The sequence below is a fragment of the Biomphalaria glabrata genome, chromosome 17, assembly GCF_947242115.1.
Source record: "Biomphalaria glabrata chromosome 17, xgBioGlab47.1, whole genome shotgun sequence".
Taxonomy (NCBI): domain Eukaryota; kingdom Metazoa; phylum Mollusca; class Gastropoda; family Planorbidae; genus Biomphalaria; species Biomphalaria glabrata.
Genome location: NC_074727.1, coordinates 27,463,347 through 27,751,704, shown reverse-complemented (window position 1 = coordinate 27,751,704; position 288,358 = coordinate 27,463,347). Strand labels below are relative to the sequence as shown.

At 37.4% G+C, this 288,358-nt stretch overlaps 5 protein-coding genes across 19 annotated transcripts; 3 read left to right on the top strand and 2 right to left on the bottom strand.

Moving 5' to 3' along the window:
* Nucleotides 1-10,752: 10,752 nt before the first annotated feature.
* Nucleotides 10,753-19,304, top strand: LOC129923577 (lysophospholipid acyltransferase 1-like). The gene is made up of 4 exons (XM_056015101.1): nt 10,753-11,309; nt 16,709-16,802; nt 17,729-17,827; nt 18,085-19,304. Exons 2-4 carry the CDS (start codon nt 16,757-16,759, stop codon nt 18,225-18,227), a joined length of 288 nt encoding a protein of 95 aa, XP_055871076.1. The 5' UTR covers nt 10,753-11,309; nt 16,709-16,756; the 3' UTR covers nt 18,228-19,304.
* A 1,237-nt stretch (nt 19,305-20,541) lies between these two features.
* Nucleotides 20,542-82,597, bottom strand: LOC106074044 (lysophospholipid acyltransferase 2-like). 6 transcript variants are annotated; one of them, XM_056015096.1, is made up of 14 exons: nt 82,138-82,597; nt 81,893-81,986; nt 76,069-76,157; nt 74,833-74,978; nt 62,389-62,559; nt 61,802-61,912; nt 54,531-54,657; nt 53,699-53,737; nt 42,580-42,673; nt 41,552-41,650; nt 41,191-41,294; nt 37,067-37,264; nt 25,507-25,658; nt 20,542-24,937 (listed from the first exon to the last, which is right to left on the bottom strand). In XM_056015096.1, the coding sequence occupies exons 3-14, from the start codon at nt 76,144-76,146 to the stop codon at nt 24,736-24,738; spliced, it is 1,521 nt and encodes a 506-aa protein (XP_055871071.1). In that variant the 5' UTR covers nt 76,147-76,157; nt 81,893-81,986; nt 82,138-82,597; the 3' UTR covers nt 20,542-24,735. The 6 variants fall into 6 exon arrangements, with proteins under 6 accessions (XP_055871071.1, XP_055871070.1, XP_055871072.1 ...); XM_056015095.1 differs by having other exon boundaries at nt 81,893-82,107; nt 82,195-82,597; XM_056015097.1 differs by having other exon boundaries at nt 82,195-82,597.
* A 30,891-nt stretch (nt 82,598-113,488) lies between these two features.
* Nucleotides 113,489-134,432, top strand: LOC106071622 (androgen-induced gene 1 protein-like). Of its 2 annotated transcripts, none has more exons than XR_008775519.1 (6): nt 113,489-113,677; nt 120,279-120,422; nt 121,664-121,765; nt 130,052-130,167; nt 131,543-132,153; nt 132,969-133,107. XR_008775519.1 is itself a non-coding variant. In XM_013231770.2 (6 exons), the coding sequence occupies exons 1-6, from the start codon at nt 113,537-113,539 to the stop codon at nt 133,697-133,699; spliced, it is 690 nt and encodes a 229-aa protein (XP_013087224.2). In that variant the 5' UTR covers nt 113,492-113,536; the 3' UTR covers nt 133,700-134,432. The 2 variants fall into 2 exon arrangements, 1 of the variants encoding a protein (XP_013087224.2); XM_013231770.2 differs by lacking the exon at nt 131,543-132,153 and adding an exon at nt 133,665-134,432 and having other exon boundaries at nt 113,492-113,677; nt 132,969-133,120.
* On the bottom strand, nt 134,316-211,625 carry LOC106071621 (transmembrane protein 241-like). Of its 3 annotated transcripts, none has more exons than XM_056014989.1 (14): nt 211,545-211,625; nt 202,927-203,063; nt 196,370-196,416; nt 194,866-194,949; nt 188,678-188,759; nt 185,305-185,382; nt 184,872-184,998; nt 182,791-182,839; nt 167,270-167,305; nt 159,061-159,168; nt 157,169-157,271; nt 148,477-148,541; nt 145,623-145,719; nt 134,316-140,215 (listed from the first exon to the last, which is right to left on the bottom strand). In XM_056014989.1, the coding sequence occupies exons 2-14, from the start codon at nt 202,993-202,995 to the stop codon at nt 140,111-140,113; spliced, it is 1,050 nt and encodes a 349-aa protein (XP_055870964.1). In that variant the 5' UTR covers nt 202,996-203,063; nt 211,545-211,625; the 3' UTR covers nt 134,316-140,110. The 3 variants fall into 3 exon arrangements, with proteins under 3 accessions (XP_055870964.1, XP_055870963.1, XP_055870965.1); XM_056014988.1 differs by lacking the exon at nt 211,545-211,625 and adding an exon at nt 204,906-204,977; XM_056014990.1 differs by lacking the exons at nt 196,370-196,416; nt 202,927-203,063 and having other exon boundaries at nt 211,545-211,601.
* A 3,125-nt stretch (nt 211,626-214,750) lies between these two features.
* LOC106050374 (doublecortin domain-containing protein 2-like) lies at nt 214,751-283,575 on the top strand. 7 transcript variants are annotated; one of them, XM_056014982.1, is made up of 16 exons: nt 214,751-214,903; nt 225,569-225,876; nt 229,428-229,594; nt 257,429-257,483; nt 260,073-260,152; nt 263,949-264,086; nt 266,115-266,273; nt 266,605-266,706; nt 266,790-266,890; nt 269,318-269,442; nt 269,713-269,754; nt 269,877-269,966; nt 273,104-273,371; nt 273,402-273,781; nt 277,341-278,334; nt 281,394-283,575. In XM_056014982.1, the coding sequence occupies exons 2-15, from the start codon at nt 225,661-225,663 to the stop codon at nt 278,322-278,324; spliced, it is 2,907 nt and encodes a 968-aa protein (XP_055870957.1). In that variant the 5' UTR covers nt 214,751-214,903; nt 225,569-225,660; the 3' UTR covers nt 278,325-278,334; nt 281,394-283,575. The 7 variants fall into 7 exon arrangements, with proteins under 7 accessions (XP_055870957.1, XP_055870961.1, XP_055870956.1 ...); XM_056014986.1 differs by lacking the exon at nt 277,341-278,334 and adding an exon at nt 279,159-279,187 and having other exon boundaries at nt 273,104-273,781; XM_056014981.1 differs by having other exon boundaries at nt 273,104-273,781.
* Nucleotides 283,576-288,358: the final 4,783 nt, after the last annotated feature.

Sequence of the window (288,358 nt, the reverse complement as noted above, 5' to 3'; positions counted from 1 at the left end):
GACCTCATTGCCAGTAATGGCGGGGAATCTACAATTTTTACACTAACTCATGGAAGAACCTATTCTAGGGCACAATAAACGTCTTCCGAAAGAATGAAGGGTCAGAATGTAATAAAGATTATGTACACACACACATACATACATACATAAAAATATTTTTTTTTCGCGCGGGGGGGGGGGAGGGAGAAAAAAATCCCCCCACCCTAAACCCCTCCCCGAAAAACAATCCTGGCTACGCCCATGAGTAACCTACTATGATTATTATGCAACAAACGATATCTATATCTGGTCCAAACCCAGTTAATATATATGACTGTATAAGATTCTATTTTGTGTGTTATATCCACACTAAACTCAGAAATACGGTCTAGTTGATTTTTGTTTTCTCACATATTTCTATCAATCAAATAAGAACATAAAACTAAAATGTTATTTAACTTTGGTTAGGCCAATAATAGAATACGCATCCTCTGTTTGGGACCCCTCAACTCAAGAAAACATTAAGAAACTGGAACAGACACAAAATAGAGCAGTGAGATTCATAACTAACGGATATTCACATTTGACTAGAGTACCTTCAGTAAAATCACTAAATTTAGAAAGCCTTCAGGATAGAAGACTCAAAAGTAAAGTATCAATTATACATAAAACACTAAATCATGATCTTCAAATACAAAATCTAATAAAATAGGCTTACTCAGAAAGACACAAAGATAAAGGTAGCCTACATTCCTCGCTCCATATGCTAGGACAAATTTGCACAAATGCTCCTTCTTCCCTAGTGGTCTTAGAGCATGGAATGTGTTAATGTCTGAGCTAGCCAGGAAAACCTGTGCCTTGGCAGAATTGATATTGGTTAACATGCACGAGTAGATGCATGACGGGTAAGACGTAATCATCTTTTTTTTTTTAAGCAACGTCTGTATTTTATAAGATAAGACTAGACATATGTTACCCGCGAGTCTTTATTTGCGCATTACTGTCGATATTGTCACTGAGAGCGTTTTGTAAACAATTAAACGAAATAATAATGTAATAAGTAAAGCGAATGTGTCAATGTAAAAATAGTGTGAATGAAGCTATCAAATCAAAATAGCTAATAGGCTTAAATCCATTAAAAAAAAAAATTAAAACATTTGCTTGTAGGCCTACATATATTTGATTAAAATTTGAGATGAATAGACTAAATTTTGTATGTTCATGTGTATAAAGTATAAAGTAGATCTTGAGGTAGACATAGATCTAAATCTACACTAATCTAGAGCTTTAATAGACTATTGCAGTGTTTCTCAAACTTTTTTGTCTGCCGGCACAGTAAAAAAACTACAAAAATTTCGCGGCACACCACGAAGAGCAAAAGTTATTTTATAATAAAAAGAAGAAAAGATTTGACCTGTTTTTAAGTATTACATTTAATGTGAAGGGTGTGCCTGTTTTTTTTTTATAGCAAATGCGATCTAATCTAAGCTCCAAAGTCGAAAAACAAACTCACATTTCATCGTCTATTGTAAGAAGTCTCTCTCTTTTCTTAGACTTGATTTCAGTCAGTGCTGAAAATCCAAACTCACAAAACCTTGAAGATGCAAATGGAAGAATTATTTTGATTGCTTTTAAACTGATTGCAGGATATAACTTGTTGATTGAAATCCAAAACATGTCCTGGCTCTTTTAAAATAAAAATTGACTTAGGAACTGTATCATTTTTTTCAATCAATGAGCTGCTCTTCTTCTTTAGTTGAAAGATTTGTAGCTTCATTGTTTCCTAATGGATAGCTGACCCATCCATATTCAAGACTTCCAACTGTTGGGAAGTAATGCTGCAATGCTGACTGCAAGTGTGTCAAAGTGTCCAGAATTTCGGAGGTGATTTCTTTATTTGAAGCACATTCATTGTAAGTAGGAAAGCAGTTGAAGACTCCTTTCGAAATCTTACTTTGCCACAAAGACAATTTTTCACCAAATGACTTCAGTTTTGAGGATGCAGTGATGATGGTTTCGATGGTCCTTGAAGACTTAAATTCAATGAATATAATTAGTCAAATAAATCAGAGAATAATGTCACCTTAACCCACCAGATCTTGTCATGAATAGAAAATCCAAAGTCTTTTTTTTTCAACCTCCAAGAATGAAATCAGCTCAGCCTTGAGTTGGACGACACGTTTTAACACTTTTACCCTGGAGAGCCTACGAACGTTGGTGTGATACAGGAGACATTTGTAGTCTGAATCCATTGCTTCACAAAGCTCTGAGAAAAGTCGGGATACAAGCGGTCGAGATTTGATGACGTTTATAATTTCAATAACTTGATCCAGAACAGACATCAAATCTTTCGGCAAAGATTTGAAGGCAAGAGCTTCTCTGTGGATCATGCAGAGAACAACTAATACATTTGGATTTTCTTGACGCACACGAGTGACGAATCCCTTTCTATTTCCCTGCATGGAAGGACAGCCATCGGTGCATACGCTGACACAGTTTTTCAATTGTAGTTTGAATAGCAAAATATTTTCGTTCACCACTTTGAAAATATCTTCGCCTTTGGTCGTATTTGGTAAGCCTTTGCAAAATAAGAATTCGCTGACACATTTTTCATCCTTTATGCACCGAATAAAAGCTAGCAGCTGGGCTTTGCGCTAACATCAGTGGATTCATCAACTTGAAGAGACCACAGCAGAGACACTTCATCATCAGTCACGTCGAAGTGTTCGCAGATTTGACCTTGTAAATCTGACGATAAGTCTGCGCAAGATAGTATAATTTGACAAAGGAACTTTTTAAACTTTTTCGGCGGCATCGGGTCCATGTATAGTTTCAGCCTCTGTGTGTGTTTTCATGCGTTTTGATAATAACTGAGCAACCTTATAACTTGCAATCAATCCCTTTTCTGGCAGCTTTAGGTAGTTCGTAAGTTTCTTACCTTGTTTATTTTGTTGAGCCCTGATGTTTTAAAGTATTCTCTCGGTTGCGCTTTTAAAACTGGATGTTTTGTTTCCAAGTGTCTCTTCAATTTGCTTGGAACAAGCGCCTCTTTCGACAGAGTTGCATTGCAGATCAGACAGAATGGCAATGGAGAATCTTCAGGTCCGAAGATATGAAACTATATCCGATTCAATCTTCTTTGTACCTTCGTTTGGTTCCTTGCTTTTCTTTGAACGCTTTCGCAGATTCATTCTTGCTAACGTATGTCTCCATGGATAACAATGAATAATGCTAAGTGATAACTTGTTATTATTAGCATACACCTAAAAAAATTACACGAAACACAACGCTTATTATTATCGTTACCAATTCAAGAACTGCTGTGCGTCTGATAAGGCTACTATTACTGGTCGTTGCAAGTGGGGATGTCATCGCAACGTAAAATAAACATTTAATAGTAGGCAGACCTGGGTAACGCTATTCGTGTGGCGTACTGAAAACTCCCGCGGCACACCTGCAAATCTTCGGCGGCACACTAGTGTGCCGCGGCACACAGTTTGAGAAACACTGGACTATTGAGTTCATTCTTTGCTGCGCATGCGTGACCTTTTTTCATTTCATGAATATAGGCCTATCTCAACACGGCTACGCAGCTTTAGCGAACAGCGAACGAATATATTAAAAATGTATTTTCATGTGTCAAAGTAAAAAACTATCTGCGCAAAGTGTATTTCTTAAAATTAGATCTAGGTCTAAATCCTTTCTATCTTTTCTCATGTCAACATTGTAGACATGGCCTAGATCCATAAAATACTATAGCTGTAATAGAGTCGGACAACTTTATTTTTTTTGAGGGTCTTAAGTTTGTTTTAGGGCTACAATACATACACTACGGTCTAAGTTGGTACCCAAGGAACATTCCTGCCTAGTTTTATCAAGATTGGTCAAGCGGTTTTGATGTCTATAAGTAACATACATCCATACATACACCACACATTCTACTTTATAATATAGATAAACGTTCTTGCAAGATTAAAAAAAAAGGATTGGTTTAAACTATACACACACACATAGTGATGGGCAAAAGTTAACTAAAAAATTAGAAACTTGTAGTTTAACTAAAAAAAAAATTAAGGCCAAAGTTTAACTAGAAAAAAAAATTAGTTAAAATCGTAGATTAATTATTTTTTTTTTTTTAGTTACTAACTAAAAAGTTTAACATTTGTACAACTTTTCAACATTTGGTCAGTGTTGAAACGCACATCCCTGTTTTCTGGTCATGTGATATCAACAACTTTATCCCCAAAAAATGATGCAGTTAACAACTATTTTGTCAGTCTGCATCTGAAGATGGTTAAGTAAGATGCTGGTAGAAGTTATGAGAGTCAATATCTGCTCTTGAAAGTAGCAGTATTATAATATGTTGTTGAACATTTTTTTTGCCAAAAGCTTATATGCAATATTATGAATGGGGTTGTTCCAATTTTTTTTTGAGTCACGTGGTGGTGTTTAATTTCTTTATAGTGGGAAGCTGATTATCGAGTTAGGTCAATATTTAGTGGTTTTGATCAATTCATTTGCGGCAAACAATAATTTATTAACTGCAGGAACATCAAGTATAACACCCTTTTTTTTTTTAGACTGAAACATTAGAGTAAGCCGAAACGTAGGTCCTATAATAGATTCTTAAATGGAATCCAAAATTCAATGTTTGCCTATAGTGTATTGTGTTCCTGCTTTTGCTATAAGTAGATATAGTTAAGACGCTCGCAAATAGTCACATAGTATAGGCCCAATGTTGAAGCGAATATTCTCTCCACTGTGAGTCTATTCTGAACTTTATATTTAGGCTAAGTGTTCAAAAGTGTTTCCAATCTTTAGGCCCATTTTATTAAGGTGTTATCGTCTCAAATAATTTTCTAGCAGCTGGTCTCACGGGTTAAAACAACACTGTACTATCTACATCTACATTTCTTTTTGGATTAGGTTTCATCTTTTAATTGAGATCCACTATCGTATCTGACCACCAATTTACTTTTTAGAGTCACCTCCACAGAGATTACGTTGGACAGGTCACGTCACAGATGAGAAAAGATTTTTCAACGGCAAAACCCAAAAGACAGGCGCCCCAAAGGCAGACCACAAGCACGGTGGTTGATGATGTAGAGGCAGATCTACAATAGCAAAAGAGTCCTGGTTTAAAGACGTAGAGGCATATCTACAACAGCCAAAGTCCTGGCTTAATGATGTAGAGGCAGATCTACAACAGCTGAAGAGTCCTGGCTAGATGATGTAGAGGCAGATCTAAAACAGCCAAAGTCCTGGCTTGAAGACGTAGAGGCATATCTACAACAGCCAAAGTCCTGGCTTGAAGACGTAGAGGCATATCTACAACAGCCAAAGTCCTGGCTTAATGATGTAGAGGCCGATCTACAACAGCCAAGTCCTGGCTTGATGATGTAGAGGCAGATCTACAACAGCCGAAGAGTCCTGGCTTGAAGACGTAGAGGCAGATCTACAACAGCCAAAGAGTCCTGGCTTGATGATGTAGAGGCAGATCTAAAACAGCCTAAGAGTCCTGGCTTGATGATGTAGAGGCAGATCTACAACTGCCAAAGTCCTGGCTTAATGATGTAGAGGCAGATCTAAAACAGCCAAAGAGTCCTGGCTTGATGATGTAGAGGCAAATCTACAATAGCCAAAGAGTCCTGGCTTGAATATGTAGAGGCAGATCTTCAACAGCCTAAGAGTCCTGGCTTGATGATGTAGAGGCAGATCTAAAACAGCCTAAGAGTCCTGGCTTGATGATGTAGAGGCAGATCTAAAACAGCCTAAGAGTCCTGGCTTGATGATGTAGAGGCAGATCTACAACAGCCTAAGAGTCCTGGCTTGATGATGTAGAGGCAGATCTAAAACAGCCTAAGAGTCCTGGCTTGATGATGTAGAGGCAGATCTAAAACAGCCTAAGAGTCCTGGCTTGATGATGTAGAGGCAGATCTACAACAGCCTAAGAGTCCTGGCTTGAAGACGTAAAGCACAGATCAGAATGGAGAGCTTGGGGCCCTCCATGGGCTGTAGTGCAACTGGGACAGATGGGGAAAAAATTACAATCACTTCATCAATGCAGTAGAGAAAGTAATTTTCCTTCTTGATGATAAATATAGGCATACAAAGAAGTGATAATAAGGATCTGGGCAGTCCTAATATGTACTGTCACTTTCATTGTACACCAGTACTCTTATCTTATCTTATATAATACAGACGTTACTTCAAAAAAGAAGATGATTACGTCCATTCTCTATAAAAAAAACACAAATAAAGGCCTTTAATATAAGATCATTAACATTGATGTCCAAAACTGGCTGTTTGAAATATATTTTGGAAAGAAAATCGTAACTTAATACAAACACCCTATTAATTTTTTTTTGTAAGAATCAAACAACTTGGATTATGAATCAAATAAATCAGCTCCAAAAACAGAGTAAATATTGCCGGGCTCATTAGCATAGACTTAGCCAACCAAAAAATATAGTCTTAACCCTACGAAGAGGTAAAGTCATCCTGGTAACATAGGAAAAAACAACAACATGACTTAGACATTCGAAATTATTTTTTCTTACATAAAAAGATTATAACTAAACTAAATGGAAGGAAATTGGTTCAGAATCATTGGAAAATGGACAAGCACATTATTGAGCACTCTAGTTTCATATTAAATATCAAAATAAAGATTTAATGACCACAAAAACAGAGTGTCCCAATTCATGTAATGTCCGTATCAAATTTAATAAACTACTCTAGCTATCTTCTTATTTTATATTTAATACAGATATTACTTCAAAAAAGAAGATGATTATGTCCTAAGTGTCATGCATTCAGTATTAACCATGGAACTATACTAGTATAGTTCCATGTATTAACCGATGATTTAAATTCTGCCAAGTCACTGGTTTTCCTGGCTAGCTCAGGCAACCCATTCCATGCTCTATAGCACTAGGGAAGAAGGAGTATTTGTACAAATTTGTCCTAGCATATGGAACGAGGAATTTTCCTTTGTGTCTTTCTGAGTATTTTATTAAATTTTGTTTTTGTATTTGAAGATTATGGTTCAGTGTTTTATGTATAATTGCTACTTTACTTTTGAGTCTTCTGTCGTGAAGGCTTTCTAAATTTAGAGATTTTACTAAAGGTGTTACTCTAGTTAAGTGTGAATATTTGTTTGTTATGAATCTCACTGCTCTATTTTGTGTCTGTTCCAGTTTCTTAATGTTTTCTTGAGTTGAGGGGTCCCAAACGGAGGATGCATATTCTATTATTGGCCTAACCAAGGTTAAATAACATTTTAGTTTTATGTTCTTGTTTGATTTATAGAAATTTCTTTTAATAAACCCTAATGCTTTATTTGATTTTTTTTATAGTTTCATCAATATGTGGATTCCATGACAGTTTTTCATTTATTATAACACCTAGGTATTTTGCATTTTTAGTCTGTGTTACTGGTTTGTCATGAATAAGATAAGTCGAATTAATTTGTTTTAGTTTTTTTGTTACTCTTAACAACTGACATTTTTCTGGGAGGAAAGACATGCTCGAATTTGATTCCCATTTCTGTAATTCATCTAATTCACTTTGTAAAATATATGTGTCTTGTGTTGTTTTTATTGTTCTATATAATATGCAATCGTCTGCAAATAATCTGACTTTTGTTCCTGAGGTAATGCAATTTGATAAATCATTTGTTAATTAAAAATAGTAGTGGACCTAAGACAGTTCCTTGCGGTACACCTGAGTTTACTGTTATCGGTGTTGATTTAGAGCCATTTATTATTACAGTTTGTTCTCTCCCTATCAGAAAATCTTTAATCCACTGATGCAATGGACCATTAATGCCGAAATATTTTAATTTTTTTAAGCAAACTATGGTGGTGAACTTTGTCAAAAGCCTTGGAAAAATCTAGTAAGATAGCATCTATTTGTTCATTATTATCTAAACCTTTTGAAAAGTCATCAATTAGTCCTATTAGTTGTGTTTCACATGATCTATATTTCCTAAAGCCATGTTTGTATGGGGTGAGGACATTATGTTTGTCTAAGTGGTTTATGATGTTCCTACATATTATGTGTTGTAGGATTTTACATGTGATGCTGGTAAGTGATACTGGTCAGATTTTTCTCCTTTTTTAAATAGGGGGGGGGGTGAAATTAGCTTCTTTCCAGTCCTTTGGTACTCTGCCCTGGTTAAGTGAAGCCTGAAAGAGTTTTTTGAACACTGGGGCTAGCTCATTGCTTAGTTCTTTGAGTAATCTAGCTGGAATACCATCAGGTCCAGAAGCTTTATTTGGTTTGGTGTTGGCTAATAGTTTTTGAATTCCATTTTCTTGTACTACTATATCTTCTATGTTGTCTACTTGGTTCAAATTCAGTAATATGTCTTTGTCTCCTGGGGCTGAGAATGCTGATGCAAAGTATTTGTTTAGGATGTTTGCTTTAGTTTCATTATCATTATGTATTATGTTATGTTCATCTTTTAATGGCGCTATGCCTGTTGTTTCCATTTTCTTAGACTTAATGTATGACCTTATTTTTTTGTTGTTATCTTTAGATATTACATTGTTTATGTATTCACTCTGCAGCTGTCTGCTTACTTTTTGAGTTAGGTGTTTAATTTTTATATACTTTTGTAAACTCTTTCTGCATTAGTTTCTTTAAATTTTCTATATAGGTTTTCCTTCTGTTTACAAAGCTTCTTTAGTCTATTATTAAACCAGCATTTATTTATTTTGTTTGATGTGTATTTAGTTGGTATATGATTTTCTATAATGCTTTTAAGATGGTTTTTAATGAAATTCCAGAGGTCATGGACTGGTTGGTTAATGTCTTTTTCTAATGAGAATGTTTGTTGAAAGTTTAATGCAGCTTGGTGTAGTTGTGTTAGATTACATTTATTCCAGAGTAAGATTTTTCTATTGGGTTTTGTATTGGCTACTGCTTTTATCTGACTGTGTATTTTTATGATCTCATGGTCTTATAGACCATGGATAATATCATAATCAACTACTAATCCAGGTCTGTTGGTTAAGAAGAGATATAATGTGTTGTTTAATCTAGTTGGCTTTTTAATGATTTGATCTAAACTTAGGTTGTGTAAAGTTTCTAGGAAAAGCTCAATTATGTCCTTAAGGTTTTGGTGTTTATCTATGGTTAGTGTTTTCCAATTTATATCAGGTAGGTTGAAATCACCCATAATCCAAAAAACTGCATTTTTATTTGTCTCTTTAAGTGTAGTAATCTGATAACATAGTTCCTGCATGTATTCTAAACTAGTATTTGGTGGTCTGTAAATGCTGCCTATTATTAGGGATGTTGAGGTGGTATTAATTTTACAAAATGTTGATTCTATATTTTTTGAGTTAGGTAAGGTAATTTCTTCTGCTATAAGAGTGCTTTTTATTGCTAAAAGAACTCCTCCATGATTATCAGCCCTATCTTTTCTAAAAATTTTATAATTACTATTGAAAATTTCTGCATTATAAATTTCAGGGTGTAGCCAAGTTTCTGTTCCTGCAATTATGTCTGGTTTCTCACATTCTAATAAAATTTCTAAGTCTGCTGTTTTGTTCTTAATGCTTTGAAAATTTATTACTAAGGTTTTAAGGTATTTTGGTATTACTTCTTTAGTAGGTTTGTTTAGTGAGGCTGTTGTATTAATTTTAGTAGATTTAGGTTTAACAGGAGTGGATCTGGCTAGTGGTTGGTGAGTTTGGTTTGGGATGGTGTTTAGGATGTTGTATGGGTTAGAAGTGTCTGCATCAAACAGTCCTGATGTAAACTAAGGTAACTTAAATGGTACACAGTGCCATGATGCGTCTTTGTTGCCTAAGGCATAATACACATGTGTATTCATATGGAGACATGATGCATGGTACCATTCATCGCAGGTGTCACATTGAATGGCTTTCTGTTTCATGGTGCATACGTTTTTGCAGATGTTGCATCTATCTTTAGATCTAGGCCCTGGATTTGACTCTACATCTCCTGCTATTAATATTAACAGTGATAGGTATTTATTTCTGCTGTGTCTGATTGAAAACTTCCATTTGTGATGGGTAATCTTCTTTAATGCTATGGATGTGTATGTTAGGTTATTTTTGAAGTTGCATTGATCTAAAGTGTGATGATTGATTATGACTGCTGTTTCCTTTTTAAGTTTAGTGTTGACTAGAGAGTTATCTGACCATATCAATTAAATATATTTGATTCTCATATACTTAATGCCTGGACCCAATAATGTTCATATCTAAATGTAATGTAATGAACCAAACGTTTAATGTTAATCGAATACAAATATGTATCTACTTCCCGGAATACTCTTCTTCCTGCTGGTATAACTCAGTGTATATCCGTTGGTCCTAAATGGGCACTTTTCTCCACCGTAGTCAAAATTCACTAGTGTTGCCCACAGCAGTGCTAATAATTTTACAAATTTCCATCAATATTGAATGTTAAAGGTTATTGTTGAGAACTATGACCAGCCAGAATAATAATGGACATGTACTTCAGCAGCCACTGACATGATTTTTTTAAATTATTTTTTTTCAAATAAATTCATACCCACATACAGTGGGTAATCCCTGACGTTTTCACATTGGTGAATGTAGAGAATGGACCGTCATAATAATTATAATGACATAAACCTAAATTTAAATGTTAATCCAATTGATTAATTCAGCAATAATGTTTTTAGTTAAGTTTCAACCAAAGGTTTATGTTTACCAGTGAGTCTAGTACATAGCTTTAGAGATTTAGATGACGCTAACTCTCTCAATCTTAATAGATCTAGAGATTTTGTTACACTTTGTAATACTAGTAATACCTCAGTAGACAGGAATTAGATACCGATATAACGCAGGTCTTGCATTTTCCGTTGGGCGCCACTTGTTAGGACACAAGACTCTTCGAAATAATAATTCATTCTCAGGTTATTACTCTATAAATACTTTAATATTACAACAAGTTATGTAAATACGAACATTTCATTTTTCTTCCTGTCAATTTCTCCCGGCTTCCCCTTTTACTCATCCCTTCCATTCATTACACAAATTCGCACCATTATTCATGCACACCGTGCTGCGCTACGACCGTAACAACTATAAACAATAGATAACTATATAGACTATAAACAATAGATAACTAAGTAATCTTATATTTTCATAGTTCAAATTATGGTCTTTCCCCTTTTTTTTATATAAATGCTTTTAAAAAGGGAATATGGTAAAAATTCACTTAGCTATGCCTTTCTTTCTCCCCCATGCTCTCAACTGGTCCAGTGATAGGATCACAGCATATTGAGAAAGCTAAAAGCACGAAATGGTGCTAAACAAAAACAATAGGTAAAAATATTTCTAATCGCACAGATTTATTGTTGTTGGTCTAGATCTATTACAGATGTAATGACATGACTGATCCAATCTAATTGATACAAGTACAACTTTGTAGAAGCTTTGTATTTTTTTTAAAAGTATTTTTTGATGTTTTCTTCTTGTTTTTTTTATTGATTTTTGTGTATGTTTGGTCAAAGAAATAATTTCAAATTGATCAGAGATGGGTGACGAATGGCTCTTCCTCTTGTTGTACTCGATGGCAGGTGGGGAGCACATGTGCCCCAGTGCCTACTTGCCCCAGATTTAAGTCTGGGCAAGAGACGCCACATAAACGATAAAAAGGAGGAGGCCACAAGAAGCTGTACTACCTGGCCATCATTTCTGGTGGTCAGGTGCACAGAAGAGGAGAAAAGCCTGACAAAGATGAGCCCTTTTCTCATCTACAAGGGACTTAAGTCAGTAATGGGAGAGCCTAAGAGTGTATTGAAGCTGCACAAGCCATCAGAACTTTTCGTAGAAGTCGATTGTAAGATACACTCTGATGGGCTTCTACAATGCAGAAGAATCTGTGATCTCCATGTGGAAGTCATGCCACACAAGAGTCTGAACACCAGCAGAGGTGTAATCAGCTCTAGAGACCTGATGGAATGTTTTAAGAAGGAAATAGTGGAGGGAATTGGCGCAGGGATGGTGAGGAGATCAAAACCACCACTATTATCCTCACATTCGGAACTAGGACACCGCCAGAGTATGTGAAGGCAGGATACCTACGAGTTCCAGTGAGGCCCTACATACCTAACCCCATGAGATGCTTCAAGTGCCAGGGTTATGGACACGGCGTGGCAGTCTGCAAGAGGAACACTGTGTGTGCCAGATGTGCTGGAGAGGGTCATGTGGACAAGAGCTGCACAGCCCAGTTCAAATGCCCAAACTGTCACGCTGACCACTCAGCCTACTCCAAGGACTGCTCTGTGTGGAAACAGGAGGTTGCCGTGCAGGAGTACAAGGCAAGAAATGGATGTACCTTCAGCCAGGCGAAATCGGCTGTATTAGCCCTACCTAAGGGCCAATTTGGCTTGAAAAAGACCTATACCCAGGCTGTGGTTAAGATAGGAAGATCCATAGCCACACAGACGGACACGTTGACCCCTCCTCCAACTCAGAAACTCAAAACACCTCCAAAGAGACAAGAAAGCCCTGTTATCATGCTAATGAACAGGTTCTCTGTACTCGCTGATGATAGCATGGAGACTGAACAGCATGTCAAAACCAACACTCTGGGAGAACCTGGAGACATTATGTCTGACACAGGTTCTCCTCAGAGAACCCAGCCAGACACCCCAACCTCTACTGAGTTAGAGGTTGACCAACTCCCTAAGGGGAGAAATCAACGCGGAGAGGATTCCCAAGGTGAGGGAGGAGGAAATAGCCGCCGCTCTAACCGGAGAGATCTCCCCTCTCTACAGAGAAGGAGGGTTGTCTTCCTCTCCTCCCAAACCCAAGACTAAAAATACTAAGGTCACTGGAATAAAGGGAAACCCCTCCGGGGGCCTCCAAAGGCCAAATAGCTCCAAGTAGGTCATTTAGAATAAGCCATGGATTCCAGAATTGTACAGTGGAATTGTAGAGGCCTCAAGGCCAGTTATGAGGAAATGCATCTACTGATGGACTCTGAGACTCCTGTAGCTGTTTGCTTACAGGAAACATTTCTGAAAGATAGCATCAGTTTCTGAAGCTACAGTTTTTACAGCAAGAATGTTGAGGATGCAGAGAGAGCATAATGTGGAGTCTGTATCCTTGTGAAGGGCAGCATCCCCCATGAGAGGGTAGAACTACAGACACTACACTTCCTCTTCATTCAAACCCAAGACTAAAAAGAACCAAGGTCACTGGAATAAAGGGAAACCCCTCCCAGGGCCTCCCAATGCCTAATAGCTCCAAGTAGGTTACTTAGAATAAGTCATGGATTCCAAGATTGTGCAGTGGAACTGTAGAGGCCTCAAGGCCAATTATGAGGAAATGCAGCTACTGAAGGACTCTGGTGAGACTCCTGTAGCTGTCTGCTTACAGGAAACATTTCTGAAAGATAGCATCAGTTTCCAAAGCTACAGCACTTACAGCAGGGCTGTTGAGGATGCAGAGAGAGCATCAGGTGGAATGTATATCTTTGTGAAGGACACCATCCCCCATGAGAGGGTAGAGCTACAGACCACACTACAGGCCATAGCAGCTAGGATAACACTTCACAAGGTTATCACTTTGCTGCAGCCTGTATATACCTCCAGGCGCTCCATTAAACCCAACAGACATAGAGAACCTCATAAAACAACTCCCTCTGCCCTATATAATTTTTGGGGATTTCAATGCCCATAACACTATGTGGGGATCCAACAATACTGACACAAGAGGCCGTATACTGGAGGATATCTTCCTCCAACATGATTTATGCATACTTAAAGATGCATCACCGACCTATTTGCACCCAGGAACTGGATCTCTCACTTGCATTGACTTGCATTGACTCACCGTATGTGTCCCCAGACTTCTTAACAATTTTAAATAGTCAGTAAGCAATGACCTACGAGGAAATAATCACTTTCCAATCAACATTGCTAACAATCTCCCCTCATTGGGACGACCTCAGCGGTGGAAGCTGAATAAAGCCGGTTGGGAACAATTCTAAAAAAAATACTCAGAGGATATCACAGAAAATATCCTCGATGTACAGAACCCAGCTGATACCTTTGCTAGCAAGCTACTTGATATTGACCGGAAAGTTATCCCCCTAACCTCCGCACACCCAAAACAGCCTAGCAAACCATGGTTTGATACAGCTTACAAAATCCATTATCAGTTCCTCAAGCATCTTCCCAAACCCTCATTGGCGACCCTGCTAAAAATCTATAACTGTGTGTGGCGAACAGGCGCTTTCCCAAACAGCTGGAGGAAAGCCACAGTTATACCGCTACCCAAACTGGGAAGAGATGGATCTGACTCAGCTAACTATCGCCCAATAGCACTAACAAGCTGCATCTGCAAAACCATGGAAAGGATGATAAACAATAGGCTGGTCTGGTACCTTGAGAGAAATAAAATCATCTCCAACTACCAGTGCGGATTCCGGCAGGGGCGGACAACAACTGACCACCTGGTAAGGCTGGAAGCATTCATAAGAAATGCATTCCTTAGACGAGAACATCTAGTAGCTGTATTTTTCGACATAGAAAAGGCCTACGATACAATCTGGAAACATGGCATTCTACGTGACCTGAAGCTTATTGGGCTTAAGGGACACCTTCCCTGCTTTGTAAGGGAACTCCTAAAGGACCGGAAATTTCAAGTTCGAGTGAGCAACTCCGCTTCTGACACCTATGACTAGGAAATGGGTGTACCCCAGGGCAGCATTCTCTCGGTAACTCAATTTAACATTAAAATAAACAGCATTTTAAAAGCTCTGTCCACCGGCATAGAGAAAAACCCTGTATGTTGAATACTTTAGAAAGAAAATTACAATTATGTTTAAATAAAATTCAAAATTGGGCTAACAATAATGGTTTTAAATTTTCAGACTCCAAAACAGTTAGCATGCATTTTTGTAATATAAGGGGAATCCACCCAGACCCTGGACTATTTTTACACATGTTGTGAAAACTACAAAATTTTTAGGCCTCACCCTAGATTCCAAATTTAATTTTCTCCCCCACAATAAGGAACTTAAGAAGAAATGCCAAAAGTCATTAAACATACTCAGAGTACTCAGCAGTATGGACTGGGGGGCTGACAAAGATACCTTTCTGCTGCTATATCTGAGTCTAATCCTATCCATAATATATGGAGCAGCTAGGAAATCTTATCTAAAAATACTGGAGCCTATACAAAATGCTGCCCTGCGTCTCTGTCTCGGCGCGTTTCGTACATCACCAATCCCAAGTCTCCGTGTGGAGGCTGGAGAACTCCCCATGGACATAAGAATGAAAAAGCCTGCAATGTAGTATATAGTCAAGCTAAAATCCAACTCCACGAACCCTGCTTTCGACTCCATATTTAACCCTACAGATGTAGAACTATACAATTGAAGGCCTAACGTCATACAGCCATTGGGCCTTCGAATAAGAGAATCCATCCAAACTTTAATCCCACCCGTTGACCAAATTTCTAAAATAGAAATCCCATAGAACCCTCCTTGGTTGATGAGAAAACCCAAATAAAATTTATCCCTCCTTATTTTTAAAAAAAGTAAATACAGACCCAAGCATACTACAAGTCCACTTTAGGGAACTGCAGCAGAGCTACTGAGAGTGTGGCACCATTTACACTGAGGGATTCAAAATGGATGTAAAGGTCGCGTGTGCGGGCTGCTCCTTTCAGAACAAAACAATCACCATCGCCGAAGTACATCGCTTGCACCCGTCAAAACATCCGACAGGAGGAAATGTATCATATGCTCTGACTCCAAATCTGCATTGCAAGCTTTGGGGCGAATGAAGACTGACATTCCATTGTTACATAAGAGCCTAAAGCTGTTGGACCAAATAACAGCTGACCATAGGGATATCACCTTCATCTGGATCTACTCCCATGTGGGCATAGAGGGAAACAAAACGGCAGACAGAGAAGCAATGAGAGCCCTAATTCAAGCGGTGTCAGGAACCCAAATTCCCTGCGACAGAGTGTTGCCTCTGCCACCTATCGAGAGTGGCAGGATCAGTGGGAGGCAGAGACCCATAACAAACTCAGACAGATTGTGGCGGATGTCAGGTGGCAGCCCACATCTAAGTGTCTGACAAGGCGTGGAAGCACGACCATGTCCAGACTCAAGATTGGCCACACCTACATCACTCACTCCTCTGTGCTGAAGAAGAGGAGTTCCCACTTTGTGAGTACTGTGACTCTCATCTCACCGTGGAACATATCCTCATTGATTGCCCCAGATACCAGGATATTAAGGGAGAAATTTTTTAGAGTGCACAACTTAAAAACACTATTTGACAATGTTGACCATGGGTTTGTACGGAAGGTGGGTTTGTCTATGAAGAGTTGATTTGTGAAATTGTGTACATATTATATTTACAGAATATTTTTACTAAATTATTAAATTTTCACTACCTTTACTATTTTAACTGAATAGACCTTGTTTCTAATAACTTAACTAAATAAAATTTAGCCCTTGTGGGAGAGTCACCTTTTAGGGATTATGGGCACAACATGGCCTAAAGTTTACCGATGTGCCAACAAAACCTCAAAACTCAAACCCGAGATGGGTGTGGGAGAAACAATGTGTTCAAACATTTGATCAGACAGACAGAGTGAGTTGATGGATATAAACTTTGTAGAAAGAAGAATATTTACAAAATTCACAACTTGACTTACACTGCATTTTCCTATTGATTTCAAACTTGCCCATGAAGAAATTAGTGGTGAAAAAGTTGCTTGTGGCCACTGCTTGCTGTCTTGGCATGATGCTACTGCCTGGGCTTTTTTTCAACCCAGAAAAACTTAACTGTGAGTATATAAACTGAGACTCCATTATCATGGTCTTTCTTAGTGCTTTTATTTAGACTATTTTCTTCCCATGAATATTGTCTGTCCTATGTCTCCCTGTAATATACTTTTAGTTTAAATCTACAACATTCTTTAGGTATGTCTAGATGTCAGACATTGACTAGTTTCTGAACCATATATTATGTCACATGACACTAGTTCATGACTAATTGACTAGTTTCTGATACTATGTCACATTAGACTAGACTGATTGATTCTGATGCTATGTCATATTACACCAGTTCATGACTGATTGATTCTGATGCTATGTCACATTACACTAGTTCATGACTGATTGATTCTGATGCTATGTCACATGACACTAGTTCATGACTTATTGATTCTGATGCTATGTCACATTACACTAGTTTATGACTGATTGATTCTGATGCTATGTCACATTACACTAGTTCATGACTGATTGATTCTGATGCTATGTCACATTACACTAGTTCATGACTGATTGATTCTGATGCTATGTCACATTACACTAGTTCATGACTGATTGATTCTGATGCTAAGTCACATTACACTAGTTCATGACTGATTGATTCTGATGCTATGTCACATTACACTAGTTCATGACTGATTGATTCTGATGCTAAGTCACATTACACTAGTTCATGACTGATTGATTCTGATGCTATGTCACATTACACTAGTTCATGACTGATTGATTCTGATGCTAAGTCACATTACACTAGTTCATGACTGATTGATTCTGATACTGTCACATTACACCAGTTCATGACTGATATATTTGGATGCTGTCACATTACACTAGTTCATGACTGATTGTTCTGATGCTATGTCATATTACTATGCTATGTCACATTACAGTAGCTCATGACTGATTGATTCTGACGCTATAATTTTTTGTCCCTCAGCTCCAGACTTTTACTCTTGGAGTTTTGCCTATAAAGTTCTCTTCATCTTAGGAGCAATGACTATAGCTAAACAGAAGTATTACTTTGCTTGGAAACTAGGTTATGTATTCAGTGCATTGGTAATAAAACATTTCTGATTCCATAGCATTTTAGTATTCATTCAATTTTTTCCAGAAAAAAAAAGACATTAAGCTAATTATAGAACTATTATTTAAGTTATTTTAGACTATTGATATTAGCAGAGTAATATACATATTGGTATTATAGATGTGTTTATGGGTGTTATATAATAGTTAGAATTGAACACTTATTAGTTGGCATATTAAACTACTCTACACAATTGTATTGACTTTCAGCTGATGCTGTGAACAATGCTGCAGGGTTTGGGTTCAGTGGCTATGACCAGCATGGTTCACCCCAGTGGGACCTGACAGATAATGTGGATATCTGGGGAGTAGAGGTAAAACAAGCATGCCGCTCTATTGAGTTCAGACAGTAACACTGGGGAGTAGAGGTAAAACAAGCATGCCGCTCTATTGAGTTCAGACAGTAACACTGGGGAGTAGAGGTAAAACAAGCATGCCGCTCTATTGAGTTCAGACAGTAACACTGGGATGGAAAGTTTCCCAAAATTTCACCTGATCCAATTTTTCGGACTTTTAAAAAAATCTGGTTTTATTATTTTTTCCATTTTTAGAAAAATTCAAATTAAGACTAGCTTTGTTTTGTACATCCGATATCGTTCTATTTACGCATAGATCTAGTTCTAATTTTAAACCATCTCCTTTTCCCTAAAGAATCTAAGTCTTAAAGTCTTTGATCTAGATCTTCAGTGTTTTGAATCATTCTAGATAGATCTAGATAAGATGTCTGGATCTAAATACTTTCTTTTGAATACTCTTGATTTAGAATCTAGATCTTAGACCTTGATTGGTTGCCTGGATGTGGGGTGTGCCCGGCTCTGGAAGCCTATGGCTTATCAGTATCATGCCTTAGTATGGCACTTTCCCTTTGCACATCTTGAACTAGCTAAGATCTAGACTATAAAAGTAAAGTTCCCCTTTCAGACCTTGTGGTCTGTAGGGCAGATGATGAGGGGTCATCTGTTTCTGTGGCCTATGTTTAACAAGATCTAGACTATAGATCTAGATTATTGTCTAAATCTAGATTAGAAGAATTAGTGAAACTAAAAGCTAAGTCTAAATCAAGATGGCTATCTTATGCTGAGAAATATTGAGTAGATAGAGATTGATAGATTAGATCTCTCTAACAACTCTAGATGTAGATAAAATTTCATTCACAATGGAGGATTATGAAAACATTTAATGATCACAAATCTCCTAAACAAATGTACAGATTAGCACCTTGACTTAGATTAGATTAGTAGATAATGGACTTAAAATCTAGATTTTCTAGATGTATATCTAATCTAAACTAATAGAGAGCAATATATTGAAAGAAAAAACATTGCTAGTTAGTCCACTCTTTTTTTTGTTGTCAGTCATTGATCTAGAAATGCCCTTTATATAGAGATAACCTCCACAAAGCATGTTCTATAGAGATCTCTTCATCTCTCCACAAACCATGTTCTATAGAGATCTCATCTCTCAACAAACCATGTTCTATAAAGATCTCATCTCTCCACAAACCACGTTCTATAGAGATCTCTTCATCTCTACACAAACCATGTTCTATAGAGATCTCTTCATCTCTACACAAACCATGTTCTATAGAGATCTCTTCATCTCTCCACAAACCATGTTCTATAGAGATCTCTTCATCTCTACACAAACCATGTTCTATAGAGATTTCTTCATCTCTACACAAACCATGTTCTATAGAGATCTCTTCACAAACTATGTTCTATAGAGATCTAATCATCTCTCCACAAACCATGTTCTATAGAGATATTTTCATCTCTCCACAAACCATGTTCTATAGAGATCTCTTCACAAACCATGTTCTATAGAGATCTCTTCACAAACCATGTTCTATAGAGATCTCTTCACAAACCATGTTCTATAGAGTTCTCTCCACAAACCATGTTCTATAGAGATCTTTTCATCTCTCCACAAACCATGTTCTATAGAGATCTCTTCACATACCATGTTCTATAGAGATCTCTTCACAAACCATGTTCTATAGAGATCTCCTCATCTCTACACAAACCATGTTCTATAGAGATCTCCTCATCTCTCCACAAACCATGCTCTATAAAGATCTCTTCATCTCTACACAAACCATGTTCTATAGAGATCTCATCATCTCTCCACAATTCATACTCTATAAAGATCTCTTCATCTCTACACAAACCATGTTCTATAAAGATCTCTTCATCTCTTCACAAACCATGTTCTATAGAGATCTCCTCATCTCTCCACAAACCATGTTCTATAGAGATCTCCTCATCTCTCCACAAACCATGTTCTATAGAGATCTCCTCATCTCTCCAAAAACCATGTTCTATAGAGATCTCTTCATCTCTTCACAAACCATGTTCTATAGAGATAAGTTTTACCCATCTTTTAATGGTGCTATGCCTGTTGTTTCCATTTTCTTAGACTTAATGTATGACCATAGGTTTTTGTTGTTATCCTTAGATATTACATTGTTTATGTATTCAGTCTGCAGCTGTCTGCTTACTTTTTGGGTTAGGTGTATTCAGAGAAACTGCACTGCGTTCTTGTAATTGTCTAGTATGCAGTCACATCACGTTGGAATAGACTTCACTAAAGGTAGAATATACATAGATAGAAAAAAATTATCTAATTAGAAGTGTAACAAAGAAAAACAGAAAGAAAAAGACACAAATGTTTGTTTCAACAAGTTTTCCTTTTATTTCTATAGTACATTCAGATGGTCTCGTTATAATATGGCTGCCTTACCAATACTTTCCAACATCAAGAGTGAAATGATTACCCATGGGACAATGTACCTAGGGAGATACAATCTTAATGCCGCTAAACATACTTTGCATCTGAAGATGTTTCATTAGTGTGATAGTTATGACTCAAAACCTTTTCTTAAATTTAGAGCTACAATGATAATTTGTTCACCTGGCTAGAAGATGTTATCTCATACAAATGTGCTACATCAATTTGAAGAGTATGTTATCTCAAACACATTTATGTTACAAGTATCTTACAAATGTAGTTTAAAATTATATCCCATAATTTTAGTGCCTTAAATATGATATCTAATTATTCTAATTGCTAAAAAATCTACCCAGAATTCCAGAACTTAGAAGAATTTCTTCTCAGTATATTCCGGATGAAAAAGTGAAAAGAAATGGATCAGATGATTTGATTTCTATAAACAAATCTATTCCAGGATGAAAAAGTGAAAAGAAATGGATCAGATGATTTGATTTCATTTCTATAAACAAAATCTATTCCAGGATTATGAAGTCTAAAAAAATATCTCAGAATTGTTGTATTTACAAGAGGCTATTCCAAATTTTAATTTCTAAAAGGATCTTTTCCTAGGCCTATAGTATACTGTAGTGTATCGAAGGCTATTCCTATATTGTAGTGTACACTTGACAATTTCTGGAGAATGACTTCCATCTATACTAAAAGTATTACTTTAACAGAAATCTCTATCACAATTGTTAAAATCTTAAAAGACTATCACAAAATTGTTTGGTGTGAAAATCTATCCCTGCACTATTCAGAATAAAACTATCCCAGGATTTAGTGTAAAGATATCTAGATCAGAATTGTAAATATTACAAGAAATATTAAGTCATATATGATTATGACTTCTGAAATAGGCCCCTACTCTAATCTAATCCCAAGAAGGTTAGGTTTGAACTAGCTCTCAATTCTAATGGCCTACTCTAAGTGAAGTTAGGATGTTAACTAAATACAACTAGTCAACAAACAAAAGTGTGGGGCTAGAGAGATTGTCCTGAGGTAGACAAGAACAGACAGAAATGTAGTCACAAATATTCTAAACCACAAAATCATTGTAGTCAATGAGAATACATATCATCTAGTCAAAATGTACTCTCTGATATCTGTAAATACATTCTCTCTAGCTACACATACCATGTTCATTGGAAGTGTATTTCATTCAACAGACACCTACTTCACAGTACATTTACAGTAAGTAGGAGAGGCTCAAAGTTGGTAGCTTTTATGGACTTTCAGCAGGAAGGAAAGGCTCAAAGTTGTTAACTTTATCCAACTAGCAAGAAAGAAAGGCTCTAAGTTGTTAACTTTATCCAACTAGCAAGAAAAGCAAGAAAGAAAGGCTCAAAGTTGTTAACTTTATCCAACTAGCAAGAAAGAAAGGCTCAAAGTTGTTAACTTTATCCAACTAGCAAGAAAGAAAGGCTCAAAGTTGTTAACTTTATCCAACTAGCAAGAAAGAAAGGCTCAAAGTTGTTAACTTTATCCAACTAGCAAGAAAGAAAGGCTCAAAGTTGTTAACTTTATCCAACTAGCAAGAAAGAAAGGCTCAAAGTTGTTAACTTTATCCAACTAGCAAGAAAGAAAGGCTCAAAGTTGTTAACTTTATCCAACTAGCAAGAAAGAAAGGCTCAAAGTTGTTAACTTTATCCAACTAGCAAGAAAGAAAGGCTCAAAGTTGTTAACTTTATCCAACTAGCAAGAAAGAAAGGCTCAAAGTTGTTAACTTTATCCAACTAGCAAGAAAGAAAGGCTCAAAGTTGTTAACTTTATCCAACTAGCAAGAAAGAAAGGCTCAAAGTTGGTAGATGTTGTATGACATCATGACACTTGACATTTACAGTCTCAAGAATATTTCCATAGTTAGTGGTTTATCTGACTAACTAAAAGCAAGGATTGACTCTGATTTCTGGTTAGAAAAGTCAGTAACATAAAGAGGGGTGACAGTTATTAAAAAATAATCTTGAAAAATAATATTTTGAAAAAATACTAAAAATTTAAGGTCTAATACTAGTAAATGTAGTCAGGATAAAACAATATGTCTAGTAAAAAACAATATATACTTTTAATACCTTTAGAACAGGGGTTCTTAACCTGATGGTCATTTGCAAGGGGTCTCCTAAGGCCATCGAAAATATGATTTTTTTGTCTATTCTAACATGTAAAACTTGACATTGTACAAAGTTTTTCCATTGAAAGTTTCAATTTTATTTTGATCATTTGAAGATAGATAATGCAGACGAATGGATTAGAATGATTTCAAACATTTCTATTGTTGCAGCATAACTATTTGAACAATTTAAATTAATGTAAATTAATGCATAACGTGACACAATTTTGGAATCATATAACATCCAGATATAATTGAAAAGCAATTTCATTTATAATTAATAATACGTTATCATTTAATAGTCCATATTATTGGATCTTGATCAAAATAACATTGAGAAAATAAAATATAAAGACAATATTTTACTGTATTATTTTACTTCAATAGTTTACGCAGGAATTCAAAACCCCAATGTGTCATTTGTAAAATAGTTCTAAGCAGAATCTATGAAACCAAAAAAACTTTAAAGCTGACAAATATACCTTGAGTTTTAGAAGTAAAGTTTAGTTATATCAAAGATGGCTATTTGAAAAAAAAAAACAGTTTCTCTTTCTCTTGAAATGATCAGCAGGTAAAATGTATCAGAGAAAGTTTAAAATTTCTTAGAAATATTAGTGGTGTCTGCTCAGCTATTGCTCCAAGTTTGCTAGTCTGTTGGTCTGGATTTCAACCTTTGGTCAAGAATGAGTCACCAAAAGTCATGGGAACTCACCGACAAATATTAGTGATGAAGGCACTGCCACGATTACAAGAGGCAATAAAAAGTGTCACCGCAAGGATCAAATGCAACATGCCTCGATTTGTTTGAAAAAATCCAATCCTTCCAAATAAAACTTTAGATTGGCAAATAAAATTGGACGAAACACCTGCTCTCTATGAGGAAAATGACATTCAGCCTGACAGACAGATAAAATTATAATTTCTGTTAAAGAAATACTTGTGGACAAATATCACCATACATTCCAAATCTACTTGACTTCACATTTGCCTGAAGTTTATTTAAAGTCAAAGTTGATGTTACAGAGACTTAAAAAAAACCTCAGCATTTTATTCTCAATTGCGATGCAGCGAGAAAAGATTTCAATGTCAGTCACACAAACTTGAGTTAAGTATTTGCAGTCATATCCCAATTGTCTGAATTGTGCCTTTTCAAAATCCATGTCCAATAAAATATTTTTGTGAAATGAGTTTTCCTGACCTAGTGAATCAGAAACAAGATCAGACTGTCGAAATTATACTGTGGTAATGTTCCGCCATGATTTTTAAATTGTCACTTAAGTTAGCAACATGAATATGGCGAATGAGAAATAGATAAGAAAATGCAATTCAAAGATACATCAAACGTTTGCAATACATCTCAGATATTTACATTAGGATTATGATTTCTTATGCTTATGACTGAAAATTAATTCTAAGGTTGGGGTCGCTGCATAGTGAAGAATTGTAAAAAGAGGTTGCCGAGCCAAAAAGATTGAGAACCACTGCTTTTGAATTTAAAAAAAAAGCTTTAAAAATACTCATTGTAAAAACATTCTATAAAAAATAATTAAAAAGCAAAACACATACAAAAAAAAAAGTCACCACGCTCTCGTTTACAATAAGACATGATGAGTTCTTCTTATAGGAAAGTTTAAAAAAAAACTGTTGCTAGCATCCCAACACATTCTACCACTTTTAGGACTCAGTAAAAAAAGACGCACACTTCTGCGGTAGGCTAATGGGTTAAGTAGTTAGAAAGGGTTCAGAGTTGGTATGTCTATGTAATACTAACACAATCAGAAATGACCAGTTTGAAGGAATGGTTTGAAGTGGTGAAGATGAAGGAAAGGTTGATAGTTCCTATAGTTCTTGACAACAGACAAATGTGTTAACAAAATGTGGTTTAAAATAATCTAACACACAGACATATACATAGTATTGGTCAATCACAGGTAAATTAATATGAACCAAATACCCTACACACATATTCAAACACATTTAAAGTATCAATCTTGTTTAATTGGATCCTGAGGCAAATTGGAGTCACTGTTTTCTTTAGCAGTACCAGTCTGGAGCTGACTTTGGTCAGCAGTCTGGAGCTGACCTCTGTTGAAGACAGTTGGATTGGGTCTTGACCTTGAACTAGTCATGACGTAAAAGCACAAGTAGCTAGCAAGGGTTAGAACATGGTAGAAAAAATAGATGGACCTGCGGACAAAGAGAAGATATGAGAGGAACATCTACCAGACATGCACTCAATGAGTCAAACTAGTTCAATCCTAAATAAAGACAAACAAAGACTTAATCAGACATTCAAGGGGCTTAGAGTGTCTCAGAAATACAACTTAATGTATACAATTCCAATAAAGACACTGAATACCCAGAAAAATTTCTAAAAAAAAACCACACAGAAAAATTCATAACTTTTTACATCTAACTGTATTTTTACATTTAAACTCTTTGTAGCTTACCTCTGTATGTTTTTAATGTAGTCTATATTTAAACTGTTTGTAGCATATCACTGTATGTTTGTAGTCTATATTTAAACTGTTTGTAGCATATCACTGTGTTTGTAGTCTATATTTAAACTATTTGTAGCTTAGCACTGTATGTTTGAAGTCTATATTTAAACTGTTTGTAGCTTAACACTGTATGTTAGTTATGTTGTCTACATATTCACAGTTTGGCTTGAGCATACATATTATGTGCATTAATTGAAATGAATGTTTCACTGACTTACTTGTACATAGTGAGACACAAATATTTCACTGACTTACTTGTACATATTGATACATGAATAAAACTCTAGTATTAAGAATGGGAAACAGATATAACTGTTGGCCAAACGTGTAGCAATGAAAGTGATGCAGTCATAAATCAAACGGGAGTAGACTGAACGTTGGAACCAAGGTCGAATGTTTCGTCGGACCTGGAGAGAACAGAAATGGAAATATCAGTTTTTTAAATAAAATCAATGAATGACAAAAAAAGGGACCAAAATAAAATGTGAGGTATGAAAAGGTTGTGTGTGTGTGTGTGTGTGTGTTTGGTAGGTGTGTGAGATAGTGCATAAGGTAGATGTGTTAAGTGTCAGTTATTTTTGGTGTAAAGATTATTTGAGTTTGGGTTTTTGGCACATTGGCACAATTTAGGCCATGTCGTGCCAGTAACCCTTCAAGGATTACTCTCCTTTACAAGAGCTAAATTCCATACAGTTAAATCATTAAAAACAAGGCCTATTCACAGTTAAAATAGTAAAGGTAGTAAAAATTTAATAATTAGTAAAAATCTTAAGTAAATATTATAAGGTCACAATTTCACAAATCAGATCTTCATAGTCAACCCCACCTCCCGGACAAAGCCCAGTATCTTCCCTGGGTCGACATTGTCAAATAGTGTTTTTAAGTTGTGCGTTCTAAAATATTTTTCCCCAACATCCTGGTATCTGGGGCAATCAATGAGGATATGATCCACCGTGAGGCGAGAGTTTGAGTTTTGGTACATCGGCACAATTTAGGCCATGTCGTGCCCGTAATCCTTTAAGGATCACTCTCCCTTTACATAACAAGGGCTAAATTCTATACAGTTAAATCATTAAAAACAAGGTTTGTTCACAGTGAAAATAGTAAAGGTAGTAAAAATTTAATAATTTTGTAAAAATCGCAGACAACCCCACTTCCCGGACAAAGCCCAGTACCTTCCCAGGATCGACACTGTCGAAGTGTTTTTAAGTTAGTGGCTCTAAAATATTTCTCCCTGACATCCTGGTATCTGGGTCAATCAATGAGGATATGTTCCACGGTGAGATGAGAGTCACAGTACTCACAAAGTGGGAACTCCTCTATCTTCAGCACAAAAGAGTGCGTGATGTAGGTGTGGCCAATCCTAAGTCTGGACATGGTCATGCTACCACGCCTTGTCAGACCCTTAGATGTGGGCCGCCACCTGACATCAGCCACAATCTGCCTGAGTTTATTGTGAGTCTCAGCCTCCCATCGGTCCTGCCACTCTTGATAGGTGGCAGAGGCAATACTTTGTCTCAGGTCCGAGCAGGGAATTTGGGTTCCTGACACCGCATGATTTATGGCTCTCTTTGCTTCTCTGTCTGCGGCTTCATTTCCCTCAATGCCCACATGGGAGGGGACCCAGATGAAGGTGACATCCCTATGGTCGGCTGTTATTTGGTCCAACAGCTTCAGGCTCTTATGTACCAATGGAATGTCAGTCTTCATCCGCCCCAAAGCTTGCAATGCAGATTTGGAGTCGGAGCAGATTATAAATTTCCTCCTTTCTGATGCTTTGACATAAGTGCAAGCGATATTGCATGCAATTCAGCCGTAAAGATGGAGCATCCATCGGAGAGTCTACGGGAGATTGTTTTGTTCCGAAAGGAGCAGGCACACGCAACCTTTCCATTCATTTTGGATCCATCTGTGTAGATGGTGCCGGTATCTGGAAATTTAGGCACCGGATAATTAGGCACCGGAAATTTAGGCACACGGAAATTTAGGCACCCGGATAATTAGGCACCCGGAAATTTAGGCACCGGATAATTAGGCGCTTTTTGACAAGGCGGAAAATTAGGCACCGGATAATTAGGCACTCTTTAATTAGGGACCTTAATTTTGAAAGTAGTTTTAAAATGTTAACGTATATGTTATCCTTAGGCTATGGGCTATTGGTGACGTTATCAAAAAAATAGCAACCATAACGATTCTAACTGAATTTTTATGATATAAAAGAAAAACTGACAAAACGAGGAAAACAAATGACAATCGTGAGAATGTGTGGAAAAAATGACTCCGTATTAATAGTCATTATAAAATATAGACCTCACAGGATTCAGGGAAGGGGAGGTAGAGTTGATTCTCTTCTCATTGCTTCCTGACCTTAGCCCTTCCCCCTCTACGCACTCCCACTAAAGGAGAGGATTTGTGGCGGGTAGATGTTGAACTAGGTCGTGAAAATGACGCAATGAGTCTCAAGGCTACACACTGGAGTACAGGGCAGGGTACAGCATTGAACATAACTGCTAAAATGGAAGTCTGGAGAAAATTGTCTTCTTATAGTGGGAATGGAAATGAGCAGGGTGGATTTGCGCGCGTTACTTATAGGAATTAAATATGTTGATAAACTAAAGTAGTATACATATTTTATAATAGCATTAATATCTATTATCAACACTCCTTCTTTTATATTGTTAATGGGTAACCCCTTTAGGAAGATCTATTGTGGGAGAGTATAGGTGTGTTATGTCCTTCAAATGTGGTCATTAACTTTTATTGAATTAATATGTAGATTTATGTAATATAATATTTATATAAATAGCAATGGAAATCGCAAAACGGCTAGAAAATACGATAAAATATACTGTTTTGAAAATTAAAAAAAAAGTTTATGGAGAAGACAGATGAGTTAAAAATGTAAATATCATTTTTTTTTAATATTGGTCTCTTTTTAATACTTATTCTGCTTATAGAAGATTGTTGATGTTCCAATTTAACCCCGCCTTCTCTATCATAAACCAAATATATTTACTACAATTTTCGATAAGGTTTGATTCCTCCATTCCTTTTGTGTTCAGTAGGCCTACCTTATACAATTATTTTTTTCTTCAGAATGAAAAAAAAAAAAACGACAAAAAAGGTTTCATACACTCATTATTAAACACACACACACACATATTAAAAAAACAACAAAAAAAAAACAACACTCGTTTCCCTAACTTTCAAAACTGCCAATCAAATTTAACTATCTTCATTTCCCTTACATATATTATTATTTTTATTACTGTTCTTATTATTATGATGGTTTTAACAGAAATGTGTCAACCAAAGTTTTTGAAAGGCCTCTAAAATATAATCCCCAGACTTCCATTTGAACACCTTTGTGTTTCCATACCCTTTAGTCCAGTGTGTAGCCTTCAGATTCACTACGTTACTTTTACAACTAAGTTTACATCTACCTGCGAGAAATCCTCTCATTTAAGTGAGAGTGTGTGCGCCCCCCCCCCCCCGCCCCGCCCATCCCATTTTAAGATTACGACCCCTCCTTTTTCCACAAGCAGAGGGTGATTGCGATTATATTTATCACCAACACTCCCCGACATAATAAAAATATTTTATAATACTTTTTAATCCTAAGTATTTACATTAGTAACTAAATATTTACACAAATCATCAATTTAAAAAAAACTCACCAGTCAACCTTAGGGGTTGGTGATGGATGGAAGCAATGAGCGGAGAATCATCTCTATCTCACCTCCCCTGAATCCTGTAATGTCTATATTATATAATGACTCAGCAGTCATTTGTTTCCACACATTCTCATGATTGTCATTTTTTCCCCATTTTGTCAGCTTTTCTTTAGTTACAATCGTTATGGTTGCTATTTTTTTTATAAAGTCACCGATAGCCCATAGCCTAAGGATAACATATACGTTAACATTTTAAAACTACTTTCAAAATTAAGGTCGCTAATTAAAGAGTGCCTAATTATCCGGTGCCTAATTTTCCACCTTGTCAAAAAGTGCCTAATTATCCGGTGCCTAAATTTCCGGGTGCCTAAATATCCGGGTGCCTAAATTTCCTGGTGCCTAAATATCCGGTGCCTAAATATCCGTAAATACGCGGTGCCTAAATATCCGGTGCCTAAATTTCCTAAATTCGATGGTGCCACAATCTCCATAGCTCTCCTGCAGTTTCCTATGCTTGGCTCTGTATTTTCTTTTTTGAAATTAAGGAGGGATAAATTTAATTTGGGTTTATTCATTAGCCAAGGAGGATTCTGAGGGGTTTCTATTTTAGAGATTTGGTCAATGGGTGGGGTAAAATTTTGGATGGGTTCTCTCATTCGAAGGCCCAACGGCTGTATGATGTTAGGCCTTCGATTGTATAATTCTACCTCTGTGGGGTTAAATATGGAGTCGAAAGCAGGGTTCGTGGGGTTGGATTTTAGCTTGACTATATACTGCATTGCAAGCTTTTTCATTCTTATATCCATGGGGAGTTCTCCAGCCTCCACATGGAGACTTGGGATAGGTGATGTACGAAACGCACCGAGACAGAGACGCAGGGCAGCATTTCGTATTGTTTCCAGTATTTTTAGATAAGACTTCCTTGCTAACGACCTATGCTGGTAGCTCAGCATGACCAGCTGGTTGACCCAGAGCGGGCCATCTGGGCCTAAGGTCTAGGGGAACTTGGAGCCAAAGTATTGTGTTGTTGTGGTTTATCCTCAGATAGCCACCATTCAAACACCAGGATCTCTTTATCCCCCCTTACCCGTCGCAGTCCACGGCAAACGGACTGGTCTAGGACGTAGTGAGAATTTAAAGTTAAGGATGATCAATGAAGGCAGACTTAGGAAAAGAGGAGGCAGACACAATGAAAAGAAGTAGGGCACTTTTGAGATCCAAAAGTGCTAAGGAAAGAGGAGCGCAGTTTAACGTCATGTCTCGGGACACGCATTTTGTAATGGTTCCAGTATTTTTAGGTACAACTTCCTTGCTGCTCCATATATTATGGATCCGTAGTCTAGCTTGGATCGAATTAGACTCTGATAAAGCAGCAGCAAGGTATCTCTGTCAGCTCCCCAGTCCGTATGGCTGAGTACTCTGAGTATGTTTAATGACTTTTGGCATTTCTTCTTAAGTTCCTTAATGTGGGGGAGAAAATTAAATTTGGAATCTAAGGTGAGGCCTAAAAATGTTGTAGTTTTCACGACAGGGATCTTCTTTTTGTGTATAAATAGTTCAGGGTCTGGGTGGAGTCCCCTTAGATTACAAAAATGCATACTAACTGTTTTGGAGTCTGAGAATTTGAAACCATTATAGTTTGCCCAACCCTGAATTTTGTTTAAACTTAACTGTAATTTTCTTTCTAAGGTGTTCATGTTTTTCCCATAAGTGAGAATGACAAAGTCATCAACATACAAAGAGCACTCTATGCCAGGGGACAGCGCATTTATAATGCTATTTATTTTAATGTTGAACAGGGTGACTGACAGAATGCTGCCCTGGGGTACACCCATTTCCTGGTCATGAGTGTCAGAAGCGGAGTTGCCCACTCGAACCTGAAATTTTCGATCTTTCAGGAATTCCTCCACAAAACGGGGGAGGTGTCCCTTAAGCCCCATAAGCGCCAGGTCACGTAGGATGCCATGTTTCCAGGTTGTGTCATAGGCCTTTTCTATATCGAAGAATACAGCTACTAGATGTTCTCTTCTGAGTAATGCATTTCTAATATAAGCTTCCAGCCTTACCAGGTGGTCAGTTGTTGTCCGCCCCTGCCGGAATCCGCACTGGTAGTTTGAGATCACTTTATTCCTTTCCAGGTACCAGACCAGCCTACTGTTAATCATTCTTTCCATGGTTTTGCAGATGCAGCTTGTTAGTGCTATTGGTCGATAGTTAGCTGGGTCAGAGCCGTCTCTTCCCGGTTTAGGTATCGGTATAACTGTGGCTTTCCTCCAGCTGTTTGGGAAAGCGCCTGTTTGCCACACACAGTTATAGACCCCTAGCAGGACTGCCAATGAGGATTCGGGAAGGTGATTGAGGAACTGGTAATGGATTTCGTCTTCTCCAGGCGCTGTGTCATGTGACTTGTCCAGCGATTCCCTCAGTTCCTCAAGCGAGAACGGTTTGTTGTAGTCTTCATTGTTCTCTGACCTGAAATCAATGGGGTGTCTTTCCTCCCTGGTTTTGACTTTTTGGAACTCTGGCGTGTAGTGTGCAGTGGATGATTTTTCTGCTATTGAGGATGCAAGGCAGTCAGCTATTTCTCTGGGGGACGTGACAGTTTGTCCTTGGTTTTTCAAATGCCCTATTGCATTTGATTCTTTCCCTTTGATTCGCCTTACTGCCTTCCAAACCGCTCTAGCAGAAGTTTTGGCATCCAGACTGCCTTCCAAACTTCTCCAGGAATTCCTTTTGGCTGACCGTATGGTTTGTCTAGCCTTTGCTCTAGCTATCCTGAATAGCTTTAGGTTTTCCTGGGAAGGATTCTTTATAAATGCAGCCAGTTGTTTTTTCCTATCGCCAATAGCACTTTTGCAAGCTGTATCAAACCATGGTTTGCTAGGCCGGGACAACTTTCCTGGCTATACTAAGTAGCTTGCTAACAAAGGTATCAGCTGGGTTCTGTTCATCGAGGATATTTTCTGTGATATCCTCAGAGAATCTTTTTTGGAATTGTTCATAATTGGCCTTATTCAGTTTCCACCGCTGAGGTCATCCCAATGAGGAGAGATTGTTAGTAATGATGATTGGGAAATGATCACTTCCTCTTAGATCATTGCTAACTGACCATTTAAAGTCGTCCAGAAGTCCAGGGACGCATACGGTGAGGTCAATGCATGTGAGAGATCCAGTTCCTGGGTGCAAGTAGGTCGGTGATGCATCATTAAGTATGCATAAATCATGTTGGAGGAAGATATCCTCCAGCATACGACCTCTTGTGTCAGTATTATTGGATCCCCACATGGTGTTTGAAATCCCCAAGGATTATATAAGGCTGGGGGAGTTGTTTCAAAAGGTCCTCCATGTCTGTTTGGTTTAATGAAGCGCTTGGTGGTAGATACAGGCTGCAGCAAGTGATAACCTTGTGAAGGGTTATCCTAGCTGCTACGGCCTGTAGTGTGGTCTGTAGTTCTACCCTCTCATGGGGGATGCTGTCCTTCACAAGGATACAGACTCCACATTATGCTCTCTCTGCATCCTCAACATTCTTGCTGTAAAAACTGTAGCTTCAGAAACTGATGCTATCTTTCAGAAATGTTTCCTGTAAGCAAACAGGCCTCTACAATTCCACTGTACAATTCTGGAATCCATGGCTTATTCTAAATGACCTACTTGGAGCTATTTGGCCTTTGGAGGCCCCCGGAGGGGTTTCCCTTTATTCCAGTGACCTTAGCATTTTTAGTCTTGCGTTTGGGAGGAGAGGAAGACAACCCCCTTTTGGGGGAAGTCTTTCTCTCAGGAGAAAGGAGATCCCTCTGGTTAGAGCGGCGGTTATTTCCTCCTCCCTCACCTCAGGCATCCTCTCGCTTTGATTTCTCCCCTTAGGGAGTTGGTCAGCCTCTAACTCAGTAGAGGTTGGGGTGTCTGGCTGGGTTCTCTGAGGAGAACCTGTGTCAGACATAATGTCTCCGGGTTCTCACAGAGTGTTGGTTTTGACATGCTGTTCAGTCTCCATGCTATCATCAGCGAGAAAAGAGAACCTGTTCTTTAGCATGACAACAGGGCTTTCTTGTCTCTTCGAAGGTGTGTTCTTTGGCGGTGTGTTCTTTGGCGGCGTTTTCTTCTGATTTGGAGGAGGAGGGGGTGGTGGGGTCAATGTGTCCGTCTGTGTGGCTATGGATCTTCCTATCTTAGCCACAGCCTGGGCGTAGGTACATCCATTTCTTGCCTTGTACTCCTGCACGGCAACATCCTGTTTTCACACAGGGCAGTCCTTGGAGTAGGCTGAGTGGCCAGCATGACAGTTTGGGCATTTGAACTGGGCTGTGCAGCTCTTGTCCTCATGACCCTCTCCAGCACATCTGGCACACAGTGTTCCTCTTGCAGACTGCCGCGCCGTGTCCATAACCCTGGCACTTGAAGCACCTCATGGGGTTAGGTATGTACAGCCTCACTGGAACTCGTAGGTATCTTGCCTTCACATAGTCTGGCGGTGTCCTAGTTCCGAATGTGAGGATAATAGTGGCGGTTATGAACTCCTCACCATCCCTGCGCCTGGTAATGTGTCGGGCATGGGTGACTCCTTCCATTCCCTCCACTATTTCCTTCTCGAAACATTCCATCAGGTCTCTAGAGCTGATTACACCTCTGCTGTTGTTCAAACTCTTGTGTGGCATGACTTCTACTTGGAGATCACAGATTCTTCTGCATCGTAAAAGCCCATCAGAGTGTATCTTACTATCAACTTCTACAAGAAGTTCCATTGACTTGTGTAACGTAGATACACTCTTGGGCTCTCCCACTACTGACTTTAGTCCTTTGTAGATGAGAAAAGGGCTGTGTACCTGACCACCAAAAATGATGGCCAGTTAGTACTGCTTCTTGTGGCCTCCACCTTTTTTGCTTCTATTCGACGTCTCTTGCCCAGACATAAATCTGGGGCAAGTAGTTTTTTGGTTGTTTATTTTATCCATATATATATTCTTATTAGTTTGGCACCTGTGCTCCCCACCCGCCATCAAGTCCAAGAAGGGGACGAGCCATTCGGATATCCAGAATGAGCCCGCCAGGGCTACACAGGTGCTATACTCAGTCAGCTGCTACATCTGGCAAGTGTCCAATACAGAAGCTCCCCGACTGACCCTCCAGCCACCAGCATGACCAGCCGGTTGACCAAGAGCGAGCCATCTGGGCCTCAGGTCTAGGGGAACTTGGAGCCAAAGTATTGTGTTGTGGTGGTTTATCCTCAGATAGCCACCTCTCAAACACCAGGATCTCTTTATCCCCCCTTACCCTTCCCAGTCCACGGCAAACGGACTGGTCTAGGACGTAGTGAGATTTTAAAGATAAGGAGACAGAGTGATGGGTAATGAAGGCAGACTGAGAAAAAGAGGAGGCAGACACAATGATAGAAAAGAAGTAGGGCACTAAGGAAAGAGGAGCGCAGTTCAATGTCATGTCTCGGGACGATGAACTGTACAGGAGTGACTTAACTTTTGTGTTAGCAATTTGTTTTTGTGACTCTCCATATCCCTGAACTGTACAGAAGGAGGGACTTAACTTTTGTGTTAGCATTTGTTTTTGTGACTCTCCATATCTCTGAACTGTACAGAAGGAGGGACTTAACTTTTGTGTTAGCAATTTGTTTTTGTGACTCTCCATATCTCTGAACTGTACAGAAGGAGGGACTTAACTTTTGTGTTAACAATTTGTTTTTGTGACTCTCCATATCTCTGAACTGTACAGAAGGAGGGACTTAACTTTTGTGTTAACAATTTGTTTTTGTGACTCTCCATATCTCTGAACTGTACAGTAGGAGGGACTTAACATTTGTGTTAGCATTTGTTTTTGTGACTCTCCATATCTCTGAACTGTACAGAAGGAGGGACTTAACTTTTGTGTTAGCAATTTGTTTTTGTGACTCTCCATATCTCTGAACTGTACAGAAGGAGAGACTTAACTTTTGTGTTAGCAATTTGTTTTTGTGACTCTCCATATCTCTGAACTGTACAGTAGGAGGAACTTAACTTTTGTGTTAGCAATTTGTTTTTGTGACTCTCCATATCTCTGAACTGTACAGTAGGAGGGACTTAACTTTTGTGTTAGCAATTTGTTTTTGTGACTCTCCATATCTCTGAACTGTACAGAAGGAGGGACTTAACTTTTCTGTTAGCAATTTGTTTTTGTGACTCTCCATATCTCTGAACTGTACAGTAGGAGGGACTTAACTTTTGTGTTAGCAATTTGTTTTTGTGACTCTCCATATCTCTGAACTGTACAGAAGGAGGGACTTAACTTTTGTGTTAGCAATTTGTTTTTGTGACTCTCCATATCTCTGAACTGTACAGTAGGAGGGACTTAACTTTTGTGTTAGCAATTTGTTTTTGTGACTCTCCATATCTCTGAACTGTACAGTAGGAGGGACTTAACTTTTGTGTTAGCAATTTGTTTTTGTGACTCTCCGTATCTCTGAACTGTACAGAAGGAGGGACTTAACTTTTGTGTTAGCATTTGTTGCGAAAGGAAGAGGAGGCAAATGTCATTGGCAAAATCCAGCTCCTCCAGATGTTGTTTTACAATCTAGTGTATGCCGTTTTTGTTGCCAGAAGATTAATGGGGATGTACAGAATTTCCCAACTGCGACCTACATATTTTGCTACATTCAGCGCAGATATAACTGTTGTCCAGCAGTGGTCGATTTAGGTTGTAAAAGTAGAAAAAAAGTATAATTACATTTATCTGTGATATTGTGCACAACACTTTGCTTCCAGTGTTCTACCACACAGGTCTGACCTATCAACACTTTTTACCCAACTGGACGTTTTACTTGATCATGACCATCAAGTGTATGACCTGTTACTGTTTGAGTTGGTGGTGTAGGGCCTATTCTCGCAGCCTCCCTTGCTGCCTAGGTGGGTTTGAGGCGTATCACTTTTTGAGGTATAAAGTTTGATATCATGTTCTCCAATGCAGACACAATGCAGACATTTTAACTTGATGCCTGTCAGAGGTGTTGCTGTGCTAGACCACTTCAGACTTCTCCTTTAAGCTGTATACATGTCAAGTCTCTGACACCACCCATGGCTTAGTTATAGGAACTGGTGCCCAAAGTACGGCATGCGGGCCTGATCTGGCCCACCAAAATGTCAGTACAATATGTAAAAAATGTATCTTTACCTATATTAGGGCCTTCACTTTTTTTAGGGCCTTCTGACTCAGTTCTATGATTAGCTCATGCCTATAAGTCTTGCGTTTGCCATTGTCGTCTACCTTGACTGCCAGCAAATACTTCAAACTGGCAAAACTAGCCATTAACACTGTCTGACAGACACCAAAACTTAATGCCAAATCTTACGTCTTTGATCAATGCTGATGTTCTGAGTAGCGTAAGAGTAAATATCTAAATTGTGGGTTGAAATGTTTATTAGCTCCTGAAAGCAAGATCATTTCTATCTGGTATTCAGATATTTCCAAATGACCTAGTTCATATGTCTAGGGAACAATGGTGTTACTTGGCTAAGATGGCCTAAATCCCAATATGTGTTATAGTTGGGCCTCTTTTTTAATTCATGTTTAGAGTAACTCCTAAAAATGCCCAGAACTCTTCATTTCATATGGGTGTCCATTAGCATGTTTTCTAGATTTGTATGGTGTATTTATTGGTTTATGTTGAGAATCAAATTTACAAAAAAAGATTGACATAAGCTTTGCATCTTAACTGGTGTGGACCTGGATGGGCTGTAAATAAAACTGGCCTAGAATCCTATGCCTAAGAATTAATGTTGACATTATGATTATGCTACGACTGATGGGTAATGAAGGCAGACTGAGAAAAAGAGGAGGCAGACACAATGATAGAAAAGAAGTAGGGTTTTTAGGGTTAAAAACATAATAACATGAGCATGTATATTGTGGCTAAAACATTTTGCACCGAAACATCCCAAGCCAAAACAACCATCACATCGAAATGTCCTGCTTTTTACTATTGTAAAGTGTTCCAATAGACTATTGTCAAGTGTGCCAATAGACTATTGTGAAGTGCTCCAACAAAATAATGTTAAATGTGAAAAATAGACTATCGATGAACATAATAGAGTTAGTATACAGCATAATGGAGCCTATTGTAAAGTGAACCAATTAAAATTATATACTTAACTAACTTGTCTAGCCACCACTGTCATAAGAGCTCCAGTACCAAAAGTCACATAATAGCCAGGGTAAAAGCCATGCCAGAAAGCACTGCAAGTGAACACAGACAAAGTCTTTTGCATTGGTGCCCTGTCATAAACCAGGCGGCGAAGCCAAAGCAAAGTTTTTTTATTCCAACTGTCAATATTCACCTTCAGACTTGTGGACATCTGGTCAGTAGATAGAAATCATTAGAAGTTGGGGATAGTCAGTAGATAGAAATCAATTATAATTTTGGGATAGTCTTACTCAGTAGATAGACATCTGGTCAGTAGATAGAAATCAATTAGAAGTTGGGAATAGTCAGTAGATTGAAATCAAAAATTGACGATAGTCAGTAGATTGAAATCAAAAGTTGACGATAGTAGATAGAAATCAATTAGAAGTTGGGAATAGTCAGTAGACAGAAATCAAGTAGAAGTTGAGGATAGTCAGTAGATAGAAATCAATTAGAAGTTGGGAATAGTCAGTAGACAGAAATCAAGTAGAAGTTGAGGATAGTCAGTAGATAGAAATCAAGTAGAAGTTGAGGATAGTCACTAGATAGAAATCAAGTAGAAGTTGGGAATAGTCAGTAGATAGAAATCAATTAGAAGTTGGGAATAGTCAGTAGATAGAAATCAATTAAAAGTTGGGGATTAGAATAGAAAAAAAATATCTACAATGATTAATATAAGCTAAATATAAACAGAATCTTATTTAAATTCAGATTTCTTATTAATGTCTTTCTGAATAATTCTATACATTACAATAATAATAGTATTAATAATAATAATAATAAGGCATGTCTTTGAGTCCAAAGATTAATGAAGAGTGCAGTATTTCATGTGGCCTCGCAGCCCCAGCTATGACCTCCATATTTAGCCACACCTATAACAAAATAACATTTGTCCACCAGTGGTACATTTGATTCTCTTTTTGCCGTCTACGGCTGTCCTCATCAGTGGATTGTCTTTTGGTCTCCAATGTGTATCTTGCAGCCTTTGTAAGTGACGGCAAGCTGTTTCTGGAACAGTCACAAAGGTTTGTTTTGTACACAGAGCTCTTAGGTGCTCTTACTCAGGAAAAAGTTTGGATACATTTGCAAGTCTAAAAACTGACATTTGCAAAGGAACGCAAGCTTTCTATTCAAATTTTGTCATTAATTTTCAGTATTTCTTATCACCTACAAATAAAAACATTGACCCTGATCATTACTAATTACAAAAATGTAACCTGTTATTACTTTCATAGTGCATAGAACAACTAAGCTATTTTCACAAAACTTTCCAAAAAAGATTTTCATGTGCAATTTTTAACCAAAATAAGTTTTTTAAAGCCAACGTTGAAATTAAATGTCCAAAGAACAAAATGATATTTTCTTCCACTTTAAACAATTTTTTTTGGTGTGTAACTTTCTTTCACGCCATTTTTTTAAAATTGGTTTATTTCTACACAGATCTAGATTTTAAATGTAATTCTAATCTAGATCTAGATAATTGTCAGTGACTGTGAGGGATTATCCATAAATCAGTGTGGTTATCAAATGTGGTTTTACAAAGATCACTGAGCATCTGTTTGAAAGTGTGTGTGCGTTGTGAGTGTGGAGATCTTGAAAGAACATGGTTAGTGGAGAGATGAGGAGATCTCTATAGAATATGGTTTGTGAAGAGATGAAGAGATCTCTATAGATCATGGTTTTTGGAGAGATGAGGAGATCTCTATAGAACATGGTTTGTGAAGAGATGAAGAGATCTCTATAGAACATGGTTTTTGGAGAGATGAGATCTCTATAGAACATGGTTTGTGGAGAGATGAGGAGATCTCTATTAAACATGATTTGTGGAGAGATGAAGAGATCTCTATAGAACATGGTTTATGTAGAGATGAGGAGATCTCTATAGAACATGGTTTGTGGAGAGATGAGGAGATCTCTATAGAACATGGTTTGTGGAGAGATGAGATCTTCATAGAGCATGGTTTTTGGAGAGATGAGATCTCTATAGAACATGGTTTGTGGAGAGATGAGGAGATCTCTATTAAACATGATTTGTGGAGAGATGAAGAGATCTCTATAGAACATGGTTTATGTAGAGATGAGGAGATCTCTATAGAACATGGTTTGTCAAGAGATGAAGAGATCTTTATAGAACATGGTTTGTGTAGAGATGAAGAGATCTTTATAGAGCATGGTTTGTGGAGAGATGATGAGAGCTCTATAGAACATGGTTTGTGTAGAGATGAAGAGATCTTTATAGAGCATGGTTTGTGGAGAGATGAGGAGATCTCTATAGAACATGGTTTGTGTAGAGATGAGGAGATCTCTATAGAACATGGTTTGTGTAGAGATGAAGAGATCTTTATAGAGCATGGTTTGTGGAGAGATGAGGAGATCTCTATAGAACATGGTTTGTGTAGAGATGAGGAGATCTCTATAGAACATGGTTTGTGAAGAGATCTCTATAGAACATGGTATGTGAAGAGATCTCTATAGAACATGGTTTGTGGAGAGATGAAAAGATCTCTATAGAACATGGTTTGTGGAGAGAACTCTATAGAACATGGTTTGTGAAGAGATCTCTATAGAACATGGTTTGTGAAGAGATCTCTATAGAACATGGTTTGTGAAGAGATCTCTATAGAACATGGTTTGTGGAGAGATGAAAATATCTCTATAGAACATGGTTTGTGGAGAGATGATTAGATCTCTATAGAACATAGTTTGTGAAGAGATCTCTATAGAACATGGTTTGTGTAGAGATGAAGAAATCTCTATAGAACATGGTTTGTGTAGAGATGAAGAGATCTCTATAGAACATGGTTTGTGGAGAGATGAAGAGATCTCTATAGAACATGGTTTGTGTAGAGATGAAGAGATCTCTATAGAACATGGTTTGTGTAGAGATGAAGAGATCTCTATAGAACGTGGTTTGTGGAGAGATGAGATCTTTATAGAACATGGTTTGTTGAGAGATGAGATCTCTATAGAACATGGTTTGTGGAGAGATGAAGAGATCTCTATAGAACATGCTTTGTGGAGGTTATCTCTATATAAAGGGCATTTCTAGATCAATGACTGACAACAAAAAAAAGAGTGGACTAACTAGCAATGTTTTTTCTTTCAATATATTGCTCTCTATTAGTTTAGATTAGATATACATCTAGAAAATCTAGATTTTAAGTCCATTATCTACTAATCTAATCTAAGTCAAGGTGCTAATCTGTACATTTGTTTAGGAGATTTGTGATCATTAAATGTTTTCATAATCCTCCATTGTGAATGAAATTTTATCTACATCTAGAGTTGATAGAGAGATCTAATCTATCAATCTCTATCTACTCAATATTTCTCAGCATAAGATAGCCATCTTGATTTAGACTTAGCTTTTAGTTTCACTAATTCTTCTAATCTAGATTTAGACAATAATCTAGATCTATAGTCTAGATCTTGTTAAACATAGGCCACAGAAACAGATGACCCCTCATCATCTGCCCTACAGACCACAAGGTCTGAAAGGGGAACTTTACTTTTATAGTCTAGATCTTAGCTAGTTCAAGATGTGCAAAGGGAAAGTGCCATACTAAGGCATGATACTGATAAGCCATAGGCTTCCAGAGCCGGGCACACCCCACATCCAGGCAACCAATCAAGGTCTAAGATCTAGATTCTAAATCAAGAGTATTTAAAAGAAAGTATTTAGATCCAGACATCTTATCTAGATCTATCTAGAATGATTCAAAACACTGAAGATCTAGATCAAAGACTTTAAGACTTAGATTCTTTAGGGAAAAGGAGATGGTTTAAAATTAGAACTAGATCTATGCGTAAATAGAACGATATCGGATGTACAAAACAAAGCTAGTCTTAATTTGAATTTTTCTAAAAATGGAAAAAATAATAAAACCAGATTTTTTTAAAAGTCTGAAAAATTGGATCAGGTGAAATTTTGGGAAACTTTCCATCCCAGTGTTACTGTCTGAACTCAATAGAGCGGCATGCTTGTTTTACCTCTACTCCCCAGTGTTACTGTCTGAACTCAATAGAGCGGCATGCTTGTTTTACCTCTACTCCCCAGTGTTACTGTCTGAACTCAATAGAGCGGCATGCTTGTTTTACCTCTACTCCCCAGATATCCACATTATCTGTCAGGTCCCACTGGGGTGAACCATGCTGGTCATAGCCACTGAACCCAAACCCTGCAGCATTGTTCACAGCATCAGCTGAAAGTCAATACAATTGTGTAGAGTAGTTTAATATGCCAACTAATAAGTGTTCAATTCTAACTATTATATAACACCCATAAACACATCTATAATACCAATATGTATATTACTCTGCTAATATCAATAGTCTAAAATAACTTAAATAATAGTTCTATAATTAGCTTAATGTCTTTTTTTTTCTGGAAAAAATTGAATGAATACTAAAATGCTATGGAATCAGAAATGTTTTATTACCAATGCACTGAATACATTACCTAGTTTCCAAGCAAAGTAATACTTCTGTTTAGCTATAGTCATTGCTCCTAAGATGAAGAGAACTTTATAGGCAAAACTCCAAGAGTAAAAGTCTGGAGCTGAGGGACAAAAAATTATAGCGTCAGAATCAATCAGTCATGAGCTACTGTAATGTGACATAGCATAGTAATATGACATAGCATCAGAACAATCAGTCATGAACTAGTGTAATGTGACAGCATCCAAATATATCAGTCATGAACTGGTGTAATGTGACAGTATCAGAATCAATCAGTCATGAACTAGTGTAATGTGACTTAGCATCAGAATCAATCAGTCATGAACTAGTGTAATGTGACATAGCATCAGAATCAATCAGTCATGAACTAGTGTAATGTGACTTAGCATCAGAATCAATCAGTCATGAACTAGTGTAATGTGACATAGCATCAGAATCAATCAGTCATGAACTAGTGTAATGTGACTTAGCATCAGAATCAATCAGTCATGAACTAGTGTAATGTGACATAGCATCAGAATCAATCAGTCATGAACTAGTGTAATGTGACATAGCATCAGAATCAATCAGTCATGAACTAGTGTAATGTGACATAGCATCAGAATCAATCAGTCATAAACTAGTGTAATGTGACATAGCATCAGAATCAATAAGTCATGAACTAGTGTCATGTGACATAGCATCAGAATCAATCAGTCATGAACTAGTGTAATGTGACATAGCATCAGAATCAATCAGTCATGAACTGGTGTAATATGACATAGCATCAGAATCAATCAGTCTAGTCTAATGTGACATAGTATCAGAAACTAGTCAATTAGTCATGAACTAGTGTCATGTGACATAATATATGGTTCAGAAACTAGTCAATGTCTGACATCTAGACATACCTAAAGAATGTTGTAGATTTAAACTAAAAGTATATTACAGGGAGACATAGGACAGACAATATTCATGGGAAGAAAATAGTCTAAATAAAAGTACTAAGAAAGACCATGATGAGAAGGGAGTCTCAGTTTATATACTCACAGTTAAGTTTTTCTGGGTTGAAAAAAAGCCCAGGCAGTAGCATCATGCCAAGACAGCAAGCAGTGGCCACAAGCAACTTCTTCACCACTAATTTCTTCATGGGCAAGTTTGAAATCAATAGGAAAATGCAGTGTAAGTCAAGTTGTGAATTTTGTAAATATTCTTCTTTCTACAAAGTTTATATCCATCAACTCACTCTGTCTGTCTGATCAAATGTTTGAACACATTGTTTCTCCCACACCCATCTCGGGTTTGAGTTTTGAGGTTTTGTTGGCACATCGGTAAACTTTAGGCCATGTTGTGCCCATAATCCCTAAAAGGTGACTCTCCCACAAGGGCTAAATTTTATTTAGTTAAGTTATTAGAAACAAGGTCTATTCAGTTAAAATAGTAAAGGTAGTGAAAATTTAATAATTTAGTAAAAATATTCTGTAAATATAATATGTACACAATTTCACAAATCAACTCTTCATAGACAAACCCACCTTCCGTACAAACCCATGGTCAACATTGTCAAATAGTGTTTTTAAGTTGTGCACTCTAAAAAATTTCTCCCTTAATATCCTGGTATCTGGGGCAATCAATGAGGATATGTTCCACGGTGAGATGAGAGTCACAGTACTCACAAAGTGGGAACTCCTCTTCTTCAGCACAGAGGAGTGAGTGATGTAGGTGTGGCCAATCTTGAGTCTGGACATGGTCGTGCTTCCACGCCTTGTCAGACACTTAGATGTGGGCTGCCACCTGACATCCGCCACAATCTGTCTGAGTTTGTTATGGGTCTCTGCCTCCCACTGATCCTGCCACTCTCGATAGGTGGCAGAGGCAACACTCTGTCGCAGGGAATTTGGGTTCCTGACACTGCTTGAATTAGGGCTCTCATTGCTTCTCTGTCTGCCGTTTTGTTTCCCTCTATGCCCACATGGGAGTAGATCCAGATGAAGGTGATATCCCTATGGTCAGCTGTTATTTGGTCCAACAGCTTTAGGCTCTTATGTAACAATGGAATGTCAGTCTTCATCCGCCCCAAAGCTTGCAATGCAGATTTGGAGTCAGAGCATATGATACATTTCCTCCTGTCGGATGTTTTGACGGGTGCAAGCGATGTACTTCGGCGATGGTGATTGTTTTGTTCTGAAAGGAGCAGCCCGCACACGTGACCTTTACATCCATTTTGAATCCCTCAGTGTAAATGGTGCCACACTCTCAGTAGCTCTCCTGCAGTTCCCTAAAGTGGACTTGTAGTATGCTTGGGTCTGTATTTACTTTTTTTAAAAATAAGGAGGGATAAATTTTATTTGGGTTTTCTCATCAACCAAGGAGGGTTCTATGGGATTTCTATTTTAGAAATTTGGTCAACGGGTGGGATTAAAGTTTGGATGGATTCTCTTATTCGAAGGCCCAATGGCTGTATGATGTTAGGCCTTCAATTGTATAGTTCTACATCTGTAGGGTTAAATATGGAGTCGAAAGCAGGGTTCGTGGAGTTGGATTTTAGCTTGACTATATACTACATTGCAGGCTTTTTCATTCTTATGTCCATGGGGAGTTCTCCAGCCTCCACACGGAGACTTGGGATTGGTGATGTACGAAACGCGCCGAGACAGAGACGCAGGGCAGCATTTTGTATAGGCTCCAGTATTTTTAGATAAGATTTCCTAGCTGCTCCATATATTATGGATAGGATTAGACTCAGATATAGCAGCAGAAAGGTATCTTTGTCAGCCCCCCAGTCCATACTGCTGAGTACTCTGAGTATGTTTAATGACTTTTGGCATTTCTTCTTAAGTTCCTTATTGTGGGGGAGAAAATTAAATTTGGAATCTAGGGTGAGGCCTAAAAATTTTGTAGTTTTCACAACATGTGTAAAAATAGTCCAGGGTCTGGGTGGATTCCCCTTATATTACAAAAATGCATGCTAACTGTTTTGGAGTCTGAAAATTTAAAACCATTATTGTTAGCCCAATTTTGAATTTTATTTAAACATAATTGTAATTTTCTTTCTAAAGTATTCAACATACAGGGTTTTTCTCTATGCCGGTGGACAGAGCTTTTAAAATGCTGTTTATTTTAATGTTAAATTGAGTTACCGAGAGAATGCTGCCCTGGGGTACACCCATTTCCTAGTCATAGGTGTCAGAAGCGGAGTTGCTCACTCGAACTTGAAATTTCCGGTCCTTTAGGAGTTCCCTTACAAAGCAGGGAAGGTGTCCCTTAAGCCCAATAAGCTTCAGGTCACGTAGAATGCCATGTTTCCAGATTGTATCGTAGGCCTTTTCTATGTCGAAAAATACAGCTACTAGATGTTCTCGTCTAAGGAATGCATTTCTTATGAATGCTTCCAGCCTTACCAGGTGGTCAGTTGTTGTCCGCCCCTGCCGGAATCCGCACTGGTAGTTGGAGATGATTTTATTTCTCTCAAGGTACCAGACCAGCCTATTGTTTATCATCCTTTCCATGGTTTTGCAGATGCAGCTTGTTAGTGCTATTGGGCGATAGTTAGCTGAGTCAGATCCATCTCTTCCCAGTTTGGGTAGCGGTATAACTGTGGCTTTCCTCCAGCTGTTTGGGAAAGCGCCTGTTCGCCACACACAGTTATAGATTTTTAGCAGGGTCGCCAATGAGGGTTTGGGAAGATGCTTGAGGAACTGATAATAGATTTTGTAAGCTGTATCAAACCATGGTTTGCTAGGCTGTTTTGGGTGTGCGGAGGTTAGGGGGATAACTTTCCGGTCAATATCAAGTAGCTTGCTAGCAAAGGTATCAGCTGGGTTCTGTTCATCGAGGATATTTTCTGTGATATCCTCTGAGTATTTTTTTTAGAATTGTTCCCAACCGGCTTTATTCAGCTTCCACCGCTGAGGTCGTCCCAATGAGGGGAGATTGTTAGCAATGTTGATTGGAAAGTGATTATTTCCTCGTAGGTCATTGCTTACTGACTATTTAAAATTGTTAAGAAGTCTGGGGACACATACGGTGAGTCAATGCAAGTCAATGCAAGTGAGAGATCCAGTTCCTGGGTGCAAATAGGTCGGTGATGCATCTTTAAGTATGCATAAATCATGTTGGAGGAAGATATCCTCCAGTATACGGCCTCTTGTGTCAGTATTGTTGGATCCCCACATAGTGTTATGGGCATTGAAATCCCCAAAAATTATATAGGGCAGAGGGAGTTGTTTTATGAGGTTCTCTATGTCTGTTGGGTTTAATGGAGCGCCTGGAGGTATATACAGGCTGCAGCAAAGTGATAACCTTGTGAAGTGTTATCCTAGCTGCTATGGCCTGTAGTGTGGTCTGTAGCTCTACCCTCTCATGGGGGATGGTGTCCTTCACAAAGATATACATTCCACCTGATGCTCTCTCTGCATCCTCAACAGCCCTGCTGTAAGTGCTGTAGCTTTGGAAACTGATGCTATCTTTCAGAAATGTTTCCTGTAAGCAGACAGCTACAGGAGTCTCACCAGAGTCCTTCAGTAGCTGCATTTCCTCATAATTGGCCTTGAGGCCTCTACAGTTCCACTGCACAATCTTGGAATCCATGACTTATTCTAAGTAACCTACTTGGAGCTATTAGGCATTGGGAGGCCCTGGGAGGGGTTTCCCTTTATTCCAGTGACCTTGGTTCTTTTTAGTCTTGGGTTTGAATGAAGAGGAAGTGTAGTGTCTGTAGTTCTACCCTCTCATGGGGGATGCTGCCCTTCACAAGGATACAGACTCCACATTATGCTCTCTCTGCATCCTCAACATTCTTGCTGTAAAAACTGTAGCTTCAGAAACTGATGCTATCTTTCAGAAATGTTTCCTGTAAGCAAACAGCTACAGGAGTCTCAGAGTCCATCAGTAGATGCATTTCCTCATAACTGGCCTTGAGGCCTCTACAATTCCACTGTACAATTCTGGAATCCATGGCTTATTCTAAATGACCTACTTGGAGCTATTTGGCCTTTGGAGGCCCCCGGAGGGGTTTCCCTTTATTCCAGTGACCTTAGTATTTTTAGTCTTGGGTTTGGGAGGAGAGGAAGACAACCCTCCTTCTCTGTAGAGAGGGGAGATCTCTCCGGTTAGAGCGGCGGCTATTTCCTCCTCCCTCACCTTGGGAATCCTCTCCGCGTTGATTTCTCCCCTTAGGGAGTTGGTCAACCTCTAACTCAGTAGAGGTTGGGGTGTCTGGCTGGGTTCTCTGAGGAGAACCTGTGTCAGACATAATGTCTCCAGGTTCTCCCAGAGTGTTGGTTTTGACATGCTGTTCAGTCTCCATGCTATCATCAGCGAGTACAGAGAACCTGTTCATTAGCATGATAACAGGGCTTTCTTGTCTCTTTGGAGGTGTTTTGAGTTTCTGAGTTGGAGGAGGGGTCAACGTGTCCGTCTGTGTGGCTATGGATCTTCCTATCTTAACCACAGCCTGGGTATAGGTCTTTTTCAAGCCAAATTGGCCCTTAGGTAGGGCTAATACAGCCGATTTCGCCTGGCTGAAGGTACATCCATTTCTTGCCTTGTACTCCTGCACGGCAACCTCCTGTTTCCACACAGAGCAGTCCTTGGAGTAGGCTGAGTGGTCAGCGTGACAGTTTGGGCATTTGAACTGGGCTGTGCAGCTCTTGTCCACATGACCCTCTCCAGCACATCTGGCACACACAGTGTTCCTCTTGCAGACTGCCACGCCGTGTCCATAACCCTGGCACTTGAAGCATCTCATGGGGTTAGGTATGTAGGGCCTCACTGGAACTCGTAGGTATCCTGCCTTCACATACTCTGGCGGTGTCCTAGTTCCGAATGTGAGGATAATAGTGGTGGTTTTGATCTCCTCACCATCCCTGCGCCAATTCCCTCCACTATTTCCTTCTTAAAACATTCCATCAGGTCTCTAGAGCTGATTACACCTCTGCTGGTGTTCAGACTCTTGTGTGGCATGACTTCCACATGGAGATCACAGATTCTTCTGCATTGTAGAAGCCCATCAGAGTGTATCTTACAATCGACTTCTACGAAAAGTTCTGATGGCTTGTGCAGCTTCAATACACTCTTAGGCTCTCCCATTACTGACTTAAGTCCCTTGTAGATGAGAAAAGGGCTCATCTTTGTCAGGCTTTTCTCCTCTTCTGTGCACCTGACCACCAGAAATGATGGCCAGGTAGTACAGCTTCTTGTGGCCTCCTCCTTTTTATCGTTTATGTGGCGTCTCTTGCCCAGACTTAAATCTGGGGCAAGTAGGCACTGGGGCACATGTGCTCCCCACCTGCCATCGAGTACAACAAGAGGAAGAGCCATTCGTCACCCATCTCTGATCAATTTGAAATTATTTCTTTGACCAAACATACACAAAAATCAATAAAAAAAACAAGAAGAAAACATCAAAAAATACTTTTAAAAAAAATACAAAGCTTCTACAAAGTTGTACTTGTATCAATTAGATTGGATCAGTCATGTCATTACATCTGTAATAGATCTAGACCAACAACAATAAATCTGTGCGATTAGAAATATTTTTACCTATTGTTTTTGTTTAGCACCATTTCGTGCTTTTAGCTTTCTCAATATGCTGTGATCCTATCACTGGACCAGTTGAGAGCATGGGGGAGAAAGAAAGGCATAGCTAAGTGAATTTTTACCATATTCCCTTTTTAAAAGCATTTATATAAAAAAAAGGGGAAAGACCATAATTTGAACTATGAAAATATAAGATTACTTAGTTATCTATTGTTTATAGTCTATATAGTTATCTATTGTTTATAGTTGTTACGGTCGTAGCGCAGCACGGTGTGCATGAATAATGGTGCGAATTTGTGTAATGAATGGAAGGGATGAGTAAAAGGGGAAGCCGGGAGAAATTGACAGGAAGAAAAATGAAATGTTCGTATTTACATAACTTGTTGTAATATTAAAGTATTTATAGAGTAATAACCTGAGAATGAATTATTATTTCGAAGAGTCTTGTGTCCTAACAAGTGGCGCCCAACGGAAAATGCAAGACCTGCGTTATATCGGTATCTAATTCCTGTCTACTGAGGTATTACTAGTATTACAAAGTGTAACAAAATCTCTAGATCTATTAAGATTGAGAGAGTTAGCGTCATCTAAATCTCTAAAGCTATGTACTAGACTCACTGGTAAACATAAACCTTTAGTTGAAACTTAACTAAAAACATTATTGCTGAATTAATCAATTGGATTAACATTTAAATTTAGATTTATGTCATTATAATTATTATGACGGTCCATTCTCTACATTCACCAATGTGAAAACGTCAGGGATTACCCACTGTATTTGGATGTGCTATGAATTTATAGGAAAAAAAATAATTTAAAAAAATCATGTCAGTGGCTGCTGAAGTACATGTCCATTATTATTCTGGCTGGTCATAGTTCTCAACAATAACCTTTAACATTCAATATTGATGGAAATTTGTAAAATTATTAGCACTGCTGTGGGCAACACTAGTGAATTTTGACTACGGTGGAGAAAAGTGCCCATTTAGGACCAACGGATATACACTGAGTTATACCAGCAGGAAGAAGAGTATTCCGGGAAGTAGATACATATTTGTATTCGATTAACATTAAACGTTTGGTTCATTACATTACATTTAGATATGAACATTATTGGGTCCAGGCATTAAGTATATGAGAATCAAATATATTTAATTGATATGGTCAGATAACTCTCTAGTCAACACTAAACTTAAAAAGGAAACAGCAGTCATAATCAATCATCACACTTTAGATCAATGCAACTTCAAAAATAACCTAACATACACATCCATAGCATTAAAGAAGATTACCCATCACAAATGGAAGTTTTCAATCAGACACAGCAGAAATAAATACCTATCACTGTTAATATTAATAGCAGGAGATGTAGAGTCAAATCCAGGGCCTAGATCTAAAGATAGATGCAACATCTGCAAAAACGTATGCACCATGAAACAGAAAGCCATTCAATGTGACACCTGCGATGAATGGTACCATGCATCATGTCTCCATATGAATACACATGTGTATTATGCCTTAGGCAACAAAGACGCATCATGGCACTGTGTACCATTTAAGTTACCTTAGTTTACATCAGGACTGTTTGATGCAGACACTTCTAACCCATACAACATCCTAAACACCATCCCAAACCAAACTCACCAACCACTAGCCAGATCCACTCCTGTTAAACCTAAATCTACTAAAATTAATACAACAGCCTCACTAAACAAACCTACTAAAGAAGTAATACCAAAATACCTTAAAACCTTAGTAATAAATTTTCAAAGCATTAAGAACAAAACAGCAGACTTAGAAATTTTATTAGAATGTGAGAAACCAGACATAATTGCAGGAACAGAAACTTGGCTACACCCTGAAATTTATAATGCAGAAATTTTCAATAGTAATTATAAAATTTTTAGAAAAGATAGGGCTGATAATCATGGAGGAGTTCTTTTAGCAATAAAAAGCACTCTTATAGCAGAAGAAATTACCTTACCTAACTCAAAAAATATAGAATCAACATTTTGTAAAATTAATACCACCTCAACATCCCTAATAATAGGCAGCATTTACAGACCACCAAATTCTAGTTTAGAATACATGCAGGAACTATGTTATCAGATTACTACACTTAAAGAGACAAATAAAAATGCAGTTTTTTGGATTATGGGTGATTTCAACCTACCTGATATAAATTGGAAAACACTAACCATAGATAAACACCAAAACCTTAAGGACATAATTGAGCTTTTCCTAGAAACTTTACACAACCTAAGTTTAGATCAAATCATTAAAAAGCCAACTAGATTAAACAACACATTATATCTCTTCTTAACCAACAGACCTGGATTAGTAGTTGATTATGATATTATCCATGGTCTATAAGACCATGAGATCATAAAAATACACAGTCAGATAAAAGCAGTAGCCAATACAAAACCCAAAAGAAAAATCTTACTCTGGAATAAATGTAATCTAACACAACTACACCAAGCTGCATTAAACTTTCAACAAACATTCTCATTAGAAAAAGACATTAACCAACCAGTCGATGACCTCTGGAATTTCATTAAAAACCATCTTAAAAGCATTATAGAAAATCATATACCAACTAAATACACATCAAACAAAATAAATAAATGCTGGTTTAATAATAGACTAAAGAAGCTTTGTAAACAGAAGGAAAACCTATATAGAAAATTTAAAGAAACTAATACAGAAAGAGTTTACAAAAGTATATAAAAATTAAACACCTAACTCAAAAAGTAAGCAGACAGCTGCAGAGTGAATACATAAACAATGTAATATCTAAAGATAACAACAAAAAAATAAGGTCATACATTAAGTCTAAGAAAATGGAAACAACAGGCATAGCGCCATTAAAAGATGAACATAACATAATACATAATGATAATGAAACTAAAGCAAACATCCTAAACAAATACTTTGCATCAGCATTCTCAGCCCCAGGAGACAAAGACATATTACTGAATTTGAACCAAGTAGACAACATAGAAGATATAGTAGTACAAGAAAATGGAATTCAAAAACTATTAGCCAACACCAAACCAAATAAAGCGTCTGGACCTGATGGTATTCCAGCTAGATTACTCAAAGAACTTTCAGGCTTCACTTAACCAGGGCAGAGTACCAAAGGACTGGAAAGAAGCTAATTGTCGTGCGCATCTTGTAGGGTATTTTCGTTTGAGCACCATAAGGTCTTATTAGTTCTGTTTCTAAGGATGCGCTATATTGGTGTCCTTGTTCTCTTGTTGTGCCTTGAGATGAGTCTCTTTGTGTTCTCTTGGTGTGCCTTGAGATTGAGTTATCTGTGTGGTGTTCTTCCCCAGTATTGGGTAAGTTAGTTTATTTTACTATCTTCTACATGTCCGTAGATCTAAATTCGTTTCTTTTATAATCGTGAGAATGGCGGTATCAAAGGAGTGTGTATTTTTCTTATCTAGGGACGCAGGCTTGGGACTCTGCTGGAGTCAAGTCTGAGTTGTAGGCTTGGTAGTTGACTATTGCCCGTTGACGTTGGGTTGGCGTTGTGAGGCCTGATTGACTATGGCACTGAGATTAAGGTGTGCTATAGTCCTGTGAATGTAATTTGTAATTGCTATTGATATTTATTCATAATGTATGCCTCAGAATATCATATATATCATTAACTCATTAAACCTTTGTTGTTATATGCAATATTGTTATTCAATAGTATACGTTAATATTTGGTTTATTCATTCCTAGATATTATTTGCATAAATTGATTACTAGACTGTTAGGGGTGCCCAGGCAGACGAGCCAAGACTAAATTATAACCCCGGCATAAAGTTAATAAACACTGTTCAGGTGGGGAGCCCGGCGGAGTACATCATACCCTAGATGAGCGCGAGGACAAAACCCACCTGACACTAATGTCACCCCCTATTTAAAAAAGGAGAAAAATCTGACCCAGGAAACTACAGACCAGTATCACTTACCAGCATCACATGTCAAATCCTAGAACACATAATATGTAGCAACATCATAAACCACTTAGACAAACATAATGTCCTCACACCATACCAACATGGCTTTAGGAAATATAGATCATGTGAAACACAACTAATAGGACTAATTGATGACTTTTCAAAAGGTTTCGATACTAATGAACAAATAGATGCTATCTTACTAGATTTTTCTAAGGCTTTTGACAAAGTTCACCACGATAGTTTGCTTAAAAAATTAAAATATTTCGGCATTAATGGTCCACTGCATCAGTCAGTTGTTAAGAGTAACAAAAAAACTAAAACAAATTAATTCCACTTATCTTATTCATGGCAAACCAGTAACACAGACTAAAAACGCAAAATACCTAGGTGTTATAATAAATGAAAAACTGTCATGGAATCCACATATTGATGAAACTATAAAAAAATCTATATTTTTATAAATCAAATAAGAACATAAAACTAAAATGTTATTTAACCTTGGTTAGGCCAATAATAGAATATGCATCCTCTGTTAAGGACCCCTCAACTCAAGATAACATTAAGAAACTGGAACAGACACAAAATAGAGCAGTGAGATTCATAACAAACAAATATTCACACTTAACTAGAGTAACACCTTTAGTAAAATCTCTAAATTTAGAAAGCCTTCAGGACAGAAGACTCAAAAGTAAAGTAGCAATTATACATAAAACACTGAACCATAATCTTCAATACAAAAACAAAATTTAATAAAATACTCTGAAAGACACAAAGATAAAGGCACATTCTTCATCCCATATGCTAGGAAAATTTGTACAAATACTCCTTCTTCCCAAGTGCTATTAGAGCATGGAATGGGTTGCCTGAGCTAGCCAGGAAAACCAGTGACTTGGCAGAATTTAAGTCATTATTATTATTATTATTATAGCTTTTATATAGCGCTACTTTCATGCTTATAGCATGCTCAGAGCGCTTTTGGTCCAATCTCATTTGCAGACCAGTGGGGGGGAGGGGGTATCTAGGAGTTGGTTTTCCGTGCTGCCTTTAGGCGCTCAGTAAACACAACTCTGCCTGAGTCGGGTGTCAAACCTCGAGCCCCCTTCTAGGTAGCCAAGCCAAGCCAAGTTCAAGCGCACTTAGCCTCTCGACCACGCATGACTAAATGCATGACACGTAGGACGTAATCATCATCTTTTTTTGAAGTAACGTCTGTATTATATAAGATAAGATAAGATCAAAGCCCCAACTGGTTCAGACAAATGATAAAATCAAAGCCCCAATTGGTTCAGATAAGTGATAGGATCAAAGCCCCAACTGGTTCAGACAAGTGATAGGATCAAAGCCCCAACTGGTTCAGACAAGTGATAGGATCAAAGCCCCAACTGGTTCAGACAAATGATAAAATCAAAGCCCCAATTGGTTCAGACAAGTGATAAGATCAAAGCCCCAACTGGTTCAGACAAATGATAAAATCAAAGCCCCAATTGGTTCAGATAAGTGATAGGATCAAAGCCCCAACTGGTTCAGACAAGTGATAGGATCAAAGCACACTGAGAAAGCTAAAAGCATAAAATAGAAGTTGGAATCAATGAATAGAACACAAGAGCACAAGACTAATGCTTTCAAATTGTCATGTGAATTTTTAAAATCCTAACATTAGAAAAACTTACATTTAAATCAGCAGTGGGATGTTTCATAGAGCTTTGTTCCTGAAACAATCAAGATGTATGTTTTAGAAAAACATAACTCTCTAAATATTGCTAATAATAATAATAAGGATTGTCTTTGAGTCCAAAGATTAATGAGAAATGCAGTATTTCCTGTGGTTATACAGCCCCAGCTGTGATCTACATATTTTGCCACATTCAGCAGAGGCATAAATTGCTAATACACTCACTACAAGTTAGCTTACTTGATTGAGAGCTTCCATTTCAATAAAAAAAATGAACATCTAAAGCTCAGATAAAGCAAAAAGGGAATTTGTATTGAGATATAAAGACTTAGCAACTCAGTCTGTCTGTGACTGCAGAACCAATAAAGAATAAAAAACATAAAAGCAGAAACTACCAATTTCCTAGTACCAGTAATCTCAGAGTAGAAAGGAGGGATTATTTTCAATCTCTATTGATACTGTAATGTGTTTCAGTCATAAGAAAGATTCAATAATTAAAAAAAAAATTAATTTGATTACCATGAAACATTAAAGCAACTTTTAAATGTTTACACAAAAATAGTATTAAGCAATAGAACTACTAGAGTTGGTTCTCTACTTTTTTTCAGATAATGAGAGCTGATTAATGTTTGCCTTATGGTCAGAAAGGCTTGTTGCAAACAAATGTATAACTAGTCATTTGAAAGTCAAAAGAATATTGGCTGCTATCAAGGCTGTTGACCTTGAAATGGAGTGTCCAATTTTTCTTTAGAATGTCACTCTGTGTAGTCACTACTAGCCATCTCTTAGAATCTAAATAGTGTCGGTTCATTGTTTCAACGTGTACTTACTGACTTATTGGTGACATCTTTCTCCTCAATAAAGGCTATATAGTCATTGAAGAATGTTAAAGGTCCCACCATGATCCCATGGAAATAAAACATGTAGCTCAAATACTCAAGTAAGTCTGGCAGCTTCCTGAAATTACACCAAAAAACAAGATTACAAAAAGAATTTGTGTCCGAGGCTCTGCCTGACCCATGGGTCTGAAATGTAGGAAGTCAAAAGAGAGGTTTTGACCCAATGACATTTTCAGCATCACTTCAGATGTGTTATGAACTAGGAAGTTACAAACTATCTTATCAACCTCCTTAAGTTCATTGAAGGCATTAGTGCCAATATGTACAAAGTTGCTTGTCTCCTGACTCATTGAAGAGATGCACAAAGTTGTTGGTCTCCTGACTTATTGAAGAGATGCACAAAGTTGTTTGTCTCCTGACTCATTGTAGAGATGTACAAAGTTGTTTGTCTCCTGACTTATTGTAGAGATGCACAAAGTTGTTTGTCTCCTGACTCATTGAAGAGATGCACAAAGTTGTTTGTCTCCTGACTCATTGAAGAGATGCACAAAGTTGTTGGTCTCCTGACTCATTGTAGAGATGCACATAGTTGTTGGTCTCCTGACTCATTGTAGAGATGTACAAAGTTGTTTGTCTCCTGACTCATTGAAGAGATGTACAAAGTTGTTTGTCTCCTGTAGACATGAGAAATGGATGGCAACACCTGTTTCTACTCTACTTTAAATCACTGCCAATCAAATCTTGTTTCATGTTAAATCAAATTAATGGCAATATCTGTTGTATGTAGTACTTTCTCAATCTGTTGTATCTAGTACTGTCTATATCTGTTGTATGTAGTACTTTCTCTTATCCGTTGTATGTTTTACTTTCTCTGTCTGTTGTATGTAGTGCTTTCCCTATCTGTTGTATGTAGTACTTTCTTAATCTGTTGTATGTAATACTTTCTTAATCTGTTGTATGTAATACTTTCTCTATCTGTTGTATGTAGTACTTTCTTAATCTGTTGTATGTAATACTTTCTCTATCTGTTGAATGTAGTACTTTCTCTATCTGTTGAATGTAATACTTTCTTAATCTGTTGTATGTAATACTTTCTCTATCTGTTGAATGTAATACTTTCTTAATCTGTTGTATGTAATACTTTCTTAATCTGTTGTATGTAATACTTTCTCTATCTGTTGAATGTAATACTTTCTTAATCTGTTGTATGTAATACTTTCTCTATCTGTTGTATGTAATACTTTCTTAATCTGTTGTATGTAATACTTTCTTTATCTGTTGAATGTAATACTTTCTTAATCTGTTGAATGTAATACTTTCTTAATCTGTTGAATGTAATACTTTCTTAATCTGTTGTATGTAATACTTTCTCTATCTGTTGTATGTAATACTTTCTTAATCTGTTGTATGTAATACTTTCTCTATCTGTTGAATGTAATACTTTCTTAATCTGTTGTATGTAATACTTTCTCTATCTGTTGTATGTAATACTTTCTTAATCTGTTGTATGTAATACTTTCTCTATCTGTTGAATGTAATACTTTCTTAATCTGTTGTATGTAATACTTTCTTAATCTGTTGTATGTAATACTTTCTCTATCTGTTGAATGTAATACTTTCTTAATCTGTTGTATGTAATACTTTCTCTATCTGTTGAATGTAATACTTTCTCTATCTGTTGTATGTAATACTTTCTCTATCTGTTGAATGTAGTACTTTCTTAATCTGTTGTATGTAATACTTTCTTAATCTGTTGTATGTAATACTTTCTCTATCTGTTGAATGTAGTACTTTCTTAATCTGTTGTATGTAATACTTTCTAATCTGTTGAATGTAGTACTTTCTTAATCTGTTGAATGTAGTACTTTCTCTATCTGTTGTATGTAATACTTTCTTAATCTGTTGAATGTAATACTTTCTTAATCTGTTGAATGTAGTACTTTCTCTATCTGTTGTATGTAGTACTTTCTCACCCTCATTTATAAAAGGATATAGGTAAACAGGGAATGTATTCATTAGTTGCTTCCTATTGACTGAGAGGATTGCAGGTGGTAAGAAGGAACTATGTGTGTCTTAGTGTTACAAGAAATAGATATCTCCCTTGTCTAAATAGAAGCTCCCTTGTCTAAATAGATAGCTCCCTTGTCTAAATAGATATCTCCCTTGTCTAAATAGATAGCTCCCTTGTCTAAATAGATATCTCCCTTGTCTAAATAGATATCTCCCTTGTCTAAATAGATATCTCCCTTGTCTAAATAGAAGCTCCCTTGTCTAGTAATAGCAAGACTCTAGACTCTAGACCAGTGGTCTTCAACGGGGGCGATATCGCCCCCTAGGGGGCGATTTCGAGATTTTGGGGGGCGCTGAGAGCCAAAGGGGCGGTAGGGGGGCGCTGGGCACAAAATGGGGCGGTAAGGGGGCGCTGGGCATAAAGGCGGAAAGAAGAAACTAAAGGTGCTCTGAAACAAAACAAATTTAAAAATTCTTCAACATTAAAGCTGGGAAACTAAGTATAGACAAATTATAGTTAACTTGCTTCTAATTTAAGAACCGAAACAACGTTAGAAATTGAGTTCGGTAATCCCATTTTCTATTTTTAAATTCTTACTCTTTTGCTATAATTGAAGAGTATTTATTGTCCTTGGATCTCGCGCGTATAAACGTTTAAGATTTGACAAACAAAGTAGGTAATACGCCTTTTAGATTATAGTTTATTTTATCTACATATGTTAATATATTGATATGTAAATGTTAATTGCAAAAAACATTAAAGGTAACATTTAATAGAATAATGTAACTTTTTAAAAACAACAAACATTTATAAAATGTTGTTACGAAAACTCGCTGGTATGTCATGTAATATTTCCTTGAGATTTAGTGAATTGCCACTAGAAAAAAAGTAAGTTCTACTTTGATGGCATTTTAAGATAAGGTTATGAAACCAAGTCGGCTTCACGAACTTATAGCGATATCCAAAAATAATTTAAGAATATTCATGAACAATTATAAAAATCTACAATTAAAACAATATTAAAAACAAAAAACGGCAAAGCAGGATATGTTTTAATGGCTTCTCAGAAAAAATTATAGCTTTTTACAAATTCTTATGATATTTTTGAAAAATTGATTAAAACTAAATTTATTTTAAAACATATGTAACACAAAAAGACTTTTTTTCTGTTAGAGATGAAATATTATTTCAAAATTGTCTAGTTAGGTAGTGTATGAGGACATATAGGAAACCATCAGTGGTTGGACGCTACAATGACTTCATAATTAATATAGAATAAAGAACAAATCTATTCACTATTCACATTGTGAGTTCTGATACACAAGAAAAGTTTAGCCCGCAATTTCATTTCTATTTGAATCTAATTATAAAATTGTAAATAAAATACAAACCCATGCCGAAAATAAGCACATCTTTCAACAGTTTTGTGAAACAAATGATGAAAAAGGTGTTAGACTCTTGTAGTAAATTAAAGTTAGATGGATTTCAAAAGGGTTTTGTTAATTGGCTAGTTTTTTAAGTTCTTAAACAATAATTTTTTTTGAGAAACGGGAAGATTCAACGGTTGGCGATGACTTAAAGGAGGCTAAAAAAAATGTTTTACATGGTAGGCATCTATTTTAAAGAGTTTTACAATCTCACATAATTTGTTTGTTGACAAATGAATTATTGCCCAAGAATACCGATATGTATGCAATTCACATAACAATGCTCTATGAAGAAATTATGATTCGCTTCTAAAATTTAAAAAATATATATATATATAAATGACAATTATTAAATATCTGTTACTGACGTTCCAATTGAGTTGCATGAAAAAATAGATTTACAAAACTGTCTTCAGTAAAAAAAGAATGTAAACATAGGAGGCACACAGTGCATAGCTAGGGTGGGGGAAGGGGGAAATATGAAAGTCCCCCTAGCCCCCATTTAAGGGGGGGACCCAAATTAGTGTTTTTTTAATTAATTAAATTAACTATTACGCAAAATGCAGCGGCCCCCAAAGATGTCAAGCCCCCTGGCCCCCAAACGATGGAAATTCCTAGCTACGCCCCTGGAGGCACAACAGAGATGTGGCTGCATTTAAATGTTTCAGTAAAATTCCAAAACTGTGGTTGAAATTGGAATTATGTTTTAGCTTTTCAGTAAACTTACATGGTTAACCTGGATTTAGTGCGTAACAAACTTAATGAATAAGCCAAGAAATAGACTGGGTGTAGACAGTAGTGGAGACCTTCGCCTTGTCTTGGCAAATTTAAAGCTTGAAATTTCTAATATTGTCAGACTGCAGGAGGCACAAGGTTACCATTAGCTTAATTTCATTTTGTAGTGAGTGAATTCAGCAATAATAATATTTATATTAAAACATAAAACTAAATTTACAATTAAACCTAAAAACAGTAGGCCTTAATATTCAAAAATTCAAACGGAGACTATTCTTAGGATTTGAAAGAAAGTCTTTACAATTAATTTTTGTGTGTAATCACTGCAAAATTATTTGACATAATTTTTGCATAATGATAATATTGGTTGTTTTTGCCTTTAATTCCGAAGATTACGGCTGAGTCCAGTGTTTCACATAACTACGCAAACCCAACTGCGACCTACATATTTTACCGAATTTTATGCAGACAAAGCCGTTGTATGGTGGCTTTTCTTTGAGTATCAAATGTTTGTCCCGCAGTTTTTGTAAGAGCTCTCGAACTGTTTCTCTCAGAGGCTATCTGCTGCCAGGTACTTTCCTCTATGCCAATGAGAGCGAAATGGCGCCTGAATAAATCTTTATAGCGCTCACGGGGGAGGGGGGCACCTCTGTGACTCAGTCCTCCTCAAAGCTAGTCAGTCATAGGCCAAGGAGTTCACAACAGTCGCCTTTGGCAAGCGGTCGTCTCCCATGCGGGATAAGTGTTATTGACAGCATAAAAATTAATAGTATAGATGATATTTTGTTCAAATTTGCCTTCTCATGCTTCTATATAACTGTTTTTCTTAGAGGGGGGCGCAAGCGGATTTTTTAAATGAAAAAATTCGAAAAGGGGGCGGTAGGCCAAAAAAGGTTGAAGACCACTGCTCTAGACCTTAGGTTTTGTTTGGGATGAAAGAATAGTAACAAATGCTTTTATTAAAAGGCACTACAAGAAGTATAAGAAAAAAAAAAAGCACCGAGTGTGACCCTCCCTCCCCCATGTTTTCTACTTTATAGTGCATTTTTTTTTGCTACTTTTCCACTGATGTATTTATGATAGATGAAACTATTGAACTTAATAGTATTTTTGTAGAAGTAAAATGGGTCATTACGACAATGTTCATTTCGCAATGCATGACAAAGTTTTATTTATAATTGATTCATAGAGATACAGTTTTTGAGATAATATTTTCATGGTGTATTGTCAGTTAGCTTTCAGCAATCCAAGTCATATAAACTAAGTTATCAATCACATGCTAACTGACTTGTAAACAACCAAGTTATCACACACAGGCTGACTTGTTAAAAACCAAGTTATCACACACAGGCTGACTTGTTAAAAACTAAGTTATCACACACAGGCTGACTTGTTAAAAACTAAGTTATCAATCACATGCTAACTGACTTCTAAACAACCAAGTTATCACACACAGGCTGACTTGTTAAAAACCAAGTTATCACACACAGGCTGACTTGTTAAAAACTAAGTTATCACACACAGGCTGACTTGTTAAAAACTAAGTTATCACACACAGGCTGACTTGTTAAAAACTAAGTTATCACACACAGGCTGACTTGTTAAAAACCAAGTTATCACACACAGGCTGACTTGTTAAAAACCAAGTTATCACACACAGGCTGACTTGTTAAAAACTAAGTTATCACACACAGGCTGACTTGTTAAAAACTAAGTTATCACACACAGGCTGACTTGTTAAAAACTAAGTTATCAATCACATGCTAACTGACTTCTAAACAACCAAGTTATCACACACAGGCTGACTTGTTAAAAACTAAGTTATCAATCACATGCTAATTGACTTCTAAACAACCAAGTTATCACACACAGGCTGACTTGTTAAAAACCAAGTTATCACACACAGGCTGACTTGTTAAAAACCAAGTTATCACACACAGGCTGACTTGTTAAAAACTAAGTTATCACACACAGGCTGACTTGTTAAAAACTAAGTTATCACACACAGGCTGACTTGTTAAAAACTAAGTTATCACACACAGGGTAACTGACTTCTAAACAACCAAGTTATCACACTCAGGCTGACTGACTTCTTAAAACATAAGTTATCAACTAATTTTGACAAAGCTTATTTCAAATCACTCTGACTGGTAAAAGGTTTCTATAGGCTATTTCTCCCACACCCATTCTTGGATCAAGTTGAAACTTTGCTCAATTATTCACAAGCCTAAACAAGTCATAAATCCTTTAAAAAAAAGTAACCCATTAGTTAATTAATTACTGATAATTATTTATTGTATCAGATACCAAGAAGGGAAATTAATCCATCAGTATTCACAGATATGGCTAAATAGATAGGGTTTCCTCCCCTTAGATAATTGAACACATTATTTCTATCACACCCATTCTCGGATGAAGTTGAAACTTTAAACAACTATTTATTATACCTACCAAAATGAATCCATTAAAAAAAACAACAACAACAATTAGTCTATTAATTATTAGCAATGAATTTTTTGTGTTTGATATCAAGTAAAAAAAAATAACTTCTACATTATTGAGAGACATAGCCGTAAAGGTGGAGTTCTTTCTCTTAGATAAGTTTTGATTTTTTAAAACTATTTTGCTAGTTCTTATTACTCACTTGACTAACCACTGACTTGACTATCATTTCCACACTGACATTCAATGCATATGAACACTAGTCCTAAATAGTACATTCAATCAATTCTAATTACCTACACACTGGTCAGGTAACAACATTACATATTATTATTATTATTACTTGAATACATCTCTGTAATCCTTGCAAATAAAATTATCTTATATAATCAGTCAGGCAATGCTGGTCAATGCATGTATGTAATTTTGCTAAGTAAAATTTTCTGATATAATCAGTCCAGCATGCTGATCAATATACATCAAATTGTCTTTATATATATATATGTATATAGCCACAAGCATGCTGGTTTACATCTTGGAAGAAAACAGGGTTGGTTTGATCATTGACAGCCATCCCTTTCAAAATGAAGATATCCTAACATAGCCAGCTTCCATTGGGTTCAGGTCTAAGATGCACTGATACTCACTTGACAGCTTGTGACTTTTGGTCATGTGACAGCTCTTTCTCATCTTTGTATCTTCCATCATGGAGAGCGAATGCCAGACTTGTGAGTTTCTGAGTTTGTATCATCAGAGGACTGGAGAGAGAAGACTTTCTCTGTTTTACTGTTTGACAACAATGCAAGGGTGAACAAAATAATGTTATACTCTAAAGCACACACAGAGAGAATAGATTTAAATACAACAAAATCAAGGAGCAAAGAACAGAAGCAAGAAGCAAGTTCAACAAGTCAGCTAGTAACAAGAAGCTTCATGTCGACAGGCCAAAATGGAAATGTGTATTTTTTTAAACATAAAGAAATATACTAATGAAAGAAGAGACTAAAATCATTCAAGCAAGTAACATACATGAAATGCAGCAATGCTCAAAATGAATACAGCATAAAGTTAAATAAGACATTCTGAACATTTGTCCAAATATTTACACATTTAGTTTCTGTCAGAGACTTTTCTAGAACATTCTAACTCCTCTTAATTGGTTTTAATCTGATGGTCTAGCCATTTCAAACTAATCTTGATGATTGCTAAATAACTGAACTACTGTTTTACTTACCCAGTGATATCCAATGTATATCCTCCATAGTCATAGATTTGCCTATAGATATGACAGACAGACAGATAGCCCATAGAGAAGACAAAGACCAGTGCATGACTGAAAGATTTCCCACCAAACACCATGCACAAATAACTCACAATAGACTGGGCCAAAAGATGCCAAAGTTGACTGAAAAATAAAAGAGATCAGCTATAAAAGTGTGTATGTGGCATCTTTCACATTTATACACTACTAGACATATGTTACCCGCGACCTGCGGGTCTTTATTTGCGCATTACTTTTGATATAGTCACTGAGAGTGTTTTGTAAACAATTAAACGAAATAATAATGTAATAAGTAAAGCGAATGTGTCAATGTAAAAATAGTGTGAATGAAGCTATCAAATCAAAATAGCTAATAGGCTTAAATCCATTTTGTTTTTCAAATTAAAACATTTGCTTGTAGGCCTACATATATTTGATTAAAATTTGAGGTGAATAGACTTAATTTTGTATGTTCATGTTTATAAAGTATAAAGTAGATCTTGAGGTAGACATAGATCTAAATCTACACTAATCTAGAGGCTTGTATAGAGTTCATTCTGTGTTGCGCATGCGTGACCTTTTTTCATGAATGAATATAGGCCTATCTCAACACGGCTACGCAGCTTTATTTAGCGAACAGCGAACGAATGTATTAAAAATGCTTTAGAAAAACAAATTTGAATGCTAATTTGATTAAAATATGAAATGAATGGACAATAATTAGTATGTTTATGTGTTAAAGCATAAAACTATCTTTGCGAAAAGAAGTTGTATCATCTTAGAGTTCAATAAGAGTTTTAGACCTAGGCCTAGGAATAGACTCAGTAGAGAGATGTGTTAATCACTGTTAATGTGTAACCATTTGGTAATGTCTAATGAAAGGATGTTCGCCAGACATTACCCGCGGCCTGCGGGTCTAAGTTTGTGTTTACTAATCTAGTGGATTGGATTTAGATGTATGTTAAACTTAACTAATGATCCTTTCAAGTTTTTTCTCTTTCGCTACGAAAATAAAATTAGGTTTGCGAAAATGGGATTACCCGAAGCCGATACATTCATATCTATTAAAAACGAAAAGAGCGATAGCTTTGTAAAATGAATGGGATTATAAAGTGAACAATTAAACGAAATAATTTTTAGTACGCGATTCATGAATGAATATAGATCTAGGCCTATCACAACTCGGCTTCGCAGCTTTCGTAAACGAATGTAGATTTAGAAAACCAAATTTGAATGTTTATTTGATCAAAATATGAAATGAATGGACTTTAATTAATATATTTATGTGTTAAAGTATAAAACTATCAGTGCGAAGAGAAGTTTTATCATCTTAGAGTTGGATTAGAGTTTTAGATCTAAGGATGGGATTATAAAGTAAACAATTAAACGAAATAATTTTTAGTACGCGATTCATGATTGAATATAGATCTAGGCCTATCTCAACTCAGCTTCGCAGCTTTCGTAAACGAATGTAGCTTTAGAAAACCAAATTTGAATGTTTATTTGATCAAAATATGAAATGAATGGACTTTAATTAATATGTTTATGTGTTAAAGTATAAAACTATCTGTGCGAAGAGAAGTTTTATCATCTTAGAGTTGAATTAGAATTTTAGATCTATGGATGGGATTATAAAGTAAACAATAAAACGAATTAATATTTAGTACGCGATTCATTACGGTATTGTCTAATGAAAGAATGTTCGTCAGGAAATCTGTAGTCACAGATTTCAGGAACTAATTTATGTAAAAAATGCTTTTGAAACACAAAATTGAAGGTTAATTTTATTACATAATGAAATCAATGAATCTTCTTTTGTATTTTCACGTGTCAAAGTAAAAAACTATCTGCGCAAAGTGTATTTCTTAAAATTAGATCTAGGTCTAAATCCTTTCTATCTTTTCTCATGTCAACATTGTAGACATGGCCTAGATCCATAAAATACTATAGCTGTAATAGAGACGGACAACTTTATTTTTTTTGAGGGTCTTAAGTTTGTTTTAGGGCTACAATACATACACTACGGTCTAAGTTGGTACCCAAGGAACATTCCTGCCTAGTTTTATCAAGATTGGTCAAGCGGTTTTGATGTCTATAAGTAACATACATACATACACCACACATTCTACTTTATAATATAGATTAGCATTGCCCACCAGCTATGCCTTTTGATATGTTCCAAGGCTATTTATAGTTTATTTTGTCATAGACCCACTTCCTTCAAGCAATGATCCGCCTGTTTTGGAGTATATGTGTATGTTTATGATATAAATATTACAAACCGCCTATATTTAGGGGTTGCTTTGGGTAGCTATGAAGGTTCTTGTCATTGCTGGCAAGCCACTCCAAGCCCTAGAAACAGGAGGAACCCATGAACATGCCACTCCAAGCCCTAGCGACAGGAGGAACCCATGAACATTTATCAATAGGGCACTATCGCACTCTCCAAGGAGACTTAACTCATTCATATAGTTATTAAACAATGTGTTTAACTATTGAACATATTTACAAGATAATTCATGTCGATCATGAGATCAAAACAAAAAAGTTAATTACACCGCCCAACTTAAACTACTTAAATCTCCACTAGGGAAATCTTTCAACTCTCCACTCTAAATTGCTGAAAGCACCATCTCCACTCTAACTTGCTGAAAGCACTATCTCCACTCTAACTGTCTTGATTTTCCGCCAACAACTTACGTAAAAAATCACACAAACATTCAAGCAGACCTGTTGAACAGGAGGTGACTGAGATAGAGAGTGTAACTCTAAATGTAGCCGTATACCATGAAGACAAGCAGAAACAGTAGCCATGAGGAGCGGTGGTTTCAATTAGGTAGGTTGGAGAGTTTCTGGCGTAATTCAAGTCAATGACAAGAAAATATAAATAGATATTTAAAAAAAAAACTAAGCTTAGTTGTATCAATTAGTTTGGAGCAGTCAGGTAATACATTTGTAATTGATCTAGTGTACCAATACAAACACATTCATAAAAATGTTTTAAAAAGGGGGAATGACCTGAATTTGAAATCATGGCTCAGGCCTTCTCAAGCCAACATGGCAACTACTCTACTAGTAAAGAGCCTATGAACATGGAAGATTGTAGAGTTATCTATTGTTTCTATAGTCTTGTCCTATTTCATGTGTGTTCACTAAGACTCGGACAACGACCTATAAAGACACAGCTTATATCACTACTTCAGTCAAGTACAATTACTTTAACTTGTTAGAGATACCAAACAAAATAATTAATTGCCAATAGTTAATTAACTAATTGGTTATTTTTTTAAAACTACTTTTGCGTTTTAAGGTAAAAGAAATAATTGAGCAAACTTTCATCTTGATCAGAGATTGGGTCTGGGAGAAACAAACTTTTGACCAGACAGTTGCTAAAGGCTTTGTAAAAAGGACTGGTGGGAAAGTTCAGACTTGAGACAGAGAAAGGACACATGTATTTATAGTGAGTTAGATTACATCTAGTTCAGACTTGAGACAGAGAAAGGATATGTGTATTTGTAGTGAGTTAGATTACATCTAGTTCAGACTTGAGACAGAGAAAGGACACATGTATTTGTAGTGAGTTAGATTACATCTAGTTCAGACTTGAGACAGAGAAAGGATACATGTATTTGTAATGAGTTAGATTACATCTAGTTCAGACTTGAGACAGAGAAAGGACACATGTATTTGTAGTGAGTTAGATTACATCTAGTTCAGACTTGAGACAGAGAAAGGACACATGTATTTGTAGTGAGTTAGATTACATCTAGTTCAGACTTGAGACAGAGAAAGGACACATGTATTTGTAGTGAGTTAGATTACATCTAGTTCAGACTTGAGACAGAGAAAGGACACATGTATTTGTAGTGAGTTAGATTACATCTAGTTCAGACTTGAGACAGAGAAAGGACACATATATTTGTAGTGAGTTAGATTACATCTAGTTCAGACTTGAGACAGAGAAAGGACACATGTATTTGTAGTGAGTTAGATTACATCTAGTTCAGACTTGAGACAGAGAAAGGACACATGTATTTGTAGTGAGTTAGATTACATCTAGTTCAGACTTGAGACAGAGAAAGGACACATGTATTTGTAGTGAGTTAGATTACATCTAGTTCAGACTTGAGACAGAGAAAGGACACATGTATTTGTAGTGAGTTAGATTACATCTAGTTCAGACTTGAGACAGAGAAAGGACACATATATTTGTAGTGAGTTAGATTACATCTAGTTCAGACTTGAGACAGAGAAAGGACACATGTATTTGTAGTGAGTTAGATTACATCTAGTTCAGACTTGAGACAGAGAAAGGACACATATATTTGTAGTGAGTTAGATTACATCTAGTTCAGACTTGAGACAGAGAAAGGACACATGTATTTGTAGTGAGTTAGATTACATCTAGTTCAGACTTGAGACAGAGAAAGGACACATGTATTTGTAGTGAGTTAGATTACATCAACTCACTCTGTCTGTCAGGTCAAAAGTTTGTACACGTTGCTGAGCGGTGGCTGAGTGTTTAAGCGCTTGGCTTCTGAACTGGGGTTCTGGGTTTGAATCCTGGTGAAGATAGGGATTTTTCAATTTGGATCTTAGTGTGCTTCCAAGTCCATTCAGCTCTAATGGGTACCTGACATTAGTTGGGGAAAGTAAAGGCGGTTGGTCATTGTGCTGGCCACATGACACCCTTGTTAACCATTAACAGAAACAGATGACCTTTATATCATCTGCCCTATAGATCGGATGGTCTGAAAAGGGAACTTCACTATATCCACGGGTTTCTAATAAAAGTTAATTCTTTTCTATTATGTGTCCTGTGGCACTTATCTGAAAATAAAATGGCATCACTGTTTTATTTAATAAATTGAACACTATTACATTACATAGTTTTTGCTATTATCTTTTTTAATAACCCAAACTTTAGATCTCTTTAACCCTAACCTATACTCATCATCAAACCAAACTGAACTCATACTTAAATCTGACCAAACCAAACCTGAACTTGGGTTTATATTTTTTTTTATTTATTTTATTTTTTTCATTTTGATTTTAGGCACATTGGCACAATTTAGGCCATGTCGTGCCTGCACTCCCTCAAGAACAACTCTTTCTCCACATATCAAGGGCCAAATTCCACACAGTTGAATCATTAAAATCAAGGTCTATTCACAGTTAAAATAGTAAAGGTAGAAAAAATTTAATAATTTGGTAAAAATCTAATGTAAATAGTGCATGTTCACAAATTCATAAATCAGATCTTCGTAGATAGCCCCACTTCCCGGATAAAGCCCAGTACCTTCCCAGGGTCGACATTATCAAATAGTGTATTTAAATTAGTGACTCTAAAATATTTCGCCCTGACATCCTGGTATCTGGGGCAATCAACGAGGATATGTTCCACAGTACTCACAAAGTGGGGGCTCCTCTCTCTTCAGTACAAAAGAGTGCGTGATGTAGGTGTGGCCAATCCTAAGTCTGGACATGGTCGTGCTACCACGCCTTGTCAGACCCTTAGATGTGGGCCGCCACCTGACATCCGCCACAATCTGCCTGAGTTTACTGTGAGTCTCAGCCTCCCATCGGTTCTGCCACTCTCGATAGGTGGCAGAGGCAATACTTTGTCTCAGGTCCGAGTAGGGAATTTGGGTTCCTGACACCGCATGATTTAGGGCTCTCTTTGCTTCTCTGTCTGCGGCTTCGTTTCCCTCAATGCCAACATGGGAGGGGACCCAGATGAAGGTGACATCCCTACGGTCGGCTGTTATTTGGTCCAACAGCTTCAGGCTCTTATGTACCAATGGGATGTCAGTCTTCATCCGCCCCAAAGCTTGCAATGCAGATTTGGAGTCGGAGCAGATTATAAATTTCCTCCTTTCTGATGCTTTTACGGCCATAAGTGCAAGCAATATTGCGTGCCATTCGGCCGTAAAGATGGAGCAGCCATCGGGGAGTCTACGGGAGATTGTTTTGTTCCGAAAGGAGCAGGCACACGCGACCTTTCCCTCCATTTTGGATCCGTCTGTGTAGATGGTGCCACAATTTCCGTAGCTCTCCTGCAGTTCCCTAAAGTGGACTTGTAGTATGCTTGGGTCTGTATTTTCTTTTTTGAAATTGAGGAGGGATAAATTTAATTTGGGTTTATTCATTAGCCAAGGAGGGTTCTGAGGGGTTTCTATTTTAGAGATTTGGTCAATGGGTGGGGTTAAATTTTGGATGGGTTCTCTCATTCGAAGGCCCAACGGCTGTATGACGTTAGGCCTTCGATTGTATAATTCTACCTCTGTGGGGTTAAATATGGAGTCAAAAGCAGGGTTCGTGGGGTTGGATTTTAGCTTGACTATATACTGCATTGCAAGCTTTTTCATTCTTATATCCATGGGGAGTTCTTCAGCCTCCACATGGAGACTTGGGATAGGTGATGTACGAAAAGCGCCGAGACAGAGACGCAGGGCAGCATTTTGTATTGGTTCCAGTATTTTTAGGTACGACTTCCTTGCTGCTCCATATATTATGGATCCGTAGTCTAGCGTGGATCGAATTAGACTCCGATAGAGCAGCAGCAAGGTATCTCTGTCAGCTCCCCAGTCCGTATGGCTGAGTACTCTTAGTATGTTTAATGACTTTTGGCATTTCTTCTTAAGTTCCTTAATGTGGGGGAGAAAATTAAATTTGGAATCTAAGGTGAGGGCTAAAAATTTTGTAGTTTTCATGATAGGGATCTTCTTTTTGTGTATAAATAGTTCAGGGTCTGGGTGGAGTCCCCTTAGATTACAAAAATGCATACTAACTGTTTTGGAGTCTGAGAATTTGAAACCATTATAGTTTGCCCAACCCTGAATTTTGTTTAAACTTAACTGTAATTTTCTTTCTAAGGTGTTCATGTTTTTCCCATAAGTGAGAATGACAAAGTCATCAACATACAAAGAGCACTCTATGCCAGGGGACAGCGCATTTATAATGCTATTTATTTTAATGTTGAACAGGGTGACTGACAGAATGCTGCCCTGGGGTACACCCATTTCCTGGTCATGAGTGTCAGAAGCGGAGTTGCCCACTCGAACCTGAAATTTTCGATCTTTCAGGAATTCCTCCACAAAACAGGGGAGGTGTCCCTTAAGCCCCATAAGCGCCAGGTCACGTAGGATGCCATGTTTCCAGGTTGTGTCATAGGCCTTTTCTATATCGAAGAATACAGCTACTAGATGTTCTCTTCTGAGTAATGCATTTCTAATATAAGCTTCCAGCCTTACCAGGTGGTCAGTTGTTGTCCGCCCCAGCCGGAATCCGCACTGGTAGTTTGAGATCACTTTATTCCTTTCCAGGTACCAGACCAGCCTACTGTTAATCATTCTTTCATGGTTTTGCAGATGCAGCTTGTTAGTGCTATTGGTCGATAGTTAGCTGGGTCAGAGCCGTCTCTTCCTGGTTTAGGTATCGGTATAACTGTGGCTTTCCTCCAGCTGTTTGGGAAAGCGCCTGTTTGCCACACACAGTTATAGACCCCTAGCAGGACTGCCAATGAGGGTTCGGGAAGGTGCTTGAGGAACTTGGTAATGGATTTCGTCTTCTCCAGGCGATGTGTCATGTGACTTGTCCAGCGATTCCCTCAGTTCCTCAAGCGAAAACGGTTTGTTGTAGTCTTCATTGTTCTCTGACCTGAAATCAATGGGGTGTCTTTCCTCCCTGGTTTTGACTTTTTGGAACTCTGGCGTGTAGTGTGCAGTGGATGATTTTTCTGCTATTGAGGATGCAAGGCAGTCAGCTATTTCTCTGGGGGACGTGACAGTTCGTCCTTGGTTTTTCAAATGCCCTATTGCATTTGATTCTTTCCCTTTGATTCGCCTTACTGCCTTCCAAACCGCTCTAGCAGAAGTTTTGGCATCCAGACTGCCGACAAAACTTCTCCAGGAATTCCTTTTGGCTGACCGTATGGTTTGTCTAGCCTTTGCTCTAGCTATCCTGAATAGCTTTAGGTTTTCCTGGGAAGGATTCTTTATAAATGCAGCCAGTCGTTTTTTCCTATCGCCAATAGCACTTTTGCAAGCTGTATCAAACCATGGTTTGCTAGGCCGTTTTGGGTTTGCAGAGGTTAGGGGTACAACTTTCCTGGCTATACTTAGTAGCTTGCTAGCAAAGGTATCAGCTGGGTTCTGTTCATCGGGGATATTTTCTGTGATATCCTCGGAGCATCTTTTTTGGAATTGTTCCCAATCGGCCTTATTCAGTTTCCACCGCTGAGGTCATCCTAATGAAGGGAGATTGTTAGTAAGTAATGATGATTGGGAAGTGATCACTTCCCCGTAGATCATTGCTAACTGACCATTTAAAGTCGTCCAGAAGTCTGGGGACGCATACGGTGAGGTCAATGCATGTGAGTGATCCAGTTCCTGGGTGCAAGTAGGTCGGTGATGCATCATTAAGTATGCATAAATCATGTTGGAGGAAGATATCCTCCAGCATACGACCTCTTGTGTCGGTATTGTTGGATCCCCACATGGTGTTATGGGCATTGAAATCCCCAAGGATTAAATAAGGCCGGGGGAGTTGTTTCAATAGGTCCTCCATGTCTGTTCGGTTTGATGGAGCGCCTGGAGGTAGATACAGGCTGCAGCAAGTGATAACCTTGTGAAGGGTTATCCTAGCTGCTACGGCCTGTAGTGGTCTGTAGTTCTACCCTCTCATGGGGGATGCTATCCTTCACAAGGATACAGACTCCACCTGATGCTCTCTCTGCATTCTCAACATTCTTGCTGTAAGCACGGTAGCTTCGGAAGCTGATGCAATCTTTCAGAAATGTTTCCTGTAAGCAGACAGCTACAGGAGTCTCAGAGTCCATCAGTAGCTGCATTTCCTCGTAATTGGCCTTGAGGCCTCTACAATTCCACTGTACAATTCTGGAATCCATGGCTTATTCTAGATGACCTACTTGGAGCTATTTGGCCTTGGGAGGCCCCTGGAGGGGTTTCCCTTTATTCCAGTGACCTTGGTATTTTTATTCTTGGGTTTGGATGGAGAAGAGGACAACCCCCTTTTGGGGGAAGTCTTTCTCTCTGGAGAGGGGAGATCCCTCTGGTTAGAGCGGAGGTTATTTCCTCCTCTCTCACCTCGGGCATCCTCTCCGCTCTGATTTCTCCCCTTAGGGAGTTGGTCAACCTCTAACTCGGTAGAGGTTGGGGTGTCTGGCTGGGTTCTCTGAGGAGAACCTGTGTCAGACATGATGTCTCCGGGTTCTCCCGGAGTATTGGTTTTGACATGCTGCTCAGTCTCCATGCTCTCATCAGCGAGCACAGAGAACCTGTTCTTTAGCATGACAACAGGGCTTTCTTGTTTCTTCAGAGGTGTGTTCTTTGGCAGTGTTTTCTTCTGAGTTGGAGGAGGAGGAGGGGGTGGTGGGGTCAATGTGTCCGTATGTGTGGCTATGGATCTTCCTATCTTAGCAACAGCCTGGGCATAGGTCTTTGTCAAGCCGAATTGGCCCTTGGGTAGGGCCAGTACAGCCGATTTTGCCTGGCTAAAGGTACATCCGTTTCTTGCCTTGTACTCCTGCACGGCAACATCCTGTTTCCACACAGGGCAGTCCTTGGAGTAGGCTGAGTGGCCAGCTTGACAGTTTGGGCATTTGAACTGGGCTGTGCAGCCCTTGTCCTCATGACCCTCTCCAGCACATCTGGCACACACAGTGTTCCTCTTGCAGACTGCCGCGCCGTGTCCATAACCCTGGCACTTGAAGCACCTCATGGGGTTAGGTAAGTAGGGCCTTACTGGAAGGTATCCTGCCTTCACATACACTGGCGGTGTCCTACTTCCAAATGTGAGGATAATAGTGGCGGTTTTGACTTCCTCACCATCCCTGTGCCTAGTAATGCACCGGGCATGGGTGACTCCTTCAATGCCCTCCATTATTTCCTTCTCGGAACATTCCAGTAGGTCCCTAGAGCTGATTACACCTCTGCTGGTGTTCAGACTCTTGTGTGGCATGACTTCCACTTGGAGATCACAGAGTCTTCTGCATCTTAAAAGCCCATCAGAGTGTGTCTTGCTATCTACTTCTACAAGAAGTTCCATTGACTTGTGTAGCTTAGACACACTCTTGGGCTCTCCCACTACTGACTTGAGTCCCTTATAGATAAGGAAAGGGCTCAGCTTTGTCAGGCTTTTCCCCTCCTCTGTGCACCTGACAACCAAAAATGATGGCCAGGTAGTACAGCTTTTTGTGGCCTCCTCCTTTTTTGCCTCAATACGGCGTCTCTTGCCCAGACATAGATCTGGGGCAAGTAGTTTATTGGGTTTTTTTTTTGTCCATATATATATTCTTGTTAGTTCGGCACCTGTGCTCCCCACCCGCCATCGAGTCCAACAAGGGGATGGGCCATTCGGAAGTCCAGAATGAGCCCGCCAGGGCTACACAGGTGCTATACTCAGTCAGCTGCTGCATCGGACAAGGAAAAGAGGAGGCAGACACAATGATAGAAAAGAAGTAGGGTACTTTTGAGCTCCAAAAGTGCTAAGGAAAGAGGAGCGCAGTTTAACATCATGTCTCGGGATGCGGGTTTGATAGCCTAGTATAAACCAAACTGAACTCCTACTAACTAAGACCAATGAAGACAATGCCACCTATCTTGCATATTTCACAACCAATCAATAACATCTTCCCACAGTCACCATAGAAACACACAAACACACTCCATAACACCCCCCAACTCTCCACTTTAATTAATAGTCTTATTTACACTATCTGAATATACTTCTGATTTTCAGTTATTTTGAACTATTTGATAGAATATGATAGTTTTGGGGGCTGTTTTTTTTTTTTACTTTTCACATCATGCTACGCCTCCCCCCCCCCCCCCCGGCCAGTTTTTATTTTATAATCAGTTACATCTAATTGGCACAGCCTGCCTTATAACGCTACAGCCTCCCAACCATATAGGCCTACTTTTCACCCATCAATTTGTTGACCGGGTATATCACTTATTCCCCCTACCTACCCTACGCCTTAGGAAATCTCTGAGTATTCATCAACTTTTCAGCTCTTTATCAAAATATTTCATAAGTTTTCTGATGCTTTTCGGCATGAGCCTTTTTCAATACTGCATGAAAACTCACATTTTTTGGGGGCATTTTAACTGTCCTGAATTCAATTACAATGGCCTGCTTGACCTCCCACACCCAACTTCTAAACTGAGAATTACAAGTTCACTTTTCTAGCTTTCCCCATTACAACCCCTAAAAAAAAATGCAGTTTTGATTCTGAATGGTGTTATAGGCACACAGAAAGTAGTCACTGATGAAATTTTTTTATTTCTTCCCACACAGCAAGTGGGAGATATCAACGAAATGTCAGTCAGTACATCAGTCAATGAATTGAATCAGGGCCCTTAGGAATATAATATAGATTTAGAACTGCTCACATTGATATGTCAGTCAGTACATCAGTCAATGAATTGAATCAGGGCCCTTAGGAATATAATATAGATTTAGAACTGCTCACATTGATATGTCAGTCAGTACATCAGTCCAGTCAATGAATGAATCAGGGCCCTTAGGAATATAATATAGATTTAGAACTGCTCACATTGATGTCAGTCAGTACATCAGTTAATTAATGAATCAGGGCCCTTAGGAATATAATATAGATTTAGAACTGCTCACAGTGATATGTCAGTCAGTACATCAGTCAATGAATGAATCAGGGCCCTTAGGAATATAATATAGATTTAGAACTGCTCACAGTGATATGTCAGTCAGTACATCAGTCAATGAATGAATCAGGGCCCTTAGGAATATAATATAGATTTAGAACTGCTCACAGTGATATGTCAATCAGTACATCAGTCCAGTCAATGAATGAATCAGGGCCCTTAGGAATATAATATAGATTTAGAACTGCTCACAGTGATATGTCAGTCAGTACACCAGTCAATGAATTGAATCAGGGCCCTTAGGAACAAAATATAGATTTAGAACTGCTCACAGTTTGTTTTTGAAAGATGACTAGCCCTCAGCTTGTCAACTGATCCTAAAGCCCTCAGCTTGTCAACTGATCCTAAAGCCCTCAGCTTGTCAACTGATCCTAAAGCCCTCAGCTTGTAAACTGATCTTAAAGCCCTAAGTTTGTCAACTGATCCTAAAGCCCTCAGCTTGTCAACCGATCCTAAAGCCCTCAGATTGTCAACTGATCCTAAAGCCCAAAGCTTGTAAACTCATCCTTAGCAATGATTTTACTTGGAATATCAAATTCAAGGAAAGTAGCCTCATAAAAATGAGCTAGAGGGCTTCAAAATAAAAGGAATGAGATAAAAGCCATTCCTCCTCTGAGATTTGTTGGTAGAGCAAAATAAAGCTGTTTTATTCAATCAATTGTGTTGCTACTTAACTCTAGGACATGCAAATATTTATGCCCCTAGTCCTAACCTTCCAAAACAGAATATAGTCAGCAACAAGCCAATTGTTGTCTCAATAATGTGACGAGTCCTCACACCCACTTTATCAACACACAATTGACTTCTGAATGGAAAAGCCAAGGATAGTGCAATCAGTTGACAAAATAAGAAATTAATCTGAAACAAAAATTGTAGTAGAAAAGTTTTGAACAGATGAACAGAAAATGTTTCAAGTACATGAACTGAATAAAAAGAGTCAATGTAAGGATAACAAAGTCATAGCACAGCATTGTAAGGATAACAGAGTCAGGACACAGCAATGTAAGGATAACAGTCAGGACACAGCAATGTAAGGATAACAGAGTCAGGACACAGCAATGTAAGGATAACAGAGTCAGGACACAGCGATGTAAGGATAACAGTCAGGACACAGCGATGTAAGGATAACAGAGTCAGGACACAGCAATGTAAGGATAACAGAGTCAGGACACAGCAATGTAAGGATAACAGAGTCAGGACACAGTAATGTAAGGATAACAGAGTCAGGACACAGCAATGTAAGGATAACAGTCAGGACACAGCAATGTAAGGATAACAGTCAGGACACAGCAATGTAAGGATAACAGAGTCAGGACACAGCATTGTAAGGGTAATAGAGTCAGGACACAGCAATGTAAGGATAACAGAGTCAGGACACAGCAATGTAAGGATAACAGAGTCAGGACACAGCATTGTAAGGGTAATAGAGGATAAAGTACTGTAAGAATAACATAGGATACAGTAATATAAGGATAACATAGCAATAGGTAATGTAAGGATAACATAGGAATAGGTAATGTAAGGATAACATAGGAATAGGTAATGTAAGGATAACATAGGAATAGGTAATGTAAGGATAACATAGGAATAGGTAATGTAAGGATAACATAATCAAGAACTTGTAAGGACAGCACAGCAATGGAAGAACACAATGAAAATCTCATGAGGGACATTCTATGCAAAGAGCTTCAGAAATAAATGTAAGCCTAATAGAGCTGTAGACCAACTTTTATATGATTATTTAATTTCTGTATGTTAAGACTTTCATTCATTCTAATGTCTAGCACTAACAGTAGTTAAACAATGACAAGATTTCTGAATATGTTTAAATTTGAGATTGGATATACTCTTATTTTGTTAGAAATATGTCTACATCTATGTCTGTGTCTTATCTATGTATATCAATAAAACATACAGTCACTTAACTCATAGCAACACTCCAACTAACCTGATCTATTGGCAATCCAATGGTTTCTGCTAAAGGGGCCAACATAAGTGAACCCCCATAAAATTCACTTCTGAACATCCTGTCTGAACCTGTAATATGCGGGTGAGAGAAAAGATGGCTAACAATGATTCAATTGTCACAATGTCAAAATTACAATACAATATGCAATTGCAAGGAAATAAGATGCATGTGTTTCTAGTCCATTTTAGAAGCCTAATATATGGGCTTCAATTGGCTTTCATCATGGATCTAAAAAAAATACCCAAGTATTAGTAAAGGAGAAATGATACCTGGAATCATGTTTCTAGATAATTTTAAGGATTCTTATTCATAAATGCTAATATATATATAATATGTATAAAACTTTTTAATATATATATACCTGGTATTATATTTTTAAAAATTTAATTTTACATTTTTTTTAAAGCTCTACACTGGACTATCTCCCTTGTTTGAATTGAAATTACTTGCCAACTTTTTTCTCCATGTGTTTTCTCTTTGTTTCTAACAGCTGTTAGATCTAATAGGGAAATTCATTAAAAACAAGCTTTTATATTTGTGATTAAATTAATAACATGTCATTGTGATACATATTTCAGAATTCTTATGGCCAATAAACACAATCTTGACATTTCAGAATTCTTGGGGTCAATAAACACAATCTTGACATTTCAGAATTCTTGTGATCAGTAAACACAATCTTGACATTTCAGAATTCTTGGGGTCAATAAACACAATCTTGACATGTTGTAGTCATAAAGTAATTTAATCTTTTTTTTTATAACAATAAATAAAATATGTTTATCCTTAAATGACTTCTTAATGCACAAGTTAATTAGATATAGGCCTGACGCACAAACCATAATAGAACAAAAAGAAAAAGTAAAAATTTTGAATGTAAAACAAAACACAGAATAAAAAGAAGCAAGATGCACAACAAAGTTTTTGAGTTTTTGGCACATTGGCACAATCTAGGCCATGTCGTGCCCATAATCCTTCGAGGATTACTCTCCCTTCATATCACCAGAGCTAAATTCCATACAGTTCCATTAAAAGCAAGGTCTATTCATGGTTAAAATAGTAAGTTAGTACAAATTTCATAATTTAGTAAAAATCTTTTGTAAATATATGTTCACAATTTCACAAATCAAATCTTCATAGACAACCCCACCTCCAGGTTCTCCCAGAGAGTTGGTTTTGACATGCTGCTCAGTCTCCATGCTCTCATCAGCGAACACAGAGAACCTGTTCTTTAGCATGACAACAGGGCTTTCTTTTCTCTTTAGAGGTGTATTTTGTGGTGTTGTTTTCTTCTACATTGGAGGAGGAGGAGGGGTTGGTGGGGTCAATGCGTCAGTCTGTGTGGCTATGGATTTCCCTATCTTTACCACAGCCTGGGCGTAGGTCTTGGTCAAGCCGAATTGGCCCTTGGGTAGGGCCAATACAGCCGATTTCGCCTGGCTGAAGGTACATCCATTTCTTACCTTGTACTCCTGCACGGCAACCTCCTGTTTCCACACAGGGCAGTCCTTAGAATAGGCTGAGTGGCAGCATGACAGTTTGGGCATTTGAACTGGTCTGTGCAGCCCTTGTCCTCATGACCCTCTCCAGCACATCTGGCACACACAGTGTTCCTCTTGCAGACTGCCGCGCCGTGTCCATAACCCTGGCACTTGAAGCACCTCATGGGGTTAGGTATGTAGGGCCTCACTGGAACGTATAGGTATCCCGCCTTCACATACTCTGGCGGTGTCCTACTTCCGAATGTGAGGATAATAGTGGCGGTTTTGATCTCCTCACCATCCTTGCACCTGGTAATGCGCCAGCCATGGGTGACTCCTTCCATTCCCTCCACTATTTCCTTCTTGGAACATTCCAACAGGTCTCTAGAACTGATTACACCTCTGCTGGTGTTCAAACTCTTGGGTGGCATGACTTCCATTTGGAGATCACAGATTCTTCTGCATCGTAAAAGCCCATCAGAGTGTATCTTACTATCAACTTCTACAAGAAGTTCTAATGACTTGTGTAGCTTAGATACACTCTTGGGGTCTCCCACTACTGATTTAAGTCCCTTGTATGAGAAAAGGGCTCATCTCTGTCAGGCTTTTCCCCTCCTCTGTGCACCTGACCACCAAAAATGATGGCCAGGTAGTACAGCTTCTTGTGGCATCCTCCTTTTTTGCCTCTATTCTACATCTCTTGCCCAGACACAAAGTAGTTTTTTGGGTGTTTTTTTGTCCATTGACATTCTTATTAGTTTGGCACCTGTGCTCCCCACCCGCCATCGAGTCCAACAAGGGGACGAGCCATTCTGATGTCCAGAATGAGCCAGCCAGGGCTACACAGGTGCTATACTCAGTCAGCTGCTGCATTGGACATGTGACCGATACAGCAGCCCCCTAATGACCCTCCAGCCACTGCCCCCCAGCATAGGTCTTCGACTCATCTCAGTGTGACCAGCCGGTTGACCAAGAGCGGGCCATATGGGCCTCAGGTCTATGGAATTTAGAGCCAAAGTACTGTGTTGTGGTGGTTTATTTTCGGATAGACACCTACTCAAATAACAGGCTCTCTTTATCCCCCCTTACCTGTCCCAGTCCACGGCAAACAGACTGGTCTAAGACCAAGGGAGATTTTAAAGATAAGGAGACAGAATGTCTCAGAGAGGCACAACAAAGAAGAGAAATTAATGATTGGACCGCGTTGTGGAAGGTAACTCTTTTTATAACAGATTAGGGAAATGTCACAATGGCACCAGTGTTAGTAACCTTGTGATGGCTACAAATAGGAATGTGAAAATCAAAACTTTATCAAATCTCTTCAACAAGATGAAAGAGCAGCAACATCAAAATAGTATGTGCTAATTCTGTGTGCCAAATAGGGCAGGGGGAGGAAACTCAAGCAGATTGTATTTCAGGGTTCTTCTTCCACCTTTCTGAGAAAATATTTGATGTCATGAGCGATGAACTATACACAAACATTGAGTCATAAATATAAGATCCAACATCGAAAAGAAACATTTTAAACTAGAGTGGAATTATTATACAATGACGTCATGTGAATAAAATTATTAATTTTTTTTTCTTTTCAAATGAGCAAATTCACTCTAACTAATTGGTGGAAGAAAAATGGTACACATAAAGTGATCTACTGAAAATCCAACATGTTTTCATAAAATCTCACAGATTTTAATATTATTATTCTTGTTCATTGAAAGTTAAATATATATTCCTTTTCTTTGACAACTATTGGAATTGATTAAAATTTATAACAAGAATGATATTTAATACTTTAAAATAAAAACAAAGCTTATATTAATTGTAGTTGTATTAATTAGGTTGGATCCGTCATATAATTAAATTTGATCCAGAAAAACAATAATAAATCTGTGTGATTAGAAATATTTTTACCCATTGTTTTTGTTCAATTTCATGCTTTTAGCTATCTCAACACGCTATGATCCTATCACTTAATGTCTGGACAATTTGGGAAAGGAGCGGGGAAAGAAAGAAGTGGGTATCCGGGTGAATGCTACATTGATCATTTTTAAATGCATCTATAAAAAAAAAGTTGAACCGCCTGTGGAACTCGTTCAAGCCAATGCTAACCAGTGTGCCAGGGAAGTGCTTATGAAAAAAGGTTTTATTGTTCTATTGTTAGTTTCAAACTTTAAATCCACCACCCATTTCTTTCTACATAGTTTAAAGGGAACTAATTCAACTTAAACCACCACATTAGTCAAGTACAATTTCTTTCCTTTGTTTGGTACCAAACAAAATAATTAATTACCTATAGTTAATTAACTAATTGTTAATTAATTTTTTTCAAAGTGATTCTTGTGTTGTCAAGTAAAAGAAATAATTTTTATGCCAAATTTGAGCTTGCTCTAAGACTAGGTATGGGGGAGTGTACACACACATTTGACAAGACACAGATAGACACAGATAGAATGAGTGGATATTATAAGCTTTGTCAAGTTATCCAAAGTTCAATTTAGACAATGGAGATCAATATGTTTATGTTTGTCAACAATATGTCGGCTGATGTTGTGTCTCCTTTACTAATACCAATCTTCTAAAATCAGAACATACTTAAGTTTTTCTGGGAGTGCACATTAGTTGCACAGAAATAGCAGGTGTGAAGAAATAATTCTTCTAGTAAGTTTTAGTTAGTTTTCTTACTTTTCTTGTTTTAGTTACAAGTTTTGTTTTTTTTATAGATTTTTATAGATCTACATTCTATATCTACCCTAGATATACTATAGAAAAATACTAATATATTATTCTTATTATTATTACCTAGACACTATGTACTTAAATTTATAAATCTTAAAGATTCTAGACCTAAATTAGATTAATTTAGATATCTACTGAATCTAGACCAGTGCTTTTTTGGGGCGACGGTATGCACCAGTATGGCACCTTTTTCAATGTGGGGAAAAAATGATTAATGTTTATCATTAATTTATTAGTAGTTAAAGTTAGGCAATCCATCACTGAGTACCGGCACCTATTATTTTTTTTTTACAAAAAAGCACTGATCTAGACTATAATCTATATAATAGATCTAGATCTGTTTTCTAGAATCTAATTCTACATCTAATTAGTGACAAGTGTTGAAATGAGTCTCAGTGGCATTCAGACTAGATCCACTTATTTAAATTTAGATGTAGAGTAGTTTATGCTATTCTGACACCTATAGGCCAAAATTTCAAAGTTTGACTTTGACAGCGCATTATTTAACAATGGTTCGACATAGAAAAGAAAATGAAGTATCAAAATCTTCTTTAGTTTAAGGAGAATAAGTATGACTACTTATATTTGTACCCCTAATCTAAATATTTTGTTAATTTAAGGTCAAAGAGGCCATGTGTTTTCATTTAATTCAGACAAATTTGACCCACATTATTTGATTCCGGACACCATACAGACACCATCAGACAGTCTCTATATTTAGGCATCAATAAACTCAAATTTTAATTCTATATTTACATTAAATAAATTTTAAGATTTCCAGGCATAGCCCCTCACATGAAATCATTAAGATGTTTTCAAATTATGCATAAATACGAACACAAAAAATAAAAATATGAACACACTTATTCTACCAAAATTAGGTCACTGGAATAGTGACTTCTAAATAGACTTTTAGACTTATTTTATGTTTGCATGATGAGATGTGTGTTGAATGTTTGTGTTTTTTGTTTATAACATTAATTTAATAAATTTCTAATACAGATAATCTTTTGTAGTATAGTACAGGTTAGGATAGCCATTCTTGCCTAAATAGCTGAATCCTCTATATTCTCTCTATATAAATACAGATCTATCTAGTAAGTCTACATCTCTAGAGGCATTTAACTTTGAAATTCAATGTACCAAGCTCACTCCAAAACATTTGCCCATTTATTCTCTATAAAAAAACAACAACAAAAAAACAAATATAATAATAAGATCATTAACATTGATGTCCAAAACTGGCTGTTTGAAATAAATTTTGGTAAGAAAATCGTAATTTAATTCAAACACCCTTCTAATTTTTTTTGTATGGAATCAAACAACTTGGCTTATGAATCAAATAAATCAGCTACAAAAACAGAATAAATATTGCCGGGCTCATTAACATAGACTAAGCCAATAAAAAAATATTGGGTTAGAATCATTGGAAAATGGACAAGCACATTATACAGCATGCTAGTTTCATATTAAATATCAAAATAAAGATTTAATGTCCAAAAAAACAGTGAGTGTCGGAATTCATGTAATGTCCGGTTTAAATAAACTACTCTAGAATTTTTAAATCTAGAATAAGAATGACTTACTATTATTTTATTATTACTAGTCTTTCACTTTAACTTGTAAGAGTCTTACTCTTAGCTTGATCACTTGAACTTGATCTTTTCAATTTCTAGATCTCTATTCATAGAATGATGAATCTAGTTAAATCTAGTTCTATACTGACTATACTGTTCAGTGTTCTATACTTACTTGTTTTTACACAAGTTACAAAAATTACAGGTCTTACACTAGTTGTGATCTATTTGGATTAGATTAAAATTTTTCTTACTATTAATTAGATCTAGTAGAATCTAGTCTAGTCTAGTAGATCTATATTAATCCTGACCCTGATCAGGCTGAGTAATTAGTGATATGATCATTATCATGATGATGTGATGACCAATCATGTCCTATGCCAACGTGACATCAATTTGAATGTCCAATGGCAATGTGAATGTTGAAAGTGATGACAGATGATCAAATGAAATCTCAGAGTGAGAGTCGAGTGAATCACTGATCCTGATCACTGAATTGGTCTGAATGACAGTTCACAGAATGATGCTAATACTAGAGCTAGATCTATAACTTATACAAGAATGTACCAAGATCTAGAGCTCTGGGTGTAGATCTATTAGACAAGTTAACTTAATATCTAGACAACTATTCTACTGAAAATTAAATAGAAAATCTAGACTTTAGTCTAGTCTAGATCTAATCTAGATTGCAGATGAGATATGGGGACGATGTGGTGGAAGAATGGTATATTTGTAGTTTCTATTCTTGGAGAGCTCCGTGGAAAAGGTCACTGAACCATAAAAATTAAATTTAAAGTAGCTTGCAAATTAATATTAACTAGTCGACCGGCGGCGTACCATACGCCGCTATTTTGCAGGGTCGGCCTTAGGCCACTGCAACCTATGCGACCGCATTGGGCCCCGCACTTTCATAGGACCCTCACTTTCATTGGACCCGCGCTAATTCTAGGTGTATAAATTATTAAATTAGACCATATTATAACTTAAAACAGATTTCCCGCGCCCACCTGTCGATTTACCAGGAGCTCCTGGAAATCTCCAAAAATTACAAAATATACGAAAAAGTCCTTAAAATATATGGAAATATAGAGAAAAAAAATGGTAATTTTGTGGTGTCATTCAATATGGAAAACGCCAATCCTACACGCGATAAATAAAAAACGGCATTATATGCATTAGCCGTAATTGTACCGTGTAATCTGGTGAAAGAAACTTTTCGCGCCTCAAACTAATGAAGAATTACTTGAGGTCAACAATTCTCAAAAAATAGATTGAAACATTTGGTAGCCTAATTCTGTTTATTGAGCGTGATCTATGTAGAAAACATAATTAATATGATATACTATATGACTTTGCTACATGCAAGGCTTGTAAAGTAATTCTGTACGTAGTCAAGGATGAACGGCGCCTGCAATCCCTACTGGACTTCATTGAAGCTACGTAGCAAGGAATGAATAAAATGCACAGACGAATTTATTTTCTAATACAAACTCTTAAATTTCATTTATTATCCGCTTCCCTACCCAAACTTGGCCCCGCGAAATCCGTTTCGCATAGTGACCTGTAAATATACATAGTAGATTACTTGTTCTCTTTCCATGACTTCTTGGTCACAATGGTTAAGTCCGGCCCTGCTATTTAGTGACGGGTGAGTACTACTTGTTCTCCCCCCCCCTCTTTATTTTTCGCCTCTAAAATTACGTGGGGTAACTCTAGTCCGTCCGACTTGCAAAATAAAAGAGCGATTTTTTTATTACTTGGTGTCCTAACTCTTGAGCTATGAAGAGAATTACATATATAGATATCTAATTGATTTAATTGGTATGTAAACGGTCAATATCTTATTCCTAAAAAAAAAAAACACTTTAACAACTATTCACTATTAATAGTAACAAACACTGGAGGCTCTTTAGTAGGGGAGATGACCATTTGCCATATTTTTAACACATTTATGCAAATGGTTTTAGATTTTTTGAATTTTTTTTATATTTGTATTGCTACGTTATCTAAGTTCTGTTATACTAACAACTACATTTACTCAAAAATAATATTTACGTTTTTTAAAGAGAAAAAATCTATTTAGTATGTACATAAGTATGTACATAATTTAAAACAATAATCGATAAGTAGTTTTTCATATTACCGCGCGAATGACATAGTGGCTACTATATTTAAACTAGGTACTTAACTAAAGGAATTTATTTATTTTTTTAATGGAATTTTTTTTTCCATTTTTGAGGATTTGAAAAAGAGATTGACCCTTTACAAAACAATTAGATCAATTAGATATTCATTATAAGACATCAGTTAGGCCAGGTTCGCATTTAACTTCACTTTCACCTATCCTCTGGTTTGCTGGACCGCTGGGGCACCACACAAGATCTGTCAACCTTCTTTCTCTATTCTTCTCTGTCAGTTCTCTTTGATAGAATTTTATTCTGATGTTCTTTCTGAAAATATTGATACCTGCCTTTTTACCTGCCTGGGTGGACCACTTTGGGGGCCATTTTGAGTTTGTGTTTCCACACAAACTGTCTTTGTAACCTTATTTTTCTTTGGTTAGGTGCTCTATGTTATTCTCAACTAGAAAAGATAGTGAAAATCCGACATCACAGTATTTTAGACCATTCAAAGTTCTGATGCAACGGCTACTTTTTTCTTTTCTGAAAGCGAAAAATCTAATTTTTTAAATCACTTATTCAAGCAGGTTTTTTTTTCATAAAAATACACCACTTTTGAAACTATTAACTATTAAACACTCAAACACTTGATGCTCTTTAATAGGGGAGACGACCGTTTTCCATATTTTTAACATATTTATGCAAACAGTTGTAGATTTTGTGTCAAAAATGTTTGTTTTTATATTTGTATTGTTAATTTATGTAAGTTCTGTTAAATCAAGTATTATATTTACACAAAAACAAATGTTTACTATTTTTTAAAGAGAAAAAACTATTTAGTATGCGCCACGGGCGTAGCCAGGATTTTTTTCGGGGGGGTGGGAGTTTGGGGGATATATCCCCCCCCCGACCCCCCGCGAAAAAAAAATGTATATGTATTTATGTGTGTGTGTGTACATAATCTTTATTACATTCTGACCCTTCATTCTTTCGGAAGACGTTTATTGTGCCCTAGAATAGGTTCTTCCATGAGTTAGTGTAAAAATTGTAGATTCCCCGCCATTACTAGCAATGGGGTCTGGGGGAGCGCTAGGAGCTCCCCCAGCGCGTGGTGAAGCCCCGCCGCCAAGCACTATTTCTGGTATTGAAAGCCAACAAAATGCATATTCTGAGGTATCTACACTGCATTTTCTTGCTATTAAAAATTTTTATTTCAAAAACCTAATTTGCTATTCTTACTTACTTCGACCCTCCCGCGCCGTTCGGCGCATTTGCCGTCAAGCTGTTTCCACAAAGATCTGTCACTGGTAATGTCTGAAGCCTCTTCCCACCTGCCATGAGGACCTCCGTGAATGAGTGGCGTCAAGTTGTACTAGGATATCATTGCAACTCTTTTTATGCGTAATTCATTTTGTCGGAGAACATGTCCCGCAAATCTCATGCGTCGCTCTCTCACAATCTTACTAAGGGGTCGACTCCCAGTTCGGCATAGGATTTCCTTGATTTAGACCCGATCTCTATAACTGACTCCTAAAATCTGTCTTAGCCATCTTTGTTGAGCCACATTTAGTGTTTTCAATTTCGGCAGATGACTATTCACTGCAGTTTATTAATGGAGCCCTGCCACTGTTAAAAATGTGTAACCTCTATTGAATACGCTCTTGGAATTAAGTGACTGTAGTTGGCTTTAGATTTTATTTTGAAAACAGAAGTTTTATCTTCAAAATCATCTGTTGCGGGTTTTCCACCTCAAAATGCTCTGTAGGCCTATTATTTCCAAGATTTTAAAACCATTTTGCGTTTCCATTCCGTCTTTGTTTTTTATGGTTTTTATTGCCTTGTCCTTTTGTATGCTCTGTTCTATCGCTAAGAACACCTTACTAGGCTCTTCCGATATTTTAGTTTTTTTTTAACACCGTATCTCGGCCCCTTTAGATTTGTACATATTTATTGTTTCCAATGGGCTTTGTTGCTGAGCATAAAAATTATATATGTGTCAGACGCGAATAGCCCAATTTTTCAATAAAAGAAATTACAAAAGGCATTTCTCTATAGAAGTTACGAAGGCTATATAATATACAACCACAGACCTATATGGGAAAGGACCAATGGCGAACGCTTTTGAGCCAGTTTTTAGTTTAGAATTTATAGCTCCGCAATGGTTAAACATATTAAAAAAATGAAAACATCTGTGGACTCCTCAGCTATTGGGCAATAAAACTAAATTTGACTCTCTTTTCCATATCAGCTATTGGGCAATAAAACTAAATTTGACTCTTTTTTCCATATCAGCTATTGGGCAATAAAACTAAATTTGACTCTTTTTTCCATATCAGCTATTGGGCAATAAAACTAAATTTGACTCTTTTTTCCATATCAGCTATTGGGCAATAAAACTAAATTTGACTCTTTTTTCTATATCAGCTATTGGGCAATAAAACTAAATTTGACTCTTTTTTCCATATCAGCTATTGGGCAATAAAACTAAATTTGACTCTTTTTTCCATATCAGCTATTGGGCAATAAAACTAAATTTGACTCTTTTTCCCATATCAGCTATTGGGCGATAAAACTAAATTTGACTCTTTTTTCCATATCAGCTATTGGGCAATAAAACTAAATTTGACTCTTTTTCCATATCAGCTATTGGGCGATAAAACTAAATTTGACTCTTTTTTCCATATCAGCTATTGGGCAATAAAACTATATTTTAATCTTTTTTCCATATCAGCTATTGGGCGATAAAACTAAATTTGACTCTTTTTCCATAGCAGCTATTGGGAAATAAAACTAAATTTGACTCTTTTTCCCATAGCAGCTATTGGGAAATAAAACTAAATTTGACTCTTTTTTCCATATCAGCTATTGGGCAATAAAACTATATTTTAATCTTTTTTCCATATCAGCTATTGGGCGATAAAACTAAATTTGACTCTTTTTTTCCATATCAGCTATTGGGCGATAAAACTAAATTTGACTCTTTTTTCCATATCAGCTATTGGGCAATAAAACTAAATTTGACTCTTGTTTCCATATCAGCTATTGGGCAATAAAACTAAATTTGACTCTTTTTTCCATATCAGCTATTGGGCAATAAAACTAAATTTGACTCTTTTTTCCATATCAGCTATTGGGCAATAAAACTAAATTTGACTCTTTTTTCCATATCAGCTATTGGGCAATAAAACTAAATTTGACTCTTTTTTCCATAGCAGCTATTGGGAAATAAAACTAAATTTGACTCTTTTTTCCATATCAGCTATTGGGCAATAAAACTATATTTTAATCTTTTTTCCATATCAGCTATTGGGCGATAAAACTAAATTTGACTCTTTTTTTCCATATCAGCTATTGGGCGATAAAACTAAATTTGACTCTTTTTTCCATATCAGCTATTGGGCAATAAAACTAAATTTGACTCTTTTTTCCATATCAGCTATTGGGCAATAAAACTAAATTTGACTCTTTTTTCCATATCAGCTATTGGGTGATAAAACTAAATTTGATTCTTTTTTCCATATCAGCTATTGGGCGATAAAACTAAATTTGACTCTTTTTTCCATATCAGCTATTGGGCGATAAAACTAAATTTGACTCTTTTTTCCATATCAGCTATTGGGCAATAAAACTAAATTTGACTCTTGTTTCCATATCAGCTATTGGGCAATAAAACTAAATTTGACTCTTTTTTCCATATCAGCTATTGGGCAATAAAACTAAATTTGACTCTTTTTTCCATATCAGCTATTGGGCGATAAAACTAAATTTGACTCTTTTTTCCATATCAGCTATTGGGCAATAAAACTAAATTTGACTCTTGTTTCCATATCAGCTATTGGGCAATAAAACTAAATTTGACTCTTTTTTCCATATCAGCTATTGGGCAATAAAACTAAATTTGACTCTTTTTTCCATATCAGCTATTGGGCGATAAAACTAAATTTGACTCTTTTTTCCATATCAGCTATTGGGCAATAAAACTAAATTTGACTCTTTTTTTCCATATCAGCTATTGGGCAATAAAACTAAATTTGACTCTTTTTTCCATATCAGCTATTGGGCGATAAAACTAAATTTGACTCTTTTTTCCATATCAGCTATTGGGCAATAAAACTAAATTTGACTCTTTTTTCCATATCAGCTATTGGGCGATAAAACTAAATTTGACTCTTTTTTCCATATCAGCTATTGGGCAATAAAACTAAATTTGACTCTTTTTTTCCATATCAGCTATTGGGCAATAAAACTAAATTTGACTCTTTTTTCCATATCAGCTATTGGGCGATAAAACTAAATTTGACTCTTTTTTCCATATCAGCTATTGGGCAATAAAACTAAATTTGACTCTTTTTTCCATTTCAGCTATTGGGCGATAAAACTAAATTTGACTCTTTTTCCCATAGCAGCTATTGGGAAATAAAACTAAATTTGACTCTTGTTTCCATATCAGCTATTGGGCGATAAAACTAAATTTGACTCTTTTTCCATATCAGCTATTGGGCGATAAAACTAAATTTGACTCTTTTTCCATATCAGCTATTGGGCGATAAAACTAAATTTGACTCTTTTTTCCATATCAGCTATTACATTTATAAGTCAAGTCAACGTGCGGTATAGGGGTCGGACCTAATCTGCGAACTCAATTTTCGCGGGAGTCATAATGAGCGAAAGGCCGTAAAAAATAGTGAAATAGCGTGTTAAAATATAGGAAATTATGCTTGAATTAGTTCTATCATCTAACTTCTTCCATGAAGCATTATAGCTATTGTCCTCCTTGTGACATTAGGCCTAAATTTGTTTTAACTTTTCTCGTGCTCCACATCTCCTTTCTCTGCTTGGAACTGATGTCTATATATAGCCTACGAAACTTGCGATCAATTATTTTTTTCTTAAAAGAAAGAAAAAAACTACAAAATTCTATCTCGCCACCTTCCTATAGGCTAGTCCACGTCGTACTACTCTCCATTTCATAAACTCTCGTTACTGCAACTATTTTTTTTTTAAAGAACTTACGTTCAGTGCACTTAATCACCATCAACTCGATCTCCCCCCCCCACACACACACACGCTGATTGACCCAAAGGCAGATCCCGAATGCGATGGATTGATGATGTATGGAGACAGATCTACAACAGCTTGAGTTTCGGGTATGGAGACGAAAGGCTCAGGAGAGATCTTGTAATTTTATTCATGTATATTATATGATAACTCTTATATTTATTACTAAATATATGGTTCGCGTTTTTTCCGATCCTGAAATCAAATATTTTCTACTTGTGAGCAGGTTAGGAGTGGCGCTACTGAGTGAGGCCTTTTTGTTATCTGCTGCTCAACATTTATTCAATATTTTTACAGTAGGCAGGTGGTAGCTCTACTGGGTGGGCCCAATCTGTGTACCTCGGTCTGCGACCAAGGGGCTAGAGTAGCCTAAGCAACCAGACAGCACAATTAAACTAAACTAAATTAGACTAAACTAGCTAACTAAAAATAAAATAACAAACTGAAAATTATAAAAAGAAACTTATATACCCTTTATTTACATTGACACAAAAAACAATAAAACAAATATACCCACTTCAAAACAATAAACCACTCAAATAACCTAAATTACCCCAACACTAAACAGTAAGCTACTAGTGGCAGTAAAGCAGAACTACAGCAGACAGGAATTATAGCAGGCAGTCCACACAGAGAACGTCCACACAGGAACAACACTAAAAATAACTATCTAACTCACTGCTTAGTCACACAGACTAGCTAATTAAGCACTGACCAGCGGTCAACACCGGAAAAAGGGACAAGACACGGCAGCATCCGTTCTATTTATAGAGCCAGGTCATGACTCATCTACACTAACTTTAAAGTTAAAGAGCTGGCGGGAGACAGGCATGCACTCAGCACTAGCCTAGATTGTTTACAAAAATTAAAATACAGATATAAATAGATAAAAAATTACATCTAGGAGCGCCAGCTCACATACTGGAAAACTCTTAGAAATCTCCTGAAATCCTAATCTCAGAATGGTGGGGGAACCCTGTGAAAATGAATTTTGCACTTCTTTTAAACATTTATACACATATTAATATCATTAATTAGTAACAAGAGGTTAACCAGCCAGTTAAAACAAAAGGAGGACGGCAAAACAGATCCCCCCCTCCCCATCCTCCCCCCCCCCCAGTATAAGCGCTGTTAAGATTAACTGAAGCGTTATTTCACCCCCACTGGCATAGAGGAATGTAACTGCCAGCATATGACCTCTGAGAGACTGTTGGAGAGCTGCGAGTCAAACATTTTAGACGGAAAGAAAATGCGGGAAAATATGCTGGTCGCAACTGGGCGTAGTCTTGTGAAACACGTACTGCACTCATCCTTAATCTTTGAAATCGAAGACATTGGGTTAATGTTAAAAATAGGCCTACTATTTTAATATTTCAGTTTACAAACAATAACGATAGATAAGACAAAAAGAAGAACATATTAAATCAGTAACTAAATTATTATTAATGGCTTTTTAAGCTTATAATAGGGGTTTCGCTGAATAGGTTTTCAGTTAAAAAGGTCATTTTGAGCGAACACCCCATAATAATTTTTTTTCAACGGAATGAATAGCCTTAGCTATTCTAGCTAACTATTTCCTCATCTATTTAGAAGCATAATATGCAATTTTTTTTCGGCCGATGTCCATTGGTGCTTTAAAATCGCCTTAAGTTCGGACCTATTCTCGTTTATCCGGAAACGTTTTGAGAATGAAATTTCCATACATGTCAACTTTGACCTTTATCTATGCTTTATTGTATGAGGGAAAACGAAAGTGAATATGTGGGAAATGTAGAAAAATGGAGTCTTTGTAATAACATTTTATTAGTTCTGCAGTTACTTTTGAAATAAATAAGAATGGATAATAATTACGGGGAGGTGTTCGCTTTATATGCCATTTCGCTGATGGCTACAATAAATATAGGTTTTTTTTTAATTTCTAGTTACGATTTATTTAGGTAGGTGCTGTTTTACTATTACATACCAAGTATTAGAGTTTAGAAAAACCCAGGTTCGTTTATCTTATCTTATATAATACAGACGTTACTTCAAAAAAGAAGAAGATTGTGTCACGCGTCATGCATTTAGTTATGCATATTAACCAATGACCTAAATTCTGCCAAGTCACTGGTTCTCCTGGCTAGCTCAGGCAACCCATTCCATGCTCTAATAGCACTAGGGAAGAAGGAGTATTTGTACAAATTTGTCCTAGCATATGGGACGAGGAATGTGCCTTTATCTTTGTGTCTTTCAGAGTATTTTATTAAATTTTGTTTTTGTATTTGAAGATTATGGTTCAGTGTTTTATCTATGATTGCTACTTTACTTTTGAGCCTTCTGTCCTGAAGGCTTTGTAAATTACTCTAGTTAAGTGTGAATATTTGTTTGTTATGAATCTCACTGCTCTATTTTGTGTCTGTTCCAGTTTCTTAATGTTTTCTTGAGTTGAGGGGTCCCAAACTGAGGATGCATATTCTATTTTTGGCCTAACCAAGGTTAAATAACATTCTAGTTTTATGTTCTTATTTGAATTATAGAAATTTCTTTCAATAAATCCTAATGCTTTGTTTGATTTTTTTTGTAGTTTAATCAATATGTGAATTCCATGACAGTTTTTCATTTATTATAACACCTAGGTATTTTGCGTTTTTAGTCTGTGTTACTGGTTTGCCATGAATAAGATAAGTCGAATTAATTTGTTTTAGTTTTTTTGTTCCTCTTAACAACTGACATTTTTCTGGGTGGAAAGACATGCTCCAATTTGATTCCCATTTCTGTAATTCATCTAATTCTCTTTGTAAAATATCTGTGTCTTGTGTTGTTTTTATTGTTTTATATATTATGCAATCGTCTGCAAATAATCTGACTTTTGTTCCTGAAGTAATGCGATTTGGTAAATCATTTATGTAAATTAAAAATAGTAGTGGACCCAAGACTGTTTCTTGAGGTACACCTGAGTTTACTGTTATCGGTGTTGATTTAGAGCCATTTATTATTACAGTTTGTTCTCTCCCAATCAGAAAATCTTTAATCCACTGATGCAGTGGACCATTAATGCCGAAATATTTTAATTTTTTAAGCAAACTATGGTGGTGAACTTTGTCAAAAGCCTTAGAAAAATCTAGTAAGATAGCATCTATTTGTTCACTATTATCTAAACCTTTTGAAAAATCATCAATTAGTCCTATTAGTTGTGTTTCACATGATCTATATTTCCTAAAGCCATGTTGGTATGGTGTGAGGACATTATGTTTGTCTAAGTGGTTTATGATGTTGCTACATATTATGTGTTTTAGGATTTTACATGTGATGCTGGTAAGTGATACTGGTCTGTAGTTTCCTGGGTCAGATTTTTCTCCTTTTTTAAATGTTGTGCAACACTATTAGCTAACACCGCATATCATCTCTCCATTAGTATATTTAGTTATATATAATCTAATTCTAGTCTAGACGACTAGATCTATATATAAAAATCAAATAGATCTTGTAATAGTATAGATTCTATCTTGAGACTAGATTGCCGAGTATAGCCTATGCTATGCATATAGTCAGTTTTTATTAGAATAAAGTCTAGATATTACTAAAGACTAAAGTTTATTAATTATTAGATTATTAGATATAGACATAGGACATAGCTCTAAGAGCTCTAATAATAGGGCCTACTGTAATACATTCACTATATTCTATACTTAATCTACTAGACTAGAGATCTAGGCCTATCTATAGATCTATCTAAAATCTAGTCAATCTAGATCTATACAATATTCATTATAATACTTCTACTTATTTAATAAGTTAGTACTTAGACTTAGATCTATTATAGTTTATTTAAAGATTTACTTTTCAATGCCTAGACCGAATAATGAAATTGCTAATATGTCTAATGACTGATTATTTTTTATTTTTTTATATAGGCCTACTATATCTAGGTCTAGACTCTACTTAAATCTAGTCTAAAATAATGACTGTTTAAGACTCTAAATGATTGAGACTTTCACATATAAGTGTTGTTAATAATACGGCATGACGGCTGAAAGTAAGCTGTATACAAAGTATACATATAAAGTGATTTTTTTTTTTGTAAAAAAATAGATGATGTACTTAGTGATAGATTGCCAAACTTTCAACTACTAATAGGCCTAAATTAACAATTAACGTTGAAATACAAGAAAAGTAATAATTTTTCCCGACATTGAAAAAAGGTGCTGGTACCCCTTATCGGTGTGTACCGTCACAAAAATTTATGTATATCTCAATCTTCTTTCATTTAATTTTTTTTTTGGGGGGGGTTATTGCTACTTAATGCATTGATACCGGATCGATTCATATAGGGCCTAAGTATACAAGCATAATCTCGAGCATTGGATAAATTTATTTTTTAAATACAAAGTTTTATGGAAGAAGCAATATATTAGTTTGAATTTTGTAACTTCTTAAATTCATGCTAAAAATATAGAAGCCTACATTTTTAAACTCATTGCTAAACAATTAGAAGAGATTGACTGACTCAAAGTGTACCTTATGTACATTTGCAAAAACACAAATTCTCTTTGTAATCTTATCAGTTAGACTTTCAAAACTATTAAAAATAAAAAAAAAACTCAGTGATTATTTTTGCTGTATAATTCTATTATTATTCCTTTTTAGAATTAGGATATAAACATAAAATTTGGCATATGACTTTGTCTAACAGAACAAAATGAAACTTACGTCTGTTTATGCAGTTATTTATAGTTACCTAGTAATATAAAATATATTGAACTAACACGTATATTCATCATAATGCAGCATGCGATTTTTCGTTTATAAACATAGAATTTTTTAGGATCAATATTTTACAAAGGCTGCTTGGAGAAATCTGGTATACCCATTAGGAGAAAAAACGATCCCTTTACTCAAGAAAAATTTAAGAAACTAGAACAGACACAAAATAAACAGTGACATTCATAACAAACTAATATTCAAAATTGATTAAAGTAACACCTTTTTAAGTAATCATTTAAAGTTTAAAATCACTAAAAAAAATTTTCAACAATTATGTATGAAATTGTGTATCGGAAAATGCCGGGTACTTGAAATAAGCTAGTCTTTAAAAAAAACCCGCAGATCTTGGGTAAAATACTCATCAAATAAAGTACTGTAAATGTGTAGTTTCACGCGCTAGTTTCAGGTCTTTTATTTTTATAGCCTCTATCGGGTTTGATCCCAACTACCCGTATTTTTGTGCAGAATTTATTTCTCTATCAGGCACACTTAAAATTATAGCATAACAAGGTTACAAAAGACAGTTTGTGTGGAAACACAAACTCAAAATCGGCCCCCGAAGAGGTCCACTCAGGCAGGCTTCAATATTTTCAGAAAGAACATCCAAATGAAATTATATCAAAGACAAATGAGGATAAGAATGGAGAAAGAAGGTTAACAGATCTTGTGTAGTGCCCCAGCGGTCCCGCAGATCAAAGGATAGGTGTAAGTGAATGTAAAGTTAGATGTGAACCTGGCCTAACTAGTTCCCCTTTTAGACCTTGTGGTCTATAGGGCAGATGATGTAAAGTTCATCTGTTTTTGTGGCCTACGGCTAGCATGGGTGTCATGTAGCGAGTACAACGATCAACCGCCTATACTTTTAGAGCTGAGTGGACTCAGAGGCGCCCAGAGATTCCAAAGTTGATTCCCAGTCTTCACCAGGATTCGAACCCGGGACCCCCGCTCAGCCACCGCGCCTCCCCTGGCCTAACTTATAATTGATCTAATTGTTTTGAAAAGGCTCAATCTCTTATTCGAATCCTCAAAAAATTACCGCAATAAATAAAATGTTCAGAAAAATGAAGTTTATAAGATTACTATTCATTTTAAATTAGGTTTAACTTATAATGCATACTAATTAGCTTTTTCTCTTTAAAAAACTGCTTGCATAACTGATTTTAAAAATTAGATTTTTCGCTTTCAGAAAAAAAAAAGTAGCCGTTGCATCAGAACTTTGAAAGGTCTAAAATATTGTGATGTCGGATTTTCAATATCTTTTCTAGTTTACGAGATCTAAACGGGACAGACGGACAGACATTTCGCACAAAAATAATAGCGTCTTTTCCCCTTTCGGGGGCCGCTAATAATGTCAATTTAATTTAAAAAATAGAATTGAAAAATGCAAAGATATATAATGAAAAAAGCAACTTCCGGTCCAATTTGTGATTCAACTTTTTAATCAAAGAAACGAAACGGACTAGTCCAACATAGCCCATTGATCCTTTATTGGAGCCTTTTCTATTTCATCTTGTGAAACTTGTAATAATTCTTTTAGTCTTTCCTCTTCTTTGCGTCTTTTTTTCACTTTTGGTTGCAGCCAGGATTTTAATTTGCTGCCTGAGTGACTTTTTCATTCTAGGCCAGATTTGGATCAAGTGACACTCTCCTTGGTTAAATTCCTCCTATAGACTCGAGCATTCCTTTAATTGATTCCATTATCAATGGATCCTGAAGAAGGCTATTATTAAACTTCCAATGTGTGTCCGTTTGTTTTTTGTCACCTTGTATTTCCTCCTAGCCCTAATAGCACTCCTCTGTGATCCGTGTAGTCTCGTGGATGTGTGTAACTCCAAATAATTTGCAAGTTATTGGTGTGTAGAATCTGTCTATTCTTGTCTCCACCGGGTGTGAGCTATGTTTCAGAGTAGTTTCCCTTCCCTCTGGCCGTACCGCTCTATATGCGTCCACCAAGCTGAAGGTTCTTTTGATTTCTCTTAAGAAATCATTAGTTTCCCCTGTTGACCGAGGGAGTGGACCCTGTGTGTTTGTGTATTGCTTGTCTAAATGTGTTTCTATCTAGTTAAAATCTCCCCCCAATATTATTTTTTCCCCTATGTGTCTGCTATATAGCCTACTGCTTCGCTCAGAGTTTCGAAAAGTGTGGTCTCTCTCTACTCTGAGTCGGAGCATATATATTAATAAGTGTGTATGCCCGCAGCCTACTGTATGCTTGTTTGTGTGCTAATACCTTGACTATGACAACCCTCCCACTATTATCACTATGTGTATATGTTACTTTAAATCTATCAGATGTCTGTAGAATAGCTACTCCCTTTCCTTTCAACCCTAAACTGAAATAACCTCTCCTGAACCCCATGTCTGAAATACATTGAGTAGATTTATATTTTGATTTTATATTGGTCTCTTGGAGAAATATGAAATCTGGTCTTTGTGTGTTGGCTAGATGGACTATATATTTGTGTTTGTTGTTTAAGCTACGAATGTTTAATGAAAGAACTGTAATGTCTGCCATGTTTGTGTGTTGATGACTTAATTTTGTGTATGTGATGTGTGTATGCATCCTTAGACATACAAAAAAAAAATTCATAGAAAACTGTAAGACAATAACGACGACAGAAAAATGAATTACAGGACCCCCCCCCCTTTTTTTTTACCTTAGAGCAGCGATGCCCAAACTACGGCCCGCGGGCCAGATCCGGCCCGCGACGTGATCCTATCCGGCCCGCCAAAGCATTGTAACAAAATGTAAAAAAAAATGTAAAAAATTAGAATGTTGAAAAAATATTCTCTTTAAGTTTGGATTCTCACTCATTCTTTAACGAAATGTTTTCTATTGCTTCTGACGAGTCCACTGACATAACGGATACTGCGCAACTCTTGGTATTTATTCACGGTACAAACAGCAATTCTGATATAACAGAAGAGTTAGCAGCTATGAGGAGCATGCATACAACTGGAGAAGACCTGTTCAAAGAAGAGTCAGCCATCATAGAGGACCTTGGAATAAATGAGTTAGAGGGACTACTGATGGCGCTAGAAATATGGTTGGATGTCACAGCGGATTGAACAAAAAACAAGTTGTTGAGTCAAATGGAAAACTGAACCCCTGCGGCTTCACTGCATCATTCACCAACACAATCTCTGGGGAAAGTTTTTGAATCTGAACCATGTGATGAGGAGATTATGCTCAACACTGTAAATTTCATCAAATCACAAGAACGTTGAATCACAGAACTTTCAAAGATTTTCTGACAGAAATAGAGTCCGAATATGAAGACGTTCTATTTCACATTGAAGTGCGCTGATTAAGCCGAGGAAAGGTGTTAAAACGTTTTTTTTTATTTGAGACACGAAATTGAAATATTTATGACCGATAAATCAAAACAAGTGCCATAACAGAACGACCCCTCATGGTTGTGGGATTTGGCTATTTTAAGCGACATCACATCTAAATGAACTCAACACCAAACTACAAGGGAAAGACGAATTGATTTTGCATGTGTATGCAGACATATGTGCTTTCCAAACAAAATTGCAACTCTTCATTCAACAGGCGGAAAAGGTGCATCTTGTCCACTTTTCAACCTGTACCACTCTACAAAATGATAAGCAGCTAAATATGTCTTTCCTAAAGAAAGAATTATCCAACTTCTGAGGCTCTTGTTGAATAATTTCAGTGAAAGATTTGTGGATTTTCAGAATTTAAAAAATGAAATCCTTCTTTTTGAAAATCCGATTGCTGCCGATGTGTCAAGTGCTCCGACAGATCTGCAACTGGAACTGATTGACTTACAAAGCCAGACATCCCTGCTTGACAAATTTCAAGTGATGCAGACTGTTGACTTCTACTCCATGTTACCTTCAGAAGCGTTTCCAAATCTTCGAAAACAAGCGTTAAGGATGATCACAAGTTTTTCAAGCACTCATCTGTGTGAACAAACTTTTTCAATGATGAAACGGGCGAAAACCATGTTACGTAATCGCCTCACGGATAAACATCTAGATTCAGTGCTCCGAGTTGGTGTTTCATCTATACAGCCAGATATTCAGAAGATGGTTGTAGATAAACTTCATGCATCACATTAATTTATGTAAGCGGGTCCACTAATAAAACTATAAAAAATAGGCTTATTGTATATTTAATTTTGTTTTCTTTTTGGTGATATGGCCCGCGACAGGAATGCCGAAAATAAAAATGGCCCGCAGACCAAATAAGGTTGGGCATCACTGCCTTAGAGGAATTGAGGGCCGCCCTAGACACTACACAAAACGGTAAAGCCCCAGGTCCGGACGATTTGACGTACGAATTCTACAAAACTTTTTTCCTACATATAGGGCCCCTACTGCTAACACTTTATAAAGCAATGCTTGAAACAGGACAGACGCCCACAGATAGGGCCCCTACTGCTAACACTTTATAAAGCAATGCTTGAAACAGGACAGACGCCCACAGATAGGGCCCCTACTGCTAACACTTTATAAAGCAATGCTTGAAACAGGACAGGCGCCCACAGATAGGGCCCCTACTGCTAACACTTTATAAAGCAATGCTTGAAACAGGACAGACGCCCACATATTGTAATCACGCATACATTATTTTATTACCAAAAAAAAAACCGAAGATAACACCACACCCAGTGACTTCAGACCGATCTCCCTGTTAAACACAGACTACAAGCTGCTGACCAAAATGATTTTCCTTAGAATAAAACCCCTAATCCCCCTTTTGATAGGACATGACCAACACTGCAGTAACCCCGACAGAAATATTGACGAACTTAACCACTTTATACAAGACGTAATTTACTACTGCAAGGACAAAGATTTGAAGGCAGCTCTCATGACCATAGACCAGGAAAAAGCTTTTGAGTGGACCATGACTACCTCTTTAGGATACTAGACAAGACAAACATAGACAAGTCCCTGACCAAAATACATAAAATTGGTCTACACGGATGCCATAAGTCAGTTAATTGTCAACCAATCTCTTAGTGAACGGATCCCAATTAAAAGATCGGTCCGGCAAGGGGACACGACAATTCGTTCACTGACATTTCGTTCACCGACAAATCGTTCACGACTTTTCGTTCACGCGACTATTCGTTCACCAGACATTTCGTTCATCCGACAATTCGTTCACGCGACATATCGCTCACGGACTATTCGCTCACAGACAACTTGTTCACCGACAGTTGGTTCACGGCAAATCGTTCACGCGACAAATCGTTCACTAACAATTCGTTCACAGACAAATTGTTCACAGACAAATCGTTCACTGGATATTTCCAAAAACAAAAAATTGCTAGAGATCGGGCCTAATCCGAAATTCTTTGTTAATTTTTTTTTGTTTGTTGTTAATATTTTGTTAATGAGGACAGTATGTGATAAAATATATACTTAAAAGAAAAAAGAGATCTTACAAGCAAGCTGAAACATTTAAATGGGCCCTCACTTTACTATAGGTAACATTTTTACTTTCAACATGTAGACCTTCTTTTACACTCATGTCCGTCATGTAGTCTTGTTCGCCCTACCCATATTTACTTATCTTCTTAATTGCGGTCCAGATCTTTAATTAACATACCCATTTTATTGATATCTTATTAACAAAAACAAATATACGCACATACACGCTAGTATTTTTTTCCACAATCCTGTCAGTGTTCTTACGAGAGTTAATTTAGATTTTTAACAATGGTAGCCTACTAGATTTGTTACAATATGTGTGGTTTCACTGTTCAACTCTGAACGTCACATACTAGATACATATCTAAGGTTAATACTTATCAATTAAGACATCTAAGAAAAAAAAACTAATTACATATACAGCACTAGGAAATATTTCGGTTCCCTATAAAAAAAAATATAAATTTATCGCAATACAACAAAGCAAAATTGTTTCCATAAATTTGATATTGAAGTCCAAGCAATAAAATTAGTCTACCAATGGGTGGTCACATATAGAAACAAGTTAACTAAAATAAAAATAAAATAGAACTCCTTTTAAACTTGATGGAAAGTACTATACTAGTGTCTAGTAGATATTTTCAATGTTAACAGATTGAACATGTGTATAGGCAATGTCCAATAAAGTTTTATTACTTCCAGAGGAGCCAGTCTGTCTAGCACTCCACTAGGTGTTAACTAGAGTATCCAGATGAATGGGTAGATTCCAGGTAGATGAAAAAAAAAAGATGGGGGGGGGTGTAAAGGTATATTAAAGGTGAAAGTAAAAATGTTACCTATTGTAAAGTGAGGACCCGTTTACATTTTTCAGCTAGCTTGTAAGATCTTTTATTCTTTTAAGTATTATTTTTATCACCTACTGTCCTCATTAACAAAATATTAACAACAACAACGAAATTAAATAAACTCGGATTAAACCTGATCTCTAGAAATTTTTTGTTTTTGGAAATAATAGTTTTAATGTAAATAAATTTAACATGCGACGAGAATATATAATATTAACAATATGTTACTATCCAGTGAATGATTTGTATGTGAACAATTTGTCCGTGCCGTGAACGAATAGTCGCGTGAACGATTTGTCGTGAACCAACTGTCGGTGAACAAGTTGTCGGTGAACAAGTTGTCTGTGAACGAATAGTCCGTGAGCGATATGTCGCGTGAACGAATTGTCGGGTGAACGAAATGTCTGGTGAACGAATAGTCGCGTGAACGAAAAGTCGTGAACGATTTGTCGGCGAACGAAATGTCAGTGAACGAATTGTCGTGGAACCGTCAGGCAAGGGTGTCCCCTTTCCCTTTTTTTATAGCCTACACCCTCTGTCTGGAACCCCTAATAGATAGCCTCAATTTAGACCAAGAATTCGTAGGTATTAAGATCCCAGGGCCAAATCCCGAAGTTAAAATCAAGGCATATGCAAACGATACTCACCTCTTCACATCTTCAGAAAAAGACGTTAAAATAATAATAGAGAAATTAACACTTTTCAGGAGGGAGAGCGGGTCCAAAATTAATATCCAGAAATCAGCCATAATGGAATTAGGTAGGTGGGATATCCCCCCCCCCCCCAGTTTTCCCTTTTAGGCTTAGGATAGAAAAAGAGATTAATATAAAATCTGCGGTATCGTGTGGACCGAAAACCCGGCAATATACATTAAAAAACAATGGGATGAAATAGCAGATAAGATAAAGAAAATAATAAAAATATTTCAATACATGGGTACAATTTTTGGAAGGGCCATTATATGAAACAACCTGATAGTGCCCAAAATTTTGTATCTGGCCAACAGTGTAGAACCACCTCCTAACTTCATAAAAAATATATACAAAATCATTAGAAAATGTATTGTTATAACTCCGCCATGCGCACCGACATCTAAGCTAGAAGGTGCGCACTGTGATAAACTAGACTAAAAAGGATGTCAACATTAGGAAGAGAGAGAAACGATTTCCGCCCAAGTAGAGAGCCAATATGGAGATGCTGTACTCAAGGCAGATGCCCTTTGTGTTTGTCATGTCTCCGTGTAAATAAACGTCTATGTCCTCGTTGAGTTGCCTCCCTTCAGTTATTACAGTATTTTCAGAAACACATACGCTAGTATCAAACACAACACACTAATACAAGATAAAAAAGAAGGGGAGATAAGCCTACAACATATCAAAACAAAAGCCGTTTAAAATGTATCGGTAGGGTATAGTTAGGTGCCCTGAAAACTTCCCCTTAACCTTATACTATTTCGGTTTAAGGCTCAACAAATTCTCCCCATCCAAAACAACACAGCTCACTTTTTCGGCACCAACATCCACCCTTTGTACAGTTGACTAACCAGACACCTACAAAACAATGAAAATCTAATACACCACAAAACTAAAAACATTTACACAGCACTTAGAGATGGACTTTCAAATTATTTAGAGCTTAGAATATAATGGGGGAGGGAATTAGGAATAGTGGTTAATACATACACATTCACGCAATTACACAATAAAAACATAACTCTGAAAGCATGGGAGGTGACCTACAGGCTAATTTATGGGATGTCCCCAATAAAGAAGAGGGGTAAGGACAGGGCAGGCCACACATGTAAACTATGCGGGGTTGGAAATAACAAACTAGAAAAACATTTGTTTGGGGAGTGTCCAAACTTCACTATTGTGAGAGAAACTCTGTCTAATATTTTAAATGCCAACAGCCATGTCAAGGTCAACATAGGCCTAGCAATATTTTTAAATAAAATACCCAAAGTAAAAAGCTTAAAGATATGAACTTGATTTTATTAGCAGAGTATAGGATACTTATATGGAACATGTACTTCAAAGCTACTTACGACAACAAAATCCTGAATAGAATTCAAGTAGATCATATATACAGAAGGATTATACAATGTAGGATAGAAAAGTTTTAAATAAAATATATATTTAAAAAAAAAAAAAAAAAGTAAAATGTACATTAAAGTCAATGAATGATTGAAATGTTCTACAAGACTTGAAGCTGTGTATCTTAATGTCATCTAATGATTTGGATATAATATACAGAAATATAGTTGATTTTAAAATTGAACACTATAAAGGCTGACCCCAAATGTAATTTTATATTGATTCATTGTATGTACATATGTTGTTGTTTTTTTTTGTAAGGATTCCTTTATTTTCTTTCAATGAATTGGAAAATTCCATTTGTATCATAAATATCAATTTACAAAAGTCTGTTTAAACAATGAGAAGAAAATAAGTTGAATGTAGTGTGTGTGTGTGTGCTTTTATAAGTGATAACTATTAACCAATTTGCATGTGTATGTATTTAATACATTCGTTATTTGCTTTAAAATTATAATACTAAAAATTACATATTAATTAATTTTTTTTTTTTTCAACAAGAGAGGCAATTAGGACTGGAAGATGCAAGGTGGAAATTTCTTTTGGTTACATCCCTTTGACCAAATAAATAAATTTTCAAGACAACCCAAACAGGACATGAATTCATGATAATGGACCAAATGGACTACTAAATTGTAAAAAAAAAAAAAAAAAGACACTATTTCAATATGGACATGATTGATTTATAAAATATTTTTTAACTAATAAATTTAATCTTAAAATGAGTTATATTAAAAAAGGTAATAATTTTTAAGCTCTTCATGCACATACTTACTTTGAGCTCTGTACTTTTATAGAAACCAAATTTTTTCATAATATGTACATTTTTGTAACTGTAGCAGACCCCAGGGAATTCCTAATGATATAGGATGGAGGTCCTTCGTCTTAGGTTCTTAAGGGAAAAATTGTTGCAAAAATAATAAAAATAAATTTAAATAACTTTTAAAAAAAAAAATTGGGGGGAATATTTATTTCGAGGAAAATTTTCAATAATTTTGTGAATGGATTTTGCCATTATTTTCTGGACCTTTGCTGCCATCACTTTCTGAACCTTTGCTGTCATCATTTCCTGGACCTTTGCTGTCATCATTTTGTGAGCAGGTCAGGCAGGCGCGAGTGGATAGAGAGGGCCTATTCTCTGCTGCTCAACATTAAAATTTACCTAACAGTAGGCAGATGTTTGCGCTACTGGGTGGGCTCATCTGTGACACCTCAGTCTACGACCAAGGGGCTAGAGTCACCTAAGTAACCAGACATACTAAACTAAACTAAATGAAAACAAGATAACAAACTTTAGTTTACGTTAAATAAACAAAATGAAACTTTATTTACATGGAATCAAATAATAATAAAATATAATATATACACTAACCACTAAAAACTACCCTCTAAATCTACACAAACACACAGCACTGACCTATGCAAGAAGAAAAGACACTAAATTAAATTATTCTAGCCTGGCCTATATAAAGTAAACAGATTGAAATACAGATAAAAATAGATAACAAATAGACCTGGGGTCGCACGCTCACAATTTTATGGACCTTTGCTATAATCATTTTAAGGACCTTTGCTGTCATCATTTTATGGACCTTTGCTGTCATCATTTTATGGACCTTTGCTGCAGCCTACTCCACGATCATGCTGGAAATCCTGGAATGTGTTATTGAAACTATTTCCTTCATAAAAAAGTTTGTTTTTATGAAATATTCTTTGTATTATTATTAATATAAAATAATATGTTATGTGTTTTCTTTGAAAAAAAAAATATTTAAAAAAAAGCCCAATATCCCAAAAAAAAGGCAATGCCCCAAAAAGAGGCAAAGAAAAGAGGCATAAGCCCAAGGATTCCTAGGATGTAAACAGCTCGACAACTGAAGTCAAAAGCTAAAAAGCTGAGGTATCATTTAAAAATTATTTTTTTTTTAAATAGATCAATTATAAGACATCAGTTAGGCCAGGGCAGGCGCGGTGGCTGATCGGTAAAGTGCTTGGCTTCCAAACCGAGGATCCCGTGTTCGAATCCTGGTGAAGACTGGAATTTTCAACTTCGGAATCTTGGGCGCATCCAGCTCTAATGGGTACCTGACATTAGTTGGGGAAAAGTGAAGGCGGTTGGTCGTTGTGCTGGCTACATGACACCCTCACTAACCGTAGGCCACAAAAACAGATGAACTTTACATCATCTGCCCTATAGACCACAAGGTCTAAAAGGGGAACTAGTTAGGACAGGTTCACATCTAACTTTACATTCACTTGCACTACACAAGATCAACTTTCTTTTTCCATTCTTATCTGTCATTTGTCTTTGATATAATTTCATTCGGATGTTCTTTCTGCAAATATTGAAGCCTGCCTGAGTGGACCACTTTGTAACCGGCGGAATATATATATATATATATACATATGTGTGTGTGTGTATGTGTACATAATTAATCTTTATTACATTCTGACCCTTCATTCTATCGGAAGACGTTTATTGTACCCTAGAATAGGTTCTTCTGGAGTTAGTGGAAAAAGTGTAGACTCCCCGCCGTCCTTACCAGCAAGGGGGTCTGGGGAGCCAACCAACAAGCACTATTTCCGGTATTGAAAGTCAACAAAATTCATACTCTGAGGTATCTACAGTGCATTATCCTGCTATTAAAAAGTTTTATTTCAAAAACCTAATCTGCTATTCTTACTGACTTAAACCCTCCCGCGCCGTTCAGCGTATTTGGCGGCAAGCTGTTTCCACGAAAATCTGTCCCTGGCAATGTCTGAAGCCTCTTCCCACCCCTGCTCTGAAGACCTCCATGAATGTGTGGAGCCAAGTTGTACTAGGATGTCATCGCAACTCTTATTATGCGTAATTCATTTTGTCGAAGAACATGTCCCGAAAAACTCATGCGACGCTCTGTCACAACCTTACTAACGGGTCGACTCCCAGTTCGGCATATGATTTCTTTGATTTAGACCCGATCTCTATAACTGACTCCTAAAATTTGTCTTAGCCATCTTTGTTGAGCCACATTTAGTGTTTTTCAATTTCGGCAGATGACTATTCACTGCACTTAATTAATGGAGCCCAGCCACTAGTAGAAATGTGTAACCTCTCTTGACTACGCTCTTGGAATTAGGTGACTGTAGTTTGCTTTAGATTTTATATAGAAAAGGGAAGTTTTATCGTCAAAATCATCTGTTGGGGGTTTTAAACTAAAAAATTTCTTTAAATTCTAAACCCCATTTAACTACGGTCATCGAATTTGTAGTTTGCTTTAGAATAATATTGAAGAGAGAGGTAGGGGGATTTTAAACTCAAAACATCTCGAGGGGTTTTAAACTTTAAAAAAAAATCCATCTGGAGGAGGAGGGTTTAAACTCAAACGCTCAAAGAATTTTAGTGTGTAATTTGCTTTTTTTTTTTATTTTGAAGAGTTTGTTTTTTAACATCAAACCCCTCTGAAGAGGGGGTTTAAACGCTCATTGCATTTTGAGTGCGTAATTTGCTTTTTTTTATATATTGAAGAGGTATTTTTTCGCTTCAAACCCCGCTGAAGGGGGTTTAAACTCAAAACCCCCTTTGGCTACACTCATAGAATTATGAGTGCGTAATTTGCTTTTTTTATATAATGAAGAGATATTTTTTAGCTTCAAACCCCGCAGAAAAAAAGGGGGGGGGGGGTTAAACTCAAAACCCATTTGGCTATGCTCATAGCATTTTGAGTGCGTAATTTGCTTTTTTTTTTATATTGAAGAGGTATTTTTTTAGCTTCAAAGCCCGCTGAAGGTTGGTCTAAACTCAAAACCCCTTTGGCTACGCTCATAGAATTTCGAGTTTGTAACAGGGGCGTAGTTAGGGATTTGGGCCCCGGGGGATTGACCTCTTTGGGGGCCCCTTTGCATTTTGACATAAGACATGAGATAATGTACGCAATAAATATATAAGCCCAAAATCAAATTGGTTCAGTAATATCAGTAAACTTAACAAAATATAATCATTAAGACTCTTTTAATGTTGTTTATTAGTTAAATAATGCACAAGTGACAAATCTCAATTCATATCGCTTCACGTCGTGCATTCTGTTCAGCGAATACATCTATAACATCAACTACATCGATACTTTCTAGTATTTGTGACTTCACTGACATTAAAGCCATGATAAGCCTTTCTTGCATCATTGTGCTCCTCAGATAGTTTTTGATGAACTTGAGCTTTGAGAATGATCTCTCACATGACGCAAAGGAAGTGGTCTGAGTTAGCGGTATTCGGAGGAGGTTGCATGTTTTGAGCACACGTAATTACCATATGAAGCCTGTTTCCACAATATGTCTATTGGTGAATTGTATTATGGTTTGTTGATGAAAAGTGCTCGTGCATCAATGACATCATTGAACAAGCGATAAGCCATTTATTTCATCATACAAACAGGAAAAAGTAACACAGTTTGTCATAAGCTTGTCATCATCCCACAGGTGTCTTGGTTCAAGAAGAACAGGTATCCATTTTCTTTCCAGCCTTTGTAATCTGCCCTTCATCTCCATATGAAATCTGTCCAGCACTTCTGTCGCAACATGTTTGAATTGCAGTTCTATTGACAGTCCTACATTAGAACTAAACTTCCCATCAAGTCTTTTCTTTCTTCTGGTTGTTTTGATTACAGGGAATCCATAGTATTCACTACCTTCTTTTGCTTTTTCGAAGGATTGGGTTTTTGTCAGTTTTTCATCATTTTGCAGAAAGCGTGAAAGGGTACTAATTTCTTCAGCAGCTTTCCGCATGTGCAATCCAGACTTTTGCAGTTTCTTCTGAACTATATTAATTGGGCGTAGGAGCTTTGACCAGAATTCCAGATAGGCAAAAAATTATTAATTTTCCACTGCATGAAGAAGATTCTGTGCTAATATTATATTATATTACGTCATTGTTGGTTGTTGATGTTTTGTGCGAAAGCAAAAGGATTCAAAGCATAAAAAAGTGGGAAAGATCCATATCTCGCTATGCTCGAGTATATAAATACTCCGATGAGCGGACTGCCGTATTCACCATATTATCACAACTGCTGATGAGTAGTAGAGTCAGGGACATCATTTCAACTGATCCCAAACTATTGAAACCATCAGTAGCTGAAAATGCAGAGACATTACTCAACGAACGACAGATGAAAAGCAAAGTGAAATACGATGCAAAAGCAAGACTACCTAAAGATCACTCTGTCAAAGAGAAAGTGAGAGTTCGTCTAGGACAAACATGACAGAAAGCATTTGTCATAAAAAAAAAACATTCATCACCCAGATCTTACATCATAAAGACAAACGATGGAAAAACATACAGAAGAAATCAACGCTTTTTGAACAAGAGTTTCGATGAAGATATCTCTGGGTACTATTTTATCGATGAAGACAATGAACAGCAAACTGTTGGAACAAACGAAACAGACAGTTATAGACCAACGTCTAGAGAACTTGTTGTGCCAGTCAAGACAACCAGAAGTGGTCGAATTGTTAAAGATATCAGTCTTAAAACTTTAAAAGGAAGGATGTGATAATAACTTCAAAAGTGTTAGATTGCTAGTTTAGTTAGTTGGGTTACGCACTTTAATGTACTGACAGTGAACGGATATTTTAAAATGACGACATAGACTTTGGGGTTAGAGGTTAAGATTGACTTTTAGGAATCAGTTACCGCTAGATTCTCAAGGGGATAACATCATTCTATAGTGACAGACAAGACTGTGGCCCATTCTGTAATAAACGTTTGTTTGAAGTTCACCTTGAGTCAACTTGATCATTGAGTCTGTGTTCCTTATCTATCTATTTGTAACGGTGTGCATGAGGACTCGCAGATTGAAAATACATCATACAAGGTACGCACGCACTTAGTCTACATAACCATCTTTAGAAATACTTCAACTACATCTGACTACACATGCATCCGTTACAAAAGGAAGGATGTGCTATTATTAGGCCTATATGATATTACGTCATTGTTTGATGTTTATGTTTTGTGCGAAAGCAAAAGGATTTGACGGAAATAAAAAGAGAGTCTTCTATGTCTACTTTGATAATCACAATCTCCTTTATAATTATCATTATTATTAATCAATGTCTACAGTATGTTAATGTTAATATCTATCTGTGACAACAGAACAGATTCTGTGCACTGCTTCTAGTGTCCATTCTTTCAGTTGTTGATTCAAAAAGGTTCTCCAACATTATAATGATTTTGTCGATATGCAAGGAAACTGCCAACGTAGCTTCTTCTCTTGTATTACTCTTTTTTTTTTAAATCGCGGCTTCATTTTCTTTCAGTTTGGCCCATCTCTGGGGTTAATTTGGAAAAAAAAAGTTGAACAATTCCCAAAAAAATGTGACAATTGTTGGATCTATCTCAGCAGAATGAAAAGCTGCCAGGTTGAGATTGTGATTATCACAGTTAAGAAACGTTGCTTTTGGATTTATGCCCAACAGATGTATTCCGCAGACTAGACAGATGGCCACCCATTGTGGCTGCGTTATCATAGGTTTAACCTTTGCGTCACGCTGTTTTGTAACCCCACTCTGGTCAACTCGGAATGGGGGAAGTTCCAATAGAAAGAATAACATTTTTTTTTAATTTCACAAATAAAAAATATGCCATGATTGTGAAATTTCCTCTGACGAAAAGACATGCATTTAGTTTTTTTTTATTCATTTTCCCACCTTTGTAATTCACTCTTTTATCACTCTATAAGAATGTTTTTTTTTTTTTTTTTTGTTTTTTTTTAAATTTAGAACAGCATGTGTCTATTGGATTGAGGAAAGATGAATAGAGGGGTAATTTAACTCGAGTGTGAAGTTTTATTCTGACATTATAGAAGCCAAACCCGAATAATGGATAATTCTAGCATCATTAAGAATAACTATTGGCTCTGTTATACCCCCACTCGGCCGACCCCCCCCCACCCGGGCGGACGAACTTTAGTATAGCATTCACACAATTTGTATACGAATTTATTACTTATGTTAAAAATATATACTAGTTATTTATATTTCAACCTATTTTTAGATTATTTCGCCCCCCCCTCTAGTATGTTGGTCGATTTGGTGGGGTCGGGAGGGGGCGATGGTATCAATCCCGCCCCCCCCCCCCACTTTCGAGGGGGGGGGCGGTCCAATTTGTTTGTAGAAATCACAGCTTGCTAACAAAATCAATTAAATATCTATATTATTAAAACTTGTTATTGATCCGTTTTTATGGAGAAATCATAGTTTGTGAACAGAATTAGTTGAATTAATAAATAAATTTTATATTATTTTGCTCCCTTTCTGGTATCTTGGCCGATTCGGTGGGGTGAGGGGGGCGATTGCATGTACTGCCTTCCCCACTCTAGCCCTCTGAGTGCTGGGGGGGGGGCGGTCCTATTTTTGTGGAGAATCATAGTTTGTGAACAAAATTAGTTGAATATCTATATAATATAAACTACGTATTGATATGTGACCCATTGTATATTATGTCGTACCATACTCTAATCTCAAATTGTATCATTGGTAAATTTAAATAAAAAAGGGTTGTACCAGGTGGGAGGGGCGATACATGCAATCGCATTTCCCCCATCGGACAAATCAATACTTTTTCTTTTTGTATTATAGTTAAGAAATTACAAAATTAAAAGATGACACTAATATAATTTATATACACTATAAATTAAATTCTTATATCGAGTCGCCCCACCCCTATTCTTTAATGCCAAATTCAATCTTTAGCAGAAATTATTAAAGGAGCGAGGATTAATTGTTTTCACTCTACCGCCCCTCCTATTTCCAGACAGAGTTTATGTAATTTCACATGAATTTATCATAATTATTTTAAGAAAGACTTTGCATTGTAAAAGTTAGAATTCAATCGAAATTTTTCAGCATAAAAGTCATGATTGAGATGAGTTCTAAACTCAAATAATGTTTTCATAGTCGCCTTTTCCCAACCCTTACTCAATCTGATATTTTTCTAGTTAAATAAATTTAGGACTATAACTCACAATTTATACTTCAATTTTATTGAATATTATTTATCGAATAATTTATTTTTTTTTGGCGGCGATCCTCAAAGCAAAAATCTAAATATGTGGGGTATCTTATCTTTTCAAGGAACAAATCAGTTTTATTTGCAATGTATTATGGGCCTATAAATTTATATTAGAATATTTTTCAAGTACAACATTATTCGAAAGGTCCTTTTTTCCCCAACTCCATTGATTAATAATGAGTTGTAGATGTCTGGAGAATACGTTTCTACAGTGAAAAAAGCAAGAAAACGCTTTTGTCGCCGAACCCCACAAGAGGACCTATAGCTCTACCCAAGTTGTTTTGTTTTTCGCCGAAGGTTGAGAAATGATATATATATATATATATATATATATATATATATATATATATATATATATATATATATATATATATATCATGGGCGTAGCCGGGGGGGGGTTGGGGCTCAACCCCCCACCAAATGAAATCCCCCCCCGCGGGGTGGGGGGACGGAATTAATGACTGATTTTTGCTTTCATTTTGTTTATTTTAGGTGAGATTTTAATACTAAATCATCACTTACCACAGCGCAGCTGAGTTAAAAACCCTCTACCAAGGGGTTTTGAGTTTAAAATTCCATACCAGGGGGTTTTGAGATACAAATCCCTCTACCAGGGGGTGTTGAGTTTAAAAACCCCTACCAGGGGCTTTGAGTTTAAAACCCCTACAGGGGGTTTTGAGTTTTAAACCCCATACCAGAGGTTTTTGCAGTTAAATCCCCCTCTTCTATAAAACAAAACAAAAAAATGCAAACAACAATCCCCAAATTCCAACAGCACAGTTAAGGAAGATTTTGATTTTAAAACCCCCTTCAAAATTTACGATAAAAACCCTCTTCAATATAAAAAAAAAGCAAATTACATACTCAAAGTTCTATGAGCGTAGCCAAAGGGGTTTTGAGTTTACCCCCCCCCCCCTTCCAGTTGGGGTTTGAAGCTAAAAAATACCTATTCAATATAAAAAAAAAGAAAATTACACACTATAAAATCTATGAGCGTAGCCAAAGGGGTTTTGAGTTTAAATCCCACTCCTCCAGATGGCTTTTTCTTTAAAGTTCAAAACCCCTCCAGATGGTTTTGAGTTTAAAATTCCCCTACAGAGCGTTTGGAGTTGAAAACCTCTCTCTTCAATATTATTTTAAAGCAAACTACAGTCACCAAATTCTATGATCGTAGCTAAATGGGATTTGAATTTAAAAAAACAAACAAAAAACTCCAGAGATTTTTTAGTTTAAAACCCCTTAGATGATTTTGACGAAAAAAACTTTTTTTTCTATATAAAATCTAAAGCGAAATACAGGCATGTAATTCCAAGAGCGTAGTTAAGAAAGGTTACAAATTTCTACCAGTGGCTTGGGCTCCATTAATAAAGTGTGAATAGTCTTCTGCCAAAATTGAAAAACACTAAATGTGGCTCAACAAAGATGGCTAAGACAGATTTTAGGAGTCAGTTATAGAGATCGGGTCTAAATCAAAGAAATCATATGCCGAACTGGGAGTCGAACCCTTAGTAAGGTTGTGACAGAGCGTCGCATGAGGTTTTGCGGGACATGTTCTCCGACAAAATGAATTACGCAAAATAAGAGTTGCGGAAACAGCTTGCCGGAAAATGCGCCGAACGGCGCGAGAGGGTCTAAGTCAGTAAGAATAGCACATGAGGTTTTTGAAATAAAACTTTTTAATAGCAAGATAATGCACTGTAGATACCTCAGAATATGCATTTTGTTGGCTTCAATACCAGAAATAGTGCTCGTCGGCGGGGCTTCGCCCCGCGCTGGGGGAGCGCTGCGAGCTCCCACAGACCCCCTTGCTAGCAAGGGCGGGGAGTGTAAAATTTTTCCACTAATTCCAGGAAGAATCTATCCTAGGGCATAATAACCGTCTTACGAAAGGGTCAGAATGTAATAAAGATTAATTATGTACACAAACACACACACACACACACACACACACATATATATATATATATATATAATTTTTTTTCCGCGGGCTCCCCCCCCCCCCGAAAAAATCCTGGCTACGCCCATGATATATATATATATATATATATATATATATATATATTTATATATATATATGTGTGTGTGCTCGCGCGCGCGCTGTACGCACGTTTATGCATAGGGTTAGGGTTTACTGGGCGTTAGGGTTAGGGTTTGGAAAAAAATCGCCCCCCCCCCCCCACTCCAAAGTTCTGGATCCGCTAGTGGTGCTATATCATACAGTTTTATTCGTGGCAACAAAGAGAGAAATATTCTTAGTTCTTGCTGCAAGCACATGTTTGATCTCTTTTAAAAGGAAAATAAATAGGCAACAAATCTATTAAAGATTTGCATTTTAAAATGTAAAACTAACTTTGATCTCTGTGAGGGAAAATATCTTAAAAATGTCAAAAAGTCAACGTACTGATAGATCTAGATCTAGGTTTAGTCTTGGTTATAAATTTAATCCATAAATGTTGAAAAAGAATTTAAGACACCCGTTGACTCTATTTGTCAATCAAATATATTAATTTATGTATTTACAAACAAATTGGTTTATAATTTGCTTTTATGATATTGAAGAGGGGGTTTATCGTAAATTTTGGAGGGGGTTCTAAAATCAAAATCTTCCTTAGCCGTGTTCTTGGAATTTGGGGATTTTTTTTTTTTTTTGTATTGTTTTATAGAAGAGGGGGATTTAACTGCAAAGTGATGGTTTAATATTAAAATCTCACCTAAAATAAACAAAATTAAGCAAAAAATCAGTCACTAAATTCCATATTTGTTTCACCCCTCTCCTGGCTACGTTTATGTTTATTATAACACCTGCTAGGTATTTTGCGTTTTTTAGTTTTAGTGTTACTACTGGTTTACAATGAATAAGATAAGTGGAATTAATTTGTTTTAGTTTTTTTTTTTGTTACTCTTAATAACTGATATTTTTCTGGATGGAAAGACATGCTCCAATTTGATTCCCATTTCTGTAATTCATCTAATTCTTTTTGTAAAATTTCTGTATCTTGTGTTGTTTTTATTGTTCTATATAGGCCTACTATGCAATCGTCTGCGAATAATCTGACTTTTGTTCCTTAACTAATGCAATTTGGTAAATCATTTATGTTAATTAAAAATAGTAGTGGGTCTAAGACTGTTCCTTGAGGTAACCTGTGTTTACTGTTATTGGTGTAGATAAAAAGTGAACCAGTTATTGGTGAACGATTTGTCGGGTGAACAAATAGATCTAGTCGTACGTGGAACCGATTTTCAGGAAAATGATTTTAGGCAGGTCAATCACGCTAGGTCTAGATCTAGATCTAAAAATCTGGCATTTCTAATGGTGAACTTTGAACTTAAAAACAATAACAATGATGTCTTCCTTAGCAGTATTATTTCATTTGTTAGCATTTATTGTTGACTTTTATGCACTGTATTATGATTTAAACTATATTAAAATAGGAACTGACGGATTAGGAGGGAAATATAAATTTCTTACTATATGGAACATTGTAAGCAAAATTATAGACACATTTGAAAGACTCTAGAGTCTGTATCTATATATTATATATTTTATTATTATAATTATTATTATAATACATAAAACAAAACACTGAATCATAGTATTCATACTTATCATAGACATAGTCTTCAAATACAAAATCTAATAAAATACTCATAAAGATACAAGGATAAACTAAAGGAACATTCCTCGTTCCATATGATATGTCAATATGTGATAGGCTAGGACAAATTTATACAAATGCTCCTTCTTGACTTCTTCCCTACCTACTAGTACTAGTAGGCTAGTGCAATTAGTAGTATTAGAGCATGGAATGGGTTTGTAAAAATGCTTAAATAAAAATTAATGTTTCAGATGTTCCTTCAGAGTTGAAGATAGTTTACTTCCTAGTCCAAACCTCCCACAGGACAATGGGGGATGGGAGTGGGCAGGGTTTGAACCCGGGACCATCAATAAATCCAAACAACAGTCCAGTGCGCAAACAGCACGACCAGCCAGCCAGGAAAACCAATGACTTGGCAGAATTTAAGTCGTTGGTTAACATGAATGACTAAATGCATGACGCTTAGGACGTAATCATCTTCTTTTTTGAAGTAACCTCTGTATTATATAAGAAGAAGAACCCAACACTTAAATTTGCACAATCGCCCATCATTCATATAATTTAGCAGAACACTTTTGACTTTGCTTTATTTTTTAGGTTGGATTATTAATTATTTCCATTTTGTTTAAAAAAAAAAATTAAACCCTATTCTAAATTTAGCAATGATTATTATCTACCTTCAATTTTAGAGATGTTCAAATTTCATAGTCATGTTGTTCAATAATTTCTTTCTTTTCTGTCCTGCATTTACTGTGGAATTAGTTTAAGTGTATAGGCAGTCTACTATTTAATTGTTAATTCCAAAAGTTTGTGGAACACCTATTCAGCCTCGTTGAACCCTAGGCTAGTGAGTGATTAGATATAGTCTAGTTTCATTTAGATCTATAAAAGTATATAGTACACACATGACTATGTTAGGACTTAGGTTAACTAGTAGCCTACAAGAGACAGAATAACTATCATTTAGATCTATAGATCTGGCCTAGGAACTAGATCTAGTCTACTATGTGAGTATGTCTATATAATAGTATACCGGTATATCTTAGCCGTAAGGGTAGACTATATATATAAGCCTATACCGTACCTTATCACGTTAATGGGCTAATTCGTCTCTAACACTGTAACTATAACAATACAGTATGTCCGCCTCTAAGCTGTGGGCCTTATTTTTGCTACAAAACATCTATATTAAACATTACGTAGCTACATACGTATGTACATTATTGACTGTATTTTAATTGTTCTGCACGAACAGAAGCCAATAAAAAGGAAAACACTCATGCACTACCAATAGTATGTCTCCTCTCTCACTCTGCAAATTGAAGCCAATTGGACGTTCTATAAAAACAAAGTGTGCTATAAGAGCTACAGTGGTCCCTACATTTTCACAGATTCAACTTTTGCAGAAGGACTATGCCACAGGTTTTCAAAAAATTTGTTTTTTAACATGGTGACACATGGGTTTTCTCACTGCCCCATGGTCTCTATGCACAGTAGCCTATTGGGAAAAAAACAACTTAATACGTCATCGCCAAACTTTCTGGAAGCTGTTTGGCCAAAATAGCTGTACAAGTACATCAACTGGTTGAGACTTGAAGACAAGTCTTATATATATAAGATAATATAATATAATATAATAGTTTGGGTAGGGATACTGATAATTAAGAAAATTAAGAGTTTGTATTAGAAATTCGTCTTTGCATTTTATTCCTTCTTTACTGCGTACAGAATTACTTTACGAGCCTTGCGTGTAGCTAAGTCATACAGTATATCATAAAAATTCTGCTTCCTACATAGATTATGCTCAATACCAAGAGTTATCAAAATCTTTCAATCTATCTATCTATGAGAATTGTTGACCTCAATTATTTCTTCATTAGTTTGAGTGTGAGAAGCTTTTTTCACCAGATTCCACATTTACAGGCATTGTATGATGCCTTTTTTTATTTAAAAATTTATTTTTTTTATTGTGCGTAGGATTGGCGTTTCCCACATTGAATGACACCCCAAAATGACAATTTTCAGGAGATTTTTATGAATTTTTAAAAGGTTTTAATAATTTCTGGAGATTTCCAGGCATTTTTTTGGTATATTTTGCATTTTCAGGAGATTTCTAGGTGCTCCTGGTAAATCAGGAGGCTGCAGGAAATCTGTAATAAGTTATTAAATGGTTTAAGTTAATAATTTACACCTAGAATTAGTGCAGAGCCTATGAAAGTGTGGGGTCCACTGAGGTCCCATAGGCTTCTAAAAAGCGGCGTTTGCTGCACCACAGGTCAACTAGTAGCCTATATATATATTAGATTTTAGGTGAGATTATAATCTAGATCTAGATTAACTACTTACTTAAAAATTTAAATCATCCTGTACCAATAGATGAATAATATATGAAAGTGGATAAATGCTTTCCAATGACAACTAATTTTTTATGCAAGCATTATAATATTGGTTCAAATTTTACTGAGATTTTCCTAAGCACCCTAACATAGATGTAATTAAATGTAGGCTAATACTGTACTAAATCTATATAACATCTATGAACCAATTATGGACTTAATATAGATTATAAATCTATATTTAGACTTCAGACCGCAGGTTTGTAGCGCTCCTAAATGCACTAAAAATAAATGCCCTAAAAAATGAAAAGTGTCCTAATATCCTCAAATTCTCCTACAATTTTGCCAGGGTTTCTCCTGAAATTTCGACCACACTCCTCATAATTTACCCAATTTTTTTGGTAAAAAATCATATATGATTTTGCTTATAACTTGCAAAAAAACAACATCGTGAAAATAAAAAAAGCATATGTAGGCAAGCTCATCTCATGATTGACTGGCTGTGTTAATGAGCTGACCAGTCTTGTGGAAGAGCATTACAATGTGCAGGGTGCAGAATAAGAAAGGGTTACAGCCAAAAAGCAACTTAGAGCATATCAAATATTTTGTTATGAAAATCGGAAAAATTGTCAGAGATTGTATGTAGGACTAATTTTATTTGATGTACGGGAATTGATACTAAAATTAATGGGAAAAAAGTATGTGTGTTTGTGGGGCTTTTTAAACAAACTAACAGATACTAGATAATTATCGGCTTTTGTAATAATAATAATAATCTTTATTATCCGTAAAGAAATTTGTCTTACACTTTGTGCATTACACCAAAAAAAAACATGATAACTATAGAAAACCAAAATGTACATTCACCCCAGACTCCCTCAACATTGACATGTGAACAGTTTCTACTAGATAATTTCCTATTTAATGAGATCAGGGGGAGGCAAGAGTTGTCTTGATCAGCTACATCTAAGACCAAAAGTTTGAGTGTGTATTAGTCGCATCCGTAGCTAATGCCTGCTGCCTGGACCTAGAGTTTAGTTCTAGAACAGGGGTTTTCAACCTGTGGGTCAATTGACAATATGCCAGGGGCCGTTTAGGATCATCTATAATAATGATTTTTGGTCTATTCTAATGTGTAAATTTGAATCTTGGCATTGTACACATTATTTTTTTAAACTATTATTCCTATTCCAGAAAGATGTTGCAGACAACTAAATATAATTTAATTATTTCAATTGTTACACAACGTCATGCCATTTTGGAATCATACATATTATTTCTGTGGTAAATATTTCAGAATGTCGTGGCATAATTAAAAAGGGATGTCGTTTATTGTAATACGCTATCATTTTATAGTCCATAATACTGAAGGTAACATTTTAATTATGTAGCAACCCATAACAATGGATCTTGAATAAAAGAATGGTAAAAAAAGTATCTAGGAGGCGATTTTTAACAGTATGTTTTTACTTCAATAGTTCAAGTTTTACTTTAAGCAGGAATTATAAAAAAAAACATGTCATTTGTAATGAAGTTCTATCACCAATTCTAACACAGAGAAATAGGAAAAACAACAAAAAAAAACAAAGGACTCTGATCCAACTTACTGACGAACTAGCCCTAAAACACCACCTACCCAATGACAGAGAAAAAATTACCAGGTTTTCAAACATTACACCCGGACTAAACTACAAACAACCAACCATCAAAACACATTTACTAAATAACACCTTAACAAAAGAATCAAATCCACTGGAGCTCAAAGTAGGCACGCTTGAAACAATTGAAGGCTATAAAAAAACAGCTATCCATATTTATACAGATGGATCGGCTTTCAAAGCCACCATCAATGCTGGTCTTGGTGCCTTCCTGGTCTTCCCTAAAAATAAACACTTTGAGATAAGCGCACCCTGTGGTGATTACTGCTCAAACTTCCAAGCCGAAATTGAGGCAATTACCATAGCACTCCAGACAGTGGAAAACAAATTATATGAAGTAGTGCAACCACCATCAGATATTGTTGTCTTTACAGACTCCCAATCTACTCTGCAAGCACTTAACAGCAGTACCTCAAACAGCCCAAGAGAGTTCACAACACTCATTGTGATAATCCATCAGGTGATATCAAAATTAAATATCAATATCACACTACAGTGGATCCCTGGACACATTGGCATCATGGGAAATGAAAAGGTAGATAAGCTATCAAAGGCAGGTTCATCTATGGAACAACCAGATAGAACTGTTAACTAGACAGTATTAACTTCCTCCCCCACAAAGAACAGGTCACACATCACTATTAAATTACCACCTGAATAAAATAGACTCCACACAACTCCCCCTTTGCAGACACTGTGCCCACCCATTTGAAACCGTAAATCATATCCTCTTTGAATGCCCCTCCCTAATCCACCTTAGGCAGACCCTACTTCCACTACAGCCCAACATAACCAACACCCTGTACGTCAGTGCTGAACAACTGAAGAAAACAGCACACTTTTTTTCCTTGGCACAGTCTGCAAAAGAGCTCACAGCTCAGCAGGAATAAAGCTGGCTAGAAGAAGAAAAAGAAGAATCACCAATTCTTTGCAGTTGACGAGATTTTCTTTTGCAAACCTCTTGAAACGACTGCTGCGGTTCATTTTTGGAAATATAAATTCTTTAGGGGAAAAAAAAATGTCTGCTTCAAGTATGCAAATATGTTGGTCTGGATTTCCATGTTTGGTACAAAATGAGCCATCGAAAATTTTACAGTTGTGGTCGCTGCATAGTGGGGAATAGTAAAAAGGGGTTGCCGAGCTAAAATATTTTTCCTTATTGGCTACAATTAATGACCAAAGAAACAACAAAAGGTTGTTAATGAAAAAAGAAATAATGCATTAAGTTTGTCCATGTAGGGAAGTCAGACTGCTAGGAATGTGTTGATTGGATGAAGTCAGACTGCTAGGAATGTGTTGATTGGATGAAGTCAGACTGCTAGGAATGTGTTGATTGGATGAAGTCAGACTGCTAGGAATGTGTTGATTGGATGAAGTCAGACTGCTAGGAATGTGTTGATTGGATGAAGTCAGACTGCTAGGAATGTGTTGATTGGATGAAAGACTGCTATGAATGTGTTGATTGGATGAAGTCAGACTGCTAGGAATGTGTTCATTGGATGAAGTCAGACTGCTAGGAATGTGTTGATTGGATGAAAGACTGCTAGGAATATGTTGATTGGATGAAGTCAGACTGCTAGGAATGTGTTCATTAGATGAAGTCAGACTGCTAGGAATGTGTTGATTGGATGAAGTCAGACTGCTAGGAATGTGTTGATTGGATGAAGTCAGACTGCTAGGAATGTGTTGATTGGATGAAGTCAGACTGCTAGGAATGTGTTGATTGGATGAAGTCAGACTGCTAGGAATGTGTTGATTGGATGAAGTCAGACTGCTAGGAATGTGTTGATTGGATGAAGTCAGACTGCTAGGAATGTGTTGATTGGATGAAAGACTGCTATGAATGTGTTGATTGGATGAAGTCAGACTGCTAGGAATGTGTTCATTGGATGAAGTCAGACTGCTAGGAATGTGTTGATTGGATGAAAGACTGCTAGGAATATGTTGATTGGATGAAGTCAGACTGCTAGGAATGTGTTCATTAGATGAAGTCAGACTGCTAGGAATGTGTTGATTGGATGAAGTCAGACTGCTAGGAATGTGTTGATTGGATGAAGTCAGACTGCTAGGAATGTGTTGATTGGATGAAGTCAGACTGCTAGGAATGTGTTGATTGGATGAAGTCAGACTGCTAGGAATGTGTTGATTGGATGAAAGACTGCTATGAATGTGTTGATTGGATGAAGTCAGACTGCTAGGAATGTGTTCATTGGATGAAGTCAGACTGCTAGGAATGTGTTGATTGGATGAAAGACTGCTAGGAATATGTTGATTGGATGAAGTCAGACTGCTAGGAATGTGTTCATTAGATGAAGTCAGACTGCTAGGAATGTGTTGATTGGATGAAGTCAGACTGCAAGGAATGTGTTCATTGGATGAAGTCAGACTGCTAGGAATGTGTTGATTGGATGAAAGACTGCTAGGAATGTGTTCATTGGATGAAAACATTTGCTGCTTGTTACAAAATTTTTTAATCAACAATTTTTTTCTCAGACATTTCAGTGTTTCTATTTTGGTTTATGTGTGGTAACAGATCTAAGTTCCTCTGAGCCTGGGCCAACAAATGTCCTAACTAGAGGAAAGTTAACTCGCTGGAGAGACAACTTTCATGCTGTTGTTGCTTTTCCTGTTGGCATGGTAAACATGTTTAATTTTTTTTTCTATTAATATATCTGAAGTAGTGATTGTGAAAACTACTTAGCATCTACATAAGTATTTAGTCTTATTGGCAGTTTAAACAAAAAATTCTAAAGATATAACTTAAAAACTAAAAAAAAAATATTATTTTGTTAAAAAAACACATTTAAAATATCTCAACATGACTAGTTTAAAATATAGTAAAATAAAAAAAATAGTAAAGTTCCCCTTTCAGACCTTGTGGTCTATAGGGCAGATGATGTAAAGTTCATCTGTTTTTGTGGCCTACGGTTAGTGAGGGTGTCATGTGGCCAGCACAACGACCAACCGCCTTTACTTTTCTCTAACTAATTTCAGGTACCCATTAGAGCTGGGTGGACTCAGAGGCGCCCGAAGATCCCAAAATAAAAAATCCCAGTCGTCACCAGAATTCGAACCCCGGTTCGGAAGTCAAGCGCTTTACCGCGCCTCAGTTTAAAATATAGATGCTTTAAATACCTTTAAAATGTGCCTTCTCAGCATCTTTACAGGCAACGCCACCTGCACTGGCTTGGACATGTTCGCCAGATGAAGGACAATCGCATCCCGAAAATCACTCTGTATGAGCAGTTCGCGTCTGGCTCAAGAAAAACTGGTCGCCCCCACCTCCGTTACGTGGATGTGATAAAACGAGATTTAAAATCAGTGAACATTGATACAGACCATTGGGAAGACATAGCCCTAGACCGCACTAGTTGGAGAGAGACAATGACCAAGAAAGCTATGGACAGTGAGAAAACATGGGCCACAGCTCTTGAAGAAAAGCGTGCCATACGGAAAATGGTCAGCTCCTCTACCACCAAAGCGTAAGCCACCTTGACCTGCAATATATGTAGACAGGAGTGTCTCTCCAAAATAGGGCTCCATAGCCATATGAAAAAGTGTTCGAGATGAGCCATAGTCGTTTTACAACTGAAGGAGGCCAATATATAAAACTGAAGAAAAAAAACATGTCAATTTCTTTGGTTTGCTTTACACACCCTGGTATCAGCACTTAAGATTGAAATATTTTCAGAAGAAAAACCTTACATAATTAATGTGTGAATTTTTAGAAATGAATTTGAAGATACTTGTTACATAATTTTTAAAAACATAATTTAAATAGATTTTTATTCTTAATGTTTAGTTATACTTTAACTCTTAATGTTTAAATAGACACATGTACTTTTCATATTTTGAGCTAACACATTTTTTGTCCCCAGTTTGTTGTAGTGACATTCTGGGTGTTGTATTTAGTTGATAGAGAGCTTGTCTATCCAGAGTCTTTGGATAAAATTATTCCTCCAGTTATCAACCATATTCTGGTAAGTTAGAATGTACATAAGGAGTGTTCAATATTTGGCCACAACAAACTTTCGAAAATATTGTACTACCAGTCTTCTGTACCAACTATTGAATGTATTCAAAATATTGTACTACCAGTCTTCTGTACCAACTATTGAATGTATTCAAAATATTGTACTACCAGTCTTCTGTACCAACTATTGAATGTATTCAAAATATTGTACTACCAGTCTTCTGTACCAACTATTGAATGTATTTAAAATATTGTACTACCAGTCTTCTGTACCAACTATTGAATGTATTCAAAATATTGTACTACCAGTCTTCTGTACCAACTATTGAATGTATTCAAAATATTGTACTACCAGTCTTCTGTACCAACTATTGAATGTATTCAAAATATTGTACTACCAGTCTTCTGTACCAACTATTGAATGTATTCAAAATATTGTACTACCAGTCTTCTGTACCAACTATTGAATGTATTCAAAATATTGTACTACCAGTCTTCTGTACCAACTATTGAATGTATTCAAAATATTGTACTACCAGTCTTCTGTACCAACTATTGAATGTATTCAAAATATTGTACTACCAGTCTTCTGTACCAACTATTGAATGTATTCAAAATATTGTACTACCAGTCTTCTGTACCAACTATTGAATGTATTCAAAATATTGTACTACCAGTCTTCTGTACCAACTATTGAATGTATTCAAAATATTGTACTACCAGTCTTCTGTACCAACTATTGAATGTATTCAAAATATTGTACTACCAGTCTTCTGTACCAACTATTGAATGTATTCAAAATATTGTACTACCAGTCTTCTGTACCAACTATTGAATGTATTCAAAATATTGTACTACCAGTCTTCTGTACCAACTATTGAATGTATTCAAAATATTGTACTACCAGTCTTCTGTACCAACTATTGAATGTATTCAAAATATTGTACTACCAGTCTTCTGTACCAACTATTGAATGTATTCAAAATATTGTACTACCAGTCTTCTGTACCAACTATTGAATGTATTCAAAATATTGTACTACCAGTCTTCTGTACCAACTATTGAATGTATTCAAAATATTGTACTACCAGTCTTCTGTACCAACTATTGAATGTATTCAAAATATTGTACTACCAGTCTTCTGTACCAACTATTGAATGTATTCAAAATATTGTACTACCAGTCTTCTGTACCAACTATTGAATGTATTCAAAATATTGTACTACCAGTCTTCTGTACCAACTATTGAATGTATTCAAAATATTGTACTACCAGTCTTCTGTACCAACTATTGAATGTATTCAAAATATTGTACTACCAGTCTTCTGTACCAACTATTGAATGTATTCAAAATATTGTACTACCAGTCTTCTGTACCAACTATTGAATGTATTCAAAATATTGTACTACCAGTCTTCTGTACCAACTATTGAATGTATTCAAAATATTGTACTACCAGTCTTCTGTACCAACTATTGAATGTATTCAAAATATTGTACTACCAGTCTTCTGTACCAACTATTGAATGTATTCAAAATATTGTACTACCAGTCTTCTGTACCAACTATTGAATGTATTCAAAATATTGTACTACCAGTCTTCTGTACCAACTATTGAATGTATTCAAAATATTGTACTACCAGTCTTCTGTACCAACTATTGAATGTATTCAAAATATTGTACTACCAGTCTTCTGTACCAACTATTGAATGTATTCAAAATATTGTACTACCAGTCTTCTGTACCAACTATTGAATGTATTCAAAATATTGTACTACCAGTCTTCTGTACCAACTATTGAATGTATTCAAAATATTGTACTACCAGTCTTCTGTACCAACTATTGAATGTATTCAAAATATTGTACTACCAGTCTTCTGTACCAACTATTGAATGTATTCAAAATATTGTACTACCAGTCTTCTGTACCAACTATTGAATGTATTCAAAATATTGTACTACCAGTCTTCTGTACCAACTATTGAATGTATTCAAAATATTGTACTACCAGTCTTCTGTACCAACTATTGAATGTATTCAAAATATTGTACTACCAGTCTTCTGTACCAACTATTGAATGTATTCAAAATATTGTACTACCAGTCTTCTGTACCAACTATTGAATGTATTCAAAATATTGTACTACCAGTCTTCTGTACCAACTATTGAATGTATTCAAAATATTGTACTACCAGTCTTCTGTACCAACTATTGAATGTATTCAAAATATTGTACTACCAGTCTTCTGTACCAACTATTGAATGTATTCAAAATATTGTACTACCAGTCTTCTGTACCAACTATTGAATGTATTCAAAATATTGTACTACCAGTCTTCTGTACCAACTATTGAATGTATTCAAAATATTGTACTACCAGTCTTCTGTACCAACTATTGAATGTATTCAAAATATTGTACTACCAGTCTTCTGTACCAACTATTGAATGTATTCAAAATATTGTACTACCAGTCTTCTGTACCAACTATTGAATGTATTCAAAATATTGTACTACCAGTCTTCTGTACCAACTATTGAATGTATTCAAAATATTGTACTACCAGTCTTCTGTACCAACTATTGAATGTATTCAAAATATTGTACTACCAGTCTTCTGTACCAACTATTGAATGTATTCAAAATATTGTACTACCAGTCTTCTGTACCAACTATTGAATGTATTCAAAATATTGTACTACCAGTCTTCTGTACCAACTATTGAATGTATTCAAAATATTGTACTACCAGTCTTCTGTACCAACTATTGAATGTATTCAAAATATTGTACTACCAGTCTTCTGTACCAACTATTGAATGTATTCAAAATATTGTACTACCAGTCTTCTGTACCAACTATTGAATGTATTCAAAATATTGTACTACCAGTCTTCTGTACCAACTATTGAATGTATTCAAAATATTGTACTACCAGTCTTCTGTACCAACTATTGAATGTATTCAAAATATTGTACTACCAGTCTTCTGTACCAACTATTGAATGTATTCAAAATATTGTACTACCAGTCTTCTGTACCAACTATTGAATGTATTCAAAATATTGTACTACCAGTCTTCTGTACCAACTATTGAATGTATTCAAAATATTGTACTACCAGTCTTCTGTACCAACTATTGAATGTATTCAAAATATTGTACTACCAGTCTTCTGTACCAACTATTGAATGTATTCAAAATATTGTACTACCAGTCTTCTGTACCAACTATTGAATGTATTCAAAATATTGTACTACCAGTCTTCTGTACCAACTATTGAATGTATTCAAAATATTGTACTACCAGTCTTCTGTACCAACTATTGAATGTATTCAAAATATTGTACTACCAGTCTTCTGTACCAACTATTGAATGTATTCAAAATATTGTACTACCAGTCTTCTGTACCAACTATTGAATGTATTCAAAATATTGTACTACCAGTCTTCTGTACCAACTATTGAATGTATTCAAAATATTGTACTACCAGTCTTCTGTACCAACTATTGAATGTATTCAAAATATTGTACTACCAGTCTTCTGTACCAACTATTGAATGTATTCAAAATATTGTACTACCAGTCTTCTGTACCAACTATTGAATGTATTCAAAATATTGTACTACCAGTCTTCTGTACCAACTATTGAATGTATTCAAAATATTGTACTACCAGTCTTCTGTACCAACTATTGAATGTATTCAAAATATTGTACTACCAGTCTTCTGTACCAACTATTGAATGTATTCAAAATATTGTACTACCAGTCTTCTGTACCAACTATTGAATGTATTCAAAATATTGTACTACCAGTCTTCTGTACCAACTATTGAATGTATTCAAAATATTGTACTACCAGTCTTCTGTACCAACTATTGAATGTATTCAAAATATTGTACTACCAGTCTTCTGTACCAACTATTGAATGTATTCAAAATATTGTACTACCAGTCTTCTGTACCAACTATTGAATGTATTCAAAATATTGTACTACCAGTCTTCTGTACCAACTATTGAATGTATTCAAAATATTGTACTACCAGTCTTCTGTACCAACTATTGAATGTATTCAAAATATTGTACTACCAGTCTTCTGTACCAACTATTGAATGTATTCAAAATATTGTACTACCAGTCTTCTGTACCAACTATTGAATGTATTCAAAATATTGTACTACCAGTCTTCTGTACCAACTATTGAATGTATTCAAAATATTGTACTACCAGTCTTCTGTACCAACTATTGAATGTATTCAAAATATTGTACTACCAGTCTTCTGTACCAACTATTGAATGTATTCAAAATATTGTACTACCAGTCTTCTGTACCAACTATTGAATGTATTCAAAATATTGTACTACCAGTCTTCTGTACCAACTATTGAATGTATTCAAAATATTGTACTACCAGTCTTCTGTACCAACTATTGAATGTATTCAAAATATTGTACTACCAGTCTTCTGTACCAACTATTGAATGTATTCAAAATATTGTACTACCAGTCTTCTGTACCAACTATTGAATGTATTCAAAATATTGTACTACCAGTCTTCTGTACCAACTATTGAATGTATTCAAAATATTGTACTACCAGTCTTCTGTACCAACTATTGAATGTATTCAAAATATTGTACTACCAGTCTTCTGTACCAACTATTGAATGTATTCAAAATATTGTACTACCAGTCTTCTGTACCAACTATTGAATGTATTCAAAATATTGTACTACCAGTCTTCTGTACCAACTATTGAATGTATTCAAAATATTGTACTACCAGTCTTCTGTACCAACTATTGAATGTATTCAAAATATTGTACTACCAGTCTTCTGTACCAACTATTGAATGTATTCAAAATATTGTACTACCAGTCTTCTGTACCAACTATTGAATGTATTCAAAATATTGTACTACCAGTCTTCTGTACCAACTATTGAATGTATTCAAAATATTGTACTACCAGTCTTCTGTACCAACTATTGAATGTATTCAAAATATTGTACTACCAGTCTTCTGTACCAACTATTGAATGTATTCAAAATATTGTACTACCAGTCTTCTGTACCAACTATTGAATGTATTCAAAATATTGTACTACCAGTCTTCTGTACCAACTATTGAATGTATTCAAAATATTGTACTACCAGTCTTCTGTACCAACTATTGAATGTATTCAAAATATTGTACTACCAGTCTTCTGTACCAACTATTGAATGTATTCAAAATATTGTACTACCAGTCTTCTGTACCAACTATTGAATGTATTCAAAATATTGTACTACCAGTCTTCTGTACCAACTATTGAATGTATTCAAAATATTGTACTACCAGTCTTCTGTACCAACTATTGAATGTATTCAAAATATTGTACTACCAGTCTTCTGTACCAACTATTGAATGTATTCAAAATATTGTACTACCAGTCTTCTGTACCAACTATTGAATGTATTCAAAATATTGTACTACCAGTCTTCTGTACCAACTATTGAATGTATTCAAAATATTGTACTACCAGTCTTCTGTACCAACTATTGAATGTATTCAAAATATTGTACTACCAGTCTTCTGTACCAACTATTGAATGTATTCAAAATATTGTACTACCAGTCTTCTGTACCAACTATTGAATGTATTCAAAATATTGTACTACCAGTCTTCTGTACCAACTATTGAATGTATTCAAAATATTGTACTACCAGTCTTCTGTACCAACTATTGAATGTATTCAAAATATTGTACTACCAGTCTTCTGTACCAACTATTGAATGTATTCAAAATATTGTACTACCAGTCTTCTGTACCAACTATTGAATGTATTCAAAATATTGTACTACCAGTCTTCTGTACCAACTATTGAATGTATTCAAAATATTGTACTACCAGTCTTCTGTACCAACTATTGAATGTATTCAAAATATTGTACTACCAGTCTTCTGTACCAACTATTGAATGTATTCAAAATATTGTACTACCAGTCTTCTGTACCAACTATTGAATGTATTCAAAATATTGTACTACCAGTCTTCTGTACCAACTATTGAATGTATTCAAAATATTGTACTACCAGTCTTCTGTACCAACTATTGAATGTATTCAAAATATTGTACTACCAGTCTTCTGTACCAACTATTGAATGTATTCAAAATATTGTACTACCAGTCTTCTGTACCAACTATTGAATGTATTCAAAATATTGTACTACCAGTCTTCTGTACCAACTATTGAATGTATTCAAAATATTGTACTACCAGTCTTCTGTACCAACTATTGAATGTATTCAAAATATTGTACTACCAGTCTTCTGTACCAACTATTGAATGTATTCAAAATATTGTACTACCAGTCTTCTGTACCAACTATTGAATGTATTCAAAATATTGTACTACCAGTCTTCTGTACCAACTATTGAATGTATTCAAAATATTGTACTACCAGTCTTCTGTACCAACTATTGAATGTATTCAAAATATTGTACTACCAGTCTTCTGTACCAACTATTGAATGTATTCAAAATATTGTACTACCAGTCTTCTGTACCAACTATTGAATGTATTCAAAATATTGTACTACCAGTCTTCTGTACCAACTATTGAATGTATTCAAAATATTGTACTACCAGTCTTCTGTACCAACTATTGAATGTATTCAAAATATTGTACTACCAGTCTTCTGTACCAACTATTGAATGTATTCAAAATATTGTACTACCAGTCTTCTGTACCAACTATTGAATGTATTCAAAATATTGTACTACCAGTCTTCTGTACCAACTATTGAATGTATTCAAAATATTGTACTACCAGTCTTCTGTACCAACTATTGAATGTATTCAAAATATTGTACTACCAGTCTTCTGTACCAACTATTGAATGTATTCAAAATATTGTACTACCAGTCTTCTGTACCAACTATTGAATGTATTCAAAATATTGTACTACCAGTCTTCTGTACCAACTATTGAATGTATTCAAAATATTGTACTACCAGTCTTCTGTACCAACTATTGAATGTATTCAAAATATTGTACTACCAGTCTTCTGTACCAACTATTGAATGTATTCAAAATATTGTACTACCAGTCTTCTGTACCAACTATTGAATGTATTCAAAATATTGTACTACCAGTCTTCTGTACCAACTATTGAATGTATTCAAAATATTGTACTACCAGTCTTCTGTACCAACTATTGAATGTATTCAAAATATTGTACTACCAGTCTTCTGTACCAACTATTGAATGTATTCAAAATATTGTACTACCAGTCTTCTGTACCAACTATTGAATGTATTCAAAATATTGTACTACCAGTCTTCTGTACCAACTATTGAATGTATTCAAAATATTGTACTACCAGTCTTCTGTACCAACTATTGAATGTATTCAAAATATTGTACTACCAGTCTTCTGTACCAACTATTGAATGTATTCAAAATATTGTACTACCAGTCTTCTGTACCAACTATTGAATGTATTCAAAATATTGTACTACCAGTCTTCTGTACCAACTATTGAATGTATTCAAAATATTGTACTACCAGTCTTCTGTACCAACTATTGAATGTATTCAAAATATTGTACTACCAGTCTTCTGTACCAACTATTGAATGTATTCAAAATATTGTACTACCAGTCTTCTGTACCAACTATTGAATGTATTCAAAATATTGTACTACCAGTCTTCTGTACCAACTATTGAATGTATTCAAAATATTGTACTACCAGTCTTCTGTACCAACTATTGAATGTATTCAAAATATTGTACTACCAGTCTTCTGTACCAACTATTGAATGTATTCAAAATATTGTACTACCAGTCTTCTGTACCAACTATTGAATGTACCGGTAGTCTAAATATTGTACTACCAGTCATCTGTACCAATTATTGAATGTATTCAAAATATTGTACTACCAGTCTTCTGTACCAACTATTGAATGTACCGGTAGTCTAAATATTGTACTATTAGTCATCTGTACCAATTATTGAATGTAGTCTAAATATTGTACTACCAGTCTTCTGTACCAACTATTGAATGTACCGGTAGTCTAAATATTGTACTATTAGTCATCTGTACCAATTATTGAATGTAGTCTAAATATTGTACTACCAGTCTTCTGTACCAACTATTGAATGTACCGGTAGTCTAAATATTGTACTATTAGTCATCTGTACCAATTATTGAATGTAGTCTAAATATTGTACTACCAGTCTTCTGTACCAACTATTGAATGTACCGGTAGTCTAAATATTGTACTATTAGTCATCTGTACCAATTATTGAATGTTTTCTATTTCCTCAACAGCATACAACAGTCTTGCCTTTCATTCTACTAGACAAATATTTCATCTATCATAACCACCCTTCTCAATGGCGAGGCCTCTCTGGAACTATTGCTGTGGCAGGATGTTACCTTATTTGGTAAATGTTTTTGGTTTCAGTTCAATGCATAGGTCTAGAGCTTGAACAAATCAGCTGACCTTATCTGCCACTCGGTACAGTCAGTGAAAACCTTTTGTCCAAACTAGTTCATTGGTAAACTTTGAACATGTGTAAATATTCTTGTAGAAAGCTTGATTGGGTTTGTGGTTTAAAAACTGATTTAGACTTAGGTGAGCTCTTAGGATTATGCTACCAATTAGTAATGTTTACAGTTAGGGCTTAAGTTAGTATTTAAACCATGATCTGGTTTTAGGATTATTAAAATAGATTTAATTAAAGGGAAACTCCGATAGTTTTTCAAATTTTAGTTATTGACATATTTAAATTCTGCATAAAAAGTTGTAATAGTAAACATTATATCATTTTTTATTTAAATGCTTAGAAAATTTTATATTTAATAAATTAGACAGAAAATTCTTCACATCTAAAAAAAACGGGGTTCTGTGAGATGTTTATAGTTTTAAAAGACGTGACCTCACAACTGCGTTGGCTAAATTTAGATCTAGACCTATATAACCGATAAACTCTCTAGACTCTAGATCTAGCGGATCGCATTTATTGTTACGCTTCACAGCTAGATCTAGTGTCCACGTTGATTTATAATCGGTCATTGTTTATAAATAATATTCTAGATCTAACCCTCTATTTCTACTTGAAGAAAATGAAATACTGTTCTTCAGCTTGTTGCAGTAGTTCCAATCACAAAGATAAAATCAGCAAGTATGCTGACACAGAAATTAGTGTCTCTTTTCATTTGTTTCCAAGAGATGAAGTTTTAAAGGGAAAAATTTATTCGTCTGAAGAGCAAATATTTTACAAAGGTATTAGCTAATTCCTATTTATGCTCAAACCATTTTGAGAGAAGCTGTTTCAGCAACTTTATTGCTGTGGAAATGGGATTTGAAAAAAAAATGAAGCTAATACCAGGTGCAGTACCAACAATACATTGGATTTCCAGGCCAAAGAATTCAATTAATGATACTACTGAGACATTTTAAACAACTGAAGTTCATAAATATAAATGAAATCCGATTTACTACGAATACTAGATCTACTATTAAATTTCTTATTTAATAAGTAGATCTATCATTTACGAAACTCAATTCCAACTTTTTAACTTTTGACCTTGGGGGTGTGTCTCGCCGGCTGAGCCAGCGACAAGCTCTCTCATCACTTTTTCCATGTCAACCAATGTTAGGTCAAAACGGCAAAAAAAAAATCATAACTTTCTTACTGTCAAACATACAGTCATAATTTATACACCATTAGAAATTTCTTTTAAAGTATTTTTATGATGTACTAACGAAAATTGTTTTTATCAAAAATAATTTTTGTTTTGCCTCCCTATCTATAGGATTTGAGTGCACACTCGTGACGTCACACAGAAATTCAGTGAAAATCTGACCGTTTTGGATGCGCAGAAAAATTATGTCACAAAAACATCAATTACTAAGTTATTCTTGCAAATAAAAAAAAAAAAGAATAATATATTCATTATCTATAAATCAAAACACATATTATATCAAAAATTGTCAAAACCATCGGAGTTTCCCTTTAAGGGCAGGTTGTTACAGTGAAAGTATCAACATTGTTCATTAGTTAGATAATTGTTATAGTAATTTCATGCTGGTTTTAAAGCTTTTGCTTTTTTTTTTTTTTTTAAACTCTGCAACTCCTTTCTAAAAACAAGTTTCCCATAAAACAATTCTAATCTTCCTGTCATGCCTGACTGCACACATTGCTGAGAACTGACTAGGTTATTAGGTCACATTGTGTAGATGTGTAAGACCAAAAATGTGTTAGGGACTGAAAAGTCTTGATGACCATGGAGAACTATGGATAAAAACAGGGAGAGGTATTTAGACAAAGAGAGAAGGTTAAAAGGGAAAAGGCTAGCAATAATTGAAACAATCCAGAAAAATCTTTGAGACTAGGAATGTCAAACTAGTTGGATACTTATTGATGGTCAGTATCTTCACTTTGCTTTATCTATTCAACAATAGTTTATATATATATATATATATATATATATATATATATATATATATATATATAGGCCTATATATATGTCAGTCTAGTTATTATTCTTTTTGTACAAGTGATCTATGTTTTATGTGAACTGGTTCAGTGCAAAGTATTAAGCAGGCTAGGTTGGTGAACTTTGTTGGATATATTAGAAAAGTCTAATAAAATTGCATCTATTTGCTCACTATAATATTATCTAATCCCTTTGAAAAATCATCAATTAATCCTGTTAGTTGAGTTTCACATGGCCTATATTTCATAGACACAGTGTGTGGTACCATTTGTCACAGTGGTCCATACTTTTTTTTTTACACGTTGCATTTATCTTCAGATTAGGTCCTGGATTTAACTCTACATCTCCTGCTATTAATATTAAGAGTGATAAGTATTTATTTTGACTATCTCTAATTGCAAACTTCCATTTGTGATGGGTAATCTTCTTTAAGTGCCGGTATGTACAATTATTTTTGAGGTTGTATAGATCTATAGTGTGATGATTAGAAATGACAGTTTCATTTTTAAGTTTAGAGTTGACTGAGATAGATCTGTGTTCATTAAATGTACATTTGGTAGAGAATAGAATATAAACAGAAAATATAAGCAACTGTTCAACAGATAATATTATTGTATATATATCTATCTAAATATTAGTCTAGATCTAAAGTCAAGGAAGAGTGCTTGCTTGTTTTGTTCCTAGTCAGCCTACTGAGTAATTCCATTCAATTGTAATGTCTTCTAATTGCCTTTTGTTTCAGGATTCTGTTCATTGCTTACTATGAGAATTTTTGGGTCTATCCTATACTTCAAGTGCTAGAGAGTCACCAGAGGGCAGTGTTCATAGTTATTTGTCTACTGTTTTTTGCCTCACAGTACATACTAGGACAGAGTTTAACACAATTCATTTGGAGTAAGAGTTTTTTTTATTTATTACACATGTCTCTAGATCCGACAGCTTAATAAAATTAACTCTCTTCGGTTGACTGGACTTGTTTAATAAGTGTCACGTAGAACACAAAACAGTTTCTTGAGTGCTGTTTTGAATAAATGTACAACCTCAAAACAATAATTGTGTTGGTCCGGAAAATACTGGGCTTTATCCGAGAGGTGGGGCTGACTACTAAAATTTGAGTTGAGATCAGGCAAAGTATATATCAATATATACATATTTACAATAGATTTTTATTAATTGTATAGAAAGTTTTACTATTTTTAATAACTTTGGAAGTAGGGCAAGTAACCCTTGAAGGATTATGAGCCCAACATGGCCTACATTGTGCAGATGTGCCAAAACTCCAGACTCTCAAATATTACAAACATATTTATATATACATTTTAATGGCCTTGGCATCAGTAAATCTGGGAAATATCTTTTTGAAAATAGTAGCCGAAGACTAGAAAAATAGAAAATTAGGTTTAGAGCTAACAGCTTTTTGTGTGTGTGTGTGTTTTAGGGAAACAAAGATCAACACTCAAGAAATTAAAGTAAATGGACTTTAGAGCAACATTCAGTGCACTAGACAGTTGGGTAACAAGCAGTATTGATATCACAAAACTCAAGAGCTTGTTGTCTCTGATCAAAGATTGAACATGTGAATGGCAATGTTCAAGTGAATGGGCTTGTTTTTTGTCTGTTTATTCAAGATTTTTTTGGAATTTTAAAAAATATTTATTTATATCTTGATATTTGCATTTTGTACTGAACTTTGTGATTGCTTCACATTACGGTAATTGATGTTTAGAGGGTGTTTAATTGATGTTTAATGTTTAGAGGGTGTTAAATGTTAAACATGTTTAACTGAATACTAATTTATCTTTTTTGGTGTAACTGATATTTAGTGTTTAAAAGTGTCACTACATTACGGTATTGATTTGTCTGCATGAGATGCGCGAAGATATGCAGGTCCCAACTAGATTTGCAAAGTCATCTGCACTCATCCTTTATAATTAGAATCGAAGACATAGCAAGACACAACCACAGCAACAAATATTGGCAATCAAATCATTCCATACACTTCCACTCTTTGATTCATTGATATAAACATTGCACATGTAACTTGAGTGAAACTGGTTGGAATGGATGCTTTCTTTGTTATTTTATTTGATACTGTTTTGTTTGGGGTCATGCACAAGTTGTAAGACAAATGTTCATAATAAAGATTATTATTAGTAACTGCTGTGAAAGAAAACATTTGGCTCTAATAAAAGTCATGAACAAATAATTGTGTTGACTGATTTATCATTATAAGACAAACAAAGATGTGGCTTTGAACAAAACAATCCAGACATTCAAAGGAATGAAAGAACACAGGTAAACCAAACATTCAATGACTGGAACAACTTATAGGCTTGGTCAGACCAACTAGTCTACAGAAGGACAATGACACACAAATACCCACATAATCCAGAGCATCAAAACAGGAGGGATGCACAATGAGATCAATGAATTTCTTGACTAGTCAACCAAGAGTTTTATTGTTATAATCATTTCAACCTAATTTTCCCAATTCTGATCACTAGCTTCAAACTCAATGACTTCAATCTAAGGTTCATTGAAATATTAGATTAATGGCACTACTATTATTGTCTTATAACAAATCTGTTTGATCCTTGTGAAACTAAGACTAGACGTCTACACTAGACATTTGTTTGCTCTCTCATCAACCTACACTCATCACCTCTTAGACCCATACATTTTGTGTCATTGTATAGTTTATATCTGTGTGCACATTTAATAAATACATGAAACTACACATCATTGTTGATACTCTAGAAGTACAAAGCTGACAGTAGTTAGTAGTAGGAGTATGTTTCAGAAAGTTGGCAACCTTAACGCTGCTCCTTAACAATTGATAAAGAAAAGTTCTTGAAAGTCTGTCTGCAGTGGAAGAGAGACTAAATCCCTTGAAGCAAGTGAAATGTGCATTCAGCAAGTGTTTCTTTTGAAGATAACCTGCTCTGAGACTTTTCCATTTTAAGGCCTCTCACTAAGGTTGGAGAATCCCATTGTTCTGGTACAATTGACCTGAAGGAGCAATTTCTGTTAGCTGATCGCACCTAGGTTTAGGAGCATTACATTACTGTATTCAATAGTTGGGCCCTGGTGTAGTCTGCTCTTGCCAAGCGTAACTCTCCACTTTCCTCAATGTCTCATCTTAAACTTTTGATACCATCCAGGGCCTTGGACACGTTTGGAGGGGCGCTGCTACCTTGTTCAAAGTTCCTTGTCTGTCCGCTAAGTCAACATCCACTTCAGGCCTCCGCAATGCCTTCCACCATTAGCTTGTAGTAAGCTGGCCTCTCCGTGCAGTTGAGTTAGGCGTGCCGAATCAGAAACACCATTGGTAGCGAACCATACTGAGAATTACTCCCTTAGAGCACATGAAAAGAAATGGGCAGTGAGTTTTAAGGTCGCCTTGTCCCTGTACAAGGACAGCCCTTATGCCGCACACAAACCAGTTCTCTTTCTATCAAATCCTTGTCCCGATTGTCCTTTATGCAGAACGTGACATTCATACAGAATGTGGTCTATTGTTTCTACGTCCTCGATGCAGTGGCAACACAGTGTGTCGTAGTTATCTCGAAACCATCCGAAGTAAGCACCAATTGGACATAGACCGAGTTGAAACTGGGCTAGGACGGCCTGTTCCGCACCACTGAGTTGCCACCACGTATCCTTTTTGTTTGGTCTTCTCATTGCCCTGTGGAGCTCATGTCCTTATTCGAATCCCAGCCATCGTACCAAAGCGCCAACAGTTTTTGTCAGCCAGGGATCGTACACTTTGGTATGTGCACAGTTCATCATGCACGAGAGCAGTCAGGACGCAGTGTTTGTGAGGTGTGCACAGTTCATCATGCACGAGAGCAGTCAGGACGCAGTGTTTGCAAGGTGTGCACAGTTCATCATGCACGAGAGCAGTCAGGACGCAGTGTTTGTGAGGTGTGCACAGTTCATCATGCACGAGAGCAGTCAGGACGCAGTGTTTGTGAGGTGTGCACAGTTCATCATGCACGAGAGCAGTCAGGACGCAGTGTTTGTGAGGTGTGCACAGTTCATCATGCACGAGAGCAGTCAGGACGCAGTGTTTGTGAGGTGTGCACAGTTCATCATGCACGAGAGCAGTCAGGACGCAGTGTTTGTGAGGTGTGCACAGTTCATCATGCACGAGAGCAGTCAGGACGCAGTGTTTGTGAGGTGTGCACAGTTCATCATGCACGAGAGCAGTCAGGACGCAGTGTTTGTGAGGTGTGCACAGTTCATCATGCACGAGAGCAGTCAGGACGCAGTGTTTGTGAGGTGTGCACAGTTCATCATGCACGAGAGCAGTCAGGACGCAGTGTTTGTGAGGTGTGCACAGTTCATCATGCACGAGAGCAGTCAGGACGCAGTGTTTGTGAGGTGTGCACAGTTCATCATGCACGAGAGCAGTCAGGACGCAGTGTTTGTGAGGTGTGCACAGTTCATCATGCACGAGAGCAGTCAGGACGCAGTGTTTGCAAGGTGTGCACAGTTCATCATGCACGAGAGCAGTCAGGACGCAGTGTTTGCGAGGTGGTCGGCTATGTCGTGGCCAACCATACCACAATGGTCGGGCACCCATTGTAAGGTAACATTCACGCCGAGTTTTAACACCTTCACACAGCCTTTCGAGGGCCTCTAGAGCGGACATCGAGTCAGTAAATAAGACTATGTTGTGGGCTGGCGCAAAGTTAGGCATGCCAAATCAGGTGACCACATAAAACTGTGCTTTCCATAAGTCCGCAACTTTGAAAATCGAAAGGTCTTAAAAATTGTATTCATAGAGTCTGTAGGTATTGATGTCCGCATGAACAAGTTCCAATGAGCTCACTTATATGTCCACTTTGGCTCTGTACAATGAGCTCACTTATATGTCCACTTTGGCTCTGTACAATGAGCTCACTTATATGTCCACTTTGGCTCTGTACAATGAGCTCACTTATATGTCCACTTTGGCTCTGTACAATGAGCTCACTTCTATGTCCACTTTGGCTCTGTACAATGAGCTCACTTATATGTCCACTTTGGCTCTGTACATTTAGGTTTATAGAGTCAAGTTTTCCAAACTCAATTGCATCACACCCACTCTCGATTGTGTCCTTAAGTCAGCTGGTACAAGACAGACCCCCCGCCCCCGTTCCCTCTCTGTAAGAATGTTGTTTCATGATCTTAAGCAGGCTGCGACCAGATCGGTCTGTCTCCTGGCGAACCCAAGCAGGTGACAGCGTTAAAATCACCTACAATGATCTTCAAATGCTCCTACCAGTGTGAATTGTAATTTAAACTTTGGTGGATTATACTAAAGTTTTCTCATGTCAATGGCTGACTGTATTTGTATATCTCAACGTGTCTGTCCCCAGCAGAAAGGTTGGATTGTTAACAAATAAGTTCCTTACTAATGTCACTATTCCTGGGCGTAGAGCAGTGACAATGGAAGGTAATGAAACCCTAGTGCAGGGCTGTCTCCTTGTGTGTACATTTTGTACCATGACAACATCGACCTATTACAGTTCTGTCATTGACAGCTGGTTCACTGCCCAGATCCAGGAGGACTAGTTGGAAGTGTTTACTACCGGTTGAAAGTGCACCATTTCATCAGTCTCATGATATCGCCATCTTTTAGGATGTAGATTGGGTGGCATGGCTCCCCCATTTCGTGCTTAAGACTACACTTGTCTCTCGAAAGGCCAAGGACTGCTGAATACTTGTTTCGCATACTGCATCTCTTGGTTCTCTAATGTGTTTCTTGCCCGAGATACCTTCCCCGGTGTTTTGATCTCTCGATGACAAAGCCATAGTTATCGTTGTGTGGCCAGGGCCTTTTGGGTACTGCTTATACCGCATTTGGACATAGACAGAAAAAAAGTGAACTGGTTGCATGTTTGACACATTGGGACTCCTACAGTTAGGACATATCTTCAGCTAGTGGCTGCCTTGCTTCCCTTCAAAATGAGGATACCAAGCTTGGCGCCATATTGCAATGAAAAGAATAGACCAACATCTCTTTCTATGACTTACTTCATGAATGAGCATGAGTTATCCTCCATATTCTTTTCACCCCATTATCAACTTTGCAGTGACTACCCCCCCCTCCAACACACACACGCACACATTGGGAGCTTTAGCGTGTGGCACTTCTCTTTACATTGACCACTTGCTCTTTACAACCATGGTCAAACAACCAGGGCCGTCCCCATTCAGAGATAATGGGGTCCTACAAGCGATGAAGTGGATGCTGGAACTGGTCCTGCCTTTTGGTTTCCTTTGACTTCACCATTGGATGAGCTGATGACTTAATGGGCTCTGGTTTGATGGCATCATTTTTCTCAGAATCGTCTTAGGTACGTGTCTAAGATCAAATAATCTAGCTTTCCCTTATTGGAGCTGTCCAGCCATGAAACCACAAAGTCTTACAGACCAAGGTTCTAACACTCTTAAAATAGAGCAGCCCATCAGATGATGATTCACTAAATGATCAGCTCAACCATAGTGTGTAGTGTAGTGTAGTGTAGTGTAGTGCAGTGTAGTGTAGTGTAGTGTTGTTGGTCTGGCCACACACACTGACATGGTATGGAGGGAGGGCTGCCTCTTCCTGCTGCTGCTGCTGGCTTCCTGGTTGGTCAGAGGACAAGGTTTCCCAAATGACAGTTTGCGGCAAATAGCCATTTGTGACAGTTCAGATAAGCCATGAAAAGAGTGTGGATATCCCTTGGGGTAGTCATTGTTTTAAGTGTTTTCTTCACCAAAGGAGTAATGGAGCCTAGTTCCTTCATATTAAGAACTGATCCATTTGAATGACTAAGATTCAGCACAGGTTTTAGCACACTGTCGTAAGCCTGTTTTAGGTCTAAAATCACTGCTTTAGTGCCTATGGACCGTTTCAAACTAGCAGAGAAGGGTTCAACTGATCTTACTTACAAGAGATGACGATGGATTAGTTAGAGTAGTTTCTGTTTCCCAAGTTGAAAGGTCCTGGGGACCTGCCAAACTTTCAAGTTGCGTTTATGTCCCCAGCTAAATTATCTCCCTTGTCCAGGAGTGGATGCAATTCTATTTGAGTAAGTTCCACTCAGTCTGCCTGTCTCCATACTGGACATGAAGTAGGCATACACAGCAGTGAATCAATGCTAACTTAAGTCTATTATTGAAGTGCACGCACATTTGTTGGTATTAGCATGGCTGACCATACAAAGTGCACACACATTTGTTGGTATTAGCATGGCTGACCATACAAAGTAAACTATCACTTGGCAACAGGGACTGCAAAATGTAGGAAAATCAAAAGAAGTCAATAATTGTCTTGTGTTCCATGACATCCTTGTACAGATGTCATCATACTTCAATCTGTTCCTTCACTTCCATGACATCCACCTTGTACAGATGTCATCATATTTCAATCTGTTCAAATGCTGAATTAGGCTGTCATGCTCTTTCCTTTTCTCCAGGTGGTGGGACATAGTTCTTGGCTTGTCTGCCTCAAGCTGGTGGTGGGACATAGTTCTTGGCTTGTCTGCCTCAAGCTGGTGGTGGGACATAGTTCTTGGCTTGTCTGCCTCAAGCTGGTGGTGGGACATAGTTCTTGGCTTGTCTGCCTCAAGCTGGTGGTGGGACATAGTTCTTGGCTTGTCTGCCCCCCAGACATATTCTTCACTTTAGACTCAAACTGATAGCAGTAAACTTGCAGTAAACAATAAGGATGCCAGCTCTTCCATGTGTAAGAAAGGTTTACCAGCTTTTTTCTTAATTTCTTTAAGCAACAACCAATCCTTTGGTCATTCTAGAGCAAGAAAACAAAAAAAAACATATCACCAGTTTTCAAATTGGACACTGAACAGATTCCTTCCTAACAGAAGATTATAAACAAAATCCTTGATCAACTCTCTAGCTTCCAAGATCCAAGCGTATCATATCTTGTTGAAGTTCTTGTCTCTTGAAATATTGGCGACTTTCTCCTAATAGTCGGTCTCCACTATAGACATCAGCATCCTGTAGTGATAGTATCAAGAGATATTAGAGTAATACAGCTTCCAGTAGTGATAGTATCAAGAGATATTAGAGTAATACAGCTTCCAGTAGTGATAGTATAATGAGATATTAGAGTAATACAGCTTCTAGTAATTATAGTATCAAGAGAAATTAGAGTAATACAGCATCTAGTAGTGATAGTATCAAGAGATATAAGAGTAATACAGCATCTAGTAATTATAGTATCAAGAGATATTAGAGTAATACAGCATCTAGTAGTGATAGTATCAAGAGATGTTAGAGTAATACAGCATCTAGTAGTGATAGTATCAAGAGATATAAGAGTAATACAGCATCTAGTAATTATAGTATCAAGAGATATTAGAGTAATACAGCATCTATTAGTGATAGTATCAAGAGATGTTAGAGTAATACAGCTTCCAGTAGTGATAGTATCAAGAGATATTAGAGTAATACAGCATCTATTAGGGATAGAGTCAAGAGATATTAGAGTAATACAGCATCTATTAGGGATAGAGTCAAGAGATATTAGAGTAATACAGCATCTATTAGGGATAGAGTCAAGAGATATTAGAGTAATACAGCATCTATTAGGGATAGTATCAAGAGATATTAGAGTAATACAGCATCTAGTAGTGATAGTATCAAGAGATATTAGAGTAATACAACATCTAGTAGTGATAGTATCAAGAGATATTAGAGTAATACAGCATCTATTAGGGATAGAGTCAAGAGATATTAGAGTAATACAGCATCTATTAGGGATAGAGTCAAGAGATATTAGAGTAATACAACATCTAGTAGTGATAGTATCAAGAGAGATTAGAGTAATACAGCTTCTAGTAGTGATAGTATCAAGAGATGTTAGAGTAATACAGCATCTAGTAATTATAGTATCAATAGATGTTAGAGTAATACAGCTTCCAGTAGTGATAGTATCAAGAGATATTAGAGTAATACAGCATCTATTAGTGATAGAGTCAAGAGATATTAGAGTAATACAGCTTCCAGTAGTGATAGTATCAAGAGATGTTAGAGTAATACAGCTTCCAGTAGTGATAGTATCAAGAGATGTTAGAGTAATACAGCATCTAGTAGTGATAGTATCAAGAGATATAAGAGTAATACAGCATCTAGTAGTGATAGTATCAAGAGATATAAGAGTAATACAGCATCTAGTAGTGATAGTATCAAGAGATATTAGAGTAATACAGCATCTATTAGGGATAGAGTCAAGAGATATTAGAGTAATACAGCATCTATTAGGGATAGAGTCAAGAGATATTAGAGTAATACAGCATCTATTAGGGATAGAGTCAAGAGATATTAGAGTAATACAGCATCTATTAGGGATAGAGTCAAGAGATATTAGAGTAATAGAGCCTCCTGCAGGGATAGAGTCAAGAGATATTATGAGTCCTACAGGCTCCTGTTGAAACTAGAGAAAAGGAATGGAGCTTGTACACAGACTTGTAGGTTTGAGTCTATTGCCAAAGTGTTTGTATACACAGAGAAAATGTTTGTGTTTGAAGGTAAAGGCACACCAGGATGTAACAAAACAAAACAAAGAGCCTATCAAATAACTATCTAGAGAGAGCTTTGAAGCCAAACAATAGTCAGAGATTATTTTAATTACTTTTTTTTTGGAAAAGGGGGGGGGGGGGTTTCTGGCCACAAAAAACAACAACATATAGCCTGAGAATACAAATCAATTGGTGTATCCTGCGGGCGAATCAGTTTAGGTTCATTTATTGTCTATTCATCATGTTCTTGGCTACAACTCTGACTTGTTATAGCTCATTTTATTTATTTATTTGTTATTAAATTTTTTTTTATTTAGTGACATTTTTTAAATATTCAAGTTTTTTTTTAATCTAGAAAAAATATTGATTACAAAATGTTGCATATTTTTTCAAAATGACAGATTTCCTTCAGCTCATACCAACATACCTACATTGGCTCCTAATGATCAAAATGTTCATCAATACAGTACATTGTTACAAAACTGAAGCATTTAAAATCATTTAGTGAAATAGAAAAAAAATATTCACCTTCTATTTAATTATGTCTCAACCAAAAAGTATTTCACCATGATCTGAAACATCACTTCTCTCTCTCTCCCTTTCCCCACCCTCTCTCTAAACACCTTCTCTCTCCTCCCTATCTTATCTCCCTGTCACTCCCTCTCTTTCCAAACACCTTCTCTCTCCTTCTCCCTATCACCCCCTCTCTCTCTCCAAACACCTTCTCTCTCCTTCTCCCTATCACCCCCTCTCTCTCTCTCCAAACACCTCTCTCCTTCTCCCTATCTTATCTCCCTGTCACTCCCTCTCTCTCCAAACACCTTCTCTCTCCTCCCTATCTTATCTCCCTGTTACTCCCTCTCTTTCCAAACACCTTCTCTCTCCTTCTCCCTATCACGCCCTCTCTCTCCAAACACCTTCTCTCTCCTTCTCCCTATCACCCCCTCTCTCTCTCCAAACACCTCTCTCCTTCTCCCTATCTTATCTCCCTGTCACTCCCTCTCTCTCCAAACACCTTCTCTCTCCTTCTCCCTATCACCCCCTCTCTCTCCAAACACCTCTCTCTTTCTCCCTATCACCTCCTCTCTCTCTCCAAACACCTCTCTCCTTCTCCCTATCTTATCTCCCTGTCACTCCCTCTCTCTCCAAACACCTTCTCTCTCCTTCTCCCTATCACCCCCTCTCTCTCCAAACACCTCTCTCTTTCTCCCTATCACCTCCTCTCTCTCTCCAAACACCTCTCTCTTTCTCCCTATCACCTCCTCTCTCTCTCCAAACACCTCTCTCCTTCTCCCTATCACCCCCCTCTCTCTCCAAACACCTCTCTCCTTCTCCCTATCTTATCTCCCTGTCACTCCCTCTCTCTCCAAACACCTTCTCTCCTTCTCCCTATCACCCCCCCCTCTCTCTCTCTCTCACAACACATTCTCTCTCCTTCTCCCTATCACGCCCTCTCTCTCTCTCCAAACACCTCTCTCCTTCTCTCTATCACCCCCCTCTCTCTTCAAACACCTCTCTCCTTCTCCCTATCACCCCCTCTCTCTGACTCACAACACATTCTCTCTCCTTCTCCCTATCACCCCCCTCTCTCTCTCCAAACACCTTCTCCCTATCACCCCCTCTCTCTCCAAACACCTCTCTCCTTCTCCCTATCTTATCTCCCTGTCACCCCTCTCTCTTTCTCCAAACACCTTCTCTCTCCTTCTCCCTATCACCACCTCTCTCCTTCTCCCTATCTTATCTCCCTGTCACCCCATCTATCTCCATACACCTTCTGACTATCTTATCTCCCTGTCACCCCTCTCTCTCTTCAAACACCTTCTCTCTCCTTCTCCCTATCACCACCTCTCTCTCCAAACACTTCTCTCCTTCTCCCTATCTTATCTCCCTGTCACCCCCTCTATCTCCAAACACCTTCTGACTATCTTATCTCCCTGTCACCCCCCCTCTCTCTCTCTCCAAACACCTTCTCTCTCCTTCTCCCTATCACCCCCTCTCTCTCTCTCCAAACATCTCTCTCCTTCTCTCTATCTTATCTCCCTCTCACCCTCCTCTCTCTCTCTCCAAGCACACTCTCTCTCCTTCTCCCGATCACTCCCTCTCTCTCTCAAAACACCTTCTCCCTATCTTATCTCCCTGTCACTCCCTCTCTCTCCAAACACCTTCTCTCTCCTCCCTATCTTATCTCCCTGTTACTCCCTCTCTTTCCAAACACCTTCTCTCTCCTTCTCCCTATCACCCCCTCTCTCTCCAAACACCTCTCTCTTTCTCCCTATCACCTCCTCTCTCTCTCCAAACACCTCTCTCCTTCTCCCTATCTTATCTCCCTGTCACTCCCTCTCTCTCCAAACACCTTCTCTCTCCTCCCTATCTTATCTCCCTGTTACTCCCTCTCTTTCCAAACACCTTCTCTCTCCTTCTCCCTATCACCCCCTCTCTCTCCAAACACCTTCTCTCTCCTTCTCCCTATCACCCCCTCTCTCTCCAAACACCTCTCTCTTTCTCCCTATCACCTCCTCTCTCTCTCCAAACACCTCTCTCCTTCTCCCTATCACCCCCCTCTCTCTCCAAACACCTCTCTCCTTCTCCCTATCTTATCTCCCTGTCACTCCCTCTCTCTCCAAACACCTTCTCTCCTTCTCCCTATCACCCCCCCTCTCTCTCTCTCTCACAACACATTCTCTCTCCTTCTCCCTATCACGCCCTCTCTCTCTCTCCAAACACCTCTCTCTTTCTCCCTATCACCTCCTCTCTCTCTCCAAACACCTCTCTCCTTCTCTCTATCACCCCCCTCTCTCTTCAAACACCTCTCTCCTTCTCCCTATCACCCCCCTCTCTCTCTCCAAACACCTTCTCCCTATCACCCCCTCTCTCTCCAAACACCTCTCTCCTTCTCCCTATCTTATCTCCCTGTCACCCCTCTCTCTTTCTCCAAACACCTTCTCTCTCCTTCTCCCTATCACCACCTCTCTCCTTCTCCCTATCTTATCTCCCTGTCACCCCATCTATCTCCATACACCTTCTGACTATCTTATCTCCCTGTCACCCCTCTCTCTCTTCAAACACCTTCTCTCTCCTTCTCCCTATCACCACCTCTCTCTCCAAACACTTCTCTCCTTCTCCCTATCTTATCTCCCTGTCACCCCCTCTATCTCCAAACACCTTCTGACTATCTTATCTCCCTGTCACCCCCCCTCTCTCTCTCTCCAAACACCTTCTCTCTCCTTCTCCCTATCACCCCCTCTCTCTCTCTCCAAACATCTCTCTCCTTCTCTCTATCTTATCTCCCTCTCACCCTCCTCTCTCTCTCTCCAAGCACACTCTCTCTCCTTCTCCCGATCACTCCCTCTCTCTCTCCAAACACCTTCTCCCTATCTTATCTCCCTGTCACCCCCCTCTCTCTCTCCAAACACCTTCTCTCTCCTTCTCCCTATCACACCCTCTCTCTCTCTCCAAACATCTCTCTCCTTCTCTCTATATTATCTCCCTCTCACCCTCCTCTCTCTCTCTCCAAGCACATTCTCTCTCCTTCTCCCTATCACTCCCTCTCTCTCCAAACACCTTTTCCCTATCTTATCTCCTGTCACTCCCTCTCTCTCCAAACACCTTCTCCCTATCTTATCTCCCTGTCACTCCCTCTCTCTCCAAACACCTTCTGACTATCTTATCTCCCTGTCACTCCCTCTCTCTCCAAACACCTTCTCCCTATCTTATCTCCCTGTCACTCCCTCTCTCTCCAAACACCTTCTCCCTATCTTATCTCCCTGTCACTCCCTCTCTCTCCAAACACCTTCTCCCTATCTTATCTCCCTGTCACTCCCTCTCTTTCTCCTAATTTAACTATCTCTCTGCCCTCGCAAATCTAATAATTTGTAAACACTTACAAAGTTATTCATACTTGCATAGGAGATATTTGGCTGCAGACGCCTGTGTGTGGAGCTCTCAATGTACCCAATACTGGACAAAAAGTTGATAGCTAGACTGAATAAAAATGATACTTGAGAAAACGTTTTGTTGGTAACTACATTGTTCAAGTAACTACAAGCTTAACTCTGTACCCTTAACCACAGGGAGGCCTTGTCAAGTCATATCTGCCCCAACACACAAACCATAGGCATGTTTGCAAGAGCATGATGGATGCTAACAGCTGCCTGATTGGATGGTGTAAGCCTTCCATTTCCATGTAGGGGCAAAGAGTCTGCAAAAATATAACCTGGTATCAGGAGCATTGCGAGAGATAAACTCCTTGAGTTTATGATTCAGATATGGGTAGACATGGGTAGAGGCTAGACTGCCAAGGGCCATTGTTCCAGTCCTCAAAAAGGGAAAAGATGCGAGTCCTACAGACCCATTTCACTAACCTTAAGGCTAGGCAAAACTGCCAACGCATGGTTAAAGAGTGCATGGTTAAAGAGCGGCTTGTTTGGTGCTTTGAGAGTGCAGGTATCCTAGCGCCAGAGCAGGCCGGCTTTAGGGCAGGCTTGAGCCAGATTGACCAGGTCACAGTATTCGCACAGGACGTGGCCGATGGGTTCCAGAGGTCCAAAAGCACATATGCAGTGTTTATAGACCTAAAACAGGCTTATGGGCATGTGGAAGCAAGGCCTCTATCTAAAGCTTAGAGCCATTGGTGTGCGGGACAAAATATACAATTCTTTCATTCTGGGAGGAGCACACATACAAGATACCAGCACTCCATAAGCAGGCCAAAACAACACAATGGCCTGCAGCAGGGCTCTGCTCTCTGCTGCACACTTTTCTTTGCCTACCTGAATGATCTGCCCAGCTCACTGCGGTAAAAGAAACTGCTATACTTGGATGACATAGTCCTCTGGTCAACCGGGAAGAAAGCTGACCTCCAAACCATCTATCTGTATTGTGCAAAATGGCAGATTCAGACAAATGTTGCCAAAATGACCTGGTCCCTGTTCAGCCCGGGAATCGACATTCTTAAGGCTCCTTTCTCTGTGGGCTGTGACTCCAGCGTGAAAATGCGCCAAAATATCTAGGAGTTACACTAGATAGAAAGTTGGCAATGCACCAGCACATCCAGAAAGTTGAAAAAAAAAGGCCTCTGAGAAGTTAGTGTTACTCAGGAAGCTGGCCAGCACAAAGTGGGGTGCCAAAGCTGACATGCTACGCACATTGTACTTAGGGGCTGTTAGATCACAAATCGAGTATAGCAATACTGTCCAAATAAACGCCAGTAAAACAGCCCTCAAATCACTCGACGGAGTACAGGCCGAGGAACTAAGGTTCATTTGCGACACCTTTCTGACAAGCCCGACTATAGCTGCTGAAATTTTATGCAACGTGGCCCAATTAAAGTTAAGGAGGGAGAGGGCGGTACTAACAGCATAAAAGGGGCGAGTCAAAGCTACCCACCACTATATCTAATCAGTGGAGAGTGAGGAACCGTATTAAAATGCGATTGTCCCTCCATATAGTGGCCAATTTGTCAAAAAACAGCTGTGCTCTCCACTAATCGGGTCCTGATTTAAAGGACAAATCAACCTGTCCCTTTATAGGGCGGGAAGGAGCCACTAAGAGACGATTAACATCTGCCATACTCAAAAACTTGGAATCAGCTACTTTAAAATCCTACCCATCAGATGCCATATTCTGTTATACCAATGGGTCAATGTAGAGGGACCCTGATAGATCTGGGTATGGGGCTCTAATAGACTACCCAGACCGACCAGAACCAGATCGGCTCTCTGGTTCCATGGATGCTGAATTAACAGGGATAGCGGTCGTGTTGGTAACTGACTCTTGCTCCAGTCTCCTAGCTATGGGTGGTGGCGGGGGAGAGTCACTGGTAATAGAAGAGGCAGTCGGCACCGCAGATAATATCCGCCAAGCCATTGGAGCTGTTGGTTTCATGCAGTGAGCGTCCTCACATTGCAGCGTGAGGGACAATGAGGAGGCAGACATCCTCGCATGAGAGGGAGCTTCAGCAGCCACTCTCCTCGAAGCACGAGGCTATGGCTCATTCATGAGAAGTGGTTAAAGTCCTGGCAGGAATCCAACAGAGCGTGTGGTGTCTGGCAGCTTATGCATCACCCAGATCGCGACAGTTGAGGAGGTCAGAACAATCAATCATTGCACAATGTAGGACGGAACACTGTTCTGTAGGGGCATACTTTGCCCGGTTCCGTCCAAACTACGACTTCTGATGCCGTCACTGTGGAGACAGCGTCAAAACAATGTCGCATAGATTGTACGAGTGTCCTCGGCTCCGAGAGCTTAGGGGGACATGTCTGAGCAGTCACGCGACATGTATGGTAGCTACAAGGCATTAAGCTGAACAGCAAAGTTTCTTGCCAGAGCACTAAGGGAGGATAAGTCCTTCCTGCTCTGTTTTTCAATAGGAGTTCATCTCATGTGGCAAACTGATGTTAGAGGAATACCGACCTCTGGCTGACCAGACTATGACTGGTGGGAAACTGCCTAATTAGAGGAACACTTGAGCCCTGACTGATCAGGCTTTGCATGTTTGACTGGTGTATAGACTATATCAGCTGTCACTTGAAGCTAAAAGCTGAAATCAGTCATATGACATTCTGGAGACTAGTACAGGGTCAAGCTGTTTCCAGAACGGTAGTCCCAAACTGATGGTATTACAAAAGGTCTCCTGCCCTGCTCCATTTTGATGAATGAAGCCCTAACAGCATTATCAAGTAAGTAAACTTAGGTTCAATGAGTTTTCTACTGTCAATATTCATTGTATACACCTACCAAATAACTAAAGTCTGGGTTAAGGTCATGTCAAAAAATGTCAAGGACACACCAGAACACAGGATCTGTAAAGAAAAAAAAAAGATTACGGATATGTAGATTTGTGCTACCAGCATGTTGTATATATATATATATATATAGGTTAGAGACAACAGATTTGTCATATTATCTTGCTTATATTGTGTCACCACTTGGTGCCATACAGTAGGACAGCCTATTTTGATAGTTCACTAAGATTCAAACCTGGGACCTTTCAGTTTGGAAGCCATCATGATTTTGATTTGATTTGATTTTTTGATTTGAGGCACATTGGCACAATTTAGGCCATGTCGTGCCTGCAGTCCCTTAAGGACTACTCTCTCTCTAAACAACAAGGGCCAGATTCTATACAGTCATATAAAATTAAAATCAAGGTCTATTCACAGTTAAAATAGTAAAGGTAGTAAAAATTTAAATATTTGGTAAAAATCTAATGTAAATAGTGCATGTTCACAAATTCAGAAATCAGATCTTCGTAGATAGCCCCACTTCCCGAATAAAGCCCAGTACCTTCCCAGGGTCGACATTATTAAATAGTGTTTTTAGATTAGTGGCTCTAAAATATTTCGCCCTGACATCCTGGTATCTGGGGCAATCAACGAGGATATGTTCCACGGCGAGGCGAGAGTCACAGTACTCGCAAAGTGGGGGCTCCTCTCTCTTCAGTACAAAAGAGTGCGTGATGTAGGTGTGGCCAGTCCTAAGTCTGGACATGGTTGTGCTACCACGCCTTGTCAGAACCTTAGATGTGGGCCGCCACCTGACATCCGCCACAATCTGCCTGAGTTTACTGTGAGTCTCAGCCTCCCATCGGTTCTGCCACTCTCGATAGGTGGCAGAGGCAATACTTTGTCTCAGGTCCGAGTAGGGAATTTGGGTTCCTGACACCGCATGATTTAGGGCTCTCTTTGCTTCTCTGTCTGCGGCTTCGTTTCCCTCAATGCCAACATGGGAGGGGATCAGATGAAGGTGACATCCCTACGGTCGGCTGTTATTAGGTCCAACAGCTTCAGGCTCTTATGTACCAATGGGATGTCAGTCTTCATCCGCCCCAAAGCTTGCAATGCAGATTTGGAGTCGGAGCAGATTATAAATTTACTCCTTTCTGATGCTTTTACGGCCATAAGTGCAAGCAATATTGCGTGCAATTCGGCCGTAAAGATGGAGCAGCCATCGGGGAGTCTACGGGAGATTGTTTTGTTCCGAAAGGAGCAGGCACACGCGACCTTTCCCTCCATTTTGGATCCGTCTGTGTAGATGGTGCCACAATCTCCGTAGCTCTCCTGCAGTTCCCTAAAGTGGACTTGTAGTATGCTTGGGTCTGTATTTTCTTTTTTGAAATTAAGGAGGGATAAATTTAATTTGGGTTTATTCATTAGCCAAGGAGGATTCTGAGGGGTTTCTATTTTAGAGATTTGGTCAATGGGTGGGGTTAAATTTTGGATGGGTTCTCTCATTCGAAGGCCCAACGGCTGTATGACGTTAGGCCTTCGATTGTATAATTCTACCTCTGTGGGGTTAAATATGGAGTCAAAAGCAGGGTTTGTGGGGTTGGATTTTAGCTTGACTATATACTGCATTGCAAGCTTTTTCATTCTTATATCCATGGGGAGTTCTCCAGCCTCCACATGGAGACTTGGGATAGGTGATGTACGAAACGCGCCGAGACAGAGACGCAGGGCAGCATTTTGTATTGGTTCCAGTATTTTTAGGTACGACTTCCTTGCTGCTCCATATATTATGGATCCGTAGTCTAGCTTGGATCGAATTAGACTCCGATAGAGCAGCAGCAAGGTATCACTGTCAGCTCCCCAGTCCGTATGGCTGAGTACTCTTAGTATGTTTAATGACTTTTGGCATTTCTTCTTAAGTTCCTTAATGTGGGGGAGAAAATTAAATTTGGAATCTAAGGTGAGGGCTAAAAATTTTGTAGTTTTCACGACAGGGATCTTCTTTTTGTGTATAAATAGTTCAGGGTCTGGGTGGAGTCCCCTTAGATTACAAAAATGCATACTAACTGTTTTGGAGTCTGAGAATTTGAAACCATTATAGTTTGCCCAACCCTGAATTTTGTTTAAACATAACTGTAATTTTCTTTCTAAGGTGTTCATGTTTTTCCCATAAGTAAGAATGACAAAGTCATCAACATACAAAGAGCACTCTATGCCAGGGGACAGCGCATTTATGATGCTATTTATTTTAATGTTGAACAGGGTGACTGACAGAATGCTGCCCATTTCCTGGTCATGAGAGTCAGAAGCGGAGTTGCCCACTCGAACCTGAAATTTTCGATCTTTCAGGAATTCCTCCACAAAACGGGGGAGGTGTCCCTTAAGCCCCATAGGGCGCCAGGTCACGTAGAATGACATGTTTCCAGGTTGTGTCATAGGCCTTTTCTATATCGAAGAATACAGCTACTAGATGTTCTCTTCTGAGTAATGCATTTCTAATATAAGCTTCCAGCCTTACCAGGTGGTCAGTTGTTGTCCGCCCCTGCCGGAATCCGCACTGGTAGTTTGAGATCACTTTATTCCTTTCCAGGTACCAGACCAGCCTACTGTTAATCATTCTTTCCATGGTTTTGCAGATGCAGCTTGTTAGTGCTATTGGTCGATAGTTAGCTGGGTCAGAGCCGTCTCTTCCCGGTTTAGGTATCGGTATAACTGTGGCTTTCCTCCAGCTGTTTGGGAAAGCGCCTGTTTGCCACACACAGTTATAGACCCCTAGCAGGACTGCCAATGAGGGTTCGGGAAGGTGCTTGAGGAACTGGTAATGGATTTCGTCTTCTCCAGGCGCTGTGTCATGTGACTTGTCCAGCGATTCCCTCAGTTCCTCAAGCGAGAACGGTTTGTTGTAGTCTTCATTGTTCTCTGACCTGAAATCAATGGGGTGTCTTTCCTCCCTGGTTTTGACTTTTTGGAACTCTGGCGTGTAGTGTGCAGTGGATGATTTTTCTGCTATTGAGGATGCAAGGCAGTCAGCTATTTCTCTGGGGGACGTGACAGTTCGTCCTTGGTTTTTCAAATGCCCTATTGCATTTGATTCTTTCCCTTTGATTCGCCTTACTGCCTTCCAAACCGCTCTAGCAGAAGTTTTGGCATCCAGACTGCCTTCCAAACTTCTCCAGGAATTCCTTTTGGCTGACCGTATGGTTTGTCTAGCCTTTGCTCTAGCTATCCTGAATAGCTTTAGGTTTTCCTGGGAAGGATTCTTTATAAATGCAGCCAGTCGTTTTTTCCTATCGCCAATAGCACTTCTGCAAGCTGTATCAAACCATGGTTTGCTAGGCCGTTTTGGGTTTGCAGAGGTTAGGGGTACAATTTTCCTGGCTATACTTAGTAGTTTGCTAGCAAAGGTATCAGCTGGGTTCTGTTCATCGAGGATATTTTCTGTGATATCCTCAGAGCATCTTTTTTGGAATTGTTCCCAATCGGCCTTATTCAGTTTCCACCGCTGAGGTCGTCCCAATGAAGGGAGATTGTTAGTAATGATGATTGGGAAGTGATCACTTCCCCGTAGATCATTGCTAACTGACCATTTAAAATCGTCCAGAAGTCCGGGGACGCATACGGTGAGGTCAATGCATGTGAATGATCCAGTTCCTGGGTGCAAGTAGGTCGGTGATGCATCATTAAGTATGCATAAATCATGTTGGAGGAAGATATCCTCCAGCATACGACCTCTTGTGTCGGTATTGTTGGATCCCCACATGGTGTTATGGGCATTGAAATCCCCAAGGATTAAATAAGGCCGGGGGAGTTGTTTTAATAGGTCCTCCATGTCTGTTCGGTTTAATGGAGCGCCTGGTGGTAGATACAGGCTGCAGCAAGTGATAACCTTGTGAAGGGTTATCCTAGCTGCTACGGCCTGTAGTGTGGTCTGTAGTTCTACCCTCTCATGGGGGATGCTATCCTTCACAAGGATACAGACTCCACCTGATGCTCTTTCTGCATCCTCAACATTCTTGGTGTAAGCACGGTAGCTTCGGAAGCTGATGCAATCTTTCAGAAATGTTTCCTGTAAGCAGACAGCTACAGGAGTCTCAGAGTCCATCAGTAGCTGCATTTCCTCGTAATTGGCCTTGAGGCCTCTACAATTCCACTGTACAATTCTGGAATCCATGGCTTATTCTAGATGACCTACTTGGAGCTATTTGGCCTTGGGAGGCCCCCGGAGGGGTTTCCCTTTATTCCAGTGACCTTGGTATTTTTATTCTTGGGTTTGGATGGAGAGGAGGACAACTCTCTTTTGGGGGAAGTCTTTCTCTCTGGAGAGGGGAGATCCCTCTGGTTAGTGCGGAGGTTATTTCCTCCTCTCTCACCTCGGGCATCTTCTCCGCTTTGATTTCTCCCCTTAGGGAGTTGGTCAACCTCTAACTCGGTAGAGGTTGGGGTGTCTGGCTGGGTTCTCTGAGGAGAACCTGTGTCAGACATGATGTCTCCGGGTTTTCCAGGAGTATTGGTTTTGACATGCTGCTCAGTCTCCATGTTCTCATCAGCGAGCACAGAGAACCTGTTCTTTAGCATGACAACAGGGCTTTCTTGTTTCTTCAGAGGTGTGTTCTTTGGCGGTGTTTTCTTCTGAGTTGGGGGAGGAGGAGGGGGTGGTGGGGTCAATGTGTCCGTCTGTGTGGCTATGGATCTTCCTTTCTTAGCAACAGCCTGGGCGTAGGTCTTTGTCAAGCCGAATTGGCCCTTGGGTAGGGCCAGTACAGCCGATTTCGCCTGGCTAAATTTACATCCGTTTCTTGCCTTGTACTCCTGCACGGCAACCTCCTGTTTCCACACAGGGCAGTCCTTGGAGTAGGCTAAGTGGCCAGCTTGACAGTTTGGGCATTTGAACTGGGCTGTGCAGCCCTTGTCCTCATGACCCTCTCCAGCACATCTGGCACACACAGTGTTCCTCTTGCAGACTGACGCCCCGTGTCCATAACCCTGGCACTTGAAGCACCTCATGGGGTTAGGTATGTAGGGCCTCACTGGAACTCGTAGGTATCCTGCCTTCACATACTCTGGCGGTGTCCTAGTTCCGAATGTGAGGATAATAGTGACGGTTTTGACCTCCTCACCCTCCCTGCGCCTGGTAATGCGCCGGGCATGGGTGACTCCTTCAATGCCCTCCACTATTTCCTTCTCGGAACATTCCAGTAGGTCCCTAGAGCTGATTACACCTCTGCTGGTGTTCAGACTCTTGTGTGGCATGACTTCCACTTGGAGATCACAGAGTCTTCTGCATCTTAAAAGCCCATCAGAGTGTGTCTTGCTGTCTACTTCTACAAGGAGTTCCATTGTTTTGTGTAGCTTAGACACACTCTTGGGCTCTCCCACTACTGACTTGAGTCCCTTATAGATAATAAAAGGGCTCAACTTTGTCAGGCTTTTTCCCTCCTCTGTGCATCTAACCACCAGAAATGATGGCCAGGTGGCACAGCTTTTTGGGACCTCCTCTTTTTTATCGTCAATTCGACGTTTCTTGCCCAGACATAGGTCTGGGGCAAGTAGTTTTGTGTGTGTTTTTTTGTCCATATATATTTTGGTTAATTCGGCACCTGTGCTCCCCACCCGCCATCGAGTCCAACAAGGGGACGGGCCATTCGGATGTCCAGAATGAGCCCGCCAGGGCTACACAGGTGCTATACTCAGTCAGCTGCTACATCGGACATGTGTCCGATACAGCAGCTCCCTGATTGACCCTCCAGCCACCGCCCTCCAGCATAGGTTGACGACCTATGCTGGTAGCTCGGCATGACCAGCCGGTTGACCCAGAGCGGGCCATCTGGGTCTCAGGTCTAGGGGAACTTGGAGCCAAAGTATTGTGTTGTTGTGGTTTATCCTCAGATAGCCACCACTCAAACACCAGGATCTCTTTATCCCCCCTTACCCGTCGCAGTCCACGGCAAACGGACTGGTCTAGGACGTAGTGAGAATTTAAAGTTAAGGAGACAGTGTGATGATCAATGAAGGCAGACTTAGGAAAAGAGGAGGCAGACACAATGATAGAAAAGAAGTAGGGCACTTTTGAGCTCCAAAAGTGCTAAGGAAAGAGGAGCGCAGTTTAACGTCATGTCTCGGGACGAACAAACCTAACTGAAATGCCATTTGAGAAGATAGCTCTAGATATTATCGGACCCATGTCAGTAATATTCGGTAGAGGCCACCGCTACATATTGACTGTTGTAGACATGTGTACACGGTTTCCAGAAGCAATACCATTGAAAAGAATTTCTTCCAGAGATGTGGAAGACGTACTAACAACAATATTTTCAAAAACAGGTTACCCTCGATCAAGGCACTCAGTTCAAATCAAATGAATTCGCGCAGTTTTGCAAGACTCTGAATATTAAACAACAATTTACTACTCGAGTCCACCCTCAAACAGATGGAATGTGCGAACGCCTGAACTCAACTATGAAAACAATGCTGAACAAAGAAGCACAGGACAACCCAACAGACTGGGACAAACTGATCATCACCATACTGTTCGCCTGGCAAATTTCACAAGTATTACACAACCTCTAATTAAACTGACAAAAAAGGCATGCCAAACAAGATCACATGGAGCTCCAGACTACAGAAAAGCCTACAAAGCATTAAAAGTGCTTCTCAGACGACATAGTACTCCAGCTTCCAGACATCAGAAACCCTTTCTACTTGGCAACCTGAGATGAACTCCAATTGATGGCAAGGCTGGAAGGATCAGTCCTCCCGTAGAGTCGTGGCAAGAAACTCGGATGTTAGGCGTAGTGCCTTTAAGCTTCCATACAAGTCAAGTGACTCTGCAGACACTCTTGCAAGAGATGCACCACTGTCCACAGTGTCGGCAACGGGCATCAAAATTTGGCCGGAACCGGGCAAATTAAGCACCAACAGGGCAGTGCCCCATTCTACACTGCGCAATGATAGATTGCTCCGACCTTTTTAGCCTCCACCATGGAGCGTTGCGGTCCGGGCGACGCAAATGCTTCTCGTGCTGGAGCATCAATCGCCTCGTTACCTCCCACGCCGCAGTGCGAAGGCACCCACTGCATAAAGATGGTGGGAAGGGTGGTCGAGAGGCTAAGCGCGCTTGAACTTGGCTTGTCTTGGTTACCTAGAAGGGGGCTCGAGGTTTGACACCGACTCGGGCAGAGTTGCGTTTATTGAGCGCCTAAAGGCAGTACGGAAAACCAACTCCTAGATACCCCCTCCCCCCACTGGGCCACAAATGAGATTGGACCAAAGCGCTCTGAGCATGCTATAAGCATGAAAGTAGCGCTATATAAAAGCTATAATAATAATAATATAACCACTCCAATAAATAGGCGGATGTTATTTGCGGCGCCAGACATGGCTTGGAGGCAGGAGCTAGAATCGGTAACCATTACAACAGAAGTCACAACGGTTTCTTTTTTATGTAATTTTTCCCCTATGTGGTGTAGTGCCGTGATAATCGCGTGAGTTCAGCATCAAAGCTACATGCGGCGGGGCCGCATGCGCCTGACAGCTTGTCTGGGTCGATGCCCCATACCCGGCTCTCGCAGGGTCCTTAAATACGGACCCATCTGTGTAGCAGAAGATGGCATCTGATGGGTATGATTTAAGAGTTTGTGTTGCCATCTTTTTGAGTATGTCCGGGTGTATGTGTCTTCTAGTGCCCCTTCCAGGCCCTCTAGTGTGAAGTTTATAGGAGGGCTGGGCAGGCTTCTCCATGGAAGGTAGTTACTAATCCTACGGTTGGTACCGGTCAGCGGAGAGTCCAGCCTGCACACTCAAATTTGACGCAATGTGCATGAATGATTTCCATTGGATCCTGTTTCTCTCTCACTACTGACTGACTAGCAAATGGGTGTGGAGCCCTGGATCGCCTCTTTTATAGCGCCCCAGGGCTACTAGTACCGCCCTCTCTCTCCTCAGGCAGAGAGGAGGCACGTTGCACATTATTTCAGCAGCGCATGTTGGGCTCGTGCCAGTTATGAAACTTAATGCCTGGGCCTGTACTTTGTCCAGTGATTCAAGGGCCGTTTTGCTCGCATAGACTTGGACTGGCTGTGAGTATTCAATCTGCGAACGGACAGCCCCTATGTACAGTGTGCTGAGCATGTCAGCTCGGGCGCCCCACTTTGTGCTGGCCAGCTTTCTGACTAACCCAAGCTTCTCCGAGGCCTTTCGTTCAACTTTGAATTGTCTTCATGATATCAATAAAGAAACAATCAATAATAAAGACAATGTCTTAAATCCAAATATTATAATAGCTGGGAAACAAATGACCAACGTATACAAGTTCTCCATAAAGTAATTCTATGTCAGATATAGTCTGTCAAATATAATCTTATCCTGAGACAGTCTTGTATTTAGAAAAATGTGTGACCACTGCAGTCTTATATTTAGAAAAATATTAGTTGTAGTCTTATATTTAGAAAAATATTAGTTGTAGTCTTATATTTTGTATAATGTATGCCCATTGTAGTTTAGAACTAAAGTTATCTAGAGCAAGTTTATATCTAGTAAAATATTATCATAGTTAGTGCAAGGATAAGTAAAATCTTATCATTTGAAGATTATATGACTGATCTGTATAGCTAATTCTATGACTGCTGTCTCTAACATACATAACCAGGGTATAACTTCAAATCACATTTGTTGAACAAATGACTTTTATAGCCATATGTTTTTACCTTAGCAACAGCCTGTACAGCCCCTACATCCAGCATCAAAGATGGTGTTTTCAGTTCTTGTAAATAAACTGAACATAGATTTAACAGCACACCCAGCACACCACTGCAATACACAGAGAGACATTCAAGTGCCTTTACAACAGGTAGAGTTGGTAGAAGCATCGAAACATGTACTGAACATATGCAATGTAGTATGCATGTATGAATGTAGTATGATCTGAACATATGATACAAGCATTACTTAGAGATGTAAGGGTTAGAGATGTAAGGTAAATATTGTCTGAGTATGCCATTTAGAATGTGTGTTGGCCAACTACTTCTGATGGTGGCACCAATCCAATTGAAGGTTGTTTTAGAACCTCATGATTTAAAGAGTTGAGCAAGCTCTAATAAGTAGCTGACACAATAAGTCAGCCGTAGAGGCACTGCACTACAGTCAGCCGTAGAGATTTACAGCATCTCCTAGAAAGCACAAGGTCTAAACTTGTATAAACAGTCGCTAAATATACAATCAGAATATTAGCTCAATATACAATCAGAATATTGCCTAAATATACAATCAGAATATTGCCTAAATATACAATCAGAATATTGCCTAAATATAATAATAATAATGGAAATATCTTCGAGTACGAAGCTTAAAGATGAATGCAGTGTTCTACATATACAAGCCCAAATTGTGACCAGCGTCTGATGCAGGCAAAGCCGTTGTCCGCTGGGGTCCAAAAGTTTTTTCTTCTTCTGTGCTTGTCTTCAATAATGATTTTCTTTGGCTCAAATGTGTGTTCCACAGTTTTTGTGAGAACTCTCCAATTGTCTCTTTCAGAGGGCCATCTGCTGCCACTACTTTCCTAGGGCAAAATGGCGCCTGAGTCGATCTTCTTATGGGGGCACCTCTGTTACACTGCCCTTCTTGGAGCTCACCAAAGTCCTCCCTGACGAAAAGTTTCCAACCCAGCTGTCGAATGGTAATTACTGCTTCTATACTGTCCACAAGGGCCTCCAATAGAACATGGTTATTTTTAACGCAGCCTTGCCAATGTATGCTTATTACAGATGAGGGCATCTATGATGAAACTGTTCAAGGAGTCTTATAGCCTTCAATAGAGCAACTAGGTCTCAGAGCCATACAAAAGTGTGGTGAGAACCACTGCATTATAAATCTTGATTTTTTAATAGGTGACGAGATCTATCTCAGCTTGATGCAACCAAAAGTGCTGTTAGCTTTAGCCAGATGGTTGTCTATTTCTCTTGACAGTGACATATCATTGGACACTCTGCTGCCCAGGTAGGTCAAGTGGTCAACAACATTAACAAAGTGGACATTCACATTGATTTGTGGAGCTGGGTTAGTTCCATTTGGGGACTTCTGAAGCATGACCTCCTTTTTTTTTAGGTGGATGGACAGAAAAACAAGGCAGCAGCCTCAGCTAAGTTGAATCTCCTGCTTTTGTGTGCAAGTGCAGCCATCCAACTAGGAGCAGCAGCAGCTCTTTTAGTATTAGAGAGCAAGCACTGTGTGTGTTGAATATACAATGCCATAATTATCTAAATATACAATGTGAATATTACTAAAATATACAATGTGAATCTGTGGCATTTTACATCTGGAGAGAAGATCTTTTCCCTTAGCAGGTCGCACACTTAAAGGTCTACTGATATATACAAACACAACAGGAAACTATTCAAACTTGACACCAACAGTTGGGAAAATGAGACACTGGACATATCCATATGGAGTCCTTGATTTGCAGACACACCAGAAATATAAAGAACAGTAACGCTACAATGTGAATATTACCTAAATATAGAATGTGAATATTACCTAAATATAGAATGAGATTATTACCTAAACTGTGATTGTTATCTAAATATAGAATATGTTCAATTACCTGAGTATACATCCTACATAGAAATGAGAGACATAGAAATACTGGAACCTGCCAACAGCCTCTAGAGTGTCTCCCAGGAAATAACTGGATGGGGCCAGCACAATGAAACTGTTAGAACAGAAACAGGAAGTCAAGAGCAGTGGGATATTACTGTCATCATAAATTATACCTAGTGTGAAAAAAGGACAGTTTTCTTGTAAATTATACACGAAATCAGGACACAGCATAAAATATTTTCTTTATTTTTGAATTATACATGAAAACAGGACACAGCATTAAATATTTTCTTTATTTTTAAATTATACATGAAATCAGGACACAGCATTAAATATTTTCTTTATTTTTAAATTATACATGAAATCAGGACACAGCATTAAATATTTTCTTTATTTTTGCAAGTTAAGTCCTATTGGAAATTTGACAAAAGACACACTGGACATCATATTAAATTCATTAAGACACCAAAAGACTTTGTAAGGAAAGTTGAAATGTCTTGTTCAAACAAAAGACATTCTAGTATGAACAGCAAACCTTTGCTAACAAAATATTGGCCCTGGTCCATAAGTCCCTTCAAATTAATTGTTTGTGACTGAAGCCTTTACATTTACAATCTTTAAAAGACAGAACTACAAGAAATATACACATTGAATTCTGCTAATAAAGGTTTGTTTTAAAAATGTAGTTGCTATTGAAAAAAAATATTATCAATGTGTTGAATGTTCCCAAGACAGTTATCAATGTGTCAACTTTATCTATAGTAATCTATACTCTTTTTTTACATTTCTGTAACCATAGAGCTATAATATATGGATAGTAGACTAGTGGTCAAGAAAAGACGTGAATCAAATTCTTGGAAATTTTTTGTCTTTAGTGTTGCGTGCCATTCTTGACTTATTACAGTTTAGATGAGTTTCTAAAATATCTATGTGCCTATGATTTAATGAGACTTACACGTGTCATAAGCAATGATTCCATGAAACTTACATATGTCATAAGCAATGATTCCATGAGACTTACACATGTCATAAGCAATGATTCCATGAGACTTACACATGTCATAAGCAATGATTCCATGAGACTTATTTCCATTCTGTACTAATTGAAAGTTCTTTCACAGTCTGAGGACATGGTCTCCTAGTAAAACAACAACAAAGGAAGACACTCTACCAGTAGTTTTACAACTAGATGTATTGATTCCCAGCTGGTTTCAGTAGCTGTACAAACCATGAAGTAATAAGTCTCTACTTACAGCCTAACATAGTAGCTGTACTGAAACCATGAAGTGATAAGTCTCTACTTACAGCCTAACATAGTAGCTGTACTGAAACCATGAAGTGATAAGTTTCCATTTACAGCATAACATAGTAGCTGTACTGAAACCATGAAGTGATAAGTCTCTACTTACAGCCTAACATAGTAGCTGTACTGAAACCATGAAGTGATAAGTTTCTACTTACAGCATAACATAGTAGCTGTACAAACCATGAAGTGATAAGTCTCTACTTACAGCCTAACATAGTAGCTGTACTGAAACCATGAAGTGATAAGTCTCTACTTACAGCCTAACATAGTAGCTGTACTGAAACCATGAAGTGATAAGTTTCCACTTACAGCCTAACATAGTAGCTGTACTGAAACCATGAAGTGATAAGTCTCTACTTACAGCCTAACATAGTAGCTGTACTGAAACCATGAAGTGATAAGTCTCTACTTACAGCCTAACATAGTAGCTGTACTGAAACCATGAAGTGATAAGTCTCTACTTACAGCATGAACATGACTTTGAACATGAACAAATCATGACTTCTTTTTATAAGGATTTTAATCTAAAATAAACATATGCAGGAAATAGCTGGATAGTCATATACATACAACAGCAGTAATATTGAAGGTCCTTTAAGACAATTCTTTTAAATAGTTTTTTTTTTTCCCTTTTCTTTTCTTGCTATTCCTCTCCTCCCAATCCCCTCTGTCTGTCTGGCCAAAAGTTTGTACACATTATTTCTCTGGCACCAATCTCTGATCAAACTGAAATTGTACACAATTATTTCTTTTACCTGACAACAAAAGTAATCAATTTAAAAAAAAAAATTCATTAATTAACTATTGGTAATAAATAACTTTGTTTGGTATATCAAGCAAAGGAAAGAAATAGTACTTAACTGAAGTGGTGGAATAAGCTGAATTTGTCCCCTTTAAATTACCTACCGTTCTAGGCTTGGTGAACACAAACATGAAATAAAAACAATAGAGACCAGTAGAGTGGTTACAGCAGTGTTTTATTTAAATAAACAAATGTAAATGTTTGATCTTATCTCATAGAATACAGAGGTTACTTCAAAACAAGAAGATGATTACGTCCTATGCGTAATGCATTTAGTCATGCATATTAATCAATGACCTAAATTCTGCTAAATCACTGGTTTTTCTGGCTAGCTCAGGAAACCCATTCAATACTCTAATAGCACTAGGGAAGAAGGAGCATTTGTACAAATTTGTCCTAGCATATGGAACAAGGAGTATGCCCTTATCCTGGTGTCTTTCTGAGTACTTTATTAGATTTTGTTTTTGTATTTGAAGATTATGGTTCAGAGTTTAATGCATAATTGCTACTTTACTTTTGAGTCTTCTATCCTGAAGGCTTTCTAAATTTAGTGATTTTACTAAAGGTGTTACTCTAGTCAAATGTGAATATTCGTTTGTTATGAATCTTACTGCTCTTTTTTGTGTCTGTTCCAGTTTCTTAATGTTTTCTTGAGTTGAGGGGTCCCAAAGAGAGGATGCATATTCTATTATTGGCCTAACCAAGGTTAAATAACATTTTAGTTTTATGTTCGTATTTGATTTATAGAAATTTCTTTTAATAAATCCTAATACTTTGATTTTTTGATAGTTTCATCAATATGGGGATTCCATGACACTTTTTAATTTATTATAACACCTAGGTATTTTGCATTTTTAGTCTGTGTTACAGGTTTACCATAAATAAGATAAGTGGAATTAATTTGTTTTAGTTTTTTTGTTACTCTTTATAACTGACATTTTTCTGGGTGGAAAGACATGCTCCAATTTGATTCTCATTTCTGTAATTCATCCAATTCTCTTTGTAAAATTTCTGTGTCTTGTGTGGTTTTTATTTTCTATGTAGCATGCAATGGTCTGCAAATAATCTGACTTTTGTTCCTGAACTAATGCATTTTGGCAAATCATTTATGTGAATTAAAAATAGTAGTGGACCTAAGACTGTTCCTTGAGGTACACCTAAGTTTACTGTCGGTTGTTTATTTAGAGCCATTTATTATTACAGTTTGTTCTCTCCTTATCAAAAAATCCTTAATCCAGTGATGCAATGGACCATCAATGCCAAAATATTTTAATTTTTTAAGCAAACTATGGTGGTGAACTTTGTCAAAAGCCTTGGAAATATAGCCTCTATTTGCTCAATATTATCTAAACCTTTTGAAAAATCATCAATTAGTCCAATTAGTTCCTAAAGCCATGTTGGTATTTTGTCTAAAAGGTTCCTCAGAAGCCCCGTTCTTTCTCCCCCTTTCCAACTGGTCCAGCCCCTTTCCAACTGGTCCAGACAAGTTTTAGGATCATAACTTATTGAGAACAATAAAAGCATGAAATAGTGCTAAATAAAAACTATTGGTAAAAAAAAATATTTCTAATCACAAAGATTAAATATTGTCAGTCAATTACAAATTTAATTACATGATTGATCCAAACTAATTGATTCAAAATAATATAAGCTTTGTTTGATTGTTTTTTTAAGTATTTTTTTATCTATTTTTTCTTGTTCCTTGTAAGCCTTGTGATATGCTTTTCATGTTCCACAAGTTTTGAATGAGCTTTGATAGAACTTGTTTAGTCTAGGACATTGAGTGCAAGGCTCAGCTTCTTTCAATCCTTTAGTGGTGGGATGACTAAGTTCTAAATACTACTGCCAAGATTTCAAATCTATTGCAAATTTGAGGTTTAAGGAATGTTTGAACACATTTGTCGAATCCCATTTCTTCTTCTTCTTCACTACTACTTTTGTCTTTGACTTGTTTTTTGAGCACACAGCACAACATCTGCTTCTTCTTTCTTTCTTCAACTTTCCATGCTTGATTCTCTGAGAAATGTGGATATAATATTTTGTTAATAGTTCTAGAATTTTGTATTCAATTATTACATTTTTATGAAATAAAATTATTAAGTAAGAAGTTCTTGTTGTATTTCATATAAGCTTTTTAAAAAATTCCATGCTAACATAAAATGCATGGATCTGTTGTTTGACACAACAAAGAATATTTACCTTTTTGAAACCAGAGCCTGGGTGACTTTGATTTTCCTATTTGTCTTCTAAAGGCTCTTCAGTGACATGCTAAAAACTAATAAAAGAAGAACAAAATAATCTGAAAGTAAAATGTAAATTTCCCCTGTGAGACTTTGTGATCTATAGGGCAGATCATGTAAAGGTCATCTATTTCTATGTTCGACAGTCCATGAGGGTTTCATGTGGACAACACAACAACCAACCACCTTTACTTTCTACAACCAATGTAAGCTGCCCATTACATTTGGGTGGAAGCAGGTGGGTCCTGAAAATCCCTAAATTCAAAATCCCAATCTTTACAGAGATCTGAACGTTAGACCTCTCGGTTCAGAAGCCAAGCGCTTTACCACTCAGCCATAACACCTGTAATGATAAAATATAATATGGTATTTGAGATTGAACAGACAATACACCTCTCTACTAAAACTATCAACTTAAATTCAACTTCAAGTAAAAAGACACTTGGGTCTCAAATTGTCTGAGTTTTGAGAACTTGTATTACCATCCTAAGTCAACAAAACAACACAAAGACATGAAAAAATAGTGTACTTTTAATGACTACATCAAGAATGTCTAGAATAGATCTAATAATCTAATATAGATCTGGACTAGATGCCAATGACTAGATTCATTAGAAATGGTAATTCATATCCATATCTCTGACCTACTTTAAAAAGTCACTTAGATCTAGCAAGAAATAAACACAGCTGGGGTGTATGGGGTTCTTGGGTGTAAGGGGTTCTGTCATAGTAGTAGTACCTGTCAGCTGGGGTGTATGGGGTTCTTGGGTGTAAGGGGTTCTGTAATAGTAGTAGTACCTGTCAGCTGGGGTGTATGGGGTTCTTGGGTGTAAGGGGTTATGTAATAGTAGTAGTACCTGTCAGCTGGGGTGTATGGGGTTCTTGGGTGTAAGGGGTTCTGTAATAGTAGTAGTACCTGTCAGCTGGGGTGTATGGGGTTCTTGGGTGTAAGGGGTTCTGTAATAGTAGTAGTACCTGTCAGCTGGGGTGTATGGGGTTCTTGGGTGTAAGGGGTTCTGTAATAGTAGTAGTACCTGTCAGCTGGGGTGTATGGGGTTCTTGGGTGTAAGGGGTTCTGTAATAGTAGTAGTACCTGTCAGCTGGGGTGTATGGGGTTCTTGGGTGTAAGGGGTTCTGTAATAGTAGTAGTACCTGTCAGCTGGGGTGTATGGGGTTCTTGGGTGTAAGGGGTTCTGTAATAGTAGTAGTACCTGTCAGCTGGGGTGTATGGGGTTCTTGGGTGTAAGGGGTTCTGTAATAGTAGTAGTACCTGTCAGCTGGGGTGTATGGGGTTCTTGGGTGTAAGGGGTTCTGTAATAGTAGTAGTACCTGTCAGCTGGGGTGTATGGGGTTCTTGGGTGTAAGGGGTTCTGTAATAGTAGTAGTACCTGTCAGCTGGGGTGTATGGGGTTCTTGGGTGTAAGGGGTTCTGTAATAGTAGTAGTACCTGTCAGCTGGGGTGTATGGGGGTTCTTGGGTGTAAGGGGTTCTGTAATAGTAGTAGTACCTGTCATCTGGGGTGTATGGGGGTTCTTGGGTGTAAGGGGTTCTGTAATAGTAGTAGTACCTGTCAGCTGGGGTGTATGGGGTTCTTGGGTGTAAGGGGTTCTGTAATAGTAGTAGTACCTGTCAGCTGGGGTGTATGGGGTTCTTGGGTGTAAGGGGTTCTGTAATAGTAGTAGTACCTGTCAGCTGGGGTGTATGGGGTTCTTGGGTGTAAGGGGTTCTGTAATAGTAGTAGTAATAGTAGTAGTAGTACCTGTCAGCTGGTGTGTATGGGGTTCTTGGGTGTAAGGGGTTCTGTAATAGTAGTAGTACCTGTCAGCTTGGGTGTAAGGGGTTCTGTAATAGTAGTAGTACCTGTCAGCTGGGCAGTCGGGCTGCCTGAGCAGCTCATTAATCTTGGCCTCCACTTAAATCCCCTCTCTCACCTGTGGCTCCAAGCATTTGTCTGCATGCTGCAACAGCCACACACCCGCAAACCGCCTCAACTGACGGGCCAAACCAGGTGAGGGTTATCCAGAGCTAGTATCTGGTGAAACTATGGTCTCTGTCCACCACCAGCATGTGAAATCTAGTAGTGGTTAAATGGATCTCAAGTCACAGAATTAGACTACCAGGGCCCATCAGGCATCACCTAGCGAATGCTGTGGAATGTTTTGGAGCACTGTAGTGGGATATGTAGAGCACACTGATCAGCCACTGGATTTAGATGGCAAGGTGCAAGAGAATGAGGCGGATGCAGTACAAATCAAATTTTCATTGCGCAAGCCACATTCTCATCTCCCTAGGCCACTGTTATTTCTATTACTTCTCAACTGCTAATCTCATAAGATATTTACCTTCTCTAATAAGTTAGTCAACTGGATAGATTTATGAATAATTCAATTATTTTACGCATTCTCCATCTTCCCTAATGCTATTAGAACATGGAATGGGTTGCCTGAGCCAGTCAGGAAAACCAATGATTGTCAGAAAGTAAGTTATTGATTAACATGCATGACTAGATGAACCTAGGGAAACGTGTAACTTCAGTATTTCATAAGATAGTTACATTCTCTAGCTCTACTTAGTGCTAGACCTATGTTAGAATGAATAGTTAACAATAGCTCTAGATCTCTAGATCTAACTTGTAGATAAGTCTAACTTAGACTATGTAGTCTCTAGTTCTAAATCTTGTCATTAATATGTAATGATGTCCATATCCATTAAATACTATAGAATATAGTTCTATAAGTAGAGATATTCATTGAAAATACTTACTTAAATGATATTAAAGTCCAAGTGATGACAGAAATCTTGTTACTCAGAGCAAAATGAAGACTCGATGTCACTGCTATTTAATTAAGCAATATATACATACAGTAGTTCTTCCTACCAGTGAGTAGGGGGGAGACAGAAGGGAAAAACAACCTTCACCACTAGTCCACTATGCAGAGAATATAGTTGTATGCTGTATAGCCAAATAATATAGCTGTATAGCCATATCATATAGCTCTATGCTGTATAGCCATATATTATAGCTCTATGCTGTATAGCCATATAATATAGCTCTATGCTGTATTGCCATATAATATAGCTCTATGCTGTATAGCCATATAATATAGCTCTAAGCTGTATAGCCATATAATATAGCTCTATGCTGTATAGCCATATAATATAGCTCTATGCTGTATAGCCATATTTTATAGCTCTATGCTGTATAGCCATATAATATAGCTCTATGCTGTATTGCCATATAATATAGCTCTAAGCTGTATAGCCATATATTATAGCTCTATGCTGTATTGCCATATAATATAGCTCTATGCTGTATTGCCATATAATATAGCTCTATGCTGTATAGCCATATAATATAGCTCTATGCTGTATAGCCATATAATATAGCTCTATGCTGTATTGCCATATAATATAGCTCTATGCTGTATTGCCATATAATATAGCTCTATGCTGTATAGCCATATAATATAGCTCTATGCTGTATAGCCATATAATATAGCTCTATGCTGTAACATTTCCTTTTTTTCTTTTGTAAATATTGTGCACTATGTGAACCAATGAAAATGCAAAACTTTAAAATATGAACAAACCTTTGAGAAGTCAAACTTATCAATTGATTGAAACTATTTTACATTACATCAAAGTATAGACTAGTTTATTATCTAATTCTAGAAGAAAATGACAAAATAATTTCATGAGAAAGTTTTTGTTGTTTCAAAGAAGCTGAAACATTCAAAGGTCTAATGAGATTTTGTAAACTATCAAAGACAGAATTAGATACAATTATTTCTCCCTGTTCATTTCTCCAGTATGACCCAGCAGTCAACTGACCACAATACTTGGCATCAATGTTCTAGTGACTCACCTGTACAAATAACAACTAAACAATTTGTCTGTTGCCCTGAGAAATAAACAAAGAATTGATTGCTAGAAACATAGAGAAGGACTTTGGACAATCATAAAGAAACAAATTCATAATTGATTTGGAAAGTAGTGCTGTCAGAATAGGGCTAAGTCAAATGCTTAGCGCCATGTGACTTTGAATGTAAAAAGTACTCAACAGAGCAGAGTTGACTTTGAATAAATTATCTAACTGAGCAAGGGGGCATGGTGGCTGAGACTCAAGTTAGAATCTTATTGAAGACTGGGATTTTAAACTTGATTTCTTGGACTGGCCACTGCGTACCTGTTGACCTGTTGGGGAAGTAAGGATAAATGTACTCAACACAGCAGATGTGAAGTTGAAGGTGAATATCTAACAGAGCAGAGTGATTTTGAATGTGCACAAAATAGAAGAGGTGAGTTGAAAACAAAGAGCAGAGGTGAATTTGACTATGAATATCTAACATAGCAGAATGACTTTGAGTTTACACAAATGAGCTGAGGTGACTTTGAATGTACACAAATGAGCTGAGGTGACTTAGAATGTACACAAATGAGTTGAGGTGACTTTGAATTTACAGTTTGAGTTTTGAGTTTTTTGGCACATCGGCACACTTTAGGCCATGTCGTGCCCATAATCCCTAAAAGGGATTAGTTAAGTTATTAAAAACAAGCTCTATTCACAGTTAAAATAGTAAAGGTAATAAAAATTTTATAATTTAGTAAAAATCTTTTGTAAATATTATATGTTCACAATGTCACAAATCAAATCTTTGTAGACAACCCTACCTCCCGGAAAAAGCCCGGACAAAGCCCAGTACCTTCCCAGGGTCGACACTATCGAACAATGTTTTTAAGTTGTGTGCTCAGGGTCAATCAACGAGGATATGTTCCACAGTGAGAAGAGAGTCACAGTACTCACAAAGTGGGGGCTCCTCTCTCTTCAGCACAAAGGAATGCGTGATGTAGATGTGGCCAATCCTAAGTCTGGACATGGTCGTGCTACCACGCCTTGTCAGACCCTTAGATGTGGGCAGCCACCTGACATCCGTCACAACCTGTCTGAGTTTATTGTGGGTCTCAGCCTCCCACCGATCCTGCCACTCTTGATAGGTGGCAGAGGCAACACTCTGTCTCAGGTCCGAGCAGGGAATTTGGGTTCCTGACACCACTTCATTTAGGGCTCTCTTTGCTTCTCTGTCTGCTGTTTCGTTTTCCTCTATGCCAACATGGGAGGGGATCCAGATGAAAGTGACATCCCTACGGTCGGCTGTTATTTGGTCCAACAGCTTCAGGCTCTTATGTACCAATGGAATGTCAGTCTTCATCCGCCCCAAAGCTTGCAATGCAGATTTGGAGTCAGAGCAAATGATAAATTTCCTCCTTTCTGATGCTTTGACGGCCAAAAAGTGCAAGCGATATTGCATGTAATTTGGCCGTAAAGATGGAGCATCCATCGGGGAGTCTAAGGGAGATTGTTTTGTTCCAAAAAGAGCAGGCACACGCGACCTTTCCATCCATTTTGGATCCGTCAGTGTAAATGGTGCCACAATCTCAGTAGCTCTCCTGCAGTTCCCTAAAGTGGACTTGTAGTATGCTTGGGTCTGTATTTTCTTTTTTAAAAAATAAGGAGGGATAAATTTAATTGGGTTTTCTCATCAACCAAGGAGGGTTCTGTAAGATTTCTATTTTAGAAATTTGGTCAATGGGTGGGGTTAAAGTTTGGATGGATTCTCTCATTCGAAGGCCCAACGGCTGATGATTGTATAGTTCTACATCTGTGGGGTTAAATATGGAGTCAAAAGCAGGGTTCGTGGGGTTGGATTTTAGCTTGACTATATACTGCATTGCAAGCTTTTTCATTCTTATGTCCATGGGGAGTTCTCCAGCCTCCACACGGAGACTTGGGATTGGTGATGTACGAAACACGCCAAGGCAGGGCAGCATTTTGTATAGGCTCCAGTATTTTTAGATAAGATATCCTAGCTGCTCCATATATTATGGATCCATAGTCTAACTTGGATTGGATTAGACTCTGATATAGTAGCAGTAAGGTATCTCTGTCAGCTCCCAAGTCCGTAAGGCTGTGTACTCTGAGTATGTTTAATGACTTTTGGCATGTGTTCTTAAATTTCTTAATGTGGGGGAGAAAATTAAATTTGGAATCTAGGGTGAGGCCTAAAAATTTTGTAGTTTTCACAACAGGGATATTCTTTTTGTGTAAAAATAGTTCAGGGTCTGGGTGGATTCCCTTTAAATTACAAATATGCATGCTAACTGTTTTGGAGTCCTAAATTTAAAACCATTGTTGTTTGCCCAATTTTGAATTTTATTTAAACATAATTGTAATTTTCTTTCTAAAGTATTCATGTTTTTACCATGTATAAAAATGGCAAAATCATCAACATACAGAGAGCACTCTATGCCAGGGGTCAGAGCCTTTATAATACTGCTTATTTTTATGTTAAATAGGGTTACTGAGAGAATGCTGCCCTGAGGTACACCCATTTCCTTGTCATAAGTGTCAGAAGCGGAGTTGCCCACTCAAACCTGAAATTTCCGGTCCTTTAGGAATTCCCTCACAAAGCAGGGAAGGTGTCCTTTAAGCCCCATAAGCTCCAGGTCACATAGAATGCCATGTTTCCAGGTTGTATCATAGGCCTTTTATATATCGAAGAATACAGCTACTAGATGTTTTCGTCTAAAAAATGCATTTCTGATGAAAGCTTCCAGCCTTACGAGGAGGTCAGTTGTTGTCCGCCCGTGCCGGAATCCGCACCGGTAGTTGGAGATATTTTATTTCTCTCAAGGTACCAGACCAGCCTACTGTTAATCATCCTTTCCATGGTTTTGCAGATGCAGTTTGTTAGTGCTATTGGGCAATAGTTAGCTGGGTCAGACCCATCTCTTCCGGGTTTAGATATCGATGTAACTGTGGCTTTCCTCCAGCTGTTTGGGAAAGCACCTGTTTGCTATACACAGTTATAGATTTTTAGCAGGGTTGTCAATGAGGATTCGGGAAGATGCTTGAACTGATAATGGATTTCATCTTCTCCTGGCTCTGTGTCATGTGATTTGTCCAGCGAGTCCCTCAGTTCTTCTAGTGAGAACGGTTTGTTATAATCTTCATTGTTCTCGATCTGAAATCAATGGGGTGTCTTTCCTCCCTGATTTTGACTTCTGGCGTGTAGTGTGCAGTGGATGATTTTTCTGCTATTGAGGATGCAAGGCAGTCAGCTATATCTCTTGGGGACATAACAGTTTGTCCTTGGTTTTTCAAATGCCCTATTGTATTTGATTCTTTCCCTTTGATCCGCCTTACTGCCTTCCAAACCACTCTAGCAGAAGTTTTGGCATTCAGACTGCAAACAAAATTCCTCCAGGAATTCCTTTTGGCTGACTGTAAGGTTTGTCTAGCCTTTGCTCTAGCTATCCCGAATAGCTTTAGATTTTCCAGGGATGGATTCTTTATAAATGCAGCCAGACGTTTTTTCCTATTACCTATAGCACTTTTGCAAGCTGTATCAAACCAAGGTTTGCTAGGCCGTTTTAGGTTTGCGGAAGTAAGGGGGACAACTTTCCAGGTAATATCAAGTAACTTGCTAGCAAAGATATTAGCTGGGTGCTATTCTTTAAGGAAATTTTCTGTGACATCCTCGGAGCATCTTTTTTGGAATTCTTCCCAATCGGCTTTATTCAACTTCCACCGCTGAGGTCGTCCCAATGAGGGGAGATTGTTAGTAATATGATTGGGAAGTGATCACTTCCCCATAGATCATTGCTTACTGACCATTTAAAGTCGTCCAGGAGTCCGGGGACGGATACGGTGAGGTCAATGCACGTGAGAGATCCAGTTCCTTGGTGCAAGTAGGTCGGTGATGCATCATTAAGTATGCATAAATCATGTTGGACGAAGATATCCTCCAGCATACGACCTCTTGTGTCAGTGTTGTTGGATGCCCACATAGTGTTATGGGCATTGAAATCCCCAAGGATTATGTAGGGCCGAGGGAGTTGTTTTATGAGATTCTCCATGTCTGTTGGGTTAATGGAGCGCCTGGAGGTAGATACAGGCTGCAGCAACTGATAACTTTGTGAAGGGTTATTCTAGCTGCTACAGCCTGTAGTGTGGTCTGTAGCTCTACCCTCTCATTGGGGACGCTGTCCTTCAAGAGGATACAGACTCCACCTGATGCTCTCTCTGCATCCTCAACATTCTGCTGTAAGTGTTGTAGCTTCAGAAGCTGATGCTATCTTTCAGAAATGTTTCCTGTAAGCCAGGTATAGGCAACCTTTTTCTATTGAGGGCCACATTGAACAAAATTTGGGAATGGGGGGCTGCATATATATTATACTTACAACTTAAAAAGATACGCTAGCTAACTGTGTTTTAATTCATATTTATACTGTATTATACATTCATATTATACATTTCTGAAAGCAATTTTACAATTTAAAAAAAAATTCCTGTCTTTTTACATCACAACATTTTACTACAAATTTAAAATTGTACTTATTGTGAAATATTTAACTGTTTACACGCGTGCGTAATGTTCCGGAACTGTGGAACAACTTAGACTACTAGTTGTTATTTTTGTGACTGCTGTCAAACTACAGTCAGTCAGTATCAACCTGTGATAACACTTGTTTAGTTTCCATAAAAAATACTTGTTCAAAGATGTATGTGTACCTAAATAATGTAAATGTTTAGCAGCAAAGTTTTTAAATGTGGAAATAAAGCTTCTGACATCTTAAAATTTGCTGTTATAAAGTCCACGATTAAGGAAATAAGTCTTTTAACCATTTCACTAGAAATAGTTTCGCCTTTCAGCAAAGGAAAATGACAAAACCTACTTTCACTTGCTTGCCTGAATAAATGGGAAAGCTTTCTTTGAAAAAATGTAGGCCTAACATGCACAAACATTTCATATGCTGACAACTCGTCACAGTTTTGATCATGAAAAACATAAAGTCTGTCTACCACTCCTCATTAGAAATTTTGTAACACAGCCACAGCCAACATAAAAGGACCATAAAAATGTATTTCTTGAGATTTTATTTTCTTCTCATTACCTTGCCCATACTAAGCCAGTGGATACATCAGAATATTTTGTTTCTAAATCTTCCAGTGCTTTTGGGGACTGCCTGTGGTTAAGACCCCCTAGCTCTGATAAGTTTGATCAATGAGATATATCGGCCTATATTATTGTGGTATTTTATGCAGCTTTGAGCAAAATTTCCTGTTTAGAGTTTATGATTAGGATATTCCTTAAAAAACAACAACTGTTTTTTCTCAGTCAAAGATCGAGCTCCATCAGTTGTTGCACTTGCCGTCTTGCATACTCAATGCTCAACACAGTTCTTCATAGCATTGAATAAATACTTGTTTGAGATTGCGTCTTAGATGATTGTATTGAAGTATAGCCAATAAGAATAATATCCGTTTACTTGAAACTTTTTATAATGAGACAGTTTCAAATAATTTATATACTATAATATATTTATATTCAGAATTTTTTTTTTTTTTAAATATTTTCATTTTTATATGTATATACTCTGGGCACACCTGATTTCTGTAGGTGTTGGTGGGCCGCATAAAGAACTCTGGCGGGTTAAATGTTTCCCACAGGCCATAATTTGCCCACAACTGCTGTAAGCAGACAGCTACAGGAGTCTCAGAGTCCATCAGTAGCTGCATTTCCTCATAATTGGCCTTGAGGCCTCTACAGTTCCACTGCACAATTCTGAATCCATGGCTTATCTAAATGACCTACTTGGAGCTATTAGGCCATGGGAGGCCCATGGAGGGGTTTCCCTTTATTTCAGTGACCTTAGTATCTTTAGACTTAGGTTTGGGTGGAGAGGAAGTCCTTCTCTCTGGATAGGGGAGATCCCTCGGGTTAGAGCAGCAGCTATTTCCTCCTCCCTCACTTCAGGTATCTTTAATTTCATTTCTCCCCTTAGGGAGTTGGTCAACCTCTAACTCAGTAGAGGTTGGGGTGTCTGGCTGGGTTCTCTAAGGAGAACCTGTGTCAGACATAATGTCTCCAGGTTCTCCCGGAGTGTTGGTTTTGACATGCTGCTCAGTCTCCATGCTCTCATCAGCAAGCACAGAGAACCTGTTCTTTAGCATGACAACATGGCTTTCTTTTCTCTTCGGAGGTGTATTTTGTGGTGTTGTTTTATGTGGCATTGTTTTTTTCTGCGTTGGAGTAGGAGGAGGGGGTGGTGGGGTCAATGTGTCCATTTGTGTGACTATGATTTCCCTATCTTTACCACAGCCTGGGCGTAGGTCTTTGTCAAGCCGAATTGACCCTTGGGTAGGGCCAACACAGCCGATTTCGCCTGGCTGAAGGTACATCCATTTCTTGCCTAGTATTCCCTGGAGTAGGTGACGAGCCATTCAGATGTCCAGAATGAGCTCACCAGGGCTACACTGGTGCTATACTCAGTCAGCTGCTGCGTCGGACATGTGTCCGATACAGCTTCTCCCTAATTGACCATCCAGCTACTGCCCTCCAGCATAGGTCGACCAGCTGGTTGACCCAGAGCGGGCCATCTGGGCCTCAGGTCTAGAGGAATTTAGAGCCAAAGTACTGCGTTGTGGTGGTTTATCTTCGAATAGACACATACTAAAATACCAGGATCTCTTTATCCCCCCTTATCCGTCGCAGTCCATGGCAAACAGACTGGTCTAAGACGTAGGGAGATTTTAAAGATAAGGAGACAGAGTGATGGGTAATGAAGGCAGACCGAGAAAAAGAGACGGCAGACACAATGATAGAAAAGAAGTAGGGCACTTTTGAGCTCCAAAAGTGCTAAGGAAAGAGGAGCGCAGTTCAACTTCAAGTCGCGAGACGCCACTGGAACTCATAGGATTGGACCACAGTGCACTTCACATACTATAGCATATACTCCCTCCCCATGGACTGGACTGCAGTGCACTTCACATACTATAGCATATATTCCCTCCCCATGGACTGGACCACAGTCCACTTCACATACTATAGCATATATTCCCTCTCCTTAGACAGGACCACAGTGCACTTCACATACTATAGCATATACTCCCTCTCCTTAGACAGGACCACAGTCCACTTCACATACTATAGCATATATTCCCTCCCCATGGACTGGACTGCAGTGCACTTCACATACTATAGCATATATTCCCTCTCCTTAGACAGGACCACAGTGCACTTCACATACTGTAGCATATATTCCCTCTCCTTAGACAGGACCACAGTCCACTTCACATACTATAGCATATACTCCCTCCCCATGGACTGGACTGCAGTGCACTTCACATACTATAGCATATACTCCCTCCCCATGGACTGGACTGCAGTGCACTTCACATACTATAGCATATATTCCCTCCCCATGGACTGGACTGCAGTGCACTTCACATACTATAGCATATACTCCCTCCCCATGGACTGGACCACAGTCCACTTCACATACTATAGCATATATTCCCTCCCCATGGACTGGACCACAGTCCACTTCACATACTATAGCATATACTCCCTCCCCATGGACTGGACCACAGTCCACTTCACATACTATAGCATATATTCCCTCTCCTTAGACAGGAGCACAGTGCACTTCACATACTATAGCATATATTCCCTCCCCATGGACTGGACCACAGTCCACTTCACATACTATAGCATATATTCCCTCTCCTTAGACAGGAGCACAGTGCACTTCACATACTATAGCATATATTCCCTCTCCTTAGACAGGACCACAGTCCACTTCACATACTATAGCATATATTCCCTCTCCTTAGACAGGACCACAGTCCACTTCACATACTATAGCATATACTCCCTCCCCATGGACTGGACCACAGTCCACTTCACATACTATAGCATATACTCCCTCCCCATGGACTGGACCACAGTCCACTTCACATACTATAGCATATACTCCCTCCCCATGGACTGGACCACAGTCCACTTCACATACTATAGCATATACTCCCTCCCCATGGACTGGACTGCAGTGCACTTCACATACTATAGCATATACTCCCTCCCCATGGACTGGACCACAGTCCACTTCACATACTATAGCATATACTCCCTCCCCATGGACTGGACCACAGTGCACTTCACATACTATAGCATATATTCCCTCTCCTTAGACAGGAGCACAGTGCACTTCACATACTATAGCATATACTCCCTCCCCATGGACTGGACCACAGTGCACTTCACATACTATAGCATATATTCCCTCTCCTTAGACAGGAGCACAGTGCACTTCACATACTATAGCATATATTCCCTCTCCATGGACTGGACCACAGTCCACTTCACATACTATAGCATATATTCCCTCTCCTTAGACTGGACCACAGTCCACTTCACATACTATAGCATATATTCCCTCTCCTTAGACAGGAGCACAGTGCACTTCACATACTATAGCATATATTCCCTCTCCTTAGACAGGACCACAGTCCACTTCACATACTATAGCATATACTCCCTCTCCATGGACTGGACCACAGTCCACTTCACATACTATAGCATATATTCCCTCTCCTTAGACAGGAGCACAGTGCACTTCACATACTATAGCATATATTCCCTCTCCTTAGACAGGAGCACAGTGCACTTCACATACTATAGCATATATTCCCTCTCCTTAGACAGGAGCACAGTGCACTTCACATACTATAGCATATATTCCCTCTCCATGGACTGGACCACAGTCCACTTCACATACTATAGCATATATTCCCTCTCCTTAGACTGGACCACAGTCCACTTCACATACTATAGCATATATTCCCTCTCCTTAGACAGGAGCACAGTGCACTTCACATACTATAGCATATATTCCCTCTCCTTAGACAGGACCACAGTCCACTTCACATACTATAGCATATACTCCCTCTCCATGGACTGGACCACAGTCCACTTCACATACTATAGCATATATTCCCTCTCCTTAGACAGGAGCACAGTGCACTTCACATACTATAGCATATATTCCCTCTCCTTAGACAGGAGCACAGTGCACTTCACATACTATAGCATATATTCCCTCTCCTTAGACAGGAGCACAGTGCACTTCACATACTATAGCATATATTCCCTCTCCATGGACTGGACCACAGTCCACTTCACATACTATAGCATATATTCCCTCTCCTTAGACAGGAGCACAGTGCACTTCACATACTATAGCATATATTCCCTCTCCTTAGACAGGAGCACAGTGCACTTCACATACTATAGCATATATTCCCTCTCCTTAGACAGGAGCACAGTGCACTTCACATACTATAGCATATACTCCCTCCCCATGGACTGGACCACAGTGCACTTCACATACTATAGCATATATTCCCTCTCCTTAGACAGGAGCACAGTGCACTTCACATACTATAGCATATATTCCCTCTCCTTAGACAGGAGCACAGTGCACTTCACATACTATAGCATATACTCCCTCCCCATGGACTGGACCACAGTGCACTTCACATACTATAGCATATATTCCCTCTCCTTAGACAGGAGCACAGTGCACTTCACATACTATAGCATATACTCCCTCCCCATGGACTGGACCACAGTCCACTTCACATACTATAGCATATACTCCCTCCCCATGGACTGGACCACAGTCCACTTCACATACTATAGCATATATTCCCTCCCCATGGACTGGACCACAGTCCACTTCACATACTATAGCATATACTCCCTCCCCATGGACTGGACCACAGTCCACTTCACATACTATAGCATATACTCCCTCCCCATGGACTGGACCACAGTCCACTTCACATACTATAGCATATATTCCCTCCCCATGGACTGGACCACAGTCCACTTCACATACTATAGCATATACTCCCTCCCCATGGACTGGACCACAGTCCACTTCACATACTATAGCATATATTCCCTCCCCATGGACTGGACCACAGTCCACTTCACATACTATAGCATATACTCCCTCCCCATGGACTGGACCACAGTCCACTTCACATACTATAGCATATATTCCCTCCCCATGGACTGGACCACAGTCCACTTCACATACTATAGCATATACTCCCTCCCCATGGACTGGACTGCAGTGCACTTCACATACTATAGCATATACTCCCTCCCCATGGACTGGACCACAGTGCACTTCACATACTATAGCATATACTCCCTCCCCATGGACTGGACCACAGTGCACTTCACATACTATAGCATATATTCCCTCTCCTTAGACAGGAGCACAGTGCACTTCACATACTATAGCATATATTCCCTCTCCTTAGACAGGAGCACAGTGCACTTCACATACTATAGCATATACTCCCTCCCCATGGACTGGACCACAGTGCACTTCACATACTATAGCATATATTCCCTCTCCTTAGACAGGAGCACAGTGCACTTCACATACTATAGCATATATTCCCTCTCCTTAGACAGGACCACAGTCCACTTCACATACTATAGCATATACTCCCTCCCCATGGACTGGACCACAGTGCACTTCACATACTATAGCATATATTTCCTCTCCTTAGACAGGAGCACAGTCCACTTCACATACTATAGCATATACTCCCTCCCCATGGACTGGACCACAGTGCACTTCACATACTATAGCATATATTCCCTCTCCTTAGACAGGAGCACAGTCCACTTCACATACTATAGCATATACTCCCTCCCCATGGACTGGACCACAGTGCACTTCACATACTATAGCATATATTCCCTCTCCTTAGACAGGAGCACAGTCCACTTCACATACTATAGCATATACTCCCTCCCCATGGACTGGACCACAGTCCACTTCACATACTATAGCATATATTCCCTCTCCTTAGACAGGACCACAGTGCACTTCACATACTATAGCATATACTCCCTCCCCATGGACTGGACTGCAGTGCACTTCACATACTATAGCATATACTCCCTCCCCATGGACTGGACCACAGTCCACTTCACATACTATAGCATATACTCCCTCTCCTTAGACAGGACCACAGTCCACTTCACATACTATAGCATATATTCCCTCCCCATGGACTGGACTGCAGTGCACTTCACATACTATAGCATATATTCCCTCTCCTTAGACAGGACCACAGTGCACTTCACATACTGTAGCATATATTCCCTCTCCTTAGACAGGACCACAGTCCACTTCACATACTATAGCATATACTCCCTCCCCATGGACTGGACTGCAGTGCACTTCACATACTATAGCATATACTCCCTCCCCATGGACTGGACTGCAGTGCACTTCACATACTATAGCATATATTCCCTCCCCATGGACTGGACCACAGTCCACTTCACATACTATAGCATATACTCCCTCCCCATGGACTGGACCACAGTCCACTTCACATACTATAGCATATATTCCCTCCCCATGGACTGGACCACAGTCCACTTCACATACTATAGCATATACTCCCTCCCCATGGACTGGACCACAGTCCACTTCACATACTATAGCATATATTCCCTCTCCTTAGACAGGAGCACAGTGCACTTCACATACTATAGCATATATTCCCTCCCCATGGACTGGACCACAGTCCACTTCACATACTATAGCATATATTCCCTCTCCTTAGACAGGAGCACAGTGCACTTCACATACTATAGCATATATTCCCTCTCCTTAGACAGGACCACAGTCCACTTCACATACTATAGCATATACTCCCTCCCCATGGACTGGACCACAGTCCACTTCACATACTATAGCATATACTCCCTCCCCATGGACTGGACCACAGTCCACTTCACATACTATAGCATATACTCCCTCCCCATGGACTGGACCACAGTCCACTTCACATACTATAGCATATACTCCCTCCCCATGGACTGGACTGCAGTGCACTTCACATACTATAGCATATACTCCCTCCCCATGGACTGGACCACAGTCCACTTCACATACTATAGCATATACTCCCTCCCCATGGACTGGACCACAGTGCACTTCACATACTATAGCATATATTCCCTCTCCTTAGACAGGAGCACAGTGCACTTCACATACTATAGCATATACTCCCTCCCCATGGACTGGACCACAGTGCACTTCACATACTATAGCATATATTCCCTCTCCTTAGACAGGAGCACAGTGCACTTCACATACTATAGCATATATTCCCTCTCCATGGACTGGACCACAGTCCACTTCACATACTATAGCATATATTCCCTCTCCTTAGACTGGACCACAGTCCACTTCACATACTATAGCATATATTCCCTCTCCTTAGACAGGAGCACAGTGCACTTCACATACTATAGCATATATTCCCTCTCCTTAGACAGGACCACAGTCCACTTCACATACTATAGCATATACTCCCTCTCCATGGACTGGACCACAGTCCACTTCACATACTATAGCATATATTCCCTCTCCTTAGACAGGAGCACAGTGCACTTCACATACTATAGCATATATTCCCTCTCCTTAGACAGGAGCACAGTGCACTTCACATACTATAGCATATATTCCCTCTCCTTAGACAGGAGCACAGTGCACTTCACATACTATAGCATATATTCCCTCTCCATGGACTGGACCACAGTCCACTTCACATACTATAGCATATATTCCCTCTCCTTAGACAGGAGCACAGTGCACTTCACATACTATAGCATATATTCCCTCTCCTTAGACAGGAGCACAGTGCACTTCACATACTATAGCATATATTCCCTCTCCTTAGACAGGAGCACAGTGCACTTCACATACTATAGCATATACTCCCTCCCCATGGACTGGACCACAGTGCACTTCACATACTATAGCATATATTCCCTCTCCTTAGACTGGACCACAGTCCACTTCACATACTATAGCATATACTCCCTCCCCATGGACTGGACCACAGTCCACTTCACATACTATAGCATATACTCCCTCCCCATGGACTGGACCACAGTCCACTTCACATACTATAGCATATACTCCCTCCCCATGGACTGGACTGCAGTGCACTTCACATACTATAGCATATACTCCCTCCCCATGGACTGGACCACAGTGCACTTCACATACTATAGCATATATTCCCTCTCCTTAGACAGGAGCACAGTGCACTTCACATACTATAGCATATATTCCCTCTCCTTAGACAGGAGCACAGTGCACTTCACATACTATAGCATATACTCCCTCCCCATGGACTGGACCACAGTGCACTTCACATACTATAGCATATATTCCCTCTCCTTAGACAGGAGCACAGTGCACTTCACATACTATAGCATATACTCCCTCCCCATGGACTGGACCACAGTCCACTTCACATACTATAGCATATACTCCCTCCCCATGGACTGGACCACAGTCCACTTCACATACTATAGCATATATTCCCTCCCCATGGACTGGACCACAGTCCACTTCACATACTATAGCATATACTCCCTCCCCATGGACTGGACCACAGTCCACTTCACATACTATAGCATATACTCCCTCCCCATGGACTGGACCACAGTCCACTTCACATACTATAGCATATATTCCCTCCCCATGGACTGGACCACAGTCCACTTCACATACTATAGCATATACTCCCTCCCCATGGACTGGACCACAGTCCACTTCACATACTATAGCATATACTCCCTCCCCATGGACTGGACCACAGTCCACTTCACATACTATAGCATATATTCCCTCCCCATGGACTGGACCACAGTCCACTTCACATACTATAGCATATACTCCCTCCCCATGGACTGGACCACAGTCCACTTCACATACTATAGCATATATTCCCTCCCCATGGACTGGACCACAGTCCACTTCACATACTATAGCATATACTCCCTCCCCATGGACTGGACTGCAGTGCACTTCACATACTATAGCATATACTCCCTCCCCATGGACTGGACCACAGTCCACTTCACATACTATAGCATATATTCCCTCTCCTTAGACAGGAGCACAGTGCACTTCACATACTATAGCATATACTCCCTCCCCATGGACTGGACCACAGTGCACTTCACATACTATAGCATATATTCCCTCTCCTTAGACAGGAGCACAGTGCACTTCACATACTATAGCATATATTCCCTCTCCTTAGACAGGAGCACAGTGCACTTCACATACTATAGCATATACTCCCTCCCCATGGACTGGACCACAGTGCACTTCACATACTATAGCATATATTCCCTCTCCTTAGACAGGAGCACAGTGCACTTCACATACTATAGCATATATTCCCTCTCCTTAGACAGGACCACAGTCCACTTCACATACTATAGCATATACTCCCTCCCCATGGACTGGACCACAGTGCACTTCACATACTATAGCATATATTTCCTCTCCTTAGACAGGAGCACAGTCCACTTCACATACTATAGCATATACTCCCTCCCCATGGACTGGACCACAGTGCACTTCACATACTATAGCATATATTCCCTCTCCTTAGACAGGAGCACAGTCCACTTCACATACTATAGCATATACTCCCTCCCCATGGACTGGACCACAGTGCACTTCACATACTATAGCATATATTCCCTCTCCTTAGACAGGAGCACAGTCCACTTCACATACTATAGCATATACTCCCTCCCCATGGACTGGACCACAGTCCACTTCACATACTATAGCATATATTCCCTCTCCTTAGACAGGACCACAGTGCACTTCACATACTATAGCATATACTCCCTCCCCATGGACTGGACTGCAGTGCACTTCACATACTATAGCATATACTCCCTCCCCATGGACTGGACCACAGTCCACTTCACATACTATAGCATATACTCCCTCCCCATGGACTGGACCACAGTCCACTTCACATACTATAGCATATACTCCCTCCCCATGGACTGGACTGCAGTGCACTTCACATACTATAGCATATACTCCCTCCCCATGGACTGGACTGCAGTGCACTTCACATACTATAGCATATATTCCCTCCCCATGGACTGGACTGCAGTGCACTTCACATACTATAGCATATACTCCCTCCCCATGGACTGGACCACAGTGCACTTCACATACTATAGCATATATTCCCTCTCCTTAGACAGGAGCACAGTGCACTTCACATACTATAGCATATACTCCCTCCCCATGGACTGGACCACAGTGCACTTCACATACTATAGCATATATTCCCTCCCCATGGACTGGACTGCAGTGCACTTCACATACTATAGCATATACTCCCTCCCCATGGACTGGACCACAGTCCACTTCACATACTATAGCATATACTCCCTCCCCATGGACTGGACCACAGTGCACTTCACATACTATAGCATATATTCCCTCTCCTTAGACAGGACCACAGTGCACTTCACATACTATAGCATATATTCCCTCCCCATGGACTGGACCACAGTGCACTTCACATACTATAGCATGCACTCCCTCTCCTTAGACAGGAGCACAGTGCACTTCACATACTATAGCATAACAGATGCATGAGAGAATCATTACCTTAATTTTAATTTTCCTTGCATAAAATGTGTGTAGCTTTCTAAACAGCCTGTTGGTGAAGAAAGGAAAAAAAAGACTATTAGCACATTCAAAAAACTACTCTTAAAAATATAGAACATATGCAGAACAATCATATCAGAATAGCTTATCACACTCAGGTTTAACAATAGAAATGCTTATCACACTCAGGTTTAACAAGAGAAATGTTTATCACAATCAAGTTGTTTAACAAAAGAAATGTTTAACACACTAGAACTTAACAAGAAAAAAGGTGAAAATGAGAACACTCAACTTCAAACTCTTCAGGACAGAAGGTTTGAAAATTACAAATACTAAATTATAACCAAATAAAATACAAAGTGGAAACAAGGTTACAAAGACAGTTTGTGTGGAAACACAAACTCAAAATTGGCCCCTGAAGTGGTCCACCCAGGCAGGTAAAAAGTTAGGTTTCAATATTTTCAGAAAGAATATAAGAATGAAATTCTATCAAAGGCAAATGACAGTGAAGAATGGAGAAAGAAGGTTGACAGATCTTGTGTGGTGCTTCAACGGTCCAGCAGACCAAGGGATAGGTGAAAGTGAAGAAGTATAATGTGAACCTGGCCTAACTAATGTGATATAATGATTATCTAATTGATCTAATTGTTCTGTAAAAGGTCAATCTCTTATTCAAAGCCTCAAGAAAAAAATATTTTCGTAAAAAAAAAATCTCCCTTACTTTAGTTCACTGTCTCATAGTCGCAGAATCACTGCAGTTCACGCGATAATATGAAAAACTACTTATCAAATGTTATTTTAAATTATGTTCCACTTATATGCATACTAAATAACATTTTTCTTTTTAAAATAAAAGTAAACATTTTTGTGTAAATATTTAGTTAGTATGACAGTTCTAACTTACTTAACTTAGCAATACAATTGTAACAAAAATATTTTTTTTGACAAAAAATCTAAGACCATTTGCAACAAGACTGCACTACAAACAGCACATACAGTGGCAAGACTGCACTACAAACAGCACATACAGTGGCAAGACTGCACTACAAACAGCACATACAGTGGCCAGACTGCACTACAAACAGCACATACAGTGGCAAGACTGCATTACAAACAGCACATACAGTGGCAAGACTGCATTACAAACAGCACATACAGTGGCCAGACTGCACTACAAACAGCACATACAGTGGCAAGACTGCATTACAAACAGCACATACAGTGGCCAGACTGCACTACAAACAGCACATACAGTGGCAAGACTGCATTACAAACAGCACATACAGTGGCCAGACTGCACTACAAACAGCACATACAGTGGCAAGACTGCACTACAAACAGCACATACAGTGGCAAGACTGCATTACAAACAGCACATACAGTGGCAAGACTGCATTACAAACAGCACATACAGTGGCCAGACTGCACTACAAACAGCACATACAGTGGCAAGACTGCATTACAAACAGCACATACAGTGGCCAGACTGCACTACAAACAGCACATACAGTGGCAAGACTGCATTACAAACAGCACATACAGTGGCCAGACTGCACTACAAACAGCACATACAGTGGCAAGACTGCACTACAAACAGCACATACAGTGGCAAGACTGCATTACAAACAGCACATACAGTGGCAAGACTGCATTACAAACAGCACATACAGTGGCAAGACTGCATTACAAACAGCACATACAGTGGCAAGACTGCATTACAAACAGCACATACAGTGGCAAGACTGCATTACAAACAGCACATACAGTGGCAAGACTGCATTACAAACAGCACATACAGTGGCAAGACTGCATTACAAACAGCACATACAGTGGCAAGACTGCATTACAAACAGCAATGTTCTTGTGAATGTATTGGTTAGTATAGAGGGCTTTCTTATAGTCTGACAGTTATGCTGGGCAGGGCAAGTATCCCATAATGTGAGATACAAGCATGCCGAAGGCAGTCTTTTTAGGTGAGCTGAAAACTTGTCGGTGTAATCTAGCCTTATACATATACATTAAACACAAAAACAAATTTGCTATTGTTGACATTTCATTCACAAATTACAAAGGATTCTCACCAAGACTCACAATGTGGATACACATCCAAAAATATCCATCTGGATCAAAATGTGGATCCACCTTGGCAATGATCAGAGCTGACATGAGAGAGATCATCAACATAAAGTAGGAGTAGAAAGATGTCATCTGTAGAGAATACATTGAAAGATGTTGGTTTAGAAGACAAAACTATAAGGATATAATCTTAAAACAAAAACATGGTAGGTGACTCATTCAGATGAAAGCTTAGTGACTTAGTGACTAATTCAAAGTATTTCTAATGACTGACTGGTTCTAATAACTTTGACTAAGTCAAAGTTATTAGAATCAGTCATATAACTAGAAACATTTTGAATAATTCAAAGTATTTCTAATGACTATGACTAATTCAAAGTATTTTTTGTGACTATGACTAATTCATTTCTAGAGACAATGAAATTGAATGGCAGTCACCTGTCCATGTACAATGACATCTGCTGTGGCCTTGAACACAAGAACCATATTCTGCATTGCAAAGTAGACTGGAAGGGGCTGAAATATATTCAATCAATAGACTGGAAGGGGCTGAACTACATTCAATCAATAGACTGGAAGGGGCTGAACTACATTCAATCAATAGACTGGAAGGGGCTGAACTACATTCAATCAATAGACTGGAAGGGGCTGAACTATATTCAATCAATAGACTGGAAGGGACTGAAATACATTCAATCAATAGACTGGAAGGGGCTGAACTACATTCAATCAATAGACTGGAAGGGGCTGAAATACATTCAATCAACAGACTGGAAGGGGCTGAACTACATTCAATCAATAGACTGGAAGGGGCTGAACTACATTCAATCAATAGACTGGAAGGGGCTGAAATACATTCAATCAATAGACTGGAAGGGGCTGAACTACATTCAATCAATAGACTGGAAGGGGCTGAACTACATTCAATCAATAGACTGGAAGGGACTGAAATACATTCAATCAATAGACTGGAAGGGGCTGAACTACATTCAATCAATAGACTGGAAGGGGCTGAAATACATTCAATCAATAGACTGGAAGGGGCTGAACTACATTCAATCAATAGACTGGTAGGGGCTGAACTACATTCAATCAATAAACTGGAAGGGGCTGAAATACATTCAATCAATAGACTGGAAGGAGCTGAACTACATTCAATCAATAGACTGGAAGGGGCTGAAATACATTCAATCAATAGACTGGAAGGGGCTGAACTACGTTCAATCAATAGACTGGAAGGGGCTGAACTACATTCAATCAATAGACTGGAAGGGGCTGAAATACATTCAATCAATAGACTGGAAGGGGCTGAACTACATTCAATCAATAGACTGGAAGGGACTGAAATACATTCAATCAATAGACTGGAAGGGGCTGAAATACATTCAATCAATAGACTGGTAGGGGCTGAACTACATTCAATCAATAGACTGGAAGGGGCTGAAATACATTCAATCAATAGACTGGAAGGGGCTGAACTACATTCAATCAATAGACTGGAAGGGGCTGAACTACATTCAATCAATAGACTGGAAGGGGCTGAACTACATTCAATCAATAGACTGGAAGGGGCTGAACTACATTCAATCAATAGACTGGAAGGGGCTGAACTACATTCAATCAATAGACTGGAAGGGGCTGAACTACATTCAATCAATAGACTGGAAGGGGCTGAACTACATTCAATCAATAGACTGGAAGGGGCTGAAATACATTCAATCAATAGACTGGAAGGGGCTAAACTACATTCAATCAATAGACTGGAAGGGGCTGAAATACATTCAATCAATAGACTGGAAGGGGCTGAAATACATTCAATCAATAGACTGGAAGGGACTGAAATACATTCAATCAATAGACTGGAAGGGACTGAACTACATTCAATCAATAGACTGGAAGGGGCTGAACTACATTCAATCAATAGACTGGAAGGGGCTAAAATTCATTCAATCAATCAGGACACTCTCAAAGGAGTTTGGTTCTCAAAACACAATACTAATAAACTTCTGGTTCAAATAGAATTTTTAAATTATATTGTTGACAAAGCTATAAACTTGTAGACTTTTTGCAAGAAGGACCACACAGACTAGTAGATGCTCTGGCATTTGCATGTCAAGATTTCACAAAGATTAAAATTCTCTCAGAAATATCCTGATAAGTATCAGAAAACACACCCTCAGGCTGGTGCAGGGATTACCTGTCTGGAATCAATTATTTGCCAGCAACCTGTGTTTAGACAAAGTCCACCACATTACCAGAATTATGTCTGATGACCCAAAGTCCACCATATTACCAGAATTATGTCTAATGACCCAAAGTCCACCATATTACCAGAATTATGTCTGATGTCCCAAAGTCCCCCCCCCCCCCCCCCCTATTGCTGAAGTCCTCTTTGTGTACAAGTTATCTTCAAATTGAAATCATGAAAGTATTGAGAAAACATTAGAAACATTTCATTGAGCAAACATTAGAAACAACCAGTTCATTTCAATAGATTCACAAAAGTAGACATAATTCACTTTTTTTTTTATCCACTACTCTGATCTCGCTTAGTATCTTCCATATTGATATATAATGCACCAGGACTACTTTTCAAGCTTCTGAAATAGTGGTTCTAAAACTTTTTTTGACCCAGGGACAGGGTTATACAAAACTTCCTCTAGAACACATCAAATGGAAAGTTTGAGCTGATGATCCATGTCCCTACTATTGGAACAAATGAAAACTGACCACCTTGGACAAGTCAACAGCTCTGGATCTATATTAGATCTAGGAAATATATTATGATCCAATCTAGAAAAATAATTATTATTTACTTTATTTATTCATATTTCCCACATAACTTTATATGGAAACCAGTTAAAAAACACATAAAATGAATGTTCTGAGCTCATTATCCCCTATCACTATGATCCAGAACATAGATCTAAATAAAATAAAGACCCAATCTTTAAACAAAAAAAACACATTGAAAGAAGGAAATTCCGGATGTTTAGCAAAGGGAAACTATTCGAGATAATGTTTTCAGCAATGAAAAACATAAAAATAAAAAAATAAATTTTAAAACACTGACATAACCAGCATTGATTAGAGCTTTATAGCTGGGTAAAACCAACGATAGAAGCGTCATTATGAAGTCAAAGAATTAAACAGTTGAAGAAAGCTACTCAGAACTGAGTTCGGTGCAAAGGTGTGGTTGAGGCCCTATGCTCCCCTGGAAGTTCACTGGATTAAGTAAGTATTGACTGAGTTGATTATTATTCAAATTATACAATTAGATGAACTAGCTTTTAGTTAAATTGTATACAATTTTCATCTTTCTACAGTTTGAGAACCACTGATCTCAGAAATAAATCAAAATCTATTTTTAGTGCTATTGTCTATTTTTAGAAGTATGAGTATCTTTAAACTTAATTTGTTGTAAACATCTTATTTATTCAATGCATGAGGCGAACAAAGCGAACAATACAACAATACGTTAAATGCACATTAACCAAAAAAAAGCTTGGAAAGGAACAGGAGTAGTCACTCAAGCATGACAACATAGATATAGTCAATCATCATTATCAAACTCTAAGTGAGGGCATTAAAGGTTCCAATCTAGCCCTTCCAAAGTCCTGGATAGAAAAGAAATGCCTCCATTGTGTGTGCATTTGAACAGAGCCAAGAGTAAATAGAGGGATATCCTTCACCCCCCAAAGGTTTAAGGGAGATAATTTATCATTTTACTTGGATGCAGTAGTAGTCCATACAAAGAAATTATTTTCATCTGTTTAAAAAAAATCACCTCTGAAAAAAAAAATGAACTGACCAATGTGGCAAGAGCTCTTGAGCCAGCATAACTGGACATTAGGAATGTGATCATACCAGGCAGCCAGAGGGCACAGTCAAGCCTGGAATACAAGATCAAATCAAGATGCACATTCTGTGAAAGCAATTTCTAAAAACTATTTCTCCCTGGTCCTTTTTGGTTTGATTGATTGTTTGATTTGAGGCACATCGGCACAATTTAGGCCATGTCGTGCCTGTAGTCCCTTAAGGACCACTCTCTCTCTAAACAACAGGGCCAGATTCTATACAGTCATATCATTAAAATCAAGGTCTATTCACAGTTAAAATAGTAAAGGTAGTAAAAATTTAAATATTTGGTAAAAATCTAATGTAAATAGTGCATGTTCACAAATTCATAAATCAGATCTTCGCAGATAGCCCCACTTCCCGGATAAAGCCCAGTACCTTCACAGGGTCGACATTATTAAATAGTGTATTTAAATTAGTGACTCTAAAATATTTCGCCCTGACATCCTGGTATCTGGGGCAATCAACGAGGATATGTTCCACGGTGAGGCGAGAGTCACAGTACTCACAAAGTGGGGGCTCCTCTTTCTTCAGTACAAAAGAGTGCGTGATGTAGGTGTGGCCAATCCTAAGTCTGGACATGGTCGTGCTACCACGCCTTGTCAGACCCTTAGATGTGGGCCGCCACCTGACATCCGCCACAATCTGCCTGAGTTTACTGTGAGTCTCAGCCTCCCATCGGTTCTGCCACTCTCGATAGGTGGCAGAGGCAATACTTTGTCTCAGGTCCGAGTAGGGAATTTGGGTTCCTGACACCGCATGATTTAGGGCTCTCTTTGCTTCTCTGTCTGCGGCTTCGTTTCCCTCAATGCCAACATGGGAGGGGACCCAGATGAAGGTGACATCCCTACGGTTGGCTCTTATTTGGTCCAACAGCTTCAGGCTCTTATGTACCAATGGGATGTCAGTCTTCATCCGCCCCAAAGCTTGCAATGCAGATTTGGAGTCGGAGCAGATTATAAATTTCCTCCTTTCTGATGCTTTTACGGCCATAAGTGCAAGCAATATTGCGTGCAATTCGGCCATAAAGATGGAGCAGCCATCGGGGAGTCTACGGGAGTTTTGTTCCGAAAGGAGCAGGCACACGCGACCTTTCCCTCCATTTTGGATCCGTCTGTGTAGATGGTGCCACAATCTCCATAGCTCTCCTGCAGTTCCCTAAAGTGGACTTGTAGTATGCTTGGGTGTGTATTTTCTTTTTTGAAATTAAGGAGGGATAAATTTAATTTGGGTTTATTCATTAGCCAAGGAGGATTCTGAGGGGTTTCTATTTTATAGATTTGGTCAATGGGTGGGGTTAAATTTTGGATGGGTTCTCTCATTCGAAGGCCCAACGGCTGTATGACGTTAGGCCTTCGATTGTATAATTCTACCTCTGTGGGGTTAAATATGGAGTCAAAAGCAGGGTTCGTGGGGTTGGATTTTAGCTTGACTATATACTGCATTGCAAGCTTTTTCATTCTTATATCCATGGGGAGTTCTCCAGCCTCCACATGGAGACTTGGGATAGGTGATGTACGAAACGCGCCGAGACAGAGACGCAGGGCAGCATTTTGTATTGGTTCCAGTATTTTTAGGTACGACTTCCTTGCTGCTCCATATATTATGGATCCGTAGTCTAGCTTGGATCGAATTAGACTCCGATAGAGCAGCAGCAAGGTATCTCTGTCAGCTCCCCAGTCCGTATGGCTGAGTACTCTTAGTATGTTTAATGACTTTTGGCATTTCTTCTTAAGTTCCTTAATGTAGGGGAGAAAATTAAATTTGGAATCTAAGGTGAGGCCTAAAAATTTTGTAGTTTTCACGACAGGGATCTTCTTTTTGTGTATAAATAGTTCAGGGTCTGGGTGGAGCCCCCTTAGATTACAAAAATGCATACTAACTGTTTTGGAGTCAGAGAATTTGAAACCATTATAGTTTGCCCAACCCTGAATTTTGTTTAAACATAACTGTAATTTCCTTTCTAAGGTGTTCATGTTTTTCCCATAAGTAAGAATGACAAAGTCATCAACATACAAAGAGCACTCTATGCCAGGGGACAGCGCATTTATGATGCTATTTATTTTAATGTTGAACAGGGTGACTGACAGAATGCTGCCCATTTCCTGGTCATGAGTGTCAGAAGCGGAGTTGCCCACTCGAACCTGAAATTTTCGATCTTTCAGGAATTCCTCCACAAAACGGGGGAGGTGTCCCTTAAGCCCCATAGGGCGCCAGGTCACGTAGAATGACATGTTTCCAGGTTGTGTCATAGGCCTTTTCTATATCGAAGAATACAGCTACTAGATGTTCTCTTCTGAGTAATGCATTTCTAATATAAGCTTCCAGCCTTACCAGGTGGTCAGTTGTTGTCCGCCCCTGCCGGAATCCGCACTGGTAGTTTGAGATCACTTTATTCCTTTCCAGGTACCAGACCAGCCTACTGTTAATCATTCTTTCCATGGTTTTGCAGATGCAGCTTGTTAGTGCTATTGGTCGACAGTTAGCTGGGTCAGAGCCGTCTCTTCCCGGTTTAGGTATCGGTATAACTGTGGCTTTCCTCCAGCTGTTTGGGAAAGCGCCTGTTTGCCACACACAGTTATAGACCCCTAGTAGGACTGCCAATGAGGGTTCGGGAAGGTGCTTGAGGAACTGGTAATGGATTTCGTCTTCTCCAGGCGCTGTGTCATGTGACTTGTCCAGCGATTCCCTCAGTTCCTCAAGCGAGAACGGTTTGTTGTAGTCTTCATTGTTCTCTGACCTGAAATCAATGGGGTGTCTTTCCTCCCTGGTTTTGACTTTTTGGAACTCTGGCGTGTAGTGTGCAGTGGATGATTTTTCTGCTATTGAGGATGCAAGGCAGTCAGCTATTTCTCTGGGGGACGTGACAGTTCGTCCTTGGTTTTTCAAATGCCCTATTGCATTTGATTCTTTCCCTTTGATTCGCCTTACTGCCTTCCAAACCGCTCTAGCAGAAGTTTTGGCATCCAGACTGCCGACAAAACTTCTCCAGGAATTCCTTTTGGCTGACCGTATGGTTTGTCTAGCCTTTGCTCTAGCTATCCTGAATAGCTTTAGGTTTTCCTGGGAAGGATTCTTTATAAATGCAGCCAGTCGTTTTTTCCTATCACCAATAGCACTTTTGCAAGCTGTATCAAACCATGGTTTGCTAGGCCGTTTTGGATTTGCAGAGGTTAGGGGTACAACTTTCCTGGCTATACTTAGTAGCTTGCTAGCAAAGGTATCAGCTGGGTTCTGTTCATGGAGGATATTTTCTGTGATATCCTCAGAGCATCTTTTTTGGAATTGTTCCCAATCGGCCTTATTCAGTTTCCACCGCTGAGGTCGTCCCAATGAAGGGAGATTGTTAGTAATGATGATTGGGAAGTGATCACTTCCCCGTAGATCATTGCTAACTGACCATTTAAAATCGTCCAGAAGTCCGGTGACGCATACGGTGAGGTCAATGCATGTGAGTGATCCAGTTCCTGGGTGCAAGTAGGTCGGTGATGCATCATTAAGTATGCATAAATCATATTGGAGGAAGATATCCTCCAGCATACGACCTCTTGTGTCGGTATTGTTGGATCCCCACATGGTGTTATGGGCATTGAAATCCCCAAGGATTAAATAAGGCCGGGGGAGTTGTTTCAATAGGTCCTCCATGTCTGTTCGGTTTAATGGAGCGCCTGGTGGTAGATACAGGCTGCAGCAAGTGATAACCTTGTGAAGGGTTATCCTAGCTGCTACGGCCTGTAGTGTGGTCTGTAGTTCTACCCTCTCATGGGGGATGCTATCCTTCACAAGGATACAGACTCCACCTGATGCTCTCTCTGCATCCTCAACATTCTTGGTGTAAGCATGGTAGCTTTGGAAGCTGATGCAATCTTTCAGAAATGTTTCCTGTAAGCAGACAGCTACAGGAGTCTCAGAGTCTATCAGTAGCTGCATTTCCTCGTAATTGGCCTTGAGGCCTCTACAATTCCACTGTACAATTCTGGAATCCATGGCTTATTCTAGATGACCTACTTGGAGCTCTTTGGCCTTGGGAGGTCCCCGGAGGGGTTTCCCTTTATTCCAGTGACCTTGGTATTTTTATTCTTGGGTTTGGATGGAGAGGAGGACAACCCCCTTTTGGGGGAAGTCTTTCTCTCTGGAGAGGGGAGATCCCTCTGGTTAGAGCAGAGGTTATTTCCTCCTCTCTCACCTCGGGCATCCTCTCCGCTTTGATTTCTCCCCTTAGGGAGTTGGTCAACCTCTAACTCTGTAGAGGTTGGGGTGTCTGGCTGGGTTCTCTGAGGAGAACCTGTATCAGACATGATGTCTCCGGGTTCTCCCGGAATATTGGTTTTGACATGCTGCTCAGTCTCCATGCTCTCATCAGCGAGCACAGAGAACCTGTTCTTTAGCATGACAACAGGGCTTTCTTGTTTCTTCAGAGGTGTGTTCTTTGGCGGTGTTTTCTTCTGAGTTAGAGGAGGAGGAGGGGGTGGTGGGGTCAATGTGTCCGTCTGTGTGGCTATGGATCTTACTTTCTTAGCAACAGCCTGGGCGTAGGTCTTTGTCAAGCCGAATTGGCCCTTGGGTAGGGCCAGTGCAGCCAATTTCGCCTGGCTAAAGGTACATCCGTTTCTTGCCTTGTACTCCTGCACGGCAACCTCCTGTTTCCACACAGGGCAGTCCTTGGAGTAGGCTGAGTGGCCAGCTTGACAGTTTGGGCATTTGAACTGGGCTGTGCAGCCCTTGTCCTCATGACCCTCTATAGCACATCTGGCACACACAGTGTTCCTCTTGCAGACTGCCGCGCCGTGTCCATAACCCTGGCACTTGAAGCACCTCATGGGGTTAGGTATGTAGGGCCTCACTGGAACTCGTAGGTATCCTGCCTTCACATACTCTGGCGGTGTCCTAGTTCCGAATGTGAGAATAATAGTGGCGGTTTTGACCTCCTCACCCTCCCTGCGCCTGGTAATGCGCCGGGCATGGGTGACTCCTTCAATGCCCTCCACTATTTCCTTCTCGGATCATTCCAGTAGGTCCCTAGAGCTGATTACACCTCTGCTGGTGTTCAGACTCTTGTGTGGCATGACTTCCACTTGGAGATCACAGAGTCTTCTGCATCTTAAAAGCCCATCAGAGTGTGTCTTGCTGTCTACTTCTACAAGGAGTTCCATTGTTTTGTGTAGCTTAGACACACTCTTGGGCTCTCCCACTACTGACTTGAGTCCCTTATAGATAATAAAAGGGCTCAACTTTGTCAGGCTTTTTCCCTCCTCTGTGCACCTAACCACCAGAAATGATGGCCAGGTGGCACAGCTTTTTGGGACCTCCTCTTTTTTATCATCAATTCGACGTTTCTTGCCCAGACATAGGTCTGGGGCAAGTAGTTTTGTGTGTGTTTTTTTGTCCATATATATTTTGGTTAATTCGGCACCTGTGCTCCCCACCCGCCATCGAGTCCAACAAGGGGACGGGCCATTCGGATGTCCAGAATGAGCCAGCCAGGGCTACACAGGTGCTATACTCAGTCAGCTGCTACATCGGACATGTGTCCGATACAGCAGCTCCCTGATTGATCCTCCAGCCACCGCCCTCCAGCATAGGTCGACGACCTATGTTGGTAGCTCGGCATGACCAGCCAGTTGACCCAGAGCAGGCCATCTGGGTCTCAGGTCTAGGGGAACTTGGAGCCAAAGTATTGTGTTGTTGTGGTTTATCCTCAGATAGCCACCACTCAAACACCAGGATCTCTTTATCCCCCCTTACCCGTCGCAGTCCACGGCAAACGGACTGGTCTAGGACATAGTGTAATTTAAAGTTAAGGAGACAGTGTGATGATCAATGAAGGCAGACTTAGGAAAAGAGGAGGCAGACACAATGATAGAAAAGAAGTAGTGCACTTTTGAGCTCCAAAAGTGCTAAGGAAAGAGGAGCGCAGTTTAACGTCATGTCTCGGGACGAGGTCCTTTTTTGGAATCCTACTCCAATGAAATGAAGTCTTTTAACAAACCTACAAGTCTTTGCCATGAAGTCATTTAACAAACCTACAAGTCTTTGCCATGAAGTCATTTAACAAACTTATCAACAAACTTACCAGTCTTTACCATGAAGTCATTCAACAAACTTACCAGTCTTTACCATGAAGTCATTTAACAAACTTACCAGTCTTTGCCATGAAGTAAATTGTCAATATACCCAGAGGCATAGAGAGCACGAAACATTAAAATGCCAACTAAAGTTTGCCATCTGAAACAAAGACACGAAAGTTAATGTGTACACAATGTCAATGTGTTTAGTCAATAGAAGAAACATTGCAAGGAAGAAATTAGGTGGTTAAACAAATATATACTATCCAAGTAAAGTAGCCCTATGGTATACTATCCAACTAATGTAGCACTATGGTATACTATCCAACTAATGTAGCACAATGGTATACTATCCAAGTAATGTAGCACAATGGTATGCTATCCAACTAATGTAGCACAATGGTATGCTATCCAACTAATCTAGCACAATGGTATACTATCCAACTAATGTATACTATTTAACTTATGTAAAATAAGTATATACTGTCAAATATATATTGTTGTAACTCTGTTCCTCCCTGACTTACCATTTTTTCCACGTGTAATTAAGGTGATATTTGTTTATGCTGTTGGGCGTAAATGACCTGAACTAGTGTGTAATTGTGATAAGAAACGTGAGTTTTGGATTGCTTTCTATTGTGTTAGTGAATCGGGATATGTCAATTTGATTTGGAGATTGTGACATTATTTCTTTTTATCTGGGATATTGATTGATCATAGTTGGATTGTGCTTCTGCAATTGGAGAGATACCAACGATCTAAGAATCAGTGAGTTATTTTCTTTAGTTCAATCCCACGTCTTAACAATATGATTGTACAATAATAGGTTCAGTATTTTGGCTACAATAATGAACTTCTAGGCATTCATCTTATATTGCGGCGCAACTAATTCATTCTAGCTGTATGACATTTCCTCGATTGGTCAACTTTTAAATCAAAGAGTTTTAAACATTGATACACATTAAAAGTCTCATGGACACAATTGGGAAAATGTTTTGATGAATGGGGAAAATGTTTTGATGAATGGGGAAAATGTTTTGATAAATGGGGAAAATGTTTTGATGAATGGGGAAAATGTTTTGATAAATGGGGAAAATGTTTTGATGAATGGGGGAAATGTTTTGATGAATGGGGAAAATGTTTCTACAAGAACATGGGACAGTTTACAAAGACTTCAAATAATGTAGAACTAATTGATTATCACCTCCCTACAATATACAAATTCCTTTACCATGACTTGGTTTAGTGAGACAGTGACATGGTTTAGTGAGACAGTGACATGGTTTAGTGAGACAGTGACATGGTTTAGTGAGACAGTGACTTGGTTTAGTGAGACAGTGACTTGGTTTAGTGAGACAGTGACATGGTTTAGTGAGACAGTGACTTGGTTTACAGACACAGTGGCTTGGTTTAGTGAGACAGTGACTTGGTTTAGTGAAACAGTGACTTGGTTTAGAGACAGAGTGACTTGGTTTAGTGAGACAGTGACTTGGTTTAGTGACATGTAATCATAAAAAAGGCATTAATACAATCATCTACAATAAGAAAATATCCTAACTATAATATTGTAAGTTACTTGCCCTTGAAAGATTGTTGGAAATGTGAACTTTAATACAGATAAAACAAACTGAAATAGAAAGATGACCAACAAGTCAATACATACTGAAAATAGAGAGTATAGTATTTCAAATTACAGACTTGTGTGACACATTCATAATAGGAAGTTGACTATTCACTAGACAAGTGTTTTGTAAAAAACTTCTACAATAGACAAATGTTTTGTATTACTGAACTGGACTAGTGTTTGTATGACTGGTTACCTTGTTGGCAAAGTGTTTGTATGACTACACTAGACTAGACTAGTGTTTGTTAAAGGTTACCTTGTTGGCTAAGTGTTTGTATGACTACACTAGACTAAACTAGTGTTTATTACCTTGTTGGCAAAGTGTTTTGTTATAAACCTGGTGGTGAGACAGATGGGGGTAGTGCTGTGTGTTTTTAGACTACGCGAATCACCTAAGGTCAGTGCTAGACGAGCGGTCAACCGTGACAAGTGACAGTACACGTCAGTTCGGCAAGGGCCTGTGTCGTAAATATTACGCACGCAAATCACTGCGACCTGAGTGGTCAAGCGACGTTCCATCCAGTTCTGGAAGGCCTGTAGGGACCCTATATTAGAGCGAGTGTGTTAGAGTCAAGACACTTCACGTTACCTCGCAATGTGACCATTACGAGGCGAAGTCAGAATCAGCACGGTGTGTGAAGTCCAGAGCAGAGGCTAGGTTTTTGGACAGTCGGTGTAATGTTGTTGCCAACTGTACAGTGTGTGTGATGTATTTTAAATTAAACGGTTACTGATACTTTGTGGAGCCCTGAGTTTTGAGGCTCTTTAAGTTTGTGTCGTGTGGTGCAGTTTGAAGAGAGCCTGGATAGTAGGAGAACGTAACAACTGGTGTCAGAAGTGGGATCGGAACTACTATGGCTCGTCTGAAACTGCTGTACGAACTTGAAAGAACTGAGGCGAGAACTCCGTGACTGAGGGCTGAAGGCAATCGGAGACAAGGAAACCTTGCAAGCACGCCTTAGAGAAGAACTAACTGAAGAAGGTGAAGATCCGGACATCTACCAGTTCTAGTTAAAACCCGATGTAGTGGAGTATTGATCACCTTTAAAGAACAAATGTTGTCTTAATTTCAGAATGTGTTCAAATGTGACTTACAGAACGAGACCTGTGCCAGGGTAGAACAGATTTCACCTCAGTGGAAGAAATGACAAGCCCCGAGCTGAAAACTTTGAACGAGGTGGTAGAAACCCAGAGCCACGAAATTCGCAGCTACAATGACCATGCTAAAAATTTCTATAAATCAAATAAGAACATAACACTAGAATGTTATTTAACCTTGGTTAGGCCAATAATAGAATATGCATCCTCTCTTTGGGACCCCTAAACTCAAGGAAACATTAAGAAACTGGAACAGACACAAAATAGAGCAGTGAGATTCATAACAAACGAATATCCACATTTGACTAGAGTAACACCTTTAGTCAAATCACTAAATTTAGAAAGGCTCAAGGACAGAGGACTCAAAAGTAAAGTAGCAATTATACATAAAACACTTAACCATAATCTTCAAATACAAAATTTAATAAAATACTCAGAAAGATACAAAGATAAAGGCACATTCCTCATCCCATATGCTAGGACAAATTTGTACAAATACTCCTTCTTCCCTAGTGCTATTAGAGCATGGAATGGGTTGCCTGAGCTAGCCGAGAAAACCAGTGACTTGGAAGAAATTAATTCATTTGGTTAATATGCATGACTGAATGCATGACGCGTAGGGCGTAATCATCTTCTTTTTTTGAAGTAACGTCTGTATTATATAAGAAAAAGATAAGATAATGAAGATGGTGCTTCCTGTGACTCTAATAGCAAGCCGTACGAAAGAAACTCCCATGACAAGAAATGTGGTGATTGCTGCGATTTCCTCAACGAACCTGATGAAGCTATTAAAGAACATTTGCATGATGAAAGCTACCAGTGAGGTTTGGAACCTGCAGATGTCTGTCTAGAGGCCAAGACCAAAGAGATAAGCCCTGGTGATGATCATGAACACGCACCGAAACCCGATGACGCAGCAGAGAGACCCTTGCAAGTAGAAAGTCATCGAAAAGGTCTCAACCCAACAGACGATTGGTCCGCTGCTGAGACTAGAGAGAGAAGCCATGATGGTGGTCCAGGAAGTCGATTGGAGGCTAAATATGATGACTTGTGCCACAATTTCCCCTCCTGTGAACCTGAAACCCATCCCCCAAGTCTTTCTCCTCAAAGCCCTATGAAGAAACCTGTTAAATCAACGATCTTGGTGACCCCACTCCTGACATCATATCCCTCCCCATGTGTTAAGTGGCTGCCCTTAGTAGTGAATGACAGAATAAATTGACGTTTGCTGAGTCCAAGGTGCATGGCGATGGAACCACGACGTCACTGCAACAAGATGAAGGTCGACTGGATGAGAAGAATGCGAAGTTTGATGAGTCATAAATGCATGGCAATGCGACCACGACGTCGGTGCAACCAGGTGAAGGTCAACTGGAGGAGAAGACGAAAGCGACACTTGCTGAATGCGACGTGGGTGGCTTCATCTAGCTCAAGAGGCAAGCATTGACTGTCACCTCCACCGATCGACCCACACCTGCAGTGATGAAACTACACATCCCATGTCATGAGATGGATGCTATCCAGGATGGACAGATCTAAGGAGGGGACAGTATTATAAACCTGGTGGTGAGACAGATGGGGGTAGTGCTGTGTGTTTTTAGACTACGCCAATCACCCAGGGTCAGTGCTAGATGAGCAGTCAACCGTGACGAGTGACAGTACACACCAGTTCGGCAAGGGCCTGTTGTAAATATTAAGCACACACATCACTGTGAATTTCATCAACATGAGTGGTCGAACGACGTTCCATCCAGTTCTGGAAGGCCTGTAGGGACCCTATATAAGAGTGACAGTGTACGTTATCTAACAATGTGACCAGTACGAGGCGAAGTCAGAATCAGTACGAGGCGAAGTCAGAATCAGCATGAGGCGAAGTCAGAATCAGCACAGTGTGTGAAGTCCAGAGCAGAGGCTAGGTTTTTGGACAGTCAGTGTAATTTTGTTGCCAACTGTACAGTGTTTGTGATGTATTTGAAATTAAATGGTTACTGTTACTTTGTGGAGCCCTGACTTGTGAGGTTTTTTAAGTTCGTTTCTGGATAGTAGGGGAAACATTACAGTTTGTATGACTGCACTGGACTAGTGTTTGTTAAAGGTTACCTTGTTGGCAAAGTGTTTGCTTGACTGCACTGGACTAGTGTTTGTTAAAGGTTACCTTGTTGGCAAAGTGTTTGCTTGACTGCACTGGACTAGTGTTTGTTAAAGGTTACCTTGTTGGCAAAGTGTTTGCTTGACTGCACTGGACTAGTGTTTGTTAAAGGTTACCTTGTTGGCAAAGTGTTTGCTTGACTGCACTGGACTAGTGTTTGTTAAAGGTTACCTTGTTGGCAAAGTGTTTGCTTGACTGCACTGGACTAGTGTTTGTTAAAGGTTACCTTGTTGGTAAGACTCATTTTCTCTCTAATATATGTATGTGTCATGCTAAATGTACCCAAGTCCTGGACAATACCATAATGACACATACAACGACAAAATAAGATTCAGAATGCCACTTTACCAACATATAACATGTTTAATTACATTATTTTCACTATAATACAGAAAATTAGTTAGAGTCTACACTTAGACTATATATATCCAAAAAAAGTCCAACTGTCCTGGACTAGGAACAAAAACACACTGCCTTATCATGAGTTACATTGTTCAACAAAACATCTCACCAAATAAAAACAACGCAAAACAATAACAGTTTTGAAATCAACCACCTGAATTGCCCCCCTTCTCCTCTACAGTAAACAGGAGACCCAGGCTGACCAGAACTCAGTCCTGACATTTCTCCCCCCTCTTTGCCTTGTTGGCAAAGTGTTTGCTTGACTGCACTGGACTAGTGTTTGTTAAATGTTACCTTGTTGGCAAAGTGTTTGCTTGACTGCACTGGACTAGTGTTTGTTAAAGGTTACCTTGTTGGCAAAGTGTTTGCTTGACTGCACTGGACTAGTGTTTGTTAAAGGTTACCTTGTTGGCAAAGTGTGTGTATGACAACACTAGACTAGTATTTGTATGACTGGTTACCTTAGTTGCAAAGTGTTTGTATGACTGCACTTGACTACTGTTTGTATGACTGGTTACCTTGTTGGCAAAGTGTTCGTATAACTGCACTAGACTAGTGTATGTTAAAGGTTATCTTGTTGGCAAAGTGTTTGCTTGACTGCACTGGACTAGTGTTTGTTAAAGGTTACCTTGTTGGCAAAGTGTTTGCTTGACTGCACTGGACTAGTGTATGTTAAAGGTTACCTTGTTGGCAAAGTGTTTGCTTGACTGCACTGGACTAGTGTTTGTTAAAGGTTACCTTGTTGGCAAAGTGTTTGTTTGACTGCACTGGACTAGTGTTTGTTAAAGGTTACCTTGTTGGCAAAGTGTTTGTATGACTGCACTAGACTAGTATTTTTTAAAGGTTACCTTGTTGGCAAAGTGTTTGTATGACTGCCCCAGACTAGTGTTTGTTAAAGGTTACCTTGTTGGCAAAGCGTTTGTATGACTGGTTACCTTGTTGGCAAAGTGTGTGTATGACAACACTAGACTAGTATTTGTATGACTGGTTACCTTAGTTGCAAAGTGTTTGTATGACTGCACTTGACTACTGTTTGTATGACTGGTTACCTTGTTGGCAAAGTGTTCGTATAACTGCACTAGACTAGTGTATGTTAAAGGTTATCTTGTTGGCAAAGTGTTTGCTTGACTGCACTGGACTAGTGTTTGTTAAAGGTTACCTTGTTGGCAAAGTGTTTGCTTGACTGCACTGGACTAGTGTATGTTAAAGGTTACCTTGTTGGCAAAGTGTTTGCTTGACTGCACTGGACTAGTGTATGTTAAAGGTTACCTTGTTGGCAAAGTGTTTGCTTGACTGCACTGGACTAGTGTTTGTGAAAGGTTACCTTGTTGGCAAAGTGTTTGCTTGACTGCACTGGACTAGTGTTTGTTAAAGGTTACCTTGTTGGCAAAGTGTTTGTATGACTGCACTAGACTAGTATTTTTTAAAGGTTACCTTGTTGGCAGTGTTTGTATGACTGCCCCAGACTAGTGTTTGTTAAAGGTTACCTTGTTGGCAAAGCGTTTGTATGATTGCACTAGACTAGCATTTGTATGACTGGTTACCTTAGTTGCAAAGTGTTTGTATGACTGCACTGGACTAGTGTTTGTATGACTGGTTACCTTAGTTGCAAAGTGTTTGTATGACTGCACTGGACTAGTGTTTGTATGACTGGTTACCTTAGTTGCAAAGTGTTTGTATGACTGCACTGGACTAGTGTTTGTATGACTGGTTACCTTGTTGGCAAAGTGTTTGTATAACTGCACTAGACTAGTGTATGTTAAAGGTTATCTTGTTGGCAAAGTGTTTATATGACTGGTCACCTTGTTGGCAAACTGTTTGTATGATTGCACTGGACTAGTGTTTGTTAAAGGTTACCTTGTTGGCAAAGTGTTTGCTTGACTGCACTGGACTAGTGTATGTTAAAGGTTACCTTGTTGGCAAAGTGTTTGCTTGACTGCACTGGACTAGTGTTTGTTAAAGGTTACCTTGTTGGCAAAGTGTTTGTTTGACTGCACTGGACTAGTGTTTGTTAAAGGTTACCTTGTTGGCAAAGTGTTTGTATGACTGCACTAGACTAGTATTTTTTAAAGGTTACCTTGTTGGCAAAGTGTTTGTATGACTGCCCCAGACTAGTGTTTGTTAAAGGTTACCTTGTTGGCAAAGCGTTTGTATGACTGGTTACCTTGTTGGCAAAGTGTGTGTATGACAACACTAGACTAGTATTTGTATGACTGGTTACCTTAGTTGCAAAGTGTTTGTATGACTGCACTTGACTACTGTTTGTATGACTGGTTACCTTGTTGGCAAAGTGTTCGTATAACTGCACTAGACTAGTGTATGTTAAAGGTTATCTTGTTGGCAAAGTGTTTGCTTGACTGCACTGGACTAGTGTTTGTTAAAGGTTACCTTGTTGGCAAAGTGTTTGCTTGACTGCACTGGACTAGTGTATGTTAAAGGTTACCTTGTTGGCAAAGTGTTTGCTTGACTGCACTGGACTAGTGTATGTTAAAGGTTACCTTGTTGGCAAAGTGTTTGCTTGACTGCACTGGACTAGTGTTTGTGAAAGGTTACCTTGTTGGCAAAGTGTTTGCTTGACTGCACTGGACTAGTGTTTGTGAAAGGTTACCTTAGTTGCAAAGTGTTTGTATGACTGCACTGGACTAGTGTTTGTATGACTGGTTACCTTAGTTGCAAAGTGTTTGTATGACTGCACTGGACTAGTGTTTGTATGACTGGTTACCTTGTTGGCAAAGTGTTTGTATAACTGCACTAGACTAGTGTATGTTAAAGGTTATCTTGTTGGCAAAGTGTTTATATGACTGGTCACCTTGTTGGCAAACTGTTTGTATGATTGCACTAGACTAGTGTTTGTTAAAGGTTACCTTATTGGCAAAATATGTGCCAATGTAGAGAAGAACAAATGAGATCACAATTAAAATCCTGAGTTTCATTTTCTCAAAGTTTTGACCTTCAAGAGGCTACACATCATGGATTTGGTCAGCATTAGAACAAACTTGACCTGTTGGGAGATGGCTTATAGATATCATCACTTTCAAAATTAGCAATAGCATCTGCTATCACAACTTCAACTTTTCAAAAGTGACTCAGAATCAGTGGTGTAGCTAGGAATTTGCCATCATTTGGGGGCCTTGACCCCTTTGGGGGCCCCTGCATTTTGCATAATATTTAACATTTAATGTAAAAAACCCTTGTTTAGGGACCCACTTCAAGTTGGGGGCCAGGGGGATTTTCAAATTCCCTCTCCCTCCCCCACCCTAGCTACACCTCTGCTCAGATTGACTGTGATGAAGCTCAAGCACACCTTGTTTACATTGCAGATCACAAATACAAAAAAAAATAAAACAATTTGTATCTCATAAAATGAATAGCTTCACTTCTACTTGTCCTAAAGGCTTAGAGTTTGGAAAGAGTGCTTACAGTGATACAATTCCAATGAGAAGTAAGGCTTGTCAGATCACAAACCAAAATTAAAGGCTTAGAATTGAAAGAGTGCTTACAGTGATACAATTCCAATGAGAAGTAAGGCTTGTCAGATCACAAACCAAAATTAAAGGCTTAGAGTTGAAAGAGTGCTTACAGTGATACAATTCCAATGAGAAGTAAGGCTTGTCAGATCACAAACCAAAATTAAAGGCTTAGAGTTGAGAAAGAGTGCTTACAGTGATACAATTCCAATGAGAAGTAAGGCTTGTCAGATCACAAACCAAAATTAAAGGCTTAGAGTTGAGAAAGAGTGCTTACAGTGATACAATACCAATGAGAAGTAAGGCTTGTCAGATCACAAACCAAAATTAAAGGCTTAGAGTTGAAAGAGTGCTTACAGTGATACAATTCCAATGAGAAGTAAGGCTTGTCAGATCACAAACCAAAATTAAAGGCTTAGAATTGAGAACATGTTTAGCATTCATAACTAATTCATTTAATACCATTCACTTTCATTTTTCATATGTGTGGGTTTTTTTTTTTTTTTTACATTTTAGAACTATCCTGTTTGTTTTAATCATTTTTTCTTTTTTTAACGTGCAGGTTCGGCCCTTAACTTGAAGTTAATTATTATTTAAGTTAATTAAATGTTTGCTTACTTTGGTTTAGTCAAGTATTAGCTGGCTGAAACTTTAAATTACTGACCGAGCATCTAGATCTAGTTTATATTTATACTTTTTTGTCAGTCTAGTATACTGAGTTAACTGAGTCATCCATCACTCTAGTCTAGGGCTAATATTAATAAAGGAATATCATGAATATGATAAACTTGGTCTAGAATCTAGACCTAAAATCTACTAACTATTTATTATAAATAAAAACTTTTGCAAAGAAAAAAATCAGCCTCTAGATCTAAGTCTAGACTAACAACTCACTTAAATAGATCTAAAGACCCTTAGATTCTAGGCTATCTTATCTTATAAAATACAGATGCGATTTCAAAAAGAAGATGACTAGGTGAGATCTAGTTTTATTCATGCCATAAATTGGCCTCTAAGTTGAGCTTTATACAATAGACTCAAGTGACTCAAGAGACTATGAATCAATAATATCTAGATGTCAATAGTCAATAGAAAGAGAGTCTAGATCTAGTACCATCTTTAGTATATTATATAAATATATTCATGGGCGTATCCGAGGGGAGGAGCAGGTTGGGGTTCAAAGCCCTTCCAACCACATAAGGGGGGGGGGAGGGGATTTTGTGAATGATTTTTTGTTTTAATTTTATTTATTATAAATGAGTTTTTAATGACCATGACTTGCACCAGCACAGCCAATGGGAATTTTGAGTTTAACCCCCTCCTGGGGGTTTGAGGTTAAAACCCCCCTCTTCAATAAAACAAAAAATAAAACCAACAACAGTCACCAAATTCCAAGAGTGTAACCAGAGGGAGTTGAGTGCGAATTATTTTGATAGAAAAAATTGAGTTTTCCGGAACAAACAAAAAATTTTAAGGGGAGTAGAGTTACTAAAACTAACATAATTTTTTTTTTTTAAATAGCCTAACATTGATTTTATTTAAAAGGAAAATGAATGGGCTACAAAAATGTAATAAATAAAATAAATTATTTAAAAAAATGTGTTTTTTTTATTAATTTTTATCTGAGCACAGAAAAGAAAATATTTTTAAAATTCATTAAAAAATCGATATACCAGTTCAAAAGATTTAACTTTTTAAATAAACATTAAATCCATAAATATTTAAAAAGCACAAAAGTAAACATATTTAGTCACCCCAAATGTTATAAAAGATGAACAAATGCATAAAAAAATTTTAATATTTATATTTTTTTGGGTCCCGGGATATAAACTAAAAAAGAGGAATCATTGACATAATGTTGTCTTTTTTTTAAAAATGTGATGTATTACATCGAATTTACTACTAAAACAAAGAACAATCACTCCCACATCCAGAAAAGAAAAAGAGAGAAATAAAAAGTTTAACAGAAAAAAGATAGTGAAATAATTATTATAAAGTAACTCGCTGAGAGTAACGCCGCATTGACAAGAGCTAGCGAAGTTACTCGCTGAGAGTAACGCCACACTGAAAGAGTTAAAACCCCCTCCAGAGCTTTCTGATGTAAAAAAAAACAACTATTCAATATAAAACTAAAGCAAAGATCAGTCACCAAATTCAATATATGCACAGCCAAAAGGGGTTTTGAGTTAAAAAACCCACTCTAGGGGGTTTTAAGGTTAAAACCCCCTCTTCAATATAAAAGTAAAGCCAACTACAGTCACATAATTCTATGATTGTAGCCAAGGGGAGTTTTGAGTGTAAAACTCCTAACAGATGGTTTTGATGATAAAAGCCCCATTTTCGATTAAAAAAAAAATCTATAAAAAAAATAATTAAAAAAATGCACTTTAGATACCTCAGAATATGCATTTTTTTCAGCTTTAAATATTGGAAATAATGCTTGGTGCACTGAAGCCCACTTGGGGGAACTCACAGCTATCCTCCAGACCCCTAGCTGGCAAGGACAGGGTGTCTACAGACTTTCGGCTAAATAAAGGAAGAATCTATTTTAGGTTACAAAAAATGCCAGAAAGAATAAAGGGTCAGAATGTAATGAAGATTAATTACTTATACACACATATATAATTTTTATGTGGGGGGGAGAAAAAAATCACCCCCCCCCCCCCATGCCCATGATATATAAGATCTGTTAAATAATATACTAGATCTAGTGACGTCTATGAGTCACTACTTTTAACTCTAGCATCTCCACTCAGCATGTGCACGCGCAGGGGGGTGTAAGGTGGTGCACATTCTCCCCCACCATTCTGAATAGCCAAATTCTATCTACTTTTTTGCACCATCAAATCAATTAACTTCTAAGTAGCAACTGAACAAGTTGTGCTTCCACTAAATTACAGTTGTAATGATTATTGAATGTTGTAGCAGACTAACCTAGGCTTCTCAGAAAATGATAGCTGACCATGGCATGTATGTGTACACCTAGCCAAATGTTTTACATCTCTTCAAATCAATTAACTTCTAAGTAGCGACTAAACAAGTTGTGCTTCCACTGAAGTACAGATATTATTTTATAATTTTATAACTAGAATAGGCTAATTGGGAGTAGATGTCCAACCATGTTAAATATGCTTTATTATTGGCTTGCTTTTTTTTGCACTATAAACTATGTGAAATATTTTTTAATGGCATGTTCATTATGACAATTAGTTTTCTTTTGCAAGTAATTATAGTTGAGGAGAAATCATTGCCAGCTGTGTTTCAATGTGAAAAATGTGCAAGGTTCTTTGAACAATAGTAAAGAGTGCAGTCATCTTGGTAAATGTATTTAAGTCTTGTGTAGTTGTGGTCGGTGTTAGTACTTGATAAAATAGCAGGTGAAACAGGTCTACCAGTTTACGATGGCAGGGGATATAAGAAAGTTCTTCACATGCCATCGTCTGAGTCAAAACATTGAATAGGATCAGTGGAGCACTGGCAGCAGCAAGATACACAAAAAATATGAGCAGCAGCATTATGAATTAACTGTATTTGCTGGGTATTTTGGTGATGAAATAGCAGATATTTCAGGCACTGAGCAGATGTCTTTGAGCATTCGTTTTTTTTAATGTGATTGTGTGGTTTTGTCCCAGTTGTTCAGAGAGAAGGATTGGCAGTGTCTAATTTCATTGTAAGCAAATACATTATGTACAGTCTAGACAATAAACAAACTACTCTGCCAAGGCTAATATGGCTGCCCTCCATGATGGCTAGCATTCAGAACTGTGTTCAAGCAAGGATTCATAAAAAATATCCAAAAGCAGCCTTTGTCCATTGCCTGCCATACAGACTTAACCTTGATATGTATCAATAACCCAAATGATGGTTCAGATATACTTAATCCTGTTGGTGTCATCAAGAAGACTATTTCTTCTGTAACAATCCCAAGCAAGTTTGAACGATTTTATGTGAGACACAATGGACTGAGAAAAATGAATCTATTTGCACTTTAAGTCATAATTTTGATATGATCTTGGTGGATCTTATAAAAACAGCAGCAAGTGAAACCAAACAGCACATATGCTCCTCGTGTGCTTCTGATTTGTCTTTATATTGTCATCAATTATTCATCTGTTCTTGAACCAATGTTGCAGTCTGTCCAGCTTAACATAATGGCCACTCAACAGCAAATCAGCAGACACATTAATTACATTTAATCAAAAACCAACTTGACCATGTTTCAATTTTGGGAGTTATTACATTCTGTATCTTGATTCTTTAATTTCTTCATTAACATCTCGCTTTTCAAGCAAATATAATTCTCATTCAACCTATTTTGTCTCATCCTAAAACAATGCAAGAGCTGCAACGTAAAGAAGAAATATTATGATATCACGATAAGCGTCCATTGCGACGAGAAGCAATTTATTAGTAAAGGGAGGCAAGGGCTGCACAGATAAACTTTTGTTTTCATATTTAGGGTTTTATTTCATGAAACAAGTATTTACAGTGCACTCAATATAGCATTGGTCTGGGGCTGGAGAGGCTAAGGGGCATCAGTTCCTTTCTTTAATACTCTCCATAATAAGAAATTGAAGCTACTTCTTTGAGCCAAAAGGATGATAGGTGGCAACTTGCGGAAACCCCCCCCCCCCCCCATGTTTCAATTTTGGGAGTTATTACATTCTGTATCTTGATTCTTTAATTTCTTCATTAACATCTGGCTTTTCAAGCAAATATAATTCTCATTCAACCTATTTTGTCTCATCCTAAAACAATGCAAGAGCTGCAACGTAAAGAAGAAATATTATGATATCACGATAAGCGTCCATTGCGACGAGAAGCAATTTATTAGTAAAGGGAGGCAAGGGCTGCACAGATAAACTTTTGTTTTCATATTTAGGGTTTTATTTCATCAAACAAGTATTTACAGTGCACTCAATATAGCATTGGTCTGGGGCTGGAGAGGCTAAGGGGCATCAGTTCCTTTCTTTAATACTCTCCATAATAAGAAATTGAAGCTACTTCTTTGAGCCAAAAGGATGATAGGTGGCAACTTGCGAAACCCCCCCCCCCCAACCCCCATGTACAAAAATTCTGCAGGGCACCCATACCACTCAGTCTCTAACTCTAGATCTAGACTCTAGTCTAGTCTAATGATAGATCTAGTAATAAAATAATCTATATAGAAAAGTAGAATGTCTAGACTTCTAGACTAAAGTCTCTATCATCTAGTTACTATATCTATATCTAGAGTAGTTTATTTAATCCGGGCATTACATGAATTCGAACACTCACTGTTTTTATGGTGATTACATCTTTATTTTGATATTTAATATAAAACTAGTGCGCTGTATAATGTGCTTGTCCATTTTCCTTCAATGATTCTAACCCAATTTCCTTCCATTTTGTGATTTAGCTATCTTTTTATGTAAGAAAAAAGAATTTCAAATTTGTTAGTCAGGGTTAAGAGACTATGGTAGATTCTTATAACTGAACACCAACTTTCAGGAACTAGGTCAATTTTTTATTTTATTTTTTTATTTGGTGAAGGTTTAACTTAAAAAAAAACTGAAAGCAGATTCTTATTCTTCAACTAAAGGACAATAAAAATAGCTGTGTTCCTTTGTATTACCACCCATAGTCAAGATTTTATTTTAAAATAAATTGGGTCACTTCATGCTCCTATTTTGAACGCATTTTTTGGGCTTTCTCCTTCAATTGAACAGTGAGCACCGTTGTTGAACACCACTATGTAAAATTGCTAATAAATTATATCTGTTACTTAAAAATTATTTAGATTGTAGTAAAAGAAGTAGATTCACTTTTGCAGTATGTATTTATAGTCTATTTCCTCAATACTCTCTCTCTATATATATAAATATATATATATATATATAGAGAGAGAGCTATAAATTAATTATTTTAATTTAATAAACATGATATTTTCAACTAGGCTATTTGTATTTTCTCTCTGTCTTTCTTTTAATTCCCATCCAAGGACCCTCTTCTTGTTTTCATAATTTGGATGTTCGTTTTGTGACACCTTAACATCCCCTCCCTCCCATAGATGCTTATAATTCTTTTCATGACTCTCCCCTCCCCCCCCCCTTCCCTCCACTGCCTGTTGGATAGTTTGTGACACTACACGCTGATTGTATACCTCTCCTCACCGCCAGCTTATCTGGCATGATCACCTGCAGTGGGCATGGTCTGTGGCTTCAAATTAGAAGCCCGCACTTTTCTTTCATTCATAAGTTATATATTCTAGATATATCGATCTAGGTCATGTTTATTCATTGAAAAAATGATAGATTTATTAATCCCAATAATATTTCTTATTACGATTTTGCTGTGTTCAAAAAGGAGAATGAGCTGAATTCATTATTATTTGTTTGGACACCCCCTTTTTAAATTTTATTTAACAGCTAAGAGTATAAATGTGATTGGAATGTCTTTCTAAAGATGTTTGGAAGCTTATTTTGATATGCCCATCAGCCTACGATCAAACAGGCTCATAATATAGCCTTCATCCCTTATATGAGTATGAATTGCCGGGGGAGGTTAAAACAACAGCTTTACCAAGAATCTAAATAACTGCCATCATCTGCTTTGGAAAAACGGAACAAAATTAACATAACTTATAAATCTAAAATTGGACATACGCAGTCCTGAAACATCGTTTTTAGCTCCAAACATGAAAACAAATGAATTACAAACAAAAAAAGTGACCCGTTCAAGAAAGGAGAATTCAATGGAGTGTTCAATATTTATTATGTTTTTGGAGCTGATTTATTTGATTCATAAGCTAAGTTGTTTGATTCCATAAAAAAATAATTAATAGGGTGTTTGAATTAAATTACGATTTTCTTACCAAAATTTCTTTCAAATAGTAACAGTGGTAATTCTGCAGGAGTTCAAGGGGTAGCCATCTTTGTTACTATTTTGTTATTGTTTATTTTCCAAAGAAATCCCAAGATAGTGTCTTAAAAAATACCAAGAATTAACATTACTTCTGTGTCTGTGTTTTCAAAGCAATACTATTTTTTTCTTTTAATTTTGACTTGGTGTCAATACAATAACAATACATTTCTTATTGTTCTGTCTTCTTTTTAATTGTTAAATATTGACTATATCTATTCTGAATTATTCTGATATAGAGAATCTAAATTTAACTAGGCCTACAATAAATATCAGCAGTGTTTATTACCAAAAATTAATTGACTTTTATTGCCTTGGCTTTAAGAACCTTGTCATATTAATATAGTAATTAGTATAGTATAGTTCTAGCAGTTAGATTATGAGTCTAATTAATAGACTTATTAGGACTAGATAATACCCTATAGCTAGATCTAGCATATTATTTGGCTTCAAAAATAAAAACAAACAAAAACCCAAATCGGAGAGAAAACCCAAGATACAAGATTACAGTCTAAACAATAACAAAAATGGCTCCCCCTTGAACTCCTGCAGAATTACCGCAACAGTTACTAACAGCCAGTTTTGGACATCAGTGACACTGTTAGATCTAATGATCTTATAATATATTTAATTATAAATTATTTGTTTTTTTTTTTTTTTGTTGCTGTTTTTTATAGAGAATAAATGGGCAAATGTTTGGAGTGAGCTTGGTACATTGAATGAAGTTAAAATAAATGCCTAGATCTAGATCTAGACCGTGTTAGTCTATAAGTATGAGTATTCAGTATGATCAGTATGTGAGTACAGCTCAGTATGAGACGGATGAGTATGTCCATTGTGACTTTCATGATTTCAGATTGTGACTGTCGTGACTGTCACTTGTGACTTGTCAAATAATTTATAATGAATAATCATGCGCTGTCAAAGACAAAATCAAACTTTGAAATTTTGGCCTATTACTATTTGGTGTCCGAATAGCATAAACGGTATTAAACTACTCTACTACTAGCGATATTAGCCAAGTCAGCCTTTAGACTTTTAATTATCTAGATAGATCTAGATCTAGTCTATTTAGAGTCTAGTAGATAGAATCTAGATATAGATGTATGACAAACCTGAACAGGCCAACTTATTTTTGATAAAGTTACAAATAAAGCAGGAGAATGTTCTCCCTTGTTTGCGATGTCCGCTTAACCCTTGATCGGTAAACTACGATCCCCGGGCCAACTCCGGCCTCCGGAGAAGTTTAGTCCGGTCCGCCGCATGTTTTGTATAATTTATTAAAAATTAAAAAAAAATGCATTCCCAATGTAAGAATTCAAGTTTTCAATACCAGATAAACCGATAAACCGATGGAGTAATATTGCGAATCACTCATAGTTGTTCAATTAGCTAGAGTACTCAATGAGTAATAAAAAATTAATTTTGGTGTATGTTTTATGACGCTCTTGAGTTCATCCAACTGTAAAGGGTACATGAAATTAGTTGGGAAAGAGTAAAGTCGTTTGGTTATAGCGCTGTTAACATGACATGCAGTCAGTCGGTGTCATCCGGTGCGGTTAGCTCAGACAGTGGGGTAGCTAACAATGTGCGTGTGGTGCGGGCCACACGGGGCATCAAGTGGTGTAATATCATTTTCTAGGATTTTAATTATAATGGGATATTAATCACAAAACAATATATTCACGAATATATCTGAAATGAGGCCATTTCCTGTTAGTTTTCATTTAGATAATGTTTCGAAAATCCTACATCTAAATAATTCATGATTGTTGATTTTAATCATCTTATGTAGGCCTACATTTAAATAGATTACCTAGAACAGTGTTTTAAAACGCTGAGTAGGGCCTACCCCTCGCACTCCCCCCCCCCAGTATTTATTTTAATAACAATAAAAATTTATTTTATTTTTTTTTTTTTGTTTTGTGGGCCTACATACAGAAAACAACAATCACTCTATCACAATTAAGTATTTAATTAGTGAGCTTATTTTTTGTATGCTTCAGAGACACATCAAATACATTCAAAAAAATAATAAATAAATGGAAACATAGTTTTTACATGGAAAAAGGTGGGCTTGTCGACGGAAGCTATAACATTCCTATCCATTTCCTGATCTTTGTAGAAATTCGTCTTAAAATGTATATAGCGCCTTATTTGAGTTTGTAAATCTTGAAAAAAAATCATAAAAAGTATTTAAAACTTATGATAGTTTATTCTAATTTATAAATTAAATGGGTATTTTAAAAAAAAATCAGCATAGTTAACTATCTGCAATTCGTACCCCCTTCAAACCCCCAGGGGTTTCTTGTTAATTTTTGTATAAAAAAAAAACGGCATTATGCATTAGCCGTAATTGTGTAATCTGGTGAAAGAAGCCTCTCGTGCCTCAAACTAATGAAGAATTATTTGAGGTCAACAATTCTCAAAGATAGATTGAAACATTTGGTTATTCTTGCTATTGAGCGTGATCTATTTAGAAAACAGAATCATCATGATATACTGTATGACTTTGCTTCACGCAAGGCTCGTAAAGTAATTCTGTACGTAGTAAAGAATGAATAAAATGCATAGACGAATTTATTTTCTAATACAAACTCTTAAATTTCACTTATTGTCCGCTACCATACCCAAACTTGGCCACACAATGCTTAAGTCCGGCCCTGCTATTTAGTGACGGATGAATATACATAGTAGATTACTTGTTCTCTTTCCATGACCTCTTGGTCACAATGGTTAAGTCCGGCGCTGCTATTTAGTGTTTGTAAAATGTTTGTTTGTAAAATGTTTACATGTTTCGGATGTTCCTTCAGAGTTGAAGATAGTTTACTTCTTTGTCAAAACATCCCGCAGGACGAAGGGGGATGGGAGCGGGCAGGGTTTGACAGTCCAGCGCGCAGCCATCCGTAGCGACGTGTGAATACCCACTTCTTCTATCCGCAGAAATAAGAGAGTGATCTTTCCTTTACTTCTTGCTCGTTCCAACTGTTGAGGGAAGAAGAGAATTATATATATAGATTGATGGTTCCCTGTCGATAAAATGTTTTTACTTCTAGAGCCGACATTCTGTCTAGCACTCAACTAGTTGTCAACTAGAGTATCCAGCTGAATGGGTTGAAAACAAAAGGGGGGAGGTAGGCTATAGGAAGAGGAAGGCCCTAAAGAGGGTTAACCCTAACGGCATGGTGGAATAGGTATGTTCATTAAACACCTGGACCGCTATGAAGAAGATCTATGGGTTTAGGGCGAACAAGGGACGGGGACATGAGTGTATAAGAAGGCCGATAGGATGACAGTTTCAAATGTTGCCTATAGAGTAAAGTGAAGGCCCATACAAAATGTTTCAGCTAGCTAGTAAGATTTCTTTTTTCTTTTATGTATAATTTCTATCACATACTGTCCTCATTAACAAAGAATTAATAACAACAACAATTGACAAAGAAACTCGGATTAGGCCGATATCTAGCAATCATTTTTTTTTTAAATAATAGCTACACAAGTTTTAATGTAAACAAATTAAACAAGCGACGAGAATATATAATATTAACAATATGTTACTATCCAGTGAACGATTTGTCTGTGAACGATTTGTCTGTGAACAATTTGCCTGTGAACGAATTGTCAGTGAACGATTTGTCGTGTGAACGATTTGTCGTGAACCAACTGTCGGTGAACAAGTTGTCGGTGAACGATATGTTGGGGGAACGAAATGTCGGCTGAACGAAATGTCGGCTGAACGAAAAGTCGTGAACGATTTGTCGGTGAACGAAATGTCAGTGAACGAATTGTCGTGGAACCGATATGTATACAGCTCAGGGCCCCGCGCACTGTTAAGGCCGCCTCTCACCACTTGTCCTTCTAGTTCGAATCTGGAATCAGGAAATTGACATCAACTATCGCATGTTAGAGTTTCATGTATACGTTTCGGACGTCTGTTCAGATAGGAAGACTTTTACGTCCTAGCGAACACTGTCTGAATGGGGATCACATGACCAGAAAGTAAGCTGTCGTGTTAGCGACATTGCACCCTTGTAGTTTTTTTTTTCTTTGGCTTAAGCCTTAATCTAGGCCTAATTGACATTGTTATTGTCTGCATGGAGCCTACACTACATTTCTGCCCCTTTTCTCTCTCTTACAAACTTGTTCTCTCTCCAACACAAAGTTAGATGTAATGTGAACTAATGATAACACAAGACTGTCTCAGTTGAGTTCTTTGTTTTTGTGATTTGATCAGCCTAATATCTGTCTTGTCTCCAACTACTGGCTAATCTGCACTGGAGTTTGGTGTGTTAGGTGTTGTTGTGGAAACATTGGGTGTGTGTGTGTGTGCTGCTACTAAGGACAACCACTCCATGGCCCAACAAGTTGTGGCAAGTGTGGCGTGTAGCTAACGTATCGATCCCAGACGTTTTGTCATTAACAACCGATCACACACACCTCGGTGTGCAGGTTGGATACAGGGCTACGATACACAGTGAGTAAACACAGCTCTAGTGTTCTGTTGCTTTTTTTAAATCCACTTTCACTCGAGTAGAACAATAGAATTAAAGGGACACTTTAGATCGCAGGCAATTGTTATAGCCCTTCTACTTTGTTGAATCTTCAGAACTGACTATAAAAGAACACGTTACACACAAGTGTGTTTTGTATTGCTATTGATTAGTCTAGGACAACCTTCAATAATAGATGTAGATATAGATCTAGTAAAATGGTTGTTCATTCAACTAGATTATATTAGATGTAGATTAACGTATTAAGAATTATCTCGATCTTTGTGAAATAGACATAGATTCCGATCATCTTGATCTATAAACAATTACACCAGTAATAGATTTCGTTGATATGTTTCCCATACTAAGGTGTGAACGTAACTCATGTTGTTATATACTAAAGTGTGAACGTAACTCATGTTGTTATATACTAAAGGTGTGAACGTAACTCATGTTGTTATATACTAAAGGTGTGAACGTAACTCATGTTGTTATATACTAAAGGTGTGAACGTAACTCATGTTGTTATATACTAAGGTGTGAACGTAACTCATGTTGTTATATACTAAAGGTGTGAACGTAACTCATGTTGTTATATACTAAGGTGTGAACGTAACTCATGTTGTTATATACTAAGGTGTGAACGTAACTCATGTTGTTATATACTAAATGTGTGAACGTAACTCATGTTGTTATATACTAAATGTGTGAACGTAACTCATGTTGTTATATACTAAGGTGTGAACGTAACTCATGTTGTTATATACTAAGGTGTGAACGTAACTCATGTTGTTATATACTAAAAGTGTGAACGTAACTCATGTTGTTATATACTAAATGTGTGAACGTAACTCATGTTGTTATATACTAAATGTGTGAACGTAACTCATGTTGTTATATACTAAGGTGTGAACGTAACTCATGTTGTTATATACTAAGGTGTGAACGTAACTCATGTTGTTATATACTAAGGTGTGAACGTAACTCATGTTGTTATATACTAAGGTGTGAACGTAACTCATGTTGTTATATACTAAGGTGTGAACGTAACTCATGTTGTTATATACTAAGGTGTGAACGTAACTCATGTTGTTATATACTAAGGTGTGAACGTAACTCATGTTGTTATATACTAAAGGTGTGAACGTAACTCATGTTGTTATATACTAAGGTGTGAACGTAACTCATGTTGTTATATACTAAGGTGTGAACGTAACTCATGTTGTTATATACTAAAGGTGTGAACGTAACTCATGTTGTTATATACTAAGGTGTGAACGTAACTCATGTTGTTATATACTAAAGGTGTGAACGTAACTCATGTTGTTATATACTAAGGTGTGAACGTAACTCATGTTGTTATATACTAAAGGTGTGAACGTAACTCATGTTGTTATATACTAAGGTGTGAACGTAACTCATGTTGTTATATACTAAGGTGTGAACGTAACTCATGTTGTATATACTAAAGGTGTGAACGTAACTCATGTTGTTATATACTAAAGGTGTGAACGTAACTCATGTTGTTATATACTAAAGGTGTGAACGTAACTCATGTTGTTATATACTAAGGTGTGAACGTAACTCATAGCACAAGTAACATTCAAAGCTAACATGCGCAGGTAATACTCACAGCTAACATTCCCAGCCAATATTCACAGCTAACACTCACAGCTAACACTGACAGCTAACACTCACAGCTAACACTGACAGCTAACACGCACAACTTACACTCACAGCTAACATTCACAACTTATTTTCACAGCTAACACTGACAGCTAACACTCACGAGAGAGAGAGATAGAAAGAGAGAGAGATCGAGTAATGGTACTTTGTAACACTGACAAACAAACAAACAAAAACTCATTCTAATAGCATTGAAAAGAGAAATGTACATATATTGTATTTCTGATACATTGAAAAGGAGTAAGATAAACGATTACATTAACCAAAACCAAATGGATATTTCTTTTTATTTATAGAACAAAATACCAAACTAAATGTCAACAGGGGAACAGGAATGGGCTATCGGAGAATGCGTTCTGTTCTCTACGCCTGAAACTGATGCTATAAAGAAATGTCCAACACTGTCCAGTGCTTGCACTCAGATTCAAGGCTGGACAACAAAAAGTAAAAGTAGCCAAAAAAAAAAAGGGGGGGGGTCAAGGTCGAAATATAATATAGACTGGATTGAGAAGCCGAAGAAAAATCATAGTGTACGAACATGGGGCCCCCGCGGAAAAAAAGTTATATGTATGTATGTGTGTGTGTGTACATAATCTTTATTACATTCTGACCCTTCATTCTTTCTGAAGACGTTTATTGTACCCTAGAATAGGTTCTTCCTGGAGTTAGTGGAAAAATTGTAGACTCTCCGTCATTTCCAGCAAGGGGGTCTGGGGGAGAGCGGGGCGCCCGCCGCCAAGCACTATTTCTAGTATTGAAAGCCAACAAAATTCATACTCTGAGGTATCTACATGCATTATCCTGCTATTAAAAAAGTTTTATTAAAAAAAAACTGCTATTCTTATTAACTTAGACCCTTCCGAGCCGTTCGGTGCATTTGCCGTCAAGCTGTTTCCACAAAAATCTGTCACTGGTAATGTCTGAAGCCTCTTTCCTTTTGCTCTGAGGACCTCCATGAATGTGTGGCGCCAAGTTGTACTAGGATGTCATCGCAACTCTTATTATGCGTAATTCATTTTGTCGGAGAACATGTCCCGCAACCTCATGCGACGCTCTGTCACAATCTTACTAAGGGGTCGACTCCCAGTTCGGCATAGGATTTCCTTGATTTAGACCCGATCTCTATAACTGACTCCTAAAATCTGTCTTAGCCATCTTAGTTGAGCCACATTTAGTGTTTTTCAATTTCGGCTGATGACTATTCACTGCACTTTATTAATGGAGCCCCGCCACTAGTAGAAATGTGTAACCTCTCTTGACTACGCTCTTGGACTGTAGTTTGCTTTAGATTTTATATCGATAAGAGAAGTTTTATCGTCAAAATCATCTGTTGGGGGTTTGAAACTAAAAAATCTCTGGAGTTTTTTTTAATAATTTTTTTAAAAATTCAAAACCCCATTTAGCTACAGTCATAGAATTTGGTAACTGTCGTTTGCTTTAGAATAATATTGAAGATAGAGGTTTTCCACATCAAAACCCTCCATCTGGAGGGGTTTTAAACTTTAAAAAAAGCCATCTGTAGGAGAGGGGTTTAAACTCAAAACCCCCAATTGGCTTGGCTACGCTCAAATAATTTTAGTGTGTAATTTGCTTTTTTTATATTGAAGAGGTATTTTTTAGCATCAAACCCCTCTGAAGGTGGGTTTAAACTCAAAACCCCTTTTAGCAACGCTCATAGCATATTTAGTGCGTAATTTGCTTTATATTTTGTACATTGAAGATGTATTTTTTAGCTTCAAACCCCGCTGGCGGGGGGGGGGGGAGGGGTTAAACTCAAAACCCCTTTGGCTACGCTCATAGATTTTAGAGTGTGAATTTGCTTTTTTTTATATTGAAGAGGTATGTTTTAGCTTCAAACCCTGGAGTGGAGTTTAAACTCAAAACCTCTTTGACTACACTCATATCATTTTGAGTGCATAATTTGATTTGTTTTTAATATTAAAGAGGTATTTTTTTTTACCTGTTGAGTTCGTAATTTGCTTTTTTTTTTATATTGAAGAGGGGGTTTATCGTAAATTTGGAAGGGGTTTTAAAATTAAAATTTTCCTTAACTGTGCTCTTGGAATTTGGGGATTGTCGTTTGCATTTTTTTTGTGTTTTGTTTTTTAGAAGAGGGGGATTTAACTGCAAAAACCCCTTGGCTAAAATAAACAAAATCAAAGCAAACAAGGTTACAAAGACAGTTTGTGTGGAAACACAAACTCAAAACCGGCCCCGAAGTGGTCCACCCAGGCAGGCTTCAATATTTTCAGAAAGAACATCCAAATGAAATTATATCAAAGACAAATGAGAGATAAGAATGGAGAAAGAAGGTTAACAGATCTTGTGTAGTGCCCCAACGGTCCAGCAGATCAAAGGATAGGTGCAAGTGAATGCAAAGTTAGATGTGAACCTGACCTAACTAGTTCCCCTTTCAGACCTTTTGGTCTATAGGGCAGATGATGTAAAGTTCATCTGTTTTTTTGGCCTACGGTTAACGAGGGTGTCATGTAGCCAGCACAACGACCAACCGCCTTTACTTTTCCCCAACCAATGTCAGGTAGACATTAGAGCTGGGTGGACTCAGAGGCGCCCAAAGATTCCAAAGTTGAAATTCCCAGTCGTCACCAGGATTCGAACCCGGGACCCCGGTTCGGAAGCCAAGTGCGTTACCGCTCAGCTACCGCGCCTCTCCCGGCATAACTGAAGTCTTATAATTGATGTCATTGTTTTGAAAAGGCTCAATCTCTTATTCGAATGCTCAAAAAAAAAAAACAAAAAAAAACAGCCTTTACGCATTTTAAAAAATGTTCACGAAAATGAAGTTCAGAAAATTAGTATTCGTTTTAATTTAGGTTTAACTTATAATGTATACTAATTAGCCTTTTCTCTTTAAAAAACTCTTGCATAACTGATTTTAAAAATTAGATTTTTCGCTTTCAGAAAAAAAAAAGTTGCCTTTGCATCAGAACTTTGAATGGTCTAAAATATTGCGATGTCGGATTTTCACTATCTTTTCTAGTTTACGAGATCTAAACGGGACGGACGGACAGACATTTCGCACAAAACTAATAGCGTCTTTTCCCCTTTCGGGGGCCGCTAAAATTCAGTCATTAAATTCCGAACCCCCCTCCCCCGCAGGGGGGGGGATTTCATTTCGGGGAGGGGGTTGAACCCCAAACCTCACCCCACTGGGGGGGGGTAGCGGATAAGTGAAGGTGCTACTGGGGGTTTCAGAGCGTGAGTTGAGGGAGCGGGCCGTGAAGTTTCAGTGCAACAGATACACTAATACATGGGCGAAAAAAGTTTGTTAAATTGATGGGCCTGTTTATTACAATTCACAAAAAAAAGGAAAAGGGGGTGTTAAATAATATAAAGTCAGGGAACAACGGGCGCAGTCCGTGTGTACTAGTATTTAATATACACACACACATACTTTCATACTTCTCGCGGCCCTTTTTTATAGCCCAAACTTTTGTTAAGTGTCCTCCACTTGTTAGCTTTTGACCTCTAGATCTAGCACTTTTGGTTAGTTTTACCTTTTTTTTTTTTGCATCCTTTAATAGTAGGGCAAGCAATGTACTGTAGTAACTATCGCAACATTTCTTGAGACCATCAGTTTCAGGCCCAGAGGAAAGCTCCTCCCCTTTGCCGTTTTCCACACTACATTTATTTGAACATTGTGTCGGCTCTAAAATAAGCAAAATACAACAAATACTTATGTGCGCTTATATTAAGTGTATAGTTAGATCCATTCGTTTGGATCAGTTATTGCAATAGATCTAGACCAGCTAGAAGGACTCTTGGGTTTGTTTTGCGCTATTTCATGCTTCGAGTTTTCTCACTACGCTATGATCCTATCAACTTGTCTGGACCAGTTGGGAAAGGGATGGGGGGAGGGAGGAAGATAGAAAGTTGATTTTACCGTCATTGGTTCTTAAAAGCATTTACAAAAAAAAAAAAAAAAAAAAAGAACGATTTGAATTTGAAGTCGAGGCTCTCGCCTCCTCGGCAGACGTGCTAGCCAATCTGCTGGTGAGATACTAGAGAAGACTGTTTAGTAAAAATGAAAGAATTAGATGAAGCTCTAAAGCACCTCAAATCAAAACCAGCGCTAGACCCCGACAAAATCTTAACGACATGCAACTTCACTTAGGTCCTCAAGCCAACAAATAAAAAATCTGTTACAGTCGAATGTGTTAAAACGTTATTTTAGTGAGCAACTTTGAGGTGAATTTTACAATTTAATTGACACTAAGGGTGACAAGTCTAACTGCTCCAACTATCGAGGCATTACACTTCTGTAATTAGCAGGAAAGATCTTTGCTCGAATGTTGCTTGACCGACTAACCCACTCTTTAGTGGACGAGGTCTTATCTGAAAGCCAATGTGGTTTCAGAGCCGGTAGAGGTACATCTGACATGATATTTGTTCTGCCACAATTACAAGAAAAATACAGAGAGCAGAACCTAAACCTATACGCTGCCTTTGTGGACCTCATGAAGGCTTTCGACACGGTCAGTCGCGATGGTTTGTGGGGGATTCTGGCTAGGGTTCCTACGTTCCTATCAATTCTCAAGCAGTTTCATGTGGGACATTAAGGCCAGATCAGACACAATAGAAAATGGCGTGAAGCAGGGCTGTGTACTTGCTCCTACTCTATTCGCTATCTTCTTTGGCGTAAGGCTGGGTCAATCGTTCAGACGGCAATGTGTTCAATCTTCGACGTCTACTATCCCATAGAAAAACAAAGGAGATGGTCATAACGGACCTTCTCTTTGCCGATGATTGCGCCCTGCTAGCTCACAATGAACATGATCGCAAGAACGCGGTAAACGAATTTGCATACTCTGCCGCCTCTTTCGGTCTATCTATAAACCTCGAGAAAACAGAAGTCATGTTCCAGAAGTCACCCAATAAAACATACTCAGCCCCAAGGATCACCGTAAACGGACAGCCCCTTAACGTGGTAGACCACTTCACACATCTAGGTAGTATAGTGTCAAATGACGCCTCACTTTCAAGGGAAGTTGATAACCGTCTGGCCAGGGCCAGTAGCGCTTTTGGACGCCTTCAGGCGAGAGCTTGGCGGAACAGATCGCTCCGCCTGACTACAAAAATCAATGTCTACCAGGCGGTGGTTCTCTTAACCCTACTGTATGGCTGTGAGACATGGACACTATACAGGAAACATCTAAGACTTCTTGAGCGCTTTCACCAAAGATGCTTGCGCTCCATCATAGACACACGGTGACAAGACCGCACTATAAACAGCGATGTCCTTGCGACAGCTGGGGCTGGGCAACCACGGGAAATACTGCATTCCTCACTAATCTTCGGACTCGAAGACAAGCCTTATTATTATTATGAGGTAAAAGGAACGTGTGTGCGAATTTCATGCGAATCCGTTACGTGGTAAAGGAGATCTCTTGAAACATGAATCTGCGGTATTTGGTAAATATAAGATTGAACAGAATTAATTTTTTTGTTGTATTTTCTCCACACACTCACACACACGCACGACTTCTGTCTTCTTGAGGAATACAATGAAACTATGAATTTGATTTTGTTATTTCACTTTTTCAAGTGTCTACAATGGCGAGTTACACACATACATTATTGATTCATTTTGTTTTCATAAGTCTGTAAACAAACACAGGCACTCACGCAGCTAGTTAGAGGGAAAGATCTCGAGCGACTAGGTCTATTTTTTTGTTTCTTGAACATTTGTATTTACGCAATATATAGACCGCTGCTATTGGTGGCAAATACCGAAAATTAAATATGAAGGTTGAATTGAAAGCTTGGGAGATGTCGCAAATTTCCGCGTTCAGACTGCGAATTTATCAAACCCGTTTCTTAGCAAACACATAGCGCGAGGTCAAACGAACTTGTGCGCACGATTTCCGGCGAATCCTTTCGGCATTAGAAGAGATCTCTGGATAGTTAGTTAGTCAATGTAAATATTGTCAATATTGAGATTTCCATTATCCTTTACGTTACGTTAACTTATGCAATCATTAACATTATCCTAATCCTTGTCTCAGTTTTTACACACTGCTCATTGAAAAGAAAAATGTGAGTCAATTATGTACATGCAAAGTGTTGCTTCTAAATCTCTTCGATGTGTTTTAGGTCAACAGGGACCCATTAAGTTGTATTGCAGATATTGTCAACAGAGACTATACATTAAGTTGTATTGCAGATATTGTCAACAGGGACCCATTAAGTTGTATTGCAAATATTGTCAACAGGGACCCATTAAGTTGTATTGCAAATATTGTCAACAGGGACCCATTAAGTTGTATTGCAGATATTGTCAACAGGGACCCATTACGTTGTATTGCAATATATTGTCAACAGGGACCCATTAAGTTGTATTGCAGATATTGTCAACAGGGACTATGTATTAAGTTGTATTGCAGATATTGTCAACAGAGACTATATATTAAGTTGTATTGCAGATATTGTCAACAGGGACCCATTAAGTTGTATTGCAGATATTGTCAACAGGGACCCATTACGTTGTATTGCAATATATTGTCAACAGGGACCCATTAAGTTGTATTGCAGATATTGTCAACAGGGACTATGTATTAAGTTGTATTGCAGATATTGTCAACAGAGACTATATATTAAGTTGTATTGCAGATATTGTCAACAGGGACTATGTATTAAGTTGTATTGCAGATATTGTCAACAGGGACCCATTAAGTTGTATTGCAGATATTGTCAACAGAGAATATATATTAAGTTGTATTGCAGATATTGTCAACAGAGACTATGTATTAAGTTGTATTGCAGATATTGTCAACAGGGACCCATTAAGTTGTATTGCAGATATTGTCAACAGGGACTATGTATTAGGTTGTATTGCAGATATTGTCAACAGAGACCCATTAAGTTGTGTTGCAGATATTGTCAACAGAGACTATGTATTAAGTTGTATTGCAGATATTGTCAACAGAGACTATGCATTAAGTTGTATTGCAGATATTGTCAACAGAGACTATGTATTAAGTTGTATTGCAGATATTGTCAACAGAGACTATGTATTAAGTTGTATTGCAGATATTGTCAACAGAGACCCATTAAGTTGTGTTGCAGATATTGTCAACAGAGACTATGTATTAAGTTGTATTGCAGATATTGTCAACAGAGACTATGTATTAAGTTGTATTGCAGATATTGTCAACAGAGACTATGTATTAAGTTGTATTGCAGATATTGTCAACAGGGACTATGTATTAAGTTGTATTGCAGATATTGTCAACAGGGACTATGTATTAAGTTGTATTGCAGATATTGTCAACATGGACTATGTATTAAGTTGTATTGCAGATATTGTCAACAGGGACTATGTATTAAGTTGTATTGCAGATATTGTCAACAGGGACTATGTATTAAGTTGTATTGCAGATATTGTCAACAGGGACTATGTATTAAGTTGTATTGTAATTATTGTCAACAGGGACTATGTATTAAGTTGTATTGCAGATATTGTCAACAGGGACTATGTATTAAGTTGTATTGTAGATATTGTCAATATTATTTTGGGTGGATGTATGGCCATTTTTTTTTCTCACTATCAAATTCGGTTAATCTAACCGTTGGTTAATTAGACCAGCTGCTTATTGTGACCAAATACAAAACTTAAGTACCCAAACATTTCTGTGAAAGGAAATAGTTGTGCAATTAGATAAACAGGAATCTCTGTCTTTTAGTCTATTGAATTGTTCTCAACAGCCACACTTGTACACACAGTATATTTTCACTTTGACTCAGTCTCTGATATAGCATCGCAGTATTGAGTCTTTAGGCATGTTCTAGTGTCTTCAAACTTTGCATACGATTTCCTTACACTGTCATGTTCTAGTGTCTTCAAACTTTGCATACAATTTCCTTACACTATCATGTTCTAGTGTCTTCAAACTTTGCATACAATTTCCTTACACTGTCATGTTCTAGTGTCTTCAAACTTTGCATACAATTTCCTTACACTATCATGTTCTAGTGTCTTCAAACTTTGCATACAATTTCCTTACACTGTCATGTTCTAGTGTCTTCAAACTTTGCATACAATTTCCTTACACTATCATGTTCTAGTGTCTTCAGACTTTGCATACAATTTCCTTACACTATCATGTTCTAGTGTCTTCAAACTTTGCATACAATTTCCTTACACTGTCATGTTCTAGTGTCTTCAAACTTTGCATACAATTTCCTTACACTGTCATGTTCTAGTGTCTTCAAATTTTGCATACAATTTCCTTACACTATCATTTTCTAGTGTCTTCAAACTTTGTATACAATTTCCTTAGACTATCATGTTCTAGTGTCTTCAAACTTTGCATACAATTTCCTTACACTGTCATGTTCTAGTGTCTTCAAACTTTGCATACAATTTCCTTACACTATCATTTTCTAGTGTCTTCAAACTTTGTATACAATTTCCTTACACTATCATGTTCTAGTGTCTTCAAACTTTGCATACAATTTCCTTACACTATCATGTTCTAGTGTCTTCAAATTTTGCATACAATTTCCTTACACTGTCATGTTCTAGTGTCTTCAAACTTTGCATACAATTTCCTTACACTGTCATGTTCTAGTGTCTTCAAACTTTGCATACAATTTCCTTACACTGTCATGTTCTAGTGTCTTCAAACTTTGCATACAATTTCCTTACACTGTCATGTTCTAGTGTCTTCAAACTTTGCATACAATTTCCTTACACTGTCATGTTCTAGTGTCTTCAAACTTTGCATACAATTTCCTTACACTGTCATGTTCTAGTGTCTTCAAACTTTGCATACAATTTCCTTACACTGTCATGTTCTAGTGTCTTCAAACTTTGCATACAATTTCCTTACACTATCATGTTCTAGTGTCTTCAAACTTTGCATACAATTTCCTACACAATCATTTTCTTGTGATCCATTATGTTCTTTTGTCTCTAACAATGCATTTTGTATTGTCTTTAGAGCACCTGTTTTACAACCAGTTTCAGGCAATGGTGTGAGTCTTCAATGCACACTATGAGATGACCATTGCTTGAAGTCAGGCTTACCAAACGATGACCACAATGGATAGTCCACACAAGGACATGGATTACTACACAGGCCCAGACAAAAGTGACCGAGGCTATGCAGCAGATCACAGTGAACACAGTGAGCCAGATGAAAGCAAACACAAAAATGACATAAACCGTGGGCTTGCTGCCAACTTCTTTATCAATGGAGATGTGTTCTTCACAGCCAAACGTGTGGTCTATAATCCTAAACATTTTAAGGTAAACTGTAATTTTCTTTATGGCCAAATCTATAATCCTAAACATTTTAAGGTAACTGTAATTTATTTTCTTCATGGGCAATATGCAAATCCTAAACATTTTAAGGTAAACTGTAATTTTCTTCATGGCCAAATCTATAATCCTAAACATTTTAAGGTAAACATTGTAATTTTCTTCACAGCCAAACTTGCGGTCTATAATCCTAAACATTTTAAGGTAAACTGTAATTTTCTTCATGGCCAAATCTATAATCCTAAACATTTTAAGGTAACTGTAATTTTCTTCATGGCCAAGTGTATAATCCTAAACATTTTAAGGTAAACTGTAATTTTCTTCATGGGCAATATGCAAATCCTAAACATTTTAAGGTAAACTGTAATTTTCTTCATGGCCAAATCTATAATCCTAAACATTTTAAGGTAAACTGTAATTTTCTTCATGGCCAAATCTATAATCCTAAACATTTTAAGGTAAACACTACAAAATAAACATTGATCTTTTCTTCCCATGTTAATGTCCCAACATTGAGCTGATCCAGCAACAAACTCATATTACAATTCAATGTCTTTGGAACTTCTACAAGTTTTTGTTTCTCTACTTTTTCCAATACCTCTAGTCAAGTCAGAACTTCACGGAGGGTGTACTCTGGATGCTGAGTTCAAAAACAGCACTAACGATTTTCCTATAAATTTAACAGTTGATGTATCTCGCTTAGAAATGAATTAGTAGGCCACACTGGAAAACCTTAAGTTCGACCGTTATAATTTGTTAATGTAAAAAGAAATACAATTAAATTTAGTTAGAGAACTAGGTCTAGATCAGAGCCAGCATCTGATTTGAAAGGACTATAGCGTTCAGAAATGTCTTAATGTTTCCATCGTTTTTAAATTGAACATTCATGAGATATTGAAAGAAAAACAACAAAGGCTCTACTAGAAGTTGTCTACAGAAAGTCTTTGTGTGTCTTGTTCAAAATAGGCAACGTTCTAGGCCAACACCAAGGTGCGGGGGTGGGGGGTGGGGGTGGGGGTAGTAGGGATATGAAAAATGTGTATAAAGGAGGTATTGTATTCTATTTGTTGTCATGTCTCTATAAGTTGTATAAAGGAGGTATTGTATTCTATTTGTTGTCATGTCTCTATAAGTTGTATAAAGGAGGTATTGTATTCTATTTGTTGTCATGTCTCTCTAAGTTGTATAAAGGAGGTATTGTATTCTATTTGTTGTCATGTCTCTCTAAGTTGTATAAAGGAGGTATTGTATTCTATTTGTTGTCATGTCTCTATAAGTTGTATAAAGGAAGTATTGTATTCTATTTGTTGTCATGTCTCTATAAGTTGTATAAAGGAAGTATTGTATTCTATTTGTTGTCATGTCTCTATAAGTTGTATAAAGGAAGTATTGTATTCTATTTGTTGTCATGTCTCTATAAGTTGTATAAAGGAAGTATTGTATTCTATTTGTTGTCATGTCTCTATAAGTTGTATAAAGGAGGTATTGTATTCTATTTGTTGTCATGTCTCTATAAGTTGTATAAAGGAGGTATTGTATTCTATTTGTTGTCATGTCTCTATAAGTTGTATAAAGGAGGTATTGTATTCTATTTGTTGTCATGTCTCTATAAGTTGTATAAAGGAGGTATTGTATTCTATTTGTTGTCATGTCTCTATAAGTTGTATAAAGGAAGTATTGTATTCTATTTGTTGTCATGTCTCTATAAGTTGTATAAAGGAGGTATTGTATTCTATTTGTTGTCATGTCTCTATAAGTTGTATAAAGGAGGTATTGTATTCTATTTGTTGTCATGTCTCTATAAGTTGTATAAAGGAGGTATTGTATTCTATTTGTTGTCATGTCTCTATAAGTTGTATAAAGGAGGTATTGTATTCTATTTGTTGTCATGTCTCTATAAGTTGTATAAAGGAGGTATTGTATTCTATTTGTTGTCATGTCTCTATAAGTTGTATAAAGGAGGTATTGTATTCTATTTGTTGTCATGTCTCTATAAGTTGTATAAAGGAGGTATTGTATTCTATTTGTTGTCATGTCTCTATAAGTTGTATAAAGGAGGTATTGTATTCTATTTGTTGTCATGTCTCTATAAGTTGTATAAAGGAGGTATTGTATTCTATTTGTTGTCATGTCTCTATAAGTTGTATAAAGGAGGTATTGTATTCTATTTGTTGTCATGTCTCTATAAGTTGTATAAAGGAAGTATTGTATTCTATTTGTTGTCATGTCTCTATAAGTTGTATAAAGGAGGTATTGTATTCTATTTGTTGTCATGTCTCTATAAGTTGTATAAAGGAGGTATTGTATTCTATTTGTTGTCATGTCTCTATAAGTTGTATAAAGGAGGTATTGTATTCTATTTGTTGTCATGTCTCTATAAGTTGTATAAAGGAGGTATTGTATTCTATTTGTTGTCATGTCTCTATAAGTTGTATAAAGGAGGTATTGTATTCTATTTGTTGTCATGTCTCTATAAGTTGTATAAAGGAGGTATTGTATTCTATTTGTTGTCATGTCTCTATAAGTTGTATAAAGGAGGTATTGTATTCTATTTGTTGTCATGTCTCTATAAGTTGTATAAAGGAGGTATTGTATTCTATTTGTTGTCATGTCTCTATAAGTTGTATAAAGGAGGTATTGTATTCTATTTGTTGTCATGTCTCTATAAGTTGTATAAAGGAGGTATTGTATTCTATTTGTTGTCATGTCTCTATAAGTTGTATAAAGGAAGTATTGTATTCTATTTGTTGTCATGTCTCTATAAGTTGTATAAAGGAGGTATTGTATTCTATTTGTTGTCATGTCTCTATAAGTTGTATAAAGGAGGTATTGTATTCTATTTGTTGTCATGTCTCTATAAGTTGTATAAAGGAAGTATTGTATTCTATTTGTTGTCATGTCTCTATAAGTTGTATAAAGGAGGTATTGTATTCTATTTGTTGTCATGTCTCTATAAGTTGTATAAAGGAGGTATTGTATTTGTTTTCTTGTTCAATTTGTTTATTTCTTTAAATTAAATAAACATTTCTCTAATTTCTATTTTTTGTGCAGTTGTTCTGTCTCTTAAGATTTCTTTTTTTACAAAGCTTATTTTAACTCACTCCATTTGTCTGTCTGGGTGGATTCTTTTACACTTTTTCCCACTTCTCATTCTTTGATCAAGTTGAAATTTTGCACAATTATTCATTGTTGATTTAACTAATCAATTAGTGGTCATCATTTAATTTTTTTTTAAATAGAAAAACAGTGAGATAAACCTTGCACTATTGTTTGATATAGCAGTATTTGAGCAGTGCTCTCCCATCACTATTGTTTGATATAGCAGTATTTGAGCAGTGCTCTCTTTGTTGTTTTTTTAAGTATTTTTTTTAAATCTTGTTTTTTTTTGGTCAATAAAATGTCTTTTTTCCCCAAGTTTTCTCTTTGTTTCAATTGAATTTTTGTCCTTTACGTCTTCAGAAAATGTCTTTCACTGATCAGTGTCTCCTTTTCTTTTCTTATGTATTAACATCATTCAGTGAAATGTTTCTCTTTACCAGGACATGAGTCATTATCTGGACTATTTAACTGATCGCATTGCTCCAAGATTTGGTGCTGTACGAAAAATTCATACGCCTAAATATGGACATAGAATATCTGAACTGAAGGAATTAAAAGAGAACGCTTCCTACGTTGTAGCTGGGAATGAACGTTTCAAGACATACCCGTATGTAGATGTCAATATTTGTCTAGGCATTATTTGTATGTAGATGTCAATATTTGTCTAGGCATTATTTGTATGTAGATGTCATTGTTTGTATAGGCATTATTTGTATGTAGATGTCATGTCATGTAGATGTCATGGTTTGTATGGTGTGGTGACATGAGTTTGTGATTGACATTTGTCTTTCTTTCTTTTCTTTTTTCTTGTCATACGGGTTATAGGGTTTTCTTAACTAGTTACAACATCACATAGTCAGGAGAAATATCTAGTCACATAAGTTACAACATCACATAGTCAGGAGAAATATCTAGTCACATATTTACATGAACACGACAAACGACAAATCTTAATGGCAGTAGGATTAGATATTGTTCAAACTCTTCCCCTAGTCAGGGCCGGCCTTAGGTAATTGGATGCCCTATGCGAAGTGATTCTGGTGGACCCAGATAAAATAGAAAAATAAAAAATAAACATCGAAGAAATAAAATTACGAATTTTTAAAAACCTTATGTACCCCCAAAAATAACTTGCACATATTTCGCTATTTCATCTAAAATAAAATTGTTTTTAGACCTATACACGCTCTCACCAATTGGAGGCCCGAGGCGGCTGCCTTGTTTGTCTAAACATATTGGTGTACACTTAGACGTGAGAATGAGCCACGTGTCAAAGCAAATGAGACACAGGTATATTTGAACTTGTGGCCATGTTCTGTTACTAAACCACAGTCAATACAAAGCTGAACCACTCTTGACGTTCAATATGTCGCGGTTGAAGGAATGGGACAAGCTTGGACACATTGTTGAAAACAAATACCAGTAACTATTGAAGTAACACTCAGTGCCAGGTCATCTGCCCTGAGAGATACAATATGCCAACTAGCCACTTCATTGTGATGTTTCTTAGAGTTGGCAGCTCATTGATTTATTTGTCATTCCTTCATTGATTTCTCACACATCTTCCTTTTGGTGAATTCTTTGGATGAAACTACATTTAGAAAATGTAACTATAAACTGTTTGAGTTCTCATTTCACCACTTCCCAAATAGCTCATTGAATCCCTTTGACACTTTGCCAACACTCGCATCCATATTCTGGGCCACATTAAGCAATTCAATGTCTCCCCCTCTCGTAGTGAGTGAATGAATGAGTGAATGAATGAGTGAATGAATGAGTGAATGAATTTTATAATAATATAGTATAGAACATTTACTATCTCCATTGTCGTATAGCGAATACACGAGCTCTTATTGAGTCCCTATTGAGTGTATATTGAGTCTATATTGAGTCAATATTGAGTCTATATTGACAGTGACGTCACTGGGGGGTGCGGTCCGCACCGGGTGACACCCGTTAGGGGGGGGGTGACACCCAGGTAAATGGAAATGCACTTTGGGAATAATTCTCTCAAAATGTTTGAATGTTTTACTAGATCATACTATAATATCACAAGGGAAACCTTACTTTTACCAGCTGCATGTCTGTATATAGACACTGCTTTGATTCCAAAAATGTTTTAATCGAATCTATTGAATTTGTGGCTAGGAGCGTAATATCACGATGCCAACTAATAGTCACTGTTTAACAAATGGCGACATTCTTCAGGCATAAAGTATTATTGAAATTTCAAATGTAAATAAGTTAAATTTTGTTGAATTGGAAAGTAAATAATTGAGATTTTTGAAGATTATGATGTAATTTCATTTTTCTGTAAAAGAAGTTGTTCCCAAGATGAAGGAAATGTTACAATTTGTCAGTCGAATGGTATAGGTACTTGAATATTTTAGAATATATTTCACCTGTACTTACGAATGAGATGATCCCGAGCAAAAAGAACAGTGCACTAGAGCAGTTGTCATAAGAATGGTTGTCTGATGCTTGTTAACGGGATACTCTTCGTAGCAAAGAAACTGTCATCTTTTGTTCTCGACTAGTTTCAACTAATTGCATAGAAAAGAAATAGAAATTTGTAACTTAATTGAATGTGAGGTTGAAATAAAGTCTGAAATTGAAATATTAAAAGACGTTAGAAGAATTCGTGTGGATTGGAAAATTGGAAAACAATGACTGTAAACCCGCCAATATATATATATATATATATATATATATATATATATATATATATATATATGTATATATATGTGTGTGCTTGTGTGTGTGTGTTTACATAATTAATCTTTATTACATTCTGACCCTTCATTTTTTCGGAAGACGTTTATTGTACCTTAGAATATGTTTTTTCTGGGGTAAGTGGGAAAATTGTAGACACCCTGACCTTGCCAGCAAGCTTCTTCATCGGGGTTCGGGGCGGAGCCCCGCCACCAAGCGCTATTTCCTGTACTGAAAGCCAAAAAAATGCATATGCTGAGGTATCTACAGTGCATTATTCTGCTATTAAAAAGTTTTAGTTCAAAAACCTAATCTGCTATTCTTACTAGGTAGATCCTCCCGCGCCGTTCGGCGCATTGGGTGGCAAGCTGCTTCCACAAAAATTTGTCACGAGCAATGTCTGAAGCCTCCTTTCATCTGCTCTGAGGTCCTCCATGAAAGTGTGGCGCCAGGTTGTACTAGGGTGTCGCTGTCCTCGTAATGGCCTCCATGTCATCGCAACTCTTGTTATGCATAATTCATTTTGTTGGAGAACATGTCCCGCAAACCGCGACGCTCTATAACAACTTTGCTAACAGTTCGACTCCCAGTTCGGCATAGGATTTCCTTGATTAAGAGCCGATCTCTATAACTGACTCCTAAAATCCGTCTTAGCCATCTTTGTTGAGCCACATTTAGTCTTTTTTTATAGAAATTTTTAACCTCTTTTGGCTAAGCTCTTGGAATTAGGTGACTTTTGTTTGCTTTAGATTCTATATCGAAAAGGGAAGTTTTATCGCCAAATCATCTGTTGGGGGGGGGGGGGGGTAAACTAAAAAATCTCTAGAGTTTTTTTTTTACCAAATTCAAAACCACATTAGCTACGCTCATAGATTTTGGTGACTGTCGTCTGCTTTAGTGTCTTGTTCAACCTGTCTGAAATAGGAACTTTACTACTTTTAATAATATTTCCTATGTCTGAAATAGGAATTTGACTACTTGAATAATATATCATATGTCTGAAATAGGAACTTGACTACTTTTAATAATATATCCTATGGACCTTTTTAATTAAACCCTAGCTAAACTTATGAACAGTTCCGCACATGATATACCAAATAGCTGCCTATTTAGAGGCTCATAAATGAAATGTCTCTTGATCTAGGTAAATGTCCCTAGATCTAGGTAAATGTCCCTAGTTCTAAGGTAAACACTGTCAAGTGGTAATCACCATGAAATAATGGCACACACGGGTTTCCGTACTTATGGGTCGATTAGGTTGCGTGCAGAGACAGTCCATTGTGTTGTCAAGTGGTGGTAACCAAGTTGGTTCATTGTTGTGAAGACATCACTAAGTGATGCCACTTTGTACTTGGCACTCAAACAGTGACTGCCAGCATCAGTATCTTCAGAGTTAAGAAACAAGTTCATTCTTTTTGGAGTCTTACAGATTGGAAGTTAATTAAATTTTAGAAACATTTTCTTTGAAGTGCTAAGTGTATTATATGAAAGAATAGTCAACAATTCTACTGACAAAACTATCTGTAGACTTCTGAAATAGCATATTAGCTGTTTAGTACTGACAATACTATCTGCATAGTACTGTCAATTTTATCTTTATAATGCTTTATAGTACTGACAATACCGTCTGTATAGTACTACCTGCTACTAGTGACCACTCTATCTGTTAAGTGCATACGACTTATACAACTCTCTGAATGAAGTTTTAACTTGTAGAATTTCAGTCAAAATTGTTGGACTTTGTGTTGGATTTAAGTTTTAATTAAGAGATCATTCAAACTTTCTATACAAGTGACTAGTAAGTCATTCATATGTACCAGGGATAGAAAAGTCCGATTTCTGTAGTAGAAAGTAGCAGCTGACCATTCAAGTCATAATCTGATACACTGCGTATGTAACTACGTCATTCTTGTTTAAAACATTTCCTTTTGTTTTGAATCAGAATGGAGATTCAAAGCTGACTTTGAAGTATGAGGTAGTGTGTTTGATTCGCATCCATAATGTCCACTAGTCCACTTCTAACACTAGAACAAGACTCTTATGAGACCATGGACCAGGGGGGACCAATCTGGCGATCCAGCCCACATAAAGGAATACACCTTCGTCTCTTCAAGAACGGAGAGCGGTATTACCCCGGAAAGCTAGTCACTTTAAACAAGAAACAGTTTCGTACTTTTGAGTCCTGGTTGTCAGAACTGTCTCGCTCTATGAAATTGAATAATGGCGCTATTTGGAGGGTTTATACACCGCGACATGGTACAAGAAAATTAGACTTGGAAGATCTTCGAGATGGAGACTCTCTGGTGCTAGCAGGACAGGAAAGTTTTAAAAAACTCAGGTAATGATATTCCAATATTTTACAAAAATAGATATCTACATCTATTGCAAATTGACTTACTTATTTCTTAGTACAATCAACTGCATCTCGACTGACTATATAAACTGATTTGAACTGACTGCATCTCGACTGGCTGAATGAACTGATTTGAATCAATAAACCTCTTTTTCAATGTAATCTACATCTATGTAAACCTATCAACAAATGTTTTCAAGAGTTTGCATTGAGTTTCATTGTACGCCTAAAGTCTTTAGTAGATCTCGACATTCCGGTACGCCTAAAGTCTTTAGTATCTCTACATTCGCTATTTCCACAATGTAAGGAGTGGGGAGAGAAGAAATACGGGGGGGGGGGGGGGGGGAGAGTTTCAACTCGAGCGTTCATTGGTGATTCTTCCTTAGTGAGACATGGTTTAAAGAAGTTGGTGATGAGCCAAGAACCATTGAGCTAACGCCCCCAGGCTTTATTTTAAAGAGTCTACCTCGAAAAACAGGCAGCGGAGGGGGCTTAGCAATACTGTACAGAGTCTAGCCAAGTATGTAACAATAAGACCTGAAAGCTCAACGTACACGACCTTTGAGATGTGCGAGTTTCGCCTTTCCCACCACAGTAGAACACTGACTTTTATTTTCCTGTACCGCCCACCACCAAGCAAGAGAAATAAACTGACAACAAAAGTTTTCATCGAAGAATTTCAAGACCTCCTTGACAGTCACATATCAACAAAAGATCTATTTGTCATAGGCGATGTGAACTTGCATTTTGACAGTGAAAATGAGACATACGCGATGTCGCTGAAAAATGCGCTAAAGGATCGCAACTTAGACCAACTGATAAATGTTCCGACACACGTCAAAGGCCATACTCTTGACTGGATTGTTACAAATGCAAGTGAGCTTGTAGCCAAACTCAATGTCTCAGACCGCGGCTTGTCAGATCATTTTCTCGTAAACTTTGAAATGCGCCTATCAAAAGCAAAAAGGCCAAAGAAAAACGTGACTTCCCGTAAACTTAAAGCCATAGATATTGCCTCCTTCAAAATGGACGTGACCTCTTTGCTGTTGCAACAGAGCAACACAGACGTTCTCAGCAATTACAATTCTTGCTTGAAAAAGTTGCTGGACAGCCATGCACCTCTTGTCACTCGTACAGTCTCAGTTAGGCCATCTGCACCCTGGTTGACGGAAGACATAAAGACTGCCAAACTTATTCGCCGACGTGCCGAACGTACATTTCAAAAGACAGGTCTGACGATACATCGACAAATATACATACGAGAAAAAAACAAGGTTAACCGTATGATTAGAGACGCAAAAGCTAGTCATATTCGACAAAAAATCGAAAATTCTGATTCTTCAAAGGAGCTATTCAGGATCACCGCTGAAATGTTAGGGGGAGCAAATAACGAACGTTTGCCGTCATCTATCCCATTATCTGAACTTCCTGATTCCTTCAATAGATTCTTCATTGGGAAGATTGAGCAGATTAGAAATGACATGCCATCCCTCTCATCACAGCTTGACCACTCTCCAATTTTTCAAAATACTCCTTTTTGCGAGTTTCAGCGTGTATCTGAAGATTATGTCAAAAGTACTATTTTGAAGATGCCAAATAAGTCATGTGACCTTGATCCCATTCCAACCTCCTTGCTCCTTGAATGTTTAGATGAGCTTGTACCTACAATTACCAACATTGTGAACTCTTCACTGACTTCAGGCATTGTACCACAGCAATTTAAGCATGCACTTGTCAGGCCCTTATTAAAGAAATCCAGTCTTGACCCGGAATGTCTAAAAAACTATCGCCCGGTTTCAAATCTTCCCTTCCTGTCAAAGCTTCTGGAGCACATCGTGTTAGTGCAAATTCTTTCTCATCTTGAACAGTACTGTCTCTTGGAAGAATTTCAATCTGCATATAGGAAGTGCCGTAGCACAGAGACAGCAGTGGTCAGGGTACTAAACGACTTACTTCACAATTCCGACAAAGGCCACATATCAATTCTTTCCATGCTGGACTTGTCCGCAGCCTTTGATACGCTAGACCATGAAATTATGATGGCCAGATTCTCTGCAACTTTTGGTTTAGCAGGAGTCGTCCTAAAGTGGCTTGGATCCTACCTGACGGAACGCACCCAAAGTGTCGTTGTTAGCGGGACGGAATCAACAAGCTTACTTTTGAAGTACGGAGTACCCCAAGGATCAGTTCTAGGCCCAGTACTGTTCACTATGTACACATATCCACTCAGCGGTGTCATACGGCCAACCGGCATCTTATACCATTTCTTTGCCGATGACTCACAGTTATACGATTCATCAGTACCCTCAGAGGTGTCCCATCTGGCAGAGAATATCAGTGGTACCGTTGCAAGGGTGAGCGATTGGATGGTTGAAAATAAACTCAAGATGAACGAAGACAAGACAGAAATAATTAAGATTGGCACTAGGAACAATGTCTCAAAAGTTGAAAGCACAGATTCTCTCTTTATCACGAACTGCCATGTTCCTTTTGTCCATGTAGTGCGGAATCTTGGAGTTTTCTTCGACTCAACACTATCTTTCGACCCACACATAAATCAGCTCTGCAGAGGTCTTTATCTGCAGCTGCGCAGATTAGGCCAGATTCGACCATATTTAACAACGGAGTCAACAAAAAACGCTAGCTGTGGCATTCATACTCTCCCGCCTTGACTACTGCAACGCCGTGCTAGCAGGTATACCTGATGACAAAATAGCCAAGCTGCAACGTATACAGAACAACGCCGCTCGAATAGTCCTTAAAAAAACTAGACAAGATTCTGCTACTACGCTCTTGCGCACGCTCCATTGGCTTCCCGTGAAAGCGAGAATCGATTACAAGGTCGCCACACTTTGTCATCAGTGTATATATAACAATGAGATGCCCTTGTACCTTGGCGAACTGATTACTCCATATGTCCCCCAGAGAACCCTGCGCTCAATGGACTCAACGCTTTTAGTAGTGCCACGTTTCTCCCTCAAAAGCTACGGTCTGCGTGCTTTTTCAGTTCACGGACCAAAGGTTTGGAACTCACTCCCCATTGATCTCAGACAGACAACATGCTATACCACTTTTAAGAAGAACATTAAGACCTACTTGTTTAAAACTTTTTTAGATTAACTGTTATTTCGGCAGTTGTGTTTATGTTTGTAATGTTGTTACAGCGCCTTGAGCCTACATTTTGTTTGTTAACAGCACTTTATAAATAAAATTATTATTATTATTATTATTATTCATAACAAATGAATCATTCTCTAAGAACCAAATGACTAGTTCAGCAATGGTGACGTTCTGTTCTCTACGTTCTCATTAGTCCCAAGAACTCCATCAGGACCTAGTGTGTCTGGTTTTAAAACGTAGTTTTGATGTTTTTCTTGTTTTATCTCTGGAACCCTCATTTGGATTAGGTAAAAATCTGCGCATTCTAATTTCTTGTACAAAAACTTTTGACTTGAGTTGGAAAAACCCGCTTATTACGAAACCCTGACACATAAACGCACACGGCTTAAGGCCCTTTAGAAGTCTCTCTAATGTTTTCTACACTATCAAGTGTTAGGGCCTAATAATCATCTTAGCATCCAGGAAATTCTGATTCAACTTTGATGTCGATGGAATGATGATCTACCGACTGAGCTAACCGAGTCTCATTAATATCAGAGGAAATGACGCACACAATAAATATAGTGCTTAAAAAACTGAAGTATAATCTTGTACTTTTCAATATATCGGCTTAGAAAAACCTGTTGGGTCGATATTGCGAATCAAAAATATACGTATTTTGTGAATTGAACCGATGCAATTTCGATCATGAAACTATTGAAGAAATAAAATGTGAAAGTTTCCTATATGGTCATCCACAGCTAGTGGGAGATGGATCAGGGCCCTTGTAAACATATAATACCACAGACCCACCGGGAATAAATCAACCGGGAAGCCAAACCGGTGGGTAATGCTATTATATGTTTACAAGGGTCCTATATATCTAGAGTTCGTCCATCGTGGTTCGATGATGACCACTTTTGTCATCCAGAGGGCTGAGGGCTTTGAACTTGGGTGCTAGTGTCATTGGCTTTTTTTCTCTGGCGTTTTTCTTCTGCCATCGCCGTTTTCTTTTCCTCAGCGATTTGTGCGCCAGTTTTCACAGCGCAAAGCCATGATGCTCTATCAATGTCCTTCTGTCTCCCAGGTGACTGGGTCAATGCTGAAGGTTTTCAGAGAAGTTTTGATGATGTCTCTAAAGCGTTTTCTTTGTCCACCTTGTGAGCGCTTTCCTTCCCTTAATTGGCCATACAGGAGACATTCAGGGATGCAGGGGTCTTCCATTCTGCAGATGTGTCCCACCCATCGCATCTATGACTGCATCAGGATTGTCTAGATGCTTTGCAGGCTCGCTCTTTGAAGGACTTCAGTATCTGGTATTTTTTCTTGTCGTTTGACATTTACTATTTTTCTGAGACCATGTGGAAGTGGTTCAGTTTGTGTGTGTGTGTGACGAGATGTTAATTTTGTTAATATTTGGGCTTGTTTGTTTAAGTCTAGGGGAAATTTTATAAATGTATCCCGCTCACATATAAGATTTTGTACAGGCACACCGCAACTAACAGTAAGAACAGACCAGTGTATTATAAGTTTATAAATAAAATAATTTAATAAATGAAAGTTTACAAAAGATAAATGATCAAATAAAATTATAATCGAGAAATGAAATGAAGGTGCTAATATCTAACATAACTGCTCATCATGGATTGCTAATTGGTGAGTGATTGGAAGAGAAGAATGTTCCTATGTCTGGCTACTTATTTTCTTAGCTGCTAGCCCGTGGGTCGTCTTCTGGCGGTCGTAGGACCGGCACTCAGAAGGATGAGTCATCCAGCTCTGTCTTAGGACGTCGGCTCGGGATGTTCTCTATGCTGTAGGCAAACTGGCTCTAGGGTGAGGCCGCTGCCTATTTATCAGTAGGGATGGTTGGTGCTGCAGACTAAGTTGTAGTGGGACGATCTCTCAGCTATGATCTCTAGCTCGTAGAGAGCCGTGCTAACTCACACCAGCTTATCTTCTGTAGCGAAGGTTGCTCTAATCAGTCGGCATTAAGCACTAGCTATTGGGCAGGGGACAGTTTGGGCCGGGTACTGGGCAAATGATACTGGGCAGTATAAGGAACTGTGGACACTGGGCAATATGTTAAGGCCAAGGACAGTAGGCAGTGCCTTCTTGCTAACAGGTATATAATTGGGGGGGGGTATCTGGTGTGGTCTGCTCCGGTTACAGCTTTGGGTGGAGATCTGGTAGTTATAGCAGTCGGGTGTAGCAATCGTGTGTAGCAATCGGGGGTAGCAATCAGGGGTAGCAACCAGGCTGGGGATAAGACAGACAATTAGGAACCTCCTAAAGGCATTGAGCAGCGATTCCCATATGCCTTGCAATCAATCAGATGTAGGCATTGGTATCAATCCCAATAAGGCATTTAAGACAATTAAGTATAAAATCTCAAAGCATGCATATAACTCAATAACAAAAAGATACAAGTAAGATAACCACAATAAATGTGTCATCATACAATGTAGGATGATACTAGTCATGATTCATCCATTAAATTTGATTACGATGATAAGCAATCAGTTATAGTAAAATGGGGAATGAGCATATTATATACTAAAGGATAAGATGAAAATAGGATACTAGGGATCGAGATACAGTATAACGGTTTGATATAATTAATCAAAATGAAACTCATCTAAGGGACTATAAGTTCACAAGCGTGTGAGACATAATAACATGTATGAGGGATATAATAGAAATGTGAAATGATTAATTTCACATGGGCTCTGTAAGTTTAGAGCACTGTGATCTAAGCTCTTAGACAGTACTTAGATTCTCGAAAGGTTATTGTTTACATCAATCACTAAGATACAGGAATGGATGAAACATAACAAATCAAATACAATAACTATGGCTTCAAACGTAGACAACCATAGCGGCATTAATAATACTATATGAAGATATAACATTGACATAGAATATCACAATGTACATACATAATAAAGTCATAATGTAATGACGGGGAACGTGGTTGTGTACTAATGTGTACTCACATATTCCTATAAGATAAAATAAGTATAGTAAAATGTTTACACTTACCCGTTTGTCCCTAATGAAACCTCACAACTAAACTTCCTAACAGAGGAGACTGTATGAATCCTAGCGGGCCTAACGTAGAATGCTTGGGTCTCTCTCTATATATAGTTGGGGCATTTTGTTTAACGGGTGGGGAAGAAATCTAGCTGATTTTCTCATATGTATCGATGTACCTGAGATGTCAGGCGTCAGGTCAGATTTATGGTCAATATTCGTTGCCTACCGTGAGAGCAAAGGCTTAAGCGAATATGTATCTGTCCAGCCCGAGTGCAATGCTATTGTTAGAGCGATGCGTATCCTGCGGGGGGGGGGGGGGGGGGGGAGAGAATAGGTGTGAAAAGTTATTAGGCCGCCGCGTGTAGCGACTATTGTGTGCTGGTCACCTGCACAGCGGTCAAAATTAAAAGTTAGCCCTAGAGAGGCTAGTTAATGTTTTACGTCGAGATTCGTCCCGTGAGAAACAGTGCGAGGGGAGATAAATCCTAAAAGAAATTAAGTATGGGTGGACAAGAAAATAATTGTTTAAGTTAAAAATTAAAGTTTCTCACGGTTTGCTGGGAAAAACTCAAATGAACTTTTGCATGCAAGTTTCGTATCGTCACAGTGTGTGCATAATTTCTATCTACTGTCCACGTTTCTGAGGCATAGAACAATGTAGGGAGGATGACAGCTCGATAGATCCCTAGTTTTGTGTTTATGGTGATACCTCGTCTATTCCAAACATTTTTAGACAATCTGCCATAGTATGCACTGTCCTTGGCGATACGTTAGTCTATTTCATTATCGATGTTTCCATTTACTATGCATATAATCTGCGATGGGCCCCTCCCATTTTTCTTACTTCTCACAATAGAATGGCTTTCCCATATGTTCCTTTGGCCAGCCTATTCTAGTATCTAGTGCGTTCAATTGGACCATTGACCAGCCCGTTGAGTGATACTACAAACCCCCTCCCCCTCCACCAACTCTCCTCCTTAACAAAGTGGCTCTCAAGTTTTAGTGGCACACTATCAGACAATTCTTCTGATTGTCAATTTGTATTCTAAATATATCATAGGCTCTATGATATTTTTTTGGCCTGGGCCATTTTTTTCTTATTTTGCCCTGCAATGCTCACATAATACTTTAACCGTATTCCCCCCCCCCAACCCTATTCGAATTACAAAAATTAAATTGTGCGAAAACAGTATTTTAAAAAAATATGTATAAATTATACCATTATTACGCGGGATTCGAGACTTGACCAAAGTCTGATTCTCTACTTGACCAAAGTCTTTGATTCTCTACCGACTGAGCTAACCGCGTCTTATTTATTAACAGCAGCCTGGACGCACACAAAGGAATCTTGGACTTTTCAAATTGTCGCATTTTTTTGGTCTAAATTGCGAATAAAAATCGTTTTCGATAAATTTAACTGCTGTGGTTTCGATCATGAAAGTAGCTAAGTTGTCCTAGACAAGTGTTTCTCAAACTGTGTGCCGCGGCACACTAGTGTGCCGTCGAAGATTTGCTGGTGTGCCGCGGGAGTTTTCAGAACGCCACCCGTGTAACGTTACACAGGTCTACCTATTATTAAATTTTTATTTTACGTTGCGATGATATCCACACTTGCAACGACCAGCAATGGCAGTGAATCGCTCCATATTGACGGAAAGGGGTGTTAGCTATTCAGGTTATGGAATTGTCCACTATACATAATATATTATTATAATGACTCAAATGTTGGCCTCCTTAGCAGACTCACAGCACTGACAGCAGTTCTTGAATTGGTAACGACAATAATAAGCGATGTGTTTCATGTCAATTGTTTAGGTGTATGCTAATAATAACAAATATGCATTATTCATTGTTATACATGGAGAAATACGGTAGCAAGAATGAAACTGCGAAAGTGTTAAATGAAAAGCAATGGACCAAACGAAGGTACAAAGATTAATCGGATATGGTTTCATAAACTTTCATATCTTCTGGACCTGAAGATTCTCCATTACCATTCTGTTTGATCTGCAATGCAACTCTGTCGAATGAGACGCTTGTTCCAAGCAAATTGAAGAGGCACTTGAAAACAAAACATGCAGCAGTAAAAGCGCAACCGAAGGAATACTTTGAAAATATCTGGGCTCAACAAAATAAACAAGCTAAGAAACTTACGAACTACCTAAAGCTGCTAGAAAAGGGATTGATTGCAAGTCTCAGTTATTAGCAAAACGCAAGAAAGCACACACAGAGACTGAATCAGTCATTGCACCAGCTTTAGCAATAGTTGTTGAAACTATCCTTGGACCCGATGCCGCCGAAAAAGTTAAAAAAGTTCCTTTGTCAAATGATACTATCTCGCGCAGACTTATCGTCAGATTTACAAGATCAAATCTGCGAACACTTCGACGTGACTGACGATGAAGTGTCTCTGCTGTGGTCTCTTCAAGTTGATGAATCCACTGACGTTAGCGGCAAGGCCCAGCTGCTAGCTTTTATTCGGTTCATAAAGGAAGAAAAATGTGTCAACGAATTCTTATTTTGAAAAGACTTACCAACTACGACCAAAGGCGAGGATATTTTCAAAGTGGTGAACGAAAACATTTTGCTATTCAATCTACAGTGGAGAAAAACTGTGTCTGTGTCCTTCCATGCAGGGAAATAGAAAGGGATTCGTCACTTTTGTGCGTCAAGAAAATCCAAATGAATTAGTTGTTCACTGCATGATCCACAGAGAAGCTCTTGCCTTCAAATCTTTGCCGAAAAATTTGATGTCTGTTCTGGATCAAGTGATGGAAGTTGTAAACCAGAGCTTTGTGAAGCAATGGATTCAGATTACAAATGTCTCCTGTATCATACCAACGTTCGTTGGCTCTCCAGGGGGAAAGTGTTAAAGCGTGTCGTCCAGCTCAAGGCTGAGCTAATTTTATTCTTGGAGGCTGAAAAAAAAAAGACTTTGGATTTTCTATTCATGACGAGATCTGGTGGGTTAAGGTGACACTTCTCTCTGATTTATTTGACAAATTAAATTCATTGAATTTAAGTCTTCAAGGACCATCGGAAACCATCATCACTGCATCCTCAAAACTGAAGTCATTTGGTGAAAAAAAATGTCTTTGTGGCAAAGTAAGATCTTGAAAGGTGTCTTCGCTTCTCCTACTTACAATGAATGTGCTTCAACTAAAGAAATTATCCTAGAAATGCTGTACACTTTGACACATCAGCAGTCAGAATTGCAGCATTACTTACCAACAGTTTGAAGTAATGAATATGGGTGGGTCAGCTATACATTTGGAAACAATGAAGCTACAAATCTTACAACTGAAGAAGAAGAGCAGCTCATTGATTTAAAAAAACGATGCAGTTCTTAAGTCAAGTTTTGCCGAGAAAAGCCTGGATGTGTTTTGGATTTCAATTTAACAAGTTATATCCTGCAATCAGCTTAAAAGCAATCAAAATAGTTCTTCCATTTTCATCTTTATGGTTTTGTGAGTTTGGATTTTCAGCACTGACTGAAATCAAGTCTACGAAAAGAGAGAGACTTCTTACAATAGACGATGAAATGCGAGTTTGTTTGTCGACTTTGGAGCCTCGATTAGATCGCATTTGCTCTCAAAAACACGTACACCCTTCACATTAAATGTAATACTTAAAAACAGGTTAAATCTTTTTTTTTCTTTTTATTATAAAGTAACTATTGCTGCGAAATTTTTGTAGTTTTTTTAGTGTGCCGGCAGACAAAAAAGTTTGAGAAACACTGTCCTAGACACATGAGAAATAATGATAGGTTCAATGTGCTTTTCTTTTCGTCCACGGCAAGTGGGAAAATTAGTGAGTCAGTGAATCAATCAATCCAGGCCTTTATACATATGCTATAGATGTTGTATTCCTTATATCTAGCACTGACTAGTCACCTTGAAGTAAACTAATTGTAAGTTTCATTCCAGTGAAGTGTCTGTACAGGTGAACTACACAGGATCAGACTCCACTATACCATCAAACTTTTTTTTGTTTGCATTGCAAGTATAAGATTTGTTATTCAAAGATTTATTTTGGACGGTTCTACTACAACTGACATGAGACTGGTTCTACTACAACTGACATGAGACTGGTTCTACTACAACTGACATGAGACTGGTTCTACTACAACTGACATAAGACTGGTTCTACTACAACTGACATGAGACTGGTTCTACAACTGACATGAGACTGGTTCTACTACAACTGACATGAGACTGGTTCTACTACAACTGACATGAGACTGGTTCTACTACAACTGACATAAGACTGGTTCTACTACAACTGACATAAGACTGGTTCTACTACAACTGACATGAGACTGGTTCTACTACAACTGACATAAGACTGGTTCTACTACAACTGACATAAGACTGGTTCTACTACAACTGACATAAGACTGGTTCTACTACAACTGACATGAGACTGGTTCTACTACAACTGACATGAGACTGGTTCTACTACAACTGACATAAGACTGGTTCTACTACAACTGACATAAGACTGGTTCTATTACAACTGACATAAGACTGGTTCTACTACAACTGACATAAGACTGGTTCTATTACAACTGACATAAGACTGGTTCTACTACAACTGACATAAGACTGGTTCTATTACAACTGACATAAGACTGGTTCTACTACAACTGACATGAGACTGGTTCTATTACAACTGACATTAGACTGGTTCTACTACAACTGACATAAGACTGGTTCTATTACAACTGACATTAGACTGGTTCTACTACAACTGACATTAGACTGGTTCTACTACAACTGACATGAGACTGGTTCTACTACAACTGACATTAGACTGGTTCTATTACAACTGACATTAGACTGGTTCTACTACAACTGACATTAGACTGGTTCTACTACAACTGACATAAGACTGGTTCTACTACAACTGACATAAGACTGGTTCTACTACAACTGACATAAGACTGGTTCTACTACAACTGACATAAGACTGGTTCTACTACAACTGACATAAGACTGGTTCTACTACAACTGACATAAGACTGGTTCTACTACAACTGACATAAGACTGGTTCTACTACAACTGACTTAAGACTGGTTCTATTACAACTGACATTAGACTGGTTCTACTACAACTGACATAAGACTGGTTCTACTACAACTGACATAAGACTGGTTCTATTACAACTGACATGAGACTGGTTCTATTACAACTGACATGAGACTGGTTCTACTACAACTGACATGAGACTGGTTCTACTACAACTGACATAAGACTGGTTCTATTACAACTGACATAAGACTGGTTCTACTACAACTGACATTAGACTGGTTCTACTACAACTGACTTAAGACTGGTTCTATTACAACTGACATTAGACTGGTTCTACTACAACTGACATAAGACTGGTTCTACTACAACTGACATAAGACTGGTTCTATTACAACTGACATGGGACTGGTTCTATTACAACTGACATAAGACTGGTTCTACTACAACTGACATAAGACTGGTTCTACTACAACTGACATAAGACTGGTTCTATTACAACTGACATAAGACTGGTTCTACTACAACTGACATAAGACTGGTTCTACTACAACTGACATAAGACTGGTTCTATTACAACTGACATAAGACTGGTTCTATTACAACTGACATAAGACTGGTTCTACTACAACTGACATAAGACTGGTTCTATTACAACTGACATAAGACTGGTTCTACTACAACTGACAAAAGACTGGTTCTATTACAACTGACATAAGACTGGTTCTATTACAACTGACATAAGACTGGTTCTACTACAACTGACATAAGACTGGTTCTATTACAACTGACATTAGACTGGTTCTACTACAACTGACATAAGACTGGTTCTACTACAACTGACATAAGACTGGTTCTATTACAACTGACATGGGACTGGTTCTATTACAACTGACATAAGACTGGTTCTACTACAACTGACATAAGACTGGTTCTACTACAACTGACATAAGACTGGTTCTATTACAACTGACATAAGACTGGTTCTACTACAACTGACATAAGACTGGTTCTACTACAACTGACATAAGACTGGTTCTATTACAACTGACATAAGACTGGTTCTATTACAACTGACATAAGACTGGTTCTACTACAACTGACATAAGACTGGTTCTATTACAACTGACATAAGACTGGTTCTACTACAACTGACAAAAGACTGGTTCTATTACAACTGACATAAGACTGGTTCTATTACAACTGACATAAGACTGGTTCTACTACAACTGACATAAGACTGGTTCTATTACAACTGACATAAGACTGGTTCTACTACAACTGACATGAGACTGGTTCTATTACAACTGACATTAGACTGGTTCTACTACAACTGACATTAGACTGGTTCTACTACAACTGACATGAGACTGGTTCTACTACAACTGACATTAGACTGGTTCTATTACAACTGACATTAGACTGGTTCTACTACAACTGACATTAGACTGGTTCTACTACAACTGACATAAGACTGGTTCTACTACAACTGACATAAGACTGGTTCTACTACAACTGACATAAGACTGGTTCTACTACAACTGACATAAGACTGGTTCTACTACAACTGACATAAGACTGGTTCTACTACAACTGACATTAGACTGGTTCTATTACAACTGACATTAGACTGGTTCTACTACAACTGACATAAGACTGGTTCTACTATAATGCAAGAGAATTTCTCAATTTCTTTCGAGGTGACAATTTAATGTTGTCCTGGTTACGAAGGAAGCCATTGTTTCTTTCGGTGTTAAGTGACAACCATTGTTTCTTTCGGTGTTAAGTGACAACCATTGTTTCTTTCTGTGTTAAGTGACAACCATTGTTTCTTTCTGTGTTAAGTGACAACCATTGTTTCTTTCTGTGTAAAGTGACAGTCATTGTTTCTTTCTGTGTTTAAGTGACAACCATTGTTTCTTTTTGTGTTAAGTGACAACCATTGTTTCTTTCTGTGTTAAGTGACAGTCATTGTTTCTTTCTGTGTTAAGTGACAACCATTGTTTCTTTCTGTGTTAAGTGACAACCATTGTTTCTTTCTGTGTTGAGTGACAACCATTGTTTCTTTCTGTGTTAAGTGACAACCATTGTTTCTTTCTGTGTTTAAGTGACAGTCATTGTTTCTTTCTGTGTTTAAGTGACAACAATTGTTTCTTTCTGTGTTAAGTAACAACCATTGTTTCTTTCTGTGTTAAGTGACAGTCATTGTTTCTTTCTGTGTAAAGTAACTACCACTGTTTCTTTTTGTGTTAAGTGACAGTCATTGTTTCTTTCTGTGTAAAGTAACTACCACTGTTTCTTTCTGTGTTTAAGTGACAACGATTGTTTCTTTCTGTGTTAAGTGACAGTCATTGATTCTTTCTGTGTTAAGTGACAGTCATTGTTTCTTTCTGTGTTAAGTGACAGTCATTGTTTCTTTCCGTGTTAAGTGACAGTCATTGATTCTTTCTGTGTTAAGTGACAGTCATTGATTCTTTCTGTGTTAAGTGACAGTCATTGTTTCTTTCCGTGTTAAGTGACAGTCATTGTTTCTTTCTGTGTTAAGTGACAGTCATTGTTTCTTTCTGTGTTAAGTGACAGTCATTGTTTCTTTCTGTGTTAAGTGACAACCATTGTTTCTTTCTGTGTTAAGTGACAACCATTGTTTCTTTCTGTGTTTAAGTGACAACCATTGTTTCTTTCTGTGTTTAAGTGACAGTCATTGTTTCTTTCTGTGTTTAAGTGACAACCATTGTTTCTTTCTGTGTTTAAGTGACAACCATTGTTTCTTTCTGTGTTTAAGTGACAACCATTGTTTCTTTCTGTGTTAAGTGACAACCATTGTTTCTTTTTGTGTTAAGTGACAACCATTGTTTCTTTCTGTGTTAAGTGACAACCATTGTTTCTTTCTGTGTTTCAGTGACAGTCATTGTTTCTTTCTGTGTTTAAGTGACAACCATTGTTTCTTTCTGTGTTAAGTGACAGTCATTGTTTCTTTCTGTGTAAAGTAACTACCACTGTTTCTTTTTGTGTTAAGTGACAGTCATTGTTTCTTTCTGTGTAAAGTAACTGAAACTGTTTCTTTCTGTGTTTAAGTGACAACGAATGTTTCTTTCTGTGTTAAGTGACAGTCATTGATTCTTTCTGTGTTAAGTGACAGTCATTGTTTCTTTCTGTGTTAAGTGACAGTCATTGTTTCTTTCTGTGTTAAGTGACAGTCATTGTTTCTTTCTGTGTTAAGTGACAACCATTGTTTCTTTCTGTGTTAAGTGACAACCATTGTTTCTTTCTGTGTTTAAGTGACAACCATTGTTTCTTTCTGTATTTAAGTGACAGTCATTGTTTCTTTCTGTGTTTAAGTGACAACCATTGTTTCTTTCTGTGTTTAAGTGACAACCATTGTTTCTTTCTGTGTTTAAGTGACAACCATTGTTTCTTTCTGTGTTAAGTGACAACCATTGTTTCTTTTTGTGTTAAGTGACAACCATTGTTTCTTTCTGTGTTAAGTGACAACCATTGTTTCTTTCTGTGTTAAGTGACAACCATTGTTTCTTTCTGTGTTAAGTGACAACCATTGTTTCTTTCTGTGTTTAAGTGACAGTCATTGTTTCTTTCTGTGTTTAAGTGACAACCATTGTTTCTTTCTGTGTTAAGTAACAACCATTGTTTCTTTCTGTGTTAAGTGACAGTCATTGTTTCTTTCTGTGTAAAGTAACTACCACTGTTTCTTTTTGTGTTAAGTGACAGTCATTGTTTCTTTCTGTGTAAAGTAACTACCACTGTTTCTTTTTGTGTTAAGTGACAACCATTGTTTCTTTCTGTGTTTAAGTGACAATGATTGTTTCTTTCTGTGTTAAGTGACAGTCATTGTTTCTTTCCGTGTTAAGTGACAGTCATTATTCTTTCTGTGTTAAGTGACAGTCATTGTTTCTTTCTGTGTTAAGTGACAGTCATTGTTTCTTTCCGTGTTAAGTGACAGTCATTGTTTCTTTCCGTGTTAAGTGACAGTCATTGTTTCTTTCCGTGTTAAGTGACAGTCATTGATTCTTTCTGTGTTAAGTAACAGCCATTGTTTTTTTCTGTGTTAAGTGACAGCCACTGTTTTTACTTCCCTTGTGACACAAGGTATATCGATATCGATACACTAATAGAATCTTCTTGATGATAAGTAAAGAATACATTGAATTGAACATATTGAAACTTAACTAGACGTCAGATGACATACTTTATGCTTGTACTAAGAGTTGACTTATACTTTATGCTTCTACTAAGAGTAGACTTATACTTTATGCTTGTACTAAAAGTTGACTTATACTTTATGCTTGTACCAAGAGTTGACCTATACTTTATGCTTGTACCAAGAGTTGACTTATACTTTATGCTTGTACCAAGAGTTGACTTATACTTTATGCTTGTACCAAGAGTTGACTTATACTTTATGCTTGTACCAAGAGTTGACGTATACTTTATGCTTTATGCTTGTACCAAGAGTTGACTTATACTTTATGCTTGTACCAAGAGTTGACGTATACTTTATGCTTTATGCTTGTACCAAGAGTTGACTTATACTTTATGCTTGTACCAAGAGTTGACTTATACTTTATGCTTGTACCAAAAGTTGACTTATACTTTATGCTTGTACTAAGAGTTGACTTATACTTTATGCTTGTACTAAGAGTTGACCTATACTTTATGCTTGTACTAAGAGTAGACTTATACTTTATGCTTGTACTAAGAGTTGACTTATACTTTATGCTTGTACCAAGAGTTGACTTATACTTTATGCTTGTACCAAGAGTTGACGTATACTTTATGCTTTATGCTTGTACCAAGAGTTGACTTATACTTTATGCTTGTACCAAGAGTTGACTTATACTTAATGCTTGTACAAGGAGTTGACCTATACTTTATGCTTGTACCAAGAGTTTTATACTTTATGCTTGTAGCAAGAGCTGACCTATGTCCATCAGATTTCATTTAGTATCAAACTTTGCATTATACTGATATTTAGAGCTGTCGTGTATTCAACCCCCTCGTGTGCATAGAAACATCTGCTGTACCACCAAGCGCTCGTCATGCTCCATTGATTACCTTCGAAACGTATCGACCTATTGGGGGGGGGGGGGGCGAGAAGACCCAAAGAAATACTTGACACATTTTGGTGTGTCTGTAGTTCACAGCCTAACATTTAGGTCTGCATCTACAAAACCAATCAATACACTTTTTGTTGAAACCGTCCGTAAAATAACATGTTTCCAAAGCTTGGATTGCTTTAGAACTATTCACGAGGTGGATCAGCACAACTCTATCATAGAGAGCCCACCTGCCATAACCTATAGTCCTTAGGAAGTTAGTGACTGCAGTAGTCCCCCTTCTATATCGTCTGCTTAGTGCCTTATTTCTATCTTCTAGCTTGAATAGACACTTTCACACATGAATTACCTCCCGTAAATCTGAATAGATCTCAAGATAACTTTCTGTTCGACTGAATGGATTCAATAACTTCCCTTTCCACAAATCAATCAACATGTTTAATTACCAGAAACCAAGAGCCGCGTTGATTTCAATGGAATAAAAAACAAAACTACGCCGGTAAAAAGTGTGTTGGGGGTGGGGGTAATAGTTACGCAAAAACAATAACTAAAAATTAAATGTCTAGTTCTTGAATCACAGCTCGTAATGAAATACATCTGTCTCAGTCTAGTTCTTACGTCACAGCTCGTAATGAAATACATCTGTCCCAGTCTAGTTCTTACGTCACAGCTCGTAATGAAATACATCTGTCCCAGTCTAGTTCTTACGTCACAGCTCGTAATGAAATACATCTGTCTCAGTCTAGTTCTTACGTCACAGCTCGTAATGAAATACATCTGTCCCAGTCTAGTTCTTACATCACAGCTCAGTCTAGTTCTTACGTCACAGCTCGTAATGAAATACATCTGTCCCAGTCTAGTTCTTACGTCACAGCTCGTAATGAAATACATCTGTCTCAGTCTAGTTCTTACGTCACAGCTCGTAATGAAATACATCTGTCCCAGTCTAGTTCTTACATCACAGCTCGTAATGAAATACATCTGTCCCAGTCTAGTTCTTACGTCACAGCTCGTAATGAAATACATCTGTCTCAGTTTAGTTCTTATGTCACAGCTCGTAATGAAATACATCTGTCCCAGTCTAGTTCTTATGTCACAGCTCGTAATGAAATACATCTGTCTCAGTCTAGTTCTTACGTCACAGCTCGTAATGAAATACATCTGTCCCAGTCTAGTTCTTACATCACAGCTCGTAATGAAATACATCTGTCCCAGTCTAGTTCTTATGTCACAGCTCGTAATGAAATACATCTGTCCCAGTCTAGTTCTTATGTCACAGCTCGTAATGAAATACATCTGTCCCAGTCTAGTTCTTATGTCACAGCTCGTAATGAAATACATCTGTCCCAGTCTAGTTCTTGAATCACAGCTCGTAATGAAATACATCTGTCCCAGTCTAGTTCTTGAATCACAGCTCGTAATGAAATACATCTGTCCCAGTCTAGTTCTTGAATCACAGCTCGTAATGAAATACATCTGTCCCAGTCTAGTTCTTGAATCACAGCTCGTAATGAAATACATCTGTCTCAGTCTAGTTCTTAAATCACAGCTCGTAATGAAATACATCTGTCCCAGTCTAGTTCTTGAATCACAGCTCGTAATGAAATATATCTGTCCCAGTCTAGTTCTTATGTCACAGCTCGTAATGAAATACATCTGTCCCAGTCTAGTTCTTACGTCACAGCTCGTAATGAAATACATCTGTCCCAGTCTAGTTCTTATGTCACAGCTCGTAATGAAATACATCTGTCCCAGTCTAGTTCTTATGTCACAGCTCGTAATGAAATACATCTGTCCCAGTCTAGTTCTTATGTCTTGCTCGACATAGCCTGAATTGTGCGACGTGCCAAAAATCCAAAACTAAAGAAGATGCAGACAGAGAAAGCCATGGAAAGACAACATTAAAGAATGGACGGGCCTGCCATTGAAAGAGATTCTATCTAAAGCAAAAGACAGAGAGGAATGGACGAAAACGGTCCAACTGACTAAGGGAGAGGTAAAGGTGGACAATTAGTCTGGATGAAGTTAGTACAAATCTGTTTGAAAACAGTCAAAAAGAAAAATTCTAATCAACAAATGTCTCGCGGTCGAGGCATAAAATCCTACTTTGTCTCACTATTTTTTATCAGCAGTACGGGAATGGTCGATTAATGTGCAAAGACCCTGTTTTGAAGTAGCTGTTCCTTTAATATAGTTCCATGTTTGCATAAATTAATAGACTTTCAGACCTTCTTCAAAGTCTAGACCTATAGGCCTATCATTAGAATTGTGATTTGTGTCTACCCTTGACTAGATGTAAATACTTGACGCTGAGCGATTTGTTTCGTGTTGAGGGGGACTGAAGTGGGATAAAACATTGAAGGATTGAAATTCATTTCTCTCAAATCATCCAGTCATGCGCATTTAGTTTTGCCCATTCGATCATCTTTGTTGATTTCTGGTATTGATTACTATATTGGAAAATGGTCTCAATTCTTCTCAGACATTTTTTCTCAGTATTTGAATCAATAGCTCGGCAATTATTGAAAGAGGGAGATCTAGATTTTTTTTTTAAACAAAGGAACTCAAAAAAACTCTTTATTTAATAAGTAAATAACACACATACATAGCAACGTAGTTTCTAGACTTGTTTCTGAATACAGAACAAGAGAAGGCGTCTACAGTTTAGTCTGAGATCGATTACTTTCAAAGATTTCTTCGTTGCTTTTATAGTCAAAATTCAGCAACTCTTTTGTCTAGACTGGAGTTTGTGTGTTGACCAGTTCAGCCTTGCATTTATTATTACAGCTTTCAACCTGCAAAGTCTTTTGCGCAAAACGTCGAAAGTAAATGTTTCTTGTTCAAAACGTTGAAAGTAAATGTTTCTTGTTCAAAACGTCGAAAGTAAATGTTTCTTGTTCAAAACGTCGAAAGTAAATGTTTCTTGTTCAAAACGTCGAAAGTAAATGTTTCTTGTTCAAAACGTCGACAGTAAATGTTTCTTGTTCAAAACGTCGAAAGTAAATGTTTCTTGTTCAAAACGTCGAAAGTAAATGTTTCTTGTTCAAAACGTCGACAGTAAATGTTTCTTGTTCAAAACGTCGAAAGTAAATGTTTCTTGTTCAAAACGTCGAAAGTAAATGTTTCTTGTTCAATACGTCGAAAGTAAATGTTTCTTATGCAATCTCAGCGTGAGATCTTTTGTTTCCCAATTTAGTTCTTCTTTTAGAAGAGACGCTGAGATGTAGCATCAGATTACCAACAGTCTCAGATGTAGGTGACTATTTGAACACGGTTGTCTGGTAACAGTCTCAGATGTAGGTGACTATTTGAACACGGTTGTCTGGTAACAGTCTCAGATGTAGGTGACTATTTGAACACGGTTGTCTGGTAACAGTCTCAGATGTAGGTGACTATTTGAACACGGTTGTCTGGTTGTCACCTGTGAATCAAATAGTAAACTGACTAGAAAGATAAACGACTATGTCTACACAATCTCATCCACTGGATGCTGCACTCCCCACTCCATAAGACACAGCCCATACTCCCAACATTTTCAGTGGATTTCAAGAACACCGCAGGATCATGTCCCTTTGAGTGAACACTTTTGCTATGCCTAGATCAATCACTGGTTTAGTTGCTGCACCTAGATCAATCACTGGTTTAGTTGCTGCACCTAAATCAATCACTGGTTTAATTGCTGCACCTAGATCAATCACTGGCTTAGTTGCGGCACCTAGATCAATCACTGGCTTAGTTGCAAAACCTTCATGAATCACTGGTTTAGTTGCAGCACCTAGATCAATCACTGGTTTAGTTGCTTCACCTAGATCAATCACTGGCTTAGTTGCGGCACCTAGATCAATCACTGGCTTAGTTGCAAAACCTTGATGAATCACTGGTTTAGTTGCTGCACCTAGATCAATCACTGGTTTAGTTGCTTCACCTAGATCAATCACTGGTTTAGTTGCTGCACCTAAATCAATCACTGGTTTAGTTGCTGCACCTAAATCAATCACTGGTTTAGTTGCTGCACCTAAATCAATCACTGGTTTAGTTGCTGCACCTAAATCAATCACTGGTTTATTTGCGGCACCTAGATCAATCACTGGTTTAGTTGCTGCACCTAGTTCAATCACTGGTTTAGTTGCTGCACCTAGTTCAATCACTGGTTTAGTTGCTGCACCTAAATCAATCACTGGTTTAGTTGCTGCACCTAGATCAATCACTGGTTTAGTTGCTGCACCTAAATCAATCACTGGTTTAGTTGCTGCACCTAGATCAATCACTGGTTTAGTTGCTGCACCTAGATCAATCACTGGTTTAGTTGCTGCACCTAAATCAGTCACTGGTTTAGTTGCTTCACCTAGATCAATCACTGGTTTAGTTGCTATGCATTGATTAATCACTGGTTTAATTGCTGCGCCTAGATGAATCACTGGTTTATTTGCTGCGCCTAGATGAAACACTGGTTTAGTTGCTACGCCTAGATGAAACACTGGTTTATTTGCTGCGCCTAGATGAAACACTGGTTTAGTTGCTACGCCTAGATGAAACACTGGTTTATTTGCTGCGCCTAGATGAAACACTGGTTTATTTGCTGCGCCTAGATGAAACACTGGTTTATTTGCTGCACCTAGATGAAACACTGGTTTATTTGCTGCGCCTAGATGAAACACTGGTTTAGTCGTTATGCATTGATGAATCACTGGTTTAGTTGCTAAAACTAGATGAATCACTTGTTTAGTTGCTAAAACTGGATGAATCACTGGTTTAGTTCCTATGTAGCAGTGACAATATTGTTTTTTTTTTCAGAGGCATATTTCTGGGTCTTTGATAAAGAAATCATATATATATAAGTTTTTGTGTATAATTGATACAGTCTTTGATATAATGTTAACATCAACATGCATCTTTACATCAACTTTGAATACTTTTATTTTCCTTTCTTTAGTTTTCTTTCTTGCAAGTCTTATCACCTAATTCATAACAAAAGGCTTATATTGTTTTGTTTGTTCAAATCTTTGACATGTTTCGGATGTTCCTTCAGAGTTGAAGATAGTTTACTTCCTAGTCCTAACCTCCCGCAGGACCACGAGGGATGGGAGCGGGCAGGGTTTGAACCCGGGACCATCGATAAATTCAAACAACAGTCCAGCGCGCAGGGTTTGAACCCGGGACCATCGATAAATTCAAACAACAGTCCAGCGCGCAAACCGCACGGCCAGACAGCCATCCAACTCCCTCTAGCTTAATGAGTTTTTACTCTACATTGCAAATAAAAACAAAATTAATTAATTGATAAAATAATTGGTCAATTTATTGATGGATTCGTGTCACTTGATGCTGTGTGTACGAAAAAACAGTTTAAAGATTTAGACAGTTCCAGACAAAAAATTTATAAAGTTTGGTTTAGTTTTCATAGCAACCTTTCACTCTAAAACCTTTTGTCTAACTCAGCCTACAACATGTGACCATCTAGTGCAGTGATTCTCAAAGTGGTCTATATAGATCCCCCCCCCCAGTGGTCTACAAAGACTTCCAAGGTGTCTATGAAAGTGAAAAAACTAATTGGGGGTCTATGAGATGTCCACGGGGTCTACGATAATAGATTTCATTTAAGCACGTCGTGACTTTAATTTTGACACCACATGAATGTAATTCTTTCATACATTAATATATCATGTGTACGTGAGTGAATCCTTGAACTATTGATTCTGCTATCCAAACGAAAAAAGACTTTTATTTCAATCACGTTCCTTTTGTCTACATGTGAGGAATGTTGAGCAAAAAGAAATGTAAACTGTATAGCGCTCTGATTAGTTAAAATTGTTCATTCCTTCCTTATCAAACATGCCAATTGCCTTTTTTTATGCCGATATGAAACTAATTACGCTGGAGGATCATCTGAGACAATGTCACCATGATAAAAACGTTTGAAAAATGTTCAAACATTCAAAGATAAAGTTCAGAATAGTCCCACAAAATATGTCTTCGACATCATATAGAGAAGATGATGGTATGTGGGCGTCTTACAATATCTGTTTACTTATAGCAAAATAGGGTGGTAGTGGTTAAGCGCTTGGCTTACTAACCTGGGGTCCTGGGTTCGAATCTTGGTGAATTTTGAGGTGTCGGCCCACCTAACTCTAATGTATTGGGTATCTGACTTAAGTTAGGAAAAGTAAAGGCGGTTGGTCTTTGTGCTGCCCACATGACCCCCTGCTCGTTAACTGTTGGCCAAAGAAACAGATCATCTTAACATCATCACAAGATCCGAAAGGGAAACTTTGTTATGACCAAATACGTAAAACATTCAAGGTAAAACATTTGATTGTACCAGCCGTTGTAGTTGTAAAAACTGTTTTACACAAAGCTACATCTGATATTAAAAGAATTGCTTTAAGCAACTCTACAGTTCCAGGACACGTCGGTGGCATGAGTTATAAAATTAAAATCTTATTATGTAATTATTTGCAAACGACATATATACAGTTTGGGATCAGCAGTGTCACAGGCTCTGACAGGGTGTAGTGATGTGTGCTGCAAACTGCATTTGGGTCGCGGCTCCTTATTTTACCTCAGGGTTGACCCACAAAACCTTTCCCATGTTTGAGTTGCAAGACAGTAGAGACAGTAAGACAGTAGAGTTTTGATTTCAGTTGTACTTCGGCTAGATGGGCAGCCCTTCATGCTTCTCCCCTTCTCCTGGTAGGGAGAACATCTTTGCAGACTCAATATTTGAGCCGCATATGAAAGATTAAGAAATACACGAAAAACTGCTCTTTGAGAAAACTTTGACAATGATACTTCAGTCAAATTAATGAATAGACATAAGACATTTCCAGTGTGTTTGGTGATTCTAGCTGTACATAGTCATTTGTATTTGAATTGGTTTCAAAACAAAAATCTCTAGAACTTAGTATGTAGCTTGAAATTACTTGTTCACTTTTCAGCCTCACTACTTAGATAGAAATGAGTTTTAACCAAAATGTTGATGCATTTGAACAAAATGTGCAAATTAAACAGGAAGTCTACCGAAAACCAGAAAACATGGCAAGGTGTCTACAAGACAAAAAAGTTTGGTAACCACTGATCTAGTGACAATTGAGATTTATGTCAATTCTTTGGCCTATATTTTCTGGATATACTTATTTTGTTTCAGTTATGAACAGATCGCCCCAACAGACAAGAGAAAGTCTCCACCTTTTAAATATGACGTAAGTCTGCTCTGAACCAGTCATTATATTGTGAGGTCTACGTATGTGTCACGTGATGAAATGTTTGTGAGGCCTACGTATATGTCATGCCATGAAACGTTTGTGAGGCCTACGTATATGTCATGTGATGAAATGTTTTTGAGGTCTACGTATGTGCCATGTGATGAAATGTTTGTGAGGTCTACGTATGTGTCATGTGATGAAATGTTTGTGATGTCTACGTATGTGTCATGTGATGAAATGTTTGTGAGGTCTACGTATGTGTCATGTGATGAAATGTTTGTGAGGCCTACGTATGTGTCATGCGATGAAATGTTTGTGAGTCCTACGTATATGTCATGTGATGAAATGTTTGTGAGGTCTACGTATGTGTCATGTGATGAAATGTTTGTGAGGTCTACGTATGTGTCATGTGATGAAATGTTTGTGAGTCCTACGTATATGTCATGTGATGAAATGTTTTGAGAGGTCTACGTATGTGTCATGTGATGAAATGTTTGTGAGGTCTACGTATGTGTCATGTGATGAAATGTTTGTGAGTCCTACGTATATGTCATGTGATGAAATGTTTTGAGAGGTCTACGTATGTGTCATGTGATGAAATGTTTGTGAGGTCTACGTATGTGTCATGTGATGAAATGTTTGTGAGGTCTACGTATGTGCCATGTGATGAAATGTTTTGTGAGGTCTACGTATGTGTCATGTGATGAAATGTTTGTGAGGTCTACGTATGTGTCATGTGATGAAATGTCTGTGAGGTCTACGTATGTGCCATGTGATGAAATGTTTTGTGAGGTCTACGTATGTGTCATGTGATGAAATGTTTGTGAGTCCTACGTATGTGTCATGTGATGAAATGTTTTGTGAGGTCTACGTATGTGTCATGTGATGAAATGTTTGTGAGGTCTACGTATGTGTCATGTGATGAAATGTTTGTGAGGTCTACGTATGTGTCATGTGATGAAATGTTTTGTGATGCCTACGTTTGTATTATTTGATGAAATGTTTTGTGAGGTCTACGTATGTGTCATGTGATGAAATGTTTGTGAGACCTACGTATGTGTCATGTGATGAAATGTTTTGTGAGGTCTACGTATGTGTCATGTGATGAAATGTTTGTGAGGTCTACGTATGTGCCATGTGATGAAATGTTTGTGAGACCTACGTATGTGTCATGTGATGAAATGTTTTTGAGGTCTACTTATGTGTCATGTGATGAAATGTTTTGTGAGGTCTACGTATGTGTCATGTGATGAATTGTTTGTGAGGTCTACGTATGTGCCATGTGATGAAATGTTTTGTGAGGTCTACGTATGTGTCATGTGATGAAATGTTTGTGAGACCTACGTATGTGTCATGTGATGAAATGTTTATGAGGCCTACGTATATGTCATGTGATGAAATGTTTTCTGAGGTCTACGTATGTGTCATGTGATGAAATGTTTATGAGGTCTACGTATGTGTCATGTGATGAAATGTTTGTGAGGCCTACGTATGTGTCATGTGATGAAATGCTTGTGAGACCTACGTATGTGTCATGTGATGAAATGTTTTGTGAGGTCTACGTATGTGTCATGTGATGAAATGTTTGTGAGGTCTACGTATGTGTCATGTGATGAAATGTTTATGAGGTCTACGTATGTGTCATGTGATGAAATGTTTATGAGGTCTACGTATATGTCATGTGATGAAATGTTTATGAGGTCTACGTATATGTCATGTGATGAAATGTTTGTGAGGCCTACGTATGTGTCATGTGATGAAATGTTTATGAGGTCTACATATGTGTCATGTGATGAAATGTTTGTGAGACCTACGTATGTGTCATGTGATGAAATGTTTGTGAGACCTACGTATGTGCCATGTGATGAAATGTTTTGTGAGATCTACGTATGTGTCATGTGATGAAATGTTTGTGAGGTCTGCAGACTTCGTGTGTGCCTACAGTTAGATATGAAATCCCAAACAGGAGTCTTTGATTGCTATTTCTTTAGGGTATTCCCTCAATGGAGATCAAGAGAATTATGTATCAATTTTTCTTATATCTTAACTGGTGTCAACTTTTCTTTTGTCTTGATTGGTGTCAAAAATTATAAAGAATTTTTTTTTAATTTGACATTACTTTGACCTTGGTTTCAGCAAAAAAAAAGTGTCTTTATTATTACTTAGTACTTTATTATTATTTAACAAGTTCTACAAAACTCTAGATCTGACTTGGAAATCGAATACTGTATATCACAGCTAAGATTATTATTGTCTCTAAATTTTAATCTTCGGGATGGCCATCAAATGAAAGGTTGTTGCATCATACTAAAAAGGTTTACATCATTTTTTTCATATTTTGGATATATTATTGTCGGAAATATAATATCACAATGAATGCATGTTCAATTTAAATAAGAATTGAATGCATTTGAATTCATACAGTCAACTCCTTTAGTTTTCAAGTGCCCTATGAGCCCCTTAGTGCCATGGTCGCTATGCCACTGGTAATCTTTCTTTGTATTCTTAGTTTTCCTTTGTTTTCTAAGTTTGTATCTAGACTTTGACAAACCATGTGAAATAATGTACATTTTGATCTCCTCTCAGGCTGAGCCAGTGCTTCACAACAGAATGTATCTCAACTCAGGAAAAATACATAAAATAGATACTCATGCCACACTGATCAAGTAAGTAACTCTCTACATGCCACACCGATCAACTAAGTAACTCTCTACATGACTCTGTTACTCACTTTCAAAAGAAGTCCATGACCAAAGTATAATATCATACGACTTTTATAGGGAGAATTCTAGGACTCTTGTATACACAAGTAGGTAACTCTTGTATACACAAGTAGGTATTTCTTGTATACATAAATAGTTAACTCTTGTATACACAAGTACGTAACTCTTGTATACACTAGTAGGTAACTCTTGTATACATAAGTAGGTAACTCTTGTAGTATATACAAGTAGGTAACTCTTGTATACACTAATAGGTAACTCTTGTATACACAAGTAGGTAACTCTTGTATACACAAGTAGGTAACTCTTGTATACATAAGTAGGTAACTCTTGTATACACAAGTAGGTAACTCTTGTATACACAAGTAGGTAACTCTTGTATACACAAGTAGGTTACTCTTGTAGTATATACAAGTAGGTAACTCTTATATACTCTAGTAGGTAACTCTTGTATACACTAATATTTAACTCTTGTATACATAGTTAGGTAACTCTTGTATACATAAGTAGGTATTTCTTGTATACATAAGTAGGTAACTCTTGCATACATAAGTAGGTAACTCTTGTATACATAAGTAGGTAACTCTTGTATACACAAGTAGGTAACTCTTGTATACACAAGTAGGTAACTCTTGTATACACAAGTAGGTTACTCTTGTAGTATATACAAGTAGGTAACTCTTATATACTCTAGTAGGTAACTCTTGTATACACTAATATTTAACTCTTGTATACATAGTTAGGTAACTCTTGTATACATAAGTAGGTATTTCTTGTATACATAAGTAGGTAACTCTTGCATACATAAGTAGGTAACTCTTGTATACATAAGTAGGTAACTCTTGTATACATAAGAAGGTAACTCTTGTATACACAAATAGGTAACTCTTGTATACATAGGTAGGTAACTCTTGTATATATAAGTAGGTAACTCTTGTATACATAAGTAGGTAACTCTTGTATACTCTAGTAGGTAACTCTTGTATACTCTAGTACAGTGGTCTTCAACGGGGGCGATATCGCCCCCTGGGGGGCGTTTTCGAGATTTTGGGGGGCGCTGAGAGCCAAAGGGGCGGTAGGGGGGTGCTGGGCACAAAATGGGGCGGTAAGGGGGCGCTGGGCATAAAGGCGGAAAGAAGAAACTAAAGGTGCTCTGAAACAAAACAAATTAAAAAATTCTTCAACATTAAAGCTGGGAAACTAAATATAGACAAATTATAGTTAACTAGCTTCTAATTTAAGAACAGAAACAGCGTTAGAAATTGAGTTCGGGAATCTCTTTTTCTATTTTTAAATTCTTACTCTTTTATTCATGAACAATTATAAAAATCTACAATTAAAACAATATTAAAAACAAAAAACGGCAAAGCAGGATATGATTTAATGGCTTCTTAGAAAAATGCATAGCTTTTAAAAATTCTTGATATTGTTGAAAAATTGATTAAAACTATTTTTTTTTTAAAACATATGTTACACAAAAAGACTTATTTTCTTTTAGAGATGAAATATTATTTCAAAATTGTCTAGTTATGTAGCTTATGAGGACATATAGGAAACCATCAGTGGTTGGACGCTACAATGACTTCATAAGTAATATAGAATAAAGAACAAATCTATTCACTATTCACCTAGTGAGTTTAGCCCGCAATTTAATTTCTATTTGAATCTAATTATAAAACTGTAAATAAAATACAAACCTATGCCGAAAATAAGCGCATCTTTCAACAGTTTTGTGAAACAAATGATGAAAAAGTTGTTAGACTGTTAGACTCTTATGTAAACTGAAGTTCGCTGGATTTCGAAAGGGGTTTGTTAATTGTTATGGCTCGTTTTTTTAAGCTCTTAAATAATTTTTTTTTTTTGAGAAACGGGAAGATTCAACGGTTGGCGATGACTTAAAGCAGGCTAAAAAAATTGTTTTCCATGCTAGGCATCTAACACAACTGAATGAAACGAACCTCCGACTGCTAGGAAAGAGATTGACTTTCATTGATTATATCGTTTTCTATTTTATCGAGATATTAAATCTATTTTAAAGAGTTTTACAATCTCACATGATTTGTTTGTTGACAAATGAATTACTGCCCAAGGACACCGATATCTATGCAATTCACATAACAATGCTGTATGAAGAAATTAAGATTCGCTTCTAAAATGTAAAAAAATATATATAAATGACAATTATTAAACATCTATTACTGATGTTTAAATTGAATTGCATGAAAAAATAGATTTACACAATTATGTCTTCAGTAAAAAGAATGTAAACATAGGAGGCACACAATGGCGTAGCTAGGGTGGGGGAGGGGGGGAAATTTAAAAATCCCCCGGGCCGCCCTTTAAGAAGGGCCCAAATTAGTGCTTTTTTAATTAATTAAATTAAATATTTTGCAAAATGCAGCGGCCTCCAAAGATGTCAAGCCCCCAGGACCCCAAACGATGGAGATTGTGGAGGCACAACAGAGATGTGGCTGCATTTAAATGTTTCAGTAAAATTCCAAAACTGTGGTCGAAATTGAAATTATGTTTTAGCTTTTCAGTAAACATACATGGTTCACCTAATTTAGTGCGTAACAAACGTTAATGACTAAGCCAAGAAATAGAATTGATGTAGCAACTAGGGTTAGCTTGATTTCTTTTTGTAGTGAATTCAGCAATAATAATATTTATATTAACAAATAAAACTAAATTTACAATTAAACTTAAAACAGTAGGCCCTAATATTCAAAAATTTAAACGGAGACTATTCTTAGGATTTGAAAGAAAGTCTTTGCAATCAATTTTTGTGTGTAATCACTGCAAATTATTTGACATAATTTTTGCATAATGATAATATTGGCTGTTTTTGCCTTTAATTCCTAAGATTACGGCTGAGTCCAGTGTTTCACATAACTAAGCAAACCCAACTGCGACCTACATATTTTCCCGAATTTTATGCCGACAAAGCCGTTGTATGCTGGTGTTCTATTTAAGTTTTCTTTCCGTCTTTTGCGCCTGTCTTCAATAATGGCTTTTCTTTGAGTATCAAATGTTTGTCCGGCAGTTTCTGTAAGAGCTCTCGAACTGTTTCTCTCAGAGGCTATCAGCTGCCAGAGAATGCTGCCAGGTACTTTCCCCTATGCCAGTGAGAGCGAAATAGCGGCTGAATAAATCTTTATAGCGCTCCGGGGGAGGGGTGCACCTCTGTAACTCAGTCCTCCTCAAAGCTCGTCAGTCATAGGCCAAGGAGTTCACAGCAATCGCCTTTGGCATGCGGTCGTCTCCCAAGCGGGATAAGTGTTATTGACAGCGTAAAAATTAATAAATAGATGATATTTTGTTCAAATTTGCCTTCTCACGCTTCTTTATAACTGTTTTTCTTAGAGGGGGGCGCTGGTGGATTTTTTTAAAGAAAAAATTTGAAAAGGGGGCGGTGGGCCAAAAAAGGTTGAAGACCACTGCTCTAGTAGGTAACTTTTGTATACACAAGTAGGTAACTCTTGCATACACAAAAAGTTAACTATTGTATACAGTAGTCTACATACATTTATGACTGAAGTATTGAAAGTTGATTTATGACTGATACATTCAAAGTTGATTTATGACTGATACATTCAAAGTTGATTTATGACTGATACATTCAATGTAGATTCATGACTGGCAATGCAAAGTAGATTTATGATTCATTCATATAATTTCAGAAATCATTTTTATGTTCTATTTGAAAGTTCTTTACAAAACTATGTGTTGTATCTTGCAGAGTCTGGCCCAATGGTGGTGACCTTAGAGGACCAAGGCGTGTGCTACTTACACCAAGAGTTCGACCATTCACATTAGAGAATGTTTTATCCCAAGTCAATGACATGTTGAAAGAGGATTGTTTAGGGACTGTAGAGAAGTAAGACTTTTTAAATTTACTTATACAGAAGTAAGACTTTTTAAATTAACTATACAGAAGTAAGACTTTTTGAATTTACTATACAGAAGTAAGACTTTTTAAATTTACTTTACAGAAGTAAGACTTTTTGAATTTACTATACAGAAGTAAGACTTTTTAAATTTACTATACAGAAGTAAGACTTTTTAAATTTACTATACAGAAATAAGACTTTTTAAATTTACTATACAGAAGTAAGACTTTTTGAATTTACTATACAGAAGTAAGACTTTTTAAATTTACTATACAGAAGTAAGACTTGTTAAATTTACTATACAGAAGTAAGACTTGTTAAATTTACTATACAGAAGTAAGACTTTTTAAATTTACTAAACAGAATTAAGACTTTTTAAATTTACTATACAGAAGTAAGACTTTAAAAATTTACTATACAGAAGTAAGACTTGTTAAATTTACTATACAGAAGTAAGACTTGTTAAATTTACTATACAGAAGTAAGACTTGTTGAATTTACTATACAGAAGTAAGACTTGTTAAATTTACTAAACAGAATTAAGACTTTTTAAATTTACTATACAGAAGTAAGACTTTAAAAATTTACTATACAGAAGTAAGACTTTTTAAATTTACATGATTTTACTATACAAAAGTAAGACTTGTTAAATTTACTATACAGAAGTAAGACTTTTTATATTTACTATACAGAAGTAAGACTTTTTATATTTACTATACAGAAGTAAGACTTTTTAAATTTACTATACAGAAGTAAGACTTTTTAAATTTACTATACAGAAGTAAGACTTTGTGAATTTACTATACAGAAGTAAGACTTTTTAAATTTACTATACAGACATAAGACTTTTTGAATTGACTATACAGAAGTAAGACTTTTTGAATTTACTATACAGAAGTAAGACTTGTTAAATTTACTATACAGAAGTAAGACTTGTTAAATTTACTATACAGAAGTAAGACTTGTTAAATTTACTAAACAGAATTAAGACTTTTTAAATTTACTATACAGAAGTAAGACTTTAAAAATTTACTATACAGAAGTAAGACTTTTTGAATTTACTATACAGAAGTAAGACTTGTTAAATTTACTATACAGAAGTAAGACTTGTTGAATTTACTATACAGAAGTAAGACTTGTTAAATTTACTAAACAGAATTAAGACTTTTTAAATTTACTATACAGAAGTAAGACTTTAAAAATTTACTATACAGAAGTAAGACTTTTTGAATTTACTATACAGAAGTAAGACTTTTTGAATTTACATGAATTTACTATACAAAAGTAAGACTTGTTAAATTTACTATACAGAAGTAAGACTTTTTAAATTTACTATACAGAAGTAAGACTTGTTGAACTGATTAAGGGAAGTAAGAGACTTTAATGAGCAAAATGTTTTTGAGACATTGACTTGACTTTCATTCAAAGTGTTGTTTTTTAAACAGAAATGATCTTGACAGAAAATATGTCTTCAAATTGTAATGAATAAATAAATGTGATTTATGGTTTATGCCTGCACAGGCTTCTTTAGTTCAGTTTTCAATTTTGTTAGGCACTAAATATTCAAGGGAATAATGTACAGAATAAATACAAAACAGAAGTACAGTTTCAAGCAAACAAACAAATAAATTAAACACACACATATAAGAAACTGAAGTAAATTAAACACACACATATAAGAAGCTGAAGTAAATTAAACACACACATATAAGAAGCTGAAGTAAATTAAACACACACATATAAGAAACTGAAGTAAATTAAACACACACATATAAGAAACTGAAGTAAATTAAACACACAAACATAAGAAGCTGAAGTAAATTAAACACACAAACATAAGAAGCTGAAGTTAAAAAAACACACAAATATAAGAAACTGAAGTAAAAATAAACTAGGGTAAGTGAAACTTGCATTAATAAGTATATCATCTAATGAGAGCAATGTGTATTGCAAAATATCAAGCTTATACTTCTGAACAGTCTCACTTTAGAATCACTGGACATTTCCTTCTCCAGGCTATACTTGTTGACTGGTATTAAGGTATCAGATGTAGACCAAATAGTACCGAATGGACAATATGTGGCTTGTAGGAAGACGGAAAGATTTAAAAGAGCTAAATACAATGACCAAGGAGTGAAAAATCTGGCCACTTCTCCCAGACTAGAGCGTAAATTGTAAGTTGGATTATTAAATATTTAAAACAAAAAGGCCACATTGACTCTAAAATGTTTGCAGAATGTTAAGTTTAAACTCTGCTCTAAAGATTTCTTAACTAGAAGTTTGTTTATCCTAAACCCCATCATTTTACGCTTCAACTTTGATTATGAATACATTCTTATAATATTATAATGTAAGCTTGATTATTATGAAGATGTTAATAGTTGCATCTAAAAAATCTGTTATTAACTTATTATGGGTATCATTTTTTTGTCTACTTTCCCTTTTCTATGTCTGTATTGCACAAAAGAACAAAAGTATTTGATCAGATCCAATTTTATTGTTCAGTTTAGCCCCTCTACATCCAAGATCTAATAATAGTACAAACCAGTCAACCCCAGAACATTCCAATGAATCTACACAGAATTCAGTTCACAGTTATCCTTACAGGTAGGTGCATGTTAATTTGTTATATTTACAATTGTTACAACATTTTATCTCTAGTAAAAAAATCTACTCTTTTCTTTAAACAGACAAAAACTGTTGGCCAAAGAAGAGAATGTTTTCCCAGCCAAACCAGTCAAATACCAGAGAGCTCCAGAGAAAACAGACACCAATGTTGATTATGATACAGGCAAGTGATGTAGTGAGATAGAAGGCAACAAATATTTCATCATTTCACTATCTTCTGATTATTTTTCTTGTTTTTGCTAAGACTACTGTAGAACATAGTCATGCAAGCAAGTGTAAACCTATTTAAAAATGTATTCTAATCATATCAAATACTAGCTTTCTTCAAAATCAACTCAGAGCAAACTCTGGCCATTTTGACTTGTATATGCTTTTGCTGTTAATTCTGTAGATCATATGTGTAACTTTTAGATCATATTGCTATAGTTAAGGGTTATAAAAACACCAATTAGTTGCTATTTATCTGATTATAGACTCATTCACGAAAAGCACAATACTCAGTAAAAGGAATACTTTAAAATTAATTTAAAATGAATTCACATTTACTGATCACAATAAATCCTCAATCTCTGTAGAAAAATATCTCTCTTCAAAGTCTCCCTCTACACACTACCACTAGCGGATCCAGAACTTTGGAGTGGGGGGGGGGGGGCGATTTTTTTCCAAACCCTAACCCTAACGCCCAGTAAACCCTAACCCTACGCATAAATGTGCGTACAGCACACACACACACACAGATATATATATGAGAATAAAAAAAGCAGCATTTCTCAACCTTCAGCGAAAATAAAACAACTGGGGCAGCGCTATAAGGTTCTATTGTGGAGTTCGGGGCGAAGCCCTGACGCCAAAAGTGTTTTCTTGCTTTTTTCACTGCAGAAACGCATTCTCCTGACAAGTACAGCTCTTTATTCATCAATAGAGTTCGGGGCGAAGCCCCAACGCCAAAAGTGTTTTCTTGCATTCTTCACTGCAGAAATGCATTCTCCTGACCTAAAGCTCATTATTCATACTATTAAAAAAGGACCTTTTGAATAATTTTGTACTTGAAAAATATTCTAATATAAATTTATAGGCCCATAATACATTGCAAATAAAACCAATTTGTTCCTTGAAAAGATAGGATACCCCACGTATTTAGATTTTTGCTTTGAGGATCGCCGCCGAAAAAAAACTTATTCGATAAATAGTGTTCAAGAATATTTTAGTATAAATTGTGAGTTATAGTCCCAAATTTAATTAGCTAGAAAAATATCAGATTGAGTAAAGGTTGGGAAAAGGTGACTATGAAAACATTATTTGAGTTTAGAACTCATCTCAATCATGACTCTTATACTGAAAAATTTCGTTTTTAATTCTAACTTTTCCTATGCAAAGTCTTTCTTAAAATAATTATGATAAATTCATGTGAAATTACAAAAACTCTGTCTGGAAATGGGAATGGCGGTAGAGTGAAAACGATTAATCCTCGCTCCTTTAATAATTTCTGCTAAAGATTGCATTTGGCATTAAAGAATAGAGGTGGGGCGACTCGATATAAGAATTTAATTTATAGTATATATAAATAATATTAGTGACAGAAAAAGTATTGATTTGTCCGATGGGGGAAATGCGATTGCATGTATTGCCCCTCCCATCTGGTACAACCCTTTTTTATTTAAATTTACTAATAATACAATTTGAGATTAGAGTGTGGTACGACATAATATACAATGGGTCACATATCAATACGTAGTTTATATTATATAGATATTCAACTAATTTTATTCACAAACTATGATTCTCCACAAAAATAGGACTGCCCCCCCCCCCAGCACTCAGAGCCAAAATACCAGAAAGGGAGCGACATAAATATAAAATGTATATATTAATTCAACTAATTTTGTTCACAAACTATGATTTCTCCATAAAAACGGACCGCCCCCCCCCCCCCACTCAAAGGGTTTAGGTGGGAAGGGCAGTAGAGGTATTTGTCCCCCCCCGACACACACCAATCAGCAAACAGGAAACGACAGCATAAAAAGATCGGTTAAAATATCAATAACAAGTTACAACGATATAGATATTTAATTGATTTTGTTAGCAAGCTGTGATTTCTACAAGTAAATTTGACCGCCCCCCCACTTGAAAGTGTAAGGGGGGGGGGGCGGGATTGATACCATCGCCCCCTCCCGACCCCACCAAATCAGCCAACATACTAGAGGGGGGGGCAAATTAATCTAAAAATAGGTTGAAATAAAAATAGTTAGTATATATTTTTAACATAAGTAATAAATTGGTATACAAATTGTGTGAATCCTATACTAAAGTTCGTCCGCCCCTCGGGGAGGGGGGGTGGCGATTGCCCCTACCGCCCCCCCCTTGGATCCGCCAGTGCACACTACTTGTGTGTCTGCATGAGTTGTTTTCATTCCCATGCAAAACAATAACAATGATGATGAGGCCAGTAAGAAAAGAAAAAAGTTTGTCAATGAGGGTTGGAAAAGGTTGACAGTTGTACAGCCACATCTGTTTAACTTTTAGATCCAATGTTTGTAACTTTTAGATCAAATTTGTAACTTTATGTTACTTTTAAACAAAATTTTCTCAGATCATGGGGGAGTTTTTAAAGCCAAACAATCTAACAAAACAACTAAAGATGCCAAAGAAATTCCTGACTCTAGACATACCAAGACGGACTATCCCATAGATAGACAGAAAGCTGAGGAAGTGGAGGTAAATCAACATTTTTGTTTTGTTCTTATTATTTTCATCCAGACTCAATGCCAAACATTGAAACTTCGACTTGAACAATTGTGTTAAAAAGTAAATACTGTCTTGGAAATATTTCTCTCTTATCAAGCTTTTATAACACAAAATACTTCTCAAATAGTTTCCCTTATTAATCTTATTTCATTAACAATCTTAGTCACAAATATTCTTCAATAATCCACATTGAAGTGATGGCTGCCTAGAAGAAATATAATTGTTTCTTTCTTATTTCAGGATGAATTTATTCCACCAAGAAACACAAAGAAAGCAAAAGAGGTTGAATACATTGACATTTAATACAATTACATTTAATACAGTCACTTCTTTTTTGTTATACTAAAAGTTTTCTTTCTTAGGTATTTTTTTTTTTAGTTAACACTAATTGTTTTCTTTCTTAGGAAACTCTAACCAAAAAGGGAGACAACTATAGAGCTGCTCAGACTAATTCTTCAAGCAAAAAATCTAACCAACAAGAGGAGGAAATAAAAGTAAAAAAACAAACTTTTGATTTATTTGAAACTCTGGACATACTTCCCTCACTTCTGTCTTCTGGACATTTACTCTCTCTAGACTGTGTCTTTACTGTCTAGACTGTGTCTAGAATGGTTTCTGTTTTCTTGAGATTTTACTGTTTTGACTTTTATTCTTTTTTTTTTCTTGTATTTTATTTGCACATTGTAAAAAAATTTGTCAAGTCTCATTCAGAGTTGTCCTTCATTACTTTACAACTAGTCTATATCAAGTCTCATTTAGAGTTGTCCTTCATTACTTTACAACTAGTCTATATCAAGTCTCATTCAGAGTTGTCCTTCATTACTTTACAACTAGTCTATATCAAGTCTCATTTAGAGTTGTCCTTCATTACTTTACAACTAGTCTATATCAAGTCTCATTTAGAGTTGTCCTTCATTACTTTACAACTAGTCTATATCAAGTCTCATTTAGAGTTGTCCTTCCCTACTTTAGAACTAGTCTATATTTATTTTCTCATTTATTAGTTTTGTATGCTGAACCAAAGTGAATGGGATGCAAACATCAAAATAGAAGATTGCAAAAGTCAAAGCCACACTATTTTTTGTCCTCTCAAATACTTGCAGGTTTAGCTATGCCTCTCTATAAACACAATGAAGAAACAGTGTTGAATACAACTTCCTTGAGTTAATTATCTTCCAACTAAATTCAACAAAATCAATTATTCCATAGATGAAACAAATTCACATTATTATTATTCATTATGCCAAAAAAAAATATAAAAAATAAATACTTTTAAAGATAAACTTCTGAATGAAGTCACAAATACATCAAATAAAGTAACACATGTACCGGAAACTCAAAATTGGAACCAGTGAAATCTGCCCTTGTGGAGTATCACGAGAGAATGCCGACCACATCCTCCAAAACTGCTCTCTTTACCACGAGGCCCGTATAAGACACTGGCCCCAAAACACCCCAATAGAAAGAAACTATATGGAGAGCTCCCTGATTTGGATACCACTGCGCAGTTCATCTCATATATTGGTCTAGTTATCTGAACACTCCAACATAACAATGAGAACAAAGAAGAAGAAATAAAAAAAAGTAATAAAGAAGGTAGTGAGATTTACTAACTAGAGGATGACTGGTGGGGGGGGGGGGTAACTTTTGGTTCCATCAAAATAACATCCAGAAACATAGAGGCAATCCAAAGTCATTAGAGTTGTCCAACTTACAGGCAATCCAAAGTCATTAAAGTTGTCCAACTTACAGGTTATCCAAAGTCATTAGAGTTGTCCAACTTACAGGTAATCCAAAGTCATTAGAGTTGTCCAACTTACAGGCAATCCAAAGTCATTAGAGTTGTCCAACTTACAGGTAATCCAAAGTCATTAGAGTTGTCCAACTTACAGGCAATCCAAAGTCATTAGAGTTGTCCAACTTACAGGCAATCCAAAGTCATTAGAGTTGTCCAACTTACAGGTAATCCAAAGTCATTAGAGTTGTCCAACTTACAGGTAATCCAAAGTCATTAGAGTTGTCCAACTTACAGGCAATCTAAAGTAATTAAAGTCATAATGTAAAATATTTTACAACTTACAGGCTGTCCCAGGTACAGAATAGCACAAAATAATGAATATTAATAAAATAAAACTGTGGCACTCCACACAGCACCAACCACACACTCACAGGTGAAGATAAAAGGGTTCCAAAATGGTTCTGACCTGGTTATAACTGGTAAACGCAAACATAGCGGAGAGTGTGACATCATGTCCAGACATACCTACATCCACAATTTGTGCCTCACTGTACACTAATATAAAATATACAAATAGGACAAACCATGGTTTACAGACTTAGAAAAATAATTTAATTAATAAATAACTGGCCATGGAATGTAGGTGCTTAAGACTAAGTTTAGTAAAACTGATCAGCGACAAAAACAAAAAAAAAACATAAAATGGTTATCAGCATCAGGTAACACTTTAGAAGCTACTGAGACCAGAAGGAAAACACTGCAAATAGCAGACTAGTAATGGAAGTGAAGTGTTCTACTCTGCACTAGCCTATATATAAAATGTAAAAAAAACCTAAATTACTTTTATCCTAGAACTAACCTAAACATATTATAAATCAAATACACAGTTTTTTATACACACATATAGATCTGGGAGTGCCAGCTCTCATCTATGAAGCCTCTATCTTTCTGTCTCCACCTACTTGTTTACTTACATCTTTCTGTCTTCACCTACTTGTTTACTTACATCTGTCTGTCTCCACCTACTTGTTTACTTACATCTTTCTGTCTCCACCTACTTGTTTACTTAAATCTGTCTGTCTCCACCTACTTGTTTACTTAAATCTGTCTGTCTCCATCTACTTGTTTACTTACATCTTTCTGTCTCCACCTACTTGTTTACTTACATCTTTCTGTCTCCACCTACTTGTTTACTTAAATCTGTCTGTCTCCACCTACTTGTTTACTTACATCTTTCTGTCTCCACCTACTTGTTTACTTAAATCTGTCTGTCTCCACCTACTTGTTTACTTACATCTTTCTGTCTCCACCTACTTGTTTACTTAAATCTGTCTGTCTCCACCTACTTGTTTACTTACATCTTTCTGTCTCCACCTACTTGTTTACTTAAATCTGTCTGTCTCCACCTACTTGTTTACTTACATCTTTGTCTCCACCTACTTGTTTACTTACATCTTTCTGTCTCCACCTTTTATTGTATTTTAAAAGACTATCAGAAGGATCTGGTAATGTGCACACACAAATGTTGACCTCCATTACACAATGTGATCAATTAACCTGGCAGTTCCCTGCATGAGATCAAGCATGTCAATTAGAACATTTCTTTGACAGTTGTATATCTTGATATTTTTCTGAAATAATGACCAGTGTCTCAGATAACATGACAAGACAGGATAAAATGACAACATTTCTAAGATATCATGACAAGTGTCACAGATCCAGTGGCCTGTTAACTGTGATACTTGTCATGTTATCTGAAATACCTGTCATGTTATCTGACTATATAGGCATAGCTTCACTGAAACCAAAGGCATTATCAATAACCCAACTATTTAGTGCAGCATTGAAAACTATTGCAATGTAGCTAATAAACTATATTCTTGTGTATTTCAGTCAGCCACCAAAATTCAATCAGGTTATCGAGGTTACAAAGCCAGGCAAGAAATGGTGGATAAATCAAAAAAATCTGCTCCTAAAAACTCTGCACCACTAACTGATCATTTTGATGAAGAGGAAAGAGCAGCAGCTAAGATTCAGGCAGGTTTTCGTGGTTACCAAACCAGAAAAAATCTTGACAAATTCAAAGACAAAGATTATGAAAAGGGGAAACAGCCCAAAGAAGACAATACATCTAAAAAACAGCCCAAAGAAAACAGTACACCTAGAAAACAGCCCAAAGAAGACAGTACACCTAGAAAAGTTGTAAAACCAAAAGAAGCAACAAAAGCTGAAAAAGATGCTGCTGCTGCCAAAATCCAGGCAAGTTACCGTGGATACAGATCCAGACAAGATCTTCAAAGACATAAGGAAGAGGAGTCAGCACTTAGAATTCAGTCTGGTTACCGTGGTTACCAAACAAGAAAACAGCTAAGTGATGCTAATGAGAAAATGAAAGAGACCAAACCAAAAGGAGATTCTCAAAAAGAGAAAAATCCTAAACAAGTACCTAAGAAAAACCAAGATGAAGACATGTGGGACCAGGAAGAATGGGCTGCAACCAAAATTCAGTCTGCATATCGTGGTTACACAGCAAGAAAGACTTTAGAGAGATCTGACCTTCATGGGAAGTCTGTAAGTTCTTATCTTCCTATCCTCTCTCCACCAAGTTACAATTGGACACTGACTAATTAGATAAGACTCTAGTTAATGGACATGTTATTAGAACTGGTTAGAGACTCCTTTGACTTCTTATCTAATCCCAAATGGTACAAATGAAAAACAAATATCCCTCTGAATGGTTCTCCCTGCAGGTTGAGTCTTCTGAGAATCTACTTCATACAGATACCAGTTCCTATGTCAACACACCCCCTAAAAATACCAATCTCAAATCTGATGGGAATAAAAATCATGCAAGTGAAACCCAGAAAAAGCCAAAGTAGAATGGGGGGTAATTCTAAAGTGTGCTGTGTACTGAGGCACTTGTCACTTATCTATTTTTTTCTACAGTGTTTCTAGGATAGTCTCCCTTAGATAAGATCGATTCAAACTGTCCAAATTATTTAGAAGCCCATTAAAATTATAAGACAAGAAAGCAAACGTTCAATACAAGTTAATAAGTGTGTTTTATTTACTGAGAACTATCTTAGGAGCACTGTTATCACTGAGTTGTCTAACACTTTCAGGTTTGTTCTAACCTTTTTCATTTGACTTACTGTTTGGATACAAAATAATCTAAAACTCAAAATCTTCAGGACATTAAACTAAAAAAAATATTTAAGAAAATAATGGAAGACTAAAATCATTTCTCTACTTTCAATACAACATCTCAACATAATAGTTAAACCTTTGATCTGAACATGTCCAACATAATAGTTAAACCGTTGATCTGAACATGTATCAACATAATTAGTTAAACCTCTGATCTGAACATGTCGCAACATAATAGTTAAACCTTCGATCTGAAATATATAGAAGAGACATCCTAGCACACACATAAACCTAACCTATATTAAAGTGTAAGCACACTCAAATAAAAGCCTCTTTGTTTTCATGGCATTGTTACAGAAATATCAGTTATTAGCCACAATTAGGGCACTCCTAGAGAAACATCAGCCATGTTTAGGGCATTCTTAGAGAAACATCAACCATGTTTAGGGTATTCTTAGAGAAACATCTGTAATGTCTAGGGCATTCTCAGAGAATAAAAAAGGAATCTCGTACTAATTTTAGGACTTCCTTATAGAAATAAATGTAATCTATTGCTACTTTTTGGACATTCATGTAAAAAGTAAAGTATTTTCTGCATTAGTTTGGATGTTCTTATAGAAACAGAAGTTTTATTTTGCTTTTTTTATATTAAAATTGTAATTCTCTTTTTAATAAAAAGTAATTTTCTTTTTTTTTCATTGACAGCTGTCTCAAAGTTTTGAAATCATTTTCTTTTTATTTTCATTGACGGCCGTCTCAAAGTTTTGAAATCATTTTATTTTTATTTTCATTGACAGCTGTCTTAAAGTTTTGAAATCATTTTCTTTTTATTTTCATTGACAGCTGTCTCAATGTTTTGAAATCATTTTCTATAGTTCGTATCCTTCTTGATAGAAATTAGAGTTGTTTTTTTTTTAATGAAATGTAGGAGTAAATGTAAACAAATGACACATTTGTCAAAGTCTATAAGACACATTTGTCAAAGTCTATAAGACACATTTGACAAAGTCTATAAGACACATTTGTCAAAGTCTATAAGACACATTTGTCAAAGTCTATAAGACACATTTGTCAAAGTCTATAAGACACATTTATCAAAGTCTATAAGACACATTTGTCAAAGTCTATAAGACACATTTGTCAAAGTCTATAAGACACATTTGTCAAAGTCTATAAGGCACATTTGTCAAAGTCTATAAGACACATTTGTCAAAGTCTATTAGACAACATTTGTCAAAGTCTATAAGACACATTTGACAAAGTCTATAAGACTAATTTGACAACATCTATAAGACACATTTGACAAAGTCTATAAGACACATTTGACAATGTCTATAATGCACATTTGATAACATCTATAAGACACAATTGACAAAGTCTATAAGACACATTTGTCAAAGTCTATAAGACACATTTGACAAAGTCTATAAGGCACATTTGTCAAAGTCTATTAGACATATTTGTCAAAGTCTATAAGGCACATTTGTCAAAGTCTATAATGCACATTTGACAAAGTCTATAATGCACATTTGACAACATCTATAAGGCACATTTGTCAAAGTCTATAAGACTAATTTGACAACATCTATAAGGCACATTTGTCAAAGTCTATAACGCACATTTGTCAAAGTCTATAAGGCAGATTTGTCAAAGTCTATAATGCACATTTGACAAAGTCTATAATGCACATTTGACAACATCTATAAGGCACATTTGTCAAAGTCTATAACGCACATTTGTCAAAGTCTATAAGGCACATTTGTCAAAGTCTATAAGGCACATTGGTCAAAGTCTATTAGACATATTTGTCAAAGTCTATAAGGCACATTTGTCAAAGTCTATTAGACAACATTTGTCAAAGTCTATAAGGCACATTTGTCAAAGTCTATTACACATATTTGTCAAAGTCTATAAGGCACATTTGTCAAAGTCTATTAGACAACATTTGTCAAAGTCTATAAGACACATTTGACAAAGTCTATAACGCACATTTGACAACATCTATAAGGCACATATGTCAAAGTCTATAAGGCACATTTGTCAAATATATAAATGTTGAAGATCAGAGCACCAAAATATTCATAATGCACATAGTGTGCACAAATGCATAGAAGTGATTTATTGTTGTGAAGATTTCTGCCCATTAAGTGAAAGTAAAGTGGAAATGTATCTGTGTGATTAAGGTGGACAACTCTATGTATTTGTGTTTGTGTACATTAACATCCTTATGCATGCTTGATTCCCTTTTATTGAGCCTTAGAAATGTTATAAAATACAGATGTTACATCAAAAGAGAACAAGCTTATGTCCTAGCACTATTGGTGTCCCTAGGTCAATCTAGTCATGCATTTTGTATTGATTGTCTAAATTTACATCAATATTGTACCTATAAAAAACACACTAGAAAGACTCATTAGTATACACATAAAAAGATACATTTCTAAACTCACTAGAAAAAAAACCATTTGTAAACAACATACAAGAATGACACATTAGTAAACACACTAGAACAACATGTTTGTAAACACACAAGAAAGACAGATTATAGTAAACACACTAGAATAACAGATTAGTAAACACACTAGAATGACAAATTAGTAAACACACTAGAATGACAGATTAGTAAACACACTAGAATGACACATGAGTAAACACACTAGAATGACACATGAGTAAACACACTAGAATGACAGATTAGTAAACACACTAGAATGACACATGAGTAAACACACTAGAATGACAGATCCTCTGAAAACAAAAAAACATTCCATGCAGAAAAACACTGGGTTTCTAAGAGACAAATGACAAAAGCTAAAGATCTAATTATTAAATCCTACAAACGAAAAATCTTTTTATTAAAGTGAAACCTAATTAATATAATTTATTTTATATAAATAAATAAATATATAGTAATATATCCATAAACTTAGCAACAAATTCATCAGGCATTTTTTTGTCAACATAGTTCTATTTTTGTTGGCAGACTAGTAGAAATGAGGATGCTGCTGCTGCCAAAATCCAGGCATCTTACAGGTCACACTTACAAAGAAAGTCTTTAAGAGAGAAAAACAAAGTTGATCAGCATGCCAGAGAGATGGCTGCATTCAAGATTCAATCCTCCTACAGAGGCTATAGATCACACCAAGATAGGCTTAAGAAAAACAATGCTGCTTTGAAGATTCAAGCAAGTTACAGAGGATACCAAACAAGAAAACTAAACAGTCATTCACAGAAGAAATCAATGGAGTTGTCTGCTAGAAAGATTCAAGCTGCTTATAGAGGCTACCTTTACAGACGGCAAAGTCAAACAAAACATATCAATGAAGAGGATGAAATTAAAGCAGCAAAAAAAATACAAGCTACTTATCGAGGTCATCAAACTCGGCAATATGTATCGCAAAAAAATAAAAAGGACATGGCAGCTAGTAAAATCCAATCAGCTTACAGAGGCTATCAAAACAGGAAACACTTAAAAGCTGGAAGCACAGCAGACAGAATTAATGCATCTGTTAAAATTCAGGCAGGCTATAGAGGATATAAGGGGAGAGAACATCTAGCTCACCAGGAGCAGATCAAAGCTGCTGTAAAAATCCAATCATCGTATCGAGCTCATCAAGCAAGGAAATCCATAAAGCAGAAAGAAAGGAATGCTATAAAGATCCAGGCTACTTATAGAGGTTACCTTTCAAGAAAACAGGTCAATGTCAAAAAGCGAAATGCTGCAGCAGTCAAAATTCAGTCAGGCTATCGAAGCTTCAAAACAAGAAAGCAACTGACAAATCAAAAAGAACTTCAGGCCAAAAACATCATTCAACAAGAGAAAGCCGCAAGTCTGATTCAGGCCAGTTATAGAGGTTATGTTTCTAGAAAAATACAAAAGTCTGCAATACATGAAAAAAGTCAAAAAGAAGCTGCTGCTCGTCTTATTCAATTACAATACCGACATTATAGAAGTCAGAAGAACTAAGAGAACACTAGTTAGTGCCAAGAACTCTCAAACTATTTCTTTCTAGTCCTAATTGTAGAAGATGAAGTTTTCTTTTGTTTTAATCTACATTTTTTTTTTGTTTTGTTTGTTTTTTTTAAGTGCAAAAAAAAAAAAGTAAGAAAATAAATTTCAGTAAGTAAACAAAATCTTTTCAACTGACTAGATGAACAAAATCAATCAACAACAAAAATGTAAAAACTTTGATACATTTACTTTTTTTTTTTTTTTTTAATAAAAAAAAATTGCATTTGATTTTAAAGATCTTCTTATAGCTTCTTTTTTTTCTAAAGCTTTTTAAATGTCTGTGTGATTTCAGTGCACTGCTGTTTGATACTATATTTAATTAATAACACCTTTTCCCAGCTTCTACACATTGTCCTACCTAATGGTGTACAGAACTGATACAAGATCATTATTGTAACTCTTAAGAATATAATCTCTAAACAGAACTGATAAAGATCATTATTGTAACTCTTAAGAATATAATCTCTAAGCAGAACTAATAAAGATTTTCATGTCACTTTAAATAAAGGAGTACAAGGGGATTTTCCTATCAATAGAAATAGATAGAACTAGTGAAAAGTGTTCAACTCAAATAGATAGAACTAGTGAAAAGTGTTCAACTCAAATAGATAGAACTAGTGAAAAGTGTTCAACTCAAATAGATAGAACTAGTGAAAAGTGTTCAACTCAAATAGATAGAACTAGTGAAAAGTGTTCAACTCAAAGACACTTCCTTTACAAATAAAATGTTAAAGAGACACACACAAAATTCCTTCTAAGAATCAGGATTGTTATCCGTCTTTGTTTCAGTTGTCTGATAATTACTGGCCTTAACCTTGGTAAGTTTTTCAGTACATTTACCTTATTTATGGGTGAAAAGATGTGGCAGACGTAAATGTGTAACACATCAATAAATAAAATAAATCATTAGGAAAAAAATGAACTTCTTGTATGCCTTGAAATTTAAAAATAGATTTATTCACCAAACAAATCAATCATTTGCTTGTATAGATTATCATGCTTTAATTAAAATTTTAAGTTTTCTGTATAAAACATGTTGAAGCAGCCACACTGTCAAGTGTTTCTATGACAACATCCATTGGTCTCTCTAGAATATTTGACATAAAAACTTGTGACAGTTTCTTTTAGCAGCTTTACCAATTCTCTTTCCACTTGTGTGCAACTTTGTCTCTTGGCTAGTTCTCTCTCTCTCTCTAGGAAATCAAAAACTAGTTCAAGACATTCTGTAAATTAAACGAAAACTAAAATTGTGGTTGTATAAAGACATGTAATTTGATCTGAACCTTTTCAGCTAGTTTTCTTTAAAAGCTTAACAAATAACAATTCATAAAGTAGTGGCCAGACACATTGCACTTACTTAGTATAGCTTCATAACCAAAATTCATTTTGTATAGCAATAGATTTATTTTTTTAATTAAATATTGTATATATGCTATAACCAAATCTTAATATATATATTAACCCTAACCCTAGCCTATATATATATATATATATATATATATATATATATATATATATATATGCAAAAGTCTTTATTCACTAATCACACTCGTGGTGGATGAAAAAATACAAAAAAATTTACTTACCTTTGGTCTATGACAACTAAGATATTTTCATGATTTTCATGGCAGTTAAATTTAACAATAAAGTGTTTTTTTTGCAAACTTCACTTGATCTGTTTTTTTAAATTAAAAACTACAAAATCATGTTTCCATTTTTACACACTTGACCTTTTGGGCATAATTTCCTCTGATATCACTAAGACTCAGTTAACTCAGTTGGTAGAGCATCAGACGTTTAATCTGAGGGTCAAGGTTCTAGCAAGAGAAGGCCTGAAAACTAACCTGCAATGATGCAATCTGTGGGCAGTTTAGACGTCACATGTTGTAATGTAAGACTTGTGACATGGCAATGAGCCATTAGTTGATTCAAAAGTTGATGGTGTTTAAAAGCTTCAGTGAACATTGAAATATTTTTATGAAAAGCAGAAAAGTTGAAGAATACTCATGCATTGTTTGTAATCTATTTTCTAAGGTGGAGAGTGTGTGTGTGTGTGGGGGTGATATTGGTAATCGAATTCACTGACAAAAAATATATACATTTTTACTATTTGAGCTTTTTTGAATGGACCTTATTTTTAATAACTTAGCTATATAACATTTAGCTATTGAGCTATAAAGGGGAAGTTACTCTTGGTGGTTTATGGGCATGACATGGCCTAAATTGTGCAGATGTGCCAAAAGACAAAAATATCAACTCTATACCAATGAAATAGAATAGATACTTCAATTCAAATGTTTTGAAAAAAAAAGGGGGAGGGGGAAATGTGGTAGAGAATTCACAGGCCAGATGTATCTTGGGCAGGGTAATTTAAAGAGGACCATCCCAATTAAATGTAACATATTCTAGTATATGAGGGGGGGGGGGGGGGAGGGGATTTGTATTGTTTCATTAGAAATGAAAAAAAAATAAAGGGGGGTATGGCCAAAGTATTATGTGAACCTTTGCAGGATGTAATAAGAAACAAAAAAAAAGGGCTCAGTGTAAAAACTATCCTAGAGCCTATGAAATATTTTAAATAAGAACTGAAAAACAGAAGAATAGTCATATTATGTAAATAAGACTGACCTTATTTGTTATGAAGAAAAGTTGGGGGGGGGATATATAGGCTAGTCTGAATAGCCTCTAACTTTATATCATTGCATTGTTATAATAAAGAAAAATAATGGAAAGGGTTCATGACAAAAAAAAAAAAAAACAACCAACAACACAATCTTAAGCCTGGGAACAAATCAATTAGCAAAGCTGGTGGATAATGCTAGTTGTATTTAAGGACTAAAAAACTACAAATAGTAACATATTTGTATTTATCAATTTTCATTGTTTTTTAGATTTTATCATTCAACATTTGTTTTGTTTATTAATGTAAAAGATGATTATTCATATTATTGAAGTTTGCAGAGAAAATATTGAAATATGTTAATTTTAATTGATTAATACTTTTTAATTTTCTTTTTATTTCAGAGAAATTAACTTTTGAATACATCTGAGTTTCTCAGTGTATGTGTTGACTCCATGTTGATCTCTACCAAGATTATTCTACTTCAAAGCAATCCTTAGAGATTTTCTTTGATCAAATATTTATCATTTTTCAGTTTTCTTGATACATAAAAAAAAAAATCAAAAGTTTTCTCTTTGCTGTCCATACTTATGTCTACAATATATTTGTTTCGTATGTCATAACAATAATAGCAATATTTTAAATGTTTGGTTTTAATTTGAATACATGAACTTTTCATGACTTGGATCAAAGGATGTGATTCACCAACAGAAGTGTTTGCTTTAGTTTAATTATTTAAAACTGTAAAGCCAATCTGCTCTCATAACTTGAGTTTTCATTACTTAGTTCTGAATTGAAATCTAATATTAAAAACAAAAAGAACTCCAGTAATATAATTTGTTGATAGTTTGTTATGTATATATATCCCATTATCATAGTTTGTTACATACACAATTTCTAATATGATCATTTGATTTAAAATTGGTGTAAAAATGAATCAATATATTTGACAACATCAAGCATCAAATTTATTTCTTAATTATTGGCTGTTTCATTAGCTTCTTTTTTTTATCCTAAGAAATGTCCCTAAGACATCCCACTGTTGAATTAATAGTATTTGAAATGGATTATTTATTGAACATTCTCTTGTGTATTCTGTGTTGTTTTTTTTTGTTTCCGTTGACTCATGCTATGGTTTCACCCTATGTATGTGTGTTGAAGGGCACTTCTCCTATATGTCTGATGATACTTTTCACTTATCAATACTTTGCAAGCACTGATCTATAAGTTGTCTCTAGTGTAATGCTAGCAGCTCATGAAGGACATATATGTTGATCAAATAGTATTTGAATGTTGACAATTCAAAGAATTGCTAAGCATGTAAGAGGCATCAAGCTTACAGTACTAAATAAATGTATATATTATTCTATAAGTCTATTGATTTCCTGAATAAATCTCTAAATCAGTGTTTCTCAAACTGTGGGTTGCAAGCTCCTAAAAATGTGTTTGCATTGTCTGGCTGGTGGGGTGGAGTAAACTGCTGATGATAAATCCAGAAAGAACTTTTTGAGTGTAAAAAAGACTATGAAACAACAAATCAAAAGAAAAAAAGATGAGCGTTGGTGTCATCATAGTGTTGATGAGATGAGCGTTGGTGTCATCATAGTGTTGATGAGATGAGCGTTGGTGTCATCATAGTGTTGATGAGATGAGTGTTGGTGTCATCATAGTGTTGATGAGTGTTGGTGTCATCATAGTGTTGATGAGATGAGCATTGATGTCATCATATTGTCAAATATATATTTGCACGGAAGAAATAAGAAATAGTGTTTCTATATGTCTTTAAATTTATTTTCCTTTCTCATTAGATTTTCAAAAAGCTTCTTGGATCCCACATGGGGAGGAAATTCAAAATCTCTTAACAGTTTGACAGTCAATTATTCTGACATAAGAAAAGAAAAAGTAAAACCAAAGCAAACTTGATATTTTTATACTACCTAAATGTCCATAAAAACCACAACTTGATCAAGTTTAGAAAAGAAAATGTATTATTAGATATATACAAATTGATTTAATATCTCCGTATTTAATTGTCACAAAACTAATGTTATCTAAGTTATCTATTCAGGTTTTGTAATCAATTTAAGGTTTCACTTGTACTACAGTATTTAATCCGTCCATTATTATACATTGGGATATGAATTGGACAAAGTTGTGTACAAAAAAAAATGCTTATTTTATTTTATTAGTTATATTTGTTTATTGCTAAATGAAGGTGGAACTAATTGTTTGTGGTCTTAAGTACTGGGTAGTCTTTGGACCAGATAATTGTAGTTCTTTTAGAGGGTCTATTCAACAGTTTCACTTCAATCCTGCTGAGTACATTGAACTTTCTTCAAAAAAAAATAAAAATCTAATAATAACTAATAATTAACTATGCTCTTTTCTGTAACTCTGTAACTGCAGCTTTTGGCTGTAGGTTAGTGTTGAACACTGATGTCATTACAGAAACAATGTAGAGGTTCACTTGATTTCACTGTATTTTATTAATAATATTTACACCATTGGAGAAAAAAAAATGTAGTGGTTCATTTGATTTCATTGTATTTTGTCCAATAACAAATAGAATAAAATTTGCATCATCCATTTTTTGTGTTCAATTTTTGTTTCTTGAATTTAATCTTTATCAGTGATTTCCAAAGTGGTCTATATAGACCCCCAGGAGGTCTACGAAGGTTAAAAAGGGAATTGAGGGTATACGATAAAGAATCTCAATTCAGCATGTAGTGACTTTAATTTTGACAATTGGAATTTTTTCATACACACATATGATTTGTACCTTAGGAAATCCTTAAAATGTTTATCCTGCTGATTGAATGAAAAATTGTTTCATTTAATTTAATAACTATATTTAAATAGTGTAGTTTTGTCTAGTTATAACTTTAGCAAAAAAAATGTAGACTGTACAGCGTTAAGTATTTGAAATTCAACTTCATTGCTTTCTTGTCAAACAAGCGAGTGTTAATGTGCCATTTTTTTATGATGCTATGAAACCAATTAATTAAGCTGGAGGATCATTTGAGATGATGCCACCCTGGTAAAAAGATAAAGGTTTGCAAAACTTTCAAACACTCAAAGATAAAGTTCAGAATACACCCACCAAATCTCTCTGACCTGATATTGAGAAGATGATGATTAGTGAGCGTTTTACTCTATCTCTTTACTTATTTAGTAAAATGCTGAAAACCTCACACGATAGGCAAAATTATTGATTTTACCAGCCGTTGAAGAAATTGTAAAAACTCTTACACAAATTTATATCATTAAAAGAATTTCATGTTTGGGTTTTGTGGCCGCTGTCTTGTTTTGAGCCTATTGATGAAGAATGCAATTTTGAAGACATTCTCTGGTGAGTCAGTGGTGACACTCCAAAAGTACAATTTCAATGGTCCCAATTTTGAGCATCCGGAACATATGTTTTCTCATTATGATGTGTACGGTTCTGATATGAAAAATTAGAAGTAGTGCTATCGGAATAGTTTGTAATAGGTGTCATCTTTCTTGTATATCGAATGAGAGCTTGTCCATTTCTCGTTTTTACAATTCACAATTAGTTTCTTCATTTCTTCCGGATAGAGTGTGATGTTCAAGTGTGTATTTGTTTTCTCACATTTGGCGAGTCAGCCTTCTATTTCCTACTATTTAAACATTGGAGAACAGTGTTCTTGCTGTTGTTGTTGAGCTTTACACTGTCACACAATAAGTTTTGTACAAAATCTTTTGGATGTTCCTTCAGATTATGTGGATAATTACATCCTAGCCCAAACCTCCTGACGGGAGATGCGAGCAGGCAAGGTGACCACCGAATGTCAGTCCAGTCATTATGAGTTGTTTTATTTAAGAGGAATCTTTGAAGGACTATTTTAATTTTTAAACATGTAATTTTACTAATATTCAGATAGGTTACACTGAAATTAACAAATGTTTTCGACGCCCCCTCTCCTTGTTGTTAGTTAGTCGTTGGTTTGTCGCTACAAACGGCTAGTGCAATTGAAACAATAAAGGCGTTTTATATTTTTACTAAATAAATTTTAAATAACTTGAAGAAACTTCGTTTGTGAACATAAACTCAATAAAGCCTAACTTGTTACAATATTCACATATTTAACTTGAGATAGAGATGTAATATAAATAAAAATATAATGATATTTAAACGAAATCTAGCTCACCACAAAACAACGTCTTTACACTTTCATTTCTCAAAATTGTCTGCCGTTTCACATTTGCATAACACTAATTTCATCATTCTCGTTATATATGCATACACAAAATTGCTAAACCTCTTCTTACCGCTGCCTAGGAAACACACACACACTCTATAACACCCCTTTTTGCCATGAAGTTGCACACCTCCCTGGCCAATTAGAGGTACTCGCCACCCCCCAACCCCGGGGGAGGACCCAAAGTTTGAGAAACGCTGCATTAAAAATACTGATGACCAATAATGCAAAACAGAATAATAGTAATAATAATCAAATACGGATTCAAGTACTTTCACAATTTTTAAAAATAAAACACTAAACAGAAATGTAAATACCGCTATATATAATTAACTATTAAGTAGTTCTAATATTAAATATTTATAAAACAGATTCCGTTTTTAACTAATTCTACTTCGAGAAGAAGATAATTAAAATGTATTTTAAACTGGAACATAAAAGAACTTATTGTACACTCTACACTCAGCCATTTCAAGTAAAAGTGACAATGTTTTAAAATTGACTTTCTAATTTCAAATCTACTTACAGGGTGGACTATTCGACTCGAAACAAATATTGCAAACAACCCTCGAAAATTCAAGGCCAGTAAGGGTCGGCACGTATGGAAAAAACCCATGGGAGTCTATCGCGCGCCGCTTTTTTTTTTCTTTTTAAAGTTCCGAAAAATAACTTTTTGTACGAATATCGTCTCCCCCCACCCTCCCCCCCCCAAAAAAAAAAAAAAAAGAAAAAAAAGGTTTCAAAGGATAATGGAATCATAAGAATTTAAATAAAATATTTAAGCATTTTTTTTATTATTGAACCAAAAATGTAAAAAAAAAAAAAAGAATCTTGAAATAATGATTTGACCGCCCCTTACATTCGGCCACCTGCTTGCAATGCACACATTGCACAATAGGTAGTGGCGGCCCTGATTAGACCCATATTTAGAGCAGGGTAGGCCATCGTCTTGTTTTCCTCGCGCCAAATGTCTTATTGAGATGTGCCACTCAAACAATTTTTTTTCCCAAGTAGTCCTTTCATTCATTGCACATATTAAGTCAGTTATAGGCTATACAAATCCCGCTGAAAAGCTAGATTTTAAATGGATAATCATAATATTTAGAGATACAAGACACCGATAGCAAAGACAAACAGACACAAACACTCTTTTGTTACCCTGGCAATCAAATCATTAAATAAGAAAAATCTGGTATAAACTTTGTCTCATGTAAATTATGAGTGAGTCTGGTGTGAATGTACACTTTGGTTTCTTATAGTTATAATGTTTTTTGTTTGGTGTAATGCACAAATTGTAAGACAAATTTCCATACGGACAACAAAGATTATTATTATTATTGTTTTTATTTCTTTTAATAGTTATATGCCTACGATTAAAAGGAGTGTTAAAGATGCGTGAAAGTGTTATTAAAATATATGACTTCTACAACAATGAGTTATCCAACTAAAAAATAACAATGGATCTACCAAATAAGTCCAGTTTCTCACTGCAGAACAAATTTAGGAAACTGCCTTAGACTTTAGACCAGCGGTTCCCAAACTTTTTTGTCTCGTAGACCCCTTGCCATGTTTTCTGGTTTTCGGTAGACCCCCCCCCCCCTGCTTAATTTGTATTGCATTTTTGCAAATTCAACATTTTTTTTCAACTAATTTCTAACTATATTGAGTTGAATATTGAAAAAGTCATATAAAAGCAACATTAAAATTTATTGAGATCTATCTTTCTTATTGCTAAAATTCAAATTTTAACAAACTAAAATAGCATTTAATATTTATTACTGGGATCAACAAACACACTAAATATTTTTTTATTATCCTTTGCTACAAATATTTTGTTTTATGCAGGAATTGCTTGTTTTATGAAGTAGTCCTTTAAACGTTAAATATTAATTAATTAATTGGTCTTAAATATTATTGTAAAAGTTTTCGCAAAGAGTTTCTCGATTCCTGTCCTGTCTGAGGGCTCCCAACGGTAGACAGGCATGTTTTGACTGGGCCAAATCGGACTGTGCCGTGTACACAGCGCACCGTCCCTGTTCTCTAGACCCACTCGCTATAAGTGGCCGAGAACAGTGCTAACTGCGGGGTACACACCAGTACGGTGTACCAGCACCTTTTTCAATGTGGGGAAAAATTATTACTTTTCTTGTATTTTAACGTTTATTATTAATTTATTAGTAGTTAAAAGTTAGACAATCCATCACTGACTACCGGCACCTATTTTTTTTTTTTACCAAAAAAAAAAAAAGCGCTGTCAAAACCAATGACGCTGCTAATCCCAAACTGTATACTGGGTATATGTCGTTTGCAAAGAATTACATTTACATAAGAAGTTTTTAATTTTATAACTCATGCCACTGATGTATAGTTGCTTAAAGAAATTATTTTAATAAAATCAGATGTATATATAAGGTTTGTGTAAAACATATTTAAACCTAAAACGGCTGGTAAAATCAATGTTTTAACTTTAAGTGTTTTCCGTATTTTGCTATAAGTAAAGAGATCTTGTAAGACGTTCACAAACCACCATCTTCTTTATATGATGTCGAAGATTTTCTGGGTCTATTATGAACTTTATCTTTGAGTGCTTTGTCTCAAATGATCCTTCAGCGTAATTGGTTTACTATCATCATTGGTTTACTATCATCATTAAAGGGCAGTTAGGTTTGCTTTTGTTTTTTGATTTGAGGCACATCGGCACAATTTAGGCCATGTCGTGCCTGCAGTCCCTTAAGGATCCCTCTCTCTCGCTAAACAACAAGGGCCAGATTCTATACAGTCATATCATTAAAATCAAGGTCTATTCACAGTTAAAATAGTAAAGGTAGTAAAAATTTAAATATTTGGTAAAAATCTAATGTAAATAGTGCATGTTCACAAATTCATAAATCAGATCTTCATAGATAGCCCCACTTCCCGGATAAAGCCCAGTACCTTCCCAGGGTCGACATTATCAAGTTAGGTAACCGTTTGTTTGACAAAGAAGGAACGAATCTTAATTTTAAATAATCAAATAACGCTGTACAGTCTACATTTCTTTTTGTTAAACATTAGCTACATGTAGACAAAATGAAGCTCTTTAAATAAGTATTGAAATTAAATACAACAATTTTCTTTTTGAATTGCATGATAAATATTTAAAGAATTAA

Excerpts from the sequence above, each read along its gene's own strand:
- LOC106074044 (XM_056015096.1), bottom strand. The coding sequence starts at position 76,146 with ATGTTCAGAAGTGAATTTTATGGGGGTTCACTTATGTTGGCCCCTTTA. Across the intron at positions 25,659-37,066 it reads TGACAGTGGTGGCTAGACAA|GTCCGACGAAACATTCGACC; the intron begins GTTAGTTAAGTA and ends TGTTCTCTCCAG. Across the intron at positions 24,938-25,506 it reads TCATGTATCAATATGTACAA|GTCCATCTATTTTTTCTACC; the intron begins GTAAGTCAGTGA and ends CTTTGTCCGCAG.
- LOC106071622 (XM_013231770.2), top strand. The coding sequence starts at position 113,537 with ATGATGTCTTCCTTAGCAGTATTATTTCATTTGTTAGCATTTATTGTT. Across the intron at positions 120,423-121,663 it reads TTGCTTTTCCTGTTGGCATG|TTTGTTGTAGTGACATTCTG; the intron begins GTAAACATGTTT and ends TTTTGTCCCCAG. Across the intron at positions 130,168-132,968 it reads GCAGGATGTTACCTTATTTG|GATTCTGTTCATTGCTTACT; the intron begins GTAAATGTTTTT and ends CTTTTGTTTCAG.
- LOC129923577 (XM_056015101.1), top strand. The coding sequence starts at position 16,757 with ATGATGCTACTGCCTGGGCTTTTTTTCAACCCAGAAAAACTTAACT. Across the intron at positions 16,803-17,728 it reads CAACCCAGAAAAACTTAACT|CTCCAGACTTTTACTCTTGG; the intron begins GTGAGTATATAA and ends TTTGTCCCTCAG. Across the intron at positions 17,828-18,084 it reads TTACTTTGCTTGGAAACTAG|CTGATGCTGTGAACAATGCT; the intron begins GTTATGTATTCA and ends ATTGACTTTCAG.
- LOC106071621 (XM_056014989.1), bottom strand. The coding sequence starts at position 202,995 with ATGAAACTCAGGATTTTAATTGTGATCTCATTTGTTCTTCTCTACATT. Across the intron at positions 196,417-202,926 it reads GCACATATTTTGCCAATAAG|TTTGTTTTATCTGTATTAAA; the intron begins GTAACCTTTAAC and ends TTTCTATTTCAG. Across the intron at positions 188,760-194,865 it reads TTACTTCATGGCAAAGACTG|GCTTGACTGTGCCCTCTGGC; the intron begins GTAAGTTTGTTA and ends CTTGTATTCCAG.
- LOC106050374 (XM_056014981.1), top strand. The coding sequence starts at position 225,661 with ATGACCACAATGGATAGTCCACACAAGGACATGGATTACTACACAGGC. Across the intron at positions 225,877-229,427 it reads ATAATCCTAAACATTTTAAG|GACATGAGTCATTATCTGGA; the intron begins GTAAACTGTAAT and ends TCTCTTTACCAG. Across the intron at positions 269,443-269,712 it reads AGAAAGCTGAGGAAGTGGAG|GATGAATTTATTCCACCAAG; the intron begins GTAAATCAACAT and ends TTCTTATTTCAG.